Genomic DNA, 266500 nt, shown 5'->3' with positions numbered 1-266500 from the left:
CATATCAAACAGGATGCGGCACGACGACCACCACCCTTGAAATTTGTGTGGTGATGGACACTTCAATACATTTCCAGCTGACCTCGGTTTTTTTCCATCGATTTTGGCCGTCTGTGGAAGCTTTCAGCAAGCGTTTTGAACCTCATCATTTTGACATTTTTAGTCCCCGTTCGGACGTAGTCCGAAAACGGGGACTTATGTTTTGCCCTGTGTGCGTCCGTGCGTCCGTCCGTGATCACCTCTATCTCGAACATGCATGGACCGATTAAGTTCAAACTTTACTCATACATCACACATTATATGGGACATATGCACATGCATTTTTTTCATGATCCGATTAACGATAGCCGAATAGCGGCCATTTTAAGGCCGAAAATGCATCAAAATCACACATGTTCACCATTCCGGACCCGGATCTCAGTTATGAATGGACGGATTTCATTCAAATTTGGTACATACATTAAACATAATAGGACCTTGATGCACGTCATTTTTTTTTTCGGATCAAGTTCGAAATGGCCGACTGGCGGCCATTTTGTTTTAAAGAACTCAGTTCTGCATCCGTATCCGAGAGATGTCTGGATTGATCAAGTTCAAACTTCACACACACATGGTACATCATGTCACAAATAGATATGTGCATTTGTTTCATGATCCCATTAACGATAGCCAAATGGCAGCCGCTTTAAGGCCGAAAATGCATTGAAATCGCACATTTTCACCATTCCGGACCCGGATCTCAGTTATGAATGGACGGATTTCGTTCAAATTTGGCACATACATTAAACATAATAGGACCTTGATGCACGTCATTTTTCTTTTTTTCGGATCAAGTTCGAAATGGCCGACTGGCGGCCATTTTGTTTTAAAGAATTCAGTTCTGGATCCGTATCCGAGACCTGTCTGGATTGATCAAGTTCAAACTTCACACACACAAGGTACATCATGTCATAAATATGTATGTGCATTTGTTTCATGATCCCATTAACGATAGCCAAATGGCAGCCGCTTTAAGGCCGAAAATGCATTGAAATCGCACATTTTCACCATTCCGGACCCAGATCTGAGTTATGCATGGACGGATTTCATTCAAATTTGGTACATACATTAAACATAATAGGACCTTGATGCACGTCATTTTTTTTTCGGATCAAGTTCGAAATGGCCGACTGGCGGCCATTTTGTTTTAAAGAATTCAGTTCTGGATCCGTATCCGAGACCTGTCTGGATTGATCAAGTTCAAACTTCACACACACAAGGTACATCATGTCACAAATATGTATGTGCATTTGTTTCATGATCCCATTAACGATAGCCAAATGGCGGCCGCTTTAAGGCCGAAAATGCATTGAAATCGCACATTTTCAACATTTCGAACCCGGATCTCAGTTATGCATGGACGGATTTCGTTCAAATTTGGTACATACATTAAACATAATAGGACCTTGATGCACGTCATTTTTTTTTCCCGGATCAAGTTCGAAATGGCCGACTGGCGGCCATTTTCTTAAAGAATTCAGTTCTGGATCCGTATCCAAGACATGTCTGGATTGATCAAGTTCAAACTTCACACACACATGGTACATCATGTCACAAATAGATATGTGCATTTGTTTCATGATCCGCTTAACAATAGCTGAATGATGGCCATTTTAAGACCAAAAATGCATTAAAATCACGTATTTTCACAATTCCAGGACCAGATCTCAGTCATGCATGGATGGATTTTGTTCAGATTTAGTACAATGTGTTGTACATATGCAGGTGCATTTCGGTCATGATCTGCTTTGAATGTATATGTCACTCAAATATGAACGGAACGGGGACGTGTCATTGACAATGACTTGTAATAATTAGCTCTAAAATGGATAAAATGGTCGTTGTTGGAACAATAGAATTTCTAAACATTGCATGGATATTATTTATCAAATAAAATAGTGCTTGATCATGAATCACTTTAATCTCATCACATTAACAAAGTTTGCTGTAATTTCTGCATGTCAGAGTGTTTTAGCTATTTGGTATGTAGATATAACAGGTACATTACCACCAATAAGATGATATAAAGCATGTACTTTACAATCTCTTCTATCCAAACCTCTTATGATGATTGCAATGTTTGGGCTAATAAATGAAAAATGGATTACATTCAGTTTAACTACAGTCCCCCATGGGGTCTTACTTTATATGGACTGAATTGCTTCTGGTTATAGTTTGTCGTACATTGTTTTCAAACTTAAGATGATCGTTTTAATGTGTCATGTATTGTTCTGCCATCAGTGGATATTTTTTTGTTATTTCAGAATGGATGTGGTTATTATCAAGTCCTTTCACTATAAACTGCATTCTAAATGAATTAAATTGCTTTATTGTGAAATGGCTTTGCATGCTGCACCCTTAAATGATTAGTCATTTGATCTTGCAGGAAACCATTCAACTTAAACTTCTAGAACTCAGAATTATAAAAGTGCTTATACTTTGTGTCCCACTGTTTCATTTATTACAAGCCGGGATGCTGGAAATGTGTTAGTCTGCCCTCTATGGCAAACCCACTTACATAATGTGCTACATGTAAGTCTCAGCAATGTATGTGAAGGAAATATTAGTTTGGTCTTAGTGTAGACAATGCAACTGAATCTACATTTTAAAATTAAAACAGCACACTAGCAATAAAAAAATGTAAGAAACACATGTATAAAATTGTGAAGATACTTCCTGTTATGAATTTAACCTTTTCACCACTAGACTTTCTCGCCCAAATTTTTCAGCACTTTTTTTCTTATATTCTTTAATATTTCTGAAAATGAACTCTATTTTGGAGCCAACAGACAAAATTTGCATCAATTTTTAGTTTTTACTTGAAAAAAATTTGTTATTTTTGTCCCAATCCTCTGAAGGAAAGTGCAGACTATAAATAGGACTATTTTGTGAATTTGTGATGAAAAGAGCGAACTGCTGGTGAAAAGGTTAATTCCCAGTGAAGGTGAACCTATAAACATAAATAAGTTATATCATTAATAATATGTGCTAGTTTTACCACTTTATTGTGAAAATGTTAGCAGTTATAGAATCCCAACGTTCTCAACACCAGACTGTCTCGCCCAAATTTGTCTGCACTTTATTTTTTATATTCTTCAATATTTCTGGAAATGAATCCTAATTTTGGAGCCAACAGACAAAATTTTGGTAATTTTTGTCTCAATCCTCTGAAGGAAAGTGCAGACTATAAATGTAAAATTTTGTGAATTTGTGATGAAGAGAGGGAACTGGGGGTGAAAAGGTTAATTCCTTGTAGTCGAAGTATGCTGTGCTTCAAAACATTACATTAACAACAAAAATCGAAAATTTTGCTGGGATTTCTGTGCTTCCTTGTTACAATTATTGGATAAATTATATGAATTTGTACATTTATGAAATGTAAACATCTATTCATAATTTTACTATGAAAAAGTTGTATATTTTGCAGAATCGTGTGCTTTATATATACATGTAGCATGTCTGTATGATTATGTAATTGTGTCATTGCAATGGCTGCTGTAGGTAGCGGTGTTCTTATCTGTAGTTTATTTCCACGTACTATGTGAACAGGCAGGGTCAGCACCAGGCATGCAAAAGGGTGTGTGTTTCAAAAAAAAATTGTGCGTTATTGATTATTTTTGCCTTGCTGTAAATCTTTTACTTTAATGTAAATATGATGCGAGTACCAGACAAGCACCATCAGTTTAACTCCTTAGTAATATAGGATTTTTGAATTGCCAATTTGTTTGAATAAAACAAATAATTAGCTGTGGAAGTGATAGAATAAACAAAGAGAATTTGTTTGTGAAACATGAACTCCGCAAAAACAATAATTTTTCTTCTATACAACTGCTAACAAATTCAAATTAATGATATAAAACACTACACAAATCCTTTTTTTTTGTTAAAAGGTGGTGGTTGTAACCACCGCCGCGTGTTTGAAATTCATGTAAACAAACATTGTATAATATTATACATCCATTGAGTCCCATATCGAACACTGAGTGGCACAACGACCACTGCCCTTTAATGCATTGAGTCCCATATCGAACACTGCGTGGCACAACGACCACTGCCCTTTAATGCATTGAGTCCCATATCGAACACTGCGTGGCACAACGACCACTGCCCTTTAATGCATTGAGTCCCATACCGAACACTGCGTGGCACAACGACCACTGCCCTTTAATGCATTGAGTCCCATATCGAACACTGCGTGGCACAACGACCACTGCCCTTTAATGCATTGAGTCCCATATCGAACACTGCGTGGCACAACGACCACTGCCCTTTAATGCATTGAGTCCCATATCGAACACTGCGTGGCACAACGACCACTGCCCTTTAATGCATTGAGTCCCATATCGAACACTGCGTGGCACAACGACCACTGCCCTTTAATGCATTGATCAAGACGACATGGTCATCAGTGCCTGTATTCTTGTTTACTAGTAATTCAAAATTCTTTCAAAAGTTTTATGATTGAAAACTGTACTCTTGTTTCAATACCATATTTTTGAAATGTTTCAGAATTTGAGAAGTTCATAAATCTAGTGAAATCACATTTATTTCCAATACAAACAAAATATAGGTATAGTTGTATTCCTCTGCATAATCTGTCCATTAACTTGCAGTCAAGGATTGTTCTTGTATACTGCCCTCACACATGGTATTCTTTTCACAGCTATACAAGGTGCCATGCATCAACATTTTACTACGTTTGATTTTTGTATTTTTTACTTGCTGAAAATTACACAGTTACAGATTAGATTCATATCTATCTATTGTGTATGTACAACTGCTTTATTTCATTCACTGCCATGATGTGAATGGCCTTGTAATTCTAGTGAAAACACCAATATTTGTCTTTATTGTTATAATAGTTTTGACAATGTTAATTTGTAAGCTGTAACATTTATTTTTACCACAACAGTTGACTTCATTTTGCTGTTATGTAGAACCATCTACACTGCAAATATGCCATTTCATTTATTTCTCGCTTATTCATTAATTTTTGTTTATACTGCAAATTTATATTTAATGTTGTCTACTATGTAGACAGATGATTGATTTGTTTTGACATCCCTACTATATAGGTAATGCAATTTGTCTCAAAGTCATTACATTCTACAATATTTGTCATGACTTCATCTCTTTGACCATCATGGCATTTAATCCTATAGGGTAAGGTATTTGATCCTGTAGGTTGAGGCATTTGTTTCTATGGGCCCAAGCATTTGATCCTACAGGGTGAGGTACTTGACTCTGTAGGATGGGGTACTTGACTCTGTAGGATGGGGTACTTGACCATGTAGGGTGAGGTACTTGACCATGTAGGGTGAGGTACTTGACCATGTAGGGTGAGGTACTTGACCCTGTGAGGTGAGGTACTTGACCCTGTGAGGTGAGGTACTTGACCCTGTGAGGTGAGGTACTTGACCCTGTGAGGTGAGGTACTTGACCCTACAGGGTGGGGTACTTGACCCTACAGGGTGAGGTACTTGACCCTACAGGGTGAGGTACTTGACCCTACAGGGTGAGGTACTTGACCCTACAAGGTGAGGTACTTGACTATACAGGGTGAGATATTTGACCCTACAGGTTGTTGGGGTATTTGACCCTACAGGGTGAAGTACTTGACCCTACAGGGTGAAGTACTTGACCCTACAGGGTGAAGTACTTGACCCTACAGGGTGGGGGTACTTGACCCTACAGGGTGGGGGTACTTGACCCTACAGAGTGGGGGTACTTGACCCTACAGGGTGGGGTACTTGACCCTACAGGGTGGGGTACTTGACCCTACAGGGTGGGGTATTTGACCCTTCAGGGTGAGGTATTTGACCCTTCAGGGTGAGGTACTTGACCCTTCAGGGTGAGGTACTTGACCCTTCAGGGTGAGGTATTTGACCCTACAGGGTGAGGCAATGACCTTTCACTGTGTGTATCATACTGTACAAGTACATAAAATATGCTAAATAAAGTAAAAGCTATAAAAAATACATATACTGGTGAGTGTGCAATGTATTACCTGACAAATTTAATACAAATTAAATCATTCCTAATTAAGTATCCTCCGTTCACTCTATACTTGAGAACCACCAGTCAACCAAATGAGATGCAACATTGTCTCATGGCAAGATCTGGTTAATTTTTTGTACTGAGCATTGATTTTGGATATTGACTAAAAACTTTTCCTTACTATTTTTCTGATCCTTATTAAGTTCATCTAAATTGAGTGAACTTTTGTCAAATCTTGGGTACATGGTTCCTGGGCTGTGTACAATAGGTCCGATTCTCATCTATGTAGAGTTTGATTTTGGTGGGATACATTTTAAAAAAGGTCATTTATGTGTTTGATTGTCATCTGTATAGTTTGTTTTTTTAAATGTTTTTATGTGCCAGGCAACAGTTCTGAACATTGAGTGTCCTGTCCTTTTTTTGTGTATGTGCAAATTGCTGGTGCTAACATATTCATGTTTGGGACTACAGACAGGACTGTGTGGCCATCTCTCTATCAAATGGCAATTTTAATGCGCTACCCTGGCGTCAACCAGGCTCGGTCGAACACAAGAACCTGCAGACCTTAACCAAGGTTCCCCAAAGTCGCATTCCTTAGAGAATGAATCACGGCCAGTGGAATTGACCTTCCTATTGAGTGTGTGGCACACTCACCTAGGGTAGGGGTTGACCCTTTTGATGTTCAGCCTAAGGTAGGATTTGAACTTGGGTTCAGTGATCGGTATTATCATCTGTATAGTTTGATAGTGGTGTGAGACATTTGAAAAACGATCATTTAACGTGTTGGAGTGTCATCTGCATCAGATATTCATAGTATTATTATATGTTCTAATGCCATTGTGCTCTAAAAACTTTTGAATCTTCATACAATTTTCTCACCAAAAACCAGGTTATGATAGGTGGCTTCCTCAAGAGAGAGCACTTTCCTGAGTACCATTCTCTTTTAATTTTCGACCAATTTCACTAGGAATAGATACAGTTTACAGTTTAGAGGTTTGTATTAGCCATACTTGTTATTCACAACCAATATTTTATACATTGATTTTAATAATAAAATATGCCTGCCAATCTCCCAAGACCATGCAAGATGTAATGTTGTTTGCCAGACTGGAATCTTTTACAATATCTTGAATTAGCAAATGTTTGTCACCCCAAATTTCACTTCTATATGACATGACAGGTAGACTCATTCTGTATGTTTATACAAAACGAAGACAGAATATTCATATTGACTGTTTAATCATAACATATATATTCTTTGTTCTTCTGTTTAAAACTTAGGGTGGGGTTTTCTTTATATAGAATCTTTATTCTTCGTTCTTTGTTTCCCACTTGTGATTCAGATGATGGACCAAAACAAAGTGAAAAATATTCTTTTTAGATATCTCAATCACCTCATTCGTCCTGTCAGTTGCTTACTATCTATTTAGACAAATTGATATATATCCAAGGTTTCATGAAGGCGTAATTTTGTTTTATATAAAATATTTATAAATGGTTTGACTAATCACAAGCCTTAGCAGGTGAATTCTGCCCATATAGAACTTCATTACAGTCAGTTAACCTTTAACCTCTTTAGTTGACAAGCTTTCGCAATTTTAATCTTCTATGCCAAACGATGATAATAGTACTTTTAATTTATTAACAAACCACTGTAATGTCATACAATAACAAATTTGATGGGCTCTATATCATTCAGTGAATGATTAAAAAAAACATTCAAAGACCCAAGGGCAAGGGTTGTTTTGGCAGTCAACAAAAACTACAACTTTGGATTTGAATGAAGCATATGGATATTTTGGGTCCATAAAACAAATTCACGCCTTTATGAAACCTGGTGTACCAAGTAGCATAATTAAAAGTGTGTTGAAAAAGAATTGTCCAAAAATAGATAAAACGTTTTATAGAACTTTTGAATAAATGTGGTTTAATTATTTTGCTTATACACATTACAATTTACGATCCCTTGTAAAAAAAAAATTGCAGGTACCAACTTGAAAACAAAAGCATTTTTAGTCCGATCGTGAGAGGGTGCCTTTTCCGGTGACGTCATAACATGGCGGAATTCTCACAGGTCAACATAGCTCACGAAGTTGCGTACAAGGAAACTGATTCAAAGGTAGTTATAGATCGACTATTCCAGCTTACATTTATAAATAAGGGAAACCGTGGAAATTATGTGGTCGTTCAGATCTTTAAAAGCATTTGAATAGCTATACGTAATTTTTTTGTAACGTTTTTCTCACCAAACTCAAGTTTGTTTCTTTGGTCGCTCGTGGTGTTGATCGAAAATGGCGGTTCTTTTAGGGCATGTTTTGCCCATACTTGGAGTGGATAGCTTGAATATCTCATTCCTGGCGAGTTTGCCCCATGATAATGATTTCCACTTGATGTTTTTGCCGGTTCAAGCTTCTCGAACCGGCGCTGTCTCAGAAACCATAAAAGGAATTCGGAACCAATGTTGTGAATGTCCGAAGACATGACCGCACACGATTATTAAACACATACACAAATGGTCAGATGGAGTAAATATCCGTGTCTAGTCTACTTTAAGCATGACCGTTCATGGAATGCGCGTTCTATATGCATAGTATGTTTATTTTACCTTATGTGAGTTTATTCGAGCAACCTACATTGCGTGACTCTGATGACCTTGGTAGTGGTAAACAGGTTGGACACGTGCCAGGTAGTCTGTGCGAAATCAAGTCACCTCGACCACTATCCTGTTCGACCCTAGACCCCTTGCCCCCCTAGTCACTTCGACCCCCGGAGTTATACACTGTGCGTCACTTCGACCCGAGAATTATACAACACTGTACGACAATATCACATTATTACACCAACCACACATACTTTAATATATTTATAATGTTCCATATCATCATGACAGTGTTTCCGTTGACGCATAGTCTTGCGTATTTTTAATCCTGATTCCGCAAAAATAATTGACAGCTGCGTCTGTCCGTACCCGTTGGTTTCAGTCGCGTTTTTGGATCAAAAAACAGCTGGGCGAATACACAACGTCACTCGCCCAGGCAAGTTTTCCTATGACTGACTTGCAACAATGTATTATATTTATTTCAAGCAAGTCAGTGGCAACAAATGCTGTCATATATGCTATTTTACAACGCAACTAATTATATATTTTCAGAAATGAAATTCATCAATTAAAAATAAACTTAATTCACGCACCAAGTTCATTTTAAAAATATAATAATTAGATGTATCCTTTTCATTCCCTGTGCTCCAAAAAACTACTAAATCACGGAGTTAAATATCTCCTATTCAAACACATCACAATCATGACAGTCTGTATATGGTGCTATAAATATAAGCCTGCATGCCTAGAAAATAAAAAACTTGTTAAGACATTTCGTTTTAATAATTACTTTTATCACACCTTTTATTAAGTGTCAATATTAGTGACAACTGGTTTCGGCATCACCTCATTGAAGTATTACTTAGTAAAAATATGTGCGTCGGCATCACCTCATTGAAGTATTACTTAGTAAAAATATGTGCGTCGACAATACCTCATTTGTGGGATAATAGGGTGTCGCCGATCAAGTACAATGGTTCAGTCCAAGATGGCGTCATTTTGCAGTTGCGTGCGATAGAATGAACAGAAATCGACAAGCAACGAACATTAACTAGTCAGTGAAAGTATGATATTGTCGTACAGTGTTGTATAATTCTTGGGTCGAAGTGACGCACAGTGTGTAACTCCGGGGGTCGAAGTGACTAGGGGGCAAGGGGTCGAGGTGTCTAACTTGGGGTCGAGGGTCGAACGGGATAGGGGTCGAGGTGACTAGAAATCGTCTGTGCGGATACAAGTGCATGTTGTATCAATTCTTCAGTTCAAGTTAGGCAAAGTTAATGAACTAGGCATTCAATGACATGTGTCATCATACTTGTCGCCTAAAGTTTATCAATGGTTTGTGTAATGTAGTCTCAACTAAATTAAAATACTTTATATTTGAGATTAAACATGAATGCTTTTCTATCGAACGATCCATTTTTTGCCAGTGCTACATATCACTTTACCTAAAATTTGCTTCCTAACTACTACGTTACTGTCACTACCATATTGTTCCAAAACAGCAACACTGCCTGGCGATCGTTCCACGATTAGAACAAGCTGGGTCAAACGAATCTCAACAGGATATGTTAAACTAATAGTGAGTGGGGGCTGCCACAATGAATATAAATAGAATATCACGATGTGATTGTCTTTCAATTTATTTCATACAATCATATAATTTCTATATAATAAATGGCAAAGTTATCCAAATAAAATGTATGTACTGACACAGTATGAAATGTCAGGACACAGTCGCTTGGTGTGTCTGGCGCGTGTCATAACATCGTATTCAGCCAACAAGATCGCTCTCAACAAGATATGGGTGCCATTTGCATCGAAGGCCTATTTAAATTGTTTAAAAAACATTTATTGATATCACATAGGACGATGGTGTGCAGATACTGTAAAAGGAAAAAATATTCACTGGTTTTAATTTTAGTGGTTTTTCAGTAGCAAGGGATTGAATATTTTTAAATTCACTGGTTTGTCATGCAAACATTCTATTGTTAAGTTTGCATATTCACACCATTAGTTTAATAGCACACTTTGCTATTGTCAAAAAAAGTGGAAATAATTAAGCCGTATACAGTAATTGAGTACAGCCATTATCTGAAATAATTCACCTTGTTTTATTTCATGCATTGTGTTCTTCACATATAGAAAACACTTTGAATTTGATTTAACATTCATAAAAAAATTCAGGGTATACCATAACCATAGGTTATCACAAGAATACTGCGAAGTAAGCATGAAGGTAGTATGGTGATCATATTGACCAGCATGTAGTGGAAGTTGATGCGCATTTCCATCCTGCGCTGATAGCACTTTTGGTCTGAAGTAAACAAAATAAAGTGTTCAAATATGATGTAAACAGGGCACACAATTTCCAAATAGGGAAGACATTTGAAGACTCCTGTAATACTTGCCGAACACTGGTTAACTGTTTTCGGTATCAGATGTGTAAAAATTATTAATCTCCTCATTACCTACAATGAATAGTAGTTTTAGCGACCCTGTTTCACTTTTAACAGAATCCCAGGACACCCAGCTGACTGAAATCCTTGTGTTGGAACAATGTTTGTATCTGTGGAACCCAAACAACCACCTTGACATTTTGATTAAATGATAACAAAACTGTATAATAATTAACTTCATTTAATGCCAAGGCTCATTCACACCTGTAGTTTGAGTTTATTCGTATTATAATTTACTCCTTATAAAGGGTATATTTTTGTTAGGGAAGATTAATTAAAGTTCTGTATTTTCTCTATTAGAAACTCCAATAGAAGCACATATAAGCCAACAGTTGTCTACTGGATTATCAAAGTATGATTTAATAAGACCATAGACACACCTGTCATTTATATAACTGTATGCACTACAGTACTAGTAGAGAAAATATGACGTTTGATAACATCACTTAAGAGTAGGTAACTGAAGATCAAATTTTAGCGAGCAGAATTTTGCTCACTCATTCGATTAAATGAAATGTCCCATCAAACAGATAGGGTGGCGCCCCACACTTTAAAATACATGTAGATGGGGGATGGTTAGGAGAGTTGGCTGTTAATTTTTATTTAAAAGTCAGTGAGTTTTTTGAAACATATGAAGTAATATATCGCTATATGCACAAAAAAAATGTTCTAGATACATGTGTTTTCAAAGGTCAACCCTCAATCACTTTCAAAAGAATGTTTGGCTCATTGTTTATAACATCGTTATTTCTGGTGAGCAAATCAGATTGTAGATTATAAACCACTGCACTACTATGACAAGGTTTGAGTTTTAAAGTTAAAGGCCCAATTCACTTGCCCCGGGCAAGTGTGAATTGGAGGTGTGGCTATTTTAATGCATGGTGTTAATCACTTGCGTAGCCTATGACGCATCCTGTTTCAGCGGTCCAACGTCACGTGACTTTGATTGACAGTAGTAATTATTCAAGATTAGTCGCGCATCCCTTTCCCCGGTTCATGTTTTTTACTTTTATCCGCCAAAATCTCAGCTCGTACACAATTTATTGTCATAAATATTACACACAGTCACTGCTGTGATATTCATAGTCACATGCATCCACTTTGGCACGACATAATCGACCTGTAAGTTCGAGAAAACACGTTTTTACCGGAGCTTGGCTGGAGCTGTTTACTACAGCGTGACAAGCAAGGAAATAATCCCTATTGTTTAGGAGCGTATTTATAGTATACCTGGGCCTTTAAAAGTGTCTGTCATTTTTGCAAAATACTAATCCCAATCAAAGCACAATACTTTACAGAAATTGACAAAAAATTAAAAGTAGATCTATGTTCAACCAGGGAGCTACAAATGTTTTACCGTATGCCAATCTTTCTGATTTGCCAAATTAGTGGTGAAAATATATTATATATTCTGTATGCAAAGACAAATTGTGCAACCATCTAAACTACAATGTGTAATCAAATTTGAATTTTGATCACTTGTCTGTGAAATCTGGTAAAAATGAATCTATCACACCTAAAATATACATGTACTGGACGTATTCTAATTTAGGCGACACTTTTAAAATATTTCAATTTTGTCTGGAGCCTAATTTAAAGTATAATTTACGTTTTTCATAGTCACTGACCGTGAAAATTTGTAAATACTTCTTCAACACTCCATGACTTTAGGTTCATTGGGGAAAAAGCATGACGGATAATGCTTTGCTTTGCTAGTGAGTTTATTTTTTTAATAATCAATGATTGTAATATCTCAAAAGCAAGTAGTGAGTTGTTTGCATGTCAACAGATTCTACAGTGATCATAGTGGTTATGTTTGTTTTTATTTTAAACTTCTATTGTCATTACAAAGAAAATTAAAACCAATGCATATTTGTAATATTTTTGTTGTTGTTGAACTGTAAACTTTTCAACTGTTTGTGACGCCTATTTAAAATCAAATCATGGCCTTTTCACTCTTGACTTGTTCCTAAATTAGAATACTTAGAATATATCGTGTGTATTCATGGATGATGTTTGAAAGGCAATATGCTAGAACAACAAATTTGATCAGAAGAAAAATGTGCGTTACACATGATTTTTTTTATTATCAAGTAAACACCAAAGACATGGGAAGGTAAATACATGTACTATGATGAATCAAAGTAAACATGTGCTGTGTGTGTGTCTCAAACCAAGGCACAGCACCAAATCATCTAGCTATACATCACAATATGTCATCTATGGATGTGTCATTACCAAGTTTATCAAGTAAAGAAACCATGAAATCCGCCCATCGACTAAAACTACAGTGATGAATCCTGTCTGTGTCAACCAAAACCATTCAATGATGAAACCTATCCACATTGACCAATACCATACAGTGTTAACATTGTATTATTTAAAACTTCTGCCATCATTGAAAAGTGCTGTGGCTGAAACTTGCGACAAATAAATGTAAAATTGAGTGTAATTGAATGGGTTTTCTGTATTTTACATATGATACTATAATTCATTGAATGTATGAGTAACTGAATTCACTGATGTCTTGTAATTGGAGGTATTATTCAGTGAAATTAATTATTTACCACACTCTACACTGTGATTTTTATAAACCCATCTTTGCTGTCAGAGATTATTCTCATTAAATAGGTTACAGCTGATGGAACAGCATATACATGTACTGTAGCAGAGCTGACAGGATTTGTACAACCAGGATTGAATCGCATTCCTAATGAATCCTGCTGTATATATCAGTGACCATTTACTTTTATTGCTCTCTAGTCTGTGATTATTACTGATATTTGTAAGGTATCTTTTTTCAGAGAATAACAACATTATTGACATTTTATTTGTCACACTCTAGCTCTAATTTTGCATCTAATCAAGTGAAAAATTTCATGCTTTGTTTGCACACATGTACATACTAAAACTATTTGCATATACATGAATGAGAGAATTAAATCTGACTGGTTCAAAATACAACAAAAGGAAACTTGTATTTGATAATTTATCCATCTTTTATTGTGTTCCAGGTATCTGCTCATAATCTCACTATGGAAGCTGCAAATACTATGGAGTCTGCTGTGCAGGTTAGTTTTAGTTGAATGCTATGTTTTGATAAGAAGTAATTATATTTCTATATATCGTATTTGCTCTATTAGATGCTCATCTTTAATACACCATTCCTATTAATCGCACCCTCTGGTGATAGTATGCTAATGTGATGTCAAAATTACGTACATGGATGTAGGTATTGTCGTTCAAATCAACAACATTTTTTTTTGTCGTCGTTCGTCACATGGAATACATGTATAGAAAAATCTCTTAAAAACATCATCGGTAGACGACTACTTATCAAAAGAATGTTGACGATTTGAACGACCTTCATGTCACATATCTACGTCACCAGAGGGCACAATTTATAGAAACACTTATAAAGCAAACCTCGCATTCGTTGTCTACTGAATCTTTAAAGCGAGGAAGTCGCCACCTGCGCATGCGTCAGATGGCCATAGCGTGTCATTGTTTATAAACAAGCGTCTACCCATGAGCTTTTGCATTGTTAGCGTGTGTTGTTATCGTCGCTTGGGACATGGTGATAGCCCTCCCGCTTTGAAATATTACTTAATTTGACCACAGAAACAACTTTACTAATAGAGCTAATACGGTATAATAATGTCTTTATTAACTCACAGTTGATTCATATACAATAAATACAATAGTTTGGGACTACCGTAAAATTCCTTTTTGAGGCCGCATCTTTAATAGAAGCCGCACCCCTAACTTGAGACATTGTTTCATGTTGAAATTGACATGTTTTGATCCCAGGGAAAAGTCTGCAATATAAGATGCACCCCAAACTTTCACAAACCAAACAGCCACCACATATTTCAGAAAAAAATATACCATTTAATTTTAAATTAAGGCATAATTTTTCGAACATTTCAATGATTCCTGTCGCTTAAATTAGAGTCTAATTAAGGTTTTCCGTAGTCATTTACGCTTATTCCAGAGTACAGGTTTATTGTGGGTAACGTGACTGGGTAAACTGCGTTTCCACAATGAGCTGTTATTATCTTCAAAAGTGTTAAATTCTTCTTCAATGCTCAGCTTATCTTTCGAAAACAACTAATTTCTTGATTTAAAAAAAAAATCATGCCGTTTTCCCATCAAAATCAAAGCCAAACGATCGCAGTACAACAACGGTAAATCTCTTCCGTGTTTCGTTTACCATGAGGTCGCTGAACTACATTAACATATTTAAATGAGCTATGGTAATTTAATCACGTTGGCACCATCCAGCGTTTCGATTGGTTAATTAGCGACTTGACCTATCAGGTCAACATAACAGTTTCAAGTCACTAAAGATGTTTGAACTAACATGGCGGATATCGTATCGGTCGAGCATTTATATGTGACCAAAATCATTCGCTTGCGGTGAAACTAAGTTGAATTTTCACAACAATTCAACGAATTTATTTTTGTACATTATTGTAATCACTACTGATTAATAATCAGCAATTGTAACACTTCGAAAACAAGTAAGTTATTCACTTGTGTGAAACGCAGCATGACCGTTACCGTGATCATTTGCTACTAAGAATGCATTCGTTTTTGTTTTGACTTCTTTTAGAATATACTTTTCGTTATCAAAAATAAGAAAATAAATATATATTACATTAAATAATATACTAATAATATAATAATAGTATTTTTTCGTTATCATTTTTTTTTTTTTTGATTGACTTTTTTTATTTTAAATTCCCCGATGTCTAGATTAAACATGGAATGTACAGTCACTCTGCCGGAAGTCGAACATGCCGCAATCGGCTGTCTGCATGGTTACTAAAAGAGTGACCGGTGCTAACGAATTAGTCTATTCAAGAGATTGTAGTATACAGTACCGTAATCTGCAAATGCATACAAATCTATTTGTAGATATTATTTATTGTGCAGTATGTTATACAGTGTGAAATTTCGTTTGTGTACAAGTTTGTCTGCGTGTAAAAATCCGAAAGTGCCTTAGATTCGCAACAAAGTTGCAATCGAGTGTCGTGCATTCATTAGCATATCATTAACCCTTTCTGGCCTTTGTTTTCTGAAAAAAATTCCAACTGTTACCGAAGTGAATGCTCTAATTAAAGCCGCACCAAGACTTCACGCATCTGAATTCGTCCATTGAAAAAATGAATTTTAATTAAAGCCGCGGCCTCAAAAAGGAATTTTACGGTACTTTACTGTCACCCCCATATTGGTCTGAACACCAAAACAGCAACATTGCCAGTTCAGTTGCTGACTGGTTTGCTATATGCGCGTCTCAAGATCATTACACGATTAGAACAAGTTTGGTCAAACCAAACTCAACAAGAAATGCCAAAATACTAGTGGGGGACTAATGTTGAATATAAATAGAAGATCGCGATGCAATTTCATTCAATCGTATGAATTCTATATAATAAATGGCAAAGTTATGCCAACAAAATGTATATATTGACACACTGATGCGTCTGGTTTCTGTCATAACATTCGTAAATAAGCGCATTTAGTCAAATTGCTTATCTTTGTAAAAGTAGTTGAATTAACCAGTTCTAAGCATGTAATGATCTTGAGGTGCATGTGACAAAGTAGTCAGCAGCTTAGTTTAGCTTTATTTTTGTGGGAGATGAAATTTCCTGAGTGATTTTTCTGGGGTCTTGCATATATGAATCGGAGGTGACTTTCACAAAATTTTATAAATGTATTTATATATGTATTTCACAAAATTTCATAAATGTATTACAGTATGTCGTGACATGAACAGCTGATTGCTGCTGTTATTGTTAACTCTTTGTTTTCTCAAATGATTTTCTGAATAAACTAAACTGAAAGTACCGGGGTAAAACAACACCTAATTTTCAGGATTTGAAGACAAAAATAGTAGCATTGTGCATTCAAGTAAAACTGGTTCATTGGGAAAAAAACATGATGGATAATACTTTGCTTTGCTAGTGAGTTTATTTTTTGACTCCCATGTGCGAAGCACAAAATGGGAGTCTTTGCAGTTAGTGTGTCTGTATGTGTGTCTGTATGTGTGTGTGTATGTGTGTATGTGTGTATGTGTGTGTGTGTGTGTGTGTGTGTGTGTATGTGTTTCCGTCTGTTCCACTGATATCTCAAGAACCATACATCAGTTTTTGATGAAACTTGGTGCATAGATGCTCTGGGCCAATGCGCAATTTGATTTGGTTTTGGTAAAAATCCATGCATATTAATTACCTAATTTGCATGATAATTAGCTGATTTTTAGCTGTTCCATGACTGCTCCACTGATATCTAAAGAACCACTCATTGGATTTTGATGAAACTTGGCACACAGATGCTCCAAACTAATGCACAGATTTGATTAGTTTTGGGTAAAAATCTGTGCAATATTAATTACCTAATTTGCATAATGATTAATCAATTTTCGACTTTTCCACTGATATCTCAAGTACTAATCATTACATTTCAATAAAACTTGGTACATAGATGTCATAGGACACTGCACAAACCTGATACTTTTTAGGGTAATATTAGTAGATATTAATTACCTAATTAGCATAATTAATTAATTTTCAGCTTTTGATATTTCAAGTAGTAATTGTCACATTTCAGTGAAACTTGGTACATAGATGTCATAGGACACTGCGCAGACCTGATAGTTTTTAGGGTAATATGAGTACATATTAATTACCTAATTTGCATAATTAATTAATTTTCAGCTTTTGATATTTCAAGTAGAAATCATCACATTTCAATGACACTTGGTACATAGATGTCATAGGACACTGCACAGACCTGATAGTTTTTAGGGTAATACGAGTACATATTAATTACCTAATTAGCATAATTAATTAATTTTCAGCTTTTGATATTTAAAGTAGTAATCATCACATTTCAATGAAATTTGGTACATAGATGTCATAAGACACTGCACAGACCTGATAGTTTTTAGGGTAATATCAGTATATATTAATTAGCTAACGGTAATTTGCATAATTAATTAATTTTCAACTTTTGATATTTCAAGTAGTAATCATCACATTTCAATGACACTTGGTACATAGATGTCATAGGACACTGCACAGACCTGATAGTTTTTAGGGTAATATGAGTACATATTAATTACCTAATTTGCATAATTAATTAATTTTCAGCTTTTGATATATCAAGTAGTAATCATCATATTTCAATGAGACTTGCTACATAGATCTTCTAGGATTATGCAGTGACCTGATTAGTTTTAATTGGATATTAATTACCTAATTTGCATAATGTTCCACTGATATATAAAGAACCACAAATTGGATTTTAATGAAACTTTTAAAGAGAACTATGCAGAAACCCAATTAGTTTTTGGTAAATATTTATGCTTATTAATCTCCTAATTAACATAATTAATTAACACTGATATCTCAATTACTGATCATCACATTTGAATAAAGGCCTGATTAATTTTGAATTAAAATTTGTTCATATTAATTCTCTAATTAGCATAATAATTCATAATTTTTTTTTGTTCTGTTCTGTTCATATTAGTTACCTGATTTACATAATTAGTTTTCAGCTTTTCCATCAATATCTCATGTACAAGTAATTTTGAATTAATTTTTAATGTGTCTTAAATACTCTCAAGCACACGGGAGTTCTTTCTAAGCTTCCTTTGATTTGAAAATGTCTCTCATGAACACAGCAATGAGAATGATTAAGAGAGCAATGCCATTAAAATTGTTCATAATGGTATAGATTTTGGGAGTGATAATTAGTTCCTTTGGGTCTTTGGTGAGATAGATGAGTGGAGTTATCACTTAGCCTTAAAGAGTAAGATTTGAAAAGCCTGAGTGGTGTCTTCCCATTTCTTAGATGATGAGTCACCAAAGTATACATATATGAAAACCATGTGGTGAAATGTGAAATCCCCTCGTCAACACTTGAGGGCATATCTTGTGAGTCGTGATATTAGTACTGTGTATAATCAATAGAATCCCGAATTTCAGGATTTTTTATCGGTAATTTTAGTATTTGTTTAGGTATGGTTGATATAAAATAATATGACCGCGAGGGTCAACACCACACTCAGTCTCGCAAGTTGGGTTTGTTGTGGTTGGCTGACCCATAAGTCAGGTACATAATGTGAACCTTACAGCCTCAAATGTCTTTGTGAAAGGTATATAGGGAGGCTTTTGTAACACCTATCTGAACTCTGTGTGAAAACAGAATACACACACCACCATGATATTTAGTTCATAACTTTTCTTTCCGTAGTGGTATCCAGAGACAATCGTTGCTCCAACGCAAATTTCAGAAATTCATTTAGACATGGAGAAACAATTGGTAAAGCAGCGTTTCATTGTAATGCTTTGATGTTATGCCATATTAATCACTTACTCGTATTTGCAGTAGTTTATTCACCTTAACATGTTACCCTTTGCTGAAATTTATGCTTTAAACATGTATAGTTTATGATAGCCATCCTAATTGTGGATATTTGCCAAATGACTGATTGTATATAAGCATCTTCCAGCACAAACTGAATGACTACTTCAGTGAAATCCCGGATCAACCACAAGTCTCTGGATATACCATTCTCTCAATAAGTGATGCTAACTAAATCCTGGACATGGTCAAAAATTTTAGCTGTTTAACATTGCAGCTTTTTAGGATGTAGTAATTGGTCTGAATGTGTTTACAGCATAACCATGTTGGCTTGGCTATAGATATATTCAGTATTGCAATGATCATAGAGTTTGTTTTTTTTGTAATGATAGATTTATTGGTTATTTGTTTGCACTCACCGCTCATGTCAGTTCCAGATCACATCAGTTATTATTCACATCTAAATCTACATGCACTTTTGTCTCTTTAACTTACCATACTTTCAACACTGACAAAATAATAAAATTGTCACTGGTAATGTAGTGGTCATTAGATCTGTTTTTTTGGGTTCCCAATTTCACTAATTGTGGCAAACATCTTAGTACCTAATTACAAATGCAGAGGCTTGACAATTGAGATTGAACTGATTAATAGCATGTGTAGCATGTAGCACACGTTGATTGAACCATTCTGGTCATACATTTTGTACCATATTCTATCTTTCTTTTTTTCGTCTCATTCTTTTCTCTTCTTCTTTTCTGTCTTGTTCTCAAACCAGCAAGTGGTTGCTGATGAGATGGACACTGAACTAAGCAAAGCTTCAGAAATCCTGTTGGAATTTCAAAAGGAATTGTTAATGGTAATAAATAAAACATGTATAGTGTGCATCTCAAAATATCACATGTACACATACACGTATCAGTCACTCAGTCCTGATTAAGAATGAATGTTTGCATTCAGCTGTTCTATGTGTTCGATTGTTTGGGTTTGCACATCATGACGTGACATAAGTGAGCCCAGTTTAGTGATGTAAGAAGACGTGGTTTGCTCTAGTTTTTTTCGTGTGTTGACTTCTGTTGAAAAATTTGATGACAGCCAGTGATTAGTTGCATGACAGCCAACTGTTTCATTGGGCCTTGCAGTTGCACGTGGGGGAGACTAGATTCTATAGGGTACTACCTTTTGATTCTCTTGGTAACCTTATTATTATCCATCTTTTTCTGGCTTGTAATAATTTAGTGAGATATAACAGGCAAAAATCTATATCTGTAGCTTCCTGCTTGCCTTATGTTGGATTGGATTTCATCACTTAACATCCAATGTAACCAGAAAGGAAATCTGTAATGTGTTCAGTGTTAGGGACCCAAATGAAGAACATTTTTAAGGTTGGATTTAGTGCAAAATATTTTGAATGTCTTCCTACAGTACAGTAAATTCTAATATTTTGGGTGCTAGTGTAATAGCTGGGCTTGTAATTCTCTCCAAAAAAGTGTGATTTTGATGTGTATGGTAATACTGCTTGTATTGAATTGCAAATGTTATGATAGATTGGTATTAAGACCAGCACTAATTGCTGAACCACAGGGAATCCATGTACATTGTTACTTTATATTGCTGATATGTCAATATTGGGAGAGAGAAAACTAGAATACAAAAGCGTTCAGATCTGTGTATAAAGTCAATTACAGTACATACAAAATGTAGCATCTTACCGGTACATAGCAATAGTGTATTCAAACATCTTATACATGTAATGACACGTCTCTTGCCACATAAAAAGGTGCCTCTATTAACGACTTTGACCTTGTTGCTTCATTTTACTGTGTCTATTGTAGCCAGTTGAAGAGCCCTCCATTCCAGACATTGTTGAAATCTCCGAATTGTTGATGGATGTTGACAGTGACACGGTTAGATACATCTATGTTAGCACAAACTTTATTTAATATCTTGCTTTATGCATTAACTTTGGTTGTAAAATCTAATAAACGTAGATGAAAGTAGGTGTGCATGCATTTTATGTGTACATAGGTGATTGCTGTGTAGGAATCACTGAATACACATATAATGAGTTGAACATTAAATCTAATGGTATAACCTTGACTCTTTGATGTTTGCTTTGGATTGTACTTATTGACTAACATTGTAGTGCGTGACTTGTATTGAATAATAGAGCCTTTTCCTGCCTTGAACTAACTTTGATATATTGCTTGACAAAGTTTGCAACTTAAGGTTTAGATGCTGGTAATACTACTTTGCTTTTGATGTGAATTACATGTACATGCTATAAGCTTCAGACAGATTCCGTACTTCCCCCAAACTATCAACTCCCCACCACACTCACATACACACACACCCCAGCCCCAGCTCTCTGTTCAACAATCGAATATGAACTTATATATTACAAAATAAATATTTAATATAAAGCATTTAGCATTTGATTAATCTGAGATGCACACTGAGTTATTTCCTGGATAAACATTGATCCCTCCCATTTGAATTTATAGAATGATTATTTTATTTCTGTGTTAGCCCTGAGTATCAGTTAGGAAAATATATATACTGAGAACGAATAACTTTTGGCTTACTGAGTCAGGTTTCCTCATGTTTGACACCCCCAACCCCCACTTTCTCAAATCTTTGACTCTGAGGTTACCATTTGGTCCTTGGACATAATCTGCAGTAATCATAAATACAGTTGTCACTTGTGAGTAATTGTGACTTTTGTAAGTTCTACAAATTGTTCTACAAAATTGTTTTCTCAGAAATCCCCTGAAATGGAATTTCATATCAGCAGTTCTAATGCTCAGGTAGGATTTTCTTAAACAGCGCCCTCTACATGTTGTGTATCTGTCATAGTTGAATATTCTGTCTTGATTTATACAAGTACTGCACTCTGAATTATCAATAAAATATGCCTTCTGTAATGTATCTGATTATATCCCATGTGATGCACGGTTACACATGTTGGGTTTAATTAGGGATTGAACTTGAACTGATTATTTTGGAAGGCATCAGTGAATATTCGTCGTACTTCTCATATTTTCGCACTACTCTGTCTTTCTCTCTCACATTGTTTCATTTTTACATTCAGCAAGCTGTATCCCAAAGTCGTTTATATGGAATGTCAGCGCAGAGAGTGACTGATACACCAACGCATAGGGTAAACGAAATAATAACACATTGGCAACTGTATCGTAATGTTTTTCCGTAGTTAGAGTGAACTCGCCTTCATGTTTGTTCTTGTTTCATGTTCTTGATCATGGATGATCTATTTATATTGTACTTCCCCTCCCTTCTCCTCTCCCTCACCAAGATGAAATTATCTATTCTCCTAGAGTAGTGATGACACACTCCACCCATTTTCTTTATCTGATTTATTGTTTATCACCAGTAAAAGATAATGTCACATAAGTGCATGATTTGTGTCAGTGAGCAAGTATTATTTGCTCTCTGTTGTCATGTTATAAGCATCTTCATCTCTTGCATTGCTTCTTTTTTCATTGCTGTACTACTATGCTAGGTATATGAAAAGGCCTCTTATTACGCAGCTCAACAAGTAACAACCAACACACAAATGGTAATTTTAAATGACATGCTTGCCAACTCTTTATTTTACACTAATATCACATGCATCTCATGTTGTACTTGTCACTGAATTGTCAGAAAGACATTCCGTGCTGCCATTCGAGTCTTCACTTCCTTGCGTTATAAAAATAATCAAAATTTGGCAGACTTCTGTAGCAGATTAAAATATGCTACTGTAACACAAACTTAATTAAGCAATGCTTTTCTGATGTCTAATTTACCAATGTGGGGGTCATGACATGTTTTTCATGATGACCATTTTTGTTAAATAATTTTTGGTTTACTATTAGTCTTAGCCATTGATGATGAAAGTGGCATAATTTATTGTTAATGATCTAAATGCACATTATCATTGGCGACTTGTGAAGGGCTTGAGGAAGCCTGGATTTAGTAATGTGCTGTAAAATACTTTATTTTCGCTTGGAATTTATTTTCGTTTTTTTCACTGAAGGGGGAAGCTTTGGTGAAAATAAAATCCAGCGAATATACCTTCATCCTGTATTTTACATTCAACTCGTTAAAAATCTGTGAAAATAAATTACAAACACAACCCCGAAACTGTCTTTTCAGCAAAAATTAATTCCAGCTAAAATAAATTATTCTACAGTAAACTAATGCTTCCAGTCACACTTTTTTGTTTTTCATCTCTAGCCCTGGATGCGATACCATGCAGTATATGTAGTCAGCTGTTACAAAGGTCACTTTAGATTTGTACGCTTACAATGTATATGTCATCACATTATTACATACTCTGATGCGCTAACTCATCATTTGTACGAGTTGACAACATGTGAATGTGTTTCTATTGTGCTACTACTATACATGCTTTATCAGGGTAATGCAGACTTGTCATGCCAATAACAGCTGCCGGTGCTTTTATACTATTCATGCATATATGATTTTATTTTTCTTTATTATTATTATCATTATTAATGTTCAGGTGTCTGTGGAGATTAACTCAGTCTGTAATCATACTCCGCTTGTAGTGGAAATGACTGATGATGCCAGTCACAATGTAGTACGTCTCATGTCCTTTATTTTCAATCATTTTCAGTTAAAGCCTAACATTAATGTTTCTGGTCACTGCACAGCGCCCTCTGTTGACGAATAGATTAACCCTGCAAAATTTGTGTGCTATCATATTTTAGCAAAAAGAAAATCACCTAACCACATCGTTTTTGAAAAAATTTGAAAAAAACTTGACCAGAAACATTTTTGTCACTCTTTATGATACTTAGATTTACCAGTGTATAATACCTAACCATAACCATGCATGGTGGGTTTGTTTTCTAGTTGCTGTTTGGCACTGTCGTTTTGCTGGGTATTACAATATATAGTGCTATACATATATATTGTGTAAACATTATACCTTGTTTCTACTTAGAGCATGCCATCACAGAGTTTTACAGAATGCTTAATTAAGTGAATAGTAAAAAATAATACCTTTGATGCCCCACCCTTCTGGTTGTGTACCCTTGAAAATATGTGTAGCGGATATTTCCTTCATAATTTTATACCGTAGTAGGCATTTTGAATTTAATACACCTGGTAGAAATTTTAGACTTGAAATTAAGGACTTGTAACGAAGCTGGTGCCTTGTGCATGTATATCAATTGTGTGTTGGTAGTGATTAGCTCTACACAGCTATGTGTATGTGTTGATGTTTTCAGTATTTGTCACAGTTGAGTGTTCTCTAGCTAGGTTTTTTTCTAAATTTGAATTGTGGAAGCATGTTATGGATTCAAATTTTATTGTTAACAGATTTTTTAGTAGACCCCTGTACATGTATGATACAGGGATTGCGTTAACCCCATATTTTGCTTCCCAGAGGGACCCAGTTTTTCAAGCAATCTGGGTTTTCAATCTATATTGTTATCCAGGGTCAAATATCTTAAAATTTTTTTAGTGGGACTTGTCTTGCCGAGACACTAGCACAAACCCTGATGAACATTATTTCTTAGATATTTGGGAGTCATATTGAAGCCTTGCCAAAACTTTTCCTGCAAATATGTATAATGTCTTTGTGGTGACTTGCAAATAATTCATATAGCAGTTCATTATAGATATTACAACAGAATAATTCTAGTGACTAGTTACATTATGATCAAAAACAGTTTATTTTTTCCGAAGCAGTGGCAAGGTCAAAATAAAAAGATTATTTGTGCTTCTGATAATCAACTATGAGTAAAGGATGCAGAATCACACAAGACTTCAGTAAGACTTGATTGGAACTAACTTTGATTCATAATTTTTGTCAAATTGGGAGGACTTTACTGTACAGTAAACATCATCAAACAGGATTTTGTTAACTAATCACCAAGACAGATAAAATTGTATGTCTAATGAATGGAAACAAAATTTAATCTAGCCTTCCCTAAATTTGAATTGCTTGGAACTACAAAATATATTTAGCATAGCAAGATCTTTGTATGAAAATAAGGTACAATCATATAAAATCACATTGTGAAATGTAACCTCTCTGTCTCCCTATCCATTGAAAAGGTCACATTGCCTTCATCAGATAGTGTCTGTTTTTTTTTATCCAGGAAGAGCAAGTTTCATCTACCAGTGTTATCGTTGAGGGTAAGCCAACAAACGGTGCAGTGGAATCCGATGTGGTGAAACAAAGTCAGGAGCAGCCTAATAAGGAAGATACCAAAACTGGTGGAGACAAGGCTACTGATGATGTGTCTACTAGAGATGAAATAAATTCCAATGGCGACAAGGTGGCCAAAGATGAAAATAAAGTGAGTAGGGAATTTCTGTCAAAGTATTGTCGATGTGACAGAATAAAAAAACAAATAACTAATATTCTCAGTAGCAAACGAACAGGCATTTTCGTCACCTGGCAACTGAAAACCGGTTGAAAACTTTCATGAAAATGTACTTCAAGCTAACTGTTGTAACAAGGTTACCCCTACATGTGCAACGTATATCAATCTGGTTGTTGAGAATTGTCTCAGTGGTGACTATTTTCAACAGCTTTTTGACCAGCATTTCACAGTAGCTCGTTCAGAACCCATGGAAATACATGGTACAGTGCTGCACGTCTTAGCAACTTAGAACGTTTCATGACGTAGCTCCGTCCACGAAAATAACTAACTATAGAATGTATTCATTCATGACTGGTAACCTATATATTAGAAAATAGGTGTCTCAAAACAGATGTCTTAAGTCGACTATCTACGATTCTTGTTTTTCTTTTAGGAGGTGTCCAAAGACAATAACCCTCAACTAAAGGAGAAAACTGAAGAAACAAAAACCAAACTGATAGAACCAGAAATTGTGAAACCTGAAACCAATGAAAATGAGAAAGTGGAAGAGAAGGCAGTAGTAACTAAAGAAAAGGAATCTGGGAAACCGGTTGCTGTGGAAACTAGCAAAGATGAGAATAGTGGGAATAATGGCGTGACTGATGCACCGGAAATGACAACGAAAGCCAAGAAGAAGAAAGGTAATTGGGAGCTTTACGATTTCTTCAGTTCTTAGAAATTCCAGTAAATGTCATTTATTAATTTGGCCATTCTTGAGTCCTGAATGTCAGTACATATAGATAACAGATGCTATTTCTGTTCTTTAGTAAAGGAGCTTGATCACATCAGTCGAACAATGATGCAAGCATTGAATGGGTTAAACACCCCGGAAGAGAAGATAGCTGCACTGTGCAAGAAATATGCTGATTTGGTGAGTCTTAATTCCATAGGTGAGACCACAAGATTTCTGACATATTAAATCACAAGACAATAACTGCCTTATATAATTAGTTTCTGTTGGAAAAGTCTGAAATATGGATTCATATTAGGGTTCTGTTTGTGCACTGATCATTTATTTGGTTCAAAGTGGGCACAAAGGCTTGTCATAATGGGTGACATATGCAGGTTAATTAATTTTTAGTTCTGGTGACTTTTGAGTGACTTGTGGCCAAATACCAAAAAAGGCATGTCGGTGTGTACTAGTCTACACATTGTTTTCTGTGTTTTTTACTTGCTAGATTGAAACCAGTAACCATGTATTTTACTAAGACACACTGAAAAAGCAAATGTCCCAGCTCTGTCTCAACACTCACTCAATATGTTGCATATCAGGAGTTTGAGATATTCCCCTGCCATGCTATCTGTCAGTATGCTGTTTAAATGATGCACATGGAATCATTGGTTGGTTACTCACTAGATTTGAATCGTATTGGCTGGTTACTCACTAGATTTGAATCATATTGGTTGGTTACTCACTAGGTTTGAATCATATTGGTTGATTATTCACTACATTTGAATCATATAGGGTGGGTACTCACTAGATCTGAATCATGTTGGTTGGTTATTCACTAGATTTTAATCATATTGGTTGGTTATTGACAAGATTTAAATCATATTGGTTGGGTACTCACTAGATTTGAATCATATTGGTTGGTTACTCACTAGATTTGAATCACATTGGTTGATTATTCACTACATTGGAATCATATAGGGTGGGTACTCACTAGATCTGAATCGTGTTGGTTGGTTATTCACTAGATTTTAATCATATTGGTTGGTTATTGACAAGATTTAAATTATATTGGTTGGGTACTCAATAGATTTGAATTGTATTGGCTTCTTACTCGCTAGATTTGAGTCTCATTGATTGGGTACTCACTTGGATATTTTTATTTCCCAGACTGCTGAGCATCGTCTGTTGACCAATAAGTTCAAGTTACAACAAAAACAATTCCAGCAACTGCAGAGAGAAAAGGATCACTTGCAGAGTGAACACAGTAAAGCTGTCCTCGCTAAAAGTAAACTAGAAAGTCTGTGTCGTGAATTACAACGTCATAACAAAGTTATCAAAGTAAGTAATCTTTGATCTATTAATATTCTATCAATCTCACTCAGCTATACTTTGCAATTTGAGATTTGAAGAATTTATTTCTTGTTAACGATGTTTTATGTTGAGTCTTATCAATCTTTTAAAAAAAATAAAACCTCTTTTATCATTTATGTTGTTGTAGTTCAACAAAAGTAATTCAATGAACCACTATTAAGTAATGAACTTTTTAAAACCAATGTCCCCAAATCATCATTGACTTACCAAATTTACTTGGTTTTATCTTGAACAATTGACAGTATACTTAATTTGCATTTTCAATGCAAACACTGTGGCTTCATTGGATACATATTTTTAATAGAAAGAGAAAGGTCGACCAACCATTACAAACGATACTGATGTAATAATGATGTACATTTTGTTGCTAGGATGAGAGTTTACAGAGAGCTAGGGATGAAGAGGAAAAAAGAAAAGAGCTCTCACAAAAGTTTCAGGTTTGTGCACATTACAGACTGTCCTCTGTCTTTAAGTGAAACTTATAACAGCGCATTCAAGTATATAATTTAGACTGTGCTGTTTTAAATTGTGATGTTATATTTTGGGCTCAAAAACATTGAGCATTTATTTCAACAGAGGTTAATTTTTAAAATAATTCTTGCTTTTATTCACAGCAAACAATCAATGATATCACCACACAAATGCAGGAGAATCATAATAAAAATATTAAGTTGAAAGAAGAAAATCTTGAATTGGCTTCAAAATTAAAAGGTTTGGTGGAACAGTATGAGCGGAGAGAGGAGGTAGGTTGGTTTATACACGTTTAATTTCTGATCAGATCATAATGTTTTCTCCATGCTCTTTCTTTCCCTCTTTTTTTTTTTAGTCCCTGTTCAGACCCAGTGTGTGTGCATTCGGACCTATATGCTAGGACTGATTATATTCAAACTTCACACATAAACTTACATAGTGTTATACATATGCACATCAATTTGTTTCATGATCTGACTCAAGATGGCCGAATGGTGGCCATTTTTGTGCTGTAAAATCATTGAAATCAAACATTTCTGGCATTCTGGAACCGGATACACTGAACCTTACGGGACCATGACGCATGTCATTTTGATTCAAAATAGGCGACTGGTGGCCATTCTAGTGCCATATCTCTGACACGCTTTGAGTGATTATGTTCAAATTTTATATATTTATTATACATCATGTCATAGATGTATTCAAAATGGCCGACTAGTGCACACTGCTGTTAGTCAGATTGCTGTTCACACTGAGACACAACTGCTTTGTGAAATATCTTCTATATGAAATGAAAGTACTGCAAATCAGGCAGATACTGTAACAAAACTATACCTACAATCAGCTGCAAATCTGTTGGGTGAATGAGGTGGTGCATTGTCATGTAGCAACTTGATTATAGCACATGACTCCAATTTACACGCAGTGCAGTTTTCATGCACTTAGATCCCACATGCCATTCTGAAAATCAAGCAAAAATGTGATACATCACAATATTCTGAAATTCCATGCAAAATTCATGACTCTAGCAACATCTTTTCCCTGTTCATGTTTGTTTGTGCTTATTACTACAAACCACACCCTGACTTTGGGGCATTCAGCAAATCATTCAGTTAAAATTGTTTGTTAAATGGTATCATATTGTGTGTTTTCTTTGCAGCATATAGAGAAGATGTTCAAACACAAGGAGTTGGAGTTGCAGCTATCTGATGCAAAACTACAGCAGAGTACCATGCAGTTAGCAGAAGAAAAAGATAGGAATCTCAGAGAAAAAACAATTGTGAGGACAATCATTGAAATTTGACTGTGTCGATATAAATGTTCTTCTAAACATTGTTTTACTATGCTCAGGCGCTTGCATGACAGTGCCCTCTAGTGGCAAGATTTATAGAAGTTTGTTTGTTAGTCTCCAGTTAGACGAAGTCCGACAATCAGGACATATGTATTGAACTTGCATGCGTCTGTCCCTCTGTATCCAGTCATGTCTTGTGTCGATCAAACTCAAAAATTAGACGTTATATCGGACATATGCACATGTATTTGTTTCAGTATCTGATTCAAGATGTCCAAATGGCAGTCATTTTAAGGCCAAAAATGCATCAAAATCACACATTCTCACTATTCTTGAATCGTATCTCAGTCTCGTGTGGATGAATTTGGTTTAAACTTGGTACATACATTGAACACAATTAGGACTTTGATGTACTTCATTTTATTTGTCAGATCAATTTCAGAATTGTCTGTTTTGAAGAATGCAGTTCAAACTTCACACATTAGGTCATCTATAATACAAACCGGGACTATGTCATTGAAAATGACTTGTTAAAGCTGTTAACTTAATGAGTATTTTTGTTGATTTTTTTGTTTTCTTTAGTTAATCACTGAAACAGCAGATTATCAAAGAAAATGTGAAGTGTTACAAGAACAGGAATTACAGCTCAGAAGTCAGGTAAGATGGTTATGTAGCCGTGCCTAAAATCTAAGTAACGTGTGTAATATACATGCAAGTGCGATGTGTTGACTCAGGAACACACAAAACATCAAAGAAACCAGAGAGCTTTCAAGTTTAACTTTTTGTTTATTCCGTAATTTTCATTTACACCAACGTCACTACTTGTTACTAAAAGTATGTATTCTGACGCATGCAATAATGTAGTCCCAAATACGCCACAGTGAGTCTACATGGATTTTGACATTGTTGTAATATGATTTTCTTTTCTCATTTTTCATTCAGTTGGAAGTTTACACTGAAAAGTTTGAGGAGTTTCAGACCACACTGACTAAAAGTAACGAGGTATTCCAGCAATTCAAACATGAGATGGATAAGGTGAGTAGCACATTTTACTATGCTTGGCCATACCTAACTTACCACATACCATCCAATGGTTGGCATTAGAATGAAACTAAATGGTCTAACCGTCTAAGTTATACCTCAGTTTTATTCAGTACTCAATATTGGATATGGTGGGAAGGAAGGTAAGTATGACTTTGCTATGTAAAGTTTCAAATTAACTCCTATAGGGATTTCGTTAACATTATTGCGTAGCGAATCCCGATGAGAAAATTTAAAAAGTTGACAATAAATTATGTGTGTATTTTCATCACAAATGGGACCCTTTTTCTTGTTCCAAAATTGAGGAACTACTATAATATTGCGGTCGGGAAGCAGATTTTGGAGTTTACACAATCTCTTATCCCCTGCTGGAATTTGTGTAAAGTTTTGCTTTGATACCAGCCATAGTCCAGTGACTACTGCCAGCATTCAGTCGAAACCATAATACTATATTATGGTGTGTATTGTGTTGTGTTGTTAGATGCTGTGATGTGTAAAAGAACTCATGTGTTGTCACCATAAAGAGTTGCATGGAACGTTTGGATTCTTTCAATCATATCAAGCTATATCAATGAAGCGAGCAGAATTATAGCATATGAGTCATAAAAAAAATGAACCTGTCTTGTTGAGTTAGTGTGCTGGAATTTAACGACATAACAAAAATGTTAACAGAAAGCAGACATTTGATACTTCATTAATGACACTATATGATTGTTAATACCATAATAACGAAGATACTTATTTTATTCACTTCAGATGACCAAGAAAATTAAAAAGTTAGAAAAGGAAACTCATACTTGGAGAACACGATGGGAGAATTCTAATAGATCATTACTGAAAATGGCTGAAGAGGTATGTCAGAACTTGGGAAACCATGGTCAAGTGCTTGTGTTCAACCGTGTTTGGTTGCCACTGATATAGTGCATTTAATTGTCCTAATATTTTATGATCAGAAGGTGCTCCCAGTCCCACCATGTCCCAAATATAGTATGTGGTTTATGTGGTGAATTCACTGTTTTCGGTTTTGCCATCAAGAGATGGAAGTTTCACTCTGTTGTTATTGAGTGATTAGCACCTTTTTCAAATTGGACCACCAATATGCCAGTCTTTCTTATGACAATCATTAAAATTTGTACAGCAGTAATAATAATAATAATACAAATAAATATTTTATTTTTCTTTGCAGAAAACTATACGTGATAAAGAAATGCTTTCACAGGCCAGCAAGATTCAAAAATTAGAAAAATTATGTAGAGCTTTGCAGGCGGAGAGAAATGCATTAGCAGGAAAAGCAAAAGATGGTATGTTTCATTTCATGTATATTTTGGTCTTATAGTTGTAGTTCCATTATGTATACTTAAACTATCAAAAGCCTCAGTCTCGTTAAACTAGACTCAAAGTCTGTACATTCCAGCCACTACTTTAGACAATTCAGAAAATAAGAAAATGTTGTAGTCACAACTGCATTCATTTTGATGTCATTTGTAGCACATAATTTCTTAGTTGTAATCAATCACCATCCCCTCCTTGTATATTGTGAAATCATGGAAATGTTATTACTCATTCAGTATTGCCTGATAATGTTACCTGGTGATGTGCATTAGAATACCATTGCTAGACTGACAATGTGAAGCAGTCTTCATGCTGTTTTCTGTACTATATTAACTTTGCAGTGTTTTTATTTTCCAAATGATATAACATGACTACCAACTCGTATTCGGAGTATATTTAATCAAAGACGCACATATTAATATTGAAAGAACATTTTCTTAGCGGCTGGCAACAGATACAGGTTGCTTGTAGGAGTCTTAGATGAGCTGCTGTAATGTTATTAGCCAGAATTCAGTTTGAATGGTGTGCATGGAACTCCATGGAAAGGTGGATTCTATTCACGTCAAATAGTTTTCAGGACATTTGAATTCTTCATGAAAAGTAGCATTTTTTGTTCAATGAATCAAGGTCTTGTGTCACACTGTAGTATTAATTAAACAAACGCTGAGAACCACTTATCTAGAGACATTTGTTTTCTTTCTTTGCAGCTGGCGGGAGTGGATCATCGTCTCCAACACCCACGCCACCTCCAGCCTCTCCTGCACCCCCAGAACCCCCAAAGCCGAGTGAACCTGATAACCCTCCAACTCAAGAGACTGTGACAGAGAGTAACAAAGCCAATAAGGAGGAGGAGGATGGATCATCAGATGACCCTCAACATGATGACTATTATTGCGAGGATCCCTAGCCATCTCATCAAGAGCCAAGATCATCTACATTTTGCGTGTCTAGTCTAGTCTTTTCTATTCTCTTTTATTTTAATTGGCAAACTCTCTAACCATTTTAAACTGATTTCGTACTTCCAAACCCTTTCACCACCATTGTCAACTTGTGTAACCCTTTATAAAAAATGGTTCTGCTCTCTATCCATAATATTAATCCCACATTATCAAGAACCTTTCTACTTCTCAACCACTTTTCAACTTTGTCATGTAAATCTATTGAGTGTTCATATTCTATTTTTGAAGTGGAAAGTACGGTGAAACACTGATGGCTGCTCTTTGGTTACATTGTGCATTTGAAGCGAGGGAGTCGTCACCTGCGCATGCGTCAGATGGCCATAGCGTGTCATTGTTTACAAACAAGTGTCTACTCATGAGCCTTTGCGTTTTTAGTGTCTTGTTATCGTCGCTTGGGACTCCATTTCTGTGTCTCGCTTTAAGTTGTAGTATATGAACACAGACGTTTGTTTGCACTGCTTAGAAATATTTTGGTCTCAAAATGAACATGATTTCTGTGAGAATATTATCACTAACTTGTTTAGTTGTTCATTATACAATAAGCAATTGTCTCACAGCCCAGAGTAATGTGAGCAGTGTCATATACTATTACTTCAGTCAGGGAAAAAAAAATCTCTCAAAATGTCTGGTGGAAGAAATCTTGGGTTTAAAGTTTATAGTGTCATTGTTGTGTGAATTCTTTCTGATTACTTTTTCATTTATTCCCCTGACCACCATAAATTCTTCTCACTGCATGGATGTGTGTTAGAGGGAAAGGTGGTGGTTTAAAGTTAGACCCCAATACTGTCCATTTATGTTTTGTACAATGGTGTTCGTTACAACTACTTGGTTTTACAATATGCGTCCAACAAACAAAATTATCTGAATTAACAAGGGAATGATTGAATTGTATTTTAAATTGATTTTCTCAAATGCAATGTAATGGACATTGCAACAGTCTGTAATACTATTTTGGCGTTAAATTACCATTGAAATCAATTCCCATCTCACACAGTTGTATGTTTACGTAATTTGGGACATTATTTCAGAGAGATGGACATGTCTTAATTGCTTTCTCTATCAAGTTAGGGGAGCTTGCACCAATATGCAAATAAGTACCTCTTATGAATTTGCATATAATGTGGATGCTTTTAAGATTATTCAATGTTTTCACAATATTTTACCCTATGCTATGGTTGTTATGTGAGGATATCACAAAGTACGCACATAGTGTACATCATTAAAATCTGAGTGTGTACTAAGTGCATACTTTGTGATTTTCTATAATAATAGCATTATTATACATTTTTCTGATCCTACCACTGCTGCTGGTTAAAATTAGTGAAACTTTGACTTGAAATAAATCCACCATTTTGGTAATATCCCATTAACCATTCCCTTATAAGATACAGTAGTACAGTAAAACCATTTATTTTCACTGATATTTAATTTCACTATTTTGATGTATTGAGTATATTCCCTGATTTTAATTTCACGAATTTGTTAAGGAAATGATGAATTTATTTTTCATGTTCACATAGATTTACTTTTTAGCGAATTTTACTTATCAGCGAAAATAGCAAAATTAAAACCCAGTGAAAAATCAATGCATTTACAGTAAGCAGATATACTGCAAAATATGTATGATACTGCACACTGCAACTGATTCACAGGTGTGTAATAGTCTTGTGTTGTCAAAATTGTATCGACAGTCTTTAAAGTAAATATTACTCAGTTTCTGATTGGAATTGATTACAGGTGCATATTGATGAACAGCGCCCTCTCTGTTCATGTAAAGTTTGTTTGGAGCCTTGTTATTTATCATTACAGTATTTTTGAAGTGGAGAATAACATAATAGTATTATCTTAATACTTATGAGAATTTACGCAATAAAGTTATTTCTGAATTAATATTACATTGGTATTGTCTACAATATGCAAGTTTTCTTGACCTTTTTGTGCATAACTTGAACTGCCAAGGTGGTTTTTGGCACTCCATATTATATTTGAATTATATGATTGTGCATGTTCAAATATTAAACCGTTCAACGTTCCTGCACAGACAAGTAACAGGAGACAAGTCTAGTCCACGTAGTTTCACAACAAATGAGCCACCTTCACCATGCAATGGTGTACACCACAAATTTAAGACCGCTATTATGAATTGGACCTTGCAACCTGGTGCTCAGTTGACAAGGAGATAAACCATTGAAAAAATTGGCAATTTTGCCAAGAGAACCTTGGGGGCCTTAGATAATTTCCATTTAATATTAGGAATGTCTGCCCACTGTGGAACACAATGATATTGACACAGGGACTAGGACCAGACCAACACAATCAGACAGAGTATTGGTAGTGCTTCCATGGTTGTCAAACCACTGTTTTCTCTCCGCTTCACATTCCAATAGGCAAATAATTGCAATTTTGTCAAAGAAGGAGAGTGAATTTCGGAAAACTTGAGTCAGAGGTACAGTTAGGATTCTCTTTCAATCTTACATTGACAACGAACATTCCAATCTGAACATTGTCAAAACATTCTGAGAAGACTAGATCATGGTTACCATGCTATTACTATACATGTACCCTCTCTGAATCAATATGTCCAGCTAGATTTATTCAAACGGCTTACAGTGCAGTTCATCAGGTGTTGTATCAAGCTGAACAATTCCATGTCATAAGACGCTTGTTTATTCAACTGCACCTGGACAGTCAACATATGTTTGTGGTCAAAAGAACTGTTCATCAAAGTATGTATTCACAGAGATGTTCCAGGCTTTGGTGATTCAATTTCATGTCAAGGGCATCCATACATTGATCACTGTTTCTATCGTAAATCTGAAGATGTCAGAGTATCCCTACAGTCACTAGGGTTTCTAATCAACTTTGAAAATTCATAATATTAGCCAACATAACGTTTGGTCTACTTGGGGGTTTAAATGTACATGTGCAGTCTTTTCTCTCAGACAAAAGTTGAGACAAGAACAGGAGTTGTGGAACACATCACAACATCTCAGACATGATCAACACTGAAAGTAAATGTTCACTAAGGGAATGTTACCACACGGCAGGTGGCCCATACATGATCACTTCATAGTCGGATTCCTCATAATCTCCTTCATCCAACAGTGTCAGTACTAACACATTGGACACAGGGTTGAGAGCATCTATTGCAGATAGTATCTCATTGCAACAATACTACAACCATTGTGATCCTACCTTACAAAATGTTCCTGGCCACTGCTCAGTATTTTAGCAGTGGAGATCTTCAACTGGTGTACCTGGTGTGAGAATTTACATGAGTACAAGAACATGAACAGAGTGAAAAATTCCGAACAGAATCACTGCTATGCTGTTCAAGATCTGACCCAAACCACCAAGCACTCTATTTGCCAAACTGCTAAACTCCAAGGATGGTGTAGTCATGCACACTCCTTGTCTATCAACACATGATACTGACATCACTGTTATGGCCGAGTTAAGAGAATCCATAAGCAGTGCCAAACTACCCGGTCTGTGCTCAGTTACAGACAGGGGAACTGTTCCAACTTTCAAATCCATAAGCAAAGGTAAACAGAGACCAGCAGGATTAAATGCAAAGACTCTGAAACCTTAGAGGTCCTGTATGCTGAGAAAATGTGGACTACAGGTCCCTGAGCAACTTACACCATTGACAGCCGGTTACTGGAAATTTACTGGAAACACCTTTCCTATGCTCGTATACGCAGGACCCTTTATGGTGAGAAAGAGAATCACAAATTCATCTCACACACATTGGTCTGATTTACATGTGGTATTTGCCTTTCATTGTTGCGTCTTTCACAGGGTTTTTATTTACCCTACTCTTGTGAACTGCTTTAACAAATTGTTATGTTCACCACAAGTTCTTTATAAATAGTTATGTTAACATTTGTTAAACCAGTATTAAGTATTAAATATAATGTAATATTTATTACTCATAATAGAGAAGGTACAAATGGTCATACATAACAAAACAAAAAGGAAAAAGTAACAAAAACTTCAAACACAGTTACCATCTGGCATCAAGATTAGCCTTTATGAATTAAGCTATGGGAAGTAACATGTGATGTAATTTTGAATATGACTCTCGTTTCATTAATCTTACATTAGCTGTAAATTTGAAAAGACTGATCATATAATTGCTTATTAATTAATCGTAATATCAGATTGGCTCCTTCTTGTCAAAGTATGAATTCCATCCATTCAGATGTAGCCTGTTTTGGGGTTAGTGAATATGTTCATTCGTCCATCTTTACTCGAAAGTTCAAAGTTCAAAGTTGCTAGAAAGGTCAAGTCATATGCAGGATTTGTTTTTCATTTGGTTGACTTTTGACTAACTGATGGCCCGTTGTGTCGTCACCGGAAGCGCTGTCCCAGCACAAACGATAGAAGACGCCGAACTGCAGCGTCAATGACTGATGGCCATTATAGTCTCACAACACCATGTCATCAACCATTTCTCAGGCTTGCCTGAACTGCAAATGGCAGAATATCAACCCACTCTTTTTCTGCATGCAATTGGTCCCGATGCCTTAGCAATATATAATAGTTTTGCTTTGCCCTGTTGCTATATGTGATTAGGAAATTTGACAACCACCTTATTGGTGAAGTGATACTGTGAATGTAAGAAGCAGACAAACAAAAGTGTCCTGACTGGGGAAAAATAAGTTCATCAAGCAAAGGCATACACCACTTTGCAAAAGGTACACAGTACATGAAACTGACGACTCTAGTGACTCTGATCCTGAATGAAAAATGTTGTAAAAATTAATGCTGTCAATAGAAATGACAAATCCCTGCAGAGATGCTCTTCGACAAGAAACCTGTTTATTTCCAACTAGACTGTGAAGCAACAGTCAATGTTTTACCAGCCAGGTATATAGGTGATCCTGAAACCAATTAAGCCATATGTCACAACAGTATACTGATGGAAGGCAATGTACACCACCATATCAACCCAGATTCAGTTCCTATACACTAGCATGTTGTATTGTTCCTGTCTCAGTTAAGGTAAATTGAAAACTGAACTAGTGAACTTGGAGCATGGGCTGAAGTTGATAAACCCACTGACTGGACCAGTCAGTTCGTAGCAACAACCAAGAAGTCAGGTGAGGTCAGAATTTGCAATGATCCTAAGCCTTTTAATGAAGCACTCATAAAAAAATGGTGAACTACTGCTAGAGCTATCTAGCTCCAGTGTTCACAGAGGTTGATCATTCATCCTTGTTTTGGCATTCAGAACTGGATGAAGAGTCCAGCTTGCTTACAATGTTTTTTTACCCTATTCAGTAAATATCGATGGTTCATGTCAGTAGATGTAAAGAGGTACATATCTACCTGTGAAGCTTGTAGAACTTATAAAATCAAGTACCATTTTGCTCGACACGGTATCCTTAAGCAGTTTATTTCTGATAATGGACCTTAGTACATCTCAAATGAATTTGAGTCATTCGCCAAAAAGTGGGACTTTCAGCATCTCACAATTAGCCCATACAACAGCACAGGGGCGTCGATCATGGGGGGACAGGGGGGACACGTCCCCCCCCCCCACTTTCTGAAGGGTGGGGGGACACAACTGTCCCCTCGACTCTCCAGACTTGCCCAAATATCAATAATAGACTTATATCAAAGCCTGCGTTTGTGTAAGGCCTTTGGTTCTGTGTACATGTACTGTATTCTTAATGATCAAGTTAGAATGAAAATCCCCAAGTATGCACCAAATGACTTCATTTTGGTTGCATTTTTACGCCCCTATGTTCCGACATCCCTATATTCCGACACCCCTATGTTCCGACATTCCTATATTCCGACAACCCTATATTCCGACAACCCTATGTTGAGATGCTAATAGGTTCTGACACCTACGAAATTTTAGAAACGTTTTTGACATATCACTGCGTTTTTATCTCTTTTAATACTATTATTCTTCTTCAAATATTATTCTAGGCTCACCTTTTGTAACACAATGTTACATTTCTTTACATTAAAAAATAACTATGCCGGATTATAATACTTGCCACTCTTTTGGCCATGGGCTTTCATGGAGGTGTTTTTGTGATCATCGTCGGCAATATTCTCAAACGCGATGTATCCTATCAAGCTTCAGACGCAAAATATTTATTTTTTTAATTATTGTCAAACGTTCAGATCAACAATAAACTCTGTACCTGACAGTCTTCATGTGGGCCCCTGACAACTTGTACTCGGGGAGACCTAAATTACATTGATTAGTACTTTTATGTTCGACAATCATCCAATAAATTCTGAACCGGCCAGATCAGAATGTATTGCTAACTCACACAGATGAGAAAGTATTGCAAACTCACACAGATGAGAATGTATTACCAACTCACACAGATGAGAATGTATTGCTAACTCACACAGATGAGAATGTATTGTCAACTCACACAGATGAGAATTTATTGCCAACTCACACAGATTAGAATGTATTGCCAACTCACACAGATGAGAATGTATTACCAACTCACACAGATGAGAATGTATGAACAAATCACACAGATGAGAATGTATGACCAACTCTCTCAGATGAGAATGTATTGTCAACTCACACAGATGAGAATGTATTGCCATCTCACACAGATGAGAATGTATTGTCAACTCATACATATGAGAATGTATTGTCAACTCATACATATGAGAATGTATTGTCAACTCACACAGATGAGAATGTATTACCAACTCATACATATGAGAATGTATTGTCAACTCACACAGATGAGAATGTATTGTCAACTCACACAGATGAAAATGTATTGTCAACTCATACATATGAGAATGTATTGTCAACTCACACATATGAGAATGTATTGTCAACTCATACATATGAGAATGTATTGCCAACTCACACAGATGAGAATGTATTGTCAACTCATACATATGAGAATGTATTGCCAACTCACACAGATGAGAATGTATTGTCAACTCATACAGATGAGAATGTATTGCCAACTCATACAGATGAGAATGTATTGCCAACTCATACAGATGAGAATGTATTACCATCTCACACAGATGAGAATGTATTACCAACTCATACATATGAGAATGTATTGTCAACTCACACAGATGAGAATGTATTGTCAACTCATACAGATGAGTATGTATTGCCAACTCATACATATGAGAATGTATTGTCAACTCACACAGATGAGAATGTATTGTCAACTCATACAGATGAGAATGTATTACCATCTCACACAGATGAGAATGTATTACCAACTCATACATATGAGAATGTATTGCCAACTCACACAGATGAGAATGTATTGTCAACTCATACATATGAGAATGTATTGCCAACTCACACAGATGAGAATGTATTGTCAACTCACACAGATGAGAATGTATTGCCAACTCACACAGATGAGAATGTATTGTCAACTCATACATATGAGAATGTATTGTCAACTCATACATATGAGAATGTATTGTCAACTCATACAGATGAGAATGTATTACCAACTCACACAGATGAGAATGTATTGTCAACTCACACAGATGAGAATGTATTGCCAACTCACACAGATGAGAATGTATTGTCAACTCATACATATGAGAATGTATTACCAACTCACACAGATGAGAATGTATTGTCAACTCATACATATGAGAATGTATTGTCAACTCACACAGATGAGAATGTATTGTCAACTCATACAGATGAGAATGTATTGCCAACTCATACAGATGAGAATGTATTGCCAACTCATACAGATGAGAATGTATTACCATCTCACACAGATGAGAATGTATTACCAACTCATACATATGAGAATGTATTGTCAACTCACACAGATGAGAATGTATTGTCAACTCATACAGATGAGAATGTATTGCCAACTCATACATATGAGAATGTATTGTCAACTCACACAGATGAGAATGTATTGTCAACTCATACATATGAGAATGTATTGCCAACTCATACAGATGAGAATGTATTACCATCTCACACAGATGAGAATGTATTACCAACTCATACATATGAGAATGTATTGTCAACTCATACAGATGAGAATGTATTGTCAACTCATACATATGAGAATGTATTGCCAACTCATACAGATGAGAATGTATTGCCAACTCATACAGATGAGAATGTATTGTCAACTCATACATATGAGAATGTATTGCCAACTCACACAGATGAGAATGTATTGTCAACTCATACATATGAGAATGTATTGCCAACTCACACAGATGAGAATGTATTGCCAACTCACACAGATGAGAATGTATTGTCAACTCATACATATGAGAATGTATTGTCAACTCATACATATGAGAACGTATTGTCAACTCATACAGATGAGAATGTATTACCAACTCACACAGATGAGAATGTATTGTCAACTCACACAGATGAGAATGTATTGCCAACTCACACAGATGAGAATGTATTGTCAACTCATACATATGAGAATGTATTGTCAACTCATACATATGAGAATGTATTGTCAACTCACACAGATGAGAATGTATTGCCAACTCACACAGATGAGAATGTATTGTTAACTCACACAGATGAGAATGTATTACCAACTCACACAGATGAGAATGTATTACCAACTCTCACAGATGAGTATGTATTGCCAACTGACACAGATGAGAATGTATTGTCAACTCACACAGATGAAAATGTATTGCAAACTCTCTCAGATGAGAATGTATTACCAACTCACACAGATGAGAATGTATTACCAACTCACACAGATGAGAATGTATTGTCAACTCACACAGATGAGAATGTATGACCAACTCTCTCAGATGAGAATGTATTGTCAACTCACACAGATGAGAATGTATTGCCAACTCACACAGATGAGAATGTATTACCAAATCACACAGATGAGAATGTATTACCAAATCACACAGATGAGAATGTATGACCAAGAGTCTCTCAGATAACAATGTTTTGCCAACTCACGCAGATGACAATGTAACTAACTAGATTTGACAACTGATTAACGGCAAGTAAAATCAAAAACCAAATCGACATATTCAAACTAAAATACAGGTAAATAAATATAAAGGGTAATAATAAATGGGGGGAGGTTGGAGCTTCATACTTACATCGAATTTTAATCAGATTGCCAACTCACACAGATGAGAATGTATTGTCAACTCACACAGATGAGAATGTATTACCAACTCACACAGATGAGAATGTATTACCAACTCACACATATGAGAATGTATTGCCAACTCACACAGATGAGAATGTATTGTCAACTCACACATATGAGAATGTATTGTCAACTCATACATATGAGAATGTATTGTCAACTCATACATATGAGAATGTATTGTCAACTCACACAGATGAGAATGTATTGTCAACTCACACATATGAGAATGTATTACCAACTCACACATATGAGAATGTATTGCCAACTCACACAGATGAGAATGTATTGCAAACTCACACAGATGAGAATGTATTGTCAACTCATACATATGAGAATGTATTGACAACTCACACAGATGAGAATGTATTGTCAACTCACACAGATGAGAATGTATTACCAACTCACACATATGAGAATGTATTGTCAACTCACACATATGAGAATGTATTGCCAACTCACACAGATGAGAATGTATTGTCAACTCATACATATGAGAATGTATTGTCAACTCACACAGATGAGAATGTATTGCCAACTCACACAGATGAGAATGTATTGCCAACTCACACAGATGAGAATGTATTGTCAACTCACACATATGAGAATGTATTGTCAACTCACACATATGAGAATGTATTGCCAACTCACACAGATGAGAATGCATTGCCAACTCACACAGATGAGAATGTATTGCCAACTCACACAGATGAGAATGTATTGTCAACTCACACATATGAGAATGTATTGCCAACTCACACAGATGAGAATGTATTGTCAACTCACACATATGAGAATGTATTGTCAACTCACACATATGAGAATGTATTGCCAACTCACACATATGAGAATGTATTGTCAACTCACACAGATGAGAATGTATTACCAACTCACACATATGAGAATGTATTGCCAACTCATACAGATGAGAATGTATTGTCAACTCACACAGATGAGAATGTATTACCAACTCACACATATGAGAATGTATTGTCAACTCACACATATGAGAATGTATTGCCAACTCACACAGATGAGAATGTATTGTCAACTCATACATATGAGAATGTATTGTCAACTCACACAGATGAGAATGTATTGCCAACTCACACAGATGAGAATGTATTGCCAACTCACACAGATGAGAATGTATTGTCAACTCACACATATGAGAATGTATTGTCAACTCACACATATGAGAATGTATTGCCAACTCACACAGATGAGAATGCATTGCCAACTCACACAGATGAGAATGTATTGCCAACTCACACAGATGAGAATGTATTGTCAACTCACACATATGAGAATGTATTGCCAACTCACACAGATGAGAATGTATTGTCAACTCACACATGTGAGAATGTATTGTCAACTCACACAGATGAGAATGTATTGCCAACTCACACATATGAGAATGCATTGCCAACTCACACAGATGAGAATGTATTGCCAATTTACACACACGGATAATTTTATTTGTTTAAACCAACATACAATCTTCAACTTGATCATGTGTATGAAACCTTAGCTTGTAACCGTAATTTAGAAATCGATCATCTGATTTATTCGAATTAAAATATTCATTAGTGATTGGCCCAAAGACCGAATCTACGTCCATAGTGCGCATGCATTTCTTCACGTGACATAGCAACTGAAACCACTCACAGTGAGGCGCTTGCTGATTGGTTTTGAACGAAAGCATTCATATCAATTAAATCTAATGATATTGTCACGATACCCTTTTCAAATGTGTTTCTTCAAGTATAATAGTTAGTACTGGTGCAAACAGCAAAACATTTAGCTTTGTTTATTCAGAGTTATTCAGCGTTTGAGAATGCGAAGCCGTCTCTGATTCATGGACAGTTACCCTCTAATGTTCAGAGAATGTTTCAAACTCTGAATACTTTAACTATTTATTGTATTTATCTGAAATATTAAATATTATAAATATTAGCAAAAACAACAATATACAACAATTAATCAATCGGTTGTATTCAAAACTTGGCATTGACATCACTCATAGTCACGGTTGGTTACTGATGCACGTCATTTAGTATCGTATGGGCCGACTGGCGGCCATCTACTCGTTTCTCAGAGATGTTTCACAAATTTAGTCTCATGCCATGGATGCCTGGCTGATAACATTCGAACTTGATATGAATAGCACACATGTTTTGTTTTGCCATTTGACTCAAAATGTCCACCTGACTCGTGTATTCAATTTCGTACGATATGAGAATTTTTCTTCCAGTTGAAAAAAAGGGAAAGGTGCTATTTGAAGTAAAGCTTTATGTATCACTGACAAATTTTACCAAAGAACACGTGACTAATTTACATTTCACACAAATTTTACCAAAGAACACGTGACTAATTTACATTTCACATGCTCTACATCAAATAAATAGTATTAGTGACAGTGCTGTTATTATATTATTACATGCGTTCTTGCGTTTTACATTTACCGGTAGTTAACGTAATATTTGCTCTCACAATCCATCTACTGAATAATCCTAGATATAATATTAATTTATGGGAATCATTTTAAAACCGGTATTCAATATTCACTTATGTTTTTGCTAATTATTTGAGGTTTTTTCTGGGACCTCAGTTTTTTGAGATCTGCTATAAAATGTAAGCGTGCCAGGCAATGCAGGAGGAGGGAAGATTTCATAATACATGTACTCGTTTCGTTTGACCTTGGGTCAATAGGGGCTTTTTTTCGCCATTTGCACATTATTTTTTCTAAAACACACTGTTTGCAATTGTATTCTTGCTGTCCCTATTTTCATTTTTTTTCTAGCAAGTATATGCTTGCAAATTTTGTTTTTTCCCAGGATGTTCATGCCCCCTAGATTTCAAATGGCCCATCCCTAATGTATTCAATCTTACACGAGTGGTTGTCTTACCGTGCATCGATGTATATTTCCCTTTTACAATGTATATGGAAATAAATAATACTTTGTCCATGTCTGTTTAAATGTCGTTGGTCGTCGGGACGCGTTGGCTTTCGCGATCGCAAACACTTTTTTTAAAAACTGAGAGTAAATAAATAATAAAATGAAGTAAAATAAAGTGTATGATAAAAATAAATAAATTAGAAACATATTTAAAAAATAAATAAATAAAAAATAACCAGATTGATCCTATTTCATTCCCATGAATTCCCATTCACACTGTCACACTGGTGGTATATAAATTCAATTCTCAAGTATGAATACATTATTCTCGTTCTTACGGAAATAGTGTCACTGACCTCGAACGAGTTCAGTACCCCGGAGTTCACCCAGTCACCTATGTGTTCACATTTATATATCAAATCACGTGACTCTTAATATGTTAACTAGACTGACTGCTAACTTACTGTCTCGACTACAGAGATGAAAGAGACAAATACCGTGTCCTCACTAATTGCGTCGGCGTGTGTTGTGAAAGGTAATTAAAAAGATAAAGATCTCATGAACTTGTGTTCACACCAGTAATTCTTACAAGAGCCGTAAATATGGCGGTTACTGGAAAATGCGTACAATGGCGCTTAATTAAGATATGCACTCAGTTGACTATATATTTCTGTCTATTGCTTACTCCCTAGAATTAGGGAGATACTGAAACATCGACGTTGTAAGTTACGTCGGCGCGTGAAAGGACACAAACAGATGTGAACACGATGAAATAATCCCTTACATGCAGATGTTACCGGTTTGATTATGCGCGGTGTAATCAGCATAGATATGATTTCATAGGATAAGCATTTATACAAACTTGATTTGGTGCATGTGTGGGTCCAAAACAGTTTTAAGAAAAATGATACAATTACGACACCAGTTTTATAAGCACTAACAAACCTTGATTTATCAATGTTTGTAAAGGAAGAATGAATAAATGATGAAAATAAAGAGGGGCAACAAAAAGTCAACTATGACAAAACTTAAGAGTGCGCATGCGCTTTAATAGGGAGAAGTTGGGAGACACCAAAACATTGGCGCAAAGAGTGGAGCACGTTTTATACGCAATGCAACTGAATAACAAAACGAGGAGCATTCTCTAGTCAGACACAAATAAAAGGGAAAAAAAGAAAACATTTTCATTCCAAACTGTTCATTTTGCTTTGTTGTTCCTTCCTTATTGTAATTTATCAAAATACCAATCAGAACACTAGTTCAATAAATAATATTATTCAATTACAAATAATCGGTCGATTTTCAGACTATGTCATTAAATGAGTTATGTACTACCCAAAATAGGGTGTGAGACATTTGAGGGTTGGCTATTTGAGGTAGGTACTTCCATGCCATAACTATATCGACGAATTTGTTTATCGGCATTCAGTATTAAAAAAACAAAATCTATCGACGGAGAAAATGCTATTTAGTGTATTAGTCCAAACCGAATACTAGTTTGTACGGGTATACATTTTCGCTATATTTTGTAAAACGGCTCCATTCTATCCGTATTTATGCTATTTTGGAATTTGGGGGAATTTGCCATGTTTCTATGGCGACACTCTCGAGGAAAAAGTTTTATAAAAACAAAAGAATTTATGAAATCAATGGAAATTTGATGAGAACCAGAGATTATATAATAGGGCCATAATATATAATTCACACATATGAGAATGTATTGTCAACTCACACATATGAGAATGTATTGCCAACTCACACAGATGAGAATGTATTGACAACTCACACAGATGAGAATGTATTGTCAACTCACACATATGAGAATGTATTGGCAACTCACACAGATGAGAATGTATTGTCAACTCACAACTAGGAATAATACTGGATTACCCCTCCCCCAACACATACACATACATCCTTGGCATATAAGAGGAATGAGCATGGTGTAGCTAGAAGATCTTTTGAGCAAATTGGGAAAAAATGCATGCCAGGTGGGGTTTTTTCAAGAAAACTAAAAATGTACAGACAGAACACCGCAAAAAATGCATTGGACACACTCTTCCAATGCCCCCCCCCAATAATAAATATCACATTGAACACATGTCCTCATTCTGATTTTCATTTCACTTTACGATAAAGTGTAGACTCACAAAGACATATAAAAAGATAGAAGTCAAAGGAGCAAGATGAATTTATGTGTGTGAATTAGTTTAAAGCGGGAGAGAGAGGCGAGAATTGAGTCCCAAACGACGTTAACAACACACGCTAAAAACGCAAAGCCTCATGGGTAGACGCTTATTTGTAAACAATGGCACGGTATGGCCATCTGACGCAGTTGACGACTCCCCCGCTTTAATATACTGTTGTCTTTGACGGTCAGCTCCGACTGCTCAACACCCAACCTAACAGCTTCTAGTACCTTGTTATGACCGGATTTAGGAAACGACTGTGTACGTGCCTCATGGTATGATTTATAACAGCGATTACGAAGTACTGGTGACCCGGCAACGACCTAATGAACCATGTGTCACGTGATATACAAATAGGATGAATCGTATGCTGCGTTGCACTGTGAATGTGAACAATATTAATGTGATAGCGTCTACCTGGAATCGTTTTTTTTTTCAGCTGTTTTTAAAGTTTCTATTGTGACATATAATCGTGTATGTAAACAATGCGTGTATATACACAATAATTTCATTCACTTAAATTGAGAAATTACATAAATAATAATGTATTGTTGTAGCTATGCAAAATGTATATAATCAATTTGTGGTATATTTTGTGTTGATGACCTTGTACTACAAATAAATAATGAATTTAGAGGGGTAATGGGTTCCGTAGCTTAATTTAAATGCTAGGACAGGGATTGGGTTTTCCCGGTATTTCAATTTATACTAATAAATTTAACAAATTTGGACAAATCTAACGAACCTATTTGCGTTATATCATATCTAATGTGTGTTTCTGTTTTTGATACACGCACACGTATTACTGTTTATAAGTTAGGTCCGGGCGCTGACTCGGGGCAGACGCTGATTCACTAAATACGTCATCATTTTAACACTGTTCACGCGCAACTTAGACGTATATGTATTACGGTACTGCGCCAGTATAACTGTTACGTGTTAACTGATAACTCCTCTTAATTGGAATCACGATAATTAATTATTCATTTATGGTAATTTTCGTGTGGAAAATTGTGTTAGACTGACTGAGGTTGTTCATCCCTCGAGTACTAGTATGTACAGTATGTTTATCTAGGTTAGCTGACTTGTATTCATGCTTAGCTAAAACACATCTATTCTTGCATAGAGGCGGCTGAAATTTTAGCAAAATTATTGTTTTAAACTTGTACATCGAGACAAATTTGCAGACACATAATATAACAATTTCAAAGTTGTTCATGCTGTATAAATCGACTGCAATTACAATCTCCGCACATGTTTGCTCCTGAGAATATTGAAATCGACATAATTCGGGCTTGAATCATGCTGCCAATAATTACACGGGGGGGGGCGGGCTGTGTTTCCTGTTTTCGAGCGCAGCAGTCCGCAGTGGAACGTATTGTTATGTAGATTACCACAAATCTAAAGCTGACAGTTCTGATATTCGCTCCAGGGTCTATATACACGCGCGGTCATAGTGATCCATGCTCCATCCACATTACGTGTGTAATATCGTTCTGGGGTGTTTAAATTCAATCGTATTGAGAGAGAAATCCATCCAAAATATGCCTACATTACTTTCACAACACTGGTAGTCGTCCATGTGACGTGTCCCAAACCACAAACAAACAAACCGTTACTCAAATAATGGAACTATTCAGCCGGTTTTTCTCCAAGTTGTTTATTAAATGCATGCGGCGAAGTGATACAAGATTCGATTCAAACAAATTACATTAAAAGTTGTTCAACCAAAAATCTGTTAAACTGTGGTACAATCGGAGTTGATTCACAAGGTCAACTGCACATCTTTCTGCCAAAATTGTCACCGTCGTAACGGTATCTCCAAGGTAGCATAAACGCAACGTAGGAAACACCACTCGACACGTCGTCCGTGATGAGTTTTTCGTTTTCATCAACGACAGTGGTATACGTGGTAAAAATAACATATTGTTTTTTAAATAACTGGCCTCTCGAACTGGAATACCACAGCACACTGTGTATGGTAAAGCTATCAAATAACAACTAAACATAACTCTGTTTATTGAATAGCCAACTTCGCGAAGACCGGCGGAGATCAAAACAAGTTGGGAACAATCCCTTTTCAGTATAATAGTTGATTACAATTATACGCATATTTATAATTGATTTTCTTATTTATAAAAGATGCATTATGAATGAGAACATGTGATTTTTAGTTTTCAATTGTTGTGATTTATATTGTATTTTGACAAGCCCGTTGAATTATGAGTTATCGTGAGCTATATAAACGTGGTTTAAGCAACATATATATATCAGTTGAAAAAAAAAATACGCGTGTGCGAACCAAACAAGTTTTAGACAATCGGTCGATTTAGCCTTCAATCATGATGAATATTATGAATACGAGTGTTGCAAAAACATCGTTTTTGGCTCATCGTATCATACAACTTTTGTGGAATACTTTATTTTTTACCTGGAATTGTTTTGCTGAAAAACAGTATAGCTGTTTTGTGTGAATTTTAATTTTAAAGTTATTTTCAGCAGTCTGATTCATTCCATTGGCAAAAAAGCCAAAGTGAAAATATGCGTACACGAGTACGCCAGAAACCGGTCACAGAAAACGACACAATTCAATGTTCCGAAAATTCTGTTGAAAAAGGGAGTTACAAACTAATCTATTAATTGTTTTTTGTTTTGTTTTTTGAAATTTCTGACCAATCAGTACGATCCATTTTTAAAGTAAAAATACAGACAGATAGAATCACAGTGAATTAATGGTAACAACTTTCCAGAAATAGTAATTGTTAGAAATCACAAATAATGTTAATACAGTATTGTAAAAATGTTGAATTATCAAAACAAATTCTAACTATAAGTTAATAACATTGCTAAGTGTACAAGTTCCCATGACGTTTATATTCCAGGTGGTAGATCACGGCGTTTTCATGCAAATAGACGCTAAGAGTGAATTATCGGTAGCAATCACTGTGGGAGGATCGTGTTTACGAGTTAACAAAAACCGTGCGATTCGCAGATCAGGAGTCAAACCAAACACCGCGACTACAACCACACATTATTTCACTCTGGATGTTATTAATTTTAGACGCTGGATATATTATTTTCCTGATAGAATTTGTTTTTTTAATGATCACTACATTCTACACAAAAAGCCATAACCTCACACGGGGAGTCAGAAACAGGTCACGCAGGGACAAGACAATGACCTCTCGCCCTACATCCATGTCAGAGTAAAAATACATATTTCGTCTCCTCAAACATTGCAGCTAAAAACGTAAACTTTCTTCGTCGATGAAGAACCCACTTCCAAAAAAAAAAACACTGAAGGTTGGTTCAAGTCAAAGTGTACTTTATCTCCCACTCACATAATACAATCTTATTATAACCAGAAAAATCTTTTGGATTGTACAATTGTGCCAGAAACCGGTCCACCTTTTGAAGGTAACTTCTACTACCTTGTACAGTCAACATCAGTGCACGGTACAAAAAATATGAACGTTAAATCGGAACTTCTACACTGTGCAAATATACAAAATTTAATAATGCCCGTTTTACTTTTACGGAACTTGCATTCGAAAAATTACAAGCTGTTACGGGATTTACATGAAAATGAATTACAAACTAATATAACTTTCGCCAATAAACATGGTTTCACTACGTATACGATGTGCAACTACGCAAAGCATATTGTCAACAGAGAACGTGCTAGATACATACGTTTATCATAATACAGTGTATGCAAATACAATTTTAAATAGACTCAAATATGATAATGTTATTAATGAGTGAGTTCTGCGACTAAGGGTGTTGTATAAGCTCGTAGCTGCTAAGTGGTTTCACGAAGTGAAAGTCGGAAACCGAGCAATGAGGGCATTGTATATTTTGTGAGTAGTCGCTGTAATAGTTGGTTGCTTGTCGTATATCAATGACTGGCTGACCGCAGTGTTTACAAGCCAAGCGACTAGAGCAGCACGGCCGAGCCGCGAATATGTCGTATTTATACATTGTGCCCAGTTGATGATGACTTCCATCCCAACGGGTCTTACAACCACGACATATAATAATTTGAGCGCCTTCTAAACAATTGACACATACGGCGCTCAGGTGCAAAGGCTTGTTATCGAAAAACACCTGCAGGCAACCATCAGTGTGTCGCTGTGGGGTTAGAAAAAATGTCCCGTCAATTAAGGGGTATTTATCAAACACAGGTAACTGTTGGCCACACAGTGTACAAATGATGTATGTTGTCTCGTACGTGCTTAACGTGGATAAAATAAACGCCCGTATATCGTCGTTTACATCTTCTTCCATGCGTATATGGTATGCATTAAACTTGTGCTTAGGCAGGGCACTCTGAAACGAAGTGAAATCCAGACGGCGGAGAAAGTGTACTCCTGGGCTGTGCTTGCTGTTGTTATTCAATATTCCGATATGCTTGGCATTCGTGCTGCCTGGGCTCGTAAAAGAGCGTATACCAGATACGTTCTCATCGGTTGGGGACGATGATGAACTCCGCCCGCGTATATTAGACTGGCTTCCCAGATGGTAACCGTTACGCAACTCGTTGTTGAAGTTACCGATGGGAGGTGGGAATTCAAATGTTACATTGCTTGTTTTGCGACGCATAGTATCGCCGCTGCTGGGTGGACTGTAGTTTTCAGTCGAGGATGTCGAGCCCTGTCGTTGAAACCTTGCCCCCAAACCTCCCACAAGAGGTTGTGATTTTTTGACACTGCTTCCAAGCATACCAATAGTGGGACGATCGCCAGACTTCTTTTTGCGTCGCACTTTGCGTTGGCCGTCAGGTATTTTCGGTGGTATCCAATCCAGGTCTTTGCGCAAATGCCCCTTACTGCACTTGCAAGAGCATGCCTTCCATGCTAAGTCGAATCCCTTCTTTGTCCACAGGTTTTGGCGACGCTGCTTTTCAGACCAACTTCGGGCCCGACCCGATGAGCGTAGGTAAGTCAGCACCTCGTCTTCCCAGGCAGCAAAACAGCATTTGTGCATGTAGTTTCCGATATCGCACCCTGGGTTGTTACAGACCACTTTAGCCACTTCATCTGGGTCGTGTATATTAACAGGCTCGCCGTTCATCAAGCATACAGTCGGTACACAACATTCTATATCGTTAGTCACATTCTGTTCAGTGTTGTCGTCGACCTTCTCATCTTCGTACTGTTGTTTTTGCTGCTCACGAAACTGCTGGTTTTTCAGCTTGGTTCGCTCTCCTTTCGAGTAAGGCATAGTGACTGGTGGGATTTCGACGTTGAATTTCCGCCAGTTCGATTAGAAGTTCACTCAAAAGTTCACCCAGCAATGCTTGTTATTGTCGGGTGGATGTTGTTTTTGTCGCACTACGTGCAATGCGGGGCAGAGCCTAGATGGGCGTGTCAACCCCTCAGATTGCATCGTTTAATGACGTCATCGTTTCTGACTGGCTGTGACTGGAATGTTAACCCGCTGACATCTTTCAAGGGGGCCCTGATTGGCTGACTCGTTGGTACGGCGAATATGCTAGATCTAATTAACATAAAGAACCGTTCCCATTTATCAACACGACCCCATGACCTAGTTATGCGCATTCGAGCCCGTCCATCGATAGTCGCCAGTCGAGCCTTTTTTCACATCACGAATTCAATTAAAATCCTGATACCGATTTTTAGCAAGTAACATTGAGCCTAATTTGTAAAAATCGTCCCTTAAATAAATAAAAACATGTCGTTTCTGTTTTAAATGCTTATGTATTCATGGTTGAATTTCTATATGACAGTAATGTAGTATACATTGTCCTTCTCATTGGCAAATACATAACACTGAGCCACTCCTAATAAGGCTAATGCAGACAGAAAGCAAAGTTACGCCAATTCACTTACACATTTGAGTTAGATATTGCATAATAACATAGCCCCTGCGATAATCTAAATATATCTGGGGACAAAACATAGTGCTTAATAATGTTGGCATTGTGCCAAAACCTGGAATTGTATGGCATACATGTGCGGTTTAGGTAGGCAACAGGTTTGCCTGGCCACAGTTCATAGGAAGGACAACGCGTAAATGTATTTATTTTATTTTATTTCACCTCGTCAGCTCCAAGGAGGCTGAGACACCAAAAATATACGTAACAACAAAGTCTTGCTCACATTAAAATTGCAAAAAGTTAAAAAATACATTTTTTCATAGAAAGATATTAACATTGTTTATATTTTTTTTACAGATATTTAAAATATAAATATGATAATTTGCATTTAATTCATTCATTTACATGTGAAATATTCTTAAATTGAAATATGTTTCTACCAAATGCAGTATGAAACGCGTGAGAATTGGTCTCAGGGAAAACGAATTTCATGTATTCATCTTCAAGTTAATAAATAGGTAAACCAACTTATTACCTCCACCCGTATGTAAAGTTGAATTGGTTGTGTGTTTGCTGTGTTCTATGTCCAAGACGTTTCACCTCACTTAAACGTAAAACAATGTAAGGTGTAATACGGACGTCTGTGTATCCGGTCCTATATTTTCGATATAGTTTTGTCGATTCCAAAGACTTCAAAATATTTATTTATATAAATACGTTCAATTATTTCAACACGTCAGTGGTATGTCTCGATAGTTCCCGGTTATTACAATCACTAGCTATTACTTTGTTTTACATGATGGTTTTGAGAAAATAACATACTACGAAAATCTTCAAAGAAATTTGGCGCCCAGGACGATTTGGCATAAGGTGGGGGACTTATACATATCGGAGCACAACACGCGCATCTATGTGTAAGTCTCTGCAAATCAAAACAACTGTTTAATAGTTTGTCTGAGGTCTGTATATGGCAATGCCCAGCGGAGTTATATTTCCGATGAATAGTGTTAATATTATCTCGGTATATATATAGATATGTCGGACTGTTGAACTGACTAGGCTGATTATATCATCTCCCTATCCATAGTCACATGATGAAGGCATTGAACACAGACAATACGATGAATAATAAAGATGTAATGAATATTTAATGAGGCAATGTTTTGATAGTCAGGATTATTTATTCCAGGTGCCTGTATTTTATTAAATCCACGGTCAGTGACTGAATTTATTTAACTTGAAATCGCTAAAAAAACGTTGTCCAAGCATAAATATTCACAGCCTGCTTTCCAAACCTTAAAATATACTATTATAATGGCGAGAAAACGTACCAATGTCGAACAAAAAACATATTTCTCTCGGGCGGACATCCGGGTATTTTCACCGCCTGACAACCATCACAGTGAAAACAAAGACCGAAAATTCTCAGAACACGGCAGTTGCTGAGACATCCCTGAACAGTGTAACAAGTTTACCCCCCGCGTGTGCAACATATATAAATTTGGTTGCTCAGGGATACTTTAAAGTTGAGTTTGTGCTGTTTCCTCGTTTGTGCTTTAGCCGTTTTCACCGGCTTTCCAACGGCGTTCCACAGCAGCTTGCATATAGCCCAAAGAAATACATGGTACAGCACAGGGAGCCCAGGAACTATAATCAACTGTAATACGCAGTCTCTATGAGCGGGGGGGGGGGGTATCGGCTGGTATCTAGTGTAAGAAATAGACAAGGGATGAAGGCTCCAGCCAGCTCACATTTTTTAAACTCGAAAAAACAGACGAAAAGAATGAAAAATAAAATATAAAAAAATACAAGGTTGAAGAATATTATTTGCTTCTTCAACGAAAATATTTCCTGATATTCATTTTTATGTGTGGGCTGTAACTTTATATTTGAAGCGCAGTAGTCGTCGCGCTGCGCATGTGCGAGATATATGGGTCTCATATAAACAAAGATGGCGACTTTTACTATTGCGCAGATCAACGAGTACGAACTGACACGTTTCCAAGCTGTAATTAGGTAATTTTCATGTGATTGGATGGTATCGAAGGAGTCACCGGCGGTAAGCAGTGCAAGTCAAACGCCCAGGTCAAACCTCATACTTTTGATTTCCATTTGAAGAGCACATTGGATTGTGGGAAAATCAATGTTTATCAACACAAATGTCGAACATGCGCAGCGCGACGACTACCGCGCTTCAAATATTAGTTTGTTTGTTATTCGAGATTGCTATTCACCAACTTGTAGTAGTAGTTGTAGTCATAATACTGATATGTTCTAATTACTATTTTTTGAAAACATCAACTTAATTACAGCAATATTTATCGTCTCAGGCCATCGTCTGACAGCCATGGTTATTTACTATGACAGCAAAACAGACAATGATAAACTACCAGGTAATTGAACCCAGAACCGTCAAGTAACCATGGCAATATAATCATTTACAGCCGTATGTATATACTAGTATTTGGAAGCACAACGCCATAAATCTTTGGAATCATTTACGTCTATGAATCCTACATTGGAATATACAACCCGAACACAATGTCGGATTACTTCATTTATGTAGGTCTAGACAGGCAATATCGTACAATCCCGCGAGATTTCATACTGGAACGTGACATCGCCTGCGTTCGTTGACCGTATGTTCAATGGCCATAATGGCAGCGTTCATAATTACTAGTCTGGGGAACAGTGCAACCGACTCAGAGTAGGGGTCGACGATTTTGTAAAGAATCATGTCCTTTATACGTGATTTGATTGCGATTGATAGAGGTTGGGGTACTCGTGGTCCATGATTGACAATTTATTTTTATTTTTATTTATTCGATTATTTAACGTTATTTGTGGCAATGATTCTTGTCGTGGCCCGTGAAATCATATAATTATTCCTCGTGAATCGTGAAAGTGCACCGTTATTCTCCATATTTAATCAACAATAAAAAACGGAGATCCACAAGCCAAACTCCGATTTATTTGTGCAACAATTGTGTATTTTTGAAAAACATGGATAGCACGTCTCCTTGCTGAGCAGACGATACGGGGTGATCTCACCGTGACGATCATTTTTTTTTTTTCGCGTTAAAATTTAATTTGTCTCCCCTCAATTTCAAATGTACTAATGAGCTAAAACTCATTGTCTATTCTGCATCTTTTTCAAACTATAAAATTAAAGAGCGGTGGTCGTCGCGCTGCACATGTGCGACATTTCTGTTGGTAAAAATCACCTGAAAATACCTAATTAAAGCTTGGTAACGTCTCAGTTTGTACTCGTTGATCTGTGCAACAGTCATAGTCGCCATCTTTGTTTATACGGAACCCATATATCTCACGCATGCGTGGCACTACGACTACTGCCCTTTAAAAACAAAATATTTCTGCCGAATAGCTACTATAACTTCTTCAATATCTGTATTTGATGTACATCTCATACGATAGAGGAGTTAAGTAAAACAGCAACTTAAAGCAATAATTGGGTCATATTTATTTTTGGAATGAGACTACTGTTCGAACACGTAAATTATTATCAAATTAAACGTTGATCAACAAATAAGGCGCGTTAATTGTAGTATTGCACCACGGAGTCGGTATTGATAGTTGGTAAAAAATAAAATAAAACTGAAATATGCAAAGACTATAGGTAAGTATGTTGAAGAAGATTTACAAAATGCGTAATGCAAGTTACGGCATAACTGTTAATGTAATTATATTGAAATACTAATTAATGATATACATATCATAAGTCCTTTTATATTACATTAATGGTCATGCTTTTAAACACATTGTGGCGCACGTTACTTTACGTATCGGTCGTATTGTATTTTTCCATGGGCAATACATCTTAACGGTAACAGCTCATTGAACGTATAGGGAAGAAATGTAACCATAATTAAAAAAAACTAATGCGTTGTGTATGATGGGTAAAAAGATTCACAGTCAATTCGTTCCAATTCACTTTCGTCCCAACACATTCGTCCCACAAGTCGATTCGTCCCACGAGTCGATTTGTCCCAATTCACATTCGTCCCATTTCACACTCGTCCCAATTCACATTCGTCCAATTTTTTTAATTTTTGGTCAGCATTACGATCTTGAACAGGGTCAATTTCTATGCCAACTGCTACTGACACGCTAACTAATAACTCCACGTTGTGTGAACTATCAGGGGGTAATTCTCTTCTCTCGGGTTCTCCACATTTGTCAGGGGGGAATCTCGTCTCGTCTCTCTATCTCGTCCCCTTGAGGTACGGGATCGGGAAAGTCACTTTAACTTTACAGTCAAATAAGGCACACACAACGAAATACGTTTCAACTCTCGTCTTAGTCGATCTTTTGGAGCACTCTATAAGACACAGCGCCCTGGGGAAAAGTCCCCAAGACTCTCACTTGGCTGAACCAAGACTCGCCCAAGACTGGACTGCCTCAAGGCTCGCCCCTGGACTGGACTCTCGACTCTCCAGGACTGCACTCTCTCTTCTGTGTCTATCGTGCTGTGCTCCCCAAGACCAACTAAAACAACTTTATTCATTTTCAAAACTCTAACCAATTACAAAACAGTAAAAAGACTCTAGGGCGTAACCTTCAATCATACAGCCAATCACACTAAGTACTGAATACGTCATATCTTTTGATTAATCGTTCACTACATTAATAACTATGGAATACCAACTGTCAGAATCGCGACGGTTATCTGGTAATTAGTTCCAAATCACTGAGCCAAGTTCCGTCCAAAACTTCAAATAGGCCTGAACGATGACAGACATAACACAGCAATTCAGCTAATAATCAACTAATTAAGTCGGTTAACAGATACGCAAAAACAAATTCATGACAGAACGGTGTATTTGTATTCATTAACTAATAACTTGTACGTTGCATGTAAGGTGTATTTGTATTTATTAACTAATAACTTGTACGTTGCATGTAAGGTGTATTTGTATTTATTAACTAATAACTTGTACGTTGAATGTCCGGTGTATTTGTATTTATTAACTAATAACTTGTACGTTGCATGTAAGGTGTATTTGTATTTATTTATTTATTAACTAATAACTTGTACGTTGCATGTAAGGTGTATTTGTATTTATTAACTAATAACTTGTACGTTGCATGTAAGGTGTATTTGTATTTATTAACTAATAACCTGTACGTTACGTGTACGGTGTATTTGTATTTATTAACTAATAACTTGTACGTTGCATGTAAGGTGTGTTTGTATTTATTAACTAATAACTTGTACGTTGCGTGTACGGTGTATTTGTATTTATTAACTAATAGCTTGTACGTTGCGTGTAAGGTGTATTTGTATTTATTAACTAATAACTTGTACGTTGCGTGTACGGTGTATTTGTATTTATTAACTAATAACTTGTACGTTGCATGTAAGGTGTATTTGTATTTATTAACTAATAACTTGTACGTTGCGTGTACGGTGTATTTGTATTTATTAACTAATAACTTGTACGTTGCGTGTACGGTGTATTTGTATTTATTAACTAATAACTTGTACGTTGCGTGTAAGGTGTATTTGTATTTATTAACTAATAACTTGTACGTTGCATGTAAGGTGTATTTGTATTTATTAACTAATAACTTGTACGTTGCATGTAAGGTGTATTTGTATTTATTGACTAATAACTTGTACGGTGTATTTGTATAGAACGTCGGCAAAAACAAAGTGGCGAAACGAACAATTACGCATGCCAGTGCATGACGTGTACGTGAACAGTTCGTTGTTTGGATTTTTTTGTGTTTATTTGGCGAGTTAGTAGTGGGCTAACCTTAAATCTGACTAATCGACTTGTGGGACGAATCGACTTTGGGACGAATCAACTTGTGGGACGAATCGACTTTGGGACGAATCAACTTGTGGGACGAATCAACTTGTGGGACGAATTAACTTGTGGGACGAATCAACTTGGGACGAATCGACTTGTGGGACGAATCGACTTGGGACGAATCGACCGTCCCCCGGGTAAAAATAGGGCTCTATGAAAAAGTTGCGAGGCCCCCACGCCCTCTGCAGTTCAATTTTCTATCCCACAATCCCTTGCGAAATCCAATATGTTGAATATACACAGAATGGATAACAAACATTATTACAATACTTGATTTGACAGCTGTTGAACGTGTTCAAGTGAAAAATGGAAAACCTGTTTTAAATGATTTCGCGATTATAACAAAATAAGGCTGTCAGCAAATTCCGGTTCATGGTAATAATAGATCTACCAGAGACAAATAAATTCTATTTAAAAAAAAAATCAATACGGTTTTCCTTGGAAAGACTGAAAAAAGATGCTTAATTAGATTTTTGAACCCTTTGAAGTCGCGTTATATTTATTTATTTATTTATTTCAGTTTTTCGAAGAAAGAGAATCTGATCCCAAACAGTAAGAACAAATTTAACTTCACAAAGCCATGGGAATGAGAAACGATAGGGTGCCGTATAAAAACAACTTATTTTACATATTTAAAATAGATAACGTATTCCAAACTAATGTCATGTGAACAAATATTGCATAAAAATGTATACTACTAGTTGTTAAATGTGCAATATAAACAATATTATGATAAATTTTGGAGTTATCGTTCCTGTACCAGTCGAACACTTTCTTAACCCTGTATTTAGTAGAGTCGTCAAAATCCACCAAATTGCGCGACACTGCAATTTTATTTTCGGCTAAATGGATGAAATTTATTCATTATTTTACTCTATACAAAAGCGCTGCTCTGATCGTCGCACGTACAAACCATAGTTACAAATTAAAGAAGCGCGTGCTAGTCGCTGAATATTTAAAATCGTTTTCGTTAAAATATACTAGAAATAAACTATTCCCTTGGCCCGGCTGTCCAACTGGTTCGAAATATACGAATTTGCATTACCAGCGCATATAATGAGTGTACCGTTGGGGGCGTTCTCGTGAAACACCAAAGTGATTCGGCAAATTCATGAAGACTGACGAATTCGTTGACTCTCGTGTTGCATTTTTCTGTTCAATATTCCGTGATATACCGAGTCAGATGATTTAGTATTACTCAATTCTGTACTAGGCACAGCCACTTGAGGGCTGAAAATCTCCTTCCAAAAAATTCACTTAAATAAAAATTGTTAATGATATAGTCCCTGCTGGGATAAGGGGGATTTTATTCATTCCAAAAATAAAGTTACGGACTAAAAACATAGTTAGCAATCAAGATTAAATAAATGACTGGTCTAGTATCAACAGAAATTAGATGTATTGAATTACTCTTCCAAAATCGAAATATATGGTCATAAATTAAACAAGATATGCTATTCATGCATTTTTTTGTATCTAAACACAGGGAGCCCAGGAACTATGATCAACTGTACACACTCCCTATGAGCGGGGGGGGGGGGTGTTATCGGCTGGTATCTAGTGCAAGAAATAGACAAGGGATGAAGGCTCCAGCCAGCTCACATTTTTTAAACTGGAAAAAAACAGACGAACAGAATGAAAAATAAAATCTTTAAAAAATACCAGGTTGAAGAATATTAGTCGCTCTTTCAAATTCCGCCAAAGGGACAAGAATCCTAACATGCATAATTTGAAAAAAATGTCAATGATACTTTTGGAAAAATATGGCTGCCAGTTGGTCATTTTGGATATGTATCTCAACATACATGTTTGTATCAAATTTGAACAAAAAGTGACAAATCCTGTCCAAGAAACTACATTTTCCAAAAAACAAGATTGATGCCAGTCAGCCAATTTTTTTAACTGATTATGGAACAAACTGACATGAACATATATATTCATATATTTATGATGTATGTGCCAAATATCAATGAAAATGGTCCAAAAGTATTGAAGATATAGTCGTATGGTCAAACAGTAAGATGGCTACCAGTCAGCCCTCTTTATTAGATTGTGAAACAAACTAACATGGACATGTATTCCAATATGTATGATGTATGTGCCAAATATGAATGAAAATGGTGGTTAAGCCTTGGGGATATAGTAGTATGGCCAAAAAGCAAGATCCAATTGTAAAACAAATTGTCATGGACATGTAATCCAAAATGTACAATGTGTGTACAAAATTTGAACAAAGAAAAAAACGACAAAGCATGCATAAGATACCACATTTTCAAAAAAATGGCTGTCAGTTGGCAATCTTTGATCCGATCATGAAACGAATCGTCATAGACATGTTTTCTAAGATATATAATGTATGTACCAAATTTAAACAAAAACTGACAAAGTATGCATAAGATACCACATTTTCAAAAAACAAAATGGCTGCCAGTCAGCCATCTTGGATTGAATCAGTAAACCACTGCATGTGCATATGCAAAAAATGAACAGATTTGATCCACAGGGTTCTGAAATATGACTCTGGATGGACGAACAAACGAACTGACAGATAGAGACCGAATTATAAGTCCCTTTTCTGAACTTCGTTCAAACAGGGACTAATAAATAGTACTGGTTGATTTATTTAGATTTTCAGACCACAAAGGACTGTAGTACTAGGATATTCTACTGACAAGTGTTAAGCGAGAAAAACAAGACATGATGTGTTAAGTTTGAACATGGCCATGTCAAAGATACGACTTGAAAACTCCACCTATACACAACTGAGATCTTTTTCTGTAAAACAGAAATGCTTTTGTTTGATGAAAGAACTAGCACTAAAATCGTCACATGTATACCATGTATGTGAAATGGATTATATTTGAAAAGGGACTACATATATACTACATGCGGAAGGGGAATTGTGGCAGACCTCATCTTTCTCATTTACTAAATTCAGAGTGTACATATACAAAAAAACAAAAACAGATTTCATTATAGATATTTATAATAATGAAAAGCATCAGAGGTAGATTTCATAAATTTAAATTCACACAATTCAAAATTATAATTCTGCAAATATAATCTTCTGTGATTTTCAAAGTTTTGGAAATACAGGTACTCAATAGATATTGCCTTATTTCTGATAGATTTCATAAATGTATGAATTCAAATCCTATAAAACTTCATTGCCATCATCTGAGTTTTCTATGAGAGTAATGTCAAATAAAGCGATCTAAAAAATTCATAATTCATAAATATGATAACACATGAGATAAGAATATTGATTTCAGGCAATTTCTCTTATGATATACTTGCTGGATTTTAAAATCACTATAGTGCCCTCTAACTTTTTTATTATTACTAGAATGCCCTCTAGCTTAATAGAGAATAATGCACTTGTGGTTTAGCTTTCTGTAGAAATCCTTCAGTGGCATGTCCAATACGCAAAACAACGTCTTCCTGCCACCAATTACCGAGAAGTTGCAGAGCAATTGGCAGACCATTGGTGTCATAAGCAATGGGGAGAACAAGGCTTGGAAGACCCAGCATGTTTCCAATAAACATATATCTAGAATAAAAAAAAAACAGGTGAAATATTATTGCAAATAAATATTAAACTCTAAGTGAAAATTATGTCATTTTATTTTTTTTTTTTTCATGAGAGGTTAAAGATAAATAAATCTGAATAGTTGCAAAACTAAAATCACAAGGTTTTCCCGGAGTTTCAGAGATCTTGTCTACAAAGAAACAACAATGGTTTGAAGCAGGATCATGATGGTAATCGCCTCACATAGTTTGTGTTAATAGTAAAGTATCTGATGTGAATGTTATATCCAATTATGTTTAACAACTTGTATGAAGTCACTAGTAGTCACTAACAAGGTCAAGAAAATGTAATTATTCACAGATTACAAGTTCTGTAAATCATCATAGTGTGCTGATTTGGATAAATATTCAGAAAATGATTTTAGTGATTATTATTTCACATCTGTCTCTGAATAAGACAGAAAATTGTTTGAAAGACTCAGGGAAACCTGTAAGTCATCCATTACAAACAGTTTCCCCTATTCTATACCTGATGTAGTTGTTTAAAGTGCTTTCTTCAACTGCTCCATACTTTAAGTCACCGGGGTGGATTTTAACAGCCGTTTTACCAGTAGCTACAAAAAAAACAAAAAAACAAAAAAACATCATCAACAAAATTCACCAAATTTGTTGTACGTCTCTAAAACCTGAATGTTCCTCTAACACATGTCACTGGACCAAAAAAAACGTTTCAGCTTGAAGTTTCACAAAACATAAATGACATCAACGTAATTGCAATATTTTTTTGTTTGTACAACGTAAATTGAAAAAATAAATTCTGTAATTCTGTAATCACAGGCTAGACGTACAACGTAATCAATCAAATATTTTTCTCGTACACTGTAAAAATGTTTAATTTTTCTCGGTACGTACAAGAATTTACATCCTAATAAAAAAAGTCTTAAAGAAAAATCCAGGGAAATTTTCGAAACTGTAAAACGACTAGATGACACAATTCACTGCAAAATTCAATTTTCACTGTAAACTATAAAAACATCTGTTTTTCCTTGTAAATTGTAAAGAGCCCTTTTTATTTTCCATAACATAGTTGAACTCTGGTGACCTTGCCCTTTGTTATATAATATAATTCCCTTTAACATAGTTTGTTTCAATATAAATATACATTGTCATAATTAATTTTGAATACAAAAAAGTTTTGGGGTTGAACTAACAGTGGGGAATCAGTCTACCGAATGTCCTTTAAAGATGTAAATATCTTACAAAAACATTGGTGCCTTATTTGTTTAATTATTTTAAGGGACATAATTTCCAGCTTTATTCAAAGTAATTCAGATATTTTAGTATAAAAACATGCCTCATTGCAAAAAAAAAGTGCTGCATTTAGACGTGAATAGATTCATAAAACGTGCAAGATAACAGAAAATCTGTCCAAGTATTTTGTACAGGTGTCTGTCAAAAATTAATGATTCACTGAGACAAATATGAACTGACTCATTGTGTGACTACTGTATTATATGAAAAGTAAAAAAAAACAAACACCCTTTATGAATAGCTATCATGTTGCAAGCTCTGCTTTAAATAGTTAGTTGGTGTCCAGTGGAGGGAGAAGTCAACAGTACTGTTGCCTCCTGAGAACCTACATCTTCAAACACTGCAATCTTTGTTTGAAGTGAGTTTTTAAACTAGTATTATAAAAACTATCATTCTGTTCTAATAGCTGAAACATATTCCTGTGAGTTTTCATTTGTCGAATGAACTGTTTGTCAAATACAGAATACATATATTTTAGAACAATTTTCTTTTTAAAATGTGGATGAAATGTTTTGCTTTTTATGTATTTTTTATGTATTGTTTTTGATTTGATAACTTTGAACTAAACAGATTTTCTATTAGCTTCAGATCTTGATCAAAGTTTGGCACCCAGTTCATAGGAGTGCCTATATTGATTTTCTGACATCTTGTTTTCTGTAAAGATTTATTGGTAGGTTTGCAAATGTGTATCAGACTGTGCAATCTCTCCATGAGTTGGTTTTGAAACCCAGTAAGGGATTCTGAGATACATTACCAAGGATATTATTACAAGATAAATCATTTGCTTCATTGAACACATACAACAATGCATATTTCCACTGAGATCAGTGACCTTTGATGTGTATCACCAGTGATCAGTCAAGTAGAAACAGTCGAAATATTTTATCAGTTTTTCTCAATTTTTGCATGATATTTTCATACAGGACATCTGTTGTTCAAACTCAGAGAAGACTTTATACTGATGAACAAGGTGACCAAGTTTGATAAAGTTTGGAATAGAATTAGTAAAGTTATCATGCACACAATAACAAATATTAACGACGACGACAACGAAGACGACGACGACGACAATGCCGGACAAAATCTTTCCCTTAATATACCTTTCCCTTCCATCTTTGATGGTACGGGCAAGGTAAAAACTGTACTAGCTACCTCCCTTGCCCCGCCCCTTTTAAACTACTCCAATCTTGCACTTTTACATCCAGAATATTTACATATTCAAACCATTTGAATGTCCCTATATTGAAAGTCCTGAAGACCATATCAGTGTATATCGCCTATGTCACAAAAGTTTGTACGTTGCTAAGACGCTCACCACTGTACCCTGTATTTCTATGGGCTCTGCGCAGGCTGCTGTGGAACGCCAGTCGAAGACCCGATGAAAACAGATAAAGTTGAGAAAACAGCCCAAACTCAACTTTGAAGTAATCCCGAACAACCAAATTTATATATGTTGCACATGCGAGGGTAATCTTGTTACACTGTTCAAGGGTGTCTCAGCAAATAACAGTGCAAATTATCTAAATAGCTACGTGTATTAGATTGTTTACAAGACAGCATTTTTGTAATTCAATGATTCTGTAACTCGGTGTCCATAACTCAGACAGTTCAGCATCATTGTAGTTGGTTGCCATGAACTAAAGATGGCTCACCTGGTGTTATGATGCAGTCAACCTTGCCAAATATTTCCCGAATAAACTTCATGGAGCGACCTCGTTGCTGATTTGCCTGGACAAAATCAGAGCCAGTGAAGAGTTGGCCTACGCCGTTAGAAGAGATGGTATCTCCTCCCTGCAAATGACAATTGAATTAATATAAAGGTGATGAAGTGGCATTTACATTTATGTAAATACAAGTCATTGAAAATGACACAGTCCCCGTTAAATTTTTGAAAGTTCTCTTTGTGCTCATCATATTAAAGCGGAGGGGTTGTCGCGAGCTATCCTTGAAACTTGAGTTCCAAGTGGCGTATACAACAGATTGTTTATTTACATCAGTAATATGGCCAAAAATAAAAACAGCCGTTATTCGGCCATCTTTGATCTGATTATGAAACACATTGATATGTATGATGTATGTGCCAAATACGAATGACAACTGACAAAGCATGTCCAAAATACAACATTTTCAAAAAACAAGATGGCTGCCAGTCGGCCATTTTGAATTGAATCGCTAAAGCACTGCATGTGCATATGTTTCACATAAGGTACTAGGCACATGCAAACAATGAACAGAATCGATTCACAGGATTCTGAAATATGACTCTGGACAGACTGCTCATGGACGGACGGACGGACGGACGGACGGACGGACAGACGCACAGACTCAGGAACTCACCAACGGTTGGGGACATGTATCCTAACATGTATAATCTATGTACTAAATTTGAATGAAAACTGACAAAGCATGTCCAAAATACAACATTTTCAAAAAACAAGATGGCTGCCAGTCGGCCATCTTTGATCCAATTGCGAAATAAATCGTCATGGACATGTATCCTAACATGTATAATCTATGTACCAAGTTTGAATAAAAACTGACAAAGCATGTCCAAAATACAACATTTTCAAAAAACAAGCTGGCTACCAGTCAGCCATTTTGAATTGAATCGCTAAACCACTGCATGTGCATATGTCCCACATAAAGCACTAGGCACATGCAAAGAATGAACGGAAGCGATCCAAGGGATTCTGAGATACGACTCCGGACGGACACACAGACGCACGGACGGAGACCAAATTATATCTAGTGACACATAGCAGAGTCTGATAGAGTGGAGGATAATATGCATTATTATACATCTGTCACCGTAACGCCATCAGTTTACTGAAACCTAGAATGCCAACAAAAAGTATTTTATGAGATTCATGAGTTTATGATTAGTGATGTAATTTAATCTGAATGTTGCTTCGCACATTGTTGCCATATCTGATGTTAACAATGTTCGAATGTGACGTAAATGTTATGTACATTTTACAAATAAGGAAAGCAACATGTAGACAGTGTGGTGATCGTATCAGCCGACACATAACCCATACTTCCCTAATTTGTAATATTCTTGATATACATGATTATTATCCATCTATTTCCTACTTTTATTAATAATTTATTGAAAGATAATAAGCCAAAATCACAAGGAAAAAAAACAACCTTTTGTGGTCAAAGGAACACTAAAAACTAACTCTCATTGACACCCATATAGCATGTGTTTACAGGGCGCCCTCTTACAATAACAAAATTGCACTGTCACCACTGAGGGGGCTACGCTCAAAATTCATATTATTATATCAATACAGTCGAATAACCCCAAATAATTATTTACCAACAGGCAACTATTCAATGTTTTAATATGTGTTGAACATTTGTTTGTTGAAATGGAGTTAGCCCCTCAAAATGATCTTTGCTTTTCGTTACCACGCATGTCAGTTCGAAAGCAGCACATCACACTAAACATATGTCTTGTTGTTGTGGTATTACCGGGTATTATAATCTTAATGCAAACAAAAATATATACCCAGTCACTTCACTTTTTTTTTTTTTTGCCCCTAAATATCAAATCCATATGCTGATAGAATGCTTGTAGTACATTTGTCACTGAATATTTTCCATACAATAATTAACCTTCCAGCAGTATAGACAATATGTACATATTCTTTGCAGGTGCATAAAAAAATGTGCCTTTAAAAAAAGAATGTTTATGTTACCATTAGATGTAAACAACTGTTGAATTCCTCTCTGTTCATGGTACCCATTTCAGACAGTGCTACACATAAATGTGCTATTCTGAGTTCTTCAAGTTCTGGAATTTGTACGTCCACCACTTTGGCTCCCAGACTCTCTATGTACAGTAATGCTGCAACAAGAATAATAATCTACATTCAGCAAGTTATAACTTAAAGTATGCCCTCTATGGCAATTCAGTAAAAGTATGCCCTCTATGGCAATTCAGTAAAAGTATGCCCTCTATGGCAATTCAGTAAAAGTATGCCCTCTATGGCAATTCAGTAAAAGTATGCCCTCTATGGCAATTCAGTAAAAGTATGCCCTCTATGGCAATTCAGTAAAAGTATGCCCTCTATGGCAACCGTTTTAAGTACAGTCAAACTTGTGTTAGTGACCACCTTTATAGAAAGACCACCTGTCTAAAGTGATCACTTTAAGGCTGTCCCAAGGCATAACATACGAGCAGCCTGTGTATAATGACACCTAGCTGTCATATGTGGCCATTTCTTTCAGCAATATTTTTGTAGATTCGCTTTTGTTTAAAAAAACAAAATAATAATAATGTCATTAAATTAAACCTATTTAATTTTGATTAACTCAAAAAAATATGTTTTTGTTTCATTACCAACTCATTATTTTCTGTACAAATCTTATGTTAAATCAATGAGTTGGTGATCTATAAAAAAAAAAAAAAAACCTCCATATCAAGACAACCGTCTGTAAAGACCATTATAGGAAATTTGTATGTGTCAGCAAGCAATGTTCAGAGAAGTGTCCAACGCCTGCACTTCTCATCAGTAGAGTCAGGCATTTGTGTGGAAGACGCTATGGCTCACTATTATTTTGAGGTCTAAATCATTTGAAAATCACAGTATGAAATATTTGTGTTTTTGTTACACAATAGGAAAATGCAAAGTACAAGATGCACTGTTTTGGTGTCTGAATGATACATGTGGCTGTTGTAAGAAGAGAAAATTGAAATCTCAATATTAATGTTTGAAGCAATCGATATATGTTTTCCATAGTATGCAAAGCGAAAATGCAAGAAGTTAAATAGTGCCCTCAACTGGTCAAAATTAAGTTAGAGCTCACATACAAATGAAATCATTAATGTTATATATTTTAGAATTTTTTAATTTTATTTTATATTGATATAGTTTTTTACATGAAATCACAACATAAATAATATTGTTTAATTAGTGATTGTGGGTCCAATTATTAGATTATCAGTTGATTTTAAACTATTAATATTATTGAGAAACAAAGTAACTAAGTTCAGGTGTGTGGATTGGTATACATATTGAATATGGTGTTTGCATTTATGCAATTCTTCCAAACCCAAAACCTTGCATCTCTTAACACTGTAAACCGCTTAATCCGATACCATATCAACATGTACTGCCTATCACCACAGTGTGATGTCACACTACAGTCCCCAGAAAGGGACTGTGGTCACATGATAACATGGTCACATGTTAGATGATAACATGTTTTCTTGTATGATAAATCAAATTATTATACATCTGTCACTGTAACGCCATAGGTTACAGCGTGTCATAATTTTGCGCTATTGCACTGGGTATTTTCATCCTACCATATAAGGAAATGCAAATTCCAAATATGGAACGATTACATGCGTAACCGTACTCTAATATTAAAAAAACAACATGGCTGCCCCCAGGGTTTGACCGCAGCCCATACAAAAAAGTTCGCTTAATCTGTTCCAAACGTTTTGGATTTCGGCATTCCCATGATATATTCCCGAGAGGAAAAGATGTATAATAATGTTATGAGAATGCTGCAAAATATACACTCAGATAGTATGCAGTTGCATTGGCCTCCGCTGCGTGTCGGTCGATACTCCTGCTGTACTGTCTTCGTTCATACTTTGCAGTATCCTCATAATAACCTTACAGTATTGTTTTATCATTGAAAAACAAGACATACTGTATAACACCTTGAAATAACTGCATGCAATTTCAGTGAATTTGACAAGAATTAACAGTCTTAATTTAGCTAAAATGCCAACAATCTCATCGTGGTATTTACTTAAAATTAGCGACATCTTGAATTAGCAAAATTATGGATTAGCTAAATTAGCATATATCCATAGAAAACATTTAAATGACATTCTTACCTTTTTCACATGAAGCAAGTATTTCTGTGCTCGTGTCCTGAAAATACAACACACAATAAATATATTTAGACGTTGAAAGTCAGAGATACATGTACCAGACTCACCATATATCAAACATATATCACAAATGATATTATGTAATGGGATTTATAATTGCTCTATTAGTAGTGTATGTGACTAATAAATACTAATTTTCGCTTGGAATTTATTTTTACTATTTTCACTGAAGGAATGATTCAGTGAAAATAAAATCCAGCAAACATACTATTTTCCTACATTAAACTCATCAAAACTCCATACAAAACACCCAAAAGTTTTTTTCAGCAAAAAATTAATTCCAGCTAAAATAAAGTATTTCACAGTATACAATACACGCAACTGTTCGTTTGTTTACACTTCTATTACAGATGTCTTTATAATAGACCAAATACAGTATTAAAAAAGATTTGGGCAAAAAACAAACAAGGAAACAAAAACCTGCAAAAAGAGTCCAACTTTTTATTTATAATTTTGCACTTTGTCATTGTCTGCGCAGTAAACCTTCTTTATTAATATTCACAACAAATGACTGAAAAAACACAGCAAAGTAACACCATCTGTACAAATTGTTTTCACACACTGTGCTATGTTCTATGATTATATTAGTTCTATTTATAGCACGGTCTCATAATTACATTATTAATGTAATTTTACACACTACTGTATAGGGATTGATTACCAGCTGGACTTTAATTTTTAATTTTAATTTTTCGTTAGGAATTTTTTTCCGGTATTCTTGCTGAAGGGATGAGGATTCAGTGAATTCAGCAAATATACCTTTAGTTCCTATATTCTACATTCTCATTCTCATTAAAAAAATCAGTGAAAAAAAAAGTCCATACTAAACACCCAAATTGACTTTTCAGTGAAATTAGTTCTAGCTAAAATAAAGTACGTTCTGAAAATTATTCAGACCGTCAGTTAGCAAAAACACTTTCGTCTTTGCCCACTTTTCGGCGCCACCTGATTGACGGACGTGTGGTTTGGGATTACTATTTCATAGGGGTTTCACGGTATGGTGAATTGCAAGTATTATCTAGTGTGCAGAAACCATTCTTTAGTGTTGTTGTTTATATTTCACAGAAAATATACAATAAATAATAATAGTAATTCTAGCGAGGACCACAGTTATAGTTCATACAAACTAGTCTAGTCATTTTTTATATTTATATTGTAATTATTTTCAGCAATTTTAAAAATCGCAAGTTGGGTGTTGCTTAAATCTGTCAAAAAATGTCAATCCCTCGCTCATTTTAGTCAGTTGTACCAGAGGTACATTACTTGGGGTTTGTAACTACGGTCACATGATACCAAAATCCCGTCACAATCTCGCTCTCGCATAAGCGTTCCAACTCAGAAAAATGCTAATGCGCATGCCCGAGGTAACTAGGATACTGGGATGTCCAGGTGGATCAAAATAGCTGCCCACGATATGACAAATTACGAGAACTATATTTTCTGTACATTTTCGATGTATTACATTTTTCACTATGATAGTGGCAAGAAAAGTTTTATTTTTTCATTACAAACCTTGAACATTGATATATGTCATGTCAGAAGGTCGTAGCCTCAGTCTCGATATCTACGAGATGAGACTTCAATGGGATCTTGACATGATGTCACCATACAGTACTATGCAAGTTGCAAACCCCAAGTAATGTACCTCTGGTTGTACCCGTTACAAAAAATGGACTAGACATAATAACAGTCGTCATACCCTCGTCATTTTCAAACTGCAGTTGAAAAAGTGATTCATTCAAGCATGGATGTACTAGTACGTCCATGGCTCAAGGAAGGCACTTTTGATTTTACAAAATCCATCAAACCGCTATAATCAAGTTTTCTGTCCATGTATCCCTGACGTACTCTCCCTCCTCAGTATAAAATCTCTAGTAATGTAAAAACAACTTTTAATTTGGCTCAAAACTGTCGTGAAACTGCAGCGTGTCCAATGCTAAGAAACTTTACATTCAACTCATAACTAAAAACTCCATAGAAAACACACAAAAAGTCTTTTCAGCGAAAATTAATTCCAGCTAAAATAAAGTTATTTACAGTACATCACCATTTCCTATTCACTGCGTGATCTACGTGTGAGTGCTATGTGTGAAATCAAACATAAAAACAAGACAAACAAAGGTCATATCAGCATCAAAACATTACTTGAGAGTCAACAAATGCAAGTATTTTTGGGTATTTTGGGTGCCAGCCTAATAATGTGCTTAGACACATTTGTTGATATACAATTTTGATGAAATAAAGATATCTCATTGTTACATTCCTCTCTGTAAAGATTAATATTCCAACATTGAACAATAAAAACAAGAAATTAAAGTCCAATATCAAATCATTTTGTGGCAGACATTCACGATTTACTAGAGATCATGCAGTGAATGGAAAATCACCTACTGTAAAATGCCTAATTTTCACTGGGTTTAAATTTCACTGATTTACCATTTCAGGCATATTCAGTGGGTTTTAAATTCACGGTTTCGTCATTTAGATAATGTGTTCTATGCTAAATTTTAAATATTCACTGGGTTTTAATTTAGCACATTTTCCAGTCAGCTAAATAAACAAAATTAAAACCCAGTGAATAATTAATCCTTTTACAGTATTCTTCTTGAATCCTAAGTGTATTACAATTTGACTCAACAGAGCCCTCTATGGTGAACATTTTGTATTAACCAAAATATTGTCAATGACAGCGTCCTCTTACTGAAAGTAATCGCTTAGCTAGCATGTTATTTTAGAAAATAGTAATTCAAGATTTAGATTTAATCCACTCATAAAATAAGATTGGTGACATTATTTCCGCAAAATTCACTGAAAAAAACATGAGAATCTTTGTTCATTTCAAACAATATTGATTAATTCACCAATGATTTCAAAACTGTTGAAAAATTCTGAAATAAATTTATTTTCCGAACAAAGTTGTCTCAAAGTTTTAAACAAGCAGCCTCTCGACTGAGATAGCTCCGCTGTTATTCATCAAAATTCGAGAATTAGTGATATCATCACGAAATGAACAAATCTGAGAGAGGTCTACCTGTAGTACCTATATATATAATATCAAAGCAATCAGACTCGCGTTTTCAAGAAGAAGTCGAAAATATCACTTTTTACCAAAAATGACAAAAATATTCATCAAATTAGAGAATTAAAGATATCATCATGAAATGAACAAATCTAAGAGAGGTCTACCCAAGGTACATATACACCAAGTATCAAAGCATTCAGGCTTGTAGTTTTCAAGAATCAGTCGAAAAAGTAAAACATTGACAACGACGGACAATCACTCATATGATAAGCTCCGCTCGACAAAGTCGACCACATTTGATTTGTTTTACATTATATGATGTGCTGTTTGTATCATGCGTAGCCAGTTGTCTAGGTGGTGCTTGCATAATAGGAATACATCATTATGCGCATCCAGCTGTCCTGATGTTGTTTGCATTATACATAACCAGCTGTCGAGTTGATGTTTGCATGATGCACATTCATGGTCTCACATAGCTAAGCTTATTTTTTTGTAGCATGCATAGCTAACTGTTACATGCTGTTTGCATCATGTATAATCAACTGTCTAGATACTGTTTGCATCATGTTTAATCAACTGTCTAGATACTGTTTGTATCATTCATAGCCAGCTGTCTAGGTGCTGTTTGTATCATTCATAGCCAGCTGTCTAGGTGCTGTTTGTATCATTTATAGCCAGCTGTCTAGGTGCTGTTTGTATCATTCATAGCCAGCTGTCCAGGTACTGTTTGTATCATTCATAGCCAGCTGTTCAGGTACTGTTTGTATCATTCATAGCCAGCTGTCCAGGTACTGTTTGTATCATTCATAGCCAGCTGTCCAGGTACTGTTTGTATCATTCATAGCCAGCTGTCTAGGTGTTGTTTGTATCATTCATAGCCCGCTGTCTAGGTGCTGTTTGTATCATTCATAGCCAGCTGTCCAGGTACTGTTTGTATCATTCATAGTCAGCTGTCTAGGTGCTGTTTGTATCATTCATAGCCAGCTGTCTAGGTGCTGTTTGTATCATTCATAGCCAGCTGTCTAGGTGCTGTTTGTATCATTCATAGCCAGTTGTCTAGGTGCTGTTTGTATCATTCATAGCCAGCTGTCCAGGTACTGTTTGTATCATTCATAGCCAGCTGTCCAGGAACTGTTTGTATCATTCATAGCCAGCTGTCCAGGTACTGTTTGTATCATTCATAGCCAGCTGTTCAGGTACTGTTTGTATCATTCATAGCCAGCTGTCCAGGTACTGTTTGTATCATTCATAGCCAGCTGTCCAGGTACTGTTTGTATCATTCATAGCCAGCTGTCCAGGTACTGTTTGTATCATTCATACCCAGCTGTCTAGGTGCTGTTTGTATCATTCATAGCCAGCTGTCCAGGTACTGTTTGTATCATTCATAGCCCGCTGTCTAGGTGTTGTTTGTATCATTCATAGCCCGCTGTCTAGGTGCTGTTTGTATCATTCATAGCCAGCTGTCCAGGTACTGTTTGTATCATTCATAGTCAGCTGTCTAGGTGCTGTTTGTATCATTCATAGCCAGCTGTCTAGGTGCTGTTTGTATCATTCATAGCCAGCTGTCTAGGTGCTGTTTGTATCATTCATAGCCAGCTGTCTAGGTGCTGTTTGTATCATTCATAATCAACTGTCTAGATACTGTTTGTATCATTCATAGTCAGCTGTCTAGGTGCTGTTTGTATCATTCATAGCCAGCTGTCTAGGTGCTGTTTGTATCATTCATAGCCACCTGTCTAGGTGCTGTTTGTATCATTCATAGCCAGCTGTCTAGGTGCTGTTTGTATCATTTATAGCCAGCTGTCTAGGTGCTGTTTGTATCATTCATAGCCAGCTGTCCAGCTACTGTTTGTATCATTCATACCCAGCTGTCTAGGTGCTGTTTGTATCATTCATAGCCAGCTGTCTAGGTGTTGTTTGTATCATTCATAGCCAGCTGTCCAGGAACTGTTTGTATCATTCATAGCCAGCTGTCCAGGTACTGTTTGTATCATTCATAGCCAGCTGTCTAGGTGCTGTTTGTATCATTTATAGCCAGCTGTCTAGGTGCTGTTTGTATCATTCATAGCCAGCTGTCCAGGTGCTGTTTGTATCATTCATAGCCAGCTGTCTAGGTGCTGTTTGTATCATTCATAGCCAGCTGTCTAGGTACTGTTTGTATCATTCATAGCCAGCTGTCTAGGTACTGTTTGTATCATTCATAGCCCGCTGTCTAGGTGCTGTTTGTATCATTCATAGCCAGCTGTCTAGGTACTGTTTGTATCATTCATAGCCAGCTGTCCAGGTATTGTTTGTATCATTCATAGCCAGCTGTCTAGGTACTGTTTGTATCATTCATAGCCAGCTGTCCAGGTACTGTTTGTATCATTCATAGCCAGCTGTCCAGGTACTGTTTGTATCATTCATAGTCAGCTGTCTAGGTGCTGTTTGTATCATTCATAGCCAGCTGTCTAGGTACTGTTTGTATCATTCATAGCCAGCTGTCCAGGAACTGTTTGTATCATTCATAGCCAGCTGTCTAGGTACTGTTTGTATCATTCATAGCCAGCTGTCCAGGTACTGTTTGTATCATTCATAGCCAGCTGTCCAGGTACTGTTTGTATCATTCATAGTCAGCTGTCTAGGTGCTGTTTGTATCATTCATAGCCAGCTGTCTAGGTACTGTTTGTATCATTCATAGCCAGCTGTCCAGGTACTGTTTGTATCATTCATAGTCAGCTGTCTAGGTGCTGTTTGTATCATTCATAGCCAGCTGTCTAGGTACTGTTTGTATCATTCATAGCCAGCTGTCTAGGTGCTGTTTGTATCATTCATAGCCAGCTGTCTAGGTGCTGTTTGTATCATTCATAGCCAGCTGTCCAGGTACTGTTTCTATCATTCATAGCCAGCTGTCCAGGTACTGTTTGTATCATTCATAGCCAGCTGTCCAGGAACTGTTTGTATCATTCATAGCCAGCTGTCCAGGTACTGTTTGTATCATTCATAGCCAGCTGTCTAGGTGCTGTTTGTATCATTCATGGCCAGCTGTCTAGGTGCTGTTTGTATCATTCATAGCCAGCTGTCCAGGTACTGTTTGTATCATTCATAGCCAGCTGTCCAGGAACTGTTTGTATCATTCATAGCCAGCTGTCTAGGTACTGTTTGTATCATTCATAGCCAGCTGTCCAGGAACTGTTTGTATCATTCATAGCCAGCTGTCTAGGTACTGCTTGTATCATTCATAGCCAGTTGTCTAGGTGCTGTTTGTATCATTCATAGCCAGCTGTCCAGGTACTGTTTGTATCATTCATAGCCAGCTGTCTAGGTGCTGTTTGTATCATTCATAGCCAGCTGTCTAGGTGCTGTTTGTATCATTCATAGCCAGCTGTCCAGGTACTGTTTCTATCATTCATAGCCAGCTGTCCAGGTACTGTTTGTATCATTCATAGCCAGCTGTCCAGGAACTGTTTGTATCATTCATAGCCAGCTGTCTAGGTACTGCTTGTATCATTCATAGCCAGCTGTCTAGGTGTAGTACCTTCATGTATATAAAAGCAATCAGACTTGTGGTTTTTATCAAGAAAAATATCACTTTTTACCAAAAATGAAAAAATATTCACCAGGTCAGGTCATGTCACCATAGTCATTATTGCATTGAATGAATACTGAACACTCAAAGTTAACCACAGTGCTTATATGCATCAGAGCAAATAAAAATATATACATCTAACATCAACAAGCATATAAAAAAATTGAGTTCTTACACGAAAAAACCTCCAGTCAATTCCGACACGAAGACCAGTTAAACTTTTGTCATCGAATCTATCCAGAGATACGATTGGTTGGTGCAGGCTAGTTGGATCTTTTTTATCAGGCCCTGCCATGATGGCTGGAAAGGAAAACAAACAGAACAATTTATTAGTTTACCCTGAAATAGACTCAGTTACCAACTTGTTTTATTTGTGGTTTATGGATAAACCTGAATTGTGAAACAGATCAATTTCTGCATTTAAGGATGGAAAAAAAAACTGCAAAAAATTTGATTATCTCACCGTAACTAAGCGCAGCATCACGTACACAGCAGGCAAGTGGTCCGTGATGTAACAGAGAAAAGTCAGAACAGCCACCAGCTAAACTGACACGACCGTATGTTGGTTTGAAACCAACGACACCACACAGTGATGCGGGAATACGAATAGATCCACCAGCGTCTGTTCCAATGGCCACAGGGCTCAAACCTATTGTGTGATAAAATAAACTCATATGGATGGGATGGCAACAGTACTCTAGGGCTGAGGAAATTGATTACTATGTTGGTTATTACAAGAAACGCGATTACCTGTAGCAGTTATGTGTAGGTAAAAACTGCAAATATAACATGATATTTGAAAGTGCACTTCGATATAAGCGTCCGGCTGTCTTATATAATATTATATACTATAAAATACCTTATTTTAGCTGGAATTAATTTTGGCTGATTTTTGACAAGTATAGGAAAAATGGTATATTCACTGGATTTTATTTTCACTGAATCGATCCTTCAGCAAAAATAAAGTATTTTACAGCAGTTTATACTGTTAAACTAAAAATTTAAAGAGCTAAAAATGTTCACCAGTTTTGCAATTATTTGTGGGTGGTAGTGAATAAAGAAAAGATGTGAAAATTAGTTTTCAAAGTTGACCAAAAAGCAGACTGAACAGAAAATGTGTGAAATTATCCAACAAGGATGACATCAATAAAGCTGTGATGTTTTTCAATAAAGAAAACACACTATAAATAAACCCATGTGTGCTTCTTGGCCATTTCAATACTTGAACCCCCCTTTCACGAGGCCCCTCGGTAAGTCGCAAACCCTCGCAGTTTTTGCTTGGATCCCGGAACCTGCGACTTAGTGAGGGGTCACTGTAAATATAAATGTAAATACTCAGGCACTGAGATAATAAATGTGTAAAAACAATGCATGTACATTTCAGTTACCATTAGATCAATGAATATTTAAATTGCAAAGTTTGCATTCATAGCAGAAATAGTCATACATGCAGAGGATTCAGTTGGAATGCAGAAGTTTCATAGTCAATAAAATTAGTTCTATAATTGATTTCACTGATCTCTTGGTTAATGTTATGGCTGTAGCAACTTAGTCCACATGGACAACAACCAAACTGGCTGAAGCTTTCAGTCTCCAACTGACCAGGTCAACTTGCAAATGGCTGACCCTTGCACTCCCCCTGACTTGGCCAACATCCAAGTGGCTGACCCTTGCACTCCCCCTGACCTGGCCAACATCCAAGAGGCTGACCCTTCCACTCCACCTGACCTGGCTAACATCCAAGAGGCTGACCCTTGCACTCCCCCTGACCTGGCCAACATCCAAGTGGCTGACCCTTGCACTCCTCTTGACCTGGCCAACATCCAAGAGGCTGACCTTTGCACTCCCCTCGACCTGGCCAACATCCAAGTGACTTCCACTTCATCTGACCTGGCCAACATTCAAGTGGCTGACCCTTCCACTCCCCCTGACCTGGCCAACATCCATGTGACTTCCCCTTCCACTCCCCCTGACCTGGCCAACATCAAAGAGGCTGACCCTTCCACTCCCCTTGACCTGGCCAACATCCAAGTGACGTCTCCTTCCACTCCCCCTGACCTGGCCAACATCCATGTGACTTCCCCTTCCACTCCCCCTGACCTGGCCAACATCAAAGAGGCTGACCCTTCCACTCCCCCTGACCTGGCCAACATCCAAGTGACTTCTCCTTCCATTCCCCCTGACCTGGCCAACATCCAAGTGACAGAATCTACCGTTCACCTTGATCTGACCAACATCAAAATGGCTGACTCGTTCCCTTGACCTGGTCAACATCCAAGTGGCTAGCCCTTCAACTGCCCAATTCAGCTGCAGAACAACTAAAATGGCTGAGCCTTTTTTGAGTCCCTCGCTGACCTTGCCTATCAAAAGTAACTGAGCCCACTGATATGGCTAACATCGTAAGTGGTCATTATAACCTGGAAAGCATCAAAAGTAGTCATAATAACCTAGACAACATTAAAAGTGGTCATAATAACCTGGACAACATCCACAGTGGTCATAATAACCTAGACAACATTCAAAGTGGTCATAATAACCTGGAAAGCATTCAAAATAGTCATAGTAACCTGGATAGCATTCAAAGTCGTAATAATGAACTTGACAATATTCTAATTGGCCATAATAACCTGGACAACATCCACAGTGGTCATAATAACCTAGACAACATTCAAAGTGGTCATAATAACCTGGAAAGCATTCAAAATATCATAATAACCTGGAAAGCATTCAAAGTGGTAATAACGAACTTGACAACATTCTAATTGGCCATAATAGCCTGGACAACATCCAAAGTGGTCATAATAACCTCGTCAACATTCAAAGTGGTCATAATAACCTCAACAACATTCAAAGTGATCATAATAACCTAGACAACATTCAAAGTGGTCATAATAACCTGGAAAGCATTCAAAATAGTCATAATAACCTCGACAACATTCAAAGTAGTCATAATAACCTAGGCAACATTCAAATTGTCATAATAACCTGAACAACATTCAAATTGGTCATAATAATCTGGACAACATTCAAAGTGGTCATAATAACCTGGAAAGCAATCAAAGTAGTCATAATAACCTTGACAACATCACAAGCGTTCCTAAGAACCTGAACAACAGGTTACCACATACGCAAGGTCATATCACAACAGTAAATTAGGAGTTCTCACCAGCTCCAACAGCAGAGGCTGATTCAAAATAGTCACAATAACCTGGAAAGCATTCAAAATAGTCATAATAACCTGGAAAGCATTCAAAATAGTCATAATAACCTGGAAAGCATTCAAAGTGGTAAAAATGAACTTGACAACATTCTAATTGTTCATAATAACCTGGACAACATCCACAGGGGTCATAATAACCTGGACAACATTCAAAGCGGTCATAATAACCTGGACAACATTCAAAGAGGTCATAATAACCTGGAAAGCATTCAAAATAGTCATAATAACATGGAAAGCATTCAAAGTAGTCATAATAACCTGGACAACATTCAAAGAGGTCATAATAACCTGGAAAGCATTCAAAATAGTCATAATAACCTGGAAAGCATTCAAAATAGTCACAATAACCTGGAAAGCATTCAAAATAGTCATAATAACCTGGAAAGCATTCAAAATAGTCATAATAACCTGGAAAGCATTCAAAGTGGTAAAAATGAACTTGACAACATTCTAATTGTTCATAATAACCTGGACAATATCCACAGTGGTCATAATAACCTAGACAACATTCAAAGTAGTCATAATAACCTGGAGAGCATTCAAAATAGTCATAATAACCTGGAAAGCATTCAAAGTGGTAATAATGAACTTGACAACATTCTAATTGGTCATAATAACCTGGACAACATTCAAAGTGGTCATAATAACCTGGAAAGCATTCAAAATAGTCATAATAACCTGGAAAGCATTCAAAGTGGTAATAATGAACTTGACAACATTCTAATTGGCCATAATAGCCTGGACAACATCCAAAGTGGTCATAATAACCTCAACAACATTCAAAGTGGTCATAATAACCTAGACAACATTCAAAGTGATCATAATAACTTGGAAAACATTCAAAATAGTCATAATAACCTCGACAACATTCAAAGTAGTCATAATAACCTAGACAACATTCAAATTGTCATAATAACCTGGAAAGCATTCAAAGTGGTAAAAATGAACTTGACAACATTCTAATTGTTCATAATAACCTGGACAATATCCACAGTGGTCATAATAACCTAGACAACATTCAAAGTAGTCATAATAACCTGGAGAGCATTCAAAATAGTCATAATAACCTGGAAAGCATTCAAAGTGGTAATAATGAACTTGACAACATTCTAATTGGTCATAATAACCTGGACAACATTCAAAGTGGCCATAATAACCTGGAAAGCATTCAAAATAGTCATAATAACCTGGAAAGCATTCAAAGTGGTAATAATGAACTTGACAACATTCTAATTGGCCATAATAGCCTGGACAACATCCAAAGTGGTCATAATAACCTGGACAACATTCAAAGTGGTCATAATAACCTGGAAAGCAATCAAAGTAGTCATAATAACCTTGACAACATCACAAGCGTTCCTAAGAACCTGAACAACAGGTTACCACAAACACAAGGTCATATCACAGCAGTAAATTAGGAGTTCTCACCAGCTCCAACAGCAGAGGCTGATCCAGCAGAACTACCACCACAGCAATGATCAGTATTGTACGGGTTCCTTGCTGTCCCATGAATTCTGCAATATAAATATTTTGAAGTTAGAATTTTGTTTTCTCTAATCTGCTTCTCTATGTATTTTGTCACTGTTATTAGATTCTATTAAATGCTTTTTTACAATTTCTTCATGATTTTCAAATATTGTAATCTATTAAAATGTTTTTCAGTCACATGCCAAATATATGGGGGTTTGTGGCCATACACAAGAATGCACAAATGTCCATAATTAGTATAATATACAATCCTACCCTAAAATATTGTACCCCGGTAATAACCTTACATGCTTAAGTTGATTCCATTAACATCCATAACCAAAGGTCAATTCCCACCCTAAAGTATTGCAGTACCCTTATTTGCATGGGTTGATCCCTGTAACACCCATAGCAATAGGTCCATTCCCACCCTAAAGCAAAGAGGTACCCTTATTTGCATGGGTTGATCCCTGTAACACCCATATCAATAGGTCCATTCCCAATCTAAAGCATTGAGCTACCCTTATTTGCATGGGTTGATCCCTGTAACACCCATAGCAATAGGTCCATTCCCACCCTAAAGCATTGAGCTACCCTTATTTACATGGGTTGATCCCTGTAACACCCATAGCAATAGGTCCATTTCCACCCTAAAGCATTGTAGTACCCTTATTTGCATGGGTTGATCCCTGTAACATCCATGCAAAAGGTCCATTCCCACCCTAAATCATTGTAGTACCCTTATTTGCATGAGTAAATCCCTGTAATACCCATAGCAAAAATGCAATCCCCATCCTAAAGCATTTTAGTACCCTTTTTTGCATGAATTGTTCCCTGTGACACCCATAGCAATAGGTCCATCCCCATCCTAAAGCATTGCAGTACCCTCATTTGCATGGGTTGATCCCTGTAACACCCATAGCAAAAATTCAATCCCCATTCTAAAGCATTTTAGTACCCTTTTTTGCATGAATTGTTCCCTGTGACACCCATAGCAATAGGTCCATCCCCATCCTAAAGCATTGCAGTACCCTTATTTGCATGGGTTGATTCCTGTAACACCCATAGCAAAAATTCAATCCCCATCCTAAAGCATTGCAATACCCTTATTTGCATGGGTTGAACCCTGTAACACCCATAGCAATAGGTCCATTCCCACCCTAAAGCATTGTAATACCCTTATTTGCATGGGTTGATCCCTGTAACACCCATAGCAAAAATTGAATCCCCATCCTAAAGCATTGCAGTACCCTTATTTGCATGGGTTGAACCCTGTAACACCCATAGCAAAAATTCAATCCCCATCCTAAAGCATTGCAATACCCTTATTTGCATGGGTTGAACCCTGTAACACCCATAGCAATAGGTCCATTCCCACCCTAAAGCATTGTAATACCCTTATTTGCATGGGTTGATCCCTGTAACATCCATAGCAAAAATTCAATCCCCATCCTAAAGCATTGCAGTACCCTTATTTGCATGGGTTGATCCCTGTAACACCCATAGCAAAAATTCAATCCCCATCCTAAAGCATTGCAATACCCTTATTTGCATGGGTTGAACCCTGTAACACCCATAGCAATAGATCCATTCCCACCCTAAAGCATTGTAATACCCTTATTTGCATGGGTTGATCCCTGTAACACCCATAGCAAAAATGCAATCCCCATCCTAAAGCATTGCAGTACCCTTATTTGCATGGATTGTTCCCTGTAACACCCATGGCAATAGGTCCATGCCCGTCCTAAAGCATTGTAGTACCATTATTTGCATGGGTTGATCCCTGTAACACCCATAGCAAAAATTCAATCCCCATCCTAAAGCATTGCAATACCCTTATTTGCATGGGTTGAACCCTGTAACACCCATAGCAAAAATGCAATCCCCATCCTAAAGCATTGCAGTACCCTTATTTGCATGGATTGTTCCCTGTAACATAGCAAAAGGCCATCCCCATCCTAAAGCATTGCAATACCCTTATTTGCATGGGTTGATCCCTGTAACACCCATAGCAATAGGTCCATCCCCGTCCTAAAGCATTGCAGTATGCTCACATGCTTGAGTTGATCCCAGTAACACCCATACCAAATTCATGCATGTTGGTGACACCTAGAATTATGGCCCCTGCATCTCGTAATTTCTTCACCATGGTGGCATCTTCTTTGGTCTGTGTATTTCCAATGGACGCAGAGCCATCTCTTTTGTAGTATGGAACCTGGCAACAAACAAACAAACAAACACACATGTATTCCAAACTATAAACTTGTTGAGTGGAATTTGCATGTAATTTTAATCTAACCTAGCCCTCCTTGAACACTATCACTGTATTGCATGTTCTTATTACTCATAGCATAATGTGTTGGATCACACTATCTGTGTGAGTGTTTGATATACCGGTAACTCTATACTCGCTAGGGTTATGTTTGACACTCAGGCTTCAAATCCAAAGAAGACACTTTCATTGGCTATAGAAACCATTTTGTAACACCATTACCCATGAGTCTTTGCAAGTTTCCTTTAATCATTGGCTGATTTTCAACCATCATTTGAAATTTTAAAATATTTTATATTATTCATGTCTTTATGAAATTCACTGAATGTCTACAAAAAATTTCCCATTTTTCCTGGCATCACTTAATTTATATTATTATACATCTGTCACTGTAACGCTGTAATTTTGTGGTATTGCACTGGGTATTTTCATCCTACCATACCAGGAAACGCAAATTCAAAATATGGAACGATTACATGTGTAAGCGTCTTCTAATAATAAAAATCAAACATGGCTGCCCCCAGGGTTTGATCGTACCCAGACGAAAAAGTTTGCGAAATCGGTTCTAACCATTTTTCGGCATTCCCATGATGTATTCCTGGGAGGAAAAGATGTATATTAATAAGGTTATGAGAATACTACGTGTCGGTCGATACTCTGGCATCTTCACGCATACTTTGCAGTATCCTCGTATTAACCTCATAATAATAATAATAACTTCATGGTTAAGATAAAAAATCAAATATATTTCACAGAAACACAAAGGAAAAACTATAAAAAAGAAAAATCTATTACAAAAATGAAACCCATTTGTGTTTATCTAAAATTTTGTATATTGTATTATAAAAATTAGCAGTTTACAATAATTTTGGTGAACAGATATTAGACACTTACAACATGCACTTCTTCCTTGACCAGGACCGGTACACCATCAAACACTGAAAGTGGTTTATTAGATTCAAAACGCTCACAGGATGCCTTCGCCATCTGGAATAACACAGAAACAACAATGACAAATAGTATATAGTCAAAATAAACAATCAAAATGTTTCAAAGTATAAAAGACAAACCTGTGTTGGTGACCACCTCTGTATAAAGGTTCACCTGCCTATATATTTAGGGTCTACTTGTAGGCAGTTCCAAGGCATAACATACGAGTAACCAGTGTATAAAGATTGTCTTATGCGACCACTAATTTAGCAATATTTTTGCAGATTCTCTTTTGTTTAGATACCAAATTAATAATCAACACTCAGTTTTTAAATTTTTTTTTTACTTTCTTCAAGTAAAAATTATTGGATTTTCAATTTTGATTCAAAATTGACTAAAATATTTTTTGTTTGCAAAAGTATCATATCATTATTTTCTGAACAAATATAATGTAAAATGTACGAGTTGGTGATCAATACAAAAATAACCCAACCTCCATATAAAGACCACCTGTCTATAAAGACAATTTTAATGAAGTCCTATTGGAGGTCACTATACAAAGGTTTGATTGTAATACACTTTTGTACAATACAAAAGACCATACATTAGAATTGAACAGTGTTCCCATATCATACAGTGAGATACAGATATATCTCACACAGGTTGGTTTTGATTTTAAGATTTTTTTTTAACTGGCATGAAAATGAAAATAAAGCTGAATATGATGTATTTGTCTGGCTACAAGTGTACAAACAAAAATTGTCACCCTTTTAATTTCCTGTACATTGTATTGAACCACTGCTCTCAACTTTGGTGTCAACTGTTCAGAGTCTTCTATTGCTTTGATTGCTTTCTCAGCTACATCCATGGGAGAAACGCCACCCGTCCTGAGAAACAAGAAATGAATGAATAGAAGTTGACACTTTCACCACCAAATTCTGGAAATGAACTCTAACTTTGGAGCCAACAGACACAATTTGGGTCAATTGTCCGTTTTTACCCAAAAACTTTTTGTTCATTTTTGTTCCAATCTTCTGAGGGAAAATGCAGACTATAAACAGGATTATTTTGTGAGTTTGTGATGAACTGGTGGTGAAAAGGTTTGAAATGCTGGACTTAAAATGTCACCTGTTGACTGCATTTTTTACTTTCTTTTCAGCTCTCCATCAAGGTTTTCATCAGGAAATGTGTTTAGAAATAAGAATACAATATATTGAACTTTAAATAAAATATGACCAGCATTAATAAAAAATGTTGAGAAAAAACATACACAAGACTTATTCTCAAAATCATGATTGATCAATTCATGGGAAAAAAATAATCCTTAACGCATTGCATTGTGGGTCACTCTTCAGTGGGTGCAGGTTGGGTTAATTATTTGTTTAAATGTATGTCTTAAAACATTGTAATAAATTAAAACTTTGGTAACATTGGAAAGTCTGATTGCTGATAGAGATTATCCCCATAACAGAATTTATAGTTAAAATCACAAAAGACACTACATGTATGTGATAAGCAAAAACAGTCTGAGACAAACACCAACAAGTTCTTTCATTAATTTTATTCAGTATTACTAGAAAAGTATGAATTGGTTTTATGATAATCTTCTAATTTGTATGAAAGGAGACAACTAATTTGGGCTGTGTCATTCCATACTTGTGTAAACAAATTTCCCTACAAATTTTGAAGTAGATATTAATGCAAACTTGGTGTCGCATACGACTTGTTTACCACTTCCGTGTCAATGAGAATGTTCTAGAAACGTAATGTGTCTGGGTAGAATATTCTAGATTTTTAGGAACTGGTTGAATAGGTAATAGAACACTGTAGAAGGCAATAGAAGGTAATGGAACATTCTAGAAATGTGTAGTAAGTTCCAGACTCATAATGTATGCTGATGTAATGGTCTATTTATAAACAGTGTGGGTATATATAGGGGAGTTGTTCAGCACTGAGATTAGATCGGAGATCTCGTTGAATTGTATTGGAGTTTAAGTATCTAGTTATTGGAGTAGTGGAGTTTTACCGCGTTAATTTACTTGATGTTTGCAGAGTATAATAATACCAGTACCAGTTGAAACCTCATCTGTTGGCTCCGTATTCGTGTTTTATCATCGCCGCCAGGGAAATCTTTCTGTTACTTGTGCCATTTGGTATTTGAACCATCACACCTGTACTATACCAATTACGGTAATATTACGTTGCGTGTGACACTTGGCATATTGATGGAGAATCATTTGTTTGAACAGCTTCGCCATTTTTTGCATAAACCCTAAATCTGACTACATGTATTATGTGAATGGGTGTTTTTCCTTATTTCACCATTCAATTCAGCCATTTGCCTTTGCCTTTTCACTGATACACTGCTGTAACAACGTCTTTGAGGTAAAACCCATTAAGAAGTGATCATGGGGCAAGATGGTGCGGGCCTCGGTCACGTCACGCGTGATGTGAAAAGAAAATCTATGAGGTCATGGGCTTCCCCTGACCTAGATTTCTCTCTCCGTCATTGGCTGAATCACAGATTAATGCCTACAGTTCAAAATAGTCATTTTGACTGACCGGAGTCTATGGTGGTTAATTGAACGTAGTGAATTTGTTTAATAATCTTGTATTAGTTATGCAAATTTGTTTAGCTAATGAGCACCAACCATAGTGCTATTCTTGAGGGAAGCGCTACACCACAGAACATTCTATGTTGCTCAGATGCACATCACAGAACATTCTATGTTGCTAAGATGCACATCACAGAACATTCTATGTTGCTCAGATGCACACTACAGAACATTCTATGTTGCTAAGATGCACATCACAGAACATTCTGTTGCTCAGATGCACATCACAGAACATTCTATGTTGCTCAGATGCACACCACAGAACATTCTATGTTGCTCAGATGCACACCACAGAACATTCTATGTTGCTCAGATGCACACCACAGAACATTCTATGTTGCTCAGATGCACACCACAGAACATTCTATGTTGCTCAGATGCACACCACAGAACATTCTATGTTGCTCAGATGCACACCACAGAACATTCTATGTTGCTCAGATGCACACCACAGAACATTCTATGTTGCTCAGATGCACACCACAGAACATTCTATGTTGCTCAGATGCACATCACAGAACATTCTATGTTGCTCAGATGCACATCACAGAACATTCTATGTTGCTCAGATGCACATCACAGAACATTCTATGTTGCTCAGATGCACATCACAGAACATTCTATGTTGCTCAGATGCACATCACAGAACATTCTATGTTGCTCAGATGCACATCACAGAACATTCTAAGTTGCTCAGATGCACATCACAGAACAATCTATGTTGCTCAGATGCACATCACAGAACATTCTGTTGCTAAGATGCACACCACAGAACATTCTATGTTGCTCAGATGCACATCACAGAACATTCTATGTTGCTCAGATGCACACCACAGAACATTCTATGTTGCTAAGATGCACATCACAGAACATTCTATGTTGCTCAGATGCACATCACAGAACATTCTGTTGCTCAGATGCACATCACAGAACATTCTATGTTGCTAAGATGCACATCACAGAACATTCTATGTTGCTAAGATGCACATCACAGAACATTCTATGTTGCTCAGATGCACACCACAGAACATTCTATGTTGCTCAGATGCACATCACAGAACATTCTATGTTGCTCAGATGCACATCACAGAACATTCTATGTTGCTCAGATGCACATCACAGAACATTCTATGTTGCTAAGATGCACATCACAGAACATTCTATGTTGCTAAGATGCACATCACAGAACATTCTATGTTGCTAAGATGCACATCACAGAACATTCTATGTTGCTCAGATGCACATCACAGAACATTCTATGTTGCTCAGATGCACATCACAGAACATTCTATGTTGCTCAGATGCACATCACAGAACATTCTATGTTGCTCAGATGCACATCACAGAACATTCTGTTGCTAAGATGCACATCACAGAACATTCTATGTTGCTCAGACGCACACCACAGAACATTCTATGTTGCTCAGATGCACATCACAGAACATTCTATGTTGCTCAGATGCACATCACAGAACATTCTATGTTGCTCAGATGCACATCACAGAACATTCTATGTTGCTCAGATGCACATCACAGAACATTCTATGTTGCTCAGATGCACATCACAGAACATTGTCAACTGTTCAGAGTCTTCTATTGCTTTGATTGCTTTCTCAGCTACATCCATGGGAGAAACGCCACCCGTCCTGAGAAACAAGAAATGAATGAATAGAAGTTGACACTTTCACCACCAAATTCTGGAAATGAACTCTAACTTTGGAGCCAACAGACACAATTTGGGTCAATTGTCCGTTTTTACCCAAAAACTTTTTGTTCATTTTTGTTCCAATCTTCTGAGGGAAAATGCAGACTATAAACAGGATTATTTTGTGAGTTTGTGATGAACTGGTGGTGAAAAGGTTTGAAATGCTGGACTTAAAATGTCACCTGTTGACTGCATTTTTTACTTTCTTTTCAGCTCTCCATCAAGGTTTTCATCAGGAAATGTGTTTAGAAACAAGAATACAATATATTGAACTTTAAATAAAATATGACCAGCATTAATAAAAAATGTTGAGAAAAAACATACACAAGACTTATTCTCAAAATCATGATTGATCAATTCATGGGAAAAAAATAATCCTTAACGCATTGCATTGTGGGTCACTCTTCAGTGGGTGCAGGTTGGGTTAATTATTTGTTTAAATGTATGTCTTAAAACATTGTAATAAATTAAAACTTTGGTAACATTGGAAAGTCTGATTGCTGATAGAGATTATCCCCATAACAGAATTTATAGTTAAAATCACAAAAGACACTACATGTATGTGATAAGCAAAAACAGTCTGAGACAAACACCAACAAGTTCTTTCATTAATTTTATTCAGTATTACTAGAAAAGTATGAATTGGTTTTATGATAATCTTCTAATTTGTATGAAAGGAGACAACTAATTTGGGCTGTGTCATTCCATACTTGTGTAAACAAATTTCCCTACAAATTTTGAAGTAGATATTAATGCAAACTTGGTGTCGCATACGACTTGTTTACCACTTCCGTGTCAATGAGAATGTTCTAGAAACGTAATGTGTCTGGGTAGAATATTCTAGATTTTTAGGAACTGGTTGAATAGGTAATAGAACACTGTAGAAGGCAATAGAAGGTAATGGAACATTCTAGAAATGTGTAGTAAGTTCCAGACTCATAATGTATGCTGATGTAATGGTCTATTTATAAACAGTGTGGGTATATATAGGGGAGTTGTTCAGCACTGAGATTAGATCGGAGATCTCGTTGAATTGTATTGGAGTTTAAGTATCTAGTTATTGGAGTAGTGGAGTTTTACCGCGTTAATTTACTTGATGTTTGCAGAGTATAATAATACCAGTACCAGTTGAAACCTCATCTGTTGGCTCCGTATTCGTGTTTTATCATCGCCGCCAGGGAAATCTTTCTGTTACTTGTGCCATTTGGTATTTGAACCATCACACCTGTACTATACCAATTACGGTAATATTACGTTGCGTGTGACACTTGGCATATTGATGGAGAATCATTTGTTTGAACAGCTTCGCCATTTTTTGCATAAACCCTAAATCTGACTACATGTATTATGTGAATGGGTGTTTTTCCTCATTTCACCATTCAATTCAGCCATTTGCCTTTGCCTTTTCACTGATACACTGCTGTAACAACGTCTTTGAGGTAAAACCCATTAAGAAGTGATCATGGGGCAAGATGGTGCGGGCCTCGGTCACGTCACGCGTGATGTGAAAAGAAAATCTATGAGGTCATGGGCTTCCCCTGACCTAGATTTCTCTCTCCGTCATTGGCTGAATCACAGATTAATGCCTACAGTTCAAAATAGTCATTTTGACTGACCGGAGTCTATGGTGGTTAATTGAACGTAGTGAATTTGTTTAATAATCTTGTATTAGTTATGCAAATTTGTTTAGCTAATGAGCACCAACCATAGTGCTATTCTTGAGGGAAGCGCTACACCACAGAACATTCTATGTTGCTCAGATGCACATCACAGAACATTCTATGTTGCTAAGATGCACATCACAGAACATTCTATGTTGCTCAGATGCACACTACAGAACATTCTATGTTGCTAAGATGCACATCACAGAACATTCTGTTGCTCAGATGCACATCACAGAACATTCTATGTTGCTCAGATGCACACCACAGAACATTCTATGTTGCTAAGATGCACACCACAGAACATTCTATGTTGCTCAGATGCACACCACAGAACATTCTATGTTGCTCAGATGCACACCACAGAACATTCTATGTTGCTCAGATGCACACCACAGAACATTCTATGTTGCTCAGATGCACACCACAGAACATTCTATGTTGCTCAGATGCACACCACAGAACATTCTATGTTGCTCAGATGCACACCACAGAACATTCTATGTTGCTCAGATGCACATCACAGAACATTCTATGTTGCTCAGATGCACATCACAGAACATTCTATGTTGCTCAGATGCACATCACAGAACATTCTATGTTGCTCAGATGCACATCACAGAACATTCTATGTTGCTCAGATGCACATCACAGAACATTCTATGTTGCTCAGATGCACATCACAGAACATTCTAAGTTGCTCAGATGCACATCACAGAACAATCTATGTTGCTCAGATGCACACCACAGAACATTCTGTTGCTAAGATGCACACCACAGAACATTCTATGTTGCTCAGATGCACATCACAGAACATTCTATGTTGCTCAGATGCACACCACAGAACATTCTATGTTGCTAAGATGCACATCACAGAACATTCTATGTTGCTCAGATGCACATCACAGAACATTCTGTTGCTCAGATGCACATCACAGAACATTCTATGTTGCTAAGATGCACATCACAGAACATTCTATGTTGCTAAGATGCACATCACAGAACATTCTATGTTGCTCAGATGCACACCACAGAACATTCTATGTTGCTCAGATGCACATCACAGAACATTCTATGTTGCTCAGATGCACATCACAGAACATTCTATGTTGCTCAGATGCACATCACAGAACATTCTATGTTGCTCAGATGCACATCACAGAACATTCTATGTTGCTAAGATGCACATCACAGAACATTCTATGTTGCTAAGATGCACATCACAGAACATTCTATGTTGCTAAGATGCACATCACAGAACATTCTATGTTGCTCAGATGCACATCACAGAACATTCTATGTTGCTCAGATGCACATCACAGAACATTCTATGTTGCTCAGATGCACATCACAGAACATTCTGTTGCTAAGATGCACATCACAGAACATTCTATGTTGCTCAGACGCACACCACAGAACATTCTATGTTGCTCAGATGCACATCACAGAACATTCTATGTTGCTCAGACGCACACCACAGAACATTCTATGTTGCTCAGATGCACACCACAGAACATTCTGTTGCTAAGATGCACATCACAGAACATTCTATGTTGCTCAGATGCACATCACAGAACATTCTATGTTGCTCAGATGCACATCACAAAACATTCTATGTTGCTCAGATGCACGTCACAGAACATTCTATGTTGCTAAGATGCACATCACAGAACATTCTATGTTGCTAAGATGCACACCACAGAACATTCTATGTTGCTCAGATGCACACCACAGAACATTCTATGTTGCTCAGATGCACACCACAGAACATTCTATGTTGCTCAGATGCACATCACAGAACATTCTATGTTGCTCAGATGCACATCACAGAACATTCTATGTTGCTAAGATGCACATCACAGAACATTCTATGTTGCTAAGATGCACACCACAGAACATTCTATGTTGCTAAGATGCACATCACAGAACATTCTATGTTGCTCAGATGCACATCACAGAACAATCTATGTTGCTCAGATGCACACCACAGAACATTCTGTTGCTAAGATGCACACCACAGAACATTCTATGTTGCTCAGATGCACATCACAGAACATTCTATGTTGCTCAGATGCACATCACAGAACATTCTATGTTGCTCAGATGCACATCACAGAACATTCTATGTTGCTCAGATGCACATCACAGAACATTCTATGTTGCTAAGATGCACATCACAGAACATTCTATGTTGCTCAGATGCACACCACAGAACATTCTATGTTGCTCAGATGCACACCACAGAACATTCTGTTGCTAAGATGCACATCACAGAACATTCTATGTTGCTCAGATGCACATCACAGAACATTCTATGTTGCTAAGATGAACATCACAGAACATTCTATGTTGCTAAGATGCACATCACAGAACATTCTATGTTGCTCAGATGCACATCACAGAACATTCCATGTTGCTCAGATGCACACCACAGAACATTCTATGTTGCTCAGATGCACATCACAGAACATTCTATGTTGCTCAGATGCACATCACAGAACATTCTATGTTGCTCAGATGCACATCATAGAACATTCTATGTTGCTAAGATGCACATCACAGAACATTCTATGTTGCTAAGATGCACATCACAGAACATTCTATGTTGCTCAGATGCACATCACAGAACATTCTATGTTGCTCAGATGTACATCACAGAACATTCTATGTTGCTCAGATGCACATCACAGAACATTCGATGTTGCTAAGATGCACATCACAGAACATTCTATGTTGCTCAGATGCACATCACAGAACATTCTATGTTGCTCAGATGCACACCACAGAACATTCTGTTGCTAAGATGCACATCACAGAACATTCTATGTTGCTAAGATGCACATCACAGAACATTCTATGTTGCTCAGATGCACATCACAGAACATTCTATGTTGCTCAGATGCACACCACAGAACATTCTATGTTGCTAAGATGCACATCACAGAACATTCTATGTTGCTAAGATGCACATCACAGAACATGCTATGTTGCTCAGATGCACATCACAGAACATTCTATGTTGCTCAGATGCACACCACAGAACATTCTGTTGCTAAGATGCACATCACAGAACATTCTATGTTGCTAAGATGCACATCACAGAACATTCTATGTTGCTAAGATGCACATCACAGAACATTTTATGTTGCTCAGATGCACACCACAGAACATTCTATGTTGCTAAGATGCACATCACAGAACATTCTATGTTGCTCAGATGCACATCACAGAACATTCTATGTTGCTAAGATGCACATCACAGAACATTCTATGTTGCTAAGATGCACATCACAGAACATTCTATGTTGCTCAGATGCACATCACAGAACATTCTATGTTGCTCAGATGCACATCACAGAACATTCTATGTTGCTCAGATGCACATCACAGAACATTCTATGTTGCTCAGATGCACATCACAGAACATTCTATGTTGCTCAGATGCACATCACAGAACAATCTATGTTGCTCAGATGCACATCACAGAACATTCTGTTGCTAAGAAGTACACCACAGAACATTCTATGTTGCTCGGATGCACATCACAGAACATTCTATGTTGCTAAGATGCACATCACAGAACATTCTATGTTGCTCAGATGCACATCACAGAACATTCTGTTGCTCAAATGCACATCACAGAACATTCTGTTGCTCAGATGCACATCACAGAACATTCTATGTTGCTCAGATGCACATCACAGAACATTCTATGTTGCTCAGATGCACATCACAGAACATTCTATGTTGCTCAGATGCACATCACAGAACATTCTATGTTGCTAAGATGCACACCACAGAACATTCTGTTGCTAAGATGCACACCACAGAACATTCTATGTTGCTCAGATGCACACCACAGAACATTCTATGTTGCTCAGATGCACATCACAGAACATTCTATGTTGCTCAGATGCACATCACAGAACATTCTATGTTGCTCAGATGCACATCACAGAACATTCTATGTTGCTCAGATGCACATCACAGAACATTCTATGTTGCTCAGATGCACATCACAGAACATTCTATGTTGCTCAGATGCACATCACAGAACATTCTATGTTGCTCAGATGCACATCACAGAACAATCTATGTTGCTAAGATGCACACCACAGAACATTCTATGTTGCTCAGATGCACATCACAGAACATTCTATGTTGCTCAGATGCACATCACAGAACATTCTATGTTGCTAAGATGCACATCACAGAACATTCTATGTTGCTCAGATGCACATCACAGAACATTCTGTTGCTCAGATGCACATCACAGAACATTCTATGTTGCTAAGATGCACATCACAGAACATTCTATGTTGCTAAGATGCACATCACAGAACATTCTATGTTGCTCAGATGCACACCACAGAACATTGTATGTTGCTCAGATGCACATCACAGAACATTCTATGTTGCTCAGATGCACATCACAGAACATTCTATGTTGCTCAGATGCACATCACAGAACATTCTATGTTGCTAAGATGCACATCACAGAACATTCTATGTTGCTAAGATGCACATCACAGAACATTCTATGTTGCTAAGATGCACATCACAGAACATTCTATGTTGCTCAGATGCACATCACAGAACATTCTATGTTGCTCAGATGCACATCACAGAACATTCTGTTGCTAAGATGCACACCACAGAACATTCTATGTTGCTCAGATGCACACCACAGAACATTCTATGTTGCTCAGATGCACACCACAGAACATTCTGTTGCTAAGATTCACATCACAGAACATTCTATGTTGCTCAGATGCACATCACAGAACATTCTATGTTGCTCAGATGCACATCACAGAACATTCTATGTTGCTCAGATGCACACCACAGAACATTCTATGTTGCTCAGATGCACATCACAGAACATTCTATGTTGCTCAGATGCACATCACAGAACATTCTATGTTGCTCAGATGCACATCACAAAACATTCTATGCTTCTCAGATGCACATCACATAACATTCTATGTTGCTCAGATGCACATCACAGAACATTCTATGTTGCTCAGATGCACATCACAGAACATTCTATGTTGCTCAGATGCACATCACAGAACATTCTATGTTGCTCAGATGCACATCACAGAACATTCTATGTTGCTCAGACGCACATCACAGAACATTCTGTTGCTAAGACGCACACCACAGAACATTCTATGTTGCTCAGATGCACATCACAGAACATTCTATGTTGCTAAGATGCACATCACAGAACATTCTATGTTGCTCAGATGCACATCACAGAACATTCTGTTGCTCAGATGCACATCACAGAACATTCTATGTTGCTAAGATGCACATCACAGAACATTCTATGTTGCTCAGATGCACACCACAGAACATTCTATGTTGCTCAGATGCACATCACAGAACATTCTATGTTGCTCAGATGCACATCACAGAACATTCTATGTTGCTCAGATGCACATCACAGAACATTCTATGTTGCTAAGATGCACATCACAGAACATTCTATGTTGCTAAGATGCACATCACAGAACATTCTATGTTGCTAAGATGCACATCACAGAACATTCTATGTTGCTCAGATGCACATCACAGAACATTCTATGTTGCTCAGATGCACATCACAGAACATTCTATGTTGCTCAGATGCACATCACAGAACATTCTATGTTGCTAAGATGCACATCACAGAACATTCTATGTTGCTCAGATGCACACCACAGAACATTCTATGTTGCTCAGATGCACACCACAGAACATTCTGTTGCTAAGATGCACATCACAGAACATTCTATGTTGCTCAGATGCACATCACAGAACATTCTATGTTGCTAAGATGCACATCACAGAACATTCTATGTTGCTAAGATGCACATCACAGAACATTCTATGTTGCTCAGATGCACATCACAGAACATTCCATATTGCTCAGATGCACACCACAGAACATTCTATGTTGCTAAGATGAACATCACAGAACATTCTATGTTGCTCAGATGCACATCACAGAACATTCTATGTTGCTCAGATGCACATCATAGAACATTCTATGTTGCTAAGATGCACATCACAGAACATTCTATGTTGCTAAGATGCACATCACAGAACATTCTATGTTGCTCAGATGCACATCACAGAACATTCTATGTTGCTCAGATGCACATCACAGAACATTCTATGTTGCTCAGATGCACATCACAGAACATTCGATGTTGCTAAGATGCACATCACAGAACATTCTATGTTGCTCAGATGCACATCACAGAACATTCTATGTTGCTCAGATGCACACCACAGAACATTCTGTTGCTAAGATGCACATCACAGAACATTCTATGTTGCTCAGATGCACATCACAGAACATTCTATGTTGCTCAGATGCACATCACAGAACATTCTATGTTGCTCAGATGCACATCACAGAACATTCTATGTTGCTAAGATTCACATCACAGAACATTCTATGTTGCTAAGATGCACATCACAGAACATTCTATGTTGCTCAGATGCACATCACAGAACATTCTATGTTGCTCAGATGCACACCACAGAACATTCTGTTGCTAAGATGCACATCACAGAACATTCTATGTTGCTAAGATGCACATCACAGAACATTCTATGTTGCTCAGATGCACACCACAGAACATTCTATGTTGCTAAGATGCACATCACAGAACATTCTATGTTGCTCAGATGCACATCACAGAACATTCTATGTTGCTAAGATGCACATCACAGAACATTCTATGTTGCTAAGATGCACATCACAGAACATTCTATGTTGCTCAGATGCACATCACAGAACATTCTATGTTGCTCAGATGCACACCACTATACAGTGTATTTCTATGTGCTCTGCGCAAGCTGCTACTGTGAAACAGTCAAAAGTCAAAGCAATTTGATATACATTGTATATTGCACATGTAAAAATAGTCTTGTTACATTATTCAACAACTAGCCCAAAATACAGTTTCCTTAAGTTTTTTTTTACCAATGATGATTGCTAGGTGGTGAAAAAAGCCTGGATGTCCACTTCCGAGAATATACAATGCAGGCAGTTATGAAGAACAATAAGCAAACTATCCCATGAAAAATATTAGTTAAATCCTCATGTATTACAGCTAGCCCTCCAATGTTTATTAGAAATGACTGTGATTCAGCAAAATCCCAGCATGCATGTTATCATCAGGTAACTCAGATTAACAGCTGTTAATTATCTAGCACCATATTTACCAGTTCAAGTTTTCTGACAAAATTTCATGATTTTCATTCTCAAAATTCACAAAATTAAACAGGTTAATTTACTCATTGTGACAAATGTGCACTTTTTAGAGACAAATTTAAAGATAGTCATTGCGCCATGCATGCGCGATATATATGGCTCTCATATAAACAAAGATGGCGACTTTGACTGTTGTGAAGATCAACGAGTACAAGCCGAGCTTTAATTTAAGGTATCGAAGGATTCACCGGAGGTAATCAATGCAAGTGACGCCCAGGTCAAACCTCATACTTGTGATTCCATTAGAAGAGCACATTGGATTGTGGGTAAATCAATATTTATCAACACAAATGTCGCTCATGCGCAGCGCAGCGTGACTACTACCGCCCTATAAATGACTTAAAACAACTCCCCATTATCATAACATTCATTACGTCAAACACAACCCTTCACAAGGTACACACACATGCATAAATAAATAAATACAGTTACTGACACCCACCTGTATGCTTTGTAATAATTAGAGACAGTACAAAATTGAAAACCTTCAGTCGCAGTCTCTTCGGCATTGATGAATTTTTCCAGATCAACTGGACATCCATCCTCTGGTGACATTTCAGGACCAGTAAATGGTTCAAACGGGACATACACAGCTGAGTCTTCATACTGGATTTTTCTCAACAGATTATAGTTGTTTTTCCTGATTGAAAAAAAAAATATATGGATGACAACATTCAACCATTTTTCGTATTCGTGGGTACTAAATAGTAATGAGAATCAAGGTAGCACACATATGCCTAGCCATGAAGGAACTATGGAATATCGGACATATGTGGCATTTCACTCACTATATGCCTAGGCACAGTGCTAGTATATATCTCATTGCATATTCAGACTTATGCAAATATCACATATGGGATGTCACAGACATCTATGTGACATTTCACTCACTAGGCACTAGGCCTATCCACAGTGGAGGTATGTAAATGTGTTGAAATGGACATAGTGCGAGTGGTTAGTGCTAGTAGCACTAATCCGAAAAACCACTAGATCTGATGCTAAAATGTACACAGTGCGAGTGGCATTGATATCGCGTTGTCAACAACGTCAAGACATCTCGTAATTCTCTGAAAATAAATTAATATTTATGTAAAATTGTTGTATCTTTCATTTATTGGAAATGTGCTACAGTGGGAAAATTGAGAATGTCATTGTCCACGTTTGTCGTAATAGACCTTTGAATCAACGCGATCGGCCGGGAAACTAGCTTCATGAACAATGAAAATGCAGGTCGAACTTCGCAATTTTTACAAATTGTGAATAGATATACTGTATGAAAAGGTATTGTGTGGAAGTTTGTGTTTTCAACTTTGGCGAATGTAAACTTTATGTAAATGGTGGAATTCAGCTTTGATTTTTTTTTTAAATCGCTGATGTGCCGTTTTATTTCTGGTCGGCGCCACACTTAATGAAAATAGATCTTCGATAATGAAATTATGATCAATGCCACTTGCAATGTGCACATTTTAACACTAGATCTAGTGCACATTTTAAAACTAGATCTAGTGTCATTTTAGCGCTAGATCTAGTGTCATTTTAGCGTGAGATCTAGTGTCATTTTAACACAAGATCTAGTGTCATTTTAGCGCTAGATCTAGTGTTATTTTAACACTAGATCTAGTGTAATTTTAGCGCTAGATCTAGTGTCATTTTAGCGCTAGATCTAGTGCACATTTAAACACTAGATCTAATGCCATTTTAGCGCTAGATCTAGTGTCATTTTAGCGCTAGATCTAGTGTCATTTTAGCACTAGATCTAGTGCCATTTTAGCACTAGATCTAGTGTCATTTTAGCATTAGATCTACCGGGGTAGTGTCATTTTAGCACTAGATCTAGTGTCATTTTAGCGCTAGATCTAGTGTCATTTTAGCACTAGATCTAGTACTTTTTCAGATTACTGCCACTAGCACTAACCACTCGCACTACGCCCATTTCAACACATTTACATACATGCACAGTGCTAGTAATATCTCATTACATTCAGATTTATGTAAATATCACAAACTATGGGATGTCACAGACATCTATGTGACATTCCACTCACTATATGCCTAGGTACAGTGCTAGTAATATCAATAAATTTTATTTTATACATTTAGAGAAACAAACTTATACTAGGTGTTATAAAACATAGATAAGGCAACTATGGTGATTTGCTCTTGGATCCCACTGATCACCCAAGACAATTTAAAATCACATTTTTATAAAGAAAAGCTCATATCCATAATTCATGATTACATCATTAGAAGAAAACAATTAAGGAATTGTACTCACACAAATGCATTTGGTCCCAATACAGCTTGTCCCATAAACTTAAAAAAAAAAAAAATGAAGAGAAATAAAATAATTTATTTTGAATATTCATTACATAACTGTTAGGAATATACTTATTATATATTGACAAATTAATTATTAACTTGAGCCAGCAAAAATGACCATATAAACAAACACATGCAGCATCAATTCGACTTCGTTCCAACAAATTCTTGGCTTGAACTCCAATACGACAGATCCATGATACTGTAAAAGGATTAATTATTCACTGGGTTTTAATTTTGCTTATTTCGCTGACTGGAAAATGCGCTAAATTAAGACCCAGTGAATATGTAAAATTTAGCATAGAACACATTATCTAAATGATAAAATCGTTAATTTAAAACCCACTGAATATGCCTGAAATGGTAAATCAGTGAAGTTTAAACCCAGTGAAAATTAGTCATTTTACAGTATGACATAAATGAGAACATCCTAGTCATAGGCTCTATTTCAGCTTTACTGTAAACTAACGAGGGCGAACTTCGGGCCGTGCTTGGCGACAACCGTAGAAGAGCAATATTTCAGCTCTGATAAGATGCGGCTATATAAAGCTAGCACAAGAGTCTAGCACAACAAAAATTTACATTTAAGATGGAAGGATAACAAACAAAGATGTTACAGTAAATGAAATATAAAAATAATTTATACAAAATCAAACAAAATCATTAATAAGCAGCCTGTCGGCTGAGATAGCTCCGCTGTTAGCAATGCACATTTCAATTAAAGAACAGAAGATATCATTAGAAAATGAACAATATGTAAAGTATCAAAGCAATGGGACTTGCTGTTTTCAACAAAAATTTAAAAATATCACTTTTCACCAAAAATGACAAAAACAATCATCAAAATTACATAATTAAAGATATCATCACGAAATTAACAAATCTGAAAGAGGTCCACATGTAGTACCTATATATGTAATATAAAAACAATCAGACTTACGATTTTCAACAAGAAGCCGAAATAATCACTTTTTACCAAAAATTACAAAAATATTTATCAAAGTTAGAGAATTGAAGAAATCATCACAAAATGAACAAATCTGAGAGAGGTCCACATGTAGTACCGGTACCTATATATGTAATATCAAAGCAATTGGACTTGTGGTTTTTAACAAGAAGTCGAAAATATCACTTTTTACCAAAAATGACAAAAATATTCACCAAAATTAGAGAATTGAAGATATCATTACAAAATGAACAAATCTGAGAGAGGTCCACATGTAGTACCTATAAATAGTAATATCAAAGCAATCAGACTTGCGGTTTTTAACAAGAAGTTGAAAATATCACTTTTTACCAAAAATTGCAAAAATATTCACCAAAATTAGAGAATTGAAGATATCATTACAAAATGAACAAATCTGAGTGAGGTCTACCCAAGGTACATATACACCAAGTATCAAAGCATTCAGGCTTATAGTTTTCAAGAAGAAGTCAAAAAAGTAAAACATTGACACGGACGACGACGGACAATCACTCATATGATAAGCTCCGCTCAACAAAGTCGACAGCGGAGCTAAAAAGTATAAAAATAACTATCCCAAGTTCAAATCATTTCGATCAATCTAAATACAAAATGTACCAGAGAGCAACACTAATTTACTTAAAATTTTTCTAAGAGAACTTCATCTCATACCAATGCCTTTATCTTATAAATTATTGATAATTCACAATTAAATTTAACTGCACTAATTATAATTATTATATACTGTGGAATACTTTATTTTCGCTGGAAATAATTTTCGCTGAAAAGGCTTTTTGTGCGTTTTGTATGGAATTTATTTTTACTGATTTTTTGTGAGTTTAATGTGAAATATAGGAAAAAAAGTATATTCGCTGGATTTTATTTTCACGGAATCATCCTTTCAGAGAAAATAGCGAAAATAAATTCCAAGCGAAAATAAAGTATTCTACAGTAATTAAATATTGGTAGACTAACTAACATCTGGGTCCCGGTAGTGTTAATATATCATTGTTCGTACACATTTTAACCAAATTTTCACCCATATCATGGAAAGTATACAACATAGCAACACCTGATAGAATATTCATAATTGAAGATGTTTGGAGCGTTTGGCGATCTAAAACATTTGGCTAGCAGAAAAACCTGCAACATAAAATATGCAAATAAACATTTTTCACATGCGCATTTTACTATCTGTTACAATATACAATAAAAAAAAAAGCTTTTTTTAAAAAAAGGTTAGGATATGCTCACTTTGATTTCTGGATAATCGTCTTTGTGCGAAAACAATCAATATTGATATAATTTGTATAAGTAGGCTTATTTAGCCCAAGAAAACAACGCATGCACGCATACCCGCCCTGCTTCTGTGATCATTTCATATTAGTACATTGTTTGTTTGTGACACATCCAAAAATTAGTGATTCTTGCAATTATTGTCAGAATTAATATTAGAAATAACAAGCAGCCTATCGGCTGAGATAGCTCCGCTGTTAGCAATGCACATTTCAATTAAAGAAGTGAAGACATCATTAGAAAATGAACAATATGAATAGTATCAAAGCAATCGGACTTACAGTTTTTAACAAGAAGTCGAAAATATCACTTTTTACCAAAAATTACAAAAATATTCACCAAAATAAATTAATTAGAGAATTGAAGATATCATCACAAAACGAACAAATCTGAGAGAGGTCCACATGTAGTACCTATATATGTAATATCAAAGCAATCGGACTTACAGTTTTCAACAAGAAGTCGAAAATATCACTTTTTACCAAAAATGACAAAAATATTCACCAAAATTAGAGAATTGAAGATATCATCACAAAATGAACAAATCTGAGAGAGGTCCACATGTAGTACCTATATATGTAATATCAAAGCAATCGGACTTACAGTTTTTAACAAGAAGTCGAAAATATCACTTTTTACCAAAAATGACAAAAATATTCACCAAAATAAATTAATTAGAGAATTGAAGATATCATCACAAAACGAACAAATCTGAGAGAGGTCCACATGTAGTACCTATATATGTAATATCAAAGCAATCGGACTTACAGTTTTCAACAAGAAGTCGAAAATATCACTTTTTACCAAAAATGACAAAAATATTCACCAAAATTAGAGAATTGAAGATATCATCACAAAATGAACAAATCTGAGAGAGGTCCACATGTAGTACCTATATATGTAATATCAAAGCAATCGGACTTGCGGTTTTTAACAAGAAGTCAAAAATATCACTTTTTACCAAAAATGACAAAAATATTCACCAAAATTAGAGAATTGAAGATATCATCACGAAATAAACAAATCTGAGAGAGGTCCACATGTAGTACCTATATATGTAGTATCAAAGCAATTGGACTTGCGGTTTTTAACAAGAAGTCGAAAATATCACTTTTCACCAAAAAATGACAAAAATATTCACCAAAATTAGAGAATTAAAGATATCATTACAAAATGAACAAATCTGAGAGAGGTCCACATGTAGTACCTATATATGTAATATCAAAGCAATTGCACTTGCGGTTTTTAACAAGAAGTCGAAAATATCAGTTTTTACCAAAAATGACAAAAATATTCACCAAAATTAGAGAATTAAAGATATCACTACAAAATGAACAAATCTGAGAGAGGTACACATGTAGTACCTATATATGTAATATCAAAGCAATTGCACTTGCGGTTTTTAACAAGAAGTCGAAAATATCAGTTTTTACCAAAAATGACAAAAATATTCACCAAAATTAGAGAATTGAAGATATCATCACGAAATGAACAAATCTGAGAGAGGTCCACATGTAGTACCTATATATGTAGTATCAAAGCAATTGGACTTGCGGTTTTTATCAAGAAGTCGAAAATATCAGTTTTTACCAAAAATGACAAAAATATTCACCAAAATTAAAGAATTAAAGATATCATTACAAAATTAACAAATCTGAGAGAGGTCCACATGTAGTACCTATAGATGTAATATCAAAGCAATTGCACTTGCGGTTTTTAACAAGAAGTCGAAAATATCAGTTTTTACCAAAAATGACAAAAATATTCACCAAAATTAGAGAATTAAAGATATCAACATGAAATGAACAAACCTAAGAGAGGTCTCCCCAAGGTACATATATACCAAGTATCAAAGCATTTAGGCTTGTAGTTTTCAAGAAGAAGTCGAAAAAGTAAAACATTGACACGGACGACGGACGACGACGACGACGGACAATCACTCATATGATAAGCTCCGCTCGACAAAGTCGACAGCGGAGCTAATAAAAAGGAAGGAACCAAAAAGGGAGAATTTGACACCAATGTCCGAAGAGGCAAAACTTCTTCTCAAAAAAAACTAATGATTTGAATTTAAATAGTTTGAATTGTTTATTGCAACTACCGGTATATAACAGTAGTTTATGACAAAGATGAGAACAGACATTTACCCCTTACAAAATTACTTACTGAAAATGTACATGTAAAACACACCCAAATCAAATCAAAATTGTTTGAGTTATTGTAACCAAGAAAGATATTTTCTCATCATATATTTTCATATTAATGTGAGAATTACATTTATTGTATGGTGAATCATTACAATTTGATGATAGACAAGCCTCTACCTTTTAATTCATTCAGTCAGTAAGTCAGTATTATTAGTAAGTGCGCTAACAATAGAACTTTATAAGGTATTTGATAAACTCACAAAAATTAATGGAGTAAGTTTTACCCTTACTAGAGAGACTCTGCAAACAGAAATGCATAGCATAAAATTGCTTGGTAGTAGCCTCTTTAAAAGGTGTTAAAAAATAACAACAAAACTTACGGAATGAATGACCTTGGCAAATATTTTCAATGCAAATCCATTAACGCGCGGATACGATTCCTGTGAAAGAAACAACAGTTATTAAAATATTTTAATTTCATGAATGACATTTTTTTCTTCTTCAATATTTATTGAACAATATTTATATTTTTCCAAATGTGAAGTATTAGAAAACAAGCCTTGCTTGGAACAGTCTATGTTAGTTATCAAATTTAAGATATATAGTTTTGTTTATAGTAATATAGTTGAAACATAAACATGTCAGAAGTTGGGATCCAGAAGATGATACTTGATTATGATGACTTTTTAACGTTAAAATGATTGACATCTTGTATCTGATCATCGAACGAGTACTTGTCCATATTGAGAAATGTTACTCTGGAACAGCATTAATTAAAACAAAATGGCCACCAGATGGCCATTTTGAATGCATCTATATACCTATAACATGATGAAAAACGAATATATAAAATTAATCAATATAATAATCAAGCAAAGCATATCAGAGATATGGCTCTAGAAGCACATTCATTTAAACAAAATGGCCACCAGTTAGCCATTTTGTATCCGATCTGAAAAATAATATGATGTGCATCAGAAACCCATAATCTCTAATGTATGTACCAAGTTTGAACAAAATCCATCCATAAATGCCAAAATATTCAAGATTTTTGATGATTTTTTTAACATAAAAATGGCTGCCATTTGGCCATTTTGAATCAGATAGCCAAACCAATGCATCTATGTCATGATGTATAATGAATATATAAAATTTGAACATAATCAGTCAAAGCATGGCAGAGATATGGCACTAGAAATGCATTCATTAAAACAAAATGGCCACCAGTCAGCCATTTTGAATTGCATATGTGCATATGTATAATATTATGTATGATGTATGTGTGAAGTTTGATTGTGATTGGTCCAGGCATGTCTAAGATACAGGACGCACGCACGGACACATAAGTCCCCATTTTGGGACTGCGTCGGAACGGGGACTAAAAATACCAATATTGCTTCGAAAATTGTGAAACTGATCACTGGAAAGAGAACGAGTATAAAGGTAGCAGCCAACCACTTTACAACCGACAGAGAGAAAAGCGCTTATTTCATGAGGTGTACTTGTTGTGGAATATAAAAATATTTGATGTGGAGATTACTGTCCAATATCATACTATTTGATTTGTCAAATTGTTTTAGTCAAATATTTTTAAAACTAGCAAAATTTAAATAATTCCTAATTTCTTACAAAGTATAACCATTCCCTTTTGGGAATAGAATCATGTCAAAGAATGTTCTAAAGCTTTCATGGCGCCATCTGACGACTCTGTTTTTTGGCATTGTTTTTTTTGGGCAAATGTCAATTTCATTGTCAATATCGATATACTGAGGAGTGATCAACACTGGCAAGGTTGCGGTAAAGTGATGTGACAATCTTGTGACTCAGTATGTTATTGTTATGTTTTGACCCCGGGTCCAAACAAATTACAGGCGTCAACAAATAACACAGGGTCAAAAGTTATCAACATGGTGTGGATTGATTAGTGCAGCTAAAACGATAGAACACCATAAATATTCAGTTCCTCATGACACTACTGTATAATGTTCTCAAGTTGATATTGGTATACATTGAACTCTGAGTTGATATTGGCGTTTTGAGAATATTTTTTAATATGCAGAAAATAGGCTCAAAATGTTCAAAATTTAAGAATTTCAGTCAGTCCAAATTTTAGTTTCATAATACCGGTTATATTTGAATTTTCATTTAGCAATACTTTGGAATCATTTACAATGTGGGGAGGTTTACAAAACATTTAAATGTTACGTACAGCAGTCCAATTAAGAAAAAAAAATTGAAATGATATACTGTTCTCATTTACCAGGCCCTGACTAAACATAATTCGTACGCAAGAAATTGGAAGTTCAATATTCATATTCCCCAGGCATCTAAAGCAGTGTATTTTAACCATGCATTCAAGAAACAATGGAAACTACTCATATATTAAGGTAGCAAGACTATTATTTGTGTTGAAAATAACGATTTTCACATTTATTTATTAATTGATGAAATGCACTATAAACTTTCATATGATAAAGTCAACATAACATAGAATGTCATGTAAGTTGGTTAAAATGTATATTTTCTGAAGGGAAGCAAGGCAGCCTCAGTAGTGTTTTCCAAAATCAACAATACAGGTTTAATCTATGTGCCTATAAGTTTCAAAGATAAACTCAAGACAAAGCAATGTTAGGATGTGTAATCAGTAGCTATCTGACACACAATGAGTGTTTCCAAACATTCCAGTGGTTTGTCTCTGTCCCTGTTTGTTTCACAGATTAGTCATTTGCATATGAATGTGTCAGACACAAGCTCACACAGCCACTGAAAAAAATCATTGATTTTGGTGTTTTCATATGCCGAATTCATCCAATTATAGCTATCCCATTCCTTTATTTTTTTGGTTTCTAATAGCCTTACACATTTGGATGCCCCTACACATGGTAAAACAGACCTTGATGGGAAAACAAATTGATTGTGCCGATAAACAAGCTTGAAAATCTTTGCTGTTACTTCATGGACGTTTTCTAGGAGTTTATGTTTTTCAAAATACAAGGTCTTTAACAAAAAAAACGTATACTTATTGTCGTCGGATTAACACCAAATTTTCACAGCTTTAAGGTGACAATGAGAGGAACTCGAATGTGTCCAGACAAACTATTTCATCGATTATTTACCAACGAGTTGTGGTTTGAGTTGGAGGGAATGTGACTAAAACAGTAATTGAAATTCAGCACATTATTTTTTAAAACGCGTTGCTTGAATAAAACTGACCAGACACATTCAATTTACCAGACTATTGAACAACTAGGAAAAGTGAAAAAAAATACTTTTTATCGCCAGTGTAAATGCGTAATTATTTTTTTTACAGAAAAAGTAATTTTTCACCTTTGATTGAGTAACACGTCGTAGAATGCAGATACGGGCATGCAAAATACACTTGTGAAAAGCTTGAAGTCTGGCGATTCTAAAAATATATACTTTCCCGGGTCTATTTGCAGTCATTTAGTCACAATTAGAAGATGAAAACAAGTATGCAAATAATAGTCTCCCTACCTTAATTATTTCTATTTTTGCACAATGTACTATTTTTCACATCATGTTTGAAATCAATGTTAAACAAAGGTCATAGTGACATCAGGACATTGCTTGGGATTTGACAAATAAAAAATTACATTTTGGGTATTTTCACACTTAATAATGTGTCATACACATTAAATGATGGTTAATTTGGTTGAGGTAAGTGTATCTCAAAGCCTTATTCCAACCTGTAAGCTCTGAATTGAGCTATAAAAAAGATATTCAGGTTGAAAATCAAATCATTAAATTTTTGCAGTAGAAGCTTGGTCAATGCCTTTCACGCATTCTGTGAGATATCACAGTTACCGGAAAATCATCTATTAATATTGAAGTAAACTTCGAGGATGAAAAGCATTTTTTTAACATTTTAAACAAGCTAATACACAGGGACACAGTCTGAAACTGCAGATAGATAAAGCTGGTGGTCAGAGAGCTAAATTTCTCTTAGTCTTGACTGGAATGACTTGGTTTAGGAATCTGTACCAGCTATTAGTATTACCGATAACAGGTTCAAAGCTGGTCTCAAATACGACTGGGCTGCGGACCCAAACAAGGACATATATTATTATGACTTTTCATATTAACTGTTACAAATAAATACACTTTCTTGTATCTGTGTTGGATGACATTCAAGACATGTCATATTATATATCTTCAGAGAGTTGGATATCGAGCTTAATTAATACCGCTAATTAATAATATCACGGTTAATTTTTGTGATTTATGAAATTAGTTTGATTTTTGACTAAGAAAAATGTTCAGTCAAAATCATAATAAAATATAAATGTTCTGGCTGATCATAAAAGTCACAGTCCCTGTCTGTGAAAAAGGAATACATGGCCCTAGATGTCACTAATAAAAGTGAATATATTTGATTGTAATGTACAATGTATCACTGGAAAAATAAGATGTATTTGAAATTTGCTCAGTTCTTATGATATGTAGGACTGGTTGTGAATGCAGTACATTCAAATATTAGAGGCAAAATCTACACAGATACTGAATCTGATCATAAGAACTATTCACATCATAAAGTCTTGTTTTTTGAAATGAGTAAGATTCACCAATTTTGAATCAAACCACAAAGATAAAAATGTGCATCAGTTGTTGACAAAGTTATTAAAATAAAAACAAATCAACATGCGTATGTATACCATTATATCTTGTCTTTGTATCTACTATTAACTATATCGGTCAAAGTATGTCTGAGAAATTGTTAAAGGCACATGAAAAAACAAAACAATATGGCTACCAGTCGGCCATTATAAATCAAAACACAGAACAAACTGATGTGCATTAGTAAGCCATTATTTGTACCCTTGATACCAAATCCGAATAAAATTTGCCATGGCATATCTGATTTTGTGATTTCAGTTTTAGAAAAATAGAAAAATACTTAAGACTGTTATAAAACCCTTTATATCTAGTCTTTGTACCAAATTTAAACAAAAAGTGTTTCTGAGAAATGGGAGAGAATTTAAAAGAAATGCCATTTTGAATCAAATCGCGAAACAAACTGATATGCATCAATAACTCACATACACAGGTTGTCTATTATGATGTGTCTTGGTACCAACTTTGATGAATAATATCAGTCCACAGCCCATTATGAGAAATGATGCGGACGGACAGATGGACGGACAGATGGGCAGAACCCAACACACAAGTCTTTCATAACACCATATAGGATTTAATTATTCACAGGGTTTCATTTCCACTTATTTTGCTGATGGCTAACTGAGCAAAATTAAAACCAAAGGAATATGCAAATTGAACCATACAAAATATAATTTCTGACACAAATCTGTGAATTTAAAACAAAGACAATATCTATGAAACACTAAACCCAGTCAATAGACCATTTTCTGTTCACTGCGAAGCTGAGCTCGAAAATAAGAAATTCGAGTTCAAAATCAAATCGTTTGATTTTTCTGGCAGATGTTTGGTCCACGTCTGTCATGCAATTCTCGAGATCCCACATTTGTACAAAAAATCACCTAATAAAAACTTTGCCAGCCAGTCAAATTAAATCAGCTAAAAAAATATCTTACATCAATTTTTATATAATTCCCACATTGAATACAATGTAACAACCAAAGAAGTAGAGCAATGCAAAAAGTTAAATTAAATGATGTGCATCAGTAACTCCGCCATCTGTGAAGAAATTCGAACTAAGTTACATAAACCCAGGCATGCCTTGGAATCTGCTCAAAGAGATTAAATGTTACAAGACTAAATGGGAGATGAAAAGAAATCAGTAAGCAACAAGTGTTATTAAACTTACAAACTATGTGCAACTACAGCCATGAAGGTATGTTAATTTTAAAAAAAAGCAGGAAAAAGAAAAAAATCTAATTCAGTATTGGAGCCACTTGAATGCCAAAAAATAACCACTGGGCGCCACTGAAAATAAAATTTAGCATTTACCTATATACAGACCAAATTTGAGTTCATTGATAAGATAAATCCCTGATATGACACTGAATGGACATTGGGATGGCTTGACGAAGGAAAATGGTTGCTAAAACTATATGTCCCCATTTTTGTGATTACCGGTACTTGCAAGTAAAAATTGAATGATGGCACCCACTAAGTTGAATGACCCAATGTCACCGTTTGTCACCGAAAGTTACAGCATTGACTATGGGGATAAGGATGGGAAACTGAAGCACATAAGTGAAACCGGCATAAGTGATGTACAATGTTCTTTTGCATAATGACAATTTATAATTACGGGTAAATTGTCTTGGTAGAACAAAAGTCATCATGTACTGTGTTCCAGAGCGAATAAATCAAAGGAAACTTTATCACCCAATTCTTGACCAAAACATGACCAGGAATTGTCAATTTTTTTTTTCTCGTCTCCGAGTACACTAGTCATAGTAATATTTGGCAAATGTACTTTTGAAATGGTAAGCAAATTTTATCGCTCATTTTGTTGAATATATTATAGTGAACAGCAGGACTGATTTTGTAAGGATCTGTAGTGAAAACGGAATTTCCTATAATCAAGTTGTCTCAGCTTGTTGCTGGGGAGGTGGGTCTTCAAAAAATAATAAAAATATATGCGACTGTATAAGTGACTTGCGACACAAACAAAAATGTTGTGAACCCTGAAGTTTTCACTATTATTTTGCACATGAAATGTGAATTTTATTTTACTACAGTTACGGTTTATAAATACATGTTGTATACAACATTTATAAATTTGAAAACTGCTGTTGACCAATCAGAATGATCACTGTGCCGTCAATGAAGATGAATACATGCTTCTGAAACGGACGACCCGATCCGCGTGCGTGCATAGGTGTATCAACCAGTACCAAATTTTTATATCCAGTCCAGTTGTCTCAAATGGATTTGAATGAAACGTTCTGTAAAAATGTTATTAAAATAAATTAGTTAGAAAATATTTAAACAGCTTTTTTGAAAACAGCATATAGCATGATGTTGCCTATTATCCTGTACTTGAGTTACAGCTATTATTTACTTATTCACAAGTATGTGTAAACAATATTCATTAACATTGCCTGCAGGAAATTTAGGTTACAACCATCCGAAAAATTGTTGGAAAGTACCAAACATATTTTTTTAGGGATCTTGAGTCAAAAAGAAATCTCAAAAAAGCAAGTTAGGTTAGCTAACAGAGTGAGAAGTCTTCCAGAGAAAACGAGCCATCCATGGCACAGCCCCTGTTAGTTATCAAATTTACGATATGTAGTTTTGTTTATAGTAATATAGTTGGAACATAAACATATCAGAGATATGGATCCAGAGGCTGATGCTTGATTTTTAGTAAGCCATTTTGAATCTGATCTGAAAAACAAAATGATGTGTCATAATCATAATGTCCAACATATGTACCAAGTTTGAACAAAACCCTTCTGTAAACAGCAAAGATCCGGGACTGGAATGCCAGAAATGCTTGATTTCAGTACAAAAATGGCCGACAGTCAGCCATCTTGAATCAGATTGTGAAACAAATGTATGTGCATATGTATAATATTAAGTATGATGTATGTGTGACGTTTTAATGTAATAGGTCCATGCATGTCTAAGATATAGGTCCAGACGCATGCATGGACACAAAGCCACACGGACGCACGCACAGAAGTCAATGTATTATTTTCTATTGACTCACTTTCTACGTTCATATTACAGCATCTTGGCACGTGCCAACATTTTTAATCCTTTGTGTTTTCAGGGGGATTACAGCAGTTGCGTTCACGTTAGTCAGGACCCACTTGAGACACATTCGGCTCAGGCCAAAATTACGCCATCATTCGTCAATCTGTTATTTGACCCAAACGTAGAAAACAATACGCATATGATGTTGATAATTGCTATTGTAAAATTATATCCATTTGCTATTATAGTATTTATTTTGAGTCATCATGCACATGAATGGCAAAGAAGATTCGAAAAACAATAATTTTTTCATATCGTTGCAGTTGCAGCAGTACATACTCTTATCTCTCAAATAAAAATACAATTTCCAAAATGGCCGATAAATTGTTCCCTTGCTTCTAAAATGTGCTCTTACTGGTGTATATGTTAACTTTTCACTATCCCTTGTAATAGGAATATAAATGGACAACAACATTTCTAGCAATATACTTTAAATTTCTCTGTTCAAAAACTTTCCAGCCAATTAGTACAATGGTGAAGCATTCTGCGAAATTTGATCAGTTGCAAGGACAATAATTTTCTCGATTTGCATTCTGCCACATGTCAAAAAAATGCATTGGCCGGGCAGCTGCATTGATCAAGTTTCTCTGGTGTGGCCATCATTGCTAGCGAAAAGCAAGAAACAAAACATCATAATTACAAAACATCAAAGCAAATACAATCAGATGACTTAAAAACTTTATTGTATGTACTACCTAAGCTGACAAACTCTGTTCCCATTGACCATGCATTATGACTTCCCCGCCCTCTCCAGCGGAGGCTATTACACTACAGGCTAACATGCGGGGGATACGGATTTTATGTGGGAGATTTTGTCGTTTTGAGCCCAAATTTGTGCATTTACAAGACGTTTACTTCTAATCAAAGATTGTACTTTTTTTTTGTCATCGAAAAAAAGGCATAAATATTTTTTTTAATTGGCCCAATTTAGAAAAATTAAGTACCATCCCAAGTACTGGGTGGAATTTTTCAGGAAAAAAAATATTCGTCGCTGCTGACAGTTTGCATTGGTCACTACAGCATCTGACCATATATAGCTGCACTTTCCTCTGTTCTAGTGTCATACTTGTATGAACCAGTATACTGTGTGTTATTTAAATTCACCACCAAAAGCGCAATTTTAGTTTGTGCCGAGTTTCGGTGACTGGCATCTATCGTTACCGAGTTTTTTTCGGCATATGTCGACTTCATCCCAACTGTTCATAAACAAGTTCAGCACGTGTCAACTCGGCCCTAAATCTTGGCACGTGCTGAGAACTCTAATGTGAACGCCACTAATGTTTTGTCAGGATAACTCATCTTTACACATGGATACTGCAGAGTTCAGAAGCAAAAAAAAAGTAGGTGTCAACATAAAAAGTGTAATCTGATGCAAGTTACTTAAAGGCCCAATTCCCTTGCCCCGGGCAAGTGTTTATGTTTTTTACTTTTATCCGCCAAAATCTCAGTTCGTACACTATTTATTGTCATAAATACTACACACAGTCACTGCTGTGATATTCATAGTCACATGCATCCACTTTGGCACGACATAATTTAAATAGACCTGTAAGTTTGAGAAAACGCGTTTTTACGGGAGCTTGGCTGGAGCTGTTTACTACAGCTAGACAAGCAAGGAAATAATCCCGATTATTTAGGAGCATATTTATAGTATACCTAGGCCTTTAATCTATGTACAAATGTCATAGGCACTCATGGTAACAAAGAATGAAAGAAAGCTGTTCATTCTGGGGTTGGAAGATCCACGATTCTGCTAATGCACTGCGATTGGTTGATTTGACTTAATAAGACTTAATCCAGATGTTTTAATAGTTTACACTATTTTTGTTTTTACTTTTTTATTATCATGATTTTATTCTGTATTGTAATTTTATCTATATCTCAAAAGAGATTTGATAACAATAAAGTTATTATTATTATTCCACATGTCTGACCGTGTAACTTTTGACCCCGTGACCTTTTTAAACGTGATAACGAACACCATCATCAACGACAATTCGGAATTATTCTAATTACGTCACCAGCTAATAAGCACGCCGGTGTCTTTGGTGCAACATTTTTAGATGCAGTGTCGTGAATTCTAACTGATAGGGGTTGGGGTCAGGGGTCACCCAGCCCCGGTCTTACCCGACTGGTCAAGTTGTACTCGATAGGATAGACTGGTTGTCCCTTCTCCCGCTTTACTATCGGCTTCGGCGATGTCCTGGTCACTCTTCGGAAAAACAGAAACCACAGTGTGAACCCGAGTACCGGTAACGCAGACAGTATCGAAAACACAGACATCTTGATTCTTAATGACTGTCCACCGCTGATAGACTTAATTATCATCGGGCCAACCTTTGCATGCGCGTCTCCGCTGTCCAAATGTTAAACATCACCAAAATTACCCCCTTCTCAAATGAGGGCGCTGCTCAGAACAGCCTCTGTCGCTGGCTAGTCTGGTCGTCTGCTTGTTGTGAGCAAGTACCGCGCACACAAAATAGTGAAACGACGAGCACTTCGAATATATAACGAAAAAAAATATTTCACGCTTTCAATATTGACCGCCGGTAGCTAAATTTATAGAAAACATGAAGGGCGATTTTTTGTGCTGTCCCCTAAAAATTAAAAAAACCTCGCGGAAAAGTTTAACTCTTGATTTCAGCATATCAAGTGATGATTTGAGGCCCTACGTAGGAAAATGTCAGAGAAATGGAGCAGACGACGTTTTTTAGAAAAATTAATTCTAAAATTTTAACTAGAAAATATTAACACAGCCATTTAGAGTTGAGTTCTGATAGAAATCGACGCGAATATTGGGACGCGAGGTATTTGAAGGCGATCGGTACGAAGGGACTCATAACGAACGTCAATATGACACTTCAATTTTAACATTGTCTCCCATGGCAAATAGGTAACCCCTGTTTGCCCCTTGACAACTCGTTGCCAGCTAGGTTATAAAGGCCAATTTTCTTTTTCGAATCGAGAAAAAAAGCCCTAGCATGTATTTCATACAGCGTAAATCATCGAGCTAGCGATGGAAACTTTTTCGGTCGAGTTTTCATATCGGATGTGTTTCTGGGAAAGTAGTAAATGAAGTTTTCGTGCGTGGATATGAGATCTGTTTGTTGTAGCGTATCGTATTTCAGATCACAGTTCAGATAACCAAACAGACATTTGTCTCAATATTTCTGCCACGAAGGCAGTGGCCACGTAGAAAGAAAAATCTGTGATAGAACTCAGTGTGTTGATTTGGGCGGACTAAATGAGTATATGTAAGGGCAATCGCAATATAACATATTAAGTGAATAAATAATGAGAACGCTGAGTGCGGATCTGGGAACAAAGACAGAAATGAAATTCGGCTCGGCTGACGTCAACCTATAATTACGCTCTGGTAATCTGGCATCTGATGCTGTTGTAATTACCTCCCCCTGGAAACCAGTTCTAGTGTAAAAAAATACTCGTCACCTAAAAAAAGTAGAGGATGGCCTGATGTGTGGTTTTAAAATAGTTTCTCTATTTCAGAATACGTCTCGGATTTTTTTTTCGTGAGTGAAAAATATTTATTAGTAAAGGTGTTCCCGGCGGGATGAAGCAGGAAGAGCTAATAGAAAAACAGCTTTGAAAAGAATGCCTTAGACGAGCGACCGCCATGGAATGTTGTATTCTGGAGAACACGCAAAATATAATCCCCCATAAAATAAAGAGTTGGGTGCTTCCTCGAAGCGAGCGATCGCCCAGGAGCATTGAAATAAGTTTCAGCGTTATATTGCAAGTGAAGTCACGCAATTAAGCCAACGCACCAATCTTTCGCTGGGAACATAGAACGAGTCTAGCGTATGAATTTTGCAATATGAAAACGTGTGATGTCGTCCGCCTCAAAAGAGCGCCATAATAGTATAGCGTGTGATAAGGCCATGCTGATGGCAGACTAACTTTCTGTTATTCTCTGCTCGCTTACCAAAAACACGTGTGTAGACTGCCTATAAGCCCGGTCCGTAACACCTATGTTTCGTCTCCGAGTAAGTCTGGGTACCTGATCGCTGCTTCCACAGCAGTGTTCAGTCGGGATTACCGTTCGCTATGATGGCAGCTCAAGTGGCTGCAAATGTCAATTGTGAACGCGATATGAACACACAAGGACAGACAGGAACTGAGATGGACACTAACTCGATGGATTTCAATGCTAGACCAAGTCCTGGAAACACCGATCATACACCGGAGAATATCGTCGGCAGTATAACGGACAGTTCTACGGTGGGTAAACGAATGAAAATTGAAGCGCCTGCCAATCTCGAACAGGGCGAAATTCCCCACACAAAGGCTAATAACAACAATCAAGATGGTGGTGGTCATGATAGTGTTGGCAGAAATTGTGAACAAAGTGGGTTCGAGTCGAGAATGGAGCCGTACCCAATGTCAAATAATCCCAGTTTTGAACCAAATATTCCTAACCAACTCATGGATTCTAACCGTAGCATGAATTCTATGTCGAATCCCGGCCTACATGGCGGGTTTTCGAACAGTTATTATAGTGGTGGTGGAGGTTCTAGTGTTAGAAACAGCTATAACATGGCGGATCAGACACAACATGGCGGTCCAGGGCCAACAAATACGCCTCAAAACATGGGTCCAAATCCGAATATGGGACAACACTCAGTAGGTATGGGGCAGTATAATCAATACGACAGCGCAGGGAATTTAAGAACGGGTTACCCCCCTTCTTCCAAACCCATGAGTGGCGGGCTTAATACACGGACTAGTTCCTCTTCTAACATGACTCCTCATTATAATACGACACAGCAGCAGCAACAACAACAACGGTACCTAAGTGGTAGTGGTAGTCATTCCGCTGGACAGGCGCCCACACTCTCACAGCTTTTACAAGGCCAGAAACCAAACCAGATGTACCCGAACACGTACCAAAATCCCAGCGATTATAGCCAGGGAATGGGTAAAGGACCGGAAGTTAGTAATATGAACATGAGTGGAGGACCGGTCGCTTACGGACAACAGTGGAGCAACACACAAAGAACGCAGCAACATCATCAAAATATGAGTCCGATGGGCCCTAATCAAGGCATCAATCGTTCACAGGTAAGCTACAAATTATCACAAATGGATGTAAATAAAGGTAAAATGTAGCAAATATCTTTTAAGTTGCTATTACTTGAACAATAGCAGCAGGGTATAGGCGAATGGCTAATGTGAATGTATAATGAGATGGCATACGAGGAAATGTATAACAGGCCTGTTAGAAAGGTATGATTGTAGCTTTAATATTTGCAAAATTGATGCGATTTTGGGACTTCTTTTCAACAGGCCATAGAATGAATGAAAACTATCGCCTTCAAGTATTTGAATTTTGGAGGTAAATTGGAAAAGGCAGAAGACAGCTGGGTATTTTGTTAGTATTGTGAACGTTGATTGGCTGGCAGCACTTTGTGAGCCATCCATTTAATGGGGAAAGGATGTAATAATGATATAGCAACAATTCTGTGACACTAGGTGTCAAATAATATCATATTGATAGCTAGATGCTGCCATCAAATACCTTTTTGAAAATAATTGCTATTTTGTCTCCAGGCAATCTCTTGGTTTGCTGCAATTATATGTATATTATTTTGACATCTTCAAAACTCCCTGAAAAGATATATATTTTATTTTGTTTAATTGAATGTGTGTTGCTAATTAACTGGCTTGCATTTCAATTTACAATAAATTAAGGGTTATAATTTTATGTGTCTTCTTTTTGTCAACTTTGGTGGGTCCCATGTTGTCTAAATCCTTTGCCTATGCAATTACTTTCACTACTTCAAGACTGAATCACATTGTTTTTTTCTACTTTTCTACCCCCGTGTTTTAAAGCATTAAGGTCAAAATTATATATTGTACAATACTTTATTTTTCGCTTGGAACTAATTTTCGCTGAAGGAATGATTCAGTGGAAATAAAATCCAGCTAATATACATTTTTTCCTATATTTTACATTAATCTCATCAAAAATCAGTGAAAATAAATTACATGCAAAACGCAGAAAGTTTTTTCAGCGAAAATTAATTCCAGCTAAAATAAAGTATTTTACAGTAGTTTGTGTTGTGTACAAAAAATGGTTTTAAGCTCGTCACTGTTAGGGTGTCCATATAATTTAGTTAGTATACATAGACTTGTCCATTTTTTATTTTGCATTCATATACTTTCATTAACACTTTTACAAAATTTCTTATGGTTATTTTTAACTACATGTGGAAATTGTGGATTAAGGTTTTTTTATCATTATTGTGACACTAAACTGTTTTGTATTGCACATGTTCTGTTGACATTGATTCACAATAGTGTATGCAAATGAACATTGTTATGCAAATTACTTCCTACTGACATTGAGCTAGTCCATATATTTTAACTCCTTTATGGTTGTTGGGTGAGAAAATTGACATCCTCTGGATAACATCATGCACCTTGGGTCAAAACATTTTGTATTTGTGGTCTTCTCTAATGGGGCATGCTACTTTAAGCCTAATCCCCTGTATTAAAACAGATTAAAATTACAGTTGGAAATTAATTTATTTATTTATTAATCCTACAGGGGAACCTAGTTCTATTTACAGGATTCTAAACAAAAACAATATTTTTCAATAAAATAAAATGAGAATTGACCAAATCAAGAAAGCACAATTCATATTAATGGTAAACTTGAAGAATAAAATGCAATAAATAAATCAATATCACAGAATGATATAATAATTTCATTGAAAGTACTAGTGCACCTATAGGGGGGAATATTTAAAAATTGACAGTGTACACAAATAGTGACACATGATTTCATGGGTTGTTTACATGGAAAAATGTCTTGATCTGTAAACTGCTGTATCTATGGTGCCATCCAACTTTCATTACATAATAGCAATGTTTAACAATATCAAGCCTACATGGGTCGTGAATTTCAGAATTTAGGTTAGTTTTTTTTTTAGTAGGTCGAAGTTGACAAATTGTTCTCAAACAATTAGAATAAGAGTTAGTCTGTAGTTTTACAATGACATAAAATCTTTTATACTTTGAATGATCTACTGTATGCTGGGAAATTGTTGGTTAATGTGGCAGTGTTAGCAAAGTCCAAAGTTATATTATTGGAAGTCAACTTCTCTGAACTCCTGTGAAAACATTTCTACTGCTCCTCCCTTTGAAATTTTTTTTTCCAGACTCAACATTTTTCTCTCACCAATTATAAAGCTAGTTAAAGTAGTTTGAATTTTGTAATGAAAACAAGCATTGTACATTGTTTTGCAAATTATTGAATGTAGTCAATAGTTTTTGAGCGTTTCTTACTGATGAGCTCGTTGGCTAGTGTGCAATGCATGGCTGTCCAAAGTTCACATTGGAAACGTGACAAATGTGTTTGCCTGGCAATTCATCTTTATTTTCCTTTTCCCAGTCTCTGTTGAAATTTTCCGATAGTTTTGACAGTGTTGCTCATTTGTTTAGCATCACAGGTGTGTAATTTTGATAAAGTGACAGACATAATAAACTAATACAAGCCTATGTGTATGATATGATTACATAGTTTGAAAAATGTTAACCACTTCAAATTTCACAAAAGACAAATTTATGCAAATATTTTACAACCAGTTAGAAATGTACTCGTTTCCAAAGTGAAATATTGTCATGATTGCCATTTAATCATGAAAATTCGTAGTGAAAATTTTTACAGTAATTTCTTGCATGAAATTGAATAATACTTTGACAAATTTTAATTAAAGTACTTGAAGTTCAGTCAACAAAAATGGCGCTGTAATAGGAACTGATGCATGCCCGTAAATCTGTTTGCCGAGTTACAAAACAATGTTTAATGATATTTCTACTAAAGTCTAATTTTGCCCAAAATTCTGGATAATCAGTTTCATTCAAGATTCACTGAAATCTTGTATGATTTTTGCACTATATTTGGCAAAACAAATTTAGGGTAGACTAACATTATTAGCTACGGTAGGGTTATCGGGAGCACACATTTTTATTTGGCCTTACCGCATGCTCATAACAAAATTGACCACTTACTAATCTGCCATATTACCTAGTATTCAATTCACTGAATATCCAAAAATCAGTCAGCAATGGGACGGTATGTCCATTTGGTCTAAAGTTATAGAAAAATACATAAAAATTAAATTCTGTACTATTTGGGCTGGAAAAAATGATATCAAATCATAAAAATATGCCTTGTATATATGTCTTATTGATGATGATATGCATGTGATATGCTTGCTCACAGTCTTGCCAGGATGAGCTGGAAAACGTCCCAATTGGGGTCCACGCTGAAATCAATCTCATTTGTAGTGTTAAAACATGTATAGTTGATACCCCTTTTATGCTAAGTAGCCATGTGCTTTCTCAGTTCTAAGTGTTCATTCATCGATATGCTCATTCATTCATCAAGTGGGGTTTTTATTTCCCTGGAATGTGACATGATTACCATGATTGTGGCTGTGTGTATTGCTTAGCTCCAATGTATTGTCATCATCCTGTATTATTTTGTTAAAGGCGGACACTGTACTATCAGTGTATGTGTGACCTTTTCAGTTATGCCCCTGGCGATGTGCTTCTGATTCTTTATACGAGACTTGCTCATTATTTTCTTGCTATTCTGATATTTGTTTTTTATTCCGGGAGGACAGCCACCCCAAATATGTACACAAGTTCCTTCAACTCAAAATTTAACCCTCCTCCATTGTATAGGCCTCTTCATTTAAAACGAGGAAAATTGGGTTTATTTGCGATGAATGTATGCTTTATGTAAATTCCTCTGCTGTTTTCATTGAAACTCTGGTTGCATCATATTAATAGTCTTGCATGCAATTTTTGGTTTGGTTTGGTTCTGCAAGCACAGTACTACATTTATAAATACAATTTTTTCAAATGATCAATATTCTTGTTTTCTTGTAGTCATTGTATTTTACATGTGTTGTATATGTCGCTTGGGAGTGATATTAAACTCGGCGTGATGACTATCGAGTGAAAAATCTTTATTTACAGTGGGTAAAGTCACTGAGAATGTAGTGAAAATACAACTTTGTTTCCAAATTACCAGAAAACCAAAACCACAATTTGAAACCAACATTCATTCATTCATGTCATGTGACAGTCTTTTCGGTTTTGGTAGCCCTCAACACTAGTTTTATGAAATGCAAAATACCTGAGAACAAGTCAACAGATATGGTAATGCAATGTACGATGATCCACGTATGATTTAATGTTGTTGCTGTAGCAATTGTTTTAGTTGCATCCATTTAACATTCTTTCGTACTGTTATCAATTTTAGTGCAAATTTGGAATTAGATATTTCTTAGTTATTAAATGTCTGTGCTGGCTTTCAACATTTCTAAAAAATGCATCTTGTTTTGCTGGATAAGACTGAAAATGCGGGGTAAATGATTGCCAATATCTCAATTTTTTTTTCAAATCTAAAATCATTAACCTTTACATGTGCACAACCTATATTGTTTTAACACGGATTATCTTTATTTAGTGCAAATCATTTGCTTCGTATGATTTCGCTGTCACCAATCTCTCATAGCTTTTAGAAAACTATGTATGAACCAGTTAGAAAAAAATCTTGTATTTAACCTCAGTTAAATTAAATGACTGAATTTGGCATGCCAAAGAGCTGAATCCACCAATCAGGGTCCTTGTAACAACAATTCATATCAATAGATTTTGTCATCTTGTTATTATTGCATAGCTTAACTGAGAGAAATGCCATACTTGCTAAGAAAACATGTCACATGACTTCTTGTTTCCTTTACCATGAAAATGTACATGCTCAGTTGTTTGATTTTATCGACAAGGAATATAGGATTATAGTAGGAATTGTTATAGTCAAACTATGAGGTGATAGCCGAATTAACGAACCTTGGCTGGCGAAAATCGGTGCAAATGTGTTTAGTGTCTTTGCCAATGATGCAATGTACGACAACCATAAAAGTAATTGAAAGTTCATATGAAGAAATGAGAGTATAATTCTCCTCATCTTTATTGTATGGAAAAGGTTTGTACTTCATGTCATAACATCAGTTTTTACTTGGTGATGGCCTGTACTGCATCGCAAAGGTATGGTGGTGAACATTTGTGAATGGCATGGATCTCTTGAGTTCAATAAAATGAAAAATTATGCAAAATATATGCAATTCACATGTAAATTCAGGTAGTCTGAATTTATATCTGCCTACCCTAAATCAATCTTGTATAGAAAGTCGCTTGCTTGAGGGAGATCTCTTCATTTTTCATGGACTTCACAATAGAATAACAACTCGGGAACAGTGATACATGTGATGAGGAAGTGTTTAGGTTTGATGCATTGGTCTTAATCCCAACAAACTGCTGTAAAGGGTCTTCTGTTGTTAGGAAATATTCGCAGCTGCAACCCTTGTATATTTCATCAAATTATTGATGACTTATTGTAATGTGTTGGTATGTTTTAAAATTTAAACAGGAGTTCAATACAATACCGCCACCCATCAGTTACAATAGATAACATTCCAAAACGTAGATGCCATCCTGCAACTTTGCTTTCACGCATGGCTGGCTTATTAATAGGTTTTCCACCGATTAAATGTGAACAATGGCCCCCTTGAATAGCTATCGCCCACCTAGCTGGTTTGTCCATAAGTCTGAAACTAGGGTGTCATATTATACACAGCTGTATCCAAAAATAAACATATTGAACTTGTGGGCATCCCCCAGTCTGGCCTTTGTTATGTAAATTGATTTGATAGCTTTGTAGCAGGAGATGAATTCTTAAGTAGGCAATTGAAGTATGCTAATTATTTCAGCACATGCTGGCAGGTAGGTGACCTCGGCTTCACCCAAGGGGGGTGTCAGTCTGTGGGAGACGCCCCTTTTATGAATGGGAACTGGTTGAGTTGCAGCTGTTGATTGTTAATTAATTGTATGAGGTTAATTGTACTATACTGATTCAGTGTGTCATTTGTTTTGTGTGTAAATAGTTGATTGCTGCTCTGATATTGATATGGGGGAATACCATTCTACAGGTGCAAGTACTATACGACTAGGTATACAGGCTGATCCATCAGAGGGCTTCACAAGCAAAAGAATGTACAAGTCTTGCATTACTGTCATCTGATCGGCTTATGATGTAGGGTTACCTGATTCAGTTCTTGCACCAAGCACCTATAGTTGAAATGTCATTATCTGAATATCCATGTAATGCTTCTCATTGGAAGAATCAGAAATAAAAAGTTTAATAAGACTATTTCTGCCCAAATATTATGGAAAAATACCACTGTATAACAATTTGTTGGGGCAAAGTTATGCAATCAAATAGCCCTGAAAATAATATTCATAATTCTCGTAATACTCATAATATAACTGGTATAACAGTTTGGTGTACTCTATGACTTGAAAAGGCCTATTATTAACTTAGATCTCATAGGTGAATGTTATTTTGAGTGTAACATTTATTTCAATATTTCTTTCACTTTTCCTTACTCCGCTGACATCTTTATGTAGGCAATTTTCTACTGTTGTCCTCCCACCAAATTTTGCTTCAAAGAACTACTTCTTGAAAACCACAAGCCTAATTGCTCATGTAGTTTTTGTGCTTGGGAGACGAGTCAAGTACTCTGAAAAACACAGGTTGATGAAAGTACTAACATTTCTGAATCTTTCTTCAGATGGGTGGGATGATGGAAATGCAGAAAAGACAACAAAGTGGCTACATGATGCCCAACACATCCAGTGGTTACCAACAAGGACAGTATGGTGGTAGGTCTTACCCGAACAGTTCACAACAGAGATATCCAATACCAGGACAACATAGATCACAACATGGACCACAACATGGACCTCCTAACATCGCCGGACAACATAGTCAGTACACGCAACAACAGGTAAGACAACACAAAACATTTGCCAAACCTAATACTGCGATTATTGTTGTTAGATGGCATTTGCGTGTAATGATACAGTCATAATGCGAGTGTCACCCACTCGGTACGCTAGCTACCCACCCCTAATGAATACAATAGTATGTTCTGGGAATTCTCACTTGAAAGTAAACTGATCTTGAAAACATGACCATCTGCTTATTAGGTTTCTCTTACTAATAAGAGTAGAAAAGGGGACTTCTCCAGTGGAGAAACATTACTTTTATTACTATATTTTTCCTGTGCACTGTTATCTTCGTTAGTTAACCAGTTGAATAGTGAAATCTATTCAAATTCGTACAACTTCATACTCGCAAGAAAACGAATCTGTCTGTGCTTGTCCTGAGTGTAGAGTTACCATATGAAAGGGCCACTGGTTAAAAGCTATGCACATAATGGTATCGCAGCAGGCATGTTGAAGCTTGTCTGCATGCATTATTTATGCTGTCCATACTGATTTATCAAAGTTCTTTAATACAATACCTTAGTAATAGTAGCTTACCACTGAACATCTTCATTCATTTGACTTTGCTGAGTGAAATTCTTAAAGTAGGTCTGTGTGGTGATTTATGAAAACTTTAATTGAATTACAATTCTCTGCACTTCAAGTATGACATTCCACTGTGGTCTTTCAATAAGTTTGTTTTATTTAAATTGAATTTTGTCTACTATCGTGTGCGTGTGTATGTTTTCACGCAATTGTTTGTAAGCGATTGAAATAAAAATAACCCACTCCAATAAAGTTTTTGGTTTTATTTCTATGGACATCAGTCCACTTTAGTAACCTTTTAACTTTTTAAGCTTTTTTTAAACAACTGCTCAAACAAACACTATTTAATGTCCAAGTACAATAATACTGCATTGGGCTATGCAACTAGGATGTGTTTTTAGTTTTCACATTTGGTTACCCCATGACAAAAATGGTTGCCAGGCAAAGTTATTGCAAACAACTTTAATCTCACAGGGACTCAATTTTCATAAAGTCTGTGAAAATATAAAAAATTAGCCTCGACAATTTCACTGTGGACCTAACACAGCCGAGTCGCGATGACGTTTACAAAAAGTTTTCCTTTCCCTTTGCAAAAAAATTCTAAACTGAAAAATTTCATTTTGAATTGCAGTACAACTGTTCAATTTTATGCAAAAACCACAGATCATTAGCATAACATTCAGTATAGATAATTAACATTGATAATCAATTTAGTTGGTGCTTCATTTTAATTAACCCAGGAAGAACTTTTATATTCAACAGAAATGGGAATGCTGTTTTCAGTTGAACCATTTTGACCTTTGATCACGTCCATTATGTCTGTTTACTTCCATTGTGGCTTGCATTATATTGCAAGATTGGCTGAGAAGCATGGATATACATTAAGCCAAATAGAAAATTGTTTTGTTGCCCTCAGCGACGGACCAAAAAATATGAAATATCGGGTCGCGGCCCAAATATTAAAAACTCACCATTTTAAGCAGTTAAAAAGTGTTTCATCTATAAATTAACGATCCTGGACCGTTGTTTGGTCCCTGGGGGATATGTGACGACTTTAAACCTCGGGTTGATCTGTATTTCTCTGACATGTTCCGAATACTATGAAGTCTGAAGAGCAAACGCGTCTTTTGCATTTCAGGCCATTTTGTATTTTCTTAATTAAATAAAAACATTATTTTGATTCAAAAACACTACGTTTGTTGTAGTAAATTTAACTTTTAATGCATGAAATGCACAAAATACCCCTAGTTTTTATAAATTTAAAAAAAAAAAAATCTGACCGACCGACCCATTTTTAGCTCTGCTGTCGACTTTGTCGAGCGGAGCTTATCATATGAGTGATTGTCCGTCGTCGTCGTCGTGTCAATGTTTTACTTTTTCGACTTCTTCTTGAAAACTACAAGCCTAAATGCTTTGATACTTGGTGTATATGTACCTTGGGTAGACCTCTCTTAGGTTTGTTCATTTCATGTTGATATCTTTAATTCTCTAATTTTGGTGAATATTTTTGTCATTTTTGGTAAAAACTGATTCTTTCGACTTCTTGTTAAAAACCGCAAGTGCAATTGCTTTGATATTACATATATAGGTACTACATGTGGACCTCTCTCAGATTTGTTTATTTCGTGATGATATCTTCAATTCTCTAATTTTGGTGAATATTTTTGTCATTTTTGGTAAAAAGTGATATTTTTGACTTCTTGTTAAAAACCGCAAGTCCGATTGCTTTGATATTACATATATAGGTACTACATGTGGACCTCTCTCAGATTTGTTCATTTTGTGATGATATCTTCAATTCTCTAATTTTGGTGAATATTTTTGTCATTTTTGGTAAAAAGTGATATTTTCGACTTCTTGTTGAAAACTGTAAGTCCGATTGCTTTGATATTACATATATAGGTACTACATGTGGACCTCTCTTAGATTTGTTCGTTTTGTGATGATGTCTTCAATTCTCTAATTAATTTATTTTGGTGAATATTTTTGTAATTTTTGGTAAAAAGTGATATTTTCGACTTCTTGTTAAAAACTGTAAGTCCGATTGCTTTGATACTATTCATATTGTTCATTTTCTAATGATGTCTTCAGTTCTTTAATTGAAATGTGCATTGCTAACAGCGGAGCTATCTCAGCCGATAGGCTGCTTGTTTTTATTTTTTTTCAATTTTTCAACTTGATGGCAACATAAGTTTGTTTTGCTTTTGCTTTTGGCCTTATCACGAAGGACTGTTTTGTGTGCATAATGAGGCCCAGCATAAATTACTTAGTTGAGTATGGAGAGAAATATTATATATATATATATATATATATATATATGCCATTTTATTGCCTTCTTAGATGCCTCCAAATTATCCACAACAAGGTCAACAAATGGGTTACCCACAACAGCAGCAACATCAGCAGCAGCCATATGTGCAACAACAGATGCCGCCGCAGCCCCCACCGCCGCCGCCGCCACCACAACAGCAGCAGCAGTGGAGCCAGCAGCAAGGCCAGCCGCCTGTAGCTGGACAGGTGAGAATAAATTTGGCAACTATCAAATTGATACTTTGTTTTAAATAGCTGTCATGATATTTTCATTTGTGTTGAGTGGAGTTGTATTTGTTTGTGTGTGGACTACTTCAAAAGACAAACTTTTGCGACAATTTGTGAACATTTTCTCTGGGTCCTACGACATGAATGCTATATTATTCTGAAATCATGAAAACTTCAAGCAGCGAAAATGTTTTGTGTTCAAAATTATTCTGCAAGAAGTGTGGTTGGTGCATTGTTTTAATTCAAAACAACTGGGTGGTTGAGAATCTGCTGTAACTGTACAAATATTTGGTAAAATTACCTAAAAATAATAGCTACATTATGTGCATGTTAGACTAAATAAATGTGAATGATTGCCTTTCGAATAAAAAATCTGCCAGAAGAGATGAGATGTACGTTTCTGCCGATACACACACTAGCAGTTTAGTTGTTGTATACTGTAGATATTTGTGTTGTAATCACAGTGATTGAAGACAGTAGAGAAAACTGTTGATAATTATTGTACTATTCTTATTAATTTCATAATGTTATTGATCTTGTATATGTCATGTGGCAAACTAAATTATCTTATGGAGACTCCATGAATCAGACTGTTTTACTATTTAGTGCAAGTGTATAAAATGGTGGCCAATAATTTATACATGTCTTTTGTAAAATACTTGAACCAATTAATTTTCGCTGAAAGATTTTTCTGGTGTTTTTACTTGTAAAGAGTTCATTTATAGATTGAAAGGTATATTTGCTGGATTTTATTTTCACTGAATCATCCCTCCAGTGAAAATAAAGTACTGTAGAATACTTTATTTTCGCTATTTTCGCTGAAGGGATGTTTCCGTGAAAATAAAATCCAGCGAATATACTTTTTTTCCTATATTTTACATTAAACTCATCAAAAATCAGTGAAAATAAATTCCACACAAAACACCCAAATAGCCTTTTCAGCGAAAAAGTATTTCACAGTATTTTCAGTGGCCAATATGTATTCAATAAATAGGTTGGTTCATGTGTACTTATATTGTGTTCACTATGCGTGATTCAGAGATCGTGTTATTGCAATAATTATTGAAAATACTGCAGTATACGATAAATAGGTTGGTTCATGTGTACTATTACGGAATTCATTATGCATGATTCAGAGATTACGTTAATTATTGAAAATACTGCAGTATACGATAAATAGGTTGGTTCATGTGTACTATTACGGAATTCATTATGCATGATTTAGAGATAGCGTTAATTATTGAAAATACTGCAGTATACGATAAATAGGTTGGTTCGTGTGCACTACTACGGAATTCATTATGCGCGATTCAGAGATTGTGTTAATTATTGAAAATACTGCAGTATACGATAAATAGGTTGGTTCATGTGCACTACTACGGAATTCATTATGCGCGATTCAGAGATTGCGTTAATTATTGACAATACTGCAGTATACGATAAATAGTTTGGTTCATGTGTACTATTACGGAATTCATTATGCGCGATTCAGAGATTGCGTTAATTATTGAAAATACTGCAGTATACGATAAATAGGTTGGTTCATGTGCACTACTACAGAATTCATTATGCGCGATTCAAAGATTGTGTTAATTATTGAAAATACTGCAGTATACGATAAATAGGTTGGTTCGTGTGCACTACTACAGAATTCATTATGCGCGATTCAGAGATTGCGTTAATTATTGAAAATACTGCAGTATACGATAAATAAGTTGGTTCATGTGCACTACTACGGAATTCATTATGCATGATTTAGAGATTGTGTTAATTATTGACAATACTGCAGTATACGATAAATAGGTTGGTTCATGTGTACTATTACGGAATTCATTATGCATGATTTAGAGATTGTGTTAATTATTGACAATACTGCAGTATACGATAAATAGGTTGGTTCATGTGTACTATTACGGAATTCATTATGCATCGTTTAGAGATTGTGTTAATTATTGAAAATACTGCAGTATACGATAAATAGGTTGGTTCGTGTGCACTACTACGGAATTCATTATGCATGATTTAGAGATTGTGTTAATTATTGACAATACTGCAGTATATGATAAATAGGTTGGTTCATGTGTACTATTACGGAATTCATTATGCATCGTTTAGAGATTGTGTTAATTATTGAAAATACTGCAGTATACGATAAATAGGTTGGTTCGTGTGCACTACTACGGAATTCATTATGCGCGATTCAGAGATTGCGTTAATTATTGACAATACTGCAGTATACGATAAATAGGTTGGTTCGTGTGCACTACTACGGAATTCATTATGCGCGATTCAGAGATTGCGTTAATTATTGAAAATACTGCAGTATACGATAAATAGGTTGGTTCATGTACACTATTACGGAATTCATTATGCATGATTCAGAGATTGTGTTAATTATTGAAAATACTGCAGTATACGATAAATAGTTTGGTTCATGTGCACTATTACGGAATTCATTATGCGCGATTCAAAGATTGCGTTAATTATTGAAAATACTGCAGTATACGATAAATAGGTTGGTTCATGTGTACTATTACGGCATTCATTATGCGCGATTCAGAGATTACGTTAATTATTGACAATACTGCAGTATACGATAAATAGGTTGGTTCATGTGTACTATTACGGCATTCATTATGCGCGATTCAGAGATTACGTTAATTATTGAAAATACTGCAGTATACGATAAATAGGTTGGTTCATGTGTACTATTACGGCATTCATTATGCGCGATTCAGAGATTACGTTAATTATTGAAAATACTGCAGTATACGATAAATAGGTTGGTTCATGTGCACTACTACAGTATTCATTATGCGCGATTCAGAGATTGCGTTAATTATTGAAAATGCTGCAGTATACGATAAATAGGTTGGTTCATGTGCACTACTACGGAATTCATTATGCATGATTCAGAGATTGCGTTAATTATTGACAATACTGCAGTATACGATAAATAGGTTGGTTCATGTGCACTACTACAGTATTCATTATGCGCGATTCAGAGATTGCGTTAATTATTGAAAATACTGCAGTATACGATAAATAGGTTGGTTCATGTGTACTATTACGGCATTCATTATGCGCAATTCAGAGATTGCGTTAATTATTGAAAATACTGCAGTATACGATAAATAGGTTGGTTCATGTGCACTACTACGGAATTCATTATGCGCGATTCAGAGATTACGTTAATTATTGAAAATACTGCAGTATACGATAAATAGGTTGGTTCATGTGTACTATTACGGCATTCATTATGCGCGATTCAGAGATTGCGTTAATTATTGAAAATACTGCAGTATACGATAAATAGGTTGGTTCATGTGCGCTACTACAGTATTCATTATGCGCGATACAAAGATTGCAACAATTATCGAAATGATGCAGAAAATATGTACTTGCGTCCTCAAAACAATCGCATTGTTGTATCAAATTAACGATATGCATTCAGATTCATTGCTAGTCGATAACACTGAAACGCATTTTTTGGGGGTCATGTTCGTCTTGTATGTTGGTATCAATGCTAGCGAAATCTCTAGATTATGTACTGTTGATATACACTGCCTTTCGTCTAGACACAGTCTATGATCAGAAGACGATTGACTAAAAATTTATTGTTCTATATAGTGAATTAGTATATAGTATTGTTTTAGGTGTTTCTAAACTTCAAGTCGGTCTGCGCATGCCCCATTACCATGGAAATGTGCTAAAGTTGGACACCCAATCAGTAATGACACTGAGTTGTGTGGCGACTACGTAGTTGCATAGTGATTCACCAGGCTATTCTTAAGTGTTCTCTGTATGGATTCCTGGCTACATTGTCCCCTGAGGCGTCTTGGTTTAACTTTGCACTGGTTCTAAACTATGTCCCCACTAGTAACAGCAACTGACTGACATGCTGTGGAACGTTAAGCTACTTGTACACCTAATAGAAAGGTTAAACTCATCTGCCAAGATAGAGAAATTCCCCTGAATCATCTAATCTTTTTGCTTTGTTTCATGAGGTGTTTTTTTGTTATGGGAGGTTTATTTTTATTGGCCACCAGGTTATTGTCATGCAGTGTTAAACTTAAATTACTGAATTCACTCCCAAAACATTTGTTACTGATTACTTAGGAATAAGATACCGTCTCCCAACTCTCAAAGAAGTTTTTAAATTTACAGAATTATTATTATTTAAAGAAAGATTTTTATGACAGAATGCCTGTTTTCGTAATTTGTAACGATCATCAAACCTTGTAGAATATGCATACACACCATATTTGTACTATGAGTATGTATCTATGTACTTTGTGTATGGCCACTTTATTTGCTGTTAGAATTTACTGGTAAAAACTTCTCACATTTTTGAGAAACACATTTGTCTTCAGGGTAATATCCAATTCAGATATTGCATTTGTTTCAGTAGAAGCACACCTATCACGAATTTAGGCCAGACTTTTATTATCCCTTGTTTCGCGAACCCGCCGAATGAACAGGAGCCAAAAAATAAATAAAAAAAATAAAATTTTATTTCAGCGTAATTTCTTGCGCCAACCGTATTGTAAGTGCAAAAAATTGCTAAAAAAAACTTATTTTTATCTTCATTTTTTTTCCCGCCTGCCGCATAACAAACCCAAGTTGTATTTTCGTGGGAGTATCATGATCAAAGTACTAAAGTCTCGCGCAGATGTGAAACAAGGTTATACATGGAATAAAACTTCATTTCATTTCTTCTCTCCGATTAATGGTCTCACTTACAATTCTTTGAGAATCACACAAATCTCATGGAAAAAAAGAATTACTGTGGAATACTTTATTTTCGCTGGAATTAATTTTCGCTGAAAAGGCTTTTTGGGCGTTTTGCTTGGAATTTATTTTCACTGATTTTTCATGAGTTTAATGTGAAATATATGGAAAAAAGTATATTCGCTGGATTTTATTTTCACGGAATCATCCCTTCAGTGAAAATAGCGAAAATAAATTCCAAGCGAAAATAAAGTATTCTACAGTAATTTTTTTTTCCCCCGCCTTCCTCCAGAAAATTGCCTAATAAAAACTCGAGAAACAAGGAATGAAAAAAAGTCTGGCCTTATAAAAAAAAATTCTATGCTGTCACATTCTGTGAATTATGTGTTTGTGAGGTCGATTTTCATGAATCTGTGAAAATCACAAAATTTGGCAGAGATGACAATTTCTCAGAGGTGTCAATGACTTTCAGAAAAATGTTTTCTCCGGAAATGCCACAAAATCCTTAATTTAAAAATCAGCTTGTTAGGTTTATCACTTGTACAGGAATCCTTGGGAAAAAATATTTACAAAAATTTAGTAATTTTTTTTTATATTTTCTGAATTGTTTAGGAAATGTTTGATCCTCTAAGTTGGACCTCAAAATTCTTGCCCATAAGATGTTGCATACATGTTTCAACTACTAATCCTAAATTTTGGTTCAATTTGTTTGATTGATCAATGTGTTATTCAGTGTTGAATACAATCTTGCTTTATCGCTAAACATTGGAGTTCCTCAGGGAACACACTTTGCAGTTGGAATTGTTGCCATAGAGACAACTGTATATAATAGGTGCTGTTAGATTTATATGGTTTTTTAAAATGCCCTAATTTTTTGTGGAACTAGTGATAGGTACTGTTATAAATATTGTTTTTTAGGTTCATAAAATTAGTGATTTGAAAAGGCTGAAGTAGTTATTCATGTGCTTGGCTAATCAACTATTACTGCCAAGGAATTCATTAAATTATTGTTGTGAAAAAGGTGGCCCAGATGTGTGTAGGCAGAGTTCTTTCACTTAAAAAATGAAAATAAACGGGCATTTTTCTGGAGTTTGCTTGTAAAACATTTGCTTAAAAAAAACCTTGTAGCTACATTGAGTAACCAACTATTTTTTGCCGGATGTTTAGACCAATCACGACGACGGCATTTTGCAGAAGCAATTCTTTTCAAAACTTTGTAACAGTATATACCATTTTGGGGTATATTTCTGCCATTTTGAAATTAATTGATAGTAGTAAATCAATCGGACATTTATGGTCAACTTTATATGCACATTTTTAAAAGCAGTACATGTAAAAAAAATTTAAATCTTCGCATATGTAAATATTTCCTATCTGAACTGGTCAAAGTGTATTGATTGAAGTTTTTTTATGCCAAAATTATGAAATTTGCATGATTGTGTGTTAAAGTCTAATTAGTCACTTGACAGTGAATGTAATGTCAATAATTGTAATGCTCCCAAATCAGTAGAGTCAATTGAAATCAATAACAATTTTGTTACAATACATTTTGCAAATTAAACAAATTTAAAGATTAATATACACATGTATTTGAACTCCCTGAAAGTAAATCGGCCACTTTTCAGTATATGTGTTAGTAAAGTTGAAAATTTAATTTTTTCAGCCTTCCTCTGTTTTATCTGGAGGGCTGGCACAGCAGAGTATGCTACCTTCCTTGCCCAACCAGCAAGAAGACTCTATGATGCCAAGGCCGCCAAGTTTACCAGTAAGTAAACTAAAACCATGTCTTTTCACGGGATACCTGGTGATAAAACATTTCCCATTTAGAGTGTGTAATATGTAGAGTATATCGTTGTAAAAATAGTGATAGCTTTCATGGTGAGAATATGATTGTAATATTCCTGTTTCACATACCCACAGTTTTCTCTAATTTAATATTGTTGACTTGTGCGCATTGTCATTCAATAATCCCGAAACTTTAGTTCGCCTAGACGAAGTATAAGATACCAGTAGGTAGTCTAGCGACATCATTAATTGAAACATTACCAATTGTGTTTTAAACCCCTGTCAGTATATTGTTGCTAGGGGGAACTCCCATTCTGATTCGATTAGTTTTAACCAAACAATTTAACGACTGGTCTTGTTCAGAGTTGCTACCAGTGATGTCAGTGTTGATGTGTCGTTATGTTGCAATAAGTGGATTGATATGACAAATATAATACAACGCTTTGTTTTAATTTGTCTGGACTTAGCTCTGCATGCATCCCTTCATAACCTCTGTATAGATAAAATAAAAGTAAATCATTGCGGTGGTGGTCTGTGATTTAAAAAAGAAAAGATGTGCAGCAACTCAAGGCAGTGTTTGTCCGCCAACGCGATATTGATGTTTTCATGAGTGAGTTTGGGAAATCCCTCAAATAGCATAATTGGATTGATTGAATCTGCAGAGGGCACTCCTTTCAATAGTTCATGCTGAGTGTAATGATGCTAGTAAATAGGATATGACATCACTGTATTTTAAAAGCCTGCTGTCTGGCCTGGCATCTCATTGACACATGTCAGGGGGCTTCTCTAAAACTCGCATCCCTGCAAGTTGAGAACTGCTAGTTTGTTTCGCCTTGTGTAACACGTTCTGTGATTTGTTCTACTTTTGTAACATGTACTGGTTGGTTCCTCCTTTTGTAACATGTACTGGTTGGTTCCTCTTGTAACACATACTGTGATTGGTTCCTCTTTTTGTAACACATACTGTGATTGGTTCCTCTTTTTGTAACACATACTGTGATTGGTTCCTCTTTTTGTAACACATACTGTGATTGGTTCCTCCTTATGTAACACGTACTGTGATTGGTTCCTCCTTATGTAACATGTACTGTGATTGGTTCCTCCTTATGTAACACGTACTGTGATTGGTTCCTCCTTATGTAACACGTACTGTGATTGGTTCCTCCTTATGTAACACATACTGTGATTGGTTCCTCCTTATGTAACACATACTGTGATTGGTTCCTCCTTATGTAACACATACTGTGATTGGTTCCTCTTTTTGTAACACAGACTGCGTTGTTTTTTTTTGTAACGCGTACTGTGATATTTTACAAGCATTTTATTTTATTTTGTACAAGTTTGCCTTACCTTGCGAAGTAGCTATCAAAATATGTTGTGCCCCTGTATCTTTAGTAGTACTATTGTTTGGAGGCCGGTAAAAGACAGAAATAATTTTTGCCCCTTCCCGTAGTAGGATATTAATCAATCCTGATTAAACATTAATTATGTTTTGTAAAAAATGAATGTTGATAATGAGTATGTTACTGAGATCTAAAGAGCTGTGAAACTGATAGTTATCCATTTGACCTACAGGTCACGTATCCTGGTTCAGTTTTGTTACTGCCTTGTTTAATTCCTGATAAGCTTCACACCCATTTATGCTTTGTATTCTGTATCAGGATGTACTAGTAGTATATGAGTTGGTGCATTCATTACTCCACTAATATGTCATGCGTGTTAAAAAAATGTTCTTGTCAGAAGTAAATTTTAACATTTTCTTGTCAGAAGTAAATTCTATGTGCTTTGCTTTCAATATGGCGGATTGGTGGCCTTTTTAGCTCCGCTGTCGACTTTGTCGAGCGGAGCTTATCATATGAGTGATTGTCGTCGTCGTCGTTCGTGTCAATGTTTTACTTTTTCGACTTCTTCTTGAAAACTACAAGCCTGAATGCTTTGATACTTGGTGTATATGTACCTTGGGTAGACCTCTCTCAGATTTGTTCATTTCATGATGATATCTTCAATTCTCTAATTTTGGTGAATATTTTTGTCATTTTTAGTAAAAAGTGATATTTTCGACTTCTTGTTGAAAACCGCAAGGGCAATTGCTTTGATATTACATATATAGGTACTACATGTGGACCTCTTTCAGACTTGTTCATTTTGTAATGATATCTTTAATTCTCTAATTTTGGTGAATATTTTTGTCATTTTTGGTAAAAAGTGATATTTTCGACTTCTTGTTGAAAACCGCAAGTCCAATTGCTTTGATATTACATATGTAGGTACTACATGTGGACCTCTCTCAGATTTGTTCATTTTGTAATGATATCTTTAATTCTCTAATTTCGGTGAATATTTTTGTAATTTTTGGTAAAAAGTGATATTTTCGACTTCTTGTTGAAAACCGCAAGTCCAATTGCTTTGATATTACATATATAGGTACTACATGTGGACCTCTCTCAGATTTGTTCATTTCATGATGATATCTTTAATTCTCTAATTTTGATGAATATTTTTGTAATTTTTGGTAAAAAGTGATATTTTCGACTTCTTGTTGATAACCGCAAGTCCAATTGCTTTGATATATTATACATATAGGTACTACATGTGGATCTCTCTCAGATTTGTTCATTTTCTAATGATATCTTCTGTTCTTTAATTGCCATGTGCATTGCTAACAGCGGAGCTATCTCAGCCGACAGGCTGCTTGTTTGTACATGTTACAGTATTTATACTGTAAAATGAATATTTTTAGCTAGCATAGTATAAAAAAGCTTTTCTATACGTAATTTCAATACTAATTCATAATGCCCCTAGTATAAAAGAAAGTGCATTTCTTTGTGACTGCTACTTCAAGCATTGAACCAAATTCTCTAAAATGAAATGTAGCTGTCTCATAGGTGTAATTTGGATGTCCCGTTATTGGTGATAATATAAAAGGGCACGTTAACATAGTTGACTATCCTGAAAACAAAACATCATTTTATTCTTTGGCAATATGTTCTCACAACCAAGTTTAAAATATGTGTTCACCAAATATTTCTCACACAGCTTCAATGATAATGGTGATTTATTTATTTTTGTTTTTATCTACCCCGGTAATCACATTAGTTTCTATAATGAAAAGTTCTCTATATATCTCAAAATTGTGTATGAACATGTTCATGAGTTGAATTCATGTCAACAAATCATCACAAATCTAACTTAATCTATCTGAACTGTCACAAAGCTTAAATTAAAATGTGCTCCCATTGAAACAGTTCTCCTAATGGGTGAAACCTCCTTGCCTATTAGCTTATGACTGTCATCCAAGTGATCTCTGTTCTGAAAGATTTACAACTGTCCGCATTACTGACAGACTAAATAGTACCGTTTCATTTAGCTTATTTAAAAGGCCCAATACTGAGTGACAAGTTATACACTAAATTTACCACCCCTAAACGTTGCCACTTAGTCTGATTGACTTGTTCTTTCCCTTTAAGAAAAAAAAAATTATAGATTTTGTGTCATTTTGTCTTGTCTTCGTAATGTGTAAAATATTGGCCAATTATAAAGTGTAGACAGATCAAGTATAGGCCGCAAGAAAGTGAAGTTACACCTATATGTGTGGCAGGCAGTTTATATTACAAACGGGTCGCTTTGTCTCTGCATAGGGATATCTGTTTAACCATTCAATACTGTAAAGTAAAATAAAATCAAAGGAAAAGACCATTTTTCATTCGTTGGCGAGATCCTGAGTTATATATGAAATCAAATATAAACCAGGACCAAAAAAAAGTCATAGTGACACTGAAAAATCACATGGAATTTGACGAATACAAAACTATTTTTGTGGTATTTTCCACACTTAATAATGTGCTGTACACATTTGATGATGGTCAATTAATGAGGCTATATTCCTCTTTGAAAAATAGTAATTTAGTCATTGAACTATAAAAAAGATGAATTCATTTGTTTTTTACAATAGACATTCGAACCACATCTTTCAAGCATTGCGAAAGGTTTTGCAGTGAATAGAAAATGATCTGTTTTCGAGAGGAAACATTCGTATCTTGGTTCTGTTGAATTCTATTCTATTGGTTATATTGTTTTTTTAACTTTCGTTCTAAATTTTAAAACATTAAAATTAGCATCAAAATAAATGTGACAAATGCCATTAACTGATTTTTATGCGAATAAAAAATACTATTGTAGTGGATTTGCTAAAATTAGTCATGTGAAGTGAATGCACATTTATTAAATATATAAGCATCCCTCGAAAAAAAAATTCTGTTCCTATTCGTGTTTGGATCCTTGATAATGGCTCTTGTTGCAGAATACAACCATTGTGATTTTGTCATTTTATTGGCATTCTGTTTTCTCATTGTTATTGTGTATACATTTTGAATCTATTTTTTTGCTGACATTTAAAGTCTGTATGTCGATTACAACACATTGCTGACTTGCAAGTCTGTATGCCGATTACAACACAATGCTGACATGCAAAGTCTGTATGCCGATTACAACACAATGCTGACATGCAAAGTCTGTATACCGATTACAACACATGGCTGACATGCAAAGTCTGTATGTTGATTACAGCACATGGCTGACATGCAAAGTCTGTATGTCGATTACAACACATGGCTGACATGCAAAGTCTGTATGTCGATTACAACACATTGCTGACATGCAAGTCTGTATGCCGATTACAACACAATGCTGACATGCAAAGTCTGTATACCGATTACAACACATTGCTGACATGCAAAGTCTGTATGTTGATTACAGCACATGGCTGACATGCGAAGTCTGTATGTTGATTACAGCACATGGCTGACATGCAAAGTCTGTATGTTGATTACAGCACATGGCTGACATGCAAAGTCTGTATGTCAATTATAACACATTGCTGACATGCAAAGTCTGTATGTTGATTACAGCACATGGCTGACATGCAAAGTCTGTATGCCGATGACAACAACACATTTCTAACATGCAAATTCAGTATGCCGATTACAACACATTGCTGACATGCAAAGTTTGTATGTTGATTACAGCACATGGCTGACATGCAAAGTTTGTATGGTGATTACAACACATTGCAACACATTGCTGACATTTAAAGTCTGTATACCGATTACAACACATGGCTGACCTGCAAAGTCTGTATGCTGATTACAACACATTGCTGACCTGCAAAGTCTGTATGTCGATTACAACACATTGCTGACCTGCAAAGTCTGTATACCGATGACAACACATTGCTGACATGCAAAGTCTGTATGCCGATGACAACACATTGCTGACATGCAAAGTCTGTATGTCGATTACAGCACATGGCTGACATGCAAAGTCTGTATGTCGATTACAACACATGGCTGACATGCAAAGTCTGTATGTCGATTACAACACATGGCTGACATGCAAAGTCTGTATGTCGTTTACAACACATGGCTGACATGCAAAGTCTGTATGTCGATTACAACACATGGCTGACATGCAAAGTCTGTATGTCGATTACAACACATGGCTGACATGCAAAGTCTGTATACTGATTTCAACACATTGCTGACATGCAAAATCTGTATACTGATTTCAACACATGGCTGACCTGCAAAGTCTGTATGTCGATTACAACACATGGCTGACATGCAAAGTCTGTATACCGATTACAACACATGGCTGACATGCAAAGTCTGTATGCCAATTACAACACATGGCTGACATGCAAAGTCTGTATGCCAATTACAACACATGGCTGACATGCAAAGTCTGTATGCCAATTACAACACATGGCTGACATGCAAAGTCTGTATGCCGATTACAACACAATGCTGACATGCAAAGTCTGTATACTGATTACAATGCATTGCTGACATGCAAAATGCCTAAAACATTTTTAGTGCCAGTCATGCTTTGTGATGTTAGATGCAAATCCAAGCCAAGTTTGTTGACATTCAAGTCTCTGTGGCTCTTTAATAGATTTCAGCATTACTTTTGACCTTCAGACTTCTGATAAATGAGCTTGGCTTAAAGATATGAATTTGTTAAAAATGTGCAGCAAATAAAATAGAATTCTGTGAAAATGCAGTGAGACTAGCCTGTCTAAACAAATCATGAGAAAGAATGAGAAAATTGTTGTTGTTTTTTGTTTGTTTTTTTTGCAGAATTCAAATCAAACAGAATTAGTAATCCGGTGAAAGTCGAATTCTGTAACCCCCCTCCCCACCAAAATGGTTTGAACAAAATTTATAGTGAATCAGTGGAAAATTTAATTGACTGTCAACTTAATTTGTGGTTCACAACTCAAATAATGCAAATCCTTAGTGCATGTCATAATTTATCATATTGCAGTGCTGTAATATGTACTTGCATCCACATGTTCCCAGTCTATTTCACAATGGGTTAATGATTGGGTTCTTTTTATCTCATGAAAACCATCCCTTATTATTGCTATTACATGTACAGCTTGGTTTGATTGTGCTTGTGAGAAAACCTGACCACACCCCCTCCCTTGCCTTGTGGCATGATTTATTGTGCAAGCAACTGAATCCCCCCAATTAGATAGCTTCTTTTAAAAAAAATAACACTGTGTATAGGTGTGTATATCCATGATTCTTCTCCAGAGTTATTATTGAGACTATTGTATTGTCTTTTTTAAACAACTATAATAAAGTTGTAACTCTGTATATAGTCTGTGATGTTGTCAGTAAAAATGTCTACTCTATTATAGAATGACTCATAAAGATTGTCCCAAAAATTGAAGCACAACAATCATGGCTTCTTATCTTCTATAGTATGGGTCTCCCATTTGAATGTATATACAACACACAGTCCAAAGTTGTACTGATTTAGATGATCTTCTTAAGAGGAAAAGTAACAAATGTATTCAACACTTTCAAACTGGAAACCTTTTCTATTGCTTCTTTCTTTGACTTTAAACTGACCAAAAATAATTCACTGCCTGTTTTAGACGGGTTTAGCTGTAACTGAAAATGTAGAGCTTTTTGTTATGATATATTTATTAAATTTTTATATCTCAGTAAGAATTCATATTAATAAGTAGTTTATAGTAGCACTTTGACCTGCTCATGAAGTGAAGTCTGAAATGGGATTTTTTTTTCTCACAATTCTTTCAAAAGCACTAAAGTTTTTGATATTCGTTTTTAAGTGAACAATTTAATCAAATAAATGACTAAGCAGTTATTAATAATAAGGGGTGTTACTTGAACTTGTTTCCAATGTCGCATCCAAACCTACTTTGGCAGCCATTTTGGATCGGAAAGAGGGGAAAATGCATACGTAGTTCATAGGTCATTAACGAATATTTTATGTTTAACTTTGAAACCGCAAAACATAATGTATAATAATTTCTGTCCATGTTTTAGCCATGACCATCTTTTCACATGGGTTCAATTGAGTTTGTAGTAAACCCTTTAAAATTTATAGTTTTTTTCCCTCTGCTATCTTTAGCTTTGCGTGGAGTGAATCATATTTCTGTTTGTTTGTTTGTTTGTTTGTTTGTCTGCATCAACTGCTTTCTTAACTAAATATTATTGTGATTTCACTTCTTTGAAAACTATTTATCCAATACTTATATTTGCCTATATATGTAGGTTCCCTCGACTTATTTGTTCACTTTCATGGTACATCTTCTATTCTCTAATTTTGGAGAATCTTTGTGACTTGAAAACTGCAAGTCCAATTGTTTTGTTATTTTAATGTAGTTACCTTGAGTTGACTTATCTCAGATTTGTTCATTCGTATGATATTTTTTGTTCTCTATTTTTAATGAATATTTTCATTATTTTTGTTTTCAAATTTGTTTAGAAAACGGCTATTCCAATTGGTTTAATGAATGTTCTTCTGCGAGATGCGTATATTTTGTGGCAGGAACTTATCTAATATAATAAATATTTTTATAATATTACCTCTCCCCATCCAAGATATTGAATAGTTCAACCCTTGGCTATAACCATGGGGTCACCATGAGTTAAATTTCTACCATGTTGTGATAAACAAAAATTTAAAACCATCCTCTTCCATTAAAAAAACGAATGCTTTTTAGGCCAACAGGTTGATAGTTTCTCTGCTACAAAGAAACTCTGTGAAATAAACTACAAAATAGAAACAAAATGTGAGACGTGGTAAATTACTTTGATTTATTGTAAAATAACAAGAATATACCTTTTAACGGAGTCAGCCACATACATTTCCTGTGCAATAACTCAGTTATGGCTCTCTCCGAATAGATTTATTAGTTGTTATAAAAAAAAAGCATTTAATATGGAAGCAGCTTGTGAACTTTTTTATGCACATTGTGTATTTTGATAGTTGTTAATGATTTGAAACCACTTCATGAGAAACCAATGTTTGCAAGTCGTGTGAGGGATGCAAAGTTTTCACAAATGTACTTCATATCAAATTTTGAAAAATAATAACAGTAAAAATTAAGCAATTCACAGAATAATGTGCTATGTGGATCATATCTGCTATTTGAATACTCGGGCGAATTCTGCCCTTCAAGGAAAGAGTAAAAGTGCATGGTTGTTTATAACCGATTTGGATGAGATGATTGGTCCATTTGTGACACGTGATTGCGAGAACATAGCAATCCATTCTAAAGTGTTCATTTAGTTTTATTTTCTGGTTTGCATATCAGGTCTGTCGTTTTATTATGTCATTCATAGTTACCTCCCTACTTGGATGTATTCAGAAAAAGATGTTTTGAAAATCTATTCCTAGCTAAATTGGGTTAGTAGTGGATCTCCTGACCCAGAAGTCCCCTTTGAGATTGATGTCATCCAAGAGCACTCATGATATAGGTTACAGCAGCAGTTTCAAGCAAGTTAATCCTGACAACTTTAAAACAAACAAAAATTGAATATTGAATTTGAAACAAGAATTTCAAATAACTCAGAAAATTTGTGATTTACAATGAATTATGGGTAATACACTTTGAGCATTGGGATCAAGGTCTGACTGATGAATCATATATGACAAATGTACCTAGAAATTATATCTAAAAAAAATTGTATAAAAAAAATAATAGCTAGCTGATCTGGTGATTGAAATAAAATTCTATTTTGATTGAAAGATTTTTCATTTATCAATGTTGTTGGCTTTTTGTATCGTTGCCGTATATTAAATGTCTGTCATGAGTACTTTAATACAACACTGTTTGAGATTAAACTCATGTGTACGCCGTAGATGAAAGTCACTGTCATAAATGTGTTCTAAGTCGTGGATTTTCAGGTCCTTTTAAGTCTTTTTTTCATCAATACTTTGTGATTATTTTCCACTGTAGCAATTTTTTCAGCTTTACAAAATGGAGGTAACCTTGAAAAAAAAATTTAGGTCAGAGGTATGAATTTCTTGAAAAATCGTGATCACTTGGTGTGGTGCTACGTTTTTCCCCCGAAGTATACGCCTGTAAAAAACTTCATACACTCATAAAGGAGATCCTAATATTGTATTGTGATATGCACACAAGCCTGTTCCACTCACCGTTTTGACCCTTATTGTACACAGTGACCTCAATTTATTTTAGAAAAAAAATTGACGCAAAATTTTGTAAGTCCCCTTGTGATGAAGAGTGACTTGGTTTGTCGTCCTTTAAACCACATAAGGAGATTTACTTATAAATCTTGATAAATCCATGCTTGATTCCACATAAGTGTTAATGCTTAAAACTGTCTTTGATGCATACTGCATAGGGCAGGATTCTTTGTTTATCTCCATATATTATCCTACCATTTTTGAGACTAAATTGAAAAATTGAAAAATAGCAGTGCAAACATTGCGCAATACCTCTGGTAATATCAGGAAAATTTCTACATTTAATTCTGAATTGTTGTACAAAGTGAAACTCACTCAGAACTCTGTAAAAAATCCCTCAAGTCAGTACTGTTTTCCCTTAGGTTAAAATTGGTCATAGATTGAACACAGCCCGGAACTACTTTCATGCAAATGAGCCTGCCTTATAAATAAACCATTGGGCTTTCAATGTAAATGGCCAGGAACAATAGAGTAGATTTCTATTCGCCAACATAGCCAAGGCTGTTGCAAATAGGCTCTTTTTTTTTTTTTTCTCTGTATACTGAAACAGTGCGGGACATTTAACAGTGAATGAGGCCGGTTATAATCAGAACTGGCAGGCTATGCAATGGATGGCCAGGTAGTGGTGAATTTAAACCAACTGGCAGATGCGAATAAAACGCCTGTGAAAATTGTATTGTATGGCAGACATTCAGGCTGTGTTAGGCTTTGACATGATATATGCAAATGACAGTTCACTTTATAAATGCTCTGTGCTGCTTGTTCAGCTACGCTCACTGTAGATGCTTACTGTGAAATAGGACAGAAAGTTAGCATTTTGGTTTGTAAGTATCTAAATTTGTTTCACCACTCTTTCTTGTATGTTATTCTATTTATTTATATTTGCTGTTGAAAAATTAATGAAGGTTTTTGTCCATCAGCTACATTATATTTTTCAATTTATTTTAGGAAAGAAAAAATACTAAATTGAACTTACTGTGCTTATTATAACGAAACCATGTTGCAATGGGGGTCAGGTTACTGCCGGACAATTTTTAAAAACAAATTTTGATGATTAGTATAAGAATTTATTTAAAAGATTCATTTTTAATTTGCTGTCTTTTTTTCACGAAAAGCTTGCAAATTTGATAACTAATGAATTTATTTATCACGTGCAATTAATAAAACCAAACTTAATCAACTTGTAAAATGATTTTTCCAATTTTAATTCGAAATTATCAAGCTCATAAATCGAGATGATCTATGAAGAATATTGTATTGGTTTACCCTGGAACTACTTTATTCATTCAGGGTGTATTAATATTGCTTTATTTACTCAATCGACACAGATCAAGGTCAACTAGTATTTTAAAGGCGAGATTGATCTTGCCATTACTTTCAACATAAATTTATGCGATGTTTCCTCGAATGTAGCGAGGGTAATAAATTAATATTTCTTTCAATATTTTAATATCACAGAATGTGAATAATATAACATAATATGTATTAAATAGTATTTTTTTTCAATCAAATTTAATAACATTCATAAAAAATATAGGATTGGATTGCAGTTTCTTCGAAAGTGTTCTTGTCAACTAATTGTGTGAAATCCCTTGGCTTGCCCAAAATTTTTGTAAATAGTGCAGTAACACGAAAAGTGAGTGCATTCAATAAATTCTGTCAAAATCAAAAATTAAAATTAAAGAAGAGGTCAGTGCATTTTCTTCAAAATTTGGAATTGCTCCAATGGCCAGTTCCAAATTACCCAAAGTTTAACGTATATATTTTTACCTCAAAAATAAAGACACAAGACAAGCTTACAAGCATATAGACAATGGCTCAATAATAAGTGGGTGAACTTTAACTTGCCTATGTGACTGTTTCTTGGAGACTCCTAGTTTATTTTTAGCACATCAAATTTTTTGAACTGAAACTGTTTTACATTTTCACATGACATGACGCTTTTAAGAAAAAGGAATGTGATTTTCAACATGGCCTGTGTTATTTAGGTTAGTGTTCTAATGACTTAACAAAGAACCCTGCTTTTTAACCCTTTCAATGCCAATGTTAAAGCGCGGTGGTCGTCGCACACCGCATGTTCGAATTTCATGTAAATAAACAAAGTATTTTACACGCGTTGTATACGCCGTTATGAGTCCCATATTGAACAGGACGCTGTGCGACGACCGCCGCTCTTTAACATTTGTCACTTTACGAAATAAACTCAAACATATATAGTCAATGAAAAATTGTGTACGTTTGATCTAAAATAAACATTGTAGGATAATAAGTGAAAATGTGCTGCACAAAAAAAAAAAAAAAAAAAAATGGTTTGCAGGAAAAAATGTTGTTCATAATGTTCAGATGGTTAATTTATTGTTGCTTTTTCTTAGTTCTTGTAAAAAATATGTTGCGCAAAAATAAGGTTAGCAGGAAATAAATTCATGTGTTTCATATTGTTCAGAGGGTTAATTTATTGTTGCCTTTTCTTAGTTCTTGTAAATTTTCATAATGTAAAAGTGACAGGAATTTGTTTTTGAATATTCAAAAAAAAAAAATGCTGGTAGATGATTGATAGTTTTAAGAGTTAAATTTATTTAATAGAACCCAGTCATTCTGGTCATCTGTGTCAGTCAGTCCTCTGGAAATCTGCAGATTTTTGGGAATAGTTTAACTTGTAAAACCAACAGTACTCATTTCATAAGTCCCAGTGATATTTGCAAACTTTTTGCCCTCAATGTCGCAGCAATGAAAATTAAACATTTTACGGTATTTAATAAACACTGTCGTTAATATCACAATGACACGGACAATATTGATAAAATCATGAAGCGCAAAATTATAGAACATTGATTTGCTTTGAATAGGACGATAATTCAACTGTAATTGTCTTTTTATAGATTAATTGCTTGCTGTGATTTCTAAACGCTTTGCGGTTTTGAACTGGTTTTCTGTTCATGATGCTCAGTATCTTCAATGTTTATCTGTTCACGTGTTCTCTGCTCCACTGAGTCAATAAAAAATAGTTCATTGATGCATCAATGCCACTGAAATAAGTCGTCTATTGTGAATGGACGTGGTCCATATGTTGTTGGCTTAGCTCATTGATTGCACAAGTCGTAATGTATTATTGTAACTAGATTGTTGTTGCATCACGACAGTTAAAGCTCATTGTCGAGATAAAATTATGGATTTTATGTCTCATCTGCGGAATATTGGAAGCATCTGACTTTCAGTCGGGTGTACGTAAAGGAGGAATGAACTTTATTTTAGGAACAATGTTCAGTGAATTGTTTGGTTGTCATTTGTTTTATTTTTCGGGTTGGTTACTGTTGCTCTTTTCGCAGCTCTTGAAGTATTGGGGCAGCATGTTAACTCATTTATTCACTTACAGTTTAGATTTTTGGCAAATCTCAATACAATTTTGCATACTCAGTGCTGTAATAAACGTCATAAACTTGTTTAAAATATTGTTTTTTAGCAAACTAGCACTTGCTGTTAGACACTGCTGTATTTACTGTGATTAACATACGAGTATTTACCCTGTCATGTATTTGGTGTTTTTTCTGCTTTTTACACTATACAGGGAGATATTTTTTTTAAAGTTGTTTATCCAATATCTGTCTTTCTCCTATTGGTCTTTAATTTGTCAGGAAAGTAATGCTGTAATGCAATAATTTGCCTTGTGTAGATACAATAGGTGATTTTGTAGTAATTTTGTATTAGCTCACTTTACAAGTGTTTGTTTATTTTGCTCATGAAAACTATGTTGCCATACATGTTCTTCAAGAAATAATTCTAATAAAAGTGCAATACACTGTATTCAGAGAACAGGTAGTCACAACATTTCTTGCAGTACTAGTAGTATTATAATGCCACATTGTACATATTGTGCAAAGACTTTATATATAAATAAAACATATTGTAATGTGTTTATGTTAAGTCTACTCGTGCGTAAAAGTATCCAGAATTTGTTCATTTTCCATCGAATTGAATACTAGAACATTGAATTAAAGTTGCGGGTCACAATCCTATTTTTTGAGAAAATGATTTTTGTATTTTAGTGAATGGTGTTGCATATAAAATTGTCTTAACCAAAACCAAGATATGTTTTAATAGGTATAATCTTTGGTATAATTTAAAAAGTTGCACTTGAGAGCATTTATTGCATTTTATTGAGACCTTGGGAATGTATATTGTATGAAATAGGTCTGAATTTGAGCGAATTGTCGAAAATATACAACGGTTGAATCGTAATGCTCAACAGCCTATCCAAACACCGAATATTGTTCCCGCTTTCCAATTTGATGAATGTTAAAATTGGGACCATTGTAAATACATGCTTGGGTTTGCGTTTTTGTTGTGCAGTAACTAAGAATCCTGGAAAATCCCCCCCCCCCCCCCCCCCCCCCCGACTGCACACGAATTTCGGAACCTCTATGAATAATTTCCGAAAACAACTTCATAGAAACAAGATTAGAAACTTTTCAGGCAGAATCAAAACGAGTTTGAAATGACATGGTAAAACTTTGCATGTTTGCATTGGTTTCCATGGTAAAATAATATCTCCATATATGAAATTTATTAATATGAATTCTAAAATTGTTCAAACATTTCAACAAAATTACATTTAATTTTAGTGAGTTTTCAGTACGATAAGTTTTCAATTAAGATGTCTTTTCCCATAATGCTTTGCATATATGCGCAGGAAAAGGCTCAGTATGTAAAATGTGAATTCGCGAATTTCAAACTGCCTTAACATATTTTGTGTATTTATCTTTGTAGGATCTTGCAGGTGCTATTGACGATTTACCGTCTGGCTTAGAAATTAATCAAGGTAGTGCGCCAGCAAGCAGTCAGCCAAGTCAGCCGTCATCACAATCACAGTCCTCTAATGATGGTTTCAATACTCCAGTACAGTCACCACATGTCCACCCTTCAGTCACAGCATTAAGACCATCGCCATCACCTGTAGGATCTCCGGCGAGTCACATATCAAGGTCGGCGTCTATGTCACCAGCCAGTGTACAAGGTTGGTTTATTTTTATCAGCTTCGTAGCTTGTGTTGCCAGTCTTTTACATGTCTTGCAATGTCTTTTCACTTGAACTACCAATTAAAAAACATAATTAAAATTATTGGACTATTAAAATTACGCATAAATGCAAAAATTATTTTTATTGTTTGCTAGGTCATTAAAATAAGACTTGATTAGACCATCACTTGTGTCATTCATGTAAGCACATGCCCTACTAATAGAGCAAATACATGTAGAGTTGGGACCATATTAAACGTTTCTGAAGTATTAAATATTGTATTAAACTAAAATGAATCTGTGGCTTTTGAGGCCACACATTTCAGCCACTATAGCTGGGTTTGTTTAGGATTTTAATTCAAATTCTGTTAAAGCATTATAAGTCTAAAAAATTGGGTGTTTATGGTTCAACATACATTGTCCAAGCAACTTATAGTTGCATTCCTACTTTGCAAATATGTGATACATAACTCCCACAACAAAATAAAAATGCAGTTTTAGCTATAAAAACAAAAAATATTACATTAAATATAGATTTTCCAGCATCACTTTCACACTAGTTTATTTTGAGAGTGCTGGAGTGTCTTGACACTCAAATGAACATACCTACAGTGTAACTGACCTTCAAATTTAAACACAAATGGTAACAGTACGACTTGTGTTTACATTTTTTGTTTCGCGTGTTTATGATGAAAAAATTCAAAGAAATTGAAAATGCTTCAAAGGCCAAACAATTGGAGGTGTGCTCTGAAGTGGAAGAAAGGTACCCTCAGTAAATGTACAAGATTTTTGTTTGCTTTCCTCTGTCCAGGCAACCCAATGACCCCGCAACCACCCAATCAAATGCCACCACCTTCGAGCCAATCAGAAATAGTGAATCATCCATCACCGATGTCTACACAGGAAAGGACGATGGAACGAGGTGAGTGTCAGTTCAGTTCTTGTTTCTTGTTTAAGGACAACGTTGTTGTTGTTGTTGTTGTTGTTGTTCATAAAGTTTTGGCTGAATTAAAGACTACTGTAGAACTATTTATTTTCATTGGTGTTTAATTTCAGTATTTTGATGTTTTGAGCAACTTTTCTTGGTTTTAATTTGGTTAATAAACTCATCAGGAGACGATGATTTCTATTGTGATTTCATTTAACAAGTTTTGTTTATAATAAAACTAATTAAAAGCCAGTGAATAATTAATTTTCAGTATGCCATTTTTATTATTTTTTTTCATTCATTGTCATATCAAGATACCCAAACAAAAAATAGATCACTTGAATATGTTGGAAAATTTTTTCAAAATTAGCATTTTTGAATCTGTGAAACCATCATAAATTAATTTCTCCACATCTCAAAATTGCTTGGTGGCCTCCATTGAAAAGGTCGTATATTATCAATATAATAGTTTCCATTATATAAATAGTGAATTTTTACTCCTAATGCATTGCATACACTATTGTTTTGTGTTGAGCCATCTGAAATTGGTTGCTATGGTAATGATCTTCTTGTGTGAGACCCATGCACATTTATGATGGTGTCTCTGTAATAGAAGACGTACTAACTCCGGTGACCACCTTTTCAAACGCATGGTCAACTGTACGCAAACTTGGAGATGAGATAGATCAAATCTACTCATAGTTTTTGTAGAAGTTTGTCATAATTTGTATGACAATGGTCATTGGTTTATTTATTATGTACGGTCCCATGGTAACAGGAAATTGAAGTTTTTTTGCATGTTTAAATTATCATTTTTTATCACTTTCTAAAGCCCAAATTTTCAAAACAGTTCAGGATAGCAAAAAGTACTTGATATATATTACATGATATATAATTTTTTTCAATTTGAGATGACATAATGTCTTTCTTGCTCAAGTAACTAATTGTAAAAGCATTATAATACTTACAAGAATGACCCCAGTCACTAAAATACAAACATAATTTTTTCCAAAAATATGCTGGGTTATTTTATTTTTTGGGTAAACTTACTTTTCTGCTTATCAGATGCATGAAAAGTTGCTTCAAGAGTTTTTCAAGGTCTGTTTGTAAAATGAATGTTCTGTAATGTTAAATTGCAGACAATACACAGCAAAACGTGTCTAAATTTAACATCTTCTCACCATTAGTACAGTTTAAGTCTACACACTCCTTTTTTTTTTCCCCGTTGGCGATTTTGACAAGTTTCCAGATTGCAGTTCCTCGCTATATGCATGTATCCATGCATATGTGCACACTAGTAATCATAGGTGAATGGATAAACCTATCATAAAAAGTGTGCCCCTTTTTATAACAAAAATTCTAGAAAAGGCTAATATTTTACACATGGTTCAGTTTAGACCAGTTTTCCTGTGTTTGAGTGACAAATATTTCGCATTTCCAGTGTCATTTGCTTAATTACCTGAACTTACAGCAGGTCTTTGCATTTGGGTTAGTCAGAGCATAACTGTCACAGGGGGGGGGGGGGGGGGGGGGGGGTAATTTCAACTTCAAAATCGAATCACTCAGTCTCGTGTTTTTCGCCACTCGCAGGCTTAAATCAACAAATGCATGGATCTATGCAAGGGTCTGGGAATCAGATGGTGGGATCCCCAATGTCTGCCTATGGTGGAAGCCAAGGTATGTCTAAAATGTCTCCGCATGCAGCTCCTACAGGCCCGGCAATGTATCCGCCACAACAAATGGCACCCTATCAACAGAATAGTGGACCGCCTACGAGTGGATACCAGTACAATCAGCAAGGTTTGTCTGCCATGCTCCCCCATTTTTTTCTTCTTCTCCCATCAATCCTAGAACAGTCTGACAACAGTCAGAGGGGGGGGGGGGATTATATTATCAACTGCCCGATATTTATTGGTGACTTGTTTTGCCGATTGTTTATATCTTTTGATTTGAATGGTGGTGGTCACTTTCATAAATTAATACTTAGCACTAAAGAGCAGGTTTCTGGGGTATAGTATGTTAGAAATGTGCATGTTCTTCTGTATGATTTTATGCATGAAAGTCCTCTCACTTTCCTGTATGTCATGTTTCTTTCATGCAAATTCTGCAATCCTGTGTTGTGGTATGGTGTGGGAAATTATGCATGTGCATGAGAGGTTTCTGTTTTCATACTGCTAGTTTTGGTGTGTGTTGTCAATGTGTGTCAATTTCTATGTCTCTGCAGGTAATTATCCTCGGCCACCACTAGGAGGTTACAATAACCAAATGAACAATTACGGAGCAAATGTTACTACTGGAAACGGTGGGAATGTGCATGGCATGCCTGCTTCCTCGTATCCAGATACACGCATGCGTAATCCATCTGTGAACAGTATGGGGAATGTGCCCAGCTCTTATGGAGGTTTTAGTTCCAGCAGCAGTGGTCACATGCCACCACAAACTCCACCGACAGCGCCTCAAAGTACGGGTATAAAACCAGGAATGGGACAGTATGGACCCACACAGCAGCCGAGGACTGACACTGCACCCAATTCAGGTCAAGTTATAGGGCCCAATAGGGACCCAGCAACAAGTATCAAAGGTGCCCAAGCTGCTGCACAAGCAGCTGTAATGGCTGCAGCAAATACAGCTCAAAATAGGCCGGTTATGTATCAACGGCAGCCACCGCCGCAATACCAACAACGGACATTTCCACCATCCTATCAACACCAGCAGTGGCAGCAACACCAAGAGCAGCCTCAACAAGGCTACCCACCCAACACAATACCTCCAATGACTCCGACCTCAATGCCAAATGCATCCATGCAAATGCCTAGCGAGAACATGGATAGTTTCGGATCGGGTCCTATGCCTCAACCTGCCACGTCTATGCCAACTTCACCAGGTACGTTTCAGGCACCCAAAAATTTCTATCTAATTTTCAGAGGTCCCCCTCCCTCTCTATCTAATTTTCAGAGGTCCCCCCCTCGTAGCCCAACTTGCCCACTGTCTTTATTTTGTGATTTCTGAACTTTTAGCACCAAGGCAATCTGAAAAATCCTGGGGAAAAAAAGTAACAAAATAAACTGAAAATAATTTCCCAATGTGATACTTTTGAAGTGGCATTGGTTTAAAATGTTGGGCTCTTAGGGGAATCTGATGATCACATTTACTTTTATTTCAATGGAAAGAACTCTCGGCATATTGATCATTGTGATAGAAAACAAACCAAAACAAACTATAATTTTGGCTTCCCCACGCTTTTTGACATTGGCATGGTGCGTCTGTCATTAAAAAAAAAGAATACATTGAAAACCTGCATCTGTAGATATCATTCTGTCTCTTAACTTCTAAGTAAATCTTTTATACCAACTATGCACTGCATTTCATCTTCTGAACATAACTGTAATTATTACCACTGCCTGTTTTCATTGGTTCTCTGCCATATACTTTAACGACAATCATTGTACTCTGCCACTGCTTTCATTTACTAGTCATGTGACACTAACAGTTAACCGTTTTACACACCATTTTGTATTAATTCCGTCATAGATGCTTGTCATACATGTACATAATTACATACTCTTGCTTCTCTAATTCAGCTTCACATGTCCCATGCTGCTCCCACTGCTGATGTTGCACTTGTCCCAGTAAGCTGCATGTGTATGGCTTATTTTTATGTTTTGCTTCATGTTACAAAACTGACAAGCATTGAGACAGAAAGTATCGTTTCGGTTTACCCCCGACAGTGCTGCACCCCTTTCCCCTCACCCCTCGTGGTAAGATGATACTGCTATAGGAACCATTGGTTTCTGCGGATGTGTGTAAATTGACTATTTTGTTGACTGAAGAAAAAGACAAATCTTCTACAATGGTCAACTTGCAGTGATCATGATCTGGACAGATATAAACTTGTACAAACCACATACACTAGGAATGACCTCCATTGTCCTTGACCTAATGTCTTTGACTACTTACGCCCGCATACAACAATATTTTTTTTGTTCATTGCAGTTTATTAAACCTTGATATTAATTATTACTAGATCTAGTAAAATATGTTTCATAGTTATTCAAAAATTTTGCTGTGATCTTCAAAGTTCCATTTCCTTAACTATAACGGACTATGATTTTTTGGGGATTATTGCGATGACAGTAAAATCTGTATTAGAAGCCGTGACTTGTGTTGAAATGGTGTATTCCAACAGGGGGATGTGGCTTCGATTAGAGCATCTACACATATGAGAAATGATAAATTTTTGGTTCTTATTTGTTCTTAGATTTTACGGTATTGCCCGTTTTTTCCAAGGTGTTGGTGGGCATCACACAAGCAGGAGGGGGAGGCAAACAAACACATTCTGAAGTTGAATGCTACCTGATTTTGTATTTGTCATTTTATGCAAAAGATAATTTTTTTCTAAATTAGAAACTTTGTTACCAATTACCTTTTTATATTACTTAACAATATTTGTTTAGGACATTTCATGATTTGCTGTATTGAAAACTAGAGTCCTCAAAGTAAACAAAGAATTGTGTGTAAACATTATTGACATCAGAATCGCAACTGGGATTTCTTTAACTGTATTCAAAAGCACTAAAAATAATCTAGATATCACTAAGATTTACTGCTAAATATAAATAAAATGGCTGCATACAGGTATTCTTTATGCAATTGAAAGTTCTAATTTAAAAGAATAGCTTAGAATCAGTCCTATGTGGGCTTTTGTTTACATGGTATGTAATATATCCACAGGCATCTTGGTCTGAATAATAAGAATTGATCAATTTTCGGCTTTGAAATATATTTGTTCATGTTCAGACAAAATTGAAAGTCTGAGTGAGCACACCATAAAACACTGAATAATTATTAATTAATCATAATTAATTTCAACAATTGTTTTCAAATTATGTTAATATTCAAAATATTTTTCAATGCGACCATCAAATTATTAGAAATTAAACGAAAATGCTTGATATTCTCTTGTGGGAGTTGTTGCTAAAAAAAATTAATTGCTTTAATGTAATATTGTCCATTGAGTCTTTACACTATCTTATATCACTATATTGCATTAGTTTTGGTATAACTCTATCCATCTCTGAATTTGAAGGTGTTTTTGAAAGGAAATTAATCGTATCCAGTTGCATGAAAGTACATCATGCTACGTGTGAGTAAGCCTTGGAGAGAATAAAAAGGACAGGAATTTTATGAAACTAATGCTAAATTATTATTTGTGGTTGGTGGTTTTTTAACTCTGAATAAACAAATTTTGGGGTAGGTGAATTTAGTTTGCCGATTTTCTAATCCAAAGTTGCCACAAAAGTCAGGAAAGTTAGTTTGGGTACATGTGTCATTTATTTAGAGTTACCGTATTCACCTACTCGGCAACATGCTGCAAATATGTATTGTATTTACGTGATACATCATCATTCTAAAATCTCGCCGCCCATGGCTGAGATTTCAACAGGTGGGCGATTCTTTATAAATCATTGACATGTAATTTTTCAACAGATCATGGATTTGTTAGTCTCAGATTATCTTCCATTGCCTTTTGTTAAATACTGCCTTAGTCCCAATTGATAACTCTGTTCAGCATTTTGTAAATGATACTTAATTTTTTTGGAGGTTCCAACGGCATTGCTTTCTGTGACAACAAATGTTTTCACTACATTTACAATGAAATCAACATAAACTTCAACTTGCGAGGGAATGTTAAGTTCCGCTATCAGCATTTTTGGAAAGAAGCTGACAACCGTGACCTTCGACCTGACAAGTCCAGTTTTGTCAGATTTTCCCATTTCTTCGCATTTTGATGATCGCAAAGAATGCATTGTGAAAATAATTTTTTTCAAAGTTGCAGTATGGTCAGTTAGCGCTGATTTCAATGAGTGGTATTTTTTTTAAAAAAAGGGAAAGACTTCATTCCACGGGTGGTTATAAAATTGTTTCCCATGAATTGTTACACCTTGAATGGGAAAGCTTTGTAACCCCCTAACGAATGAAACTAATCAAGTTTTCACATTACTTCAAAAATTGTCACAACTAGTTGATGCTGTACATTTGTTCCAAAAAAAAAAATAGTCTTACAAAGATGTACCCAAACTTAACTATCTGCTTAATATAAAATATTGACGTTAAAAAAAACATGCTAGTTACATAATACTAAAAGTAATTGTCCCATAAAAAGTACCATAATGCCACTTGGTTATGAATAGTATTTAAACAACTGCCCCTCCCCCATTTTGGGAATGTCATATTTGCTCTACTCGAAACACATCTCCAGTAAAAACGTTTTTTAAACAAACCTGTAGAATGAATGAATGAATGGTTAAACTATTATTTATTTTGATCATAGAAAAATCTCACCAATTTATGTCAGCTACTAGTCAAGCAAATACGGTAGAGTCTGACATGACAACACTATTGAAAGATGACTGTTTAGTTCAGTATTTATTTTGACACTAGTTCTTACTGCCCATAATTATATTACCAAAAGTTGTATTTTAATTGGGAAAAAACTAAATTTGTGATTTGCAGGCCCCGGTTTTACATCGGTAACGCAAAGCATTACATCACCCGTCAGTACATCAACAGTTGTGAATAGCGTTATGACTGATCCACAGAAAACAAGTCCTGCCCCAGTGAAGGAAGAACCTGTGCAAAATAAGGTCAGTAAAAGCAGAACATTGTACAGCTTGTTGTAAGGAGACTGACTGTTTTAGTTGTGTGGTAAGGAGACTGCCTGTTTAGTTGTGTGGTAAGGCGACTGACTGTTTTAGTTGTGTGTTAGGGAGACTGCCTGTTTTTGTTGTGTGGTAAGGAGACTGACTGTTTTAGTTGTGTGTTAGGGAGACTGCCTGTTTTTGTTGTGTGGTAAGGAGACTGACTGTTTTAGTTGTGTGTTAGGGAGACTGCCTGTTATTGTTGTGTGGTAAGGAGACTGCCTGTTTTAGTTGTGTGGTAAGGAGACTGACTGTTTTAGTTCTGTGGTAAGGAGACTGACTGTTTTTGTTGTGTGGTAAGGAGACTGCCTGTTTTTGTTGTGTGTTAGGGAGACTGCCTGTTTTTGTTGTGTGTTAGGGAGACTGCCTGTTTTTGTTGTGTGTTAGGGAGACTGCCTGTTTTTGTTGTGTGTTAGGGAGACTGCCTGTTTTTGTTGTGTGTTAGGGAGACTGCCTGTTTTAGTTGTGTGTTAGGGAGATTGCCTGTTTTAGTTGTGTGGTAAGGAGACTGACTGTTGTGTGTTGGGAAGACTGACTTTTAGTTGTGTGTTAGGGAGACTGACTTTTAGTTGTGTGTTGGGGAGACTGCCTGTTTTAGTTGTGTGTTGGGGAGACTGCCTGTCTTAGTTGTGTGTTAGGGAGACTGCCTGTTTTAGTTGTGTGGTAAGGAGACTGACTGTTTTAGTTGTGTGTTAGGGAGACTGCCTGTTTTAGTTGTGTGGTAAGGAGACTGCCCGTTTCAGGTGTATTTTATTGAGTTCATCTGATTCCCTCTGTTATTTTCCACAGGATGACAGCGTGTCAAGGCCATCATCACCACCTATTGGGTTACTTGGAGCCTCTCCACTGCCATCACCTGACTCAAATAGTAAAGCGTCGTCACAAGAGTGTGACCATCAAAACCCCAGTCCCAACAGTTTACCAAGAACCCCTCAAAGTCCGGTGAGTGAAGCAAAAGACAGTTTCAAAATACAATAATATATATGCAGCATTTCAAAAAATCCTGAAGTTTATTCTCTGATTGCATCTGGCAATTTGTACGTCCTAATCAAGTATAATGATTTGTTTATTTGTTTGTTTTTTTACTCTAGTCTTCCAAACCAGAAAGACCTGTGAATGATCAGGTAAGAATTTCTAGCAATGAATTTTGCCCTCATTGGCATGTTTGTTTTGGTGAATGCAATGAGAAACTTTCATAGGGCTAACAAAGAGAAAATAGATTTTTGTTATAGAAAATTTAATAATTTAATTATTTTTTATTATTTAATGCCACAACAAGATACTGTAAAATACTTTATTTTTGCTTGGAATTAATTTTCGCTGAAGGAATGATTCAGTGAAATTTAAAATCCAGTGAATATACACTTTTCAATATATTTTACATTCAACTTGTTAAAAATTACTGAAAATAAACTTCCTACAAAACATAAAAAAATAAAGTTGTTTACAGTATCTTAAACATTTATTGAATAATACTTTCTCTGAACCTGAAAACATTTCTCAAATTCAACTTTAGGTGGCTCACTTTACTGGTGTGAAAATTGCAACAGCAACAAATTAATTCAGACACGCGAGATGATAAGAAGCGAAACCCCCTGTTTGCCTACGTTGGTTTTCTCGGTGTCATTCATTCTAGTGACCATTAGCATTATTAAATTTCTGGAATATTTTTTATTGGATTCTCGTAAATTGTTTAGTAGCTTGCAAATCGTACAAAGTAAGAATGTAACTTTAAAACTAAACGGAGTAAACAAAATTTGCTCAGCTCATCCTGTCAACCTGTTCTATAGTTGCTAATGGTTAATCTTTGCTCAAAAAAATTAGTTTTCTTGGCCTTGATGGCGATTTCCATGTACCTGTGTAGTTGTACCAAAAATTTAAAACGTGAACCTTAAAGTTCTTTATTTTCGCTTGATTTATTTCAATTTTATTTTAGCTGAAGGGAAAAAAGAAATTGTTTAGAATATGTTTTCACTTCTATTTTGTCATCAATTTTTCAAAAGTTGGTGGGAAACGTTAAAAAAAAACAACCTTGCACAAAATGTCTCATTCAGTGAAAATTAATCCTTTTACAGTACCTTGCAGTAAATTAATAGTATTGTTGCCACTAGAGGGCTCTGTGAAAAAATTCCCTCACTGCATTTCACATACAGTACTGTATTTCTGAAAAATGATTCAGCGAATATACCGCTTTCTTATATTTTACATTCAACTTCTAAAAATAGTTCCATATGAAAAAACCCAAAAGCTTTTCACGAAAATTAATTCCCGCTGAAATAAAATATTTTACAGTTGTTAATCATAAATCTTTTGTATTGCAGGCCAGGAGACTTTATAAACTTTGTGATGACCCAGCGAGGGCACCATTCCTAGATAAACTTGTAAAATTTTTGGAAGACAGGGGAGAGCCTATAAAGAAATGCCCCATGATGAGCAATACTACGTTAGATTTATATAAATTGTATAAATGTGTGAAAGATAAAGGTGGAGCAGCTGAGGTAAGTAGCAAAGTTCTTTGTATTAGAAATGTATCTTTCCAATGTTTCCAGACAGAAACTTTAATACACCTTTCAGGTCTTGTCACTTCCATATTTTATCCGAAATCTGCTGGAATGGCATTCAATGTCTACTTGCCCAGTACAAAAATAGAAATAGAATAGCATATAGCCAAACATTTAATCTTGCCAATCCAATAGTGTTACCTACACGTGTTATTACTAGAGGGATTGATCTTGTGTCATTTGAATTGGAACATGCACCCTGAACATTGTAGAGCTAATTTGCCAAGTTCACTCCCGTCCACGATAGGGTCAAAGATGGCCAACTAACAGCCATTTTTGTTGTATAAATACACTTAAGTCAGGTATTTCAATGTGTCTCGAACCAGATTTCGAGCACATGTTGGCTGATTTAATTCAAGCTTCAGTCCGACATATGCACTTGCATACCTGCCTATATCTAAGCTTTCAGATAATATATAGATTGTTATTGTTGCATGCTTAGTAACTTTTAGAGGATATCAGAATCACAGATAAATTTTCAACACTTTTTACCCTGTTGCTACATTAATAAGTTTACTGTGGAAGGAATGATTCAGTGAAAACTAACTAATTTTTCATTCAACTCATCACAAATCAGTGAAAATAAACTTCCTACAAAACACCCAAAATGTCTACTCAGCAAAAATTCATTCCAGCTAAAATTAAGTATTTTACAGTACAATGTGGCAATGTATGTAGATAGAGCTGACTTGATGGTTCATAATGGTATTATATTTTAGGTATCCCGACACAAGCAATGGAAAGATATATGTGCGGTAATGAACATAGGAAGCAGCAACACGGCGGCATTTACCTTACGGAAGAATTACAACAAATATTTACTAAGTTACGAATGTCAATTTGATAAGGGCGGAATAAATCCTAATGATGTTATACCACAGAGAGAATGTGGTAGCATGAAAATTAAGAATGAACGACCCAGTATTGAATCACTCGGTACGTATTTTTCGTATGTTTGTATCCTCCAACATTCCGTCTTTTGACCATCTTACGAAACATGCGTTTTTCACTCTATATGCATCACTAAAAGTGATACTAGAATTGTTGTAGTGCTTTTATCATGTGATACGCATTTATATTCAAAGTTCTGTAACGTAGACTTGTGTATACGCACAGCTACTCTAGAGCGTTAAATAAGTCAATTATTTTTATTTATTTTTGACTCCCATGTGCGAAGCACAAAATGGGAGTCTTTGCAGTTAGTTTGTCTGTATGTGTGTATGTGTGTATGTATGTGTGTCCGACTGTTCCACTGCTATCTCAAGAACCATACATCGGTTTTTGATGAAACTTGGTGCATAGATGCTCTGGGCCAATGCGCAGATTTGATTAGGTTTTGGTAAAAATCCATGCTCGTTAATTACCTAATTTGCATGATAATTAGCTAATTTTTAGCTGTTCTATGACTGTTCCACTGATATCTAAAGAACCACTCATTGGATTTTGATGAAACTTGGTACATAGATGCTCTGAACATGTGCGCAGATTTGATTAATTTTTGGTAAAAATCCGTGCATATTAATTACCTAATTTACATGATAATTAGCTATTTTTTAGTGGTTCCATGACTGTTCCACTGATATCTAAACAACCACTCATTGGATTTTGATGAAACTTGGTACATAGATGCTCTGAACTAATGCTAGGTTTTGATTAGTTTTTGGTAATAATCCGTGGATACTAATTACCTAATTTGCATAATGATTAGTCAATTTTCGGTTTTTCCACTGATATCTCAAGTACTAATCATCACATTTCAAATGAAAGTTGGTACATAGATGTCATACGACACTGCACAGACCTGATAGTTTTTATGGTAATATCAGTACATATTAATTACCTAATTTGCATAATTAATTAATTTTCAGCATTTGATATAAGTAGTTAGCATTACATTTCAATGAAACTTGGTACTTACATACTCAAGGACTATGCAGAGATTGATTGTTTTCGATAAATATTTGTGCATATTAATCACCTAATTTGCATAATTAGTTAATTTTCAGCTTTTCCATGGGTATCTCAAGTACTAATCATCGCATTTCAATGAAACTTGGTACATAGATCCTTTAGGACTATGCAGAGACCTGATTAGTTTTAGGGTAAATAATTGTGCATATTAATTACCTAATTTGCATAATTAATTTTCAGCTTTTCTACTGATATCTAAAGTACTAATCATTTACATTTCAATGAATCTAGAATTATGCAGACCCAATTAGTTTCCGGTAAATATTTGTGCATATTAATCACCTAATTTGCATAATTAACCAACTTTCACACTGATATCTCAGGTACTATACATCACATATCAATGAATGTACATGGATGCTGTAGGACAATAGACAGACCTGAATAATTGTGGGTTACAATCTGTACATATTAATTACCTAATTTGCATAATTAACCAATTTTAAGCTTTCACACTGATATCTAAAGTACCGTAAAAACTCCAAAATTTCGACCGGTTTTAAATAATTGGCGTTAGAAATGTGACATGTTTTTAGAGTCGTGGCCGAGTTGTAACTCAAAATCTAAACAAAGTCATCAATCAGTGAGTATTATGACAAGCAAAACAAAACATCAAGACGCGCAGAAGAGGTCAGCACAAAACTAATAGGTCAAAAGACAAAGCTGTCTCGCACTACCTAGGAAAACTTGCGAATGTTCGAAGTACAGGTACCCATTGGACAAAAGATACATGGAAGTTTAGCAAACTATCTCCCCGACCCAGTGCAATGTATCCGGTTAGAATCAAAGCTCACGTGTCCCTTATTTGAGGGACCAAATTCTGCCGTAAATTCGCCCTTGGATTAAAAAATAAAATGGGATTTAAGAAAATAAAATGGGACTTTTAAGGTGTATTTTGGCGTCATTTTTCGGACATTTCAATCAATCCTGCCGGCTAAAATAGAGTCTAAGTTTTACCGTAGTCATTGACGTCTGTCTATTCAAGAGTACACGTGTATGATTTTTATCGTGACTAGCATGAGCGGGTAAGCTTCCTTTCGAGAATGAGCTGTTATCACTGTGAACAATGTTAAATTATTCTTCAGATGACCAGTTTATTTTTTAAAAACAACTAATTTTTTTATTTAAAAAAAAATCATGCCGTTTTCGCATCAAAATCCAAGCCAAAATATCGTACTACAACATCAATCTCTTCGCATTGCGTTCAATAACATTAACATATTTAAATAAGCTATGGTAATTTGAACACGTTGGCATCATCCAGCTTTTTGATTGGTTAATTAGCGATTTGACCTATTTGACCTAAGAGAACATGGCGGATATCCTACAGCATCAAACGTTTATACGAGACCGGAATCATTCGCTTACGATGAAACTTAGTTGACTTTTATTTGTATTTCATAACCATTCAACAAATTTATTTTGTGTACATTATTATAATCACTACTGAGTACAGTAATAATCAACAATTCAGAAACGCAGCATGCCGAGATTTTTGTGTTCGTTTTTATTTGAAACTTCGTTTATTTAGAATATATTTTCGTTACCAATAAAATAAAAATCTCTCAGTCAATCAGAAACCCGGATTCATGCCTTCGAGGAAGGTCCCGTTTGAACGCTCACATCGGTTTTTTTTTTCGTTTGGGGGAAAACTAAAACTGGTCGCAATTTTCGAATAAGAATGAGTCGGCAATTTTTAGTGGAGACGAAAATTTGGAGGTAAATAAAACACAGAAACCCGGCAAACAAATAGCCAATCGAATTTTTAGAGGGGTCGAAATTTTGGAGTTTTCACGGTACTAATTATTCCATTTCAATGAAACTTAGTACAAAGATGCTCTAGGACAATGTACAAACCTAATTAGTTTGGGGTAAAAATCTGTTCATATTAATTCCCTAATAAGCATAATAATTCATAATTTTTTGGTTCTAATCACATTTCAATTAAACTTGGAGACATAGATTTTCTGTTACATTGCGCAGACCTCATTAGTTTTACACTCAAATCTGGTCATATTAATTTTCTGATTTGCATAATTAGTTTTCAGCTAAGTAATTTTGAATTATATTTAATGTGTCTCCAATACTCTCGGCACATGGGAGTTCTTTCTAAGCTTTCTTTGATTTTAGTTTGATTGTTCAGTATATATGTTTGTTTTTTTTTCAATAAGGGATGTACAAACTTCTCTACTTTTAATTGTGCAATTAAGATTTTTAAATAATGAAGAAATAGAGCGGGAGATTTGTATGGTTGGCTGTACACTATGTTGCATTACGCCTTATTATTTATACACCTTCATTTGAAAATAACTGTTGTATTTACAGATTCCTTGAAAGATGACTCGTCTCAGCAGTCATTACCAAATTCTATCTCAGGTGAAGTTAAAAGACCTCCATCACAAATCAGCTCAGATCGCGTACCTACTCCGACAGGCCAACACCATGAATACCCAAGACCATCCTCAGCTCTGAGCTCATCGTCGCTTGTCAACAACATGTCACCAATGCCCCCGTCTGGTATAATGGGACCCATGTTAAACAATAGCATGGTCCCGCCTCGAAGTAATAGCAGCAATAGCGTTAGTGTGCAGGATCCGTTCGCTGATGACGTTGGAAACTTTCCCCCATCAAATGCTCCATTTCCTGGAATGCCCAACTCTTATAACGATGGAAATAACAGAATGAACTCAATTGATCCATTTGTTAATAACTCTATGGCTCCCAATGATCCATTCGGTGCAATTACTAACCAACCAAACTCTATCAACGATCCATATTCTGCCAATCGGAACGTTCCGGATTCTTTTGCTGGGCGGCGACCTGATGTGTATCGTGGCAATTCCATGGATCCGTTCGATCCCAGGAGGAGAAGTGGTATGGGAATGAATCAAGGTCCGGGAGCACAATACCAATATGGCAACCAGTTTGACAGAGACAGGTAAGTTTTATTTTCATGCCTGGGTCAGTTTCTATGATATGGTGGTATTTCTGAACAGCTGTCAGGTTTAATCACTTCTGCATCCACAGCAAGTGTCTCCTGTGGCAGTAGCAAAGTAAGTCAGCGTGTTATTGACTAATGTAATGTAATCTTGTACGTTTGTACATTTCCAATGAGGTGACACTATCTATTCTGGTCCTATGTTTTAACACACATTCATCTCATGTTGTTGCATATTATATTTACAGGTTCCCAGCTGTCTCCTACTTTTCCAACAGAAAGTTTTTAAATATTGACTTGTCAAGGAAACGCTTACTTGCTCTTGTCAGTCTTCAGTCTTTACCAAAGTTTATCTGGTATATTTGTCAAGGATTGTTATTACAAATTCAGATATGCTGTACTGTAAAATTGTTGTCCCCCCCCCCTCCTTCGAGGAATGCTGTTTTTAAATCATCATTACTGTAAAATCTGTATTAGAAGTGCTGCTTCTATTAAAATGGTACAATGCAACAGAGGGGATGCGGCTTCTATAAGAGCATCTACACATATGAGTAACAATGAATTTTTGCTTCTCAAATGTTTAAAAAGAATGGGTGTGACTTCTATTAGGGATACAGCTTCTAATATAGATTTTACCGTAATATTCTGCAGTCGTAATTGACCCTGTGTGCGTACATGTACGTCTGTGCCACCTTGCACATGGTGTTCTAGAACAATGCACAGACCTGATTAGTTTTGCGTTGAGAATTAAATTATACTAATTGCCTAATTTGCATAAATCACATTTCTTTTGACTTTCTTTTTATTTCATTGACTTGGAGGGATCAGTGCCCTCTGATGTTGATATTAAGATACAGCTGAATTCATTTCAACTATGGGTCCTTATCTAGTCGTGATTTATTTTTGCACTATTTGCATCATAAATTTTCAATGGAAAGGTGTGATTAGAAAGGGGTGTAATTAACTTAACATAAATAGTTATTTCAAATGGCCAGGCAGTAATAGTTGAACATTCTCAGACTTCAGTCAGTCTTGTGCATCAATAATTCGGGGCGAGATGTGCTGTCACAATTGATTTATGACATGATGTGCTGCACTTTGTTACACATTTAGATTACATTGGCTGAAAGTTAGTTTGAATGGCTAAAATGACACAAAAACATTTCTGTACACTTTCACTATGACATTGTTTCATATTTTAAGATTGTGATAATAAAATTCAATAATTCTTATGAAAAAAACGTTTTGTGATAAAATTTGGGTATAAAACTACATGCAAGACGAAAATAGCACCAACACCTTTGAAATTAGTATTAACACTATCACATTCATGACTACCTAGCAAATAGACACGTCGAAATAATGCCGCAAATGAAAAAATTCGTGCTATCATATTTAAGGCCAGTTTACAGGATCTGATTTGACAGTCCTGACGGGTGAATCATGTGTAAACCGCAAAATCTGACGTCTGACAGATTCTAAAAAAACATATCTGAATTTCAGCATCAGATTGTGTACTGTAAAATACTTTATATTCGCTTGGAATTTGTTTTCGCTGAAGGGAGGATTCAGTGAAAATAAAAAACACCCAAAAAGCCTTTTCAGCGAAAATTGATTCCAGCTAAAATAAAGTATTTTACAGTAAACTGCTAAATCTGATGTCAGTTTGCATTTATGTATATTGGACACGTTCAATTTCATCCTATAAATCTGATGATGTAAACCGGTCTTCGGAAACGCACACATGTACCGGTATATGCTTTGATTTATTGATTATTGAATTATAGCTTACTTTGGCCACAGATTTGTCTGTCATTAGGTGCATATGTCAACACATTGTTTGTCAATACTTTCATATCAGCTGTCTGGTTCCTCCACCAGGTGATGCGTTAATAAAGCTAAAACGGACACACTATGAATTTCATCATGTGAATTTATACTGTTAAACCACAAAAAAACAATAAGAAATTTTGCATTCTGATCAACAATGTATCAATGCAGCTATGGTGAAATTCTTAATAAATTTAATTTAAGAATAAAATGAACACATTTCCATGTTTTTGGGTATATTGTCTTGTAAGGTAAGTAGTGAGACTCAAAACGAACTTGTGTGTTATATTATACCACATTTATCATAAGACCATTCAGTACTAGATAATCTGAGCACATTATGGATTTCCCATAATCCTTTGCTGGCTATCTTCAGTATCCTGGTTCGTCTTGGCTAAACTGACCTAGAAAGTATTATATTTTAAAGCATTAATTTGTTCTTCAAAACAAATATTCATTCTTATTAAGTTTTTTGGAGACGTTTGCCTGCTTCATTACAGCTTTGAATCCATATTTAAATTTACTGTAAAATACTATATTTTAGCTGGAGTTTATTTTCACTGAATCTTCTCGGCGAAAATTAAGGATTTTACAGTAAAAGTATTAAAGAGAGAGAGGAGTCACCTGTTCATGCAGTTGACGGCCACAGTGCATCAACTTAAAAGCCTTTGCGTTTCAGTGTGAAGCAATATCGTTGCATGTGACTCAATTCCTTTGCATGCACAGGTGATGATCCCACCGCTTTAATCTCCTAAATACATGTTTGAACGATTCTCCTGCAGAAAAGAGGGCAGTAGTTCTCTTCTGGCACTTTTATAATAATTGAGCTCTTGTGTACATTCCAAATTAGAGTCAAGGTAACTCCCGAAAACCAATCAAATATTGGCCTGAATATTCTAGTACTGAAGTGGTACAATTATTTCAGCAGCCCTGGGTGGTAAGAATATTCTGAAAGTGACAGAAAGACGACGGCTAATACCGGTCTTTTGTTCAAAGGCTTCAAACTTGTCCCAAACAGTGGTATAATGTAATGCAATAAATGTGTGTTATTAACCAACAGTCCATCCAGAAGACAGAGAAGGGCCGGCAATGTTGGGAAAATTGATGAAAATAAACACAACATGAAAAGTGAAAGGTATACACACAAACCCATCTATCAAGGCATTGTTGTCTGTCACGTTGCTTTATGTGTGTATGTCCTCATGTGAACCCTATAGTCTGCTCATTCATCTCGTGGTTGCTACTCGTTAAATTGCGTACATGTGAAATACTATATCAATTTTATTGTGTTTATTCATGAGTCTGTTTGACAGAGTTCAGAGAGAGTGCACTCCTTGCTGATTAATATTCAGAAAATAATATTAATTCATTGGATTAATGTTCTGCATCTTTTTGGCATTCATTTTGAATTGAGAAATTATCATTATTGTAATTAAGACTTAAATTAAAAACTACTAGTAATGCAGGGATGCTAAATTTTTTTTCTGTGACATTTTATAAAATGACACTTGAGCCAGGGGTTCTCCTTTGTGATTCTGAGACAGTAGGGACAGCATACTGGAATATTGAATCTACTTTATTCAAGTGATTTAGTGCATCATATTAACACCTGCATCAGTTTTACTCCAGCTTTTTACTTATTTTTAATTGTAAAGTTGGCAGGGAAAAAATGATGCTAAAACAAATCTAGGAGCTTGTCAGCTACTACCCATCTCAGCCGCACATGATGCTTTGTATTGGGCGGTTTAGAGTTCCTACACACACAATCTGCTAATATTGCCCTCTCAAAAAACGCTAATATTGCCCTTTCTAAGCCGCTAATATTGCCCTCCCAAAACCACTAATATTGCAAACTCATCTATGTTTGACTCTGACATGAAACACCTCGATAATGACTCGATTAATTAATATTTTATTTATACAGTTAAAGGGCCTTTAGTTTGTTTTTGTATATTTTACTAGTAATTCATGTTATATGCTGTGGTACCATATGAATATTCATGGGGTAAAGAATAAACACCTGAAAATAACTAGTTGGAACAATTCTTTCAAGCTATGTAACAGGACATTATCATGCATATTCTTTATTTGGAGATTTGTGTGATTAAAATTTGAAATTATATATACAGGGATTACGGACTCGACTAGTTCTGATGAACTATATCTGTAATCCCCACCAAAAAAAGAAAAGTTATCTCAGTAGAATTCGTTATTTATTTATTTATTTATTTATTTGTTTATTTAATTATTAATTTATTTATATATATTTACTACCTGTGCAACTTCTACCTTTACCGTTTTTTTTTTTTTTGGTGAAATAAATTTCATTCATTCATTCATTCATTCATATTCATTTTAGTACCACAAGGGTCGTTTTGGCTCAGTTTTTATGTGTTCTTTAAATGGGAAACAATTTACAAAAAACAAATGACGCCACTGTGTGTGATTAGTAAAGTTTGTAGAGCATTACATTAATGTATACTTTTGCTTTCAAGCGAGCAAGAAGCTGTGCCTGATATGCTGTTGTTCATGTTCCGCTGTTGACCTATTCTTATTTGTCTTTGTGTTGTCTTATTTTCTGTAGGTTTGACCAACCCAGTGGTCCAGGAGTGCCTGAACCCTTGCATCCACCACCCCAGTCGCAGCAGCAGCAGCAGCAGCAACAGCAACAACAACAACACAGCGGCATGATGCAGCAGTATCCACCAAGTAGCGGGGACCAGCAAGTGTATCCTAATAGATATACTGCACAGCACCATCCTGGGCATAGAGCGCATACTCCACATGATGGGTACAATCAGCCTTACCCTGGTCAGCCACAGTTCACACCGCAAGGTCCTCCACAACCTCAGCAGCAGCATCCATACCCTCAGTCCCCATTCCAACAGAAGAGGCCTGCACCACAGGTAGGAATCTGAATATTTGGTACAACATTTTTGAATATTTTTTTTTTTTAAATTATAATTTTTGTGATCATCCTGGATCAAATGGATATAAATTCAATCTGATATTTTGAGGGGAAAAAAACGTCTGGCATACGCTCCTGATAAAACAAATACAGTGTATCATTGTTGCGCGTGGCTTTAAAGTTCTCCTGTTGATGAATTGTATATTGTATTGTTCAGTTGAATGATATTGCGAGTGTACTTTAAAGTCACCCAGGTTTTTATAAACTCCAAATAATATTCTAATGTATACAGGGAGAGATGTATGGTCCACCCACAAAGCGTACAGCTGTCGGAGTCAGACCACCACTCGATGAAGGTTATCCTATGCCACCATACAATCAGCAAAGTCCAATGTCACAGAATGCATATCCAGATCGAAATCTACAAAACCATATGCAGTATTCTCCCGGTTACCGAGATCGACTTAACCAAGGGCCTATGGCACCTCAGGGTTTGTACACATCCAGTCTTTATCAAGAGTATTTCTTGTTGCCAGATGTCTGTTTCGTTGAGACTTCATTTTACTAAAGTCATTGTGTTTAACCTGTCTTAAGAAAAAAAACTTTGTCGTTCACTGAATTTAATTAGTTACCAGATTACAGTAGTATGTTTTGTGTAAGACAAGTCAACATGATACGTTAGTCATGATTACTGGATCTTACTAAAAAAATTCGAACTGACGTAAACCATATAACGTTGTTTAATGCATATAATGTGAGCAGTCTATGAAGATTGTTCAACCCCCCAACAATTTTGCAGCTTTCCCGTGATTTGTCCCAAGTCACAAAGTGGGGGGGGGGGGGGGGGGGCAAGGGGAATAGCTGGTACAGTACAGAAAATAAAAAAATGCATTTTATGAAATAAAATGAAAGTTCCATTTACAGTAAAAAATAGATTTTTACCCTTTACAGAAAAAGCGAATTCCTAATTTAATTTGTATTATATATTAGTTAATTTGTGTTTAAAAATCAAAATTGGAAATTGCGTAGGAATTGCGACATTTAATGCTGAAAATACGCATACCAAAATATCATTGTACAAATTACGGAAATGAAGAAATAGCTGAATACATTTTACACCTTGCCCATGTCCATGAATTTACTTAAATTACGATAATAAAAACAATAGATTACAGATTACGACCCTCTCTGATTTGATTGTTGAAACATATTGGTCACGTGATATTGACATAATTCAAATCAAATCTGAAAGTTAAACAGCACATTTCACTTAATGTGGCATATGTGTGTGCAACATTACAATTTTATTGAATATCTTCTTTTTGTACAGTGAAAGGCAGAAAGCTGTATCCTAGTTTAATAAATATATTTATATACATGCAAATGCCAATTATCGTTTTTCATTCAAATACTTCATAGTGATTGGCTCAAGAGATCAACATTGTCGTCACATATAATGCACATGCATGTCTTTAAAGGGGAACCGCTCAATCCCATGGATTGCACCATGTGTTCATGGGTAATTAACTCCGCCTCTGTCCACTAAGTAAATGAATGCTTATTATGCTCGCTTACTCAAACTGTGATTGACAGGCATTTTGCATACATTAGCCGCCATTTTAAACTCAGTATTTTTTAAATTCCCGGAGCTCCTGTCACGATGTGAGTGGCTTGGTTTGAATTAGCATACTAATTGTAGTGGTCATCTTGCCCTTTAAGTTGGCATGGCAACTGTGATAATCCACTTATTCTGATTAGGTACTAAATTAACTCATCAATAGTAATTAACAATTACAATGATGCGACTATCATTTCTCGATTGATCAACTTTAATTCAAACAATTTGATTTTTAAAATTTTTTTATTTATAAACCATTTATAACATCCCCCATATTCTGACTTGCACTTTATTTCTGTTGGAATTCTACTAAGCCTGTTTTAAAAAAATTAATTTTGTTTCTTCTCACTTAACCATTGTTTCAGGACCTGGACAGATGCAACAGCCATCACACGAAGGCCCCATCCCGTGGAATAATCGGAGCGATTCCCAATATCCATACCCAACCAGACAGGGCCACATGCCAGGACATCGGGAAAACTTTATGCCGGATCAAATGCGGATGAGGGATGGACCATCACCGTCGTGGGGTACCATGCATCAAAACAAACCTTTTGTTGACGGACTTTCTCACCATGCCGGATCCTCGATAACTATGTATAACCCATCAATGCCAGGCCACATGCAACAGAGACAGTTACAGCATATGAACCGTGAGAAAGGCAACAAGATGATGAAATCACAAACACATATGCCTGCATCCAGCATGATGGTACATGCTAAAAAGGAGATCTGTTTTCCTCCTGATAGCATTGAATGTACTCATCCTGTGCTCAAAAATAGGAAGAAATTAACATCACGTGATGTTGGTAAGTCTAACATACATAGAGGAAGAAATTGAGAGAAATTTTGTGAATTAAAAACATTGATTGAGTGCAAGACTTGAGTTGATGATAGATGTGTTGTATACCAACACTAAAAACAACAATGCTTTGCCATCTAGTGTTCTCGTGGTTGCTTTTGCCATCTAGTGTTTTCATGATTGCTTTTGCCATCTAGTGTTTTCATGATTGCTTTTGCCATCTAGTGTTCTCGTGGTTGCTTTTTGCCATCTAGTGTTCTCGTAATTGCTTTTGCCATCTAGTGTTCTCGTGGTTGCTTTTTGCCATCTAGTGTTCTCGTAATTGCTTTTGCTATATAGTGTTCTCGTGGTTGCTTTTGCCATCTAGTGTTCTAGTGGTTGCTTTTGCCATCTAGTGTTCTCGTAATTGCTTTTGCCATCTAGTGTTCTCGTGGTTGCTTTTGCCATCTAGTGTTCTCGTGGTTGCTTTTGCCATCTAGTGTTCTCGTAATTGCTTTTGCTATATAGTGTTCTCGTGGTTGCTTTTGCCATCTAGTGTTCTAGTGGTTGCTTTTGCCATCTAGTGTTCTCGTAATTGCTTTTGTCATCTAGTGTTCTCGTGGTTCTACTTAGTGATTTTACTAATACAATAACCAATTCTTTGGTGCTAAAAGGTTTGCATAGCCAGTTTTTGGAAATTCCTGTGTCAAAAGTTTTGTAGCTATATTCCGCTTATTCCTTTCCCATACAATAGGGAATTTGATTGTAAAATACAATAAATAGAAATTATTTTTTATTCTTTGCTCCTAGGTCCGGTTGAAGCTTGGCGTGTAATGATGTGTCTGAAGTCTGGATTATTGGCAGAAAGCACATGGGCAATAGATGTTTTAAGTATTTTACTTTTTGATGACAATACAGTCACATACTTCCAGTTACAACATCTTCCTGGGCTTTTGGAAATTCTGCTGGAGCATTATCGTCGATGTCTAATTGAAATCTTCGGTATCCTAGATGACGTTGAAGTCAGGGAAAACCACAAATCTGCCGATACAAAGAAAGGTTGTGAACTAAACAAGTGCAATGGGGATATTACAAGTTGTAAGAATAAAAATACAGCAGTGAAGTTAGAGGATAATGTTGTGTCGTCGCGAGTTGTCAAGATGGAGAATGGCTGTGATAAGGATGCGGTTGAAAAAAGCGTAGATCGGAATACGGAAACTGTGTGTGACAACATGGAATCTGAGGAGGAGCTCTTGAATGAAGCAATCAACAATATAGATATTGAAAAATTAAAAGGAATTGATAAGAGTAAATCTGTGAAAGTGGAGAAATGTTCTAAGGGATTTTATTCTGATGAGAAATTATGGGACATCTTTGAGGGATTCGAAGCAGGGAGTGCTCACTGGCAAATGGGCGGGGGTGATACGACTAATCATATAATTCTGAACTTTGAAAAGGCTGACTGTTTGGTTGAGAATACAAAGAAGTGCAATGAGAAATACAAAGGAACGGAGAGGAAGCGGGTGGATAGTAGGGAGGAAATCGAGAAGAAAATTGAGGAGCAGATGGCATTTTTTCGTAGTCCAAAGATTCATGAAGACGAGGCGTATGACAGAGACGAACCGCCGTTCAATGTACTGAATGATTGCCAGGATGATCTAACCAGGAGGTGTGTGGGTCTGTCCAATATAATCCGCAGCTTGTCGTTCATCCCAGGGAATGATACTGAAATGTCGAAACATCCCGGATTCCTGTATGTGGTGGGCACACTACTGCTGCTGCAACACAGACACCCTATTCGTAATCGGGATATCAAGCCATTCGAAAAGGATGATATGAAGGAAGAAATTGATGATGAGCAACCATTGGTTAAGAAGGATGAATGGTGGTGGGATTGTCTGAATGCTGTCAGGGAGAATACAATGGTGACGCTTGCAAACATTGCCGGCCAGTTGGATCTGTCTCTGTATCCAGAGGGGATCAGCTTTGGTATTTTAGATGGGCTACTTCACTGGGCGGTTTGTCCGTCTGCTTACGCCATGGATCCATTACCGATGTTATCGGCTAATTCCCCACTTTCACCTATGCGTCTGAGTCTGGAAACTCTGTGTAAATTATGTATACTTGACAATAACGTAGACATGGTACTGGCTACCCCACCCTTTTCACGATTAGAAAGACTCTATAGAAACCTTGTGCAGTGCATGGGTGACCGAAGGGAGCCAGTAATCCGTGAGTTTGCCGTGGTGCTATTATCAAGTCTGTCGCAGGGAGACAGTGCTGCTTGCCGTGCTATTGCATGCCAGAACTCGAGCATATCTATGTTGCTTTCATTCCTAGAGGATAGTGAACTCGCCACAAATGCCATGTCTAATCCAGGTATAATTGCAATGAGTGGAATACGCGAAGAGCTTCCCCAGCCTAGCGGGGATATGATGAGACGGGCGGCTACAACGCTTGCTTGTCTTGCAAAGGTTAAGGAAAACCAGCCATTGTTTCTACAGCACCAAAGTCGTCTTCTTAGTCTTGTTATGTCACCAGCAATAGATCCAAAATTGCACTCGCTTATCGCTGAAGTACTATTCTTTTCCCAGCAGTCGTGATGAAGAAGCAATTGGATAATGGGGATGAGTGTGTGTGAGTGAGAAAGTGTATGTGTGTATACGCACGCGAACGAACGAGCGAATGTATGTGTTAATACTGCCGTTTACCAAATTTCGATGCAATTCCAACAATAACTTTTTCTAGATTAAAAAAATTCCAGAGATTATTTATTCAGTAAATGTGTCCTGGACTCGCCAATAATTTATACCATCTTGTGCATTTGATCCCTCGGTGCTCAGTGGTGATTTTGGCGACAATTCCAGGCGGGTAGCATAAATGTAAATTTACAGTTGAGACTGGGATTATGTTCAGTGTAAAGAAAACTTTTATATATTTCTGTCTTCAGCTTAATTGCTGTAACATTAAGATTTATTTACCCACTGCTTTGGGTACTGAAGGCAATTCAGAGTTGTTGGGGGAATTATTCTTTTTTTTTGTTTTGTTTTTTTATAGTAATGACAGAGACAATTGGGGATATTATTTTTTTGGAATAACTACTGTAAATGTTTTCATAAGAAAACTTGCTGTAACATAGCAAGTTTGTGTTCTGTGTTTTCTATTGGTATTTAATAACACTGGAACAATGCATGGCAGAACTCAACCTCTTGTATGTCGGTGCAAAGAACCAAGGGTTTTGTAGTCCCTTGTCCAATATTAAGTCTCCTGCAAAAAAAGCAGGATGTCTTGTATACAGTGGGCCTCTTTATTTTTATACATCATCATTAAGTGTGGTCTCTGCCTTTATTTCCTTGTTTAAATAGCCCTAGAGTACATATGTGAATTGCGTGACCTGGGTTCATGGGTCAAAGTGCAAAAAAGCACTGATGTATTAATAAGCTGTGTGTTTCTGCTGTATTTAGAGAAGTCGTGCAAATATAGGAATATAACATTTTTGAAGGTGATGATTAAATAAAAACTTTATTTGCTGCCAGTTTTGATTTTTTTTAAAAAGACTGCATTTTTCTTCCCCTTTTGATGATCATGAGTACTCTGTATTTCTGCTGACTAGGTGAACTGATAAGTAGGAATTTTTTTTTTTGTTTCGTAAAATTTGATATGTTTAAAGAATAATAAAAGGAAACTTGTCAGTGATTTTTCCCAAAGGCTTTATATACTACCTATGTTCCTGAAATAAATGTATATAACAAATCCGGATAATAATTTTGTGTGTATTTTGTGATTAGTTTGCATTTTCACTTATTTGGAGGAAATGGGATTCATTCTTGTACAGCCAGCACCAATAACAATAGAATTTGCCATTCCATTTAAAAAAAAAAAAAAAAACTGCATGTGGCTACATCACCAGCCTTAATTATATTAATACTGGAGATGTTATTACAAGAATATTGCAAAGTATGTGTTGGTTGATGCAACCTTCGCACTAATTTTATTACGAACACGTTGGACAAAGTATGCGACTTTTATTATCAGTACTCTGGTACGGATTTTATACTATCAGGATGTGTGCAGTGAAGGATGAAGTCAGAGTATGACTATTTCTAACCCACTATAAAATGTTGAAACTATAGGCAGAGATTTTTCAGTAAAACTGTCCAAAACCATCCATAAATGCAAATTTTTAGTAAATTCTTGTGCTTTTAAAAACATGTGGGCAAAATGCATCGTGCCCCTATTTTAATGGAATGTGCTATAAAAAAAAAAACGCCTAGAAAATGTGAATAACTGGTTCTCTTGGCAGTGCAAAACTTTTTTGATGACGCTTGGTAACAAAACTTAAAATCTGACATTTAATATAAAGTTTGCAAGGGAGCATTGTGATTGGTAGAGAAGCACCAGATTGATTAAGAGTTGTATAGTCTACAGATACAGAGAAAAAAATGGCAAGGCAAAGATTACAGGTGTAAACCGACTCATCTACTTGTTCCTCTTGTTGAGGGCGCTACCACTCGGGAAGTCTCCATGAACTATTGTGCAGCAGTTGCTTTAGATCACATGTCGGGCTGAATTGAAAAGCACGTTTGATGACTCTCCAGCATTCAAAGTGGCATGTTTAGCTGCCATGATAAATTATAGAGTGAAACCTTGCCAGATATTTGGAAGACTGTCCTGTGTTTAGCCGACCCGTACCAGTGCACTGTTCTACAATATTGTAAAATTCTGACACTGAGGGCGCTACTCAAAATTTTGACAGGTTGCCACTTATTTATGCATAAATTACACTCTAAGAATCCCGGTAGCAACCATTGGAATGAAATAAATATGTTTGCCAATTCAGGCATTCTGGTTAAATTGTGAAATCACAATATACTTTGTTACATGTGAAAATCTGAGTATAATTATATACAACTGAAAATAGATTTTTGATTTCATTTATCTTAATCCAACACCACTGGAAACCTGATTTTTATGTGTGTGGTGGAGGCTACTGATGCACTCATATTCCGAACAATATAGGACTGTCCATTAGTGACCCAAAAAAAAAAATCTTTCTCCCTCCCAGAAAAGGTTTGAAAGTAGAATGCCTGCAGTCCAATTAACAAGTAAGGGCATTGCATGTTCCATGTGAGGTATAAAATGCATGCGACATGCATTAAGATCTCATTAAGTTTGAACAAAATCTGTCTATGCATGACTGAGGTCCAGATTTTGATGAATTTTTAAATGAGTAAAATATGTGACATGATGTACATGTTTTAAGAAATGTTGGAAGTACAGCCCTGGACCTGCAATCTTAATGGCCATTTTGGTTCTGATTCCAAAAACAGACCTCCACATATTGTCCAATGTCTGAACAAAATCTGTTTTCGAAATTGCAGAAATGCTAGATTTTTGATGAATTCTTTAACATTACATTCAGCCATCTTGAATCTTTGTGCGACATGTTTGATATATCAGAGATCTAGGTTTTGGTACAGCGTTCATTAAAACTAAATGACCAATTGGCCATTTCAAATCTCATCTGAAAAACAATGACGTGCATCAAAGCCCCAAAATGTACCAAGTTTGAACGGCAGAAATTTCTGATTTTTAGCGCAAAAATGGCCGCCGTTTGACCATCTTGAAACAAATGGACAGTCAGTTTGCAAGATGACTTGACATCGTCGTTCTGATATGTACACAGTTTACGTCTTTCTATTATACTATTGGAAGGTAAAGCAAAGTTCTTTAAAATGTGTATTCATAAAAAAACACAAACAGGTTATTTGGATGTTTGAAGGGAGGTGGTCGTCGTGCTAAGCATGCACGAGATATGGGTCTTGTATAAACAAAGATGGCAACTTTGACTGTTGCGCAGACCATCAAGTACAGACAGAGATTTAATTAGGTAATACCTTTAGTAATTGGAAGGTATTGTAGTCGTCAACGACAACTAGTGCACATCACTCCCAGGTCAAAATTCGTACTAATGATTTCCAATAGAAAAGCGCATTGGATTGTGGGAAACTCAATGTTTATCAACTCACATGCGTGGTGCGACAACCACCGCACTTTAATAATTCTTGAATTACATACAATGTAGATAAACATGAGAATACTTATTGAATATCTACAAGTTTGCAAATAATGTTTATCACCCTATGAAATAGTGAGCAGACAAAATGCCAAAAGCTATGCATTAAACCGACTGTCTGATTAATTTCAAAAACCCTTCTAAATTAAGCAGAGAAGTGTAAATCCCTGTTGACTTCACTTGACAGGAGAGCAAAAAATGTTTACATTGTCCCCAGGGCTCTGCCTTCCACTATATTCAAGGATTTCCTAGACATACAATATACGAGTTCACTAAGGATGAAAAATGTTATTCAGTTTTATTCATTGATGGATAAACTTAATATTTTAATGTGAAACTGATGTAAATTATGATTTTGAATAGAATCTTCAACAACTAAATGTCTGAGTTTAACCACATTATTCGGCCATCATCACCAAGTTTGAGAACATTACTTGCTATCAATTCCAGAGCTCTTGGGTAGGCTTTATGTTCAGCTCCCTTGACTCTCTCTTGTAATGTTTCTATGGTGTCGCCAGGACAGACTTGTACTGCTTCCTGCACGATTATAGCACCAGCATCCACCTCCTCCTGATAGTGAGAATATAAAGATAAATTTAGTGTGTATGAATATCTTATTTGTCTGCATTTTTGGAGAGTAATTTTTCTGTTCTAGTCTGCGTTTAACTAGAAAAGACCTCTGCATTTACTGGTAAGCAAATTGTTCTTCATCTAAGTGAGAGTACAACTTTCTCCTCACTCTTAAAAAATGAAGCATTTTTTGGACTACCGTAGTAACAATCTGGATTTAAACAAATGATTTTCAGGTCAACAAGCAGTGTGGATGTGTGGTCACTCTACTAAATGGATCTAAATAGGTGATTTGTGGTTGAATGCAGTAAGTGGCCCACTATGATAAATACGTATAACAGGTGTTATAATATGAGGTTATTACGAGTATACCTGAAAGTATGCACAAAGACAGTACAGCGACAAGGTATTCTCGTAATAACCTTATTATTATACATCTTTTCCTTCCAAGGATACACCACGGGAATGCCAAAAACCAAAAAGTTCAGAACAGAATCTGTGAACTACTTTTTGTTGAATCTGGTCAAACCCTGGTGGCAGCCATGTTTGTTTTTATTATTAGAGGACGCTTACACACGTTAGCATTCCATATATGGAATTCACATTTCCTAATATGGTAGGATGAAAATATCCGGTAAAATACTGCAAAATTATGTCACGCTGTAACTTATGGCGTTACAGTGACAGATGTATAATAATTGCATATAATCCAATGATATTGTTTCTATATTTGTGATATGTGACACGAGTGTCTGCTGACGTCAACCTAAAAGAAAATATTGTGGGATTATATTTTCATCACATGCGTATTTCCACAGTCTGATAAAGTAACTCCGGAGAATTAAAAGGGAACTATTTCTGAAATAACACCGAATACAAATATTTCATCGCATGCATTTGTATGCTAATTTTGTTGATGGCACAATCTAACATCTTGTACGCTGTGTGAAAAAGTGTGAAATTGAAATTCCAATAATTTTTGGAGGGATTGAATAATACACACATGGGCTTGCTAGAATGAACCATTTTTTAGGACAATCCGTAGTTTCAGAGCTTTCAGACTTGAATGTTCATTAAAAATTGGTGTATCATGGGATGAACTGATTTATTTTAAAATTTACATGCATTTTTGTTTTCTTTGATGTTTAACAGCAACTGACGTTCATCTGTTTGTGACCTGAAGTAGTATCATTATTTACATGTGCATTGTTGTAAAACAATGCATACTTAAACCACTTCGCTGTTGATGTTCATACTCACCACAACAAAATGTACGGAGCAGCCGGTCACACGTACCCCAGCCTCTAACACAAGTTTATGTGCATTCATCCCTTTGAATGAAGGTAGTAGCGATGGATGGACATTTATCAGACGTCCATGCCACTTACGAACAAACTCTCCACTCAGAATCCTCATGAATCCAGCCAAACAAATGAATTCTATTCCGGCCGATGCAAGGGTCTCATGAACTTTCATGTCAAACTCAACCCTTGATTTAAATTCTTTGTGCCGGATCACCTGAAAATATAATATTCAATCATTTTATAAAGTTTATCACAAAACTGTCCAATGTAGCATTAATTGCCCAAAATATTCATAATTTGTAGCCGCAAATTCCAACTTCTGATTGAAACATGGGACACAAACGTGCAACCAATATGCAATCTAGATACACTGAATGGTAAATTTCTCAGGATAAACGCATCTACGTTAGTGTTGTTACCTTGGTTGGGATTCCAGCTTTCTCAGCTCGCTCTAATCCTTTTACTCCTGGAATGTTTGATATGACTAATGCGATTTCTGCGCAGCTGCCGACTTTAGGGTCTATTGTGTGGTCTATCAACGCCTGAAGATTGGTTCCTGATAATCAAAATGATAATAAAATGTTACTTTAGTCTCTCTTGAATTCTAAGTGTAGATTAAACAAGTGATATTGTAGGTATTTGCTGTGATTAATTTAAGTTTTATGTTTTTAAATTCACAGATTCGTGAAGGAAACAACAAACATTGAAGTGCCCTATAGAAGAACACACATACCAGCTACCTGTGAATGACTAAATGTTTTATGAATATGCAAATTAGTTAATCAATATGCAGGAATTTAATACAAATTGTTCTATACCAACCTGTTCCTGATATGAGAACAGCCACTTTCATCTTCTTGCCACCATTTACACATGATTTGTGATCACCTTGTCCACTAACTACTGTATGTACTTTGTCTTGAGGTGTGACTGCAGACAGAGCTATGTCAAGGCCTTGAACTTGAACTCGCGATATACCTACAGCAAATATATTAAGGATAGTTAAACAAAATATCAGCAGTACTGTACTTTATTCATATCGATTTTTTTTTATTTTAAATATTTTTTTTTCTTTATTCATATGGATTTTTTCTTATTTTAAATATTTTTTTTTACTTTGTTCATATGGATTTTTTTTATTTTAAATTTTTGTTACTTTGTTCATATGGATTTTTTTTTATTTTAAATATTTTTTTTACTTTATTCATATGGATTTTTTTTAATTTTAAATATTTTTTTTACTTTATTCATATGGATTTTTTTTAATTTTAAATATTTTTTTTTACTTTGTTCATATGGATATATTGAGTGTTTGATAATACAAGTCAATGACACTGCAAAAATTACTCTACCTTTTATCGTTGGAATCACATTTCCAATAACTGAAACCTTTTCGCCAGATGACTTTACCATCTCTAACACATCCTCGCATCGTTCCTGACTGACCACCAGCACTGCACCAATTCCACAATTGAATGTCCTTGCCATTTCCTCTATAGCCACATTGCCTTTATTCTGTATCCAACCAAACACGGACGGTATGTCCCACCGTGATGCATCCAACATCGCACCATTGTTGCCTGGCAACACACGTGGAATGTTCTCCAGTAAGCCACCACCTGTTATATGTGCATAAGCCTTAACATGTCCACTCCGGATTGCTGGTAATAACGTCTTGCTGTAAATCTTCGTCGGCGTTAATAAATCTTCACCTTAAGGTTTAGGAGTGAAAGATTACTAATATCAATACAGTGGTTTTTAAGAAGCTCATCTCCAATGTGCTTAAACAAAAAAATAATTTTGTATAGCAGATTATTACAATATGACTTACTTTGGCCATAGACGCAATAATATAATTTATTAAGTGCATATAACAACAGTATTTATTATTAAAGGTAATTTTTCAAATTAAGCATAACTTCATGATTCATAATTTAAGACCATAGTATACTGGGAGATGGTAACATGAACCATGTTGAAATCACTAGTCACCAATTTCAGAAAATAATAACACTCTAGACACTAACAGCTGGATACACAGTTCATACAGCAGGCCTGGTTCATCAGCCCAGGTTCAAATGTTTCTCAAATGAATATTAAAATTATGCTCAATTTCCCGCCAGTTTTCCTTGATCATTGATGACTTGTTAAAACACAATAGCACTCTTGTTTTGAAAATCCGAAAACCATCATCATGAGAACCAGTTTCACCACTAGTACTGATATATTGAATTAAGATTACATACATTTCCCAGGGTTTTACATCATTTTTTAGATGTGGGGGTCATTGGGACCCCTTGTCTGAAAATTTGGGGGTCATAAGTGCAAATTTGAGGGTCATACACAAATCAAGAAATTGATATCTGTTAAATAGGGAAAACAATACAATAGAGAGTTTATGAGATGATTTGAGTTCAATGGAGGAGTACCAGTATGAAAAAAACAAACATCTAATTTACTAAGTTTTATCGAGGTCTTCATTCATACAACAATTTCTGAACATGCATGAAATCGGTAAAAACATCGCAAGGGAGATCCCGTTTATCCATAACATAAACAGTTCGCAGCTGAGCTGCGTATGATTACAGATTGTCACTTGTACTTTGATATTTCCTCTCGTTTGTTTGCTACCTGACGAGCGGCTGTAAAGTCCAACTTCATGGTCAACACACGGACACTGATGTGACTTCTCGAGTCTTGATGCCGGATGAGAGTTGAGTTTCGAAAATTTAAACATCCGTCAGTGAAAGGGTTTTTGGCTTTCGCTCTCACACAAACTTCACATTCCATAACGCTTCGGTCTGATATGTAACGAAGCCATTTAAAACGATTTAGCCACCCATCGTTGAAAGAAAGATCCTTCTTTAGTAAAACGTGGGGCTTTCACTGGACGTAGCTGGTGAAGCTTCGACGGGAGAACTATCAGACGGGCTATAAACACAAAGCGTCTACGTAGTACATTTTTTGTGATTGGCGTAAATGGCGACGCACATACGAAATGATGATTTTGAGCGTTCCATTTAAAATCAAGGGAGGTTCTAGTGTTACAAGAGCTCATTTAGCAACTACTGCAGATCAAATGGAGGGGTGGATTACTCACGACTTTTCGCCAAAATTCTTTCGCAATATATTGCGTCATGTAAAACCCTGATTTACATTTTGTATCCTGTAGTACAGGTATTATCTTAACAATGGGTGTCTATCAGTCACTGATATACATGCTATTTATACCATGTGTGTTCATGTAACAATAATCTCATAGTTTGATGTTAATTATGATATAGCAGTCTTCTGCCAATTCCCTGTTATTGTCTAATAACTGGACAGCATGTGCTATCAACTGACCAATGAGAATTGTTGTAGCACAAGCTTTTACAATAACTTTTAAACCCCCTTGATCCAAATTGCACATTGTCTATATCTTTAGTCTGTTTAGACAAGCGAGTTACTATTCAGTCGATCAAATGTCAATTTTACTTGTCCTGGGCTATAGGACTAGCCTTAGTGTCTAGCTCTGGTTCAAATGATGGGAGTACGGAGTTAACAACAACACTTACCTAATGACTTATCTTTAGAAAAAGGACTTGGGCTACTGTAGAGATAACCACTCTGTTCCACTACCTTACGCACTAAACTATAACCGTTGCTATGGACACCAGATGATGCAACTCCCAAGATCACATCACCGGAGGAGATTTTCTCCATTTGCGGCAGAGTGTGTTTCCTGTCTACAGCACCGACAGCGAAACCAGCTAAGTCGTAGTCACCTTCTGCGTACATGCCAGGCATCTCAGCAGTCTCACCACCTAACAAGGAGAAAATACCACATCAGTCAAACTTGTTCAACCAGAAGTACATGTATTTCAGCTCCAGAGTCCAAAATAAATATTTCAGCAGATGTTACACTGCCAATGTTTTGTCAATACTAGCTATGAATTTTCACAATCTGAGAACTTGTAGGGCGTTTGGTAAAAACAAAATTTCTAACAAACTTTTGTCTCCCCTCAATTTCCAAAGTACACCTCTTATTATGTGAGCAAAAACTTAAAACTTGTCCATTCTGAATTTTCTTCAAACTATAATATTAAAGAGCAGTAGTCATAGCGCCATGCATGTGTGACATTTGTGTTGATAAACATTGATTTTCTCACAACCCCATGCGCTCTTCTAATGGAAATTACAAGTATGAGGTTTGACCTGGGTGCGACTTGCACTAATTATCGCTGGTGACTCCTTCGATACCTTCCAATCACCTAAAAAATACCTAATTAAAGCTTGGTAATGACTCAGTTTGTACTCAATCGTTGATCTGCGCAACAGTCAAAGACACCATCTTTGTTTATATGAGACCCATATATCTTGCGCGTGCCTGGCGCGATGACTACCGCCCTTTTTAGTAAGTGCTAATGATGAAAAGTGGACTATGTCAACTTACCAAGAAGTGCACATCCAGCAAGTTTACAGCCTTCTGCCACGCCACAAACCACATCTCTTGCAATGTTAACTTGAAGATTTCCACATGCGAAGTAATCGAGGAAGAAGAGAGATTCTGCACCGTGTGCTAGGATGTCATTGACGCACATTGCTACTAAATCAATGCCAATCGTCTGGTGTCTCCCGCACGCCTGGGCAACCTTCAGAGAAAGTCAAACAAAGTAGTTGTGATAACAGATCAGACCTGTGAGGTAATCTTACTGATTGTGAAATGTGTATGATTGAATCATCAAGAGAATGAGCAAGTTTAACCAATGTTTATGTCCTAATCTGTCACATCTGTTATGTAAAAAGAATTTGAAATAAGTGAAATAATGCTCAACGAGGTTTGGCATGTATGTAGGTATACACCCTCACTGATGTGAAATTATTTAGTTTTATGAAACACGAATATTTTGTGCATTTTATATAGGCAAAAGTTTGACATTTACAATTTTGAAATGCACAACCCTGATTTGTTTCAGGTCATGTAAAGTTTGATTGCGATCAGTCAATGACAAAGACATGGGTCTAGAATAGCATTTGCATTGGCCATTTTGAATCTGGTCTGAAAAAATTATGATCCTGTTTTATATATATATATACCTGTATATGTTCATTGTATCATGGAAGGTACTAATGGTACCTTCCATGGTACAACCAAGGTCTGACACTGGAATGGCAGAAATGCTTGAATTTGATGAATTTTAACAATAAAATGGCTGCCAGTTGGTCATTTTGAATCTGCTCGTCAAATAAGTTTTTGTACACATGTATGACACAATGTACCTATAAAGTTTGAACATAAGATATGTCAGAGATATGGCTCTGGAACAGCATTTGTTAAAAAAAATTGTCGCCAGTCAGCCACTTTGAATCCGATCTGAAAAACAAAATCACATGCATCAAGGGTGCATTATGTCCAAAGTATGTACAAAATCCATGCGCCCCTTTACCCTGGGGAGCAGAGTCTGGCAAACATAAAATTCTGATTGACCAGGGATCACATGAAGCCACAGTCTTCAACTGTGACCTGTCTGATAGTAATTTTGGCCCCAAGGAAGCCATAGAATGCTACATTTTAACTTAGAATTATTAAAAACTCCACACTCTGGTAGGGAGAACCCGATCACCCTTTGGTGGCACCGCTAAATTGCAGTGATCCTTCTTGCAGTTTTTTTCTAAAGAAAAGCAGAAAAGCTTGATGTTGATGAATTTTAAGCAAAATTTGGCAAGAAAAATATTAATCAATGTGTTCCTCAATTAATATGACATATACTGTATTAATGTATATTATTAAATATATTGCATGAATTGTAAACAGTTTTCCAAGTAGTGCAGTAACATATTCAAGCAAATCAAAATACTAGCCAGATGTGAAAAAGATGGGAAACACTGCACTCAAGTCACTATTTTGATTTATATCCATAACATATTGGTTTAATCACCGTCCCTCAACACTTAAGGGACGATGGTTTAATACACTTTTCTATCTGATGAGCTTAGAAAGCATATTAACTAAAATCTCGTACTTGTTACACGATCCATGCATTTGATTCGATTTTGGATTTTAAGCAGTGTAATGACAACAGACTGCTCTAATTGCTCACCTTCAGCTTGGTGCCGACCCCATCGGTGCCAGAAATTAACAATGGATCTTGATAGCCAGCTGCTTTTAAATCAAACACACCACCAAATCCACCAATCACTGCATCACATCCTGACCTTGATGTTGATTTCACCATAGATTTAATCTTATCAACCAATAGATTGCCAGCATCTATACTAACCCCACAACCACTGTAACTTAAACCTTTTTTAGGATCTCTGTAAATAAATAAAAACAAACAATTTGGATTTTTTGTTTGTGGCGAAATTCATTGTGGGCAGGCTGCGACATAAACTCAAGAATCTGGTAAAACCACAATTCCGGTAATGATGTAATATTTTGATAATCATTCTTCTCGAAGTTACAGCAAAATATTCCCAAAAGCCTGATTCACAATTTCAATAAGCGCGGCGTATAGGAAAAAACAAGCAATAGTTAACAATTGCCACACAAGGCATGACAGCGCTGTATATTGCACGATAATAATCTTTGAAATTGGGTCTTAGTTCTTGCTTGTGCTTCCTCATTATAACAATATTGTCTGTCACACTTTTAATACACGACCGAGATCTAGTTCCGGAATGGCCGAGATTTTGATGAATTCATAATACAAGAATGGCCGCCATTTGGCCATCTGGAATCAGAGCATGTGTATCCTAAAATGCACATTGTAAATTTCAAGGATGTGTCTGATCTTGTAGGCATTAACTTAAATCAGGGGCTCATAAAGCAATTTATAAGAAGTATTTTTTTGGGCCAATTCAGTTAATTTGTGTATTGTTACTGGTGAAAACATTTTGAGATAGTTTCAATACTCAAGTACAAGTACAAATGTAATTGCATTACATAGTTATCAAGTTTGAACATGGACAGTCAGAGATACTGTTCTTGAACTGCATTCACTAAAGTAAAATGGCCTCCAGTCAGCCAATTTGAATTCAATTTAAACAAAATGACATACATCAAGGTCTCATGACATTGAATGTACATGCTAAGTATGAACTAAATTTGTTCATACACGACCGAGATCTAGATCTGGAATGGCCGAAATTTTGATGAATTCATAATACAAGAATGGCCGCCATTTGGCCATCTGGTCTCAGAGCATGTTTATCCCAAGATGCACGTTGTAAGTGTAAAATTTGAATGCAAGTGGTTCAGGCATGTCTGAGATAGAGACGAGTACACACAGATGCTGACATGGGCATGGGTACAGACACAGACACAGACACAGACACAGACACAGACAGATGTACACGTACACACATGCAGAGGTCAAATCAGAAACTCAAATGTTTACCCGCGAAAAGACCAGAGACTCAAACAATGACCTGAGGCCATGCTTTTGAAAGCAGATACAACACTAGACCAAACGCACAGCACGAAAATTAAAGCTGATTGTAAGGGCTGATATCTGTTCGTGAATTGATGTACTAATCAAGAGCGGATAATCTGAAGGTCTGACAGAAAGGAGATAAGTAAGACAGACACAAGATAGCGATTTGTTTTAACAAAATGACATTTTTTTAATTCTATTTTCTTATGTTCCACTTTTTTAACAACACTGTACAGATTTCAAATACAACAATTTCATTTGACAGATAACACCTCTGTTATTTCAATGAAATAATAATATCAGTTAACATTGATAAACATCACCTATCCGAGTCTGTCTTTAATAGCAAGAATTTTTAAAGACCCCTCAGTACATATGATAGAACATGTTCAGTATAAAATAATAATGTAAATATAAATTTATGATATAGTTGATTTAAAATGTCTGAGTTTCAAGGAGAGTTCTATGATTTCAAAGTTTCATTTGTTTTTATAAAGATTGACAGAATTGTTTACATCAAGAAATACAGAGATAAACAATATTGCAGTAAATCATTAATTAATCATGGGATGTGATTTCTGACAATGTGTTCAATGTGTTCCACCTGTCTAGGTGTTGTTTACATGAACATACCCAGCTGTCTAGGTGTTGTTTACATGTATATACCCATCAGCGAGGTGTTGTTTACATGTATATATCAATCTGTCTAGGGGCTGTTTACATGAACATACCCAGCTGTCTAGGTGTTGTTTACATGTATATACCCATCAGCGAGGTGTTGTTTACATGTATATATCAATCTGTCTAGGGGCTGTTTACATGTACCAATCTATCTAGGGTCTGTTTACATGTACCAATCTGTCTAGGGGCTGTTTACATGTAACAATCTGTCTAGGGACTGTTTACATGTACCAATCTGTCTAGGGGCTGTTTACATGTACAAATCTGTCTAGGGGCTGTTTACATGTACCAATCTGTCTAGGGGCTGTTTACATGTACCAATCTGTCTAGGGGCTGTTTACATGTACCAATCTGTCTAGGAGCTGTTTACATGTACCAAATTGTCTAGGAGCTGTTTACATGTACCAATCTGTCTAGGGGCTGTTTACATGTACCAATCTGTCTAGGGGCTGTTTACATGTACCAATCTGTCTCGGGGCTGTTTACATGTACCAATCTATCTAGGGGTTGTTTACATGTACCAATCTGTCTAGGTGTTGTTTACATGCATGTACCAATCTGTCTAGGTGTTGTTTACATGTATGTACCAATCTGTCTAGATGTTGTTTACATGCATGTACCAATCTGTCTAGGTGTTGTTTACATGCATGTACCAATCTGTCTAGGTGTTGTTTACATGCATGTACCAATCTGTCTAGGTGTTGTTTACATGTACCAATCTGTCTAGGTGTTGTTTACATGTATGTACCAATCTGTCTAGATGTTGTTTACATGCATGTACCAATCTGTCTAGGTGTTGTTTACATGTACCAATCTGTCTAGGTGTTGTTTACATGTATGTACCAATCTGTCTAGATGTTGTTTACATGTATGTACCAATCTGTCTAGGTGTTGTTTACATGCATGTAACAATCTGTCTAGGTGTTGTTTACATGTATGTACCAATCTATCTAGGGGTTGTTTACATGTACCAATCTGTCTAGATGTTGTTTACATGCATGTACCAATCTGTCTAGGTGTTGTTTACATGCATGTACCAATCTGTCTAGGTGTTGTTTACATGTATGTACCAATCTGTCTAGGTGTTGTTTACATGTATGTACCAATCTGTCTAGGGGCTGTTTACATGTACCAATCTGTCTAGGGTCTGTTTACATGTACCAATATGTCTAGGGGCTGTTTACATGTACCAATCTGTCTAGGGGCTGTTTACATGTACCAATCTGTCTAGGGGCTGTTTACATGTACCAATCTGTCTAGGGGCTGTTTACATGTACCAATCTGTCTAGGGTCTGTTTACATGTACCAATCTGTCTAGGGGCTGTTTACATGTACCAATCTGTCTAGGGGCTGTTTACATGTACAAATCTGTCTAGGGTCTGTTTATATGTACCAATCTGTCTAGGGGCCGTTTACATGTACCAATCTATCTAGGGGTTGTTTACATGTACCAATCTGTCTAGGGGCTGTTTACATGTATGTACCAATCTGTCTAGGTGTTGTTTACATGTATATACCCATCAGCGAGGTGTTGTTTACATGTATATATAAATCTGTCTAGGGGCTGTTTACATGTACCAATCTGTCTAGGGGCTGTTTACATGTACCAATCTGTCTAGGGGCTGTTTACATGTACCAATCTGTCCTGGGGCTGTTTACATGTATGTACCAATCTGTCTAGGTGTTGTTTACGTGTATGTACCAATCTATCTAGGTGTTGTTTACATGCATGTACCAATCTGTCTAGGTGTTCTTTACATGTATGTACCAATCTGTCTAGGTGTTGTTTACATGCATGTATCAATCTGTCTAGGTGCTGTTTACATGTACCAATCTGTCTAGGTGTTGTTTACATGTATGTACCAATCTGTCTAGGTGTTGTTTACATGCATGTACCAATCTGTCTAGGTGTTGTTTACATGCATGTACCAATCTGTCTAGGGTCTGTTTACATGTACCAATCTGTCTAGGGGCTATTTACATGTACCAATCTGTCTAGGGGCTGTTTACATGTACCAATCTGTCTAGGGTCTGTTTACATGTACCAATCTGTCTAGGGGCTGTTTACATGTACCAATCTATCTAGGGGTTGTTTACATGTACCAATCTGTCTAGGTGTTGTTTACATGTATGTACCAATCTGTCTAGGTGTTGTTTACATGTATGTACCAATCTATCTAGGTGTTGTTTACATGTACCAATCTATCTAGGTGTTGTTTACATGCATGTACCAATCTGTCTAGGTGTTGTTTACATGTATGTACCAATCTGTCTAGGTGTTGTTTACATGCATGTATCAATCTGTCTAGGTGTTGTTTACATGTACCAATCTGTCTAGGTGTTGTTTACATGTATGTACCAATCTGTCTAGATGTTGTTTACATGCATGTACCAATCTGTCTAGGTGTTGTTTACATGCATGTACCAATCTGTCTAGGTGTTGTTTACATGCATGTACCAATCTGTCTATGTGTTGTTTACATGCATGTACCAATCTGTCTAGGTGTTGTTTACATGTACCAATCTGTCTAGATGCTGTTTACATAGCCTGTAATGTATCAACGTTTTACTCTGTGTATTCACTAGTTTAGTTTGATAAAAATGGTCATAACATACATCCCATTAAGAAATCTACAATTTTGATTGAAACAAATAAATTGATTACTAGTTTGAGTAAAATATAGCATGATGGCATTTTGTCAAAACACGAGCAAGATTGTCATTCATGTATTTTCACAATGATATATTTTCAAATTAGGTATCCACTCTTTAATGGATAATTCAGAAACACCACTCAGACAGACCTTTGTTTCCTGACAAAGTCACAGCCTTTCTGTGCTATATCTTTCCTGTAAATAGCGTCTGTAAACTTAACGGCAGCGGCGCCCTCTAGGGCCTTGGTAGCGGCAGTAGGTAAATCAGTTGCCATGGCAACATTAGCAAGGACACGACCACCAGAGGTGACAGTTTTACCATCTTTAATAGCAGTGCCAGCATGGAATATTAACTGTCCCATTTCAGCCTCAATAGATTCCAGTCCTGAAAAGACAAGTGAAAAAAGGAACACTGTAATTGAAAAGGACAACTTTCTACTGCTATACCAAACATATCAAAATGAAAACTTGTAAAGATTTTATAGAATGTGAGTAGTTTAGGTATCAGTATTCTCCTTTAAGCCTTAATTTTATGAATTCAGTAAGAAACAACATTTTTGTTAGTAAGAAACTCATGTTTTCTCAGTAAGAAGCCCAAGTTTTCTCAGTATGAAGCCCAAGTTTTCTCAGTAAGAAGCCCAAGTTTTCTCAGTAAGAAGCCCAAGTTTTCTCAGTAAGAAGCTCAAGTTTTCTCAGTAAGAAGCCCATGTTTTCTCAGTAAGAAGCCCAAGTTTTCTCAGTAAGAAGCCCAAGTTTTCTCAGTAAGAAGCCCAATTGTTCTCAGTAAGAAGCCAAAGATTTCTCAGTAAGAAGCCCAAGTTTTCTCAGTAAGAAGCCCAAGTGTTCTCAGTAAGAAGCCCATGTTTTCTCAGTAAGAAGCCCAAGTGTTGTCAGTAAGAAGCCCATGTTTTCTCAGTAAGAAGCCCATGTTTTCTCAGTAAGAAGCCCAAGTTTTCTCAGTATGAAGCCAAAGATTTCTCAATAAGAAGCCCATGGTTTCTCAGTTTGAAGCCTAATATTTCTCAGTAAGAAGCACAAGTTTTCTCAGTCCTATTTTTTTCAGTGAAGAGGGCCCTAGTTTTCGCAGTGAGAAGCCCAAGTTTTCTCATTGAGGGCTTTTTTTGTTTGTTTTTTAGATAAAACCAGCGACCTGACGGTCAAAATAACTCTGCTGTCCTACAAGAAAATTGCGTTAGCCATGTCAAGTACTCGAAAGACAAAACACGGCTAACCCGCAAAAAAAGTGTGGTTCTGGCTTTTAAAAACAAGTCAACCTAACTTCACCAAACAAATTGCTTGCAAAAATATTGTACACCTCAAATACCAAAGTGATTAGGTTGGTAGATCTCAAGAAGAATTTAAAATATTCGCCAAAAATACTGAATAAACATCATGAAAGAAATCTGACAGAGGTCCAACCAAGGTTGGCTGTTAGCTTCCGAGGAGAAGTTGAAAATAGCATTTTTTACCAAAAATTACAAAAATAACGCCAAAAATAGAGAATTGAAGATATCGTCATGAAATTAACAAATCTCACAGAGGTCCGCCCAAGGTAACTATATACCAAGTATCAGGGCCATTGAACTCGAAGTTTTCAAGAAGTCAAAAATGCAATTGTTGAAAGACAACGACGGACAATCTATATGAACAGCTCCACTCCGTCATCCATGAATACAATTTGACTTTTTACAGCAACACACCTGTAATCTCCATTCCTTTTTTATATGACGCCGGATATCCTCCGCTTGCAAGGACCACACCCACAGCATACTGGTCAGCATGCCACACTGGCATCGAATCCGATAGCGTCCCTTTCACACAAGCAGTCATGGTAACGTAGAGATCACTCTTCAAAAGTGGCAGAATCACTTGACATTCAGGATCACCAAATCGACAGTTGAATTCTAATACTTTGGGACCATCAGATGTCAACATTAAACCAGCATAGATAACACCTGATCGATTCATGTAAAAAAAAAAAAAAGTTTTCATAAAAACAAGAGATTCTGTAGATGGAATTTAAAGGTTTCATAAAAACAGAAGAATTTGTAGATGGCATTTAAAGGTTTCATAAAAACAAAAGAATCTGTAGATAGCATTTAAAGGTTCCATAAAAACAATAGATTCTGCAGATAGCATTTAAAAGTTTCATAAAAACAAAAGAATCTGTAGACGACATTTAAAGGTTTCATAAAAACAAAAGATTCTGCAGATTGCATTTAAAAGTTTCATAAAAACAAAAGAATCTGTAGATGGCATTTAAAGTTTTCATAAAAACAAAATAATCTGTAGATGGCACCTAAAAGTTTCATAAAAACAAAAGAATCTGTAAATGGCATTTAAAGGTTTCATAAAAACAAAAGAATTTGTAGATGACAACTTGAATGAAATATATTATTCACCTGTATAGGGTCTGCCCTCTTCCTTCATACCTTGGATTGTTTTTGACAACACTCTGCTGTGGATAGACTGCAGAGTGTCCACACTCACCTGAAAACAGCAGTCAAATCATTATATTGTCAGCATGCATGCAATAATATGTTCAATTGTATGGAAAATGGTAGTAGGTAATCCTTGATAATTTTTCAATATGACCTGTAGTCTTAGCAACGACTTCAGTGGAATATTTGAATCAGGTTTTATTGAATAAGAAAAACTACCTACAGCCATTTTCGTTTTATTTGATATAATATATTTTGGTCTTTATTAATAACTTAATAGGACATTGGCACAAAATATTTACATAATTTGGCAATTAAAACAGGTCTACACATCAAAACAAACCAGGTCCACACATCAAACTCATGAATATCTTCAGCAACTTTTAAAGCTTGAAAAGTGAAAGCAGCGAAACATTGGATGATAATTACATTGCGCATTGTTGTTGAAATTCTGCTTTGGGTACACACTAAACACAACTGACCTAGGATGTAATGTAACCCAGTGATAACACAAGTAAAACAGTCGTACTATAAATTCAAAACGTAGAAACCTAATGGTTATACAGGAAACAACTCTTGAGTGTTGTGTGCAGCACAGACTAATCTTAGTGGAAAATGCTTCACACCAAATATTGATTTTGTAACAAAGCCCATATTAGATGGAATCCTGCTAGCGATTTGATGACACCCAAAGAGGCTGATAATTAAAATTACAACAGATTCCAAAACTAACGGCAAGGCAGATATCTGGCTGTTGCATTTAATACTGTACACATATAACTTGACAAGTCAAAGACTTCAATGCAACTTTAAAGCACCAGCAGTAATCCTGTTGTATATTTAGAATGAAATGTGAAAATCTTCTCACCTGTGGACATGGACAGTACGCACCCATTCCTCCAGTGTTTGGACCTTTATCGCCTTCTAATAACCGTTTATGATCTTGCGCTGGTGGCATTGGCGCAAACGTCGAGCCATCACTGAATGCAAGCACCTAACAGTTAAGGATACGCTATTAGCATTACAGGGAATTAACATTGCGACCTGTGACTAATTTTGCAGTGAAGATAAAATATATTTCCATTCAGTTAATCACACATAGCTTTTAAAGAAACATTTTAAGACATCAAACTTATTTTAGACCTGGACTCAGCACGTGTCGAGTTGTCCGTTTGACCACTCTGCTCAACTCTGTTGTTTGAGGAAAGAATTCGCAAACATAACAGCAGACTGCAATATAAATTGGAAATCTTTTATTCACAAAATTTGATCCGTTACTATGGTGAAACATAGTTATGTACTTGCTTATGGAAATAATGCATTCTTGGTGTCCAACTACGGGATGTGGTAAAAAAAAATAAGGGCTGTCTGTCTTTGAATACATATTTTAGGTTTTCCCAGCAATATGTTACTCAACATTTCATGGAGAGTTATTCAAGTACATGCTATGTTTTTACTGATTTTTTATGACAAATTATTAGAGAACATGCTATATTTTGCAATTTGCTAGTATTTGTTATGGTTGTTTCAACAAATCTCATATTTTTTTCAACAATATATATAATGCAATAATTTATTGTACATGTCCATGTCCGTTCATTCAATAAAATTTAATGAATTGAGGTTTCCATGCATGTACATCTCATTAGCGCAGAATCTTCCAGACAATTATTTTAGGAATGTAAATCATCTGAACCACTAACTTCGAACCAAGCATTATGTAAAATGTTTACATCGATTCCCGATTATTGATTGTGTATTATTTGTATTTCAAAAGACTGTAATACATTTTTCAAGTAAATAAAAAATAGCAATTAGTGACTTGAACATCAAGATAATTATGATGGAAAGATTGTCAACTGAGAGTGTGATTTCAGTTCCGTCTCGCTTTTGTCTGAATACAATGATGATAATCCTCATAATCATTTCGACAGTTTAAGGATTAACACCTTTCTCAGCATGTGTTGAAATCCATCTGAACATTAAAAGTGGAAAAGCAACTTTTTTTTTTAATTCTTTAAAAAAAATGTTTTTGTGCCAGGTGACATTGAATGTCACTGTTGACTCTCCTGACTTTTTTGTAAGTGCAAATTGCAAGTGTTAGTTCTTGCCACAGAAGCCATTTCCATGTTTGGTACTACATGACAGGGCTGTGCGGCCATCTTCATATCAAATTTCAATTTTAATGCTCTATCGTGACATCAACCAGGCTCAGTCGAACACAAGCCCCTTGGACCTTAACCAAAGTTCCACCAAAGTTGCATTCATTAGTGAATGAATCTCGGCCAGTAGAATTGGCCTTTCCATTAAGTCTGTGGCACACTCACCCTGGGTAGGGGTCGACCTTTTTGCTGTTCAGCCTAAAGTAGAATTTTAAGGTAGAGATGCAGTTTATTTGGCTTGCTTTTTAATTGAGTAATTAGACAATGAAGATGGTATTATATATCCAACATGTTATGTATTTTCTGAAAGCTTATTATACAAACTTTGTAAAACTTGTCTTTATTTTAAATATCCAGAATGCGTTTTTGATTTTGGGTCAAAAATATGCTTTTTTGGACAAAAGTGGTTTAAAAAAAATTAGCTTAAAAACTTCAAGTCCGTTTGAGGGTAAAATTACATCACTGGGTACTTTGGTATACTACTAATTCAAATGCGTCCACTCATCTCTCTAACGGCTTTCAAAGTCGCACAGCATGACCTCAAAGTTCACTATTTTCTATTTGTGCATAATTTATATATCCATGTTAATTGCGGACTTGTTATTTTTGTTCCACTCGCCGTAATAAACTGTCCGGACGCATTTTGAAGGGGGAACACCTTGTCAATAATGTGTGAAAATTTCGATGCAAATGGCCAAAGCGTCTATCAGCTATTTTAATTTAAAACCCAAGAATTCACCAAAAATAGAAGACGAGAAAAAGGCTAATTTGCATATTTGCGCGTTAAACCGGCAATTACTGCTTTGTCATACTTTGTCATACTTTCTAGACTATTGAAATTGAAATTAAACGTATAGACATTGACATTTTATGTAAAATCGTTGGACCAGAACAACTGCTCTTGAATATATAAATCAGAAAAACGTCATTCATACCAGTGTTTTGATGGGGTCGGTAAAAACACGTGTCAATGCCCAGTAAACATTACGTCATCTCATGAATTATTAAACAGGGGGCGGTCCTAGGAAGGTGACCTTTTATCACGATCAAAACATCATGGCTTCTCTTCGATGTATTTTCAATAAAAAATCTACGAGTATTTCAGAGCCTATGGTTTACCGTGAAGAGTACAAAGTGGGATATTAAATTATTTATCCTCGATGATTTTTATGTAGTATTGAGAACCAACTCCAGGAAGCGAACGCACAATAATGAATAATCGCGTAATCCTAGAATCGAAACGCGAGGCACAGAAGTTTTGTTCAGTGTTTCCAATACCATTTTCCCACTGCAACATATTTGTTAAAAGAAATATTTGAATTCTGTTCGTTTTTTAAGGAGGCAATTTTTTATTTTTCCGATTTTGGTAACGCCTTATTCAGGGATTTTCTAAGACAGTCGCAGACAATCAGCGCAAGGATGTACATACAAAACATGCTGTTGTACTACCGGCGACGGTCGCCTGCAAGAAGATAGCTCCAGCTCCTAACGTAAAAGTTTAGGTTTTAAATAATTAGTGTTGAAAATCTGACATGTTTTAAGAGTGCAAAATTAAGGTGCATTTTCGAGCGGTCGAATTTTTCTGAATAGAAATCAGCAAATGAAAAAAAATAAGAGTGCTAAACAGTGTGTTCGTTAGTTTAAAAAAATGGAATGTGCGTCAAATTGACGTAAACTTCCCCATTTTTCAAGGAAAAAGCAAAGGTCGTGGCCGAGTTGCAGGCTAAAAAACTCAAAAATCAAAACAAAATCAGCAATCAGTAAGTATTATGACAAGGAAAACAAAACATCAGACGCGGAGAAGCGGTCAGCGCGTCAAAAGAGTTGTTAATGTATCAAGTTACCTCTCTCTGATTTATTTTTCATTGAAATTATTTGCTTGTTTTCAATTAATTTTAGCGTACCTGTGCAATTTATTTTAGCATTGTCAGTTGTTTGCTTCATTGAATTAAACGGAGTTCGTCCGGTTGCAAACAAAGCTGTCTCGCACCACCTAGTAAAACTTGCGAATGATTAGAAAGTTTGTATCTCCCCGACCCAGTGCAATATATCCGGTTAGAATCAAAGCTCACGTGTCCCTTATTTGAGGGACCAGATTCTGCTGTAAATTCGGGATGGGATTTAGAAAAAAATAAAATAGGACTTTTAAGGTGCATTTTGGCGTCATTTTCGGACATTTCAATCATTCCTGATGCCTAAAATAGAGTCTAAGTTTTACCGTAGTCATTGACGCCTATTCAAGAGTATCGTGAATGGGTAAGCTTTGTTTCGACTATGAGCAATTATCACTGTAAACAATGTTAAATTATCCTTCACATGCTCAGTTTATTTTTTGAGAACAATTATTTAAAAATAAAATGTCTCAGTCAATCAGAAACTCGGATTCACGCCTTCAGGGAAAGTCACGTTTGAACGCTCACATCGATTTTGTTTTTCGTTCGACGGGCTGATGCCTTCAGTGTAGATTTTGCCTCTTCCGACATAGAAATCATCTGAATCTTCTTTCTACCTCTCTTTCTTTTCACACCACGCATAATGTAATGATAAAAATTAGGAAAAAAAACGCTGAGGAAATGTAATGTTTGTTTTGCTAGCAAGCGATAACTGATTCGAGAGTAATTGCACATGCGCGTGAATTGAATGAACTATGACCCGTACAATCTCGATTTGCATATTGTCAATCAAAGGTCCTGTTATTTGATTACTCATGCAAATTAGACAATTGGACATAAACATTGCCACGTGTGAGTGTTTTTTTTATTTTTAATCAGAAAATAACCAGCAATTTTAAGGGTGTTCCAATAAGAATGCATTGGTTAAATTTTCACAGAATGTTCTTTAGATAAAAATCTATATAAAAAACGAAAAAAACTATTTTTGATTGAAATTCACAAATAAACTGCATCTCTACCTTAATTTGGATCTACCTATCATGTCTGTCTGATGCGACAACCACTACTTTACCAGTGACTGGAAAAGCAACTTTAAATATCAGTGAATAACAACCCAGTAATTAAACAGACTTTATTGCCAGATACGGTAATTCATCAAAACAAGTTTTTGCTCAAATCCCGAAACAGCTTTATAGCAATTGCTAGTGCACAATTTTATTGAACGTAAAGAGTACGAAAATATTTAAATGGCAGATAACAAACAAACCAACACTTACAGAAACTTCCTCTCCTTCCAGCAGCTCTTCAACCACCACGGTCTCCCCAGCAGCGCCAAATAATTTATCTTTCATTATTTCTCGCACTGCTTGGCACGCTTCCTCTGTAGTATTAGCGACAATGACACCTTTACCGGCAGCTAGTCCACTGGCTTTCACAACCAAAGCCTTATAAGGTGCACTGTTATACGGGGGCAAAAAAGTGAGAATTTATTAATAGGAAAAAAATACAACAATAAGAAATGGACAGTATTAATATTCATATAATGATATAGATACTAGTAGTTTTCATAAAAAATAACCGTAATAAGCTAGGGTCCCAAAATATGCATACATCGATGTAAATTCCAATTACTACAGAAACAAAATTTATTTTTTGATTACTATTGAGCACATGAAGAATATTTACAGCTCCATTTTACACCTGCTTACACAGGGTCCATAGCACCAAGAGCCAAATTATTTCCAAGACTTTTCTAGAACTTAACCCCCCTCCCCCAAGACATTTTGAACCTTAATTCAGGCCAACATCATCACCAAAGCTCATTGAAGTTCTGAGGATATGGTAGTTCCCTGGAGAAAACAAGACTTTCTAAAATGAATTATAACTATGAAGAAATTTAAAGACTTTTCAAAGATTTTTTTATTTTTCCTGTAATTTAAAGACACTCAAAGATTTTCCAGACCTCGAAAAATCCAAAGACTTTCAAAGGATTTTCCCAACGCTATGGACCCTGTTACAACTTAATGATAAAGTAACAGTGTTTGCTAATCTCGAAATGAAGATGTACTGACACCTTGTTTATGCATTATTTCAGTATTTTATCTCTCTGATATGACATTGTATTGATTTTGTATATTTTGACAATAATAATGTGCAGTTTGGGTTGCTTGAGTGTATTTAACTGTTAACTCGAAATGTTTCAGTTATTCATAGAAATGTATTTTGTATGCCACGCATGATGTCATCATTTTAAGGCCAACTGATATTATTTATTTTTAACAGTGTTTTCTATACTTCTGTATGCAAGTTTCTGTAGTATATCTTTGTTACATACACACAGAATTAGGAAATAAAAAGAACCGGATATGTGATTGGACTCTATATGTTGTCAATGTGTCTTATATCCCAGCGTTACATAAGCATTGCAGCAACACCAATTCCTGAGTTCCAGAAAGAGTTGTCATCAAAAACAAAGAAATACACACTTGATGAAGCTGCATTTCTTGGCAGAAAATATGAAGCTGTTAATGCACATGTATCCACCGGGGGTTTTTCTAGAAAAAAACTACCATAGGAAGAACTGCAGTTCAGCGGAGCCACCAAGTGAGGGAGATAGTGATAATTCTAAGTTAAAATGGAGCATTGTATGGCTTCCTTGGGGCCAAAATTACTATCAGACAGGTCACCGTTGAGGACTGTGGCCACATGTGATCCCTAGTCAATCAGAATTTTATGGTTGCCAGAGGATCTGCTTCCGAGGGTAAGGGAGCGCATGGCCATAGCATGAGAGCACTGCGCTCCTGTTCCCTTGTTTAAAGAAATCCCTGTCTACATTGAAATCCATGGAGCAACCAAATCAATCTAAACCTGCAGAAACTGTGGTCTGAATCATCCACCAAGAAAATTTCCAGCTTGTTGGTCAAACTTTAATAAGAACAATACTCACGTGTTTATATGTTGACAGGCATCTTCAGCGGAGGTAAATGACTTCCACTTAGCCGTTGGTATCATATGTCGATCCATAAATGCTTTGGCAAAGTTCTTACTGGCTTCAATCTCGGCTCCATTGGCGGAGGGACCAAAACAAGGAATGCTGGCTGCTGATAAAGCATCAACAATGCCATCTGCCAATGGATTCTCCGGTCCTACCACCACCATAGATATGCCATTCTCTTTACACCATTTTATTAGTTTATCATGGTCACCTGCGGATATGTCTAGAAAACAAAAAACTCATAAAGTGACAAACTCAGCAATTTTCATTCATTTTTACCAATTCACGACTATGCCAACCTCTCACCATAGATTCTGCATTGTGACTTCATACACTTTCCATCATATTATTTCATTTGTGACATTTGCTCTGGACTGGCCAATTCTGTTTTTTTTAATTTCATTTTTACCTCTACAATTTTAACTTTGCACAAAATATGTAATTCCCCTTTGTTTGATAAAAAATATTTTGTAAGAGATGGCATACTTGTTTTTCAAATTGTGAGTAGAATGTTGGTGAAAAACCAAGCCATTTTGGAATGGCCATCTGCCATATTTATTTTTTTACTTTCAATACCTAAATAAATGTAAAATTTCATTTTAAGAAAATTACTCCATTTTAAATTGTGGGTACCCAACTCATTAGTTCTATATGTAAAATAGCCGTGCTTTTCAAGTTTTTACATTGTCATCTACGGAGAGTTTAATTGTACTGCAAGACCTGTATGTACTTCATAAATTCTATTGAGACAATCCTTTACAAAATCCTATTTGTACAGGAATCCACCCCATATCTTACCTGCATTGTCAATTTTCCCTTTGTTTTTAGTGCCAGCATTTCCTGGAGCCACCAAAACTTTTTTAACAAGATCAGACTGTGCGAGTTTCCAGGCTAAGGTATGTTCTCGTCCACCACTGCCAATCACTAAGACTGTATCACCCATAGCAACTCAAATCCTACCTGAAATTGTTCAGGGGGAAACAAAAAGATTACTCGTCATAATATACAACCATTAAATATTGTTTCAAGGGTATATTCTCTAAGACAGACCGGAAACGGAAACAAGACGAAAACAAAAGACTTTTCAAGATAGCGTGGGGAAAATAACGTTGCAAAGTATTATCGTCAGGGAAAGCTATTGTTTAAGCTAGTCTGTGATTGGTTGTTGGCAATTTTTGGAGGATTTTGACCAGTTTGTGAGATAGGCTTGACTTAGAGAATAAAACATATGGCGTGCAACTTACTAGGCTTGAACTTGGTGGTTGAGAGGACACCAAATTGCCTTAGGCTGTGAAGTTCAAGTCCTGAACTTTAGAAGACAAGGACGACATGCAATAGAGATCTCTTTTACATGTAAATCACACACATCAACAACGTGTACTCGTATAGATGAATCATTCTACTGTCTTAGTGTCTAGCCATACATATTAGCATATTACATTATTAGTACATACTTATGTTAACAAGAATAAGATTAGGATTTGTGATGATGGTTTATGTGTAATAAAGTTGTTAATAATAATAATAATAATGTAGTTTTATTACATCATAATGAAATTACAAAGTAATAAAAAGTAAGGGAAAAGGTAAGTAAAAAAAACAAAACGTTAAAATAACATAAGATTAGGTAGTAAAAATTAATGTAGTTTGTGTTTATCAAAACACACTTACAGATACTGTGTCAAGTGTCTAATTAGTTTATGATGGTTAGTATTAATAAGGATAACAAACTTGTTGATATTGTTTTCAGACTGGAGAGTGGGGATTTCCTTAGTAAGTTCAGTGTACATAATTATAATATCCCTTTCATCAGTGTAATGGACTTCATCTTCAATACTGTCACTGTTATGTTACCGTATGTAATATGTTATGTATATCAAATTCACTCAAAAAATGTCAGTGATCGACTACTATAATATTAATAATCTGTCCAGTTGCAAATTACCACCAGGCTGGGTAATTGTAAACTACCCACTACTCTTTTGGAACACTGAGACTGACAGACCGACAGCTTTGTTATCAGCACATGTTCTACGTTCATTGATACACAGAGTGCGTGTGAATGTATAGCAATGGCTGATGCCAAGCTTGTCCACCGTCTGGTCCCGGCATCAACGACTTCGCGATGTCAAAGATTTTAAATGTTATTACTCCTTACCGCTCAGCGTGTCCACTAGGAATAACTTTGCTCTTTCTAAAACGCACAGGAACCGTTGCAATGATATGGCCAGTCCTTACAGCAGCACACCGGCCATGCGACTTGAATGACTTTTGCACATGCGCGAAAAAAAAAAAATCCCGCGCCCCCAATGTATAAAGCAAAGATTCGTGTGATATGTATTTAATCTAATCAGAATTGTGTTATTATGTTATGAATTATTATACACAAGCCCCGTTTTTTTTATCCACGTCATACAGTTCCCTTGAGATATGTTCCTAAAAAACACGGACCGATTTCGACAATCATATTAACTGTAACCTTTGACCGCTAATATTTTACAATACTTGGTTTTCCTTTCTTATTTGTAGGCATCTATCGCCTCACCATTATATGAACGGCCATGGTTGGGTAGAGTTGACGTTTCAGAAGCTCAGAGGTTTAAAAGTGTAAAAATATGAAATGGATATAAATTGTAATGAATTATCGAATAAAAGTCAATAAAGATACAGCTACTACATAGACCAGCCTGAAGTTACTCGCGATTTTATAATCAATATTATTATAAATGCATATTCAATTCTATAATTGACCTCTGCATAATTACTCGATCAAGCGAAAAAGTAACTGAAATAATTTTTGAACAAGAATACCTTGGCTGTTTTGTTATTTATCATAATAAAATTATATTTAAATTTGGTGAGATAATTTTATCAATGTAGTACAACGCTTTGACTAACTGAAATTTACATTTCTTCTAAGACGCAATATGGTAAACTTTGCATGATACTAGGGGTTCCTGAATATGGCTGAAAGGCGAACTTTAGCAGCTCACAAGTCTGAAACCATATACACTACTTAAATGGAAGAAACCCAACTATGAAAATGTCATTAATTTACTTAAAGCATCATTTCCAAATTGAGAGTGGATTGCCAAACAGAAGGAAAAATAAAAGTTACATAACAAGAAGTGGTCTTCCTTAATAAATATTTAAAGTAAAAACATTTTCTAATGAAACTGTCTTATTGAATGCCCAAGAAAATGTAAAGAAATTACAAAAAATAGATGAATATCGACAAAAACAAATATTTTTTAATATTGTTATTCGATACTCCATACTGTAGACTAAATCTGATTGTCATTTATCATTACCCCCGGTATATAAACATGCTGCGTTGCCGTATTCGTTAGATGAAAAATCAAAACCACTGATACGCATGTGCAGTGAGTGTTATTGTACGTACCAAAAACAACCAGTGCGCATGCGTGTGCTACAAGAACATAGTTTTCAGTTTTAATGTTGGCCACATTTAAATCGAGGGTTTATGTTTTAAATAAGAATGTCTAAGACAATTGTGTAGTCCACTCAGGGTTTTCGAGATGGGAAAATATACCAGTTATACGCGCACCCATGTACGTGTATAGCTTTCTAATTAGATACTAATCGTTGTTGCTCCTCCCTTGCCTAGTTCGACCATCAGTATCTTGAAGTAGAAAAGGCATTGACACACGAAGGCGATCTCACCTCAACAATACAAATATATTCTTCCAATACTTGTAAACTGAATTACAATAGTTGGTACTTTGCTACTATCAGACCATTATTACTAATTGTCTAGGGAGTAACTGTCCCCAGTTACACGTTTTCCGGCTTCCATCCGTCTTAACGTAGTTAAAAACGATTTGGGATCTATCTCCGTTGAGCGCTAACGGTGAACTAACTTTTCTGTCGAAATGTACCAGAAAAAGAACGTACTAGTAATATCAGAGCGTGAAATATTATAGCCACTAGAGGGCGTAAATACAAAAAGTCGAACGTACGATAAAAAAACGGCGGCCACACCAGTGTAAACTGAGAACAGACTTCTCAATGTAGAGTGAACCAAGTGATTATTGGTCACCAAATCCGGGAGGAGAATAACACACTGGGAAGGAGCACTTGTTCCATACAATGTATCAATATCATTATGCAAATAACTAAACTAAACGTCATAGCCTCAAATAATTACAACCAGTTATACCATTAGGGAGAAGGTATCTTTGTTCTACGTGTTGTATTGAATGTACCAGTACTGGTTATTATTATCTAAATTATACACGCAAGTCAACTGTAGTCGTACTCAGTCAAGTTACGTTGTTGTTTTTTTCGATCTTATCGTGCAGGTTAGAAACGCAAGTCGACTGTGTATTCACAGACTAGTTATGTTTTTTTTCGCCGATATTATCGTCTAAGTTAAACACGCAATATTATCGTTTAAGACACACAAGTTAGCTGCCGTACACTCTTGTGTCGTTTTATATTTTAGACGATATCAGAGAAAACACAAAGTTCCCAATACTGGCTAACACTGGACTGAATAACTTCGACAGAAATTTATATTTTAAACGACATTATCGATAATATCAGAGAAAAACCCCAGTACTGACTGGCACTGTGTTTTTTACATTGATACAGTTTTTTGCTTCATTATAATACGCACAGATTTCACATAAAAAAAAACGAAGAAGTTATTCATATGAAAAGAGACTCTGGAGCATATATGATGGGAACATGTTTGTACTCGCTTCATTTAGAGCTAAATATTTTTGTTTTTTTCTCAGGACGACGTTGCTATAAATTGTGTTTCAAATGCGCGTGAAATCTGTGACACTCCACAATCTGCCCCAAGTTTATAATGGCTATTCTTCTTATCTGTTCATTTTTGAAGTCTTCTGCGTGAATGCATCATCTTCACGAAACAATATGTGCGTTGATAAACACCACAGTTTTTGCAAGAGTCCTGGGATCACACGGTGTAGGTGATTATTTTTAGAGTTCCATGTGAATGAAAAATTGTGCAGTTCATAAACATTCTTTATTGTTCATGGCTACTATAGTAATATGTTTTATTGCACTCATGGAACTGCAACGTTAATTTGGTTCGCAACTCTTGTTTCCGTTTGATTGTACACGTTTGTTTTATACTGTACTCTTTGTTATCAGGGGATATCAGCTGTATTATTGCACCCACACCATTATTCATCACGCCAGTGCCGTTTCTAGATATTGCAACCACACCATCGAACTATCGAGGCATTGCATCGAGATATTGCACTGGTGTCCACAAGCTATCTTGTTATTCCTATCAATTTTAGAGGTCACTATTTTGTGGCCTTCATTTATTTTCAGCAAATATGCAATTCCGAAGCAACGCCCGTGATTGGCTCAAACTCGCAACCCTGTCCTTTGATCTACCAGGAATTTGTTTATAGGTGATCCATGTCTCGCGCATCAGTGGTGCGCCTACCGCCGCCCTTTAAACTATAGTTCGGAAAATCTAGTATTCATTTTAATGTATTGATTGTCAGAGTGAATGATTGGGTTTATTGATCAGTTCAACGTTCACTCAAAGCGAAGCCACGAAAAGAAGGGCAAAAACAGTATGTAAGGCCAGACTTTTATTATCCCTTGTTTCGCGAACCCGCCGAATGAACAGGAGCCGAAAATGAAATAAAAATCACATTTTATTTCTGCGTAATTTCTCGCGTCCGCCGACTTGTAAGCGCAAACAATTGCTAAAAAAATATTATTTTTATTTTCATTTTTTTACCGCCCGCCGCATAGCAAATCCAAGTTGCATTTTCGTGGGAGTATCATGATCAAAGTACCGAAGTCTCGCGCATATGAGAAACAAGTTTATACATGGAATAAAATTTTATTTCATTTCTTCTTTTCGATAAATGATCTTACTTACAATTCTTTGGAAATCACACAAATCTAATGGAAAAAATTAATTAATTTTATTCCGCCCTCCTCAAAAAATTGCTTTATAAAAACTCTAGAAACAAGGCATAAACAAATTCTGGCCTAACAGAGAATCTGTGAGCAACCCAGTATTTCTAATTTGCGCATTGTAATGCATTACACTATGAAACTGAGCTGATTTGATAAAAACGCCCTCTATGTCACTTGATAACTATGCCATTTTTAGATTCTGACAATAAAGCTGTTCTGTATATTGTCGCCATTTTTTAGATTGTTGATATGTTCTCCGCTGGTTATTTTTTTCAAATACCCAGCACCCAATTTTAATTTCCAAATTCACTTCAAGTTTATTTTTGTAAATATTTAGTGGTCATTTCTCACAAATTCTGTGAAGGCTACAGCGACAGATTCTTTTGATTTCATATTCAGTAATCATGTTACAATGCATCTCAGTAACCATAAATATCTTGAAGCTTTCAGGACTTTCACGATTCTTGAATTACCATTCCCATTTTTATTTTTTTAACAGCTTATATAACAGGATATCAAATTTGTGACCCTACTATATCATATTAACTTGTGAAAAAAAATGTAATTTATTGTTCAATGAAAATTACTACAATCATTTAATGAACCGGATATTGTAGGGTTGCTCATGAAATACAAATAAATCCAAAAAAACAAATATACTATCATTATTTTTTTAATTTCAAAAGATGTTACATTAAATCTTTTGAAATAAGTCATTGTTCGCTGTTCAACATTCTGGCAACTAGCTTTCCTCCCACTTTATCTATCAGCTTTCTGAATATACCTTCATCATCCTTTTCAGGCACTTCCCTGACCTCTTCCTTACACTGTGGTGGTCCTGGCACTACGTGATTATTGAGAGCTCTCTGTATTTCCACCTCTAGACTCATGTGGGGTAACTGCTGTCTCATTGTCGGTACTAGCATATTTAACCTGTTAATCTGTTTATTTAAGTCCTTCACCATAGTCACAAAATGATCAATGGTCCTGTCCCATCTTTGTTGATCACCATAACAGAATGGATGCGGTCCCAATCGACTTCTCTGTAGTTTTAAATATTTCCTCGCATCTCTGATCTGTTTCCTGACATCCCCGTTCAGCATGACCCAGTCCGGTGCACATCCACTGTTGATGAGTATTTTATTCAAGTTGTGCGTCATGCTGTCCACCATGGGATTGTAGTCCGTTCTCGTCAGTGGCTTGCCAGCACCTTCCAGATTGTCAAACTCACCCTTCTCCATGGAATCTCTAATTAAGTCCTCCACCAATCGATGCATCCCGCTAGAAGTTTTGATCTGCCTTGCGGCGGTCTTGTCTTTTACTGTCATGCTATACTCGTATTTGTTCGCATGTTTACGCATATTATATTCAAAAACGCGCTCACTGGCCTTGTCAGCCCTGTAATATTGATACTGTTTCTGTCGCTGACTCGGAGTTCCGTACCCAACTCCTTCAAAGCTCAAATATTGCCGATGTTGTGGCGTAGTTTGTTTGATTCCGAAGTCAGGTTCAAGAATATCAACGACTTCCTCTGAAGATAGCTTACCCGCTTCCTCAGCCAACTTGGCAGAGATGGTTTGATAAGCGTCTCGAACTTCCGTAAATTTGGTGGCATCGGCGTCCGGTGACCTGCTGTCAGGGTGGTATCGTTTGGCAAGTGTTAAATATGTATCCTTCAGCTCATCAGCTGTACAATCTTCGCCAAGATTCAGTAACTGAAGGCTCCATTTGATGCTGTTTGACACTTTGAATCCAGTAGCCGCTGATCTGCTGAATAGAATGCGATGACAGAATCCGCCCTGGACTTTGAAGTTACGGAAACTAGACAACTGCAAACGACCGGCTTCCCGGAGAACAGCGTAAATTTCATATCTTGCCAGCATGTTTAACACACAGACAGTTTCTGATGTAAAATCTCAACTGACATGTATTTTAGGGTCACTTTGGAGGTGTATTCATCCTCTTATAGAAAATAAAATTACGCAGGTCGACGACGAAGACGTCTGTTCTGTTGACGTCGCCATCTTGGATTTAATACCACTCGTTGGTGGCGCCCTCATTATAAAAACAAAATTGCACCGCTGTATTCCAATTAATGCTCCAAAACAATACTAAAATTGTTTCTAGAAGGCCCATCCCTCACAAGTCTTTTCTTAAAATTAACACTCTGTTTATCACGTGTTTTCTGAGCCATCACGTAGGCCAGTTTTTTACTATTATGAATTTTAGTAATGTCAAATCCCAGTGTCTGCAGCATTTCATACAATATATTAGCTGTGATATATCGTGAGTTTTCCAAGCAGGCCAATGGCAGTACAATCTGAAAATGGAAAAATTAAGAATTAAGTAGAGATAGATGAAGAAGATAACATGTCTTTCTAGGCATTGTGTACATTGCTGATAGTCAAACTACACATTGAAGTGCTATATTTATATGTGCCGCCAAAAGGCGTCACAAATTCACCACTTCTGTCTGGAAAGGGGTATGTTATTTTACCCTGTCTGGCTGAAAAGGGATATCCTTTTTTCATTATTTCTGTCTGAAAAGGGGTCTATATTTTCCAAAGACTGTCTCTAGAGCTTGAGTGATCCAACAATCAGGAGAATGAAGCTGATTTTGTCTTTGATCGTCACAGTCCATCCCCGGGAGTCCATCTAGGACTTGATGACTGCATTTTGCATTTTTTCTTTCAAGTCCACCTGCTTTTCCCTTGGTACCATTTATGCTTACTGTCTGGAAAGGAGTGTCAAATGTCCACAGTTTGTCTGAAAATGGGTAGGCAATTTTAGTTTATTTCTGTCTGATAAGGGGTAGGGGTTTCAAACAACAAGCTACTCATCCCTGTCAGTATCTTTTGCAAGTAACCCCCCCCCCCCCCCGAGTCAAACCATCATAGAACTGTCTTCTATAGATACATAGTCTTTATAATGATTGATTAATTAATTTGTAAATAAAAGTATGTCAATAATTTTTCAGTAAAGGGACAATAAAAATATGAAAAAATCAGTGTATATGGTGATGCATATGGCATGCCAATGTTTGTCTAAGAGATTACCCGGTGGCAAATTTCGCTGTTAAGCTTTTTTACTATTCGACTATTAAAAACACCATCTTACAACACTTTCAATCACGCAAATGACCTGTAAACTGCTGTTGGTAAAAAAGTAGGCGTGATGATTGCTTCTTGGTTTCTCTCTTTTATTTTTTGACTACAACCAAATACATGTAACTACAGACATGTCACTGATAATATAATCAGTCATACATGACAAGTGATTTAATATTTCTCCACGTGACACAGTGTATTCACTGTAGCGCAAACCATATTTCTTAAAGAAAAGTTTAATGTTTTAACTTCTGAGTACATGTATTTGTGATCACAAAACAAGAGAGAAAATCATGGTCGTTGGTCGTTGCTGCACAATTCTTTTTTTTTAATTCACTCACTCTCATTAAAAAATATCAAGATTGTGTAGTAGATAATTTAAAAAAATATTATATCGCATTCAGCAAGACAAGTCATGTCATGTCATGAAAAAGAGTTCTCCACTGAATTTAATCAGCCATTTTGAGCTTGAGATGAATGTGTGACATGGTGTACAATGTGGTTGTAATGTCTGACAGTAATCAGCCAAGTCATGTCAGATATATGGAACAGCATTTATTAAAACAAAATGTCCAGTCAGCTACTCAGCGAATCCATTCTGAGAAAAACAAAGTTCTGTGTATCAAAGTCGACTTATGTTGAATAAATGTAACAAGGTTAAAGGGCCGTGGTCGCCGTGCAGCGCGTGATGGAATTGTATGTAAACAAACAATGTATTTTACAAGTGTTGTATACGTCACTATGAGTCCCATATCACACAACACACGGTTTAGTGACCACCGTCCTTTAGACAAAATCTGTCCATGCACGATCAAGATCTCTGGAATTGCAGAAATGATTGATATTGGTGCATTAAAGCAGGGGAGTTGTCACCTACGCATGCATCAGGTGTCCATAGCGTGTCATTGTTTACAAACAAGCGTCTACCCATGAACCTTTGCGTTCATAGAGTGTGTTGTTATTGTCGCTTGGGAGTCAATTCTCGCTTTAACAGATATGAACTGAATGTGCTTCTGTGTGTCAATTAATTGATAACTATGCAGATTAATTCTCAGATAATAAAAGGACATTTCTAATGAAAGATTTTTCTGCTCCAGTGACGCTTATTAACGTAATTCCATGAATCACAAATTGGACAGATGGACAAACAGACGCACATCAATACAACATAATCTCACAAGAGCTAAAAATGACCACCATTGGCTATCTTAAATTTGATCAGAAACAAAAGCTTGTGCATATTTATGACATGATATACATGGATGATGTGTACGTGAAGTTCAAACATAATTAGTTCAGTCATAACTGAGATACAAGTGTGAATGTATGCACACAGACGTGAAATAATGTATCCAATTTTCAAAAGGGAAGTAATAAACTGTCGAAAAGCAAGTTTCAAGCGTGACAAGTTACTACAAAACAATTTGACATACATGTATTTTATATTCTTGGCACATTTGTTCAGCAATTACACACTAATGTACAGCAACTTAATGTGTTATTTTTATTTTTATTTGTATGTCAATATCAGTGACCAAAACACGGTTTTACTTACAATAAGATATCCTTTCTGTTTTAATAAAACTTGGGCTTTTATCAACATACGTCCCCTTTTCAGTGGATCACCTACAAAATTGATAACCAGACTAAGAACGAGGACATCATATACTGCACATTCATCACTCTGTGAAGGAGAGAGAGAATATGCATTGTACTGTGACAGTGGAGAAAACATTGAATATGAACTACAAACATACACATGCAGAGCAAAGACAGTATCATGGGCAAGGTATCCCAGGAGATGAAGTTATAGCGAGCACGGCAAAAGACTAATTTTGATCAGCGGCCAAACACATATCGTGCATGTCACCATTTTGAATCCTGGTCAATTCGTATGTAAACCAAAAACTCAATTTCTGCAGTTCACAAGCCTGCACGTTCTATGGTTACGTCAGTTCTAGTTTTTAGTAAATAAATAAACTTGTTCAGCCGTGCTCACTTGCCAGGTATTGCTAGAGATTCAATTCTTTGCAGTTCTCATACCAGATCAGTTTCATTCTGCCAGTGTTATCAAATTCACTTACATGTTACTATCGGCATTCAAATTAGTTTTAAAATTAGTTTAAGCTCAATGTGCACCTAAGTTTTTAATGAACGTGATCATACCTTCTTCCACCAAATATAGTAAAAATGAAAAATGTCATCATTGAGTCAAGACGAAACATATGCTCTGTAGCATAGCAACCAGACATCACTTGTGTTTCACGACCATCAAGATAAGATTAGAATAAGTAGAAATCTCACCTGAAATTGCAAGACATCTGCTTTGATAATCTTTCTGTGTTGCGGATTTAGATCTATGGCAGTACATTTAATCCAAAAGTATTTTTTGTAATTCAAGTCCAGTGCACCGACATCCAACAGATGAATTTTTTCACCCTGCAAGACAAACCAGATATCATTTTGCAAAAGACAGATTTTAAATTCTTTTTCCATTCAATGTGAGTTCCTACATTATGTGTGAAATTGAACATAAAAACTGGGCAAACAAAGGTCATCGCATTGTAGAGGCGTCAACACGACATACGAGATTCAACAAACGCAATAGTATTGAGGAGGTGTTTTCACGCTTAATAATATGCTATAAAATTTGAAGATAGCTATTTTGGATGAAGTAAAGGTACCCCAACACAATATTCCCCTCTTCAAGGATCAGCATTACAACTTTGAGCTATATAAATCAAGAAATTTAAATCCTAAGTCAAATCGCTTGATTTTTGCGGCAGACGTTGGGTCTGTTCATTTCATGCATTATGCAAGTGAACGGAAAATCACCTATTGGTATTATATAATAGGAACTTGACCATTATGTCCATGTTTAAATACTATTCGATTACTGTATATGTAGTAACTTTCCATTCAGCTTTGATTTTCTCCAACATGCATTTGCAATAGAGGCACAGAAAGTATGACTTGGTTGAAATGGAGCACTTCAACCTATAACAATACTTTGCTATAATGTTAACTGATTTGTCAGGATATTTATGGGATTTGTAATACAGCAAAAGTTGTATAATTACCTTTAATTCTGTACAAATGTAACAGGTTTTTAGATGTTTTGCCACCCAAGTAGCTGTATTGGTATTTCCATGACGATATTCACCCAACTTTGATGTGATCTGGTATGTTTCTAATCCGCCAAGCTGAAATAGAAAGTATGATATAATATATCTAATTAATTATTTATCACAATTCTTCCATGAGATACAGCCATGTGAGGATTTTCTATATCAGCTCTCAATGATATGAATAATAATCAATTTTTACCATGTCTAATTCTATCAGTTGGTTGGATAGTTTGATAAAAGTCTGTCTGGTTGGAGGATGTGGCAGAGCTTCCAGACTGGGGATAGAGAGACTGTGTTTTAACTTGTTTATTAGAAACCAGAAACACTTGTTTCAATAATTTAACTTTTATTTTAATGAAAAATTGATGAAAAATAAATTTAGTTTGATAAAAAATTAATAATGTATCAGTATACACTTTTTTTCTGAACCTCATCTAAAAATATATCTTGAGACATTGGCCTCCGACTCAAGAAGACAAATTTTTCCGAAGCATGTTGTTTGTTATGGTCAAAGTGGAAACAATAATTTGATCTGATTTCTTTTGTACTAGAATGCTGGTAAATCACATTTATAGTGAAGAACAATGATTTATTGAATTGCAGACTCAACACAGGTTCTGGATTTAATTTTATGAACAAATCATGAAGCCCAAAACATGAAAGAAGTTTACTGAAGTTAAAGCATGCCTGATAAGTTTTTTTTAACATCAACAAATCCTAGTATCAAACTGCGATGGTAAACATTACCCCTGTTATTCATTTATCAATGTCCTTCCTGTGATATATGGTTTATTTTCGAGTCTGGTTTATTTTTTTGTTACAACTAATTACTCACATGTTTATGAAGCTTTTGAACTTAGGCGAGGGTTCTTCGAACCCGCCTATTCACATAGTTCATACCCACCATAGACTCCGGTCAGTCAAAATGACAATTTTGAACTGTAGGCATTAATCAGCGATTCTGCCGGTGACGGAGAGATAGAATCTAGGTCAGGGGAAGCCCCATGACCTCAAGATTCTTTTACCCCTTACGTCACGAACCCACGTGACCGAGGCCACATGGCAGCGCCATAGGCAGCCGCCCATCACTCTGGTTCCTTTCTTTCCGCCTCGAGGACTTAGACCAACGCGACGGAAAGAGTGGGGAGGGGGGGACCCAGAGTCTATGGTGGGTATGAACTATGTGAATAGGCGGGTTCGAAGAACCCTCGCCTAAATTCACTACGTTCAATTACCCACCATAGACTCCGGTCAGTCAAAATGACTATTTTGAACTGTAGGCAGAGTCAGACGCCGATAGGTGGCGGGTTTTCCCGAGCAAACAGAAAAAAAAGGAATGATGAAAGTCTTTTCCCAGTCCGGAATGAAAACAAACTCAAAAAGACCTAAGTTAAGACCCAAGAAGGGTTGTGTCTTACCTTGCCTGTGCTGTCCCAGAAGCAAGAAGCCAATGCTGCTGTGGTGACAGGGTTCGGTGTGCCCGAGAAAGCTAGACCCAAGCTGAACTCTGGGGTGATAAGCTTGAAGTAGGACCGAAACAGTTCGCATGAGGGCGTAGGTCGACAGAAGCGAAACCTGGGAGCTTCCAGGAAGTGCTAGTGGAACAGACAATCTGCCCGCAAAAATGCAGAGACTGACTTATCGCCTACGCGCAGAGCCCCCTGCAGTCGTTCGGGCTGGGTCAACAAACAAGGCCTGACCGGCTACGACGGGGCCTAACCTGAAGAGACCCTGCTCAATAGATTGGGTGTCTCCTAGGTAGTAGTTGATGAAGACGTTCTGCGTTCTCCAGAAGCCTGCCCTCAGAATGTGTTTGAGGGGGGCACCTGACGCTAGCGCTAGTGAGTTAGCAATCGCACGGACCTCATGTTCTTGTACTTGGTGTCTCTGCAAGGTCTGTGTTGAGGAGGATAGTGTATTATAGACCTCCAGTACAGTCGCAGTAATCCACCTGGGGATGGAAGTCGGGGAAACCGGCTTATCCCGCTTGCCAGGGCCGTAACACAAAAACATGTGTTTGGTTCCCCGTCGAGAAAACCTGGTACGGTTCTCGTAGCAACTCAGCCTTCGGACTGACAATATTTGCCCGCCGGGGGATGACGATCGGTTGAGAATCGTGTCCTGGGATTTGGTTCTTGGCGAGAACCCGATTCGTGTCTTAGTACAACTTGATCGCCCATAAAAGCGACACAACCGTCCGCAAAGGATAGTGCGCGCCTAGCTTTGACCGGCGCCTACCTGAGGCGAGGGCCAGTAGGAAGACTATTTTCCACATCAAAAAATTGAGTGGTGCTGATTGGAGAGGCTCAAAAGGCAGTCTGCTTAGAGCAGACAACACAGCCGACGAGTCCCAGTTGGGCGGCTCCCTTGTATGGGGTCTTGGCGTCTGGAAAGCAGTAAATAGTCTCCTAAAAATAGGACAATCGGCTAGTCTTGTTCCCGTACATTCTGAGTGGTGGGGGACAAGACTGACCTGTAGCCAACGCTCGCTACGTAGAACAAACCCACTTCGTCAAACAGGTGGACGAAGGAGCCTGCTACCTAGCCAATAAAGGGATGGTATGGATCAATCTCCCTTCCGCTACACCAATCAGTGTATGCTTGCAGCCTAGAAATGTAGGCCGCGTAGGTGGAATCCCTGTTCGCCCTGGCCAGGACGTTGGCAGCCCGCTCAGATAAGGCTTTCATATGTGCGGGTCTACTGAGAGCCTCTATGCGTGTAAGTGATACCTGCTGGGCTCGTTGGTAGTGCGCCGTCTGGTTGGACGGACGGCAGGTCCGGTAAGTCCGGAAGCACTGCTGGCGCTTCGACTAGCCTTCCCAACAGAAGTGGAAACTAGGCCTTGCTTGGCCAATTGGGTGCAACCCATGATAATATGTGGGTGTGCACCTGTCGAAGCTTTTCTCCGGTGCCCGGTGAACTAGCGGGAAGGGAGGAAAGGCGTACACAACTAAGTGGGTCCACGGGGCTAGCAAAGTGACCCTGGCCCAGGCTCTTGGAGTCAGCAGGAGTGTTACGTACGTCGGGAGCTTGGCGTTCCGGGGTGCGGCAAAACGGTCCAACCTTGGACCGTCCCACGGCCGAAACAGCCTAGAGGCTACCCACTGGGGTATCAGCTACTCCGTGTTCTGGAGACGGAGCCGCCCTGAAAGGGCGTCGCCAGACTGTTCCTCACCCCTGGAAGGTGGTGTGCGGTTAGCTCCACATTGTATTCCAGGCACCAAAGGAGGATTTTGCTCTGCTAGGACTGACAACGATGGGAAACGCGTCCCCCCTCCTTCTTGAAGGAGACCACCGCTGCGTTGCCTGTGCGGAGCAGGACTCTGTGGTCTCGAACTACAGGTAGAAAGCGTGGTAGTGCTAAGTACACTGCTCTCAGTTCGAGCCGATTGATATGGTAGTCCCGAAACTAATGCGGGGGCCATATCCTTGGGCTTATTGGCCCAATAGATGCGCTCCCCAACCCTAGGGGGAGGTATCTGTTACCAGAGTCATACCTGCGGCGAGCAGGCCCAAGGGGCTCCCCCGTCCGAGGTTGGCCAGTGACGACCACCAGGGCAGGGCTTCCTTCACTTGGTCCGAGATCGAAACCCGCCTATCTAGTTCCCATAGGAGAGCTTGGCGCTATAACAAGCGTTATACCGGGCGGCTGCGTAGTGCGGCCTGGGGAACGACCCTTTGAACCGAGGTCATCATTTCGATGATTCGTGTTAGTTCGCGGAAGGACACAGAGGGAACGCTGACTAGGCATTCGGCTAGGCTGCCTAGCGCTAAGCAATACGCCTGAAATAGCTAAGCCAAGCATACCTCTGTGTCAAAACTCCATGCCCAGGGACACCAACTGCGCGTTGGCTCGAGGTGGGACTTGTCGATTTACCAATGAGCCCAACTGGTGAAGTAAATCCCGTGTTAGCCTGACACGTTTGGCTATTACCCCTTGCCCGGGTTGTTGGTAACCGGAAGTCTGGGTACGGATTGAGGTGTACCGACATCTGGTGAAGCAGCAGCACTACCTGTTTCATCACTCTGGTGAACAAGTAGGGCGCTGTGCCTAACCCGAACGGGGAGGCACCCGAGATTCGAATACTTGGCCCAGCTGGGCGATTCGAAGGAGATGGCAACTCGCTAAGTGCATCGGTACGTGCAGGTAGGCCCCGCTTAAGTCTAGCGGGGCTAGCCAGTCAAAACGGTGGATGGAGAGAAGAACCCTGAATGGTGTCTCCATGTGGAACCGATCGAGGAGCACGTACTGATTCAGTCTGCCTAGGTCCAAAACTGGACGCCTGCCATTTGTAGATTTGGTACTACGAACCTATTTGGGTAGAAACCTGGCCTTAGCTCCGGCTGATGTACCCTGTGTATGGCGTCTTTCCCCAGCAAACTGCTACTTCCTGTCTGATTGCTTCCGCCTTGCGGGAGTCCCCTGGCAGTGCCCAACAGGGGAGACACTGACGGGGGGAAAAGGAGATTTCAGCGGTATCCCGTAAACTGATGTTACCACCTGGAAAGGTCCAGAGATCGGTCACCCGTTGTCTCCAAACCGGACTACACCGGCGCAATCTGTGTTGACAGGGATATGTGGCCACATGTTCGGCAGTTGCGAGGGGGTGTGTGTGCTTCCTTCCCCCATGAGGTGAGTCCCCAAGGCCTGAAGTAGTCACTAAGTTGTGACCTGGCCATTCACCGAACACGTGCCTGTCCCCCCCGGTTGCAGAGGTGAGCGTCAAACATGCCTCCCCTGCTGCCAGGTAGACATCCGCCCAGGGAGGGTGAGGAGCCACCACCTGGCTCTTACCTCCCTGGGGGCGCGCCACTACCCTCCCCTCCCATGGAAGGGTATAAGCACTTGCCTCCTGGCTGTTTTCTGTGGGTGTTTTCTGTGCTTGGGGTGCCCTCCGATTGCCCATGGTAGGACCAACTGGCTAGCGGATTCAAACTGAACCCTCCAGTTCATTGCACTCCGAAGCTCCGAGACTGTACCCACCATTCCCTGAACAAAGAGGGTGGAGGGAGTCAAGTCTGCGTCACTGAGGCGGGGACGTACCCCGGCTCAGCTTGTCAGCGAAAACACGTGCGTCTAAGGCCGCGTCTCGTAGCACGGTATTGGCCCTGGCCAAGAGAGCCAGGCGACACTAGGGGGTGTCGCATGTAGATGTGCGGTGGCCCACCAGTAAAAATGTCGCCTGGTCTAGGAGGCTGGTGCGTTCTGCCTCCAAGGTCTCCAGAGTGCTGGTCACGCATAATGTGCTCAAGCAACTCTGCCCTCAGGGCTAGATGGGTCGTCTTCAATTGGAAAGGACACCCATGGAACGCGGCTATCCCCCTTTGCCCGGTTTGCCAAATTCGTGGTACCGGGGTCTGGGGAAGGAGCCTTGGAATCCGGTTGGGGGCGTTTTGGTCTCATCCCACGCTATGGGGTCTGATCCCGAAACCACACCGACCGGGTAGCGTTTGGTCCAGTGGGAAGTGTTGCCTTATGTTATCCCCACTGGGGGGCCTTAAGCATTACCTCCTCCACGGCTGACCAACACCGCCCATCAACACCGTTTGCATGCTCTGCGCCCCACTCCGCACTCAGGCGGACAGGGAGAGATTTGCCGACAGGGTTGCTTTGGATCCCGACGCCCGTGATCCCATAAGCGTTGAAGCAGCCTTAGGTGGTTGCTTTAGGATCAAGGGTGGGGGTATATACATCGTATCACTGGGATCGATGATACTCCGCCTCACCCCAAAAGCGTGGCTCACCGAGTCATACAGATGGATGACTCTGAGGGAACGCCCGGAGTACTGGCTGTATCCGACGCGAGCGAACTGCATCTCCTTTCACTTTAATATGTGAGAGGGAGCGTGTTCGACTGTGCGTCTCATGACAGGGTCGGTTCCCTCTGGGGACGCCCGGGGGTCGGTAAGAAAGGAGTCAAAACCCACAGCGGGGACCGGACACAAGGAAAAACTCGTTACCATTGTACCGTTACCGCGTGACGAACCCTAGCTGGCTGAAAGTAGGGGGGGTCAACGTGTGCCCTGCCCTGAAAGCCCTGCCCCGAGATCGGAGACTTGGCTGCCAGCACCCCATTGGCATTCAGTGCCCGAGGATCCAGAGAAGGACCGGGGCAATTAGTCTGGGCCTCTCAGCCACCCCCCAAAATAGTGGGAGAGCCGTGCCTGGGAACGGGGGTTCCCCGGAAGAGACGTGTTTGAATGCAAACATGCTTTCGTGTCTCTTCCTGCTTGCCCACCGAGGGGACACAGTGGAGACAGCTCGCTCCGACTGCATCTGATCTACCCGGCCTGCCAGGAACGCAATTGCCCCGACAGTCCTTCGACCAAAGCCCTCAACTCGGAGGCAAACTCGGCGCCGTGCGAGGAAGGGTCCACGAAGAGACCCGCAACGGGCCCCATAGGAGGAAAGCCTCCAGGGGCACAGCCTCGCTGCAGCCGGTAAAATCGGGTAAAAACACCGCCTGAAAAAACAGACTGTGAGGATGCCCTCCAATCAGCGGGGGAGACCGAGAAAATATCGGTACCTCCGCCGTCGGGCCTCTTACTCGACGTCCCGGTACATGAAGTACCGGTAGTCGAGCGCGAGGACTTTCCACTCATGCAAAACACGCAACTCACTTTAACTGATTTGTTTACTGGACGCGCGACCTTGCTGTGACGCGGTCAGTGTCAGCGATTTTGATGGCTCTGAAAGAAAATCTCAGGCCTCAGAACTCTAGTGAAAAAAAAAAACACGCTTTCACGCAAAAAACCCCGAAACCCACACGTAGCCACGACAAAGTATCTCGGATGCGGGTTCTATGCTGGTAAATTCTGAATAAACCACTGTACGGTCGGCTCGAAAGACGAGGAGACCGGAAGAAAAAGGTAGCGAGCCTTGGAGCTGTCATTACATCGATATATTGCTAAATACATTAAAAATAAAAGACGACATGCATGAGGGAGACGAATTAGTTGTAAAAGGTGCCGCCATGAAATCAACATGTGACTACGTAGTGGCGCCGGATTTTGATTTCTTTGCTGTGAAAAATACTACACACAAAGGGGAAAACGACACAAGGGTAAAAAAAAGACAAGGAAAACTTATCCTACCAGCTACCATGTCGGATGCCGAGCAGCGGCAACAACCCAAGCTATAAATCCGGACAGGAAAAAAAGCAGGCGATCCAGCAGAGCTCGCTAGATTTCATCTCCACTCGAGGCGGAGAGAAATTAAGAGTGATGGACGGCTGCCTATGGCGTTGCCATGTGGCCTCGGTCACGTGGGTTCGTGACGTAAGGGGTAAAAGAATCTTGAGGTCATGGGGCTTCCCCTGACCTAGATTCTATCTCTCCGTCACCGGCAGAATCGCTGATTAATGCCTACAGTTCAAAATAGTCATTTTGACTGACCGGAGTCTATGGTGGGTAATTGAACGTAGTGAATAGCCATGTCTGTTTCATTTAAGTTCTGTTAATGTTCTCATTGTGTTATTGTGTGTGTTAAAATGACAAGAACAATAGAAAAATGGACCATTAGACGACATCTCTCTAAACGCATGTTAACAATGCAGGGTTCTCCACGAGGGGTTTTTACAGGGCGCCGCGCCCTGTTATCTGAAATTGGCGCCCTGTTTAAATTGTCAGCGCCCTGTTATATTTCCTGTGCGCCCTGCATGGTCCCATACAAAGATTTGTTTACAAAACAGGCCAACACTCATTGTCTTCCGATGATGATTCATCGTGCTCAGGGTAACTGGTTCATTGTTTTAAGGTGCAACTGTGAAAATTCCGGTTTGTTATCGTAGCAGGTCACCGTGATGTGATAACACCACCAAACAAAAAGTTACAAGTTTTTTCAACACGATTAAAAATGAACATGTGGCCCAGAAAAGTGCATTACCGTACCCATATTTTTACTGCCAGGGTGACGTCAAATATATAAAATCGTTATCGGTAAAACCATTCGTTAAACATAAGGTCTATGGTTAAAACCAAGTTCACGCCGTGACGAGGTAGCGGCAACATCGTCATCGCCGAGTGGAACAAAGGCAGCAACCGGGCAGCTATGCACTTGCATGATCGGTAAACGACCAGCGCAGCCGACGTACCATCACAGACATTGCTGATCACCAAGAAGTCCACACGAATGCTTGCTTGAACATGTAAATGTTTACATTTAAATGTCACTATTTAAAGTTGAATTTTCTTTAAATCACGATTTAAAAACCCCGGTGAAACGGCCATGCTTTCAACTCGCATCATAAGTGGAAGAAATAAATTTACTTGTGTTCTTTTGGAACAAATATTTTGATTGGTTGTTTTTTGCGTCAATGCGTGGCTTTGGCCAATCAAAAGCATCGTTACATAGTATCAGGGTGCACACAGTAAAATAAACTGTTACCGGGTCATAGCTGTTTTCAACGAAGCAGACATCAACAAACTTTCGATTCGAATGAAAATTATTCTTTTAAATATGTATTTTGTTTTTTTATACCTAATACTATTATTTTTGATAGTAACTGTTAACTGCAGATCGAAAATCTTCTATTGTGTACATTTTATTTCGTTTGATCACGTTGGTTTTTGGTGCCATTCATGCAAGTTTTTTAATGAACCAATTACGAACGTTTGTGCGACATATATTTTATTTTGCTTCGTCCAAATAAATATAAATCATAAATATAAATTTTTGCTAATAATTAAATAAAGCATGTATGTATCTATTTGGGAAAATAAATTAACAAACTTGTTACGTTTTTTTCTGGACGCGATCATTACTTGTAAACAACTGATGTCGCCGCTTGAGGAATCGTGCAGCTAAAATCAGCTGATTGTACGTGCTGACGTTTACTTAATAATAGCTCTTCAAAATTCCTATTCATTTTGTAATAATAAATATATATTATGCATATGTAATACTATGTAGATTAATAGATTTTTTGGTTTCCATTTTTCAACATCCTTGCCAATGATGCACGTTACAAATGTGCCACGCCCACTTCACATTGGCGCGCCCTGTTCAATTTTCAAACCGTGGAGAACCCTGCAATGTACGTGTATAAATAAAATCAATAGAATAATGTTGGTTGGCAACTTTTTGTTCTTGGCAGGTATTTTGAGTACCAGACACAAATGACTGGCATGAGCATATACCTGCAGGGAAAAACAAAAATGAAATGAAGAATAATAATTATGTACCTCGTCAATTTTCTTGTGTATTATTTTAGATTTCTTCTTCTTTGCTTTCTCATCAAGAGTTGAGTTAGAGTTAATTTTTTCTAATTCTTTGTTTAGTGTGTGTACTTGATTAATCAGCACCCTGTCCTTCTTCAACCTTTTCCTGTACGAAAAAAATTAATTATGTATAGTTTGAGATAAGATGACCATGCTCAAAGATGAATGGGTAAAAATACCGTTCAAATTTGTCTCAAAGCGCTACAGCCATTGCACAGTGCATGTTTGAATTTTCAGACCCCCTTTCACTCATAACTCTAATCCAACCCTGCCCCTCCTCTATTTTAATTGTACATGTCCCTCCTCAGAGCATGCATAATTATTTGGAGGGGTTGGAGTGCCAAGGTTAGGGTTTAGATTATGGATGGAGGTGTTTTTCTAAAGGAACTTTTTCCAGGAGACATCCAATTTATCAATATTCTTTAGAAAGATAATCCATAAACCAAAATTTAAGCGCTGATGGGGAAAATATAATGTAGACCTTGTATATACATAGTTACATATCTTATTATTGTGCATTTTAATATTCCATCATACAATGTTTTCATAATTATGAAAATTCATCTTTAAAAAATGAATTCATGTTTGTTCCTGGCTGCCAGTCAACAAATTGCAAATTGCAGAGATTGGTGTGAAAAATTACTAACAATTAAATCATGAATCTATTAATTGACTTTGAAATATAAGGTAATATGGCAACTATAATATGTAGCAGGCAATGCCTCTGATGAGTGAGCACAACCAAGCAGTTTATTGATTTACTGAAAATAAAACTGACTCATCCATAGAACGTCAAAGCATATAAAAAGAGAGCATTGACTTATTTCAAGCGTCAGTTGAGCAAGATTCATGATGGCGCTGTTCAAAATGACTAGGAACACCATTAAAAGTTAAATTATTTTCAGTCTGTTGTCAGACATTTCTGAACATTTTTCATCATGAATGTCTCACTTCCGCTAATTTGTGAAGCCGGAAGTGCACCATTGTGAAACTCTTAGGGTATATAGATTTCTTTCATACTCTCAATCAGCTCACTAGTATGATAAACAACTGATTTGTAGCCTCCTTTCATTTATCTGACTTAATCATATCAGCAGCAGTGCACACCAAATGAGAATAATGACGTAGACCAAAGAGTGCTATGAACCACAGCTGTGAAACATAGTGTACATGTATATATGCTTACACGTACATCTCAACCATATTTAGTTTTTTGCATTTTTCCGTTAAGAATAAACTCAAAACGAAAAGAGTTCCTTTTGTACCTAACCCCTAATCCTAACGCAGTGTTCTCCCCAGGCCTCTGAAGCGACACGGTACCGTGACGCTTGGACACTCGGTCGTGATGCTTGCCCTTTGTCCGTGACGCTTGGTCACTCAGCCGTGATGCTTATATTTTGTCAGTCTCGTCTTGCACGTATTTAAAACAATAACATGTATTGATCGAAAGGTAATCCCGCTTTTGTTAGCCATACAAAGACGGTGATAAAAACGGAAGTCTGCAATATGTTGCGAAGTCTTTCAAAGGTGCAGAGCCTCCAAATCAAAAAAAAAATAACTAGAATAGCAATAATTTGCCCATTGCACGCAACGGCAACAATGTGACAAAACAAGTCACGGCGTACGTCGGGAAGATCAACCCCGATTTGCTGCACTCTGATTTGTTATCACTCAATCGCTGATGACATTATTTACTCCAAAATTAAAAAAAGAACAAGTGAAATTAAGTCGCATTGGAAAGAAAAGTATGAATAATTCAACAGCAGACGAGACGGGATGAGACAAAACAAACTCTGACCTCTGGAAATACCCCATTCATAGGGTACCTTAGTACAGAAAAACGCCGCCCTAAGGCGACATAATGCACGTTGCAACATTGTGACCTATGCATGCTGGGCTATCAGGGGTTCTGATCGAGGTAACAAAGATGGCGGCGCAGAATGCATGATTTTCCGCGATGTTTAAAAACAACATCTCGTTGGCAATTTAGATGTAATGCTTATGATAATCGTCAATGAATCGTTTTAATAAACAATTTGTGTATTTCACACCAAAAAGTCAGATACCGATGATCGCAATAGCAGCGGTGAATACCCGTCCAACGCAATGCCGTCAGCTGACAATGTTACGGTGATCGTAGCGTTGTACTCATAAGGTATATTGCAATGAAAAATCGCCGAACTGCCATTGTAGAATTATTTTTTAATTATTGATTTATTAATTTCAACATATTTCGATATCTTGCCGACTTTATATATTTAACCAAAAAATGTTTTCCCCGACGTTTATATGAACCGACAGTGACATGGGCACTAAAACTTATACACAACGATGAACCAGTTACATCCATGGATAACAGTATATTCACTGACTGGCTATAGCACAAGTTTTTCAATTTTTTTGTCCTTTTTATGATGTTCCATTTCAAACTTTATTTGACTTGATACAAAAACAAAAAATACAATGCAGTAAAATGATATAAAATTTATCAGATATAAAAATATCTTGTCTTTAATTAATAATTGTAGATTGACAATATTTGTTGAGAAAAACTGATTATTATGCAAATAAAAATTATGCAAATTAGATTCATTGTTATGCAAATTGGCCGTGATGCTTGACATGGAGTCTGGGAGAACACTGCTAACGGAAAGAGTAACTTAAAGGGAAACCTGCCAAACCCAGGGATTGCACTAAAGAATCATGGGACACTATTGTTTATGTTGTTTACAATGTTAATCTAACTTTTGTTATCCATTGTAATTTTGATCCAGAGACATGAACCTGCGAAAAAAATGTTCTGCACCAGAAGTAGCCCTGCGTACAGTGCTGTGTGTACGGGGACGCGTTCGGTTGATAGATGTCCCCACCACAGCCCTGCGTACCTCCATAGACAAAGTCCGGGAGCGCACCGTAATTGGTGCGCAAGTTAAAAATAAGTAGTTTCCCAGTCGACTAGTAAAGACGGACAAATTGTAAACGCGTAGGTACCGGAGGAATTATTCACCAAACGCCGCCATTTTTAATTTCATTCACGCGAGAGAATGCGTTAGTTTTTAGGGCAAAGTAGCCGATTTCATCCACAATTGGACTCCGAACTGGGAGTTCTGGATATATCTGGTAATCGATCATCATTTTTGGTAGCTGGGCATGTTATTTCATTAAAAAAGTTATATTTTTCAAAGTCCCGGACTTTGTCTATGGAAGTTCGCAGGGCTGTGGTGGGGACATCTATCAACCGAACGCGTCCCCGTACACACAGCACTGTACGCAGGGCTACACCAGAAGGAGTCACCGGTGCACTATACATCTAATAACCCTCGCAGGCCTTAAACTGCAATGGTAATCCAGACCCATAAACAAACAACTGTGGCCCGAGTACTCACGTGGGTGACAGTGTGACTGGTTTGTGATTAGAACGTTTTTTTCTTTTCCTTTTTCTACTGACGGTATGCGTGACTTCATTCACAAAATTGCACTTGTCAATGGGCGCAGCCATTTTGTTTGTGCTAAGCGTCATGGGTAATCGTCCAAACGTTGAGGTCTCCCTTCAATTCTGATGGGCTTTTGACCGTCTCCAATTGATGTATGCGCACGCTATATACCTCACGAATAGAACCTCACAGATACGACCTCACGAATAGGACTCAGGAAGTGACGTATTGATTGTTCAATGGCGTTGTGGCACATTATAATTTAACGTTGCCGGGCCCATTAGTATCAATATATTTGGTATTTCGTAAATAGAAACTGAGCTCGCGACGTGGACTCGGGTCGCACACAGTCGGACAGAGCAAGGGAGCAAGGGAGTGTTTGGTTATTGAATGACCCTTGGTTTGCGGTGCTACTATTCGATGACTCGCGATGTAACGGTCGGTACTGTGACTGATTCAAACGCCGTGTGCCGTTATATTCCTGGGCACAGAATGTGTTTTGAGGCCTTCGAGTTCCAGTTCATAATCTTCAACTTACCGGCAGTGATGTTTTCAACAATTAGATTTTTCGGTACTTTGTAGAAGTTGGTCATGGAGAGCGACACGTTTACTTTTGAGTCCTGTAGGTCCTAGCGAAGTACTCTGATGACAACAAACAATGATGCTCGCAAGATAATTCTAAAATAAAACAGCGTTTGCTTATAATTATAAATGTGTGGGTTGAATAGAACTGCGGTGCTATCTAAATTTAGCTTTGAAAAACAGATTTCCAAATAATCTGGGTGACAGGAAACTCTCAATCTATTACATAAAATATACATGATTCGTCTTCATAGACTAAAAAATATTTGACCCATTATTTGAATTGACCATCAGCACTAAGTTTCATGTTTTAATGCTGTAATGGAATTATTTACGTTCAACAAACTTATATAGAACTCACGGTTTCACGTTTTGTCACAGTCCGTGCTATTACAGAGAATGGCATTTTCCAGTACACTAATAACGCTTTATAAATTCTCTCAGAGTGCAAATTTTATTTCAAATGACAGCAGTGTGATGATACCATTCAAGCGAATGTTTTATTTGCAAAATCAATGTCGAAATATGTAAGATGGTATGTTTTAATAGGTGTTCTAAACTCCACTTCTTATTTATATTAGAAAAGGTCTTAAAACTCAGGCTCCATTTTGGGTAAATTGTACTAAAATGGATATTCAAATTTCGACATTTTGATGAAGATGTGTTGTCATAATAAGACATAGTTCTACATTACACTGAAAAGAGGGCTTAAACAGTTAGAAATGAGAACTCCGTAGCGCAGAATGTACCTATACCTCTCCAACACAAGGAGCTTCAACTTGGCAGTGAACCCCTTCCATTCACGGTGAATCGTCATTTAAGGATGTAACCCTGCATATTGTCCGTCTTTCTGTTGTCTAATAAGTATATTAAATGAGATTGGGTAATGCCAAAGAAATATTATTTTCTATTGCTATTTTGACAAATTATTATACTCAGTTTAGGTGATGAATTCCACGTCTTTGTTTCACTCATTTAATGAAATATACATTGCACTTACTACTAAATCAGAAAATACAACAACAGCTACATACAAATTAAAACAATATAGAGTACTGAGGCCTTTCATAGAAATGTAGATGTTTTAAGAATTATCATATTTCTACCGTTAAATGCGATTTCAACTTGTTCATTAGTACGGCTGCCAGTGAATGCAATTCATATTCACATAACTGACTTGCAGTTGATTGCCGAATGCACTGTGAATCAAAACACATTTAAAAGATGCGTAAACTAACCACTGAGCTTAATGTTTCATTTCGCCACGGTTTTGAGAATATGGGCTACTGGCAATAAGCCCCTGCAAAATTCGCCGATTGGCTTTAATACTAACCTCGGAGTATGCAATGTTATTTTTCTTTTAAGGGGCAGTTACACGTGATTCTTTGTGAACCCTGTGACAGACTCATCAAGGCGTAAAAAACAAAATATCCGACATGTACATATAATACACATATTCATGTGATACTAGTATATGACCCAACCATCCGACTACACTATACATATCCATGTGATACTAGTATATGACCCAACCATCCGACTACACTATACATATCCATGTGATACTAGTATATGACCCAACCATCCGACTACAACTACACATATACATGTGATACTAGTATATAACCTCAACCATCCGACTACAACTACACATATTCATGTGATACCAGTATATCACCTCAACCATCCGACAACTACACATATCCACGTGATACTAGTATATCACCTCAACCATCCGACTACGACTACACATATCCATGTGATACTAGTATATCGTCTCAACCTTCCGACTACAACTACATATATCCATGTGATACTAGTATATGATCTCAACCATCCGACTACAACTACACATATCCATGATACTAGTATAGTATATCACCAACCATCCGACTACAACTACATACATCCATGTGATACTAGTATATCATCTCAACCATCCGACTACAACTACACACATCCATGTGATACTAGTATATCACCCAACCATCCAACTACAACTACACATATCAATGTGGTACTAGTATATCACCCAACCATCCAACTACAACTACACATATCCATGTGATACTAGTATATCACCCAACCATCCGACTACAACTACACATATCCATGTGATACTAGTATATCACCCAACCATTCGACTACAACTACACATATCCATGTGATACTAGTATATCACCTCAACCATCTGACTACACTACACATATCCATGTGATACTAGTATATCACCTCAACCATCCGACTACAACTACACATATCCATGTGATACTAGTATATCACCTCAACCATCTAACTACAACTACATACATCCATGTGATACTAGTATATCATCTCAACCATCCGACTACAACTACACATATACATGTGATACTAGTATATCACCTCAACCATCCGACTACAACTACACATATCCATGTGATACTAGTATATCACCTCAACCATCTAACTACAACTACACATATACATGTGATACTAGTATATCACCTCAACCATCCGACTACAACTACACATATCCATGTGATACTAGTATATAACCTCAACCATCCGACTACAACTACACATATCCATGTGATACTAATATATCACCTCAACCATCTAACTACAACTACACATATACATGTGATACTAGTAGATCACCTCAACCATCCGACTACAACTACACATATACATTGATACTAGTATATCACCCAACCATCCGACTACAACTACACATATCCATGTGATACTAGTAGATCACCTCAACCATCTGACTATACTACACATATCCATGTGATACTAGTATATCACCCAACTATCCGACTACAACTACACATATCCATGTGATACTAGTAGATCACCTCAACCATCTGACTATACTACACATATCCATGTGATACTAGTATATCACCCAACTATCCGACTACAACTACACATATACATTGATACTAGTATATAACCTCAACCATCTGACTATACTACACATATCCATGTGATACTAGTATATCACCCAACCATCCGACTACAACTACACATATCCATGTGATACTAGTATATCACCCAACCATCCGACTACAACTATACATATCCATGTGATACTAGTATATCACCCAACCATCCAACTACAACTACACATATCCATGTGATACTAGTATATCACCCAACCATCCAACTACAACTACACATATCCATGTGATACTAGTATATCACCCAACCATCCGACTACAACTACACATATCCATGTGATACTAGTATATAACCTCAACCATCTGACTATACTACACATATACATGTGATACTAGTATATCACCCAACCATCCAACTACAACTACACATATCCATGTGATACTAGTATATCACCCAACCATCCGACTACAACTACACATATCCATGTGATACTAGTATATCACCCAACCATCCGACTACAACTACACATATCCATGTGATACTAGTATATCACCCAACCATCCAACTACAACTACACATATCCATGTGATACTAGTATATCACCCAACCATCCAACTACAACTACACATATCCATGTGATACTAGTATATCACCCAACCATCCGACTACAACTACACATATCCATGTGATACTAGTATATCACCCAACCATCCAACTACAACTACACATATCCATGTGATACTAGTATATGATCTCAACCATCTGACTACACTACACATATTCATGTGATACTAGTATATCACCTCAACCATCCGACTACAACTACACATATACATGTGATACTAGTATATCACCCAACCATCCAACTACAACTACACATATCCATGTGATACTAGTATATGATCTCAACCATCTGACTACAACTACACATATACATGTGATACTAGTATATCACCTCAACCATCCGACTACAACTACACATATACATGTGATACTACTATATCACCCAACCATCTGACTATACTACACATATATATGTGATACTAGTATATCACCCAACCATCTGACTATACTACACATATCCATGTGATACTAGTATATCACCCAACCATCCAACTACAACTACACATATACATGTGATACTAGTATATCACACAACCATCTGACTATACTACACATATCCATGTGATACTAGTATATCACCCAACCATCCAACTACAACTACACATATACATGTGATACTAGTATATCACCCAACCATCCAACTACAACTACACATATACATGTGATACTAGTATATCACCCAACCATCTGACTATACTACACATATCCATGTGATACTAGTATATCACCCAACCATCCAACTACAACTACACATATCCATGCGATACTAGTATATAACCTCAACCATCTGACTATACTACACATATCCATGTGATATTAGTATATCACCCAACCATCCAACTACAACTACACATATCCATGTGATACTAGTATATCACCCAACCATCCAACTACAACTACACATATCCATGTGATACTAGTATATCACCTCAACCATCCAACTACAACTACACATATCCATGTGATACTAGTATATCACCCAACCATCCAACTACAACTACACATATCCATGTGATACTAGTATATCACCTCAACCATCCAACTACAACTACACATATCCATGTGATACTAGTATATCACCCAACCATCCAACTACAACTACACATATCCATGTGATACTAGTATATAAGCTCAACCATCTGACTATACTACACATATACATGTGATACTAGTATATAAGCTCAACCATCTAACTACAACTACACATATCCATGTGATACTAGTATATCACCTCAACCATCCAACTACAACTACACATATCCATGTGATACTAGTATATCACCCAACCATCCAACTACAACTACACATATGCATGTGATACTAGTATATAAGCTCAACCATCTGACTATACTACACATATACATGTGATACTAGTAGATCACCTCAACCATCCGACTACAACTACACATATACATGTGATACTAGTATATAAGCTCAACCATCTGACTATACTACACATATACATGTGATACTAGTAGATCACCTCAACCATCCGACTACAACTACACATATGCATGTGATACTAGTATATAAGCTCAACCATCTGACTATACTACACATATACATGTGATACTAGTAGATCACCTCAACCATCCGACTACAACTACACATATCCATGTGATACTAGTATATGATCTCAACCATCTGACTATACTACACATATCCATGTGATACTAGTATATGATCTCAACCATCCAACTACAACTACACATATACATTGATACTAGTATATGATCTCAACCATCCAACTACAACTACACATATACATTGATACTAGTATATGATCTCAACCATCCAACTACAGCTACACATATACATTGATACTAGTATATGATCTCAACCATCTGACTATACTACACATATCCATGTGATACTAGTATATGATCTCAACCATCCAACTACAACTACACATATCCATGTGATACTAGTATATGATCTCAACCATCCAACTACAACTACACATATACATTGATACTAGTATATGATCTCAACCATTCAACTACAACTACACATATACATTGATACTAGTATATGATCTCAACCATCCAACTACAACTACACATATACATGTGATACTAGTATATCACCTCAACCATCCGACTACAACTACACATATACATGTGATACTAGTATATAACCTCAACCATCCAACTACAACTACACATATACATGTGATACTAGTAGATCACTTCAACCATCCAACTACAACTACACATATACATGTGATACTAGTATATGATCTCAACCATCTGACTACAACTACACATATACATGTGATACTAGTATATCACCTCAACCATCCGACTACAACTACACATATACATGTGATACTACTATATCACCCAACCATCTGACTATACTACACATATATATGTGATACTAGTATATCACCCAACCATCTGACTATACTACACATATCCATGTGATACTAGTATATCACCCAACCATCCAACTACAACTACACATATACATGTGATACTAGTATATCACCCAACCATCCAACTACAACTACACATATACATGTGATACTAGTATATCACCCAACCATCTGACTATACTACACATATCCATGTGATACTAGTATATCACCCAACCATCCAACTACAACTACACATATGCATGTGATACTAGTATATAAGCTCAACCATCTGACTATACTACACATATACATGTGATACTAGTAGATCACCTCAACCATCCGACTACAACTACACATATACATGTGATACTAGTATATAAGCTCAACCATCTGACTATACTACACATATACATGTGATACTAGTAGATCACCTCAACCATCCGACTACAACTACACATATGCATGTGATACTAGTATATAAGCTCAACCATCTGACTATACTACACATATACATGTGATACTAGTAGATCACCTCAACCATCCGACTACAACTACACATATCCATGTGATACTAGTATATGATCTCAACCATCTGACTATACTACACATATCCATGTGATACTAGTATATGATCTCAACCATCCAACTACAACTACACATATACATTGATACTAGTATATGATCTCAACCATCCAACTACAACTACACATATACATTGATACTAGTATATGATCTCAACCATCCAACTACAACTACACATATACATTGATACTAGTATATGATCTCAACCATCTGACTATACTACACATATCCATGTGATACTAGTATATGATCTCAACCATCCAACTACAACTACACATATCCATGTGATACTAGTATATGATCTCAACCATCCAACTACAACTACACATATACATTGATACTAGTATATGATCTCAACCATTCAACTACAACTACACATATACATTGATACTAGTATATGATCTCAACCATCCAACTACAACTACACATATACATGTGATACTAGTATATCACCTCAACCATCCGACTACAACTACACATATACATATGATACTAGTATATAACCTCAACCATCCAACTACAACTACACATATACATGTGATACTAGTAGATCACTTCAACCATCCAACTACAACTACACATATACATGTGATACTAGTATATGATCTCAACCATCTGACTACAACTACACATATACATGTGATACTAGTATATCACCTCAACCATCCGACTACAACTACACATATACATGTGATACTACTATATCACCCAACCATCTGACTATACTACACATATATATGTGATACTAGTATATCACCCAACCATCTGACTATACTACACATATCCATGTGATACTAGTATATCACCCAACCATCCAACTACAACTACACATATACATGTGATACTAGTATATCACCCAACCATCCAACTACAACTACACATATACATGTGATACTAGTATATCACCCAACCATCTGACTATACTACACATATCCATGTGATACTAGTATATCACCCAACCATCCAACTACAACTACACATATCCATGCGATACTAGTATATAACCTCAACCATCTGACTATACTACACATATCCATGTGATATTAGTATATCACCCAACCATCCAACTACAACTACACATATCCATGTGATACTAGTATATCACCCAACCATCCAACTACAACTACACATATCCATGTGATACTAGTATATCACCTCAACCATCCAACTACAACTACACATATCCATGTGATACTAGTATATCACCCAACCATCCAACTACAACTACACATATCCATGTGATACTAGTATATAAGCTCAACCATCTGACTATACTACACATATACATGTGATACTAGTATATAAGCTCAACCATCTGACTATACTACACATATACATGTGATACTAGTAGATCACCTCAACCATCCGACTACAACTACACATATACATGTGATACTAGTATATAAGCTCAACCATCTGACTATACTACACATATACATGTGATACTAGTAGATCACCTCAACCATCCGACTACAACTACACATATGCATGTGATACTAGTATATAAGCTCAACCATCTGACTATACTACACATATACATGTGATACTAGTAGATCACCTCAACCATCCGACTACAACTACACATATCCATGTGATACTAGTATATGATCTCAACCATCTGACTATACTACACATATCCATGTGATACTAGTATATGATCTCAACCATCCAACTACAACTACACATATACATTGATACTAGTATATGATCTCAACCATCCAACTACAACTACACATATACATTGATACTAGTATATGATCTCAACCATCCAACTACAACTACACATATACATTGATACTAGTATATGATCTCAACCATCTGACTATACTACACATATCCATGTGATACTAGTATATGATCTCAACCATCCAACTACAACTACACATATCCATGTGATACTAGTATATGATCTCAACCATCCAACTACAACTACACATATACATTGATACTAGTATATGATCTCAACCATCCAACTACAACTACACATATACATTGATACTAGTATATGATCTCAACCATCCAACTACAACTACACATATACATGTGATACTAGTATATCACCTCAACCATCCGACTACAACTACACATATACATGTGATACTAGTATATAACCTCAACCATCCAACTACAACTACACATATACATGTGATACTAGTAGATCACCTCAACCATCCAACTACAACTACACATATACATGTGATACTAGTATATGATCTCAACCATCCAACTACAACTACACATATACATGTGATACTAGTAGATCACCTCAACCATCCGACTACAACTACACATATCCATGTGATACTAGTAGATCACCTCAACCATCCAACTACAACTACACATATACATGTGATACTAGTATATAACGTCAACCATCTGACTATACTACACATATCCATGTGATACTAGTAGATCACCTCAACCATCCGACTACAACTTCACATATCCATGTGATACTAGTAGATCACCTCAACCATCCAACTACAACTACACATATACATGTGATACTAGTAGATCACCTCAACCATCCGACTACAACTACACATATCCATGTGATACTAGTAGATCACCTCAACCATCCGACTACAACTACACATATCCATGTGATACTAGTAGATCACCTCAACCATGCGACTACAACTACACATATCCATGTGATACTAGTATATCACCTCAACCATCTGACTACAACTACACATATACATGTGATACTAGTATATCACCTCAACCATCCGACTACAACTACACATATACATGTGATACTAGTATATCACCTCAACCACCCGACTACAACTACACATATACATGTGATACTAGTATATCACCTCAACCATCCGACTACAACTACACATATACATGTGATACTAGTATATCACCTCAACCACCCGACTACAACTACACATATACATGTGATACTAGTAGATCACCTCAACCATCTGACTATACTACACACATCCATGTGATACTAGTATATCACCCAACTATCCGACTACAACTACACATATCCATGTGATACTAGTAGATCACCTCAACCATCCGACTACAACTACACATATCCATGTGATACTAGTAGATCACCTCAACCATCCAACTACAACTACACATATACATGTGATACTAGTATATGATCTCAACCATCCAACTACAACTACACATATACATGTGATACTAATATATGATCTCAACCATCCAACTACAACTACACATATCCATGTGATACTAGTATATCACCTCAACCATCTGACTATACTACACATATACATGTGATACTAGTAGATCACCTCAACCATCCGACTACAACTACACATATCCATGTGATACTAGTAGATCACCTCAACCATCCGACTACAACTACACATATACATGTGATACTAGTATATCACCTCAACCACCCGACTACAACTACACATATACATGTGATACTAGTATATCACCTCAACCATCCGACTACAACTACACATATACATGTGATACTAGTATATCACCTCAACCACCCGACTACAACTACACATATACATGTGATACTAGTAGATCACCTCAACCATCTGACTATACTACACACATCCATGTGATACTAGTATATCACCCAACTATCCGACTACAACTACACATATCCATGTGATACTAGTAGATCACCTCAACCATCCGACTACAACTACACATATCCATGTGATACTAGTAGATCACCTCAACCATCCAACTACAACTACACATATACATGTGATACTAGTATATGATCTCAACCATCCAACTACAACTACACATATACATGTGATACTAATATATGATCTCAACCATCCAACTACAACTACACATATCCATGTGATACTAGTATATCACCTCAACCATCTGACTATACTACACATATACATGTGATACTAGTAGATCACCTCAACCATCCGACTACAACTACACATATCCATGTGATACTAGTAGATCACCTCAACCATCCGACTACAACTACACATATCCATGTGATACTAGTATATCATCTCAACCATCTGACTATACTACACATATCCATGTGATACTAGTAGATTACCTCAACCATCCGACTATTTTATAAAGTTTATTCTTTACTCTGGGTTTTAAGTGTTCAGTCAAGAGAGCAAGTAAACATTATTCTGTGCAAAATCCGCTATTCTTATGACGATGCACAGTCCCTCTGATGATACAAGGGTTCTTCAGCTTTTTAAATAAATTTCAAATACGTACACAATTTTTTAAAAACAACAACAACAACAAAAACATTCAATTAACAAAAACATCAAAAGTATACCCTAATGGCGTAATTTCAACACATCAATAAAACGATTGCCCTGTTAGCATTTTGCCCATCTTTATTCTAAACACCGAATATACATGTTCCCGAATGAGGTTTGCACATCCAACATTAGCCGGCCAAAAAATGAAAATATACTTCTACGAAATCCAGAAATATCATTTTGAAAAAAAAATATAATTCATCATCATGATATAATTCAGTGTTTGGCTGAACTATTCATTACAAATTAACTCACATCAAAATGTATCATACGCCTTAACGATTAGATCAACTAAGTTCTGTATTCAGGAAGGAAATTATACATATTTATGCAGTTAACACGCCAGTCTGTTCTTCGCGATTATTCAGGGGCGGGGGAATTCTGAACGTCACGTACTACTAAGTATACATTACCGGAGATTCGCTGGTAGGTTCGCCGGAGAGATTCACAGAAGAAATTACAAAAATGTAAAACTTGAAGATTGATTAGTAACCTCTTTTCCGTTTATCTTATATGTCGGAAAAAATATACCCGTATTTTGTTGTCTCGATTTTAATAACCCTACCTACGTGTAGACATTACTTTCTATTGCATAACCACATTCACGGGCATGCACGCGGGGGGCAGTTGATACATAGCTGGGTAGGGAAGTGCCCCTGAGTGCTCAAAAGTGTGGCCAATTTTATAACTGGATAGTGGCAAAATCTATACCTATATTTATACCAAAGTACCATTTCTGTCCTCACTGTTTATTTCGAATAAAACAGTTACCTAGGGATATGAGGCCGGAATCTGAGGTGGAGATATTCGCTCATATACGGAACCATAAATACACCAAATTGGGAAAATACTACCGATATTCATACCCATCTTGATCAGAAATAAGACCGATACTTATTTCTAATATTCTAAAAACGAGAACCACTTCAGGGGCACGTAAAATATGCCGCCACTCGAAAATCAAGCTGAAACCTTTTGTGTCAGCACAATTTGCCCCTCAAAATGAAGGAAATAGCTTAGGTTGTAGAGGGTCTAGATTTCAAGAATTCAAGGAAGAGTATGCCCCTGGGTTCTCCTAGTAAGCGAGGGGTGATGAGCAGATCTCGCCCCTCCATGGGATATTTCGTGTCGCCGCCTCTGTAAATCATAATAGCGATTGATTTGAATATCTCGGCAAAATGTATCCTTGTTTATATTACTGTGACCCCCCCCCCAATACGAGACCACAAAATCTTTGTGCGCGTGTGTTCTCTAGAAAAGTTTGTTCTAGATGATTGGATATAAATTGTATTATCTGATGAAATGTTGAAACCTGTCTACACAACGGAGCAAATGTAACTTCCAGCCATATGTGCTAATTGTTGTAATCTTTCATTTTCCTTCGCAGTGCTGCAAAACAGCACGAACAAGTAATATTAAAATTTACTGTTTTGTCTATTATGTTTCTTTAAGATTTATGCACACTACGAATTGTTTCCATAAAATGTTAAAAAAATATTGTCGTAACTAATAAGTTTTTGTTGTGTGATAAGTAACTGCCATTTTCGACGGATCAACATGAAACCTCAACCGCAGCCTTTCAATTAGAGTCTGCGATGAACCTCAGACCAATGGTCTGACATTTACAGATAAATATCACAACTAGGACGAAACGAAACGTTGGCATGGCAACATCGATACACATACTGTAAAATGACTAATTTTCACTTGGTTTAAATTTCGCTGATTTACCATTTCAGGTATATTAAGTGGGTTTTAAATTCACGGTTTTGTCATTTAGATAATGTATTCTATGCTAAATTTTACATATTCACTGGGTTTTAATTTAGCGCATTTTTCATTCAGCGAAATAAGCCAAATTAAAACCCGGTGAACAATTGATCCTTTTACAGTATATGGCGCATTACGTGTGAAATGCTAGAAAGTTGTAAATATGCACAATGCTTTCAAAACCTTATGCTTTCACAAAGCTTAGAAGACAGGATGCCCATGCACGATTATTTGTTCAAATACAAATCTGCAATATATGACCCTGATTTAGAGCTTGTGCTGCTGGGTGTAATCAGACCAGACGTCACAAACATGATTTATTGGTTGTCATCGTGGGTGGGAAAGTCCAATAACGTGTCGGCAGATGAACATTTGTAGACGGAGTACAGTTCATATAGCTGACGGCCGTACGTGGCTACATGGGGTCGAAAGTTTTTTTGATAGTGGTTTGTCATCAGCTAGGTCAGTTTACCAGCTACCCGAGTTACAGTTGGTTTTCCAGTTCTCATCATGAATAGCGGCTACTTTTGTTTGAAGTAGATATAAGACGCATAATAATAATAACTGTATTTAAATCTACAAATACAACACTATCAGATATTGACAATAATGAGCTAAAATCGTCACAAATGTCACGGATATACGATAAAATAAAAAAATGTATTTATAAAGCATTGGATTAACTCAATTAATGATGATAACAGACAAAACACTAATACAAAAAACAAACTGAGGACTTACATAAAATTTAAAACAAACTTCATTTTGGAAAACTACTTAATTAAGCTAAAAAATAAAGAACTGAAAAGTACCCTAACTAAATTCAGACTGAGCAATCACAGTTTAGAAATTGAAAAAGAAAGACACAACAGAATCAAAAGTAGCGACAGAATCTGCAAATTGTGTAATAAAATGATATTGAAGATGAACATCACTTCCTCATAATATGCCCAGTATATAGTAAAGAGAGGGTCGTTTTATACAATGAAGCTGAAAAGATTATTCCTGACTTTACTAATCTCACACCTGAAAATAAATTCATAAAAATAATGTCAAATAATAACTTAGCAATTCCTCTGGCACAATATCTGAAATACAGCTTTGCTATTAGACAGCAGCACCTACCCCTGGTACTTAGTCATTGACTTTTTCTTTTATTTTTTTTTTTACACCTATTCATTGGGTTTTTGTTTTTATATTCAGTTTATAGTTTTTTTTTGGTGTTTTATTTTACTTTATTATATATTTCTGTTACTAACTTTTATTCTGTTTTTAGTCTGTTTTTGGTTGTCTTTAAACTATTAGCCATTGTAATTTGATTAATTTTTTTCTGTAATTTTTGTTGTTGTTGTAACCTTCAACCTCCTTCAGTAGGTTGTTATGAGTTAATAAATTGTACTGTATTGCATCTTTAGAAATACGCAATTTTCTATCAGTACCGGTATATAGCAATAACTCCAAATGTATTAGAACAGTGTACAGAACAGTGTTGGGTGCTTCCGCAGTAAGCTATTTTGGGGGTTATGTATTGCATGGAGCTTCATGTGTAGCCAGCTGACAATGAATGTTTGTTAGTTCATGGTATTATCAGCACTTTTAATATGAAAAACATTTAAATATCATCTGAAAAAATTTCTTTTCATTGTAATGTTTCAGTGTCACTTTATTTAACCCATCGAGGAAAGGGAATTATTTCCTGGACTCGAGACTCAAGTTAACAAATGAAAATAGCTTATAAGATGATTATCAAAAAAATATTTTCATTATAAACTGAAATAATCTGGCAAAATGTCTGTCCTGACGTTGCACCCACATCTATACAATGTTGATAATTCCAGGTTAGCCAGCATTAATTTATATTATATCCAGTATACAATGCAGTAATGTTGGTTTCCATACAGCTTGTTCTAAAGAATATAAAGGAAAAAATATGGCATTCTTTATCAGCATCCTCAGTTATATTATACAGGTTCTCTAATAAAACACAATTTGTTTTATAATAATTGTAAATGGTTGCAGTGTTATTCCATACTAAATAAACTTGGTTCTGAATGTCCATATGATTTGTGTGACATTTTAGGCGCAAAACTGACAATTGAGATTTGTGTCCACAAAATATAAATAACTGTACATCCACAATTATGAGCAACTAATTTAAAGGGCCAGTGAAAATTTGCACCACAAATTTCATCAAGTATCTTAAGTAGGTAAAGATAATTTTCCAAAAAAATTGAAAACTGTAAATGTGCTGCCTTCTAGATGACTAATATGGCAAGTGGCAGTTCTGCAGTAGCAATAATTAGCTATTTAAATTTGAACTGACATCAATGAAAATCAGTTGTCACTAATACCCTCATAATTGTATTAAAGTTGCCTACAGTGCATGTAAGTAATATACTGGAATGTGGTGGATACTTATGTCATCGTCATCTCAACATTTTATTACAAACTATGGAATTATAAACTTGTTAAATAGGTTAATCAGGTCTAGTGTGCAATGTCTTCATTATAACACTGTGTGACTATCTCTATATGCACTAGTGCTCCTGACAGGACTCTGTACGAACCTGTGAAAATAGGGCATCAAGGGACACCAAATACTTTCTGCATTTTCCTATACTAATGTAACATACAAACTAGAAAAGCATGCACTCAGAATGTCAAACACACATGATATATACAAGGATGATTTATCTGTGGTTCCACAGAATTTCTGTTTTCTTAGCCATGTTTTTTAAGATTTATATATAGTTTAAGCTCAACAAAACAAAATAATGTTTCAGATCACCATGCACATCACTCAAAGATTACATGTCAAATGTTTTTTTTTGTAGTTGGCCATGGTAGTAAAGAAATGCATCAATTTTGAAAAAAATAATTTGGCCAGAAACATTGTTTTTGGGCAAAGAGTGTACAATGTCACCTTTGACTTATTGTGGTACAATTAAACTGCTATAAATAGATAAAACCCAAGTTTTACTGTATTGCCTGCCCAAAAATACTATTAACAAGTTATACAGTCCTCATTGGTTATGAAGTTTAAGTCATTGCATAAAAAACAAAATCCATCCAAGATGGGGCCTTCTGCAGTCATCTTAATAATATTTATTAGATGCATAAAATCCTCAGGGAAGAATAAAAAGGGTCTTACAAAAAGAAATTTAAAAACTATAATTTAAAAAAAAAACAAAAAAGAAAACACACTATTCTAAAAATAAAAAACAAATAAAAAACAAATATGAATAAAAAATATGCATCCCGAGTTGTGTGCATGTTTAAAGTTTCAGGTTAACTATCCAAGTACTTTCAAGATATGGAACCAGAATTATATTTGTTAAATCAAAAGGAAAGGACGCGCATCAAGGTTCAATATTAGTTCAGAAAGGCCAATTTAAATAAGTTTAATGCATTTTTAGTACTAAATCTTGAATCAAGTAGTAGCACATGTTGTATGGTGTTTGTATAAAGTTTGAACTTGACCATTCCAGTGTTTCCAATATAGAGACCTGGAACTGTATTTGGTAAAACAAAATGGCCACCAGTAAGCCATTTTTAATTATATCTGCATGTCTCGTGCATCAAGGTCCCATTCGTTTTCATTGTACCAAGTTTGAATGTAATCAGTCTATGCATTACCAAGATCTGTTTCTGAAATGGCCAAAACAGGGAATTTTGATGTATTTTTAGCACTAAAATTGCCACTGTTTGTCCATGTTAAATAAGTCTGTATCACAAATGGATGTTCATATGTAAGTCATATGTACAAGCCTATATAACAATTTTGTAAAAGTCTGGAAAACAACCAAATTTGAGGTGAAATCAGTGAATAAATTCATTTGCACAGAAATTAAGGGTGACCAATACATTTTCAAGACTGTATTCAGAAATGGCTAAATAAAATGTTTCATTACTATACACCCTTTTTCAGTTTACATGGTTGTCTATGGGGAAAACTGCAAACATTTAATGTGATGGTCAATTTTGTAAAAAAAAAAAAATACCAGTTTTCTTTATACTCCAAAAAAATTAGAGAAAAGAAATAGAGAACAACAATTTTAATGCACCAATAGAGAAAAACTGTATTGATTGTATATTTTAATATCAGTAACATTTTCCATCAACTGTAAATTCTGCAGTACTGGTAGTAGCATTGGAAATGATGGGAAATGTTCTTAAGAAATATGTTGCTAACATAAACACTGTATTTGCTGTTTAATCTGTTTATGAAAATGATTGGTCAAACTACTACTTGTCCTAATCAATATGGAACTCATGACATACACAATACGTGTAAAATACACATTTGTTTACAGGGAATGCGCAGCAACGCTTTAATGACCATGAATACATTAAATACAATTATTTAATTGTAAATATGGCACTGCCAAACTGTGGTTATATTTATTCCCACTTTTAAGAAACTTTGTGCATGCAAATTTATGGGATCTTCGTTGATTTTATTATCAGGAACAACATAATATAATTTTTAAGATCAAAAGGTAAAATAATAAAGAAACATAATTCAACGAGCATGCAACACAAGCTATTATATAGTATTCCCTATTTTGAGTGACGTATCACTAGGAGTCCACAAACTTCAGATCTTCTGTGCAAATCAAAGACTCAGATTCCTATATTTCACATGGATGTTACCCTAATATTCAGAACTTGTAATGGTTGTCGTTTATAGATTGCATATGTGATTTGATAGCATACCATGTACACAGTGATGATTTGTGCTGTGAAATAAATCATTAATCTACTGAAAACCAAGCGACCTGACGGTCAAAATAGGTCCGCTGTCTTCATTATCATGGAACAAGAATCAGTGACGTGGCATTGTGGTTGTAATATTCATAGTCAGTCATTTAGAAAACATTGCAGTTGCAGTTTCTTGCAGTTGCAATTATGAACTTTTATAGTGTTCATAAGGATAGTGCATTTCATTGGACAAACATCATTGAGGCTAAACTTAAGAAATCATGGATGTGCAAAAACCTGAGAAATGGTCGAGAAAAAAAAAATATGTTTTTGTTTGAAAATTGTGGTCATGTTTTTGAAATGTTATCTTTCCTGATACGTTGTACATATATGTAATTGTTTTGTTACACCCAAGAACAAATGTTCAATAAATCTGTGCAGTAATAATCTTATGATCAGATATAAAAGAGTCAATTACAAATGCACTCCAGTTTTACATAAGACATTGCTGAATGCAAGATCAATTGTTGTGCCATATATGTGGTGGCTTCTGAAATAAGCTGAGAAGATCTAAAAGTTGTTTCTAATGACTGTATCAATGTTCTATTTATAATGACCGTCCAAATTATTATGTGTGCAATTTAAGGGACCTGATATAAGCAGAATAATCATCGCATTTTTCATCAAAAATACCAGTTACTTAACTCACTTGTGCTATTACATATTCAAAGTATACTTTAAAGCTGTATTATGTTTTATATTTAGTTGAAAGCTCTCTGTAAATAGGGCTTACGGTTTTGAACCAGTTGTCAAAAATAACATTTTTTACCAAAAATGAGAAAAATGTTCACTAAAAATCCAAATTTGCTTATTTTGACACCAGTTTAACAAATCTGACCATCCAACGTATCATTGCTGGAAATATGAAAGCATTTGGACTTATGGTTTCGAACTAGTTGTCGAAAATAACATTTTTTACCAAAAATGACAAAAATATTCACTTAAAATCTAAATTTCCATATTTTTACACGAATTTAACAAATCTGACAGATATATATATATAACAATTTTTTTTTAGATGGTGCCGAGCATTTTTTAGTGGAACTCTGTTAAATCCAATAGCAATGTAAATCAGCATACATTTTTACTTAACTATAAAATATGCAAATTAGCAATTATCTCTTATAAACTTTACGCTTTGACCTTTTGTTTTGAAATTTTCACAAATGATTGACAATGTGTTTATCTTCAAAACGCCGTAGGGGCATTGTTTTTGGTTGAACAGTGTTACAACAATCGTACAGACAACTAGCCTGGGTGTTAATTTATGCATAAACTTGAATTAGTGAAATTTGAGCTGCTGCCCAGGTAGACAGTTTTCAAGACAAAACTTTCTTCATAGTAAATAGATGTACCCGTAAACCAATTTTGACAGGAAACAGAGACATGGTTTAGAAGCGAATTTGTTTTAAATCACTTTTGACCAAAAAAAAAACATTTTTGTGCATATTTCAAACTACAATGTCCATAAAAAAAAATACTTACAAAATTTTAAAATTCATACAATAAGCTTTCTAAAAATATATAGTTATGTGGACAAGGGAGGTCATCTTGGTTGCCTAATTAACTAATTAAAATACCTGTCTGGTAAACTGCATCTCTACCTTAAATATCAATTGGCCCAAACCTAATAATCCCCTTATATAGCTACAATGGTATGTTAATGATTTGTAAACACAATCACTTTTCTATTTCAAAACAATATTCCTTCCATGAGAAATCTCAACCCAGGCATTTGGGATGTGGGATTCAATTAGTCTCAAAAATTGAATAATGCTGCCTAGCACAAAGGGATGGCTGGACAAATGTGAACAATAAGATACAGTATTGTATTTATATATGCAATATTATGCAATATTCAAATGCTGCACCTTTCACAATATGAATGATTAAAATATTAAATAAATGAATTTTCAGGACAGCTGATTCCAAAACTATGGTGCACACAATATATTAAGGCATGCCTGAAAAATTATATTCTTCACTTCATGATTTTAAATGGTAGAATTTGAACAAGGTGGAACTACATTTACAATTATCAGACATTAATCTTTCTTGAACTTCTATAAAACTAACAATTGCTATGCAATCTTCAATTTCAATTACCGGGGGTAGTTCACATTATTTTGTATCTTTCTCCAAGCAACCCATAAAGGGCACTGTGTATTTAAAAAAACATTCACTGGTTTGAATTCCAGTGGATACTAAATAGAAATATTCACTAGGTTAAAAATTCACTTGTTTGAGAAAGGAAACTATACATTCTACTGTTAAATCATGGACCATTTTATTAGGTTCATACTGTCTATCAGCCATCCAAATCAGCTACTGGTAATAATTTAATCTGATTTATGTACATGCAGCGGTAAATTTGATAAAAATCATTAGCCACATTTTATTTATTATAAGTAATAGAGATGACATCTATTAGTGAAATAATTTGATTTTCAATAAACACAAATTAGAAACATACATTGATCATTATTGAGAAAAAAATTGTAGCACCTGATGGTTACCAAAAGAAAGTTGTTGTAAAATACATTGCAGTAATTAGCCTGTAGTAAGCACACCAATCACTGTCTTTCTTTTATTTTAAGGAACTATTCAACATCATGAAAGATGTTTATTCCAATCACAGTTTTGAAATATAGGTTCTGTCTTGTGTATAGGAATGGGATTGAATGTTTTGATCACTGAAGCAATATAAGACCAAACATGCTAAAACAGAAACATGTTATGTTCTAAGACATCAAATTTATACTGCTCCTTATACCGGGGTATAAACCACTACTATACCAAGATAACAATGTTTAAAAATTACAAAGGTATGAAGTATTGTTTTAACGACAACAATAATACACAGTCACCTGAGTTAGCCAGTGAAATTTGTTTACATCTAATGTGGAAAGAATATTACCCAGTTCTTTAATGCTGTGTTCCCCAATCTTAAAAAAAAATTTACCCAAAAACACTCAGGTCTAGAACAAGTAATATCAGGATAACCTTACATTTATTGAAACATGTCAAATTCCTGGAGAGGAATTAAACTGGTTTTATACAATTGTACCAGTTAAATGCTACAAGCTAACATACTAGATGTTAAATAGTACATTGGAACAGTACATGCTTCAATGCCCCCAGACATCACTACCTCAAACAAGGATTAGCTGAATTAAAAAATAAATTAATTTGTCAAATAATTTATTTATTCAACACTAAAACGAACTACAGTGAGTTGTTCTATGGTCATATAACAATAAAAATAGATAAGATAAAATAAAATAAACTACACTAAGATACAGTAATGTTAATCAACTACACAGAATGCTAAATAAAGCTAAATAATATTACAAACACGCAAAAGATCATAATAAACTTATACGGTACAATACAATACACTAGCTAATATTATTAAGAGGTAACAAAATCACATTAAAATCACATTAGAGTCATAATTATGGTGGAAAGAATATTTTTAATTTTGGTGGAGCTGCTCACATCTCATTTGCATACATTTTTGTATGTATTGTGCAGTTCTTATTCCTGAACAATATTTCATGATTGCATTGAATTTTTCTAGTTCATTTAACTTCCTAAAATTTTGTATAATTTCCTTACAGTACTTGAATAATTCAATTCTGTGTGTATTGTACAGACTGCAGTCCATAAGGAAATGTATCTCATCTTCAATCTGCTTTTTAGCACAGTGTTTACAGACCCTTTCATTCCTTGGAGTTCTGCAATGCCTGCCAGTTTCAATATGAAGTTTGTGATCAGAGATTCTGAACTGGCATAAGGAGTGTCTCAGTTTAATATTACTCATTGTTATTAAACATTTTTCCATTTTAAACTGTGTTTTGAATGTTCTATAATTTTCCAATTTGTTTGTTCCACCATTTGCTCTGTTGTCATCAAATAGAGCTTCTTTCCATTTTATTTTATAATTTTCTTTCAGTAAAGCAGAGATAGTCTTGGTTTGGTGTGGTTTCTTTTTTTTATTTGTTGTTTTATTGCCTTATCAAGATTGTTGTCACTGATTATTTTGTCGACATTTCTTGTCCACCTAGTTTTTACTGTATTGACCTCATCAAAGGTGCTTTTTATTAACTTGGGCGTCTATGGAAGTTTTGATCTGAGCCAGAATTTAATTATTTGTGTGATAATTTTTATGGCAAGAGGGTATCTTCCCAATTCCCTTAAGATTGCAAGCTTAGTAGCATTCTTTTTAACCCTCAGGGGTAATCAGAAGAAAGAATAGTTAACAGTTTCAATAATATCGCTATTTTTAGTGACTTCCTCTCCCCATACTTCACACCCATAGCTAATGATGGGTGCTATCAATTTATCAAATAGGTTTAGAGCTATGCTTATTTTGAGGTTTGAGACAGAATTGAGTGTTTGTTTTAGTACGAACTTGTACTAGTGTACGTTTGTTTCAGTAATAAGCCTTCTTCCCTATACCCCCTCTAGATAACTATAGGCGTCCTTAGAAGGGACATACGCAATTAAATTGGGCTAGGAGTGGTATGGGGTGGTGGTTTTGGTAAAAGGAGCCACCCCCCCTCCCGTGTTGGAGCACAGGAACTATGATCAAATTTGAAACAGCAACCAATATTCTTCAAGCTGGTATTTTTTTTTAGATTTTATTTTTTCATTCCGTTTGACTGTTTTTTCGAGTTTAAAAAATATGAGCTGGCTGGAGCCTTCATCCCTTATTTCTTAAACTAGATACCAGCCGATAACCCCCCCCCCCGCTCATAGGGATTGCGTACAGTTGATCAAAGTTCCTGGGCTCCGACTGGTTGGAGGGTCACAAGTGTTCATAGCAAAAATGTCTGGAGAGCATTTATAAAATAAAAACGATTAAATAATGTTGGGCTTAAGTTACAGCTCTGTTTTACTCCTGAAGAGTATGGAAATCTATTTGTTATTCTTCCGTTTAACAAGCTGTCGAAGATTCGGGTCAACGCAACGAGTCCGATGCCAATAAATATTCCAATAAATGTCAATAAATCCTACGTTCATAAACATGAATAAACATGCAAACTGAATCGCTATCTCGCGAGGCGATATTGGTTCAAATACTGCGTCAGGAAAACGTACGATTACTGGTAAACGCAAAACATCGAGTACACACTGCGAAGAAACCGAAAAAAACTAACAACTAACCTACCAGCCATTTTGTATAATGCAATATGGGTAATATGTAAAGTAGGTCGTATTCGTGAAGTCCTATTTGAGAGCTCCCAGATACGACCCAATGTGGCGTGCGCATAACCCTTCTCATTGTTTGACCGGGGCTTTTGACGACTTCTAAATGACAGCCAAACGAGTTATGAATATAATGTAGCATTTGCAAATAGTTCGACATTTAATTAATTTAGATTTGTAAACTTGAGCTTGTCTAATGACGGCCAAGTGTATTTAAAACTACATTCATACAAATCAGTATCAATCAGTCCCTGAAAAGCTTGCAGCCAACTTTCAAACATACTGTTTAGATTCAATGTATGATGATAATAAGGGAACAAAACATCAGAATAAACTCCGCACATAGACTGTCGACAGTCCCTCTGGCCTTACGTGTGTGTGTTTTTTTTATTAATATTAATATTAATCAAACGCCGTAGGCGTTTGCGAAATGCCGAAGGCATTTCAAGCGAGGGCCGTAAGGCCCGAGAGACTGTTATAGCCTGCTGCGCCACCACTCGCCACTGTAGAGAAATTCTCCTGTAGCGTACCATCATGATTGACAGGCTGAGTGATGTCATAAAAATGCTAACCAATCACAAGTCACGCAGTCCCAGGTCAATTTCCTCTCCTATCACCACCTCAATGTTGTTACATACGACGGTTTTCGACGAGCCTTTAAATAACTTTCGCCGACATTCTGCATCCTTTTTACCAGAGAATTCTCTTCCGCATAGAATACAAATTAGCTCCTTGGATCGGGGGGAAATGCACAATCACTACTTTCGTCGGAGTTTTACTGGGCGAAATGTTGTCGTACATCATGAGACACCAACGCACTCTTCCTTTGTTTAAAATTAGATAACTCGCGTTCGCAACTTGTAGTTCTGGATAATACTTGGCAGAAAACGATCTATACTCGGCGAGACGATCAAAGTCATGCGTGACATAAAAAAACCCCGCGATTTGACCTTTGCATAACAGTTTAACTCCGCCCATATGCAAATTATTACTACGTCATCGAGATGCATGCATAATTAATAGCAAGGCCAGTCCTGCAGGCTATAACAGTCTCTCGGGCCTTACGGCCCTCGCTTGAAATGCCTTCGGCATTTCGCAAACGCCTACGGCGTTTGATTAATATTAATAATAAAAAACACACACACACACACGTAAGGCCAGAGACTGTCGACAGTCTACTCCGCACATACAGACATCTAAAAACAAAATTCACTTCGAAAAATATTTAGAAACAGTGCAAAATCCCTTCCAAAGGTCATCCATGATCAAACTAAGAATTAGTGCTCATGTGTTAGGAATAGAAACTTGAAGACATAAAAACATTGACATTTCAAAAAGAAAATGTCAGTTTTGTCAATTAAACGAAATAGAAAATGAAGAGCACTTCCTTCTTAAATGCGGTCTCTATAAATACGAAAGAAATGAGCTTCTCAAAAATTTGATGCTACCTCCAAAACTTCCTGACAAAGAAAAAATAGTTGCAATACTAAACAATGGTAGTAAAAAATTAGCTCCTCAAATTGCTAAGTACATACATGATTGTTTTAAAATCCGAGAGAACAACTTAAAAAAAGTACTACCAACTGCCTCAAAATAAATAAAAACATTTACTTTAATTTATTATATTTTATTAATAACTTTGTTTTATACTCTTTTAATCTCATTTTTTTTCCATTGCTATATCTTTATTGTATTTTATAATCAAAGTCCCATAGAGGATGCGATAACGATAAAGATGATTATTATTATTACAAATTAAAGGACGTGGTCGTCGCGCCACGCATGCGCGAGATCTCGAGGTTTCATATTAACAAAGATTTTGACCAACAAACTTTAACTAGGTCATTTCGTTGGTGATTGGAAGGTATCGAAGAGTCATCAACGGCAGTTAGTGCACGTTGTGCCCAGGTCGAAACTCGTACTTTCATCTATTTATGATTCCCATTAAAAGAGTGCATTGAATTGTGGGAAAATCAATGTTTATCAACACAAATGTAGCACATGCGCAGCGCGACGACCACGCTTTAAATGACTTCGGCATCTCGCAAACGCGTTACATTACATTTTGCAAATCATTTTAGTTAAAAAAAACATTAGGTAGTATGACATGACAGTAAAAGGCGGCCAGAAATGCTTGTTTACACTATAAGCCTTCGTGTCCCACTATGCTATGTTATTGGATTTTCGTCAGCTATGGTTTCTATATTCACACAAATACGCATTCTGTGGACCCATGGAGGCATGTAGCATTCTGACAGGGAAATGAAGAGAAGTTCACAGAGGTCCTGGAACACTGATATGCAGTAAAAGCGCAGTAATATTTGTCAGTAAACTTTATTGTAAACTTAAAATCAAAAGTCGGGTATAAGATATGGAACAGATATTTTCGTTTGTCAGACATTCAATAAACCCATAACAAATTCAAATCTATCACGTTTGTATTAGATAGTCAGTATTTCGGACTTATATTACGAAAACGATAAAATTGAAATATTCTGCAAGCAGTTACATTGCCCAGTGCACAGCGCTGAACGTGGGTTAATTTGCATAAATTAATACATACCACGTGATATTAAAATTACCATTCTAATGTTATTTACCGAGAACCCCATCAATAGGTCAGTCAAATTATGAAAATATTGGCCGACCCATAATAAATTTAAACAACAAAAGATATTTCAGCTATTTTGTAATAGTGAAACACATAATTCAAACAGTTGAGAATATCGAACGATATGCCAATTGTAATAGACCCCTTTCATAAGTCGAGTGCCCTCAAACACTTCCTGTTTCAGAAGAACTAAAAACAAACAAAAAATGGAAAGGATATGAAACATGTATGTTAATTTGAATGAAATTTATAAAAAAAATAACAAAATATCGAAAGAATATATAGTTACATGTGAATCTTAACATTGAACAATTTGGGATGGCCCATACCTAATTTGCATATTTAGAAAAATAATTGTAAGGAATAATTGGGTAAAAAATACCAACCTACTCAATAAACATCCTGTGATATACCAAATGAAATGTATTTTAATGTAGTGTTAAACTTTTATTTTTAATATTCGGCGACTGATTTTTTTTCAGGAACTACTAAAACAGGAAATGTATTTACTTTATTCAACACCAAAATATTGTATACTAAAGTAAATGTATGCGGAATTCTATTCCGAAAACAGTCAAGTAACTGAATATAAACAGCAAGTATATAGATATTTAGTAACTTATTTACTCTAATAGCCAATAGAATATCTACTAAGACCAGCACTTTACAGCATCGAGTCAGCAGACAATCAACCGATGAATTTAAATCAAACTAAGAGGTTAAAGGGCGGTAGTCGTCGCGCCACGCATGCGCAAGATATATGGGTCTCATATAAACAAAGATGGCGACTTTGACTGTTAGGCAGATCATGGAGGTAATAAGATTCTTATTACGTCCATGGGCAGATCAACGAGTACAAACTGAGACGTTTCCAAGCTTCAATTAGGTAATTTTTAGGTGAGTGGAAGGTATCGAAGGAGTCAGCGTTGGTAATCAGTGCAAGTCGCGCCCAGGTCAAACCTCATACTTGTGATTTCCATTTGAAGAGCGCATTGGATTGCTGGAATATCAATGTTTATCAACAGAAATGTCGCACATGCGCAGCGCGACGACCACCGCGCTTTAATGAAATGTGTTATTACCAATAAATGAAACGAGAGGAACTTGCATCACTGCTTTTTCACCTAAGAAGATAGATATGTTTATAGTTTACACGTGACAGCTCCACACACGAGGAGACTGTCTTCTATAAAGTAGTATGAAAGAGCATACATATAGCACAAGTGAAAACAATTACATTGTCATAGCTAAACAAGAAATTCCAACTCCAGAAGGTATTACTAGTAAATTGAAACTATTCAAACTATTTCTATCTTTAATTGTATTTTAGAATTAGATTTTACATTGGAATACATGGTTGAATATTTTCTGAGATAATTACATGTATGCAATTATTTAACCTAATAATGAATAAAATAAAAATTACCACAACCGCAACTTATCTTATGTTATGTTTTTACAGTCCTTAAAGTACTAAAGGCGAATTAATGATTTGTATGGTAATTTTACGATAAAATTGATTAATATTAATGCTATATTAATATTAACAGAGATATTTCAATGACACTTTTTAAAGCTGATTGCAAAATACATTTTTGCATAAAATATTTAGCATATTTTGAATAAATTAAATTCTTTGTGTTTTTTTTGAAATCATAATTTTCATAACCTTGAAAAATGTTATTAAATATCATTTCTTTTGATATATTACATATTGTTTTGTGGCAGGATGATCAATACGAATATGTCATTCTTTTAGGCAAATATGCAAGTTAAGGGTGGACATAATTTCTAATGTTTTCATATTTTTTATTTAAAAAAAAAATATGGTAGACCCAATAATACAAAAATAAAAAATCAATATTTCTTATATCGAGGCACATGGAGTTATGACATGTACAGATAATAATATTATACCAATAACAAAACATCTATTCTTAAATCTGTTATTTTCTTAAAGTATTTTTCTGCATAAAAATAACTTTAATCTTGGTATGTTACTTAAATTGTAGCTTAGCATGTATGCTCGGATATAGAAAAACCGATACCGATATGTTTTGTAGCATTGTTTGGCTAGCAAATTGTATCATAAGTCATTTCGTCAACAAAAATGAATGCAATTAAAATCCATGAATGTACATCGTCTACAATTATACCTAATGTTTTCACTATTTCTTTATACACTCTATGTTAAACGAATTTCTCCAGCATTGTGATGTCTACACTGCATGTAGTTTTAAAAAAACAGTATGACAGGTAAAAAATATTACTCGAAGTGGACTTAATAAAATCAGAATCTAAAAGAAGTCCGGGAAGCAATTCGCCATGATCGTAAAATGACACACAAATTTAAACAAAAATGAAATCACATTTGTCTAATCCTTCAGTTAACTACCAATTACAAACACAAATTATTTTATTTTGTCTACCTATCTTATTTTTATAATAACTTGTTTTTATAATAAAATAGCTGTTACGTCATTGTTTAGTTTCCCGCATTCCCACGTATTTTGTTTTTTGCTATTTTACCAAATATAAAGTTTTTTTTTCAATTTAAGTTTCTAATGCTGGATACTTCCAGTAACATGTCTCAATGCATTTATGTCATTTCTTATATTTGACACCTATAAAAAGGCCATTTATTATGGTAAACATTAGGGTAAATTGAAATGTATTTTAGGAATTATAATGGTCACATAACAAAGAAAAACATACACTCACTAACAAAATTCACAACAGCTAACGAACAATAATTTTAAAATATAAAAATGCAGAATTCAAGATATTTGTAATTAGAATAACGAAAATTTAATTTAATAAAAAATTGAAGGATGTGTTGCTGTCTTTTCAATAAAATGTGCCAGTGGTATGTGGATCATAGTGTTTTAAATGCTAATATATTGTTTGTATGTTTGTTAATCAGACAATTTTCAGGATTTTAATGCACAAAACGAGCACCACATGGAAATGCACCCTAGTCACACAAAGCGTTGTTGAACGCTAAATTGTAAATTGCTCATTAATTCATCAAATTTCAAGTCCGTTTTACTAAATCCTTAGATTTTCTTTTTTTATTCTCGCTTTAAAGAATACAAGACCGTGACCAACATGACCACGACGTCTGTCAATTACTGCAAAGCAGGTGTATATGCCAATTAAGATGTAGAATTCAAGAATCCATAACAAACAAGACATTAAATGACTATGTGTGTAATTCATATTCAAATTAGTACTACAATGTAATTGTTTATAACGTTACAAATTGCTTGATATTTCGATACAAAAAACAAGTACATTTAAATATGTCTTTTAGGTAGGTTTTAGGTCATTCAGAGAATTGAACAATAAAGTTAATTAAGTTAAGTTACTATATCTGTTTGAACAACCAAATAAATAATTGTTTTCTATTTAATTCCTTTAAAGTGGCATTCAGCCTTCGTGATGTCGTTAGAACTCACTATATAGAGTCTATTGAGAGGTATTTGGGCTTGTGAAAATGCGCGGATAGCGAGAAATCGGCCCCAAAACAGACAGCGACTGGAGAGAATTTTATTTTTCGGTGGGCCACCCGTAAACAAAGACCCGAACGTTAGCTACTCGACTTTGTTATTGAAATCAGTTGACCTAGGGATGACGCATTTTCACAAGCCCAAATATGGTTCAATATACTCTATATATTGAGTTCTAATAACATTACGAAGGCTGAATGCCACTTTAAATAAAACGGCAATCGTATGAATGAATAAGGTGGCATGTGTTAATGTTACACTAGTGTCCATATTATTAAACAACTAATTTGAAAATTGATTTTCATTGCACAGCACTCACTTGGAAATTTTGTGACGTGTCATTTGCACATGAACGCTTCTTTACCTGTCACCTACAGTATTCCAGAATTTAATGGTAAACTTTATGTTTGCATTTAATTTGAAATCGAGGTATTAGTTCATGAGCGAGTTGAGCGGGATTCAAGATGGCGCCAAGCACGATTCGCGTTTTGTCACTGAATAAAGTGACTCGAAATACCATTCAAAGTTTTTTTTTCCAGTCATTGAAAAACATTCTGAAGAATTTATCAAAAATGAGTCGTTTTGCTTCGCGCAATCTGTGAAACAACACATAAAATGGCGGCGCCCACTGACCGGAAGCGCACTGTTTTCAAACTCTTAGGATATATACGAGTAGATTTCATCCATGGTAAGCTTTTTTTCCGGAATCCATAGATTGCAACGGAATCTGTAAAGTCCGGAAACTACATTGTAATTAAAAATGTTGGAAACAATTATTTATTGTTCAGTAACAAGTCATGAAATCCAAATAGCCGCTCCTTTATAGATATTTTATACATTTTTTTCTTATACAAAACAAAACATGAAACTAATTACTGTGAGTAGCATTCAAAATAGCTGGTATTTATTTATTTTAGTTTTTCTATACTTACATCTGTAAAGGCCTCGCCTAAGGGGTCACACTACACCAGTTTTCTGACTGAGCCTCTCTAGAAATCTAGTGGTGATCGACTCCGACAATCAACGTCATTACGGTAAAGGCTTTCTATTATTAGGGACCCCATTTTTACCTGTTTTTTGTCGAATCGACAGCTTAGTTTATATTCGCCTTGATTCCTATTTTTGGCGCGGTGAATTTTCTCGTTTTTTCACAATCACATTTCATGTCTTTTCTTCGATTGCATCATGCTTTAATCATTAAAAAGACAAAGATCATGCCGACTAAATGCCACTTAGAACTGCCAGTTTGGGACCCAAACATATGTGTTGTCATTTTCGTTATAGTCGCAAACGGGACTCGGGATTTTGCCTCCAAGGAATGTGCGATCTGTGGCATAATCGGTCGTGGTAGCGCTTTGAGGTGGTTTGGAAGGCCTGGATGTTGAATCCGGCCTCCAAAGTGAACTCCCTCCTGCAGTCGTGGGGTATGATGCAGGAGGACCAGGGCGGTGTCAGAGTCAGGCGGAGGGGGACGGGCAATACTGCTGCCTGCCTTCGCCAGGACTTGGGTCAGATGTGTCCCATTCCCGCTTTGATCTCTCCTTAAGAGGATCAGGGGGACAACTCACATCAAGTGGGAAAGGGAGCGTCCACTTCTCCTATGGAGGGGGACCCCTCTCTGGACGGGGACACCCTCTGCTATTTTTTTCTCACCCACACCTCCCTCAGGCACGGTCAGAACAGGCTTCGTTACCTTTGTTTTACCAGGCCGCGCAGATTGCCCCTATTTGTTACTTTGCGAGAGGGGGGGCTCCAGTGTTGGTACTCCCGTGCAGGGTGGTATGCAGCCCCCTGGGGGTGCAGCTACCACTTCCTCAGCAAGTGCCTCGTCTCTCGCCCCTCCTTGTTGGGACAAGCACAGGCTACCCAGCCAACCAGAGCCCAGCTGACCCTTTTACGGTTAAGGACGCAGCTTGAACCGAGATTTTGTTTTCGTGCAGGGCCAGTGGTGATCCTACCTCCCCGGTGGGGGGAGTTGCCTTTGGACTTTTTTTGTTTTCATCGGTGCTCCCCCCTCCCACTGCTGACGTGGAGTCCATGCCTGTTGGCCAACTCCCCTGGGCACCTCGTGTGACCCAGGTTGTGGAGGGGGCTCAGAGGTTGATGGAGGGAGTGACTGGAACCCTTCTGGAGACAAGGACGGGAAAACTGAGCCAGCATTGAGTTTGTCTTGTCCCATGGTCTTGTTAAGGCGGGTAGCTGATGCGGTGGTCGTTATTGGTGGTTTCTCAGGATCAACATATTCATTGAAGCAATCATTCTTGTTAGCTAGGGCTGTTTGCCCTTTTTTGGCCAACAGTTCAAACCAAAACTGCAGGACGGCTCAGGCAATAGGTCCCATGCTTTTTTACCAGAACCAGCGAGAACCTAAAGCGCTCATGGTCTCCTTCGAAGGGGCAGAAGAAGACCGGTAGCGGGAAGTATCAGAAGAGGTCCAAGAACGTGGCCTGTTGGTAGGACAATCTGGCCACGAATTCTCGTTAAAGGCTCTACCGGCTGCCTGGGTATGGATGGTGGTATGACTTCGCGTTCCTCCCTCCGGAATCCTCGGGCTCAGCCTCCCCGTTGGACTGTGCCTCAGCAGCACACACCAGCTTGGCGCAGGAGATTTGCTGACCCCTGGACGCTCGTAGTAGAGTCTCAGGGTATCGAAGTCCTCTCCGGTCTCTTCCTCTGATGCCTCATCCCCTCTGGTCTTCTACCAAGGGACGAGGTCAAGGCGGAGACGACCCGGCAGGAAGCAGCCAGCCTTCTGGAGAGAAGGGCGGTATGCCTAGTGGAGAACCCCATTTAAAGGGTTCTATTCCCACATCCTCCTCTTTCCCAAGAGTTGGGGGGTGGCGTCCTGTCCTAGTCCTCAGGCGACTTAACGGGTTTGTGGATCTCAATCGTTTCAGGATGGAAACGCCTATTTTCTTGTCTCATCACTTTTGTAGTTGGTATCTACCAGAAAATCCGTGGAACCCATCCACCTCCCCACAAGCTTCCGAGCGGCTGTTGTGACACAGCAGAACATTTGTGAGAATTGCAACTGACAGGCCTTGGGTGCGTGATCGCCCTGGGGTGTGACCCCTTAGGCGAGGCCTTTTACTTAGAGAATGCTATCATAGGGTGTTTCTTTTGGACCCGAGTATATTCTCTAGTTGTTTTATTATTTCCACGGATTTTCTAGTAGGTTTGTACAACCCTAATGTTTTGAAGGATTGAGATTTAATGCTTGATTGACCTGCAGTCTGAGATTGATCACATGTTTCACATTTGAACGAGCATCCTATAACTACACAAAATGAACGCAGGGGGTGCAGGCCAACAATGTGTGTGTATTACTGAAGTGTTAAAGGAGCACTTCCAGTTAAGCCTCACAACAAATTTAATTTCTGGATTAAAATTACAATGGATAACAAAAGATAACAACATAAACAATAGCGTCCCATGATTCTTTGGTGGAATCCCTGGGCTTGGAAGTTTCCCTTTTAAGTTTAAGGTCGATATGCGCATTTCTAAAATCGATGATAGAGGGCGCTCATTAAATGGTAGGTTGTCGACATTTTTTTACAAGTAAAGATCTCAATGCATCGAAACCATTGGTTATTTCAAATACTAAATGTAAGGTGTGAAGGTTTGTTAAGTTTAGGGATTCTTCGGAGATGAAATACGAGTGTGTATATATAAAAAAAAAACATGCTATTTGTGTAAATAGGCCGCCATTTTGAATGACACTCACTGTAGTTAGTGTTATGTTTTGATTTTGATTTGAATTATTTTTAGTTGTTTCTGGAAAATACAGATTTCGTCGGAATCTACGGATTCCGGAAAATACAACTTACGTTCATCCATACTCTTCCATATATATACATACAAATGTTATCTATGGAGCTTGCTGTGCTCGCTATTTCATGCCAAAAACTATAGTGAATTATTTTCAAAACTCTTATTTCACAATCAAGGTGGAACTATGAACATGGTTTACATTTTTTGCACTAAATTAATTGTTGCTGTCAGTTCGCTTCGCTGGTTTCCGGCGTCCTTTGCGAATGGCAAGTAGAACGCAGGTAACTAGCAATCATCATATTGTTCCACTGGGCCAGTTTTCCGGCCGGAAGTCACGTGACTGAGTGACGTAATTTGAAAACATTTTCGTTCTGCGTAAACATGTCTGTAATACTACAATAAAGCCACGCTTATACATTCTGCCTGCTTAGACTTACATATTTGAGATGTTTCTGACATTCCTCGCTGCTTCTGTGCAAATTTATAACAAAAGAAACAGTTTTTTATACTTTCGAAAGTAAAAGGACCCCTGAACGGCCACGAGCGTAAGCGCTGACGTCAGGTAACCAAGGGAAATAGAACAAGCAACAAGAAAGTGATGGGAATGCCGAATTCGTTACTAGTTACCGGTGTCATGGCGTACCAATCCACAAGAGGCGGAAACCAGCCAACCAGTTCGCAACACTGTCATTCAATTCACACTATTCCATGCAGAGGCGGGGGGTGTGAGAGATCTGCTCACCATCCCTTACTTGCATGCTCCCCCTTAAAAATGCTAATATATAGACTTTCTAAAAAGCTATTTCCTGCATTTTGAGGGGCTACTTTTGCTGATTTTAGGGGGCGACGCTCCCAACATTTCTTTCGAGCAATCTTATTTCTTGTTGCTGTAATATAACGACGTCCTTTAGATTTATTAATTTTGGATGCCTGAATTCAGTGAGGTTTCTAAATGCAATTTTACATGAGACGTCACAGGTCAGCATGATGTGGAATATTCCAAGAAACTTTCATGTATTTGTTTCTTCATTGATGATTGTTCAACAAATGCCTTGATTTGCGATTTTGTGAATAGTTGAAATCCGTGGCATATGGTGGGCGTTCGTTTATTCTATTGTATAAAGACTTCCATGAACTTTGTGTACTTCACCTTTAGGATGTCATCTCTCTCGATCCGAACCTTGAGAGAATTCAGCCTTTTCAAGGCCATTGACTTGTTGTTGGGCAGTACCTGGAGATATGTTGATATTAACTAGCTGCTCCCCCACATGAGTGAATTGCGGAGTGACTAATGAACCTGTTGTCAAAGATAGTGTTGGAGATGACAGAATCATATCCTTCACATCAAGTTGAGAAAGTTGATTCTCACACTTAAAATATTTGAGTGATTCTGTCTAAGCCAGTTTTGCAGTCTAATTTTCAAAGCTGTGCCCTTGGCTGCTGCTCTTGCCTTTGATCATGCTGAGCTAGAACTTGAAGAAACATTGTCTGGATGATCCATGATGATCCAAATTGTGGCATTGTGATTTCTACCTCATCCCCCAGTTGTACATCTTCATAAGCCAGGGAAGGTGTGTGCAGTATTCGACTGCTCAGCAAAATACAGATATTTGCCAAAATGACCTTCTTCTTCAGGGGCCGGACTTGACTAATTCCCTGCTGATGTTGATAAAATGTTCTAAGACAGAGTGCCTGAAACTTACTCCCAATATATAACTTACCTTTGATGGGAAAATGGTACTGATCGAGTGGAAAATGACTGTCAGACTTTGACATTGAGAATTCAACATAGTTATAAAGAACGGAAATGGTTGTGTATCTAGAACTACATCACTTTGATGATGCATCATCAACAGGTTAAAGTGCTGTTTCCTATCTACCAGAAGGATGCAGAAGGTATAATGAATTATGTGCTTGTCGCAAAGTCTTGCCTTGCCCCAGTGAAAATGCAGATGGTCACAAGGATGGAGCTACATGCTGCAATCTTGGCACTTTGCTTGGACCAGATGATTTAAGACAAACTTTGAAAAATCAAGATCAATAAATCTATTCTATGGACAGACAGAACATGTATCTTGCAATGAAACAACATGCTTCACAACGTTTATGGGCAATCATGTTACAACCATCTTGTCCCACACTACCAAAGTATAATGGCAATAAATTCCTTCAATGCAGAACCCAGCAGATCTTGTCTCCCATGAGATGCGGGTATTGGAATGAATTAAGAGTGACCTGTGGTTCTCTGGACCAGAGTTTTTGAAACAAGTCGAAACTCAATGGCCACAATATCCTGCTGCCTGGGCATCTATGAAAAGGATCCTAATTTGAATGGTGTATCCACGGTGTCACTTAGCTAGTTAATTCAAATAGTCCACATGTACAATTTGACCCAATTCTAGTAGAAGGTGTTATGAGAGTCGGTGGCAGACTGAGAAATTAAAAAAAAACATAATCTTACCAAAGACAATCAAGATAATCTTACCAAAAGTTCATTATATCACAACACTGGTTGTTCGCCACTATCACATTTGTACTGGTCACCACGCTATCAGAAGATGGCTGACTTGCCAATAGATAGTTTCTTCTGCCTTGCCTTTCTTCACTTGCATAGGTGTTGATTGCATTTGGACCCTGCCATGTCAAAAATGGAAGGTCCATATTGAGGAGATATGGTATAATATTACCTGCATTACAACTCGAGCTGTGCATCTAGAGGTTGCTTATTCATTGGACACAAATTCATTCATGAATGAACTGCGGCAATTCATAGCTAGACATGGTAAACCACAGCTACTCAGAAATGTCGTGAAAGGTGAAAAAGAACTGTGATTAGCCAATATTTGCTACAAAATCAGGTTAAATGGAAGTTCAACCTTCCAACAGCAGCACATCAAGGTGGTGTAACGTTGTATTAGAACTGTGTGCAAGGCGTTGATTACCGTGACAACTGAACAGACTGTTGATGGAGTCCTTTGCACACTTTTCTGTGAAGTTGAAATGACAGTCAATGGGAGACCAGATGAGTCAAAGGATTGTGAAACCCTCACACCAAGCTGTTGCCGAGAGCAGGACTGAAACTTCCTTTAGGAGTATTTATTAAAGAGAACTGTCATGTGAGAAAGCACCAAACACAATATTATGCTGACGTGTTTTGGGATCAAGGGATGAAAGAGTATTTACTGGCTCTTCTGGAGAGCGATGGGTGATGTTGTTTTGGTTCATGATCCATCAGCTGTAAAAAGTTCATAGCCTCTTGCTCAGATCGTGGAAGTATTTACAACCGCTTAAGATAATATGGTTTGCTCAGAGAAGTCAAGAACATCAACTGAGACACTAGTGTGGCCAATTACCAAGATTGTATGCCTTGAAATAGCAATATCTATTGCTGACAGTATATCAGTTATCATTGTTTTCTTGTTTACAGAGGGGCAGAATAATCCCCAGTGTCGACTTGAAGGGTAGTCTACCCCTAACGACAGTTATACTTGTATTTATTGTTTACATTGATTTGCAATTTAGTTAGTAATGTTATAAAGGCTCAATTGTTCGCCATAAAGGGGAACCGCTCAATCCCATAGATTGCACCAAAGAATCATGGGAATTATGTTGTTTACAAAGTTAATCTGTCTTTTGTTATCCATTGTAATTTTAATCCAGAAAGTAAATTTGTTGTGAGATTAGGCTTAACTGGAAGTGCCCCTTCAAGGGGCCAGAGTGTTGCTGGTGGTTCGTTAGATTATGTAGCACCCTCTAGCGGCCTTTTTTTAAAGTTAACCTTTTACATCTTTTAAAATCGTTTTTTTCACGCTACCGCTGCATTCGATTTGACTCGTGACTAAAGCTCAATTTGGTGGTCAAGACACAAACGTAATTGTGATCTTATTTCCTGTAATACAACGACGTCCTTTAGATTTATTAAGTTTGTAATGCCTGAATTTAGTGAGGTTTCTTAATGCAATTTTACATGAAACGTCACAGGTCAACATGATCTGTTTCTTGTATTTGTTTCTTTATCGATGATTGTGCAACAAATGCCTTAATTTGCGATTTTGTGAATAGTTGATCTGATTCATTGATTTATTGTTATTACTTGCAACATAGGTCCGATTATGTACAATTATGTTTCACGCGACGCTCATCACCTGACCGCTATTTCAATGTGTGGTGTAAATAGACTTTTATCTCAACAACTACTTCTATATGTCTTCTGTATGTACATCACTATTATTGGTCTGTAAGCCACGAATATTACAGATGTGCGAATCATATTCTATTGCCTTAAAGTAGTGCATTTCTGAATTATGTACTTATATTTATTACATATAGACTATTTATATTTTACTCAAAAATGTTAATTTCTTTATTTTTCACAATTGAAACCATTGTCACTGTCATTATTTTATTGTTCGCCAACCTCGTATATTAAAGTGATCGATGCGTTGATAGTTGTGTTTTATCCAATTGATTGTGTCCTGTTACATTCATGAGTGTTGTGAAATTCATTTTTTGTTCTTAATATTTAAAAGTACATTCGTGTTTTGTTTGGCAGTTGTCATACGTGAAGCCATGATTTTAATTCCGTAGCCATAAACACATTGTCGCCTGTCAACGACGTCTGCTCACTTTGTTATTCCGGACCATATGCTATATAAGCCAGCACGCTATTGACTAGTATTTCGAACGTGACTGACGACTTGCTAGTATTAACCTATTAGAGTACGGTATACAAAACAAACTGAGTGTTGGAATGAAGCGAGAGTGTATTGTCAGCTACACTTGTTGTTTTATTAATTTATTTTAGACAGACCATAATACTGAATTATTTCAATCTACCTATAAACCTTGGTAGGCGAGTTTTAATCTATAAATATTGTAGATTATAGTATCTCAGTGTTTTATATCGACATTAACAAATACGTATGATCTGTGTTTCCCTGATCACCTAGATGGCGGTCAGAAATACTTCATACTGAAGGTACAAGTTTAAACTAATTTTATAATTACTGGTAGATTTTTATATGCAAATCATTCACCTAGCTGTATTTAACAGTTCATGTGAACCAGGATCAAATACTGTGATCCTACCTTTAAAATTTAGAAAAAGTTATTCATATCAAGCGCTAAATTTGCATATATAATTTACCTATAATATCATAGATATAGATGGTTCTTTTCCAGTATTACACAAACCTGCTCTTCATTAAGGTAATTGTTTGTTTGTTCTTGTCTAATGTTGTTTTGTGTTCCTAGTCTCGTAAATGTTCCTATGTGACTTCGTACTAAGAACTACGGTTGGGTATGTTATTTTCACTTTGAGATAAATCAATTGAGAATTTATTTTATCCAGTCTACTCATTCACTTAGTAAATAATGGCGGAACTGCATTCTTATTTGATTACATATCCCTTTATGCTGCCTGGCTTTATCTTTAAACTGACCCATTCGTTAGTCGTGTCTCATAACGTGTGGTATGTAGGCGCCCCACAACATTTATGTGGTATTGTTGTTTAGATTAGATTACTCAGTCAATACTTATATTCATAAGACTGTGAGCACTTTTCATAAATAAATGTGGATGAATAATCGACTTTTGAAAACAGGTTAACATGGTACATGTACTATTATGAATTATTATTGCCAAAATTAAAATATTGCACATTTTGCGGAAAAATTCCACATGAGGAGCGTGCGTGTTCATTACAGCATAGCGTTCGAATCGAACACGTGTGTTATATGGAAAGCCACAAGTCGTAAAATATTATGTTATTTAGTGCATTTATCATTTTGTGTGGTGCATTTGGAATTTGTTTTCTGTCTTTGATAATGTTTGTCACCAGTAATTGAGTAGTAAAAACTGCAAATAGCAGTTAGGCAAGTCTACACTGGACTACACTAGAAATGACCTCATACGAATGACACTGGTGAATATCTAATACTAGTATATTGAACATTTCATACACAATTCCATATGCCGCATACCCCAAAACTACTTTAAAGGTCACTATAATAACGCAGTGTCAAAATTCTTTGTTAAATAATGAAGCTGCTTTAGTACACTTGTCATATGCCCAATGCTCTATGCTACTTAGTTTGTTTTCACGGTCAGCATATATTTGTTACAAAAATGCACTATGTACATGACACAATAAATTCGCTATATATCAAGGTAAATGCACTACATAATATGGTAAATGCACTACATAACATGGTAAATGCACTACATAATATGATAAATGCATTACACACATGTTACTCGCTGGGCCTGTCGTCTGTTTCGCAAATCGACGTACATGCAAAGAATCACAACTACAAACAGACAGTGTAACATTTTTGGCTTCGTTTGTGTGCGAAAATAGTGTATAGTAGGTATTACCGCCAGTTCGTTGAACTAGACTATATTGGATTTAGTCATGCGCCTCGTCCATCTATGCGTATGTTTTATAGAGTGTATTTTAGCCCTGGTTAATTGTACGTGATTTGTAAATAGCTAATTTTATTCCCCGTGATCATGACTCCTCCATATTTCATGGGAAATGTTTCGGCAATGAACATGGATATTGTCAAACAGCCTGGGGGGCCTCGTCCTATTGATATTGGTCCCCCTATGATACTACGTACTCCAAAAAAACAACAAAACAATTAACATGGGATCAAATATTATTTCCAATATTTGAAACTCACTGAAACTAGATATAAATTCTTAGAGTAAATACCATTATTTTCCCTTGTAAATTAGTAGAACAAAAATGTTTTTGATGTAATCTGCCATGATTAAAAATAATTGCAGAAAATGCTTGATATTATAATACAATGAATGGTCAAATTACATCAATACCTACCCGATCACATAAACATAAGCTGGCAGTTAAAAGCATAGAGTACTGCCATGCGTTGTCATATATTTACAGTTCAATGATAACTAGGCCAAATTCCCCCACATGTGAATTTGTGAAGCTTGTGTTTTTTTAACAAATGTAGTGGTGAATATCGTGGAAGGCCCCGTATTTTATTTAACCATTCTTCATTCAGTTCACCAGATATCGTCGCATTACATGCACAGAATAAAAACCAATATAATCCTTGGAGTACAAATCTAACTGAAAAGTGAGGGACGGAAAAATAATTTGTATATACGTTTTAACATCTCTCCCTCTTGTTTCGAATGGTCATTCCTTACCCCTACCTGTAAGAAGTAAAAAAAGCTATTCATATCAAGGTGTAATTTAAATATTCAAATAACCTGTGAGCTGTAAAGCATTTTCTCTTAATGTTCTTTGTTGGTATTGTACACACAGCTTGTTAGCAAGGTAATTATTATTCGGTATATTTTTTTCGGATATTGACAATTATTTATTTTAGTGATATTTGTTTGCACGTGTAAATCAAGGGCGGTAGGCAAAAGTGCCTGGGTTAATACAATACTACGAGAAATAATATATGACTATTTTCATTCTCGGATAAAATCAGTTGATAGGTAACATTCTAGAGATGGGAAAAACAGTACTACGAGCATTTCCGTGGTGACATGTTTTGATCGAACTCGTACATGTATTGGTTTTGCGTTTTGCTCGGACTTTAGAATACGTACGTCTAACGCGTACAAGACATGGCCGCGCGCTTTTTGAAAACGTTCGAATGTAGGACGCTTTCACCCAGCTCTTCATAATAAATAGACACATAATAAATGACACACCCAAAGCTGACCAATTGGTGATCGCCATATAAAATACGTGACCTGCAATTTTTCGAGCAATGCTCGTACCATTGCATATGTGTACCATGCTCTGCTTCGCATTGTTATGCATGTCTGCCTTTTATGAGAGAAGGTACACACCATGTTCAATCATTAAAAAACATAACTCACTAATCTGGGCTCAATATCGAATGCAGAAACTGTAATAATCGCTGTTGTGCGGTCACTCATGATGCATCGCTGTCACTAGATGCATAGCTGCCGCTCTGTGAATATTTAAAGTTAGTTAGATGACGGGCCAAATAAGCTAACCGGAATAAAACAACGTTATACCCTCGCACAACTGCAGCTACTGATGCGTTGTTAACAACCAACTTTCCGGGTGACTCTGATTTTGAACAATATTTGTGCAGCCGGCGTCAGGGTGCGATAACTAAAAAAATAGGCTTGATCAAGCAAAATGTTCAATATGTTCATAACAAATTTGGTTTATTTCTGTATTTATAAGACGTTTTAAAAATAATCCCATAGAATCAACAGATTAAGAGCTGACTTGTTGGAGTGTATAACGAAAACAAATATCATTCTGCAAATATATAAGTCAAATCTATTTTAAATTAATATAATTAACACATACAATCAACGTTCATGGTTTGACTAGACTAGAACACATACGACTTCTGTCTTTTTTCGCGCGTTAGACTGTCCAATAAATAACACTATATTATTCCCGTTGTTTGCAGATCACATTTGAACGATGCTATGCTGTCAACTATATGGTACCATGCAACGAGTTCCGTGGAAAGCGACTTGGCGGTTAACATGGGCTGGAACCAATAAACGAATGAATGAACGTACTTTTGTATCCAGCATGCGGTCTTTCAGTGCAAGGGTGAAAGACCTCTACCCTACTCGTAAAGGCACTACGGGTTTGTATCCACGTGTTGATCCTGTCATTTGGAAGAAGAATGGTACAGCGCCAACGGGCCCTTTGACTGTTGAACAACTCAATGAGTATGAAGAACGAGGGTTCATTGTAGAAAACGATGTATTTACAGCGAACGAGTTGAAATCAGTCATTGATGCAGTTAATGAACTCAAATGTGATATTGAAAGTGACATGAACACGGGAGAAGACACAACGCTGTCCGAGCAGTGTACATACTCAACCGAACCAGGAACTAACAAACTTCGAAGCCTGTTTGGGTTGCACCGGAATCTCCCGGCAGTGGCTGGGATATTGGAAAACAAGGCGATTATATCGAGAGTACGCCAAATATTAGCCGATGACGTGTACTTGCACCATAATTTGATCAACTTTCATACGGCATTTCATGGGACTGGTCATACTTGGCATAGTGATTTCGAGATTTTTCATGCTGAAGACGGCATGCCGAGAATGAGAGCCGCGGTGGTTGGAATAATGTTATCCAAAAATACCCCCGAACGAGGCGCAATGATGGTTTTACCTGGAACACACAAAATATTTGTCAGTTGTGCCACCGAAACTCCAAAAGATCATCTGATGACATCATCAAAGTATAAAAATGTAGCGGGCGAAACCGATCATACAATAATTACTGACATGGCCAATCAGCATGGCATTGAGTACCTATTGGGTGACGTTGGAACAGTTTTTATTTGTGATATCAATATATTACATAGTAACCATTCGAACATAACACCCTGGGATAGAATTAATCTGTTACCGATCTACAACAGTTTAAACAACAAACTTGAAAAACCGTTTAGTGCTCCCTGGCATAGAAGACCAGAATATATCGCGGCACGTGATCCAGAAAACGTGAAACCAATTCGTTGTTTGTGAAATATTATAATCCAGGTACTTAGACTTAGATGAGATAAAACATTCATTATAATCTGTTTGTGAAATGTAAAAACAATGTGCCCATCATGGTATAACAGTTATTTCGTGATCTTAAGTAATGTAAACCACTTTTTATATGAGTGACGAATATAACAACTTAATGTTTTCGCAATGGTTCGGAGTTCTTGGAATTAGTCGCATAACCTCTGTCATGAAGGGTAGCACTTTGGCTAATATGATAAAATGTATGTACACTTTTAAATAGCATTTAAAAGTCACAATATGACCGAAGTTGGGATTATTAGTTAAGTAATGATTATTACCATATATTTAATGTTAGTTTATTACTGTATTCGCAAATGATATGTATCTGTAACAAAAAACGTTAGTTCAGTGTATTCATTAACATTGACTTTCCTTAATATCAGATGCACCACCATCTTTCTAAATATAAATATTAAGGTATACAAGTCATATGTGAACAGTGTTGGTGTCCAAGGTCGCAATAAGTGAAAAGAAAAGCCAACAAAACAGCGTACAAATTTACATTTATTGTAATTCAATGACAATTTGTGGCTTTCAAGATCACAATTATTGTATTCTGGCGTAAGTTTTATAATCATTTATGTTTATTTGTGTATTTCAATATTCATTATGGTATGACAGTAGCGCCAAAAATAAAAAAAATAGCAAAAAAATAAATAAAATCATAAATAAAACAATTAACTAATAAACAAAAATTATAAATGAAAAACAATAGAACAAATATTTATAATATTTAAAGAATATACAAAACAATTAGCTAATAAACAATATAATAAATATCAAATCAAACAATGACAAAATTAATAGAAAATTTGAAAAAAATAATAACATATTGTATAATAAATAAATAAATGAATGAAATGTTAAATAAATACATAACAACCTAAATACAATTTCAAATTAATAAATAAAACTATAGATATAT

At 36.4% G+C, this 266500-nt stretch overlaps 7 protein-coding genes and 1 pseudogene across 15 annotated transcripts in view; 3 read left to right on the top strand and 5 right to left on the bottom strand.

Annotated features, from left to right (window-relative positions):
- The first annotated feature begins 8067 nt into the window (after positions 1 to 8067).
- Positions 8068 to 34893, top strand: LOC100371254 (beta-taxilin-like). 3 transcript variants are annotated; one of them, XM_085504965.1, is made up of 17 exons: positions 20251 to 20326; positions 21303 to 21374; positions 22230 to 22274; positions 22559 to 22627; positions 23993 to 24070; positions 25599 to 25799; positions 26260 to 26506; positions 26633 to 26736; positions 27706 to 27876; positions 28281 to 28346; positions 28524 to 28652; positions 29540 to 29659; positions 30254 to 30328; positions 30614 to 30706; positions 31469 to 31564; positions 31899 to 32013; positions 32752 to 34893. In XM_085504965.1, exons 1-17 carry the CDS (start codon positions 20264 to 20266, stop codon positions 32949 to 32951), a joined length of 1944 nt encoding a protein of 647 aa, XP_085361091.1. In that variant the 5' UTR covers positions 20251 to 20263; the 3' UTR covers positions 32952 to 34893. The 3 variants fall into 3 exon arrangements, with proteins under 3 accessions (XP_085361093.1, XP_085361091.1, XP_085361092.1); XM_085504966.1 differs by lacking the exons at positions 22230 to 22274; positions 22559 to 22627; XM_085504967.1 differs by lacking the exons at positions 20251 to 20326; positions 21303 to 21374; positions 22230 to 22274; positions 22559 to 22627; positions 23993 to 24070 and adding exons at positions 8068 to 8155; positions 14106 to 14162.
- A 13986-nt stretch (positions 34894 to 48879) lies between these two features.
- On the bottom strand, positions 48880 to 52686 carry LOC100371101 (headcase protein homolog). The gene has a single exon (XM_002733602.4). It carries the CDS (start codon positions 52456 to 52458, stop codon positions 51010 to 51012), a length of 1449 nt encoding a protein of 482 aa, XP_002733648.1. The 5' UTR covers positions 52459 to 52686; the 3' UTR covers positions 48880 to 51009.
- A 9047-nt stretch (positions 52687 to 61733) lies between these two features.
- On the bottom strand, positions 61734 to 114235 carry LOC100370800 (uncharacterized). The gene is made up of 15 exons (XM_002733600.4): positions 113955 to 114235; positions 104501 to 104560; positions 99670 to 99707; positions 97837 to 98034; positions 84910 to 85030; positions 84108 to 84200; positions 82996 to 83156; positions 80903 to 80988; positions 76718 to 76903; positions 76430 to 76554; positions 69608 to 69644; positions 67452 to 67600; positions 65400 to 65538; positions 62966 to 63050; positions 61734 to 62458 (listed from the first exon to the last, which is right to left on the bottom strand). The coding sequence occupies exons 1-15, from the start codon at positions 114153 to 114155 to the stop codon at positions 62263 to 62265; spliced, it is 1875 nt and encodes a 624-aa protein (XP_002733646.3). The 5' UTR covers positions 114156 to 114235; the 3' UTR covers positions 61734 to 62262.
- A 1365-nt stretch (positions 114236 to 115600) lies between these two features.
- LOC100370652 (AT-rich interactive domain-containing protein 1B-like) lies at positions 115601 to 173824 on the top strand. Of its 6 annotated transcripts, none has more exons than XM_006815052.3 (19): positions 115601 to 116906; positions 123494 to 123709; positions 126576 to 126752; positions 133168 to 133269; positions 147579 to 147825; positions 148638 to 148748; positions 150345 to 150554; positions 150979 to 151638; positions 155268 to 155398; positions 156242 to 156394; positions 156544 to 156576; positions 157774 to 157950; positions 158733 to 158949; positions 162310 to 162922; positions 165813 to 165887; positions 167337 to 167658; positions 167953 to 168151; positions 169644 to 170087; positions 170870 to 173824. In XM_006815052.3, the coding sequence occupies exons 1-19, from the start codon at positions 115893 to 115895 to the stop codon at positions 172660 to 172662; spliced, it is 6894 nt and encodes a 2297-aa protein (XP_006815115.2). In that variant the 5' UTR covers positions 115601 to 115892; the 3' UTR covers positions 172663 to 173824. The 6 variants fall into 6 exon arrangements, with proteins under 6 accessions (XP_006815115.2, XP_085361087.1, XP_085361085.1 ...); XM_085504963.1 differs by having other exon boundaries at positions 115605 to 116906; positions 150979 to 151290; XM_085504961.1 differs by lacking the exon at positions 133168 to 133269 and having other exon boundaries at positions 115602 to 116906.
- Positions 173825 to 176408: 2584 nt separating this feature from the next.
- LOC100370502 (trifunctional purine biosynthetic protein adenosine-3-like) lies at positions 176409 to 200529 on the bottom strand. Its single transcript, XM_085504958.1, has 16 exons — positions 200411 to 200529; positions 199051 to 199212; positions 198205 to 198475; positions 196535 to 196715; positions 192072 to 192197; positions 191165 to 191252; positions 190463 to 190717; positions 188913 to 189147; positions 184093 to 184309; positions 182445 to 182643; positions 181567 to 181815; positions 179362 to 179721; positions 178832 to 178987; positions 178429 to 178565; positions 177966 to 178223; positions 176409 to 176705 (listed from the first exon to the last, which is right to left on the bottom strand). Exons 2-16 carry the CDS (start codon positions 199193 to 199195, stop codon positions 176511 to 176513), a joined length of 3072 nt encoding a protein of 1023 aa, XP_085361084.1. The 5' UTR covers positions 199196 to 199212; positions 200411 to 200529; the 3' UTR covers positions 176409 to 176510.
- A 4199-nt stretch (positions 200530 to 204728) lies between these two features.
- On the bottom strand, positions 204729 to 206200 carry LOC102802817 (dnaJ homolog subfamily C member 28-like). The gene has a single exon (XM_006815058.3). It carries the CDS (start codon positions 206067 to 206069, stop codon positions 204900 to 204902), a length of 1170 nt encoding a protein of 389 aa, XP_006815121.2. The 5' UTR covers positions 206070 to 206200; the 3' UTR covers positions 204729 to 204899.
- A 45-nt stretch (positions 206201 to 206245) lies between these two features.
- LOC100370354 (uncharacterized) lies at positions 206246 to 223226 on the bottom strand. The gene is made up of 6 exons (XM_006815057.3): positions 223028 to 223226; positions 219606 to 219747; positions 210374 to 210496; positions 209598 to 209732; positions 208849 to 208977; positions 206246 to 206506 (listed from the first exon to the last, which is right to left on the bottom strand). Exons 1-6 carry the CDS (start codon positions 223159 to 223161, stop codon positions 206279 to 206281), a joined length of 891 nt encoding a protein of 296 aa, XP_006815120.3. The 5' UTR covers positions 223162 to 223226; the 3' UTR covers positions 206246 to 206278.
- Positions 223227 to 261175: 37949 nt separating this feature from the next.
- Positions 261176 to 266500, top strand: part of LOC144349937 (uncharacterized) — a 5787-nt pseudogene continuing 462 nt past the window's right edge. Inside the window, exons 1-2 of the transcript XR_013420093.2 lie at positions 261176 to 261214; positions 264446 to 266500. The exon at positions 264446 to 266500 is cut by the window's right edge and continues 462 nt beyond it. The product of XR_013420093.2 is annotated as an uncharacterized LOC144349937 (transcript). The remainder of the gene's footprint in view (positions 261215 to 264445) is intronic.

The sequence above is a fragment of the Saccoglossus kowalevskii genome, chromosome 11 (genome assembly GCF_978046115.1).
Source record: "Saccoglossus kowalevskii chromosome 11, keSacKowa6.1, whole genome shotgun sequence".
Classification (NCBI taxonomy): domain Eukaryota; kingdom Metazoa; phylum Hemichordata; class Enteropneusta; family Harrimaniidae; genus Saccoglossus; species Saccoglossus kowalevskii.
Note: the sequence above shows the minus strand (reverse complement) of the source record. Positions and strands in the feature narration are given on the sequence as shown.

Coding starts and splice junctions, on each gene's coding strand:
- LOC102802817 (XM_006815058.3), bottom strand. CDS start 206,069: ATGCTGGCAAGATATGAAATTTACGCTGTTCTCCGGGAAGCCGGTCGT.
- LOC100370502 (XM_085504958.1), bottom strand. CDS start 199,195: ATGGGTGATACAGTCTTAGTGATTGGCAGTGGTGGACGAGAACATACC. Junction 178,224..178,428: donor AAGCTGGAATCCCAACCAAG/GTAACAACACTA, acceptor TTATATTTTCAG/GTGATCCGGCACAAAGAATT. Junction 176,706..177,965: donor GCTCCGTACATTTTGTTGTG/GTGAGTATGAAC, acceptor TCTCACTATCAG/GAGGAGGTGGATGCTGGTGC.
- LOC100371254 (XM_085504965.1), top strand. CDS start 20,264: ATGGACACTGAACTAAGCAAAGCTTCAGAAATCCTGTTGGAATTTCAA. Junction 24,071..25,598: donor ATGATGCCAGTCACAATGTA/GTACGTCTCATG, acceptor TTTTTTATCCAG/GAAGAGCAAGTTTCATCTAC. Junction 30,707..31,468: donor TCAAACATGAGATGGATAAG/GTGAGTAGCACA, acceptor TATTCACTTCAG/ATGACCAAGAAAATTAAAAA.
- LOC100371101 (XM_002733602.4), bottom strand. CDS start 52,458: ATGCCTTACTCGAAAGGAGAGCGAACCAAGCTGAAAAACCAGCAGTTT.
- LOC100370800 (XM_002733600.4), bottom strand. CDS start 114,155: ATGATAATTAAGTCTATCAGCGGTGGACAGTCATTAAGAATCAAGATG. Junction 98,035..99,669: donor TTGGGACCAAATGCATTTGT/GTGAGTACAATT, acceptor TTTTTCAATCAG/GAAAAACAACTATAATCTGT. Junction 76,555..76,717: donor TGATGCTGCGCTTAGTTACG/GTGAGATAATCA, acceptor TTTCCTTTCCAG/CCATCATGGCAGGGCCTGAT.
- LOC100370652 (XM_006815052.3), top strand. CDS start 115,893: ATGATGGCAGCTCAAGTGGCTGCAAATGTCAATTGTGAACGCGATATG. Junction 148,749..150,344: donor GGAAAGGACGATGGAACGAG/GTGAGTGTCAGT, acceptor CGCCACTCGCAG/GCTTAAATCAACAAATGCAT. Junction 156,395..156,543: donor CAAGAACCCCTCAAAGTCCG/GTGAGTGAAGCA, acceptor TTTTTACTCTAG/TCTTCCAAACCAGAAAGACC.
- LOC100370354 (XM_006815057.3), bottom strand. CDS start 223,161: ATGACGCTTAGCACAAACAAAATGGCTGCGCCCATTGACAAGTGCAAT. Junction 219,748..223,027: donor CCAGTCACACTGTCACCCAC/GTGAGTACTCGG, acceptor TTTTTCGTACAG/GAAAAGGTTGAAGAAGGACA. Junction 209,733..210,373: donor ACATTTGTACAGAATTAAAG/GTAATTATACAA, acceptor TTTGTCTTGCAG/GGTGAAAAAATTCATCTGTT.